The 270826-nt window shown below is 46.7% G+C and overlaps 1 protein-coding gene, 1 non-coding gene and 1 pseudogene across 3 annotated transcripts; 2 read left to right on the top strand and 1 right to left on the bottom strand.

Annotated features, from left to right (window-relative positions):
- Positions 1 to 4861: 4861 nt before the first annotated feature.
- Positions 4862 to 4980, top strand: LOC135051372 (5S ribosomal RNA). The gene has a single exon (XR_010242202.1). It is a non-coding gene; the product is annotated as a 5S ribosomal RNA (ribosomal RNA).
- Positions 4981 to 122664: 117684 nt separating this feature from the next.
- DIPK2B (divergent protein kinase domain 2B) lies at positions 122665 to 242140 on the top strand. 2 transcript variants are annotated; one of them, XM_063957347.1, is made up of 5 exons: positions 122665 to 122951; positions 184571 to 184835; positions 233851 to 234024; positions 240615 to 240903; positions 241001 to 241759. In XM_063957347.1, exons 1-5 carry the CDS (start codon positions 122734 to 122736, stop codon positions 241090 to 241092), a joined length of 1038 nt encoding a protein of 345 aa, XP_063813417.1. In that variant the 5' UTR covers positions 122665 to 122733; the 3' UTR covers positions 241093 to 241759. The 2 variants fall into 2 exon arrangements, with proteins under 2 accessions (XP_063813417.1, XP_063813416.1); XM_063957346.1 differs by lacking the exon at positions 241001 to 241759 and adding an exon at positions 241772 to 242140 and having other exon boundaries at positions 122669 to 122951.
- On the bottom strand, positions 144975 to 145092 carry LOC135052262 (5S ribosomal RNA; annotated as a pseudogene).
- Positions 242141 to 270826: the final 28686 nt, after the last annotated feature.

Below are 270826 nucleotides of genomic sequence, written 5' to 3'. Positions count from 1 at the left end.
CTGCCGCAGCTGGGTGGCGAACTGCTCATGGGTGCTGCTAGGATTCTTGGGCAAGTCTCTGAACTTCTTCCTGTAAGACTCTGGAGTGATGAAGAATCGCTGGAGGAGGGCCTTCGCAACTTCGTCGTAATCCCCACAGTCCTCCGTGGCCACTCCTCGATAGGCCTCCAATGCCTCTCCATGCAGAGTGGGCACAAGGTGTCTCACCCACTCCGACTTGGGTAAATCGTGTAGTTTACAAGTTCTTTCAAAAACTTGTAAATGTCCATCAATGTCCCCATCACTGTTGCAAACTTGGCAAACTGAACGCGTCCTGATCTGTGTACAACAGCTGACAACGGCTCCCGGGGTACCACAGCCTGTGGTGCCTGCTCATCACGCCACATCTGGATGATGATCAAGTGCTCTTGCTCCGTTGCCCTTTCCCCCAATTCCGCTAGGCTATCCGTGCAGCCCCCCCTGGGACGTTGGGATCCTGGCCCTGCTAGGGATTGCTGGGAAACATGGCTGCTGCTAGAAGGGGCGGGGCTTGTGGGTCTCACCGGTTCCATATGAAGGTCCACTGGTGGGCCGTCCTCTGCGATGCTGACGCCGTCAGTGCTCTCCACCTCCGCCCGATGGGACTCCTCCAAGCTCATGAGCGCCGCTTTCATGACGCATCTGGACGCGTTGAAAGGGATATCCACACCCTTCTCCTGGCACACGATCTCCAGATCGCCCTTAGACGTTCCGCTGAAGTCCGTCATCTTGTACGTTCTCCTGCGCTGCAGTTACTCCTCTCCTGAGTAACTCGGCTTCTCCAATCGGGTGACCGAAAAGCCACCTGGGATTATCCCACCGCTATGCCACCAATTTCTGTAACCGGACGGGCTTGTCCCCAGTGCACAGAATGGAAGGTTAGGTCACACGGAACCTGACCACATAGGGGATTCCCACTTACCGTCAGTAACCGCCTGTTACTGACTCCACCCACTGCGCTGTGGGCGGGTTTATGCTGCCACCACCAAACTCCTAACCTGCCGTGGCGTTTGGAACCACGGTTCTGCTCTGTATGTGCCGACTCACTGCGTTACCACACCTGTGTGGTGTTGACGAATCCCCACTAGTCACCTGACTAGGCCGCTACTGGTAGCTGGCGGAACTTGGAGACGCTGATTCACCCTTGACAGCCAGTGAACAGGGCTATGTTTCGCATAGCCCTGTAGGTCACGAGATGATGCAATCTTCTTGAGGCAGATGATGTTTTAATGCCAACAAAAAGTTCTGAAAAGAACTTAGCAGTACAGCAAGATGTTTACTGCAGAATGAAGATGGTACAATACACTTTTCATCGGGCAACTGCCCTCCTTTTATCCTACTCCAATACACACTACTACAGGGGGTAAGCCCGCCCTGTGGTTTACAACCAATTAATGTTTACCCATGGGCTGTGCATGCCTTGGTCACATGCACAGCTAACATTGTCCTCTATGGACAGTGGGGAGTGGTCACTCTCCTTTGACTGTCCCATCCTGGAGGATCAGGATACGCCCTGGTGCCGTTCAGTCTAGGCTGGGGGAAGTTTTCCTGCCTAAACTGACTTCCAGAAACCTGCCCGGGACCTAGCCCACTGTCTGCAGCCTGGATTCGGGCTCCAGAGCTCGGTAGCCTAGATCCCCGGTCAGGGTTTCCTGGCCACTACGGGTGATCCCTATGGAGCTCCAGAAAACCACTCAGCTTGTTTCAAAGCTGAGCTTCTCCTCTCTCTTCCAATGCCACTTTCAAGTGTGAGGCTGGAAGGGAAAGTATTCCGTTTGGGGGAAAAGGTCTGGGAGAATCCATCAGCCTGCACAGCCATGGATTCTCCCCTCCTGGGACACACAACCAAGTAAGTGCATTTTACCTTTAAATACATCACATTTAAAATACACTGTACATTCACCTTTAAATATACACTGAGCCTGTGCCCTGCACAGGCTCCACATACCCAAGCACTGCTGTGCCTCATAACACAATATATATATTACATTTTAATACATTGTATTGTTTTAATGTGCCCAGCGCTCAGCGCTGGGCTCCCCTAGCCCTGCAGCCTGGCTGCTAGGGCTCTCTCAGTGCTGGAGGTATGGGGCTGGCTTCCCCCATCCTCCAGCCTGCCTGCCTGCCACTGGGGTCCAGGGAACTGGCTCTCCCTGTCCCCCCAGTGTGGCACTCATTTTGTGGCCTCGCCGCACGGTACGGCGCACCCCCCTGATCTAAAGCCCGGCGGCTCAGGACGCTTGTCCCGGCCGCCGCAGCTCTGTGTCTCTGGAGCGCTGAGGCGCTGGGAGCGTAGCTCCCGGTCCCCAGTGTCCAGTGCCCTACACACACCCCCGCTGCTAGGGAGCCTGCTAGACCAGACCCCCCTGAGTGGCGCACTCTGGTGCCCTCGCCGCGCATGGAGCCGGCTAGCCCGGTCCCGTGTGCGGCGCTGAACATTGTGGCCTTGCCGCAGCGTCCGGCAGGGATCCGGGCTGCGGCGCACCCCCCCCCCCCTGCCACTCAGCAGCTGGCCACCTCCGCTGGTGATGAGGTGCCGGGAGCTGCTCCCGGTCCCCATCGGCGGCATGCACAGAGACCACTGCAGCGGGAGCGGCTCTCCCACCTGCAGCGGCTCTCCCTCCACAGCGCTGAGGTGCCGGGAGCGTAGCTCCCGAACCTCAGCACACACACAGCGGCTCTCCTCTCCCCCGGCGCACACACACACAGGTCAGCGCGCCGGGGGGCTCCGTCACTGCCGCAGTCGCCGGAGAGGTCCGGGACCGCGGCACAGATTTAAAAGACATTAATAAATCACACGGCGCCTCACGCCCAATACATTTTAAAAGTGGCGCCAAGCGCCCAGGGTCCCTTAATATGGCGCCGGGCACTGAGGGTTAACCCCTTTAGTGCTGCGGCCACCATTGTCCACGTGGGGTGTTCTCTCCGGCCACAGTACTGTACTATATGTATACTGCTGGTCACCAAAATGCTGCACTGTCCTACTATATACTGCTCACAATAATGCAGCACAGCGATAGTATACTTGACACAGAGCTGCAAGATACAGCAATGGCCTACTGTACTGTACTACTATAATTATATACTGGTGGTCCCCAGTCCCCACAATGCAGCACACTGAGCACAGATATTTCTTTTTCATCCACTAGGGGTCACTGGAGTACTCTTGGGATATGGACGGCTTCCACAGGAAGTAGGCACTGAATAAATTAATTTTGGGACTATACCTCCCCTCCATATCCCTGAGTACCTCAGTGTTTTTTCTGTGCTCGACACAGTTAGTAGGCTTGTGGCTTTGCTGCCACAGAGGTCCACATTTCATTGGATTTTTTTCTAAGTTTTTTCTTTTTTCAACGATTTTCAACATCCCTTCCCCCCCTTCCAATAGGTGGGTCCGGGATAAGTGAAGGCTGCTTTAGCAGCTGTGGGTGTCGGACCTCTCAAAAAAGAGCTCCCTCACTACCACCTGCAGGACTAAAACCTGCAGTAAAGGCTGGACGGAACTTACAGAGAAGGCCCGTCATAGCCCTCACCACAGGGTCCAGGTATGTTGAACGGGGCGGTCAGCTCACGCTGCCGCCCCACTGTGTGGGACACTGTGTGTGTGTGTGTGTGTGTGGCCCAGGCCCTCGATGCCGCTTCGGGCTCCCTCTCCACCATAGCCCGGCTCCGTGTATAGAGAACGGTATACGGAGCATGGGGGGACACACAAATGAGAGTCAAAAGGCAGGTTTCTTAGCCTAGTGAGTAACTTTGCTGCCACAGTGATGTTCCCTGCACACAGAAATGTCAGGGTCACTGGATAAAATCTCATGATTAAACTCTTATTGATAAGGGAATACAGCAGAGCTGCATATGTTTTACAAAAGGCTATGAAGTCCTGGTTAAAGCAAGATTAACCATGTTTCCTGTTGTATTTCCAGAAATTCCTGTGTTACATCTCTCCTCCATTGAAGGCGCAGGGGTGTTAAGGGGAATTTGGGAGCAGGCATATGGCTGGCGTGCACTGCACTTGGCCAGATATAATAGAGACACCTTAGTGCTATTTACTGAGTCGTGCAAGTTGTCGGTCTTTGTTTTTGTTTTGGTTGTATTGTCTGTCTGCATGAGTAAGACACCAGCAATTACTAATAAGCAGTTTCCCTGCCATGTCTAAAACATGGATATACATAATTATTTATATCATAACTGTTTATAATGATATTATCCTAAACACTGCAAATCTGATTCATGGTTGTGGCAGCCAAATACTGGTTTTGTTCATTTGTTGTAAAGTAAGTATATTATAACAATTGTAAAGCACATGGTGCTTATAAATCAGTATCTGTGGAGCCGTGTGAGTTCACTCACCTGCAGCAGCTTTGGCTTAAATCACTTGGCCACACCACACTGGATACGCCCAATCTCTTCTGATTTTGGAAGCTAGGCAGTGTTGGGCCTGATTAGCCACCTGGGAGTACAAGGTGCTGTAGGTATTTTTAATCTACAGCCACACCACACTGGATACGCCCAAACTCATCTGAGCTTGGAAGCTAAGCAGGGTTGCATACTGTTTTACCATCTGGGAAACTGGTGATCCAACTAGATTGCATACTAATACATGCTAGTTTAAACTGTTAAAAATAGCTCAGTTTGGGCTTACACTATCAATATAAACCTACTATAGGTTTTACAGTCAGGATAGCTCTCCAGAGCGCGCTCCCGGCGCCGGCCACTAGAAGGGCCCATTAACTAAGCTGTGGTCAAGCAGCAGTCATCTCAGGTTTTAAGCCTGTGAGAGGTCACATTTAGTTCAGACTTGTAAAAATGTGTTATACCTGTGTACAGGATATGTGTATAGGGGATCTACAGCCACACCACACTGGATACGCCCAATCTCAACTGATTTTGGAAGCTAAGCAGTGTTGGGCCTGGTTAGTACCTGGATGGGAGACCACCTGGGAATACAAGGTGCTGTAGATACTATGTGTGTGTATATATATATATATATATATATATATATATATATATATATATATATATATATATATATAGATATATATATATTTATTAAAGTCTGAACATGTGTGAATATACATTGTTGTATATATGTATATATAATATGCTGACATTAAAAGTCTATTTTGCAGTAAGCAAGAATAATTGATCAGCACTCAGTGCTTATTAACACTATCTGTTGAGCACTGCAGACATGGCCACACCACAGCAGTTTTGCTTATTGTTTTTACAGGTGGCTCGGTAGCCAAGTGGTTAGGCTTTCCGGCCACAGTGAACATTGTGTTTGCATGAACACTGGTTCAGATCCTGGTTTAACAGGTGTTTAAAAAAAAAAAAAAAAAAAGACAATTTTTTTCTTTTAATGTTACTTCCTGGTTCTTTCTCGGAAGTTGCTGCCCTACAACACTTAGACTCTGGAGGAGCGGGGTGTTGTTAGGAGTTTAATTTATTAATTGTTTTTGTACAGCATGACTCTACAGGAAGATTCACTATTGCTGGTAACCACATGCACGGTAATGCAGGTTTATACACACGTTATTTCCGTGGTGTACTTACTGGTTGGAGTACATGATCTCTTGCACTTACATGTGCAGCAGAGTACTGCAATGGATGCATGCTGGGCCCATAACCCAGAGGTAGGCAGATTGAAACTATCCTCTGCTATATGCATTTATGCATAATCAAACAAGCAGCTTCGCTGCAAAGTCGGTCACACAGTGTGTCGGACAAATACGAATCTGGGCCAGTGGCGCAATGTATATCGCATCTGACTATGCATAACAAGATTGTAGGTTCGTCTCCTACCTGGCTTGTTTAAGTTGCCGTGATCATATAGTGGTTAGTACTCTGTGTAAAGACTGCACAGACAGTTTCAGTTAGATTGTTGCGGTCGATTGCCACCAGCCCTCATAGCACCAAGCCAGTACGTCAGGTTCTCAGCGAAGGCTGAACAATTTCCAATCAGAGACAATTGCATTTATTGGGGGTTTTACTACATATCGGAGTATACCCTACACAGCAGTAGGGCTGTTGCTTCGCCCTGCTTTGGTAAGGGTTTGAGGTAACAAGGCTGTAGTGGCAGGGCATTCCGGTTCAGGTTTGCCCTAAATAAAGACCACCTTACACTTCTTGCTGCCTACAGCTTCTTTGGACGTTGGCAGTTGGTTCTTGCGTTCTAGCTTCGCTAGTAGCGCATAACGTCCACTTTGGCTACGTTCCTAACAGGCGGAGTCGGATTCCAAACGAGATAGATCGCAGACCAAGTGGGGAGGAAAATCTGATTTCCTACCATTGTCTACGCGAATTTCTGGATGATTCCGTCTCAACGACTTCAAATCTTAAGTATGATTCTCAATACGGTAAATCAAAGAATTTACATACCCGAACAGAAAGTACAGGTCATTCGTCATCTGGTACAATTAGTGCTCAAGCCACGCACAGTCTCGGTCACTTGGGCATTCGCCTATTAGACAATGGTGGCGGCTTTCGAAGCGCTTCAGTTCGGAGGACTTCACTCTCGTCCTTTTCAATTGGATGTGTTCGCACAGTGGTCGGGCTCGCATCTGCAGATTTACTGCAGAAGTGAGGTTGTCTCCAAGGACCAGAGAGTCTCTACTCTGGTGGCTCAAAGTACAGAATCTAACCGCAGGGAAACGGTTCGGTGCCTGGAATTGGATAATTCTCACGGCGGACGCAAGTCTCAGAGATTGGGGAGCTGTAGTTCAAAATTATCAGCTCCATGGTCTCTGGGCGGATCACGAAAGATTGCTGCCTATAAATGTCCTGGAACTCCGGGCAATTTACAATGCGCTACTATAAGTAGTGCACGGGCTACAGGCTCAGGCTGTTCAGGTGCAGTCAGACAATGCGACAGCAGTCGCATACATCAACAAACAAGGAGAAACGAAAAACCGGAGGGCAATGCGGGAGGTACAGATGTGTCCACATGCTGCTCCAGAAGTGGAGTTACCCGCAGGTGGACCTGGTGGCATCTCGCCGCAATCATCAAACGCCCCAGGTCGTGTCCAGAACGAGAGATCCAAAGGCAGTGGCGGTGGATGCTCTCTCAATCGCGTGGCCATACAGTCTCGTGTATCTATTTCCACCGTTTCCGCTGCTCCCTCTGTGGCTAAAACGGATCAAAGGAGAGTCCGTCACAGTTATACTAGTGACGCCTCTTTGGCCTCCGGAGAGCTTGGTTCTCGGATCTCCGCGGTCTACTCGCAGTCTGTCTTTGGCCGCTCCCACTACGTTCGGACCTGTTACAGCAGGGTCCATTCCTCTTACCCGATTTAGCGCAGCCACGTTTGACGGGGTGGCTGTTGAGACAGCCCTCTTAAGGAAAGAGGGCATTCCAGAATCGGTTATTCCAACCATGTTACGAGCTAGGAAGCCGGTTACGGCAGCTCATCATTACAGAATTTGGCGTGCCTATGTAGGTTGGTGTGAAGCTCTGAAGTTTCCGACATCTTTTAAGTTATCCCGTCTTTTGTTATTTCTACAGATGGGGTTAGATGGAGGTCTGAGTTTATCCACACTAAAGGTGCAGATATCGGCGGCGTCCATTTATTTTCATAGTAGATTGGCCCTATTGCCGTCGGTTCACACCTTTTAGGCAGGGTGTCCTCAGAGTTCAGACTCCATTCACTCTACCTACTGCGCCATAAGACTTGAATCTGGTTTTTAGATTTCTTAGTCTTTTTATGAACCCTTACAACAAGTGAATATTAAATTTCTCACTTGGGGAAACAATGTTTCTTTTAGCCTTAGCGTCAGCAAGGCGTGTTTCAGTTGGGTGCTTTGTCGTGCAAACCACCGTATTTAGGTTTCATGATGACAGAGCGGAATTCCGAGCAAATTCTGCTTTTCTGCCAAAAGTAGTGTCATCTTTTCACATCAATCAACCAATAGTAGTTCCTATGTTAACAGGAGACTCTGGTAGGTGGATGTGGTACGCGCATTACGCATTTATGTATCGAACGTCGACCGTTTGTAAGACGGATACGTTGTTTACTCTCTATGATGCTGCCAAGATGGGTTGGCCAGCTTCTAGGCAGACCTTATCCAGTTGGATTAAAGTGACCATACGTCAGGCTTACCTTCATGCTAGGTTACAGCCACCTACATCGATAACAGCTCATTCCACACGTGCTGTGAGAACATCATGGTCAGCGAGTCGTGGAGCTTCTACGACACAGCGTTGCCGGGCGGCTACATGGTCTTCGGTGCACACGTTTGTGCGCCTCTACAAGTTTGATACGTTTGCGGCATCAGCATCTAGCTTTGGCCGTTTAGTGTTACAGGTGCCAAACAGCTCTCCCGCCACGGAGGAGACTTTGGTACATCCCAAGAGTACTCCAGTGACCCCTAGTGGATGAAAAAGAAAATAGGATTTTGGTACTTACCAGGTAAATCCTTTTCTTTGAATCCATAGGGGGCACTGGACGCCCACCCAGAGCGGTTTGGGGTAGGTTCAGTAGATCTTATGGTAACACACTTTCACCGACTGGTTCAGATTAACAAGTTATGGTGTCAACTGTTTAGTTGTCAGTAATGTTGGGTTAACTTTATTGTTGTCCGTTATGTTATATGTAATGCTCAATTGTCAACCTCTCTATCGCTCCTGTTCGGCTCAGTAAAAAACACTGAGGTACTCAGGGATATGGAGGGGAGGTATAGTCCCAAAATTAATTTATTCAGTGCCTACTTCCTGTGGAAGCCGTCCATATCCCAAGAGTACTCCAGTGCCCCCTATGGATTCAAAGAAAAGGATTTACCTGGTAAGTACCAAAATCCTATTTTTCAGCACACTGAGCACAGATATGGAGCGTTTTCAGGCAGAGAACGTCGATATTTTCAGCACACTGAGCACAGATATTTGCAGCACACTGAGCACAGATATTTGCAGCACACTGAGCACAGATTATGGGAGAGAACGCAGCCACGTCCTCTCCGTTCAATCTCCAATGCATGAGTGAAAATGGCGGCTCTTTATATAGAATACGAATCTCGCGAGAATCCGAAAGCGGGATGATGACGTTCGGGCGCGTTTGGGTTAACCGAGCACGGTGGGAAGATCCCGAGGCTGCCTCGGAACCGTGTAAAATATATATAGATATATACACACGCAGTATATCCTTGCAAAATAGCGGCACTCCAACCATATAATAAGGCTTTCTGGTAATCAGCTTATAGTCAATGCTTCAAGGACATGATGAAAATGCCAATACATTAGTGCATTGAAACGTTGACTACAAGCTGACTACCAGAAAGCCTTGTTACAGTGTATGCTTGGAGTGCTACTATTGGGAAAATTACTGTGTTATGAGCAGGGGGGAGGGTGGGGGGAGAGAATACACAGACTGCACACACTACACAACACACACATATACCATACATACACACATATATATAGTGCACACATACCTGGGGATGCAGAGGGGAGTCACTGCCAGCTAATTGTGACTTGTGAGGAGATAAGAGAGCTGCTTGTGAGGAGATAAGAGAGCTGCTGCTGTTGCTATGCATGCACAGCAGCTACCACTCTCTCCCGGCTGGCTTGACTGCCAAGAGGTCCTGCTGCAGTCACGGTCGCGATCGCGGCTTTTCCCCAGTCATCGGGTCGGGGGAAGGAAGGGGTGGAACGAGCGCAAAGACAGGAGGGGGAGGTGGTACAGGACTCAGACAGCCCCCACATGGCAGATCCGACCTAGGGTGAGCATGGAGCAGGTGTCTCACATTCCTCCCGGCCAGTGCAACACACATCCTCCTGGCTGTCATTCACTATTTCATCCCTCTCAGCATTGCCGCTCCTCAAGTGATGCCGCCCATTGGCAGCTGCCTAAAGCTGCCTAGTGGTGGCACCGGACCTGGTTACAGGAGTGTGGTCACTTCTCAAAGGTGCATGGCCTTGCGGGACGACCCTGAGCCTCTGTATGCTGGGCAGCCAAGCAGAGTGCCGGGAGGTGAAGTTACTCCGCCAGCCCATCTCCATGGGACAGGCACCCGGCAGGGTGCTGCTGGGCCAGCCCTGATCTCTGTGTGGCCAGACTGGCCCATCAGGCCATTGCCCTTCTGGCATTTGCCAGAACTGGCAAATGGGCAATATTTCCCTGATGTCCCCCAACCTATCGATTTAAACCAGATATTATCCCATTTCAAAATTACAATCTCTCAGATTAATTTGGTGTACTGTATACTGTAATTTTATTTCTCTGATTGTGAATATTGAATGATAATTGGAGGTTCCATAATCTATTGAAGAGTGGTGGTCCCTAAGAGTATACTGTATTTCCAAAATTGTCCTATGCAGGGGAGTAAGCTCATCCCAGTCATTCGGAGGCAATGTGGAGTTTGTTGTCCCCCCCCCCTAAAAAAAAATAAGAATTTACTTACCGATAATTCTATTTCTCGTAGTCCGTAGTGGATGCTGGGGACTCCGTAAGGACCATGGGGATAGCGGCTCCGCAGGAGACAGGGCACAAAAGTAAAAGCTTTAGGATCAGGTGGTGTGCACTGGCTCCTCCCCCTATGACCCTCCTCCAAGCCTCAGTTAGGATACTGTGCCCGGACGAGCGTACACAATAAGGAAGGATTTTGAATCCCGGGTAAGACTCATACCAGCCACACCAATCACACTGTACAACCTGTGATCTGAACCCAGTTAACAGCATGATAACAGCGGAGCCTCTGAAAAGATGGCTCACAACAATAATAACCCGATTTTTGTAACAATAACTATGTACAAGTATTGCAGACAATCCGCACTTGGGATGGGCGCCCAGCATCCACTACGGACTACGAGAAATAGAATTATCGGTAAGTAAATTCTTATTTTCTCTGACGTCCTAAGTGGATGCTGGGGACTCCGTAAGGACCATGGGGATTATACCAAAGCTCCCAAACGGGCGGGAGAGTGCGGATGACTCTGCAGCACCGAATGAGAGAACTCCAGGTCCTCCTCAGCCAGGGTATCAAATTTGTAGAATTTTTCAAACGTGTTTGCCCCTGACCAAGTAGCAGCTCGGCAAAGTTGTAAAGCCGAGACCCCTCGGGCAGCCGCCCAAGATGAGCCCACCTTCCTTGTGGAATGGGCATTTACATATTATGGCTGTGGCAGGCCTGCCACAGAATGTGCAAGCTGAATTGTACTACACATTCAACTAGCAATCGTCTGCTTAGAAGCAAGAGCACCCAGTTTGTTGGGTGCATACAGGATAACAGCAAGTCAGTTTTCCTGACTCCAGCCGTCCTGGAAATCTATATTTTCAGGTCCCTGACAACATCTAGCAACTTGGAGTCCTCCAAGTCCCTAGTAGCCGCAGGTACCACAATAAGCTGGTTCAGGTGAAACGCTGACACCACCTTAGGGAGAAACTGGGGACGAGTCCGCAGCTCTGCCCTGTCCGAATGGACAATCAGATATGGGCTTTTGTGAGACAAAGCCGCCAATTCTGACACTCGCCTGGCCGAGGCCAGGGCCAACAGCATGGTCACTTTCCATGTGAGATATTTCAAATCCACAGATTTGAGCGGTTTAAACCAATGTGATTTGAGGAATCCCAGAACTACGTTGAGATCCCACAGTGCCACTGGAGGCACAAAAGGGGGTTGTATATGCAGTACTCCCTTGACAAACTTCTGGACTTCAGGAACTGAAGCCAATTCTTTCTGGAAGAAAATCGACAGGGCCGAAATTTGAACCTTAATGGACCCCAATTTGAGGCCCATAGACACTCCTGTTTGTAGGAAATGCAGGAATCGACCGAGTTGAAATTCCTCCGTGGGGGCCTTCCTGGCCTCACACCATGCAACATATTTTCGCCAAATGCGGTGATAATGTTGTGCGGTCACCTCCTTCCTGGCTCTGACCAGGGTAGGGATGACCTCTTCCGGAATGCCTTTTTCCCTTAGGATCCGGCGTTCAACCGCCATGCCGTCAAACGTAGCCGCGGTAAGTCTTGGAACAGACATGATCCTTGCTGAAGCAAGTCCCTTCTTAGTATCTCTTGAAGTTCCGGGTACCAAGTCCTTCTTGGCCAATCCGGAGCCACGAGTATAGTTCTTACTCCTCTCCGTCTTATAATTCTCAGTACCTTGGGTATGAGAGGCAGAGGAGGGAACACATACACCGACTGGTACACCCACGGTGTTACCAGAGCGTCCCAGCTATTGCCTGAGGGTCTCTTGACCTGGCGCAATACCTGTCCAGTTTTTTGTTCATACGGGACGCCATCATGTCCACCTTTGGTCTTTCCCAACGGTTCACAATCATGTGGAAGACTTCCAGATGAAGTCCCCACTCTCCCGGGTGGAGGTCGTTCCTGCTGAGGAAGTCTGCTTCCCAGTTGTCCACTCCCGGAATGAACACCGCTGACAGTGTTATCACATGATTTTTCGCCCAGCGAAGAATCCTTGCTGCCATTGCCCTCCTGCTTCTTGTGCCGCCCTGTCTGTTTACGTGGGCGACTGCCGTGATGTTGTCCGACTGGATCAGCACCGGTTGACTTTGAAGCAGAGGTCTTCCTAGGCTCAGAGCATTGTAAATTGCCCTTAGCTCCAGTATATTTATGTGGAGAGAAGTCTCCAGACTTGACCACACTCCTTGGAAATTTCTTCCCTGTGTGACTGCTCCCCAGCCTCTCAGGCTGGCATCCGTGGTCACCAGAACCCAGTACTGAATGCCGAATGTGCTGCCCCCTAGTAGATGAGCACTCTGCAGCCACCACAGAAGAGACACCCTTGTCCTTGGAGACAGGATTATCCGCTGATGCATCTGAAGATGCGATCCGGACCATTCGTCCAGCAGATCCCACTGAAAAATTCTTGCGTGAAATCTGCCGAATGGAATCGCTTCGTAAGAAGCCACCATTTTTCCCAGGACTCTTGTGCATTGATGCACTGACACTTGGCCTGGTTTTAGGAGGTTTCTGACTAGCTCGGATAACTCCCTGGCTTTCTCCTCCGGGAGAAACACCTTCTTCTGGACTGTGTCCAGAATCATCCCTAGGAACAGCAGACGTGTCGTCGGAATCAGCTGCGATTTTGGAATATTTAGAATCCACCCGTGCTGTCGTAGAACTACTTGAGATAGTGCTACTCCGACCTCCAACTGTTCTCTGGACCTTGCCCTTATCAGGAGATCGTCCAAGTAAGGGATAATTAAGACGCCTTTTCTTTGAAGAAGAATCATCATTTCGGCCATTACCTTGGTAAAGACCCGGGGTGCCGTGGACAATCCAAACGGCAGCGTCTGAAACTGATAGTGACAGTTCTGTACCACGAACCTGAGGTACCCTTGGTGAGAAGGGCAATTTTGGGACATGGAGGTAAGCATCCTTGATGTCCAGGGACACCATATAGTCCCCTTCTTCCTGGTTCGCTATCACTGCTCTGAGTGACTCCATCTTGATTTGAACCTTTGTATGTAAGTGTTCAAAGATTTCAGATTTAGAATAGGTCTCACCGAGCCGTCTGGCTTCAGTACCACAAATAGTGTGGAATAATACCCCCTTCCTTGTTGTAGGAGGGGTACTTTGATTATCACCCGCTGGGAATACAGCTTGTGAATTGTTTCCAATACTGCCTCCCTGTCGGAGGGAGACGTTGGTAAAGCAGACTTCAGGAACCTGCGAGGGGGAGACGTCTCGAATTTCCAATCTGTACCCCTGGGATACTACTTGTAGGATCCAGGGGTCCACTTGCGAGTGAGCCCACTGCGCGCTGAAACTCTTGAGACGACCCCCCACCGCACCTGAGTCCGCTTGTACGGCCCCAGCGTCATGCTGAGGACTTGGCAGAAGCGGTGGAGGGCTTCTGTTCCTAGGAAGGGGCTGCCTGCTGCAGTCTTCTTCCCTTTCCTCTACCCCTGGGCAGATATGACTGGCCTTTTGCCCGCTTGCCATTATGGGGACGAAAGGACTGAGGCTGAAAAGACGGTGTCTTTTTCTGCTGAGATGTGACTTGGGGTAAAAAAGGTGGATTTTCCAGCTGTTGCCGTGGCCACCAGGTCCGATGGACCGACCCCAAATAACTCCTCCCCTTTATACGGCAATACTTCCATGTGCCGTTTGGAATCTGCATCACCTGACCACTGTCGTGTCCATAAACATCTTCTGGCAGATATGGACATCGCACTTACTCTTGATGCCAGAGTGCACACAGCACACACACAGGGAATGCTCTGATAGAGGACAGGACCCCACTAGCCCTTTGGGGAGACAGAGGGAGAGTTTGCCAGCACACATCAAAACGCTATAATTATACAGGGACAACCTTATATAAGTGTTTTCCCTTATAGCATCTTAATATATAATAATATCGCCAAATAAGTGCCCCCCCCTCTCTGTTTTAACCCTGTTTCTGTAGTGCAGTGCAGGGGAGAGCCTGGGAGCCTTCCTAGCAGCGGAGCTGTGTAGGAAAATGGCGCTGTGTGCTGAGGAGAATAGGCCCCGCCCCCTTTTCGGCGGGCTTCTTCTCCCGTTTTTCTGACAACCTGGCAGGGGTTAAATACATCCATATAGCCCCAGAGGCTATATGTGATGTATTTTTAGCCAGCATAGGTACTTTCATTGCTGCCCAGGGCGCCCCCCCCAGCGCCCTGCACCCTCAGTGACCGTTGGTGTGAAGTGTGCTGAGAGCAATGGCGCACAGCTGCCGTGCTGTGCGCTACCTTAAGAAGACTGGGAAGTCTTCAGCCGCCGATTTCTGGACCTCTTCTCTCTTCAGCATCTGCAAGGGGGTCGGCGGCGCGGCTCCGGTGACCCATCCAGGCTGTACCTGTGATCGTCCCTCTGGAGCTAGTGTCCAGTAGCCTAAGAAGCCAATCCATCCTGCACGCAGGTGAGTTCACTTCTTCTCCCCTAAGTCCCTCGTTGCAGTGAGGAAAAAGAAAGGAAGGCTGCGCTTCAAGAGGAAAGAACAATAATCCACTAAATGTGTAGTTTGATAAATGTATTAAAAGTACTATCTAGTTAAAAAACGGTGGTATTCCGTGCAATTAAATGTGCCATGTGCATACAATAAAGGAATAAAATAATTTTTTTACCCAATGTATTGGTTCAGGACATATGTCATATATGCTCTATAGGATCCGTTCCAAATATTGCCCAAGAGTGTTAAAAAAAAGTGTGAAAAAGCTGCAAGGCATATGCAGCGAAACGCGTCAGGTTTCTTACCCCTGGAGCAGGACTTTTTCTCGATTTGGATCCGGACCAGCCCCTACCAACCTTCCAGCAATCCAGAGGAGTCCCAGAGAGGCACCATCCAAAACTACCGCATCGCATGAGGTACTGACCGCACATGGGACATTGCATTCCATTTTTAAATCCTCTAGCGGTATATGGAACTTACAAAGGACTCTCTAAATACCATATAGAAGGGACTCTCCACAGTGGATCAAAACTGGACTTTTAACTAGAGATGAGCGGGTTCGGTTTCTCTGAAACCGAACCCGCACGAACTTCATGTTTTTTTTACGGGTCCGAGCAGACTCGGATCCTCCCGCCTTGCTCGGTTAACCCGAGCGCGCCCGAACGTCATCATGACGCTGTCGGATTCTCGCGAGACTCGGATTCTATATAAGGAGCCGCGCGTCGCCGCCATTTTCACACGTGCATTGAGATTGATAGGGAGAGGACGTGGCTGGCGTCCTCTCCATTAGAAATTAGATTAGAAGAGAGAGAGAGATTGTGCAGAGTCAGACAGAGTTTACCACAGTGACCAGTGCAGTTGTTGTTAGTTAACTTTTATTTATTTTAATATAATATATCCGTTCTCTGCTATATCCGTTCTCTGCCTGAAAAAAAACGATACACAGCAGCAGCCAGTCACACAGTGTGACTCAGTCTGTGTGCACTCAGCTCAGCCCAGTGTGCTGCACATCAATGTATAAAAGGCAAAGCTTATAATAATTGTGGGGGAGACTGGGGAGCACTGCAGGTTGTTATAGCAGGAGCCCCCAGGAGTACATAATATTATATTAATTTAAAATTAAACAGTGCACACTTTTGCTGCAGGAGTGCCACTGCCAGTGTGACTAGTGGTGACCAGTGCCTGACCACCAGTGTAGTAGTATATTGTTGTATGTATTGTATACTATCTCTTTATCAACCAGTCTATATTAGCAGCAGACACAGTACAGTGCGGTAGTTCACGGCTGTGGCTACCTCTGTGTCGGCAGTCGGAACTCGGCAGGCAGTCCGTCCATCCATAATTGTATTACAATATATACCACCTAACCGTGGTATTTTTTTTTCTTTCTTTATACCGTCGTCATAGTGTCATACTAGTTGTTACGAGTATACTACTATCTCTTTATCAACCAGTGTACAGTGCGGTAGTTCACGGCTGTGGCTACCTCTGTGTCGGCAGTCGGCAGGCAGTCCGTCCATCCATAATTGTATTATTATTATAATATATACCACCTAACCGTGGTTTTTTTTTCATTCTTTATACCGTCATAGTGTCATACTAGTTGTTACGAGTATACTACTATCTCTTTATCAACCAGTGTACAGTGCGGTAGTTCACGGCTGTGGCTACCTCTGTGTCGGCAGTCGGCAGGCAGTCCGTCCATCCATAATTGTATTATTATTATAATATATACCACCTAACTGTGGTATTTTTTTTTCTTTCTTTATACCGTCGTCATAGTGTCATACTAGTTGTTACGAGTATACTACTATCTCTTTATCAACCAGTGTACAGTGCGGTAGTTCACGGCTGTGGCTACCTCTGTGTCGGCAGTCGGCAGGCAGTCCGTCCATCCATAATTGTATTATTATTATAATATATACCACCTAACCGTGGTTTTTTTTTCATTCTTTATACCGTCGTCATAGTGTCATACTAGTTGTTACGAGTATACTACTATCTCTTTATCAACCAGTGTACAGTGCGGTAGTTCACGGCTGTGGCTACCTCTGTGTCGGCAGTCGGCAGGCAGTCCGTCCATCCATAATTGTATTATTATTATAATATATACCACCTAACTGTGGTATTTTTTTTTCTTTCTTTATACCGTCGTCATAGTGTCATACTAGTTGTTACGAGTATACTACTATCTCTTTATCAACCAGTGTACAGTGCGGTAGTTCACGGCTGTGGCTACCTCTGTGTCGGCAGTCGGCAGGCAGTCCGTCCATCCATAATTGTATTATTATTATAATATATACCACCTAACCGTAGTTTTTTTATACCACCTAACCGTGGCAGTCCGTCCATAATTGTATACTAGTATCCAATCCATCCATCTCCATTGTTTACCTGAGGTGCCTTTTAGTTCTGCCTATAAAATATGGAGAACAAAAAAGTTGAGGTTCCAAAATTAGGGAAAGATCAAGATCCACTTCCACCTCGTGCTGAAGCTGCTGCCACTAGTCATGGCCGAGACGATGAAATGCCAGCAACGTCGTCTGCCAAGGCCGATGCCCAATGTCATAGTACAGAGCATGTCAAATCCAAAACACCAAATATCAGAAAAAAAAGGACTCCAAAACCTAAAATAAAATTGTCGGAGGAGAAGCGTAAACTTGCCAATATGCCATTTACCACACGGAGTGGCAAGGAACGGCTGAGGCCCTGGCCTATGTTCATGGCTAGTGGTTCAGCTTCACATGAGGATGGAAGCACTCAGCCTCTCGCTAGAAAACTGAAAAGACTCAAGCTGGCAAAAGCACCGCAAAGAACTGTGCGTTCTTGAAATCCCAAATCCACAAGGAGAGTCCAATTGTGTCGTTTGCGATGCCTGACCTTCCCAACACTGGACGTGAAGAGCATGCGCCTTCCACTATTTGCATGCCCCCTGCAAGTGCTGGAAGGAGCACCCGCAGTCCAGTTCCTGATAGTCAGATTGAAGATGTCAGTGTTGAAGTACACCAGGATGAGGAGGATATGGGTGTTGCTGGCGCTGGGGAGGAAATTGACCAGGAGGATTCTGATGGTGAGGTGGTTTGTTTAAGTCAGGCACCCGGGGAGACACCTGTTGTCCGTGGGAGGAATATGGCCGTTGACATGCCAGGTGAAAATACCAAAAAAATCAGCTCTTCGGTGTGGAGGTATTTCACCAGAAATGCGGACAACAGGTGTCAAGCCGTGTGTTCCCTTTGTCAAGCTGTAATAAGTAGGGGTAAGGACGTTAACCACCTCGGAACATCCTCCCTTATACGTCACCTGCAGCGCATTCATAATAAGTCAGTGACAAGTTCAAAAACTTTGGGTGACAGCGGAAGCAGTCCACTGACCAGTAAATCCCTTCCTCTTGTAACCAAGCTCACGCAAACCACCCCACCAACTCCCTCAGTGTCAATTTCCTCCTTCCCCAGGAATGCCAATAGTCCTGCAGGCCATGTCACTGGCAAGTCTGACGAGTCCTCTCCTGCCTGTGATTCCTCCGATGCATCCTTGCGTGTAACGCCTACTGCTGCTGGCGCTGCTGTTGTTGCCGCTGGGAGTCGATGGTCATCCCAGAGGGGAAGTCGTAAGCCCACTTGTACTACTTCCAGTAAGCAATTGACTGTTCAACAGTCCTTTGCGAGGAAGATGAAATATCACAGCAGTCATCCTACTGCAAAGCGGATAACTGAGTCCTTGACAACTATGTTGGTGTTAGACGTGCGTCCGGTATCCGCCGTTAGTTCACAGGGAGCTAGACAATTTATTGAGGCAGTGTGCCCCCGTTACCAAATACCATCTAGGTTCCACTTCTCTAGGCAGGCGATACCGAGAATGTACACGGACGTCAGAAAAAGACTCGCCAGTGTCCTAAAAAATGCAGTTGTACCCAATGTCCACTTAACCACGGACATGTGGACAAGTGGAGCAGGGCAGGGTCAGGACTATATGACTGTGACAGCCCACTGGGTAGATGTATGGACTCCCGCCGCAAGAACAGCAGCGGCGGCACCAGTAGCAGCATCTCGCAAACGCCAACTCTTTCCTAGGCAGGCTACGCTTTGTATCACCGCTTTCCAGAATACGCACACAGCTGAAAACCTCTTACGGCAACTGAGGAAGATCATCGCGGAATGGCTTACCCCAATTGGACTCTCCTGTGGATTTGTGGCATCGGACAACGCCAGCAATATTGTGTGTGCATTAAATATGGGCAAATTCCAGCACGTCCCATGTTTTGCACATACCTTGAATTTGGTGGTGCAGAATTTTTTAAAAAACGACAGGGGCGTGCAAGAGATGCTGTCGGTGGCCAGAAAAATTGCGGGACACTTTCGGCGTACAGGCACCACGTACAGAAGACTGGAGCACCACCAAAAACTACTGAACCTGCCCTGCCATCATCTGAAGCAAGAAGTGGTAACGAGGTGGAATTCAACCCTCTATATGCTTCAGAGGTTGGAGGAGCAGCAAAAGGCCATTCAAGCCTATACAATTGAGCACGATATAGGAGATGGAATGCACCTGTCTCAAGTGCAGTTGAGAATGATTTCAACGTTGTGCAAGGTTCTGATGCCCTTTGAACTTGCCACACGTGAAGTCAGTTCAGACACTGCCAGCCTGAGTCAGGTCATTCCCCTCATCAGGCTTTTGCAGAAGAAGCTGGAGGCATTGAAGAAGGAGATAACACGGAGCGATTCCGCTAGGCATGTGGGACTTGTGGATGCAGCCCTTAATTCGCTTAACAAGGATTCACGGGTGGTCAATCTGTTGAAATCAGAGCACTACATTTTGGCCACCGTGCTCGATCCTAGATTTAAAGCCTACCTTGGATCTCTCTTTCCGGCAGACACAGGTCTGCTGGGGTTGAAAGACCTGCTGGTGACAAAATTGTCAAGTCAAGCGGAACGCGACCTGTCAACATCTCCTCCTTCACATTCTCCCGCAACTGGGGGTGCGAGGAAAAGGCTCAGAATTCCGAGCCCACCCGCTGGCGGTGATGCAGGGCAGTCTGGAGCGACTGCTGATGCTGACATCTGGTCCGGACTGAAGGACCTGACAACGATTACGGACATGTCGTCTACTGTCACTGCATATGATTCTCTCAACATTGATAGAATGGTGGAGGATTATATGAGTGACCGCATCCAAGTAGGCACGTCACACAGTCCGTACTTATACTGGCAGGAAAAAGAGGCAATTTGGAGGCCCTTGCACAAACTGGCTTTATTCTACCTAAGTTGCCCTCCCACAAGTGTGTACTCCGAAAGAGTGTTTAGTGCCGCCGCTCACCTTGTCAGCAATCGGCGTACGAGGTTACATCCAGAAAATGTGGAGAAGATGATGTTCATTAAAATGAATTATAATCAATTCCTCCGCGGAGACATTGACCAGCAGCAATTGCCTCCACAAAGTACACAGGGAGCTGAGATGGTGGATTCCAGTGGGGACGAATTGATAATCTGTGAGGAGGGGGATGTACACGGTGATATATCGGAGGGTGAAGATGAGGTGGACATCTTGCCTCTGTAGAGCCAGTTTGTGCAAGGAGAGATTAATTGCTTCTTTTTTGGGGGGGGTCCAAACCAACCCGTCATATCAGTCACAGTCGTGTGGCAGACCCTGTCACTGAAATGATGGGTTGGTTAAAGTGTGCATGTCCTGTTTTGTTTATACAACATAAGGGTGGGTGGGAGGGCCCAAGGATAATTCCATCTTGCACCTCTTTTTTCTTTTCTTTTTCTTTGCATCATGTGCTGATTGGGGAGGGTTTTTTGGAAGGGACATCCTGCGTGACACTGCAGTGCCACTCCTAGATGGGCCCGGTGTTTGTGTCGGCCACTAGGGTCGCTTATCTTTCTCACACAGTCAGCTACCTCATTGCGCCTCTTTTTTTCTTTGCGTCATGTGCTGTTTGGGGAGGGTTTTTTGGAAGGGACATCCTGCGTGACACTGCAGTGCCACTCCTAGATGGGCCCGGTGTTTGTGTCGGCCACTAGGGTCGCTTATCTTACTCACACAGCGACCTCGGTGCAAATTTTAGGACTAAAAATAATATTGTGAGGTGTGATGTGTTCAGAATAGGCTGAAAATGAGTGTAAATTATGTTTTTTGAGGTTAATAATACTTTGGGATCAAAATTACCCCCAAATTCTATGATTTAAGCTGTTTTTTAGGGTTTTTTGAAAAAAACACCCGAATCCAAAACACACCCGAATCAGACAAAAAAAATTCGGTGAGGTTTTGCCAAAACGCGGTCGAACCCAAAACACGGCCGCGGAACCGAACCCAAAACCAAAACACAAAACCCGAAAAATTTCAGGCGCTCATCTCTACTTTTAACACTCTTGGGCAATATTTGGAACGGATCCTATAGAGCATATATGACATATGTCCTGAACCAATACATTGGGTAAAAAAATTCTTTTATTCCTTTATTGTATGCACATGGCACATTTAATTGCACGGAATACCACCGTTTTTTAACTAGATAGTACTTTTAATACATTTATCAAACTACACATTTAGTGGATTATTGTTCTTTCCTCTTGAAGCGCAGCCTTCCTTTCTTTTTCCTCTAGTGTAAATATATTGGGAGTGACTTCCCTCTAAATTTGGCTGCTGCTTAGCCGAGCATCTCGTCTCACAGCGCCCGAATACCCTTGGATATATATTACCTCGTTGCAGTGAGCCTGTTGCCAGCAGGACTCACTGAAAATAAAAAACCTAACAAAACTTTTACTCTAAGCAGCTCTTTAGGAGAGCCACCTAGATTGCACCCTTCTCGGCCGGGCACAAAAACCTAACTGAGGCTTGGAGGAGGGTCATAGGGGGAGGAGCCAGTGCACACCACCTGATCCTAAAGCTTTTACTTTTGTGCCCTGTCTCCTGCGGAGCCGCTATCCCCATGGTCCTTACGGAGTCCCCAGCATCCACTTAGGACGTCAGAGAAAAGAAAGAAAACTGTGTGTGTGTGTGTGTGTGCGTGCGTGCGTGCGTGCGTGCGTGTATAAGCACACACAACTTACGGAATTATATAGATAGCGCTCTCGGCTGGTCTACAGGGACTGGAGCCCGCAGTGAATTAACAGGGCTCCAGCTATGCTATGTGATGATGGCCAATGTGCAAGGTTCAGATCCACAAGCTTCAGCCATCTGCAGCATGCAGAATTCACCTATGGGTCCCATCAGGGCTGTTTCTAGCCAATTTGGCTCCCAGTGCGAGATTTAAAAATGCGCCCCCCCCCCCCCCATGACATAAAAAAATGTGCCCCCCCCCCCCACACACACACACACACACACCTAGATAATAAAAAAAAACTGGCGCGCGTATCCGGCAAGGGGGCGTGGCCTCATCTAAATGGGTGTGACCTCATTTAAATGGGAATGGCCTCGTCTGAAAAGACTACCTCACAATCCAGTTTTTGACCCTGCTCCAACAGATCACGACCACCACAGGAAAAAAATATTCTACCATATTAAGCCCCACACAGTAATGCCCCCTGCACCATATTATACCACACACTGCAATGCCCTTGATACATTAAATCCCCACACTACGGCAGGCAAGAATCCCCATTTCACACATTATGGCAGGTGTCCCCATTTTACACATTGAGAGACAGAGAGAGAGAGACTACACTTACAGAGGCGAGTACCGCTCTTCGGCCCGCCTCACCAGTCGCTCCTCGCACCGGCCTTTCCCTCTTCCTAACTTGGATCCCCCTCTGTACTCCGCTCGGGGGGAAGGGGGTAGTTTCGCGGAGTGACGGGGTTGCGTTGTGACGTAACGACGCAACCGCGTCATTCCGTGAAACTCCACTCCCCGAGCGGGTTACTCGGGGAGAAATAGGAGGGGGAAGCAGGGAGCCACAGTTAGTGCCGAGGCGGGCGCCCAGTGCGGTTGCACTGCTCGCCTGCCCCAAGAAACGGCCCTGGGTCCCATCTCACAGTCCAGCAGTGGTGGGTGCACAGTCACTTGCTGTAGCGCAGGCTGATCGGTACCAGACGGGAGCCGTCCTGTCCCCTATTGCAGGTGTTAGAAGGGCTCCTGGGACAAAGCTAATTAACTCTGCAGCAGCAAGTGCACCGCAGAGCTCCAGTGGAAGAGCACCGGTCACACTTTTATCCCACTGTGAACCACACAGGTGCCCCTTTAGGACATGGAGCCCAAAAGCAGGTGTCTCCATTGCCTCTGGGGGTTAAGCCCCTGGTCCTATGTCATTGTTATCTATAGGTGTATTGTAACGAGATGTCTCTTCATTCTTTATTTCATTTGCTAGGTTCCCATGACACATTTAAAAACTTATGATAATGCAGGTTAAGCTCAGAGTAGATGTGAAAGAGATCTGGGGGTCCTTGATTTATATGCTTTCCCTCATGCTTTTACTTCTATTAATTCTTATATTTATTAACTTGATTTATTTTAATAGTGAAGCTACCTTTCCGAATAAATTTTCATAGGAAATCAGGTTTATGCTATATGTAGAACATTTAGATGATGTCTCAGCTTTGCAAATTATTCAAATCCACTAATTGGTTTTTGTATCATCAGTTGGTTAGTTTCCCTTGATTGATGCTTATATTCCTCCATACTACCCAAGGATTGGTTTAACATTTATTTTTTAACAGTTATATTTTTTCCTGCTATTTCTCAACCTTTCCTGATATTGCTGTGAAGACGAGTGGATGGCACTGGCAAGTTTAGGTACTACCACTAGATTGTTAGCTTGTCAAAGCAGGGCCCTCTTTCCTCTTGTCTAAGCCCTCTTCTTGACACATTTCACTCAGCGACCATCTTTACCTGCTTTTTCTCCTGCTGGTAAAGGCTCATCTCTATCTATGGCCGCCAGCCCCAAGTAGTACAATGATTACTCCTTCGCTACTTACATCTAAGCTGTATTATGTTTTGAGAATTGTGTTGCTCTTTGTTACCTGCACTCCATTTTTGTTATTTATTTACTGCTAAGTTTTGTCTCCCTGTACTGTCCTTTGTACGGCGCTGCGAAACACTTGTGGCGCCCTATAAATAAAATGTAATAATAATAATAATACTGCGTTTTTTAAAACAATTATACCCATACTTGGTTTTACCCATATTGTACTTTGTACCAGCTGCATGGCTTTATTAATACCATATACTGTATGTATATAAAACAGAAATAATTGTGTTATTGGCACTGACAATAACATACTTTAAATAAAAGCATGGGGATTTTGTTTATGTTTTGATCAAAACATTTAAATTCCACACCGGAGAAAGAGAAATACAGATGCACACTCTAACTACTAAACACTGCTAATCAGAATAATTATAATAAACTCTGCAATATAACATAGAGTAAATCTGAGGTGTTTAGCATTATTTGGGCCAAAAATATGGGCCAGCCAACCGCAACCAGGTGACTTCAACTGGTGGGTCCATAACACTAAGGTTCAAGTCCAGGGAATGGGGCCCCCCATGGCCAACACAAGCCAACTGCTCCAAGGTATCACACTAGTGAGGAGTTTAAGTGTTAAAAAGTGTTACATTAGTAGAAAGTAGCAGTGAGAGGAAATAATTAAAGTGTTAAAAAGTGTTACATTGGTAAAAAAAAAATTATATTTAAGTGCAAAAAAAGTGCTAGATTAAGTGTTACAATATGATGCCCCAAAGCAGTCAGGCCACACCAAACTAGAGAGCCCCATGCCTCAAACTCATTCATAAAACTGACAAATTGTATACATTTATTCAGGACTTACCATTCATAGTGCCTTTCCCAATATGCAGTCTGTAAATGTACCCTTTGGCTGGTGGGAGGAGTGCCAATCAAAGCTGAAGGAGTCTTTGCCTTCAAGCGTACACATGTTGGGGGGGGGGGGACTTGGACTGCAATTGTAACATAAATGCTACCATGCTGAGACTTGTAGTTTCACACAGAAAAAAAAGTGAAGATGCAGGTGCACTCTCTAAATACTAAACACTGCTAATAAGAATAATTATAATAAACTGTTCAATATAACATAGAGTAAATTTGAGGTGCTTAGCATAATTTTGACCAAAAATATGGGCCTGCCAACCACGACCAGGTGGCCACACACTAAGGTTCAAGCCCAGGGTAAGTCCAAGTTCAGCCTGACAAGTCATCATGCCCACGTGGGGAAATGTATGTCCTGTGTAGCTGATACCGGCTCTCCACTGCGGAGTAAGCTGCAAATAGCAAGAAGAGATAGCAGAGATCTTTTACCTATTTCTTTCACATCAAGCTACCTTCCTTCCAGGTCTGTGGGCATAGCTCCCTGTAGTGTATCTGGACTTGCAATGCAACACGTAACAGGAAACACCTAACACCACTTAATGGGCCACACAATTCTCCTCTTCAGTCTATCAGCACTTTCTCTGGCCCATCTCTCATTTGCCGACTGCTCTTCTGATGACGGCGAGAAAGTGCTGTACTGTACTAAACCGTCTCTATTAATATATGTGCTCCAATACATTGACCTGGATGCCTCACTCTGTTCATTATATACCCACATGTGCATGTACCCAGTCCTGGCCTCAGGCAAGACTAGGGATCAAAGAGAATTCTCTATCCATGTGTTATCTACATATATAACTGTTATGATAAATCTGATATTCTTCAACAACTTGTGGTGATAGTGATGAGTGCAATTTGCTGCTAACGGATAGCATAATTAGCTATATCTAGCTTCTCTCCAACTGCAAAAGTGGATGTTTAAATCAGTGCAGTTTTTCCAGCTATCCATATATTAACCATTTGTATACTGATTTACACCTGTGATTTCAGATGGTATTATTACTCATTTTGCTCTTGGCTTGCACAGGTTTTGGGATTATCAAGTAAACACTTGTTACCCAATAGTCAAGATAGTGGGGTATATTTACTAAGATTCGTAATTTCCGAAAATAGGTCAAAGTTCAATCACGAATGACATCGACAGTGTAAAACTGCAACTTTTTGAATTGATTACGATGGATTTACTAAGCTGTCGTATTCGTATTTTTCTTTGCTTCCGATGTCGATGTCATTCGTTTTTTTTTACCTATTTTTACGGCAGTGATTAGCAAAACACTGCCGTTTTTTTTTACAATCAATCTCGGCCGGATCTGTGTGATCCGTGCTGGGGTTCTTATTTTTTTTTTTTTTAATTAAACAATGTAAAATCCCCAAAAAAAATGCGTGGGGTCCCCCCTCCTAAGCATAACCAGCCTCGGGCTCTTTGAGCCGATCCTGGTTGCAGAAATATGGGGAAAAAATTGACAGGGGTTCCCCCATATTTAAGCAACCAGCATCGGGCTCTGCGCCTGGTCCTGGTTCCAAAAATACGGGGGACAAAAAGAGTAGGGGTCCCCCGTATTTTTAAAACCAGCACCGGGCTCCACTAGCTGGACAGATAATGCCACAGCCAGGGGTCACTTTTATACAGCGCCCTGCGGCCGTGGCATCAAAAATCCAACTAGTCACCCCTGGCCGGGGTACCCTGGGGGAGTGGGGACCCCTTCAATCAAGGGGTCCCCCCCCCCCCCAGCCACCCAAGGGCCAGGGGTGAAGCCCGAGGCTGTCCCCCCCCCATCCAATGGGCTGCGGATGGGGAGGCTGATAGCCATTTGTGATAATGAAAAGATATTGTTTTTAGTAGCAGTACTACAAGTCCCAGCAAGCCTCCCCCGCATGCTGGTACTTGGAGAACCACAAGTACCAGCATGCGGCGGAAAAACGGGCCCGCTGGTACCTGTAGTACTACCACTAAAAAAATACCCAAAAAAACACAAGACACACACACCGTGAAAGTATAATTTTATTACATACATACACACATACATACATACTTACCTTATGTTCTCACGCAGGTCGGTCCTCTTCTCCAGTAGAATCCAAGGGCTACCTGTTGAAGAAATTCTACTCACCAGATCCATGGGTCCAGGCTCCTCGGCAAATCCAGGGTTAATCCACGTACTTGAATAAATAAAAAAAAACGGTGTCCCGACCACGAACTGAAAGGGGACCCATGTTTGCACATGGGTCACCTTCCCACGAATGCCAGAAACCCACTTTGACTTCTGTCTAAGTGGGTTTCTTCAGCCAAAAAGGGGGTGCCACGTTGTAGCACTCTCCTGATCAGCTGTGTGCTGCTGTCCTCACTGACAGGCAGCACGCGGCAGTGTTACAATGTAGCGCCTATGCGCTACATTGTAACCAATGATGGGAACTTTCTGCCCTGCGGTTGACCTAAAGTGACGTCACCGCTGAGCAGAAAGTTCCCAGCATTGGTTACAATGGAGCGCATAGGCGCTACATTGTAACACTGCCGTGTGCCGCCTGTCAGTGAGGACAGCAGCACACAGCTGATCAGGAGAGTGCTACAACGTGGCACTCCCTGATTGGCTGAAGAAACCCACTTAGACAGAAGTCAAAGTGGGTTTCTGGCATTCGTGGGAAGGTGACCCATGTGCAAACATGGGTCCCCTTTCAGTTCGTGGTCGGGACACCGTTTTTTTTTTTTATTCAAGTACGTGGATTAACCCTGGATTTGCCGAGGAGCCTGGACCCATGGATCTGGTGAGTAGAATTTCTTCAACAGGTAGCCCTTGGATTCTACTGGAGAAGAGGACCGACCTGCGTGAGAACATAAGGTAAGTATGTATGTATGTGTGTATGTATGTAATAAAATTATACTTTCACGGTGTGTGTGTCTTGTGTTTTTTTGGGTATTTTTTTAGTGGTAGTACTACAGGTACCAGCGGGCCCGTTTTTCCGCCGCATGCTGGTACTTGTGGTTCTCCAAGTACCAGCATGCGGGGGAGGCTTGCTGGGACTTGTAGTACTGCTACTAAAAACAATATCTTTTATTTCACAACAAAGGCTATCAGCCCTCCCATCCGCAGCCCATTGGATGGGGGGGGACAGCCTCGGGCTTCACCCCTGGCCCTTGGGTGGCTGGGGGGGGGGGACCCCTTGATTGAAGGGGTTCCCACTCCCCCAGGGTACCCCGGCCAGGGGTGACTAGTTGGATTTTTGATGCCACGGCCGCAGGGCGCTGTATAAAAGTGACCCCCGGCTGTGGCATTATCTGTCCAGCTAGTGGAGCCCGGTGCTGGTTTTAAAAATACGGGGGACCCCTACTCTTTTTGTCCCCCGTATTTTTGGGACCAGGACCAGGCGCAGAGCCCGATGCTGGTTGCTTAAATATGGGGGAACCCCTGTCATTTTTTTCCCCATATTTCTGCAACCAGGATCGGCTCAAAGAGCCCGAGGCTGGTTATGCTTAGGAGGGGGGACCCCACGCAATTTTTTTGGCAAAAATAAGCACTTTCCCACCCCTTCCCACTGATATACATGCACGGATCTCATGGATCCCTGCATGCATCTCAAATCACGGAAAAAAAAAGCAGGTCTGTTTTTTTTTAGGACTTTTTTACGAGTTGTAATTTTTCACGGCAGTGTTTTGTGTTTTTTTGCTTTGCACTTCTTAGTAAATGACCGAGATTCATATCTAAACAGGCGTAATTTGACCGATGGTGTATTCATTCGTAATTTTTTACCTGAACTAGCAAAAAATTACGAATGCCCTCATCACTGCCGTGATTAGTGTTTAGTAAATGACCGAGATTAACCGAGATGACACTTTGAAGAAAAAACGGCATCTCGGTCAAAATCGGGAGCTTAGTAAATATACCCCATTGTATTATTTTGCTGAGATGCATTTTTTAAACACATCACAGAGGGAATTTCTTTGTGTTTGTACCATCAGAGCTTACGTGTTTATGAATGTACACACACTATAATAGCTTGTATGCATGAACGTATTTTTACTATGATTATTGCCTGTAATACCTATGTATTTTTCACTCTACATCTAAACGATTGTCTGTATACTGACAAAACTTGTATGGTAAAACGTGTGTGAGGCATACATTTACACAGGCTGACACACCTGTGAATACTGTGTACACACTTGGTACTTTGTTTGAGCTCTGATTCCGACAATCTTTACATTTGTCTAAGAAAGTAGGGGACAAACTCTCAACTGGGACAACACTGTGAAGGAATCTGCAGTGCAACCGGGAGCATTTGCTACCAATCTAAAATATATAGGAATCGTCTATGCTGCCTTATTAATTAATCATTTGAGACTCATTGAAACATTATTATCGCCACTAGATGTTCTTATGTCTCCAAACTTTTTCCAAATTAGTGCATATGACATGCATAAGATTTCTTTATTAGGTTTCGATTATAACATTTGTATTCACTGTAATCTTGATACTCCATTATTTTAAAAGAGAAATTACATTAAAAGTTATGTTTTACTCAATCAGTACTTCTCATGATACTTTCATAAAGAGTGCTTCACAGAGTAATCATCTGTTACTATTAGCCTAGGCTAATAACATTTGATTAGCGGGTGCTCCTCAAGCCAATGATTATGGGTATTATTCTTATTGGCAACCCTACACTCATATGCTGGTTACAGTGCTATCCAAATTAGATCCTAGTCCTGTGCAGGATATTATACAGTACCTGTATAATTTTATAGGTAAGTTTGTAATATATTTGATTGCCAATGTAAATAGAAATATGGAAAATACAGTTTTGTGTTTTATTTCTCATGTGCAGTGTGTTAATAAGAATTTCATAGTTTGCAAGAAAAACAGTCTATGTTTTTTAATTTAGATACAAATGGAAGAGAAATGTTTTTATACTAATAGTCAACTGTAATAAAAATAAGATTTTACTCACCGATAAATCTATTTCTCGTAGTCCGTAGTGGATGCTGGGACTCCGTAAAGGACCATGGGGAATAGCGGCTCCGCAGGAGACAGGGCACAAGAATAAAAGCTTTAGGATCAGGTGGTGTGCACTGGCTCCTCCCCCTATGACCCTCCTCCAAGCCTCAGTTAGGATACTGTGCCCGGACGAGCGTACATAATAAGGAAGGATATTGAATCCCGGGTAAGACTCATACCAGCCACACCAATCACACCGTACAACTCGTGATCTGAACCCAGTTAACAGTATGATAAACGAAAGGAGCCTCTGAAAAGATGGCTCACAACAATAATAACCCGAATTTTGTAACAATAACTATATACAAGTATTGCAGAAAATCCGCACTTGGGATGGGCGCCCAGCATCCACTACGGACTACGAGAAATAGATTTATCGGTGAGTAAAATCTTATTTTCTCTGACGTCCTAGTGGATGCTGGGACTCCGTAAGGACCATGGGGATTATACCAAAGCTCCCAAACGGGCGGGAGAGTGCGGATGACTCTGCAGCACCGAATGAGAGAACTCCAGGTCCTCCTCAGCCAGGGTGTCAAATTTGTAGAATTTAGCAAACGTGTTTGCCCCTGACCAAGTAGCTGCTCGGCAAAGTTGTAAAGCCGAGACCCCTCGGGCAGCCGCCCAAGATGAGCCCACTTTCCTTGTGGAATGGGCTTTTACAGATTTTGGCTGTGGCAGGCCTGCCACAGAATGTGCAAGCTGAATTGTACTACAAATCCAACGAGCAATCGTCTGCTTAGAAGCAGGAGCACCCAGCTTGTTGGGTGCATACAGGATAAACAGCGAGTCAGATTTTCTGACTCCAGCCGTCCTGGAAACATATATTTTCAGGGCCCTGACAACGTCAAGCAACTTGGAGTCCTCCAAGTCCCTAGTAGCCGCAGGTACCACAATAGGTTGGTTCATGTGAAATGCAGAAACCACCTTAGGGAGAAATTGAGGACGAGTCCTCAATTCTGCCCTGTCAGAATGAAAAATTAAGTAAGGGCTTTTATATGATAAAGCCGCCAATTCTGACACACGCCTGGCTGAAGCCAGGGCTAACAGCATCGACACCTTCCATGTGAGATATTTTAAGTCCACAGTGGTGAGTGGTTCAAACCAATGTGACTTTAGGAAACTCAAAACAACATTGAGATCCCAAGGAGCCACTGGAGGCACAAAAGGAGGCTGTATATGCAGTACCCCTTTTACAAATGTCTGAACTTCAGGCACGGAAGCCAGTTCTTTCTGGAAGAAAATCGACAGGGCCGAAATTTGAACCTTAATGGACCCTAATTTTAGGCCCATAGACAGTCCTGTTTGCAGGAAATGGAGGAAACGACCCAGTTGAAATTCCTCTGTAGGGGCCTTCTTGGCCTCACACCACGCAACATATTTTCGCCAAATGCGGTGATAATGTTTTGCGGTTACATCCTTCCTGGCTTTGATCAGGGTAGGGATGACTTCATCTGGAATGCCTTTTTCCTTCAGGATCCGGCGTTCAACCGCCATGCCGTCAAACGCAGCCGCGGTAAGTCTTGGAACAGACAAGGCCCCTGCTGGAGCAGGTCCTTTCTTAGAGGTAGAGGCCACGGGTCTTCCGTGAGCATCTCTTGAAGTTCCGGGTACCAAGTCCTTCTTGGCCAATCCGGAACCACGAGTATAGTTCTTACTCCTCTCCTTCTTATGATTCTCAGTACTTTTGGTATGAGAGGCAGAGGAGGGAACACATACACTGACTGGTACACCCACGGTGTTACCAGAGCGTCCACCGCTATTGCCTGAGGGTCCCTTGATCTGGCGCAATACCTGTCTAGTTTTTTGTTTAGACGGGACGCCAACATGAACACTGCTGACAGTGCTATCACATGATTTTCCGCCCAGCGAAGAATCCTTGCAGCTTCTGCCATTGCCCTCCTGCTTCTCGTGTCGCCCTGTCTGTTTACGTGGGCGACTGACGTGATGTTGTCCGATTGAATCAATACCGCCTGACCCTGAAGCAGGGGTTTCGCTTGACTTAGGGCATTGTAAATGGCCCTTAGTTCCAGAATGTTTATATGAAGAGATGTTTCCATGCTTGACCACAAGCCCTGGAAATTTCTTCCCTGTGTGACTGCTCCCCAGCCTCTCAGGCTGGCATCCGTGGTCACCAGGATCCTTTCCTGAATGCCAAATCTGCGGCCCTCTAGTAGATGAGCACTCTGCAGCCACCACAGGAGAGACACCCTTGTCCTTGGCGACAGGGTTATCCGTTGATGCATCTGAAGATGCGATCCGGACCATTTGTCCAGTAGATCCCACTGAAACGTTCTTGCATGGAATCTTCCGAATGGAATCGCTTCGTAAGAAGCCACCATTTTTCCCAGGACCCTCGTGCACTGATGCACTGACACCTGGCCTGGTTTTAGGAGGTTCCTGATTAGCTCGGATAACTCCCTGGCCTTCTCCTCCGGGAGAAACACCTTCTTCTGGACTGTTTCCAGAATCATTCCTAGGAACAGTAGACGTGTCGTTGGAATCAGCTGCGATTTTGGAATATTTAGGATCCACCCGTGCTGACGTAACACTACCTGAGATAGTGCTACTCCGACTTCTAACTGTTCCCTGGACCTTGCCCTTATCAGGAGATCGTCCAAGTAAGGGATAATTAAGATGCCTTTTCTTCGAAGAAGAATCATCATTTCGGCCATTACCTTGGTAAAGACCCGGGGTGCCGTGGACAATCCAAACGGCAGCGTCTGAAACTGATAATGACAGTTTTGTACTACAAACCTGAGGTACCCTTGGTGAGAAGGGTAGATTGGGACGTGGAGATAAGCATCTTTGATGTCCAGAGACACCATATAGTCCCCTTCTTCCAGGTTCGCTATCACTGCTCTGAGTGACTCCATCTTGAATTTGAACCTTTTTATGTAAGTGTTCAAGGATTTCAGATTTAAAATTGGTCTCACCGAGCCGTCCGGCTTCGGTACCACAAACAGCGTGGAATAATATCCCTTTCCTTGTTGTAGGAGGGGTACCTTGATTATCACCTGCTGGGAATACAGCTTGTGAATGGCTTCCAAAACTGCCTCCCTGTCGGAGGGAGACTTTGGTAGAGCAGACTTCAGGAACCGGCGAGGGGGAAACGCCTCGAATTCCAGTTTGTACCCCTGCGATACTACCTGTAGAATCCAGGGGTCCACTTGCGAGTGAGCCCACTGCGCGTTGAAATTCTTGAGACGGGCCCCCACCATCTCTGAGTCTGCTTGTAAAGCCCCAGCGTCATGCTGAAGACTTGGCAGAAGCAGTGGAGGGCTTCTGCTCCTGGGAAGCGGCTGCATGGTGCAGTCTTTTTCCTCTTCCTCTGTCCCGGGGCAGAAATGAGTGGCCTTTTGCTCGCTTGTACTTATGGGAACGAAAGGACTGAGTTTGAAAAGACGGTGTCTTTTTCTGCTGATGTGAGGTGACCTGGGGTAAAAAGGTGGACTTTCCAGCCGTTGCCGTGGCCACCAGGTCCGATAGACCAGCCCCAAATAACTCCTCCCCTTTATACGGCAATACTTCCATATGTCGTTTGGAATCCGCATCCCCTGACCACTGTCGCGTCCATAATGCTCTTCTGGCAGAAATGGACATAGCACTTACTCTTGATGCCAGGGTGCAAATATCCCTCTGTGCATCACGCATATATAGTAATGCATCCTTCAAATGCTCTATAGTTAACAATATATTGTCCCTGTCCAGGGTATCAATATTTTCAGTCAGGGAATCCGACCACGCGACTCCAGCACTGCACATCCAGGCTGAAGCGATAGCTGGTCGCAGTATAACACCAGTATGTGTGTATATACTTTTTAGGATATTTTCCAGCCTTCTATCAGCTGGTTCTTTGAGGGTGGCCGTATCAGGAGACGGTAACGCTACTTGTTTAGATAAACGTGTGAGCGCTTTATCTACCCTAGGGGGTGTTTCCCAACGCCACCTCTGGCGGGAAAGGGTATAGTGCCAATAATTTATTAGAAATTAGCAGTTTTTTGTCGGGGGAAACCCACGCTTTATCACACACCTCATTTAATTCATCTGACTCAGGAAAAACTGTTGGTAGTTTTTTCACACCCCACATAATACCCTTCTTTGTGGTACTTGTAGTGTCAGAAATGTTCAATGCCTCCTTCATTGCCGTGATCATGTAACGTGTGGCCCTACTGGACATTACGTTTGTCTCCTCACCGTCGACACTAGACTCAGTATCTGTGTCTGGGTCTGTGTCGACCCACTGAGGTAACGGGCGTTTTAGGGCCCCTGACGGTGTCTGAGACGCCTGGACAGGCACTAATTGATTTGTCGGCTGTCTCATGTCGTCAACAGTTTTTTGCAAAGTGCTGACATTGTCACGTAATTCTTTAAATACGATCATCCAGTCAGGTGTCGACTCCCTAGGGGGTGACATCACTAACCCAGGCAATTGCTCCGCCTCCACATCATTTTCCTCCTCATACATGTCGACACACACGTACCGACACACAGCACACACACCGGGAATGCTCTGATAGAGGACAGGACCCCACCAGCCCTTTGGAGAGACAGAGGGAGAGTTTGCCAGCACACACCAAGCGCTATATATATATATACAGGGATAACCTTATATAAGTGTTACTCCCTTTTATAGCTGCTGTTTTTATTATTAGCTGCCAATAGTGCCCCCCCTTCTCTTTTTTACCCTGATTCTGTAGCAGGTCTGCAGGGGAGAGTCAGGGAGCCGTCCTTCCAGCGAAGCTGTGAGGGAAAATGGCGCTTGTGTGCTGAGGAGATAGGCTCCGCCCCTTCACGACGTCCTTATCTCCCGCTCTTTTCTGGAAAAATGGCAGGGGTTAAATACATCCATATAGCCCAGGAGCTATATGTGATGTATTTCTTTTTGCCAACCTAAGGTATATCTGTTATATTGCGTCTCAGGGCGCTCCCCCCCCAGCGCCCTGCACCCTCAGTGACCGGAGTGTGAAGTGTGCTGAGAGCAATGGCGCACAGCTGCAGTGCTGTGCGCTACCTTAGTTGAAGACAGGACCGTCTTCTGCCGCCGATTTCACCGGACCTCTTCGCTCTTCTGGCTCTGTAAGGGGGCCGGCGGCGCGGCTCCGGGACCCATCCAGGCTGAACCTGTGATCGTCCCTCTGGAGCTAATGTCCAGTAGCCTAAGAAACCCAATCCACTCTGCACGCAGGTGAGTTCGTTTCTTCTCCCCTTAGTCCCACGATGCAGTGAGCCTGTTGCCAGCAGGACTCACTGAAAATAAAAAACCTAAAATAAACTTTTATTCTAAGCAGCTCAGGAGAGCCACCTAGCCTGCACCCTTCTCGTTCGGGCACAAAAATCTAACTGAGGCTTGGAGGAGGGTCATAGGGGGAGGAGCCAGTGCACACCACCTGATCCTAAAGCTTTTATTCTTGTGCCCTGTCTCCTGCGGAGCCGCTATTCCCCATGGTCCTTACGGAGTCCCAGCATCCACTAGGACGTCAGAGAAACTAACAGTGGTGAAATTGTTTAGTTTGCGAGTGTGTTTAGACGTGTATGTTTGCTGTAGCACACATTGGCCCTCATTCCGAGTTGTTCGCTCGGAGATTTTCATCGCATCGCAGTGAGAATTCTCTTAGTGCGCATGCGCAATGTTCGCACTGCGACTGCGCCAAGTAACTTTACTATGAAGAAAGTAAGTTTACTCACGGCTTTTTCATCGCTCCGACGTTCGCATTGTGATTGACAGGAAATGGGTGTTACTGGGCGGATGCACGGCGTTTTAGGGGCGTGTGGCTGAAAACGCTACCGTTTCCGGGAAAAACGCAGGAGTGGCCGGGGAAACGGTGGGTGTGCCTGGGCGAACGCTGGGTGTGTTTATGACGTCAGCCAGGAACGAAAAGCACTGAACTGATCGCACAGGCAGAGTAAGTCTGAAGCTACTCAAAAACTGCTAACTCGTTTGTGATAGCAATATTGCGAATACATCGGTCGCACATTTAAGAAGCTAAGATTCACTCCCAGTAGGCGGCGGCTTAGCGTGTGTAACTCTGCTACATTCGCCTTGCGAGCGAACAACTCGGAATGAGGGCCATAGAGCAATCCAGGAGCCTTTTAAGAGAGGAGAAAGCCTGTGTGCAGCCACTTCCGTCTGGGCCCTTTCCTCTCTAGCCAGCAGTGCTGTAGAGTCTGAGCACTCTAATATGCATGAGCAGATCTCCGGAAAATGGTGTAGCGGACACACTGGACCCATTATATATATGCGCCAGTGGAGCAATCATATACACATTCTTATTTGTGTGTTTATATACAGCTTTTAGGAATCTGCAAATGTAAACCTTGTCCTCCTTTGCAGTGTGCAGCATCTCCCTTTACAGTGCTTCACAGCACGTGCATAGTGTTTTTTCTATCTTTTTTTAAGGGGACGTGGCCACCCCTCCCAGATTGCAGGTAGGGCCTGTGTTGCTGCAATAATCACCACCATGGGGTGGTGCCAACAAGAGGAGGAGGTCCCCTCTATGTTGTACTCCGTGCCCCCTGAAAGCTTAATCCAGTCCTGGGTGCCTGTATCATGTGCAGTAATTAAATTGTGTTTTTCTGGCTCTGGTTTGCCACATACACTATGACACAGCCACATTCCTGGCTATGCCTTTTTTGATGCACCTATTGCTACCCGTCACTCCAAATCCTGGCTATGCCTTATATCACAGCGTGAATCAATGCAGTAGGATTGATCTGGATCTCTGTGGAGAAGGTCATAAAGACCCTCTTTTGGGACTCTCACCATCGAGATGCTGCGATCAGTATTTTGAACACGTGAATGCTGGACGAGCATATCACACCCATATACAACCAAAAAAAGTTGCTGTTTTTTGGTTGTATATCAAATTGTCAGAACGATCACCCGATTAGAGATGAGCGCCTGAAATTTTTCGGGTTTTGTGTTTTGGTTTTGGGTTCGGTTCCGCGGCCGTGTTTTGGGTTCGACCGCGTTTTGGCAAAACCTCACCGAATTTTTTTTGTCGGATTCGGGTGTGTTTTGGATTCGGGTGTTTTTTTCAAAAAACCCTAAAAAACAGCTTAAATCATAGAATTTGGGGGTCATTTTGATCCCATATTATTATTAACCTCAAAAACCATAATTTCCACTCATTTTCAGTCTATTCTAAATACCTCACACCTCACAATATTATTTTTAGTCCTAAAATTTGCACCGAGGTCGCTGGATGACTAAGCTAAGCGACCCTAGTGGCCGACACAAACACCTGGCCCATCTAGGAGTGGCACTGCAGTGTCACGCAGGATGTCCCTTCCAAAAAACCCTCCCCAAACAGCACATGACGCAAAGAAAAAAAGAGGCGCAATGAGGTAGCTGTGTGAGTAAGATTAGCGACCCTAGTGGCCGACACAAACACCGGGCCCATTTAGGAGTGGCACTGCAGTGTCACGCAGGATGTCCCTTCCAAAAAACCCTCCCCAAACAGCACATGACGCAAAGAAAAAAAGAGGCGCAATGAGGTAGCTGTGTGAGTAAGATTAGCGACCCTAGTGGCCGACACAAACACCGGGCCCATCTAGGAGTGGCACTGCAGTGTCACGCAGGATGGCCCTTCCAAAAAACACTCCCCAAACAGCACATGACGCAAAGAAAAAAAGAGGCGCAATGAGGTAGCTGACTGTGTGAGTAAGATAAGCGACCCTAGTGGCCGACACAAACACCGGGCCCATTTAGGAGTGGCACTGCAGTGTCACGCAGGATGTCCCTTCCAAAAAACCCTCCCCAAACAGCACATGACGCAAAGAAAAAAAGAGGCGCAATGAGGTAGCTGTGTGAGTAAGATTAGCGACCGTAGTGGCCGACACAAACACCGGGCCCATTTAGGAGTGGCACTGCAGTGTCACGCAGGATGTCCCTTCCAAAAAACCCTCCCCAAACAGCACATGACGCAAAGAAAAAAAGAGGCGCAATGAGGTAGCTGACTGTGTGAGTAAGATAAGCGACCCTAGTGGCCGACACAAACACCGGGCCCATTTAGGAGTGGCACTGCAGTGTCACGCAGGATGTCCCTTCCAAAAAACCCTCCCCAAACAGCACATGACGCAAAGAAAAAGAAAAGAAAAAAGAGGTGCAAGATGGAATTGTCCTTGGGCCCTCCCACCCACCCTTATGTTGTATAAACAAAACAGGACATGCACACTTTAACCAACCCATCATTTCAGTGACAGGGTCTGCCACACGACTGTGACTGATATGACGGGTTGGTTTGGACCCCCCCCAAAAAAGAAGCAATTAATCTCTCCTTGCACAAACTGGCTCTACAGAGGCAAGATGTCCACCTCATCATCATCCTCCGATATATCACCGTGTACATCCCCCTCCTCACAGATTATCAATTCGTCCCCACTGGAATCCACCATCTCAGCTCCCTGTGTACTTTGTGGAGGCAATTGCTGCTGGTCAATGTCTCCGCGGAGGAATTGATTATAATTCATTTTAATGAACATCATCTTCTCCACATTTTCTGGATGTAACCTCGTACGCCGATTGCTGACAAGGTGAGCGGCGGCACTAAACACTCTTTCGGAGTACACACTTGTGGGAGGGCAACTTAGGTAGAATAAAGCCAGTTTGTGCAAGGGCCTCCAAATTGCCTCTTTTTCCTGCCAGTATAAGTACGGACTGTGTGACGTGCCTACTTGGATGCGGTCACTCATATAATCCTCCACCATTCTTTCAATGTTGAGAGAATCATATGCAGTGACAGTAGACGACATGTCCGTAATCGTTGTCAGGTCCTTCAGTCCGGACCAGATGTCAGCATCAGCAGTCGCTCCAGACTGCCCTGCATCACCGCCAGCGGGTGGGCTCGGAATTCTGAGCCTTTTCCTCGCACCCCCAGTTGCGGGAGAATGTGAAGGAGGAGATGTTGACAGGTCGCGTTCCGCTTGACTTGACAATTTTCTCACCAGCAGGTCTTTCAACCCCAGCAGACTTGTGTCTGCCGGAAAGAGAGATCCAAGGTAGGTTTTAAATCTAGGATCGAGCACGGTGGCCAAAATGTAGTGCTCTGATTTCAACAGATTGACCACCCGTGAATCCTTGTAAAGCGAATTAAGGGCTCCATCCACAAGTCCCACATGCCTAGCGGAATCGCTCCGTGTTAGCTCCTCCTTCAATGTCTCCAGCTTCTTCTGCAAAAGCCTGATAAGGGGAATGACCTGACTCAGGCTGGCAGTGTCTGAACTGACTTCACGTGTGGCAAGTTCAAAGGGCATCAGAACCTTGCACAACGTTGAAATCATTCTCCACTGCACTTGAGACAGGTGCATTCCACCTCCTATATCGTGCTCAATTGTATAGGCTTGAATGGCCTTTTGCTGCTCCTCCAACCTCTGAAGCATATAGAGGGTTGAATTCCACCTCGTTACCACTTCTTGCTTCAGATGATGGCAGGGCAGGTTCAGTAGTTTTTGGTGGTGCTCCAGTCTTCTGTACGTGGTGCCTGTACGCCGAAAGTGTCCCGCAATTCTTCTGGCCACCGACAGCATCTCTTGCACGCCCCTGTCGTTTTTTAAAAAATTCTGCACCACCAAATTCAAGGTATGTGCAAAACATGGGACGTGCTGGAATTTGCCCATATTTAATGCACACACAATATTGCTGGCGTTGTCCGATGCCACAAATCCACTGGAGAGTCCAATTGGGGTAAGCCATTCTGCGATGATCTTCCTCAGTTGCCGTAAGAGGTTTTCAGCTGTGTGCGTATTCTGGAAAGCGGTGATACAAAGCGTAGCCTGCCTAGGAAAGAGTTGGCGTTTGCGAGATGCTGCTACTGGTGCCGCCGCTGCTGTTCTTGCGGCGGGAGTCCATACATCTACCCAGTGGGCTGTCACAGTCATATAGTCCTGACCCTGCCCTGCTCCACTTGTCCACATGTCCGTGGTTAAGTGGACATTGGGTACAACTTCATTTTTTAGGACACTGGTGAGTCTTTTTCTGACGTCCGTGTACATTCTCGGTATCGCCTGCCTAGAGAAGTGGAACCTAGATGGTATTTGGTAACGGGGGCACACTGCCTCAATAAATTGTCTAGTTCCCTGTGAACTAACGGCGGATACCGGACGCACGTCTAACACCAACATAGTTGTCAAGGACTCAGTTATCCGCTTTGCAACAGGATGACTGCTGTGATATTTCATCTTCCTCGCAAAGGACTGTTGGACAGTCAATTGCTTACTGGAAGTAGTACAAGTGGGCTTACGACTTCCCCTCTGGGATGACCATCGACTCCCAGCAGCAACAACAGCAGCGCCAGCAGCAGTAGGCGTTACACGCAAGGATGCATCGGAGGAATCCCAGGCAGGAGAGGACTCGTCAGAATTGCCAGTGACATGGCCTGCAGGACTATTGGCATTCCTGGGGAAGGAGGAAATTGACACTGAGGGAGTTGGTGGGGTGGTTTGCGTGAGCTTGGTTACAAGAGGAAGGGATTTACTGGTCAGTGGACTGCTTCCGCTGTCGGCCCAAGTTTTTGAACTTGTCACTGACTTATTATGAATGCGCTGCAGGTGACGTATAAGGGAGGATGTTCTGAGGTGGTTAACGTCCTTACCCCTACTTATTACAGCTTGACAAAGGGAACACACGGCTTGACACCTGTTGTCCGCATTTCTGGTGAAATACTTCCACACCGAAGAGCTGATTTTTTTGGTATTTTCACCAGGCATGTCAACGGCCCTATTCCTCCCACGGACAACAGGTGTCTCCCCGGGTGCCTGACTTAAACAAACCACCTCACCATCAGAATCCTCCTGGTCAATTTCCTCCCCAGCGCCAGCAACACCCATATCCTCCTCATCCTGGTGTACTTCAACACTGACATCTTCAATCTGACTATCAGGAACTGGACTGCGGGTGCTCCTTCCAGCACTTGCAGGGGGCGTGCAAATGGTGGAAGGCGCATGCTCTTCACGTCCAGTGTTGGGAAGGTCAGGCATCGCAACCGACACAATTGGACTCTCCTTGTGGATTTGGGATTTCGAAGAACGCACAGTTCTTTGCGGTGCTACTGCTTTTGCCAGCTTGAGTCTTTTCATTTTTCTAGCGAGAGGCTGAGTGCCTCCATCCTCATGTGAAGCTGAACCACTAGCCATGAACATAGGCCAGGGCCTCAGCCGTTCCTTGCCACTCCGTGTGGTAAATGGCATATTGGCAAGTTTACGCTTCTCCTCCGACAATTTTATTTTAGGTTTTGGAGTCCTTTTTTTACTGATATTTGGTGTTTTGGATTTGACATGCTCTGTACTATGACATTGGGCATCGGCCTTGGCAGACGACGTTGCTGGCATTTCATCGTCTCGGCCATGACTAGTGGCAGCAGCTTCAGCACGAGGTGGAAGTGGATCTTGATCTTTCCCTAATTTTGGAACCTCAACATTTTTGTTCTCCATATTTTAATAGGCACAACTAAAAGGCACCTCAGGTAAACAATGGAGATGGATGGATACTAGTATACAATTATGGATGGACTGCTGAGTGCCGACACAGAGGTAGCTACAGCCGTGGACTACCGTACTGTACTGTGTCTGCTGCTAATATAGACTGGTTGATAAAGAGATGTAGTAGTAGTAGTATGTATGTATAAAGAAGAAAAAAAAAAACCACGGGTAGGTGGTATACAATTATGGACGGACTGCCCAGTGCCGACACAGAGGTAGCTACAGCCGTGGACTACCGTACTGTACTGTGTCTGCTGCTAATATAGACTGGTTGATAAAGAGATGTAGTAGTAGTATGTATGTATAAAGAAGAAAGAAAAAAAAAACCACGGGTAGGTGGTATACAATTATGGACGGACTGCCCAGTGCCGACACAGAGGTAGCTACAGCCGTGGACTACCGTACTGTACTGTGTCTGCTGCTAATATAGACTGGTTGATAAAGAGATGTAGTAGTAGTAGTATGTATGTATAAAGAAGAAAGAAAAAAAAACCACGGGTAGGTGGTATACAATTATGGACGGACTGCCCAGTGCCGACACAGAGGTAGCTACAGCCGTGGACTACCGTACTGTACTGTGTCTGCTGCTAATATAGACTGGTTGATAAAGAGATGTAGTAGTAGTAGTATGTATGTATAAAGAAGAAAGAAAAAAAAACCACGGGTAGGTGGTATACAATTATGGACGGACTGCCCAGTGCCGACACAGAGGTAGCTACAGCCGTGGACTACCGTACTGTACTGTGTCTGCTGCTAATATAGACTGGTTGATAAAGAGATGTAGTAGTAGTATGTATGTATAAAGAAGAAAGAAAAAAAAACCACGGGTAGGTGGTATACAATTTTGGACGGACTGCCCAGTGCCGACACAGAGGTAGCTACAGCCGTGGACTACCGTACTGTACTGTGTTTGCTGCTAATATAGACTGGTTGATAAAGAGATGTAGTAGTAGTAGTATGTATGTATAAAGAAGAAAGAAAAAAAAACCACGGGTAGGTGGTATACAATTATGGACGGACTGCCGAGTGCCGACACAGAGGTAGCTACAGCCGTGGACTACCGTACTGTACTGTGTTTGCTGCTAATATAGACTGGTTGATAAAGAGATGTAGTAGTAGTAGTATGTATGTATAAAGAAGAAAGAAAAAAAAAACACGGGTAGGTGGTATACAATTATGGACGGACTGCCGAGTGCCGACACAGAGGTAGCTACAGCCGTGGACTACCGTACTGTACTGTGTCTGCTGCTAATATAGACTGGTTGATAAAGAGATGTAGTAGTAGTATGTATGTATAAAGAAGAAAGAAAAAAAAACCACGGGTAGGTGGTATACAATTATGGATGGACTGCCGAGTGCCGACACAGAGGTAGCTACAGCCGTGAACTACCGTACTGTGTCTGCTGCGACTGGATGATAAATAATGATATAAAAAATATATATATATATCACTACTGCAGCCGGACAGGTATATATTATATAATGACGGACCTGCTGGACACTGTCTGTCAGCAGAATGAGTTTTTTATAGAATAAAAAAAAAAACACCACACAAGTGAAGTCACACGACGAGTGTTTAACTTTTTCAGGCAATCACAATATAGTATACTATACTACTAACTATACTGGTGGTCAGTGTGGTCAGGTCACTGGTCAGTCACACTGGCAGTGGCACTCCTGCAGCAAAAGTGTGCACTGTTTAATTTTAATAATAATATGTACTCCTGGCTCCTGCTATAACCTATAACTGGCACTGCAGTGCTCCCCAGTCTCCCCCACAATTATAAGATGTGTGAGCTGAGCACAGTCAGATACGAGTGTTTAACTTTTTCAGGCAATCACAATATAGTATACTATACTACTAACTATACTGGTGGTCAGTGTGGTCAGGTCACTGGTCAGTCACACTGGCAGTGGCACTCCTGCAGCAAAAGTGTGCACTGTTTAATTTTAATAATAATATGTACTCCTGGCTCCTGCTATAACCTATAACTGGCACTGCAGTGCTCCCCAGTCTCCCCCACAATTATAAGATGTGTGAGCTGAGCACAGTCAGATATATACATAGATGATGCAGCACACTGGGCTGAGCAGTGCACACAGATATGGTATGTGACTGAGTCACTGTGTATCGTTTTTTTCAGGCAGAGAACGGATATATTAAATAAAACTGCACTGTCTGGTGGTCACTGTGGTCAGTCACTAGTAAACTCTGCACTCTCTACACAGTTCTACAGTACTCCTAATCCCCAGTAAATCAGGTCAATCTCTCTCTCTCTCTCTCTCTCTTCTAATCTAAATGGAGAGGACGCCAGCCACGTCCTCTCCCTATCAATCTCAATGCACGTGTGAAAATGGCGGCGACGCGCGGCTCATTATATAGAATCCGAGTCTCGCGATAGAATACGAGCCTCGCGAGAATCCGACAGCGTCATGATGACGTTCGGGCGCGCTCGGGTTAACCGAGCAAGGCGGGAAGATCCGAGTCGCTCGGACCCGTGAAAAAAAACATGAAGTTCGTGCGGGTTCGGATTCAGAGAAACCGAACCCGCTCATCTCTACACCCGATACCGTCTGATTGGCAGGGCCATCTTTTCGCATGGGTTCAATGGGCTCTTGCCCAAGGGCCCAAGGAGTATAAGGGCCCTAGGCAGATAACTGAGGGTCGCCTCTTTCCATGGTTACCAGATATTTTTAAATCGGCCCTGTGGAACCGGAGATATCCGACTTGAATGCAGTGCTCCCCTTCCAAGCCTGTTAATTGCTCTTCACAACCAGATATCTTGGGTTCTCTCTGACTTAGAGATGTTCTGAGGATATACTACAAAATCGGGGACTCTCCCCTTTTTAGTTGACACTGGCAGCTTGTTTCTCTGCCCAGAGCTAGAGATGTGCGGCGGGCACTTTTCGTGTTTTGTGATTTGGTTTTGGTTCTGGTTCCATGCTCGTGTTTTGGATCTGGATTGGTTTTGCCAAAACTACCCTTTCGTGTTTTGGATTTGGATCTGGATGATTTAAAAAAAAAAACCATAAAAACAGCTAAAACCACATAATTTGGGGGTAATTTTGATCCTACGGTATTATTAACCTCAATAACATTAATTTCCACTCATTTCCAGTTTATAATCTGAACACCTCTCGCATCACAATATTGTTTTTAGGCCAAAAGGTTGCACCGAGGTGGCTGGATGACTAAGCTAAACGACACAAGTGTGCAGCACAAACAACTGGCCCATCTAGGAGTGGCACTGCAATGGCAGACAAGATGGCACTTAAAAAAACTAGGCCCCAAACAGCACATCATGCAAAGAAGAAAACAAGGTGTAATAAGGTAGCTGTATGACTAAGCTAAGGAACACAAGTGTGCGGCACAAACACCTGGCCTATCTAGGAGTGGCACTGCAATGGCAGACAAGATGGCACTTAAAAAAACTAGGCCCCAAACAGCACATCATGCAAAGAAGAAAAAGAAGTGCAATGGACGTGCTGGAATTTGCCCAGATGTAATATACGCACAATATTGGTGGCACAGGAGAGCATATCCCTAAACCACACACACACGGCAAAACCTGTAAAATTAATTTGGATAATAATAACCCTTTTATTTGGAGCTATTATAATAATATGCAGCACAGGCGAGCGTACATAATAATATAAGTAATGTATATAAACCTTTTATTTGGAGTTAATAATATACAGCACAGGACACCACCAATGGACTGATGCAGCACAAGACAGCACCAATGGACTGGACTTATTCGGCAGTACCCCTGGATTTATACAGCAGTACCCCTGGAGTTGTACGGCAGTGTCAGACAGGATGACACTTTAAAAAAGTAGTCCCCAAACAGCACATGATGCAAAGAAGAAAAAGAGGTGCAAGATGGAATTGTCCTTGGGCCCTCCCACCCACCCTTATGTTGTATAAACAGGACATGCACACTTTAACAGACCAATCATTTCAGCGACAGGGTCTGCCACATGACAGTGGCTGAAAATAAGAATTTACTTACCGATAATTCTATTTCTCATAGTCCGTAGTGGATGCTGGGGACTCCGAAAGGACCATGGGGAATAGCGGCTCCGCAGGAGACTGGGCACAAAGTAAAAGCTTTAGGACTAGCTGGTGTGCACTGGCTCCTCCCCCTATGACCCTCCTCCAAGCCTCAGTTAATATACTGTGCCCGGACGAGCGTACACAATAAGGAAGGATTTTGAATCCCGGGTAAGACTCATTACCAGCCACACCAATCACACCGTACAACTTGTGATCTGAACCCAGTTAACAGCATGATAACAGAAGGAGCCTCTGAAAAGATGGCTCACAACAACAATAACCCGATTTTTGTAACAATAACTATGTACAAGTAATGCAGACAATCCGCACTTGGGATGGGCGCCCAGCATCCACTACGGACTATGAGAAATAGAATTATCGGTAAGTAAATTCTTATTTTCTCTAACGTCCTAGTGGATGCTGGGGACTCCGAAAGGACCATGGGGATTATACCAAAGCTCCCAAACGGGCGGGAGAGTGCGGATGACTCTGCAGCACCGAATGAGAGAACTCCAGGTCCTCCTCAGCCAGGGTATCAAATTTGTAGAATTTAGCAAACGTGTTTGCCCCTGACCAAGTAGCTGCTCGGCAAAGTTGTAAAGCCGAGACCCCTCGGGCAGCCGCCCAAGATGAGCCCACTTTCCGTGTGGAATGGGCTTTTACAGATTTTGGCTGTGGCAGGCCTGCCACAGAATGTGCAAGCTGAATTGTACTGCAAATCCAACGAGCAATCGTCTGCTTAGAAGCAGGAGCACCCAGCTTGTTGGGTGCATACAGGATAAACAGCGAGTCAGATTTTCTGACTCCAGCCGTCCTGGAAACATATATTTTCAGGGCCCTGACTACGTCCAGCAACTTGGATCCTCCAAGTCCCTAGTAGCCGCAGGCACCACAATAGGTTGGTTTAAGTGAAATGCTGAAAACACCTTAGGGAGAAATTGAGGACGAGTCCTCAATTCCGCCCTGTCCGAATGGAAAATCAGATAAGGGCTTTTACAGGATAAAGCCGCCAATTCTGACACGCGCCTGGCCCAGGCCAGGGCCAACAGCATGACCACTTTCCATGTGAGATATTTTAACTCCACAGATTTAAGTGGTTCAAACCAATGTGACTTTTGGAATCCAAAAAAAAACTACATTGAGATCCCAAGTGCCACTGGAGGCACAAAAGGAGGCTGTATATGCAGTACCCCTTTTACAAACGTCTGAACTTCAGGGACTGAAGCTAGTTCTTTTTGGAAGAAAATTGACAGGGCCGAAATTTTAACCTTAATGGACCCCAATTTCAGGCCCATAGACACTCCTGTTTGCAGGAAATGTAGGAATCGACCCAGTCGAATTTCCACCGTTGGGCCTTACTGGCCTCGCACCACGCAACATATTTTCGCCAATTGCGGTGATAATGTTTTTGCGGTTACATCCTTCCTGGCTTTGATCAGGATAGGGATGACTTCATCCGGAATGCCCTTTTTCCTTCAGGATCCGGCGTTCAACCGCCATGCCGTCAAACGCAGCCGCGGTAAGTCTTGGAACAGACAGGGTCCTTGCTGGTGCAGGTCCCTTCTTAGAGGTAGAGGCCACGGATCCTCCGTGAGCATCTCTTGAAGTTCCGGTTACCAAGTCCTTCTTGGCCAATCCGGAGCCACGAATATAGTGCTTACTCCTCACCATCTTATCAATCTCAGTACCTTGGGTATGAGAGGCAGAGGAGGAAACACATACCCTGACTGGTACACCCGCGGTGTTACCCGAGCGTCTACTGCTGAGGAAGTCTGCTTCCCAGTTGTCCACTCCCGGAATGAATACTGCTGACAGTGCTATCCCATGATTTTCCGCCCAGCGAAGAATCCTTGCAGCTTCTGTCATTGCCCTTCTGCTTCTTGTGCCACCCTGTCTGTTTACGTGGGTGACTGCCGTGATGTTGTCCGACTGGATCAACACCGGCTGTCCTTGAAGCAAAGGTCTTGCTAAGCTTAGAGCATTGTAAATGTCCCTTAGCTTCAGGATATTTATGTGAAGTGATGTCTCCAGGCTTGACCATAAGTCCTGGATATTCCTTCCCTGTGTGACTGCTCCCCAGCCTCGCAGGCTGGCATCCGTGGTTACCAGGACCCAGTCCTGAATGCCGAATCTGCGGCCCTCTAGAAGATGAGCACTCTGCAACCACCACAGGAGGGACACCCTTGTCCTTGGTGACAGGGTTATCCGCTGATGCATCTGAAGATGCGACCCGGACCATTTGTCCAGCAGGTCCCACTGGAAAGTTCTTGCGTGGAATCTGCCAAATGGGATTGCTTCGTAGGAAGCCCCCATTTTACCCTGAACCCTTGTGCATTGATGCACTGAGACTTGGCTCGGTTTGAGGAGGTTCCTGACTAGCTCGGATAACTCCCTGGCTTTCTCCTCCGGGAGAAACACCTTTTTCTGGACTGTGTCCAGGATCATCCCTAGGAACAGAAGACACGTCGACGGAACCAGCTGCGATTTTGGAATATTGAGAATCCAATCGTGCTGCCGCAACACTATCTGAGATAGTGCTACACCGACCTCCAACTGTTCCCTGGATCTTACCCTTATCAGGGAATCGTCCAAGTAAGGGATAACTAAAATTCCCTTCCTTCGAAGGAACATCATCATTTCGGCCATTACCTTGGTAAAGACCCGGGGTGCCGTGGACCATCCCTACGGCAGCGTCTGAACTGATAGTGACAGTTCTGTACCATAAACCTGAGGTACCCTTGGTGAGAAGGGTAAATTTTGACATGAAGGTAAGCATCCTTGATGTCCCGAGACATCATGTAGTCCCCTTCTTCCAGGTTCGCAATCACTGCTCTGAGTGACTCAATCTTGAATTTGAACCTCTGTATGTAAGTGTTCAAAGATTTTAGATTTTAGAATCGGTCTCACCGAGCCGTCTGGCTTCGGTACCACAATAGTGTGGAATAATACCCCGTTCCCTGTTGCAGGAGGGGTACCTTGATTATCACCTGCTGGGAATACAGCTTGTGAATGGCTTCCAAAACTGCCTCCCTGTCCGAGGGAGACGTCGGTAAAGTCGACTTTTAGAAACGGCGAGGGGGAGACGTCTCGAATTCCAATATGTACCCCTGAGATATTACCTGAAGGATCCAGGGGTCTACTTGCGAGTGAGCCCACTGCGCACTGAAATTCATTGAGAACGGGCCCCCACCGTGCCTGAGCTTGTAAAGCCCTAGCGTCATACTGAGGGCTTGGCAGAGGCTGGAAAGGGTTTCTGTTCCTGGGAACTGGCTGATCTCTGCAGCCTTTTTCCTCTCCCTCTGTCACGAGCAGAAAAGAGGAACCTTTTGTCCGCTTGCCAACAAAGGACTGCGCCTGATAATACGGCGTCTTATTTTGAGAGGCGACCTGGGGTACAAACGTGGATTTCCCAGCTGTTGCCGTGGCCACCAGGTCTAAAAGACCGACCCCAAATGTCCCCTTTCAAAGGCAATACTTCCAAATGACGTTTGGAATCCGCATCACCTGACCATTTTACTGGTAGAATTGGACAACGCACTTATACTTGATGCCAGTCGGCAATTATTCCGCTGTGCATCATGCATATATAGAAATGCATCTTTTAAATGCTCTATAGGCAATAATATACTATCCTTATCTAGGATATCAATATTTCCAGTCAGGGAATCCGACCATGCCAACCCAGCACTGCACCTCCAGGCTGAGGCGATAGCTGGTCGCAGTATAACACCAGTATGTGTGTAAATACCTTTTTTGGATACCCTCCTGCTTTCTATCAGCAGGATCCTTAAGGGCGGCCATCTCATGAGAGGGTAGAGCCCTTGTTCTTACAAGCGTGTGAGCGCCTTATCCCCCCTAGGGGGTGTTTCCCAATGCATCCTAACCTCTGGCGGGAAAGGGTATGCAGCCAATACTTTTTAAGAAATTATTAATTGTTATCGGGGGGAAACCCACGCATCATCACACATTTTATTTCTCAGATTCAGGAAAACTACAGGTAGTTTTTCCCTCACCGAACATAATACCCCTTTTTTGGTGGTACTCGTATTATCAGAAATGTATAAAACATTTTCCATTGTCTCAATCATGTAACGTGTGGCCCTACTGGAAATCACGGTTGTCTCTTCACCGTCGACACAGGAGTCAGTATCCGTGTTGGCGTCTGTATCTGCCATCTGCCTGACGGCCTATGAGACGTCTGGACAGGCACAAGCTGAGTAGCCGGCTGTCTCATGTCAACCACTGTTTTTTTATATAGAGCTGACACTGTCACGTAATTTTCAACAGTACATCCACTCAGGTGTCGACCCCCTAGGGGGTGACATCACTGTTACAGACACTCTGCTCCGCCTCCACATCATTTTCCTCCTCATACATGTCGACACACACGTACCGACACCCAGCACACACACAGGGAATGCTCTGATAGAGGACAGGACCCACTTAGCCCTTTGGGGAGACAGAGGGAGAGTTTGCCAGCACACACCAGAGCGCTATATATGTATAGGGACAACCTTACAATAAGTGTCTATCCCTTATAGCTGCTTATATCTGTTATTTTGCCAAATAAGTGCCCCCCTCTCTTTTTTACCCTGTTTCTGTAGTTGCAGGATGCAGGGGAGATTCTGGGAGCCTTCCTACCAGCGGAGCTGTGTGGGAAAAATGGCGCTGTGTGCTGAGGAGATAGGCCCCGCCCCCTTCACGGCGGGCTCTTCTCCCGCTTTTTACTGGAAAACTGGCAGGGGTTAAATACATCCATATAGCCCAGGAGCTATATGTGATGTATTTTTCGCCAACTAAGGTAAATTCATTGCTTCCCAGGACGCCCCCCCCAGCGTCCTGCACCCTCAGTGACCGGAGCGTGAAGTGTGCTGAGAGCAATGGCGCACAGCTGCAGTGCTGTGCGCTACCTTATTGAAGACAGGAAAGTCTTCTGCCGCCGATTTATGGACCTCTTCTTGCTTCAGCATCTGTAAGGGGGCCGGCGGCGCGGCTCCGGGACCCATCCATGGCTGGGCCTGTGATCGTCCCTCTGGAGCTAATGTCCAGTAGCCTAAGAAACCCAATCCACTCTGCACGTAGGTGAGTTCGTTTCTCTCCCCTAAGTCCCTCGATGCAGTGAGCCTGTTGCCAGCAGGTCTCACTGAAAATAAAAAACCTATTTAAACTTTTACTCTAAGCAGCTCAGGAGAGTCACCTAGATTGCACCCTTCTCGTTCGGGCACAAAATCTAACTGAGGCTTGGAGGAGGGTCATAGGGGGAGGAGCCAGTGCACACCAGCTAGTCCTAAAGCTTTTACTTTGTGCCCAGTCTCCTGCGGAGCCGCTATTCCCCATGGTCCTTTCGGAGTCCCCAGCATCCACTAGGACGTTAGAGAAATTACTGGTTTGTTTGGGCCCCCACCAAAAAAGAAGCAATCAATCTCTCCTTGCACAAACTGGCTCAACAGAGGCAAGATCTCCTCCTCATCCTCCGATTCCTCACCCCTTTCACTGTGTACATCCTCCTCCTCACAGAGTATTAATTTGTCCCCACTGGAATCCACCATCACAGCTTCCTGTGTACTTTCTGGAGGCAATTGCTGGTAAAGGTCTTCTGGAGGAATTTATAATTCATTTTGATGAACATCATCTTCTCCACATTTTGTGAAAGTAACCTCCTACACCGATCCCTGACAGGTTTACCGGCTGCACTAAACACTCTTTCGGAGTACACACTGGAGGGGGGGCAACTTAGATAAAATAAAGCCAGTTTGTGCAAGGGCATCCAAATTGCCTCTTTTTCCTGCCAGTATACACACGGACTGTCTGACATGCCTACTTGGATGCTGTCACTCATATAATCCTCCACTATTCTTTCAATGGTGACAGAATCATATGCAGTGACAGTAGACATGTCAGTAATCGTTGGCAGGTTTTTCAGTCCAGAACAGATGTTGGCACTCGCTCCTGACTGCCATGCATCACTGCCAGCGGGTGGGCTAGGAAATCTTATCATTTTCCTCGCTGCCCCAGTTGCGGGAGAAAATGAAGGAGGCGCTGTTGACTGGTCACGTTCCGCTTGAGTTGACAGTTTTCTCACCAGCAGGTCTTTGAACCTCTGAAGACTTGTGTCTGCCAGAAAGAGAGAAACAATGTAGGCTTTGAACCTAGGATCGAGCACGGTGGCCAAAATTTAGTGCTCTGATTTCAACAGATTGACCACCCTTGAATCCTGGCAAAGCAAATGATGGGCTCCATCCACAAGTCCAACATACTTTGCAGAATCGCTCCGTCTTAGTTCCTCCTTCAATTTCTCCAGCTGCTTCTGCAAAAGCCTGATGAGGGGAATGACCTGACTCAAGCTGGCAGTGTCTGAACTGACTTCACGTGTGGCAAGTTCGAAGGGTTGAAGAACCTTGCACAAGACGGAAATCATTCTCCACTGCGCTTGTGTCAGGTACATTCCCCCTCCTTTGCCTATATCGTAGGTGGATGTATAGGCTTCAATGGCCTTTTGCTACTCCTCCATCCTCTGAAGCAAATATAGTGTTGAATTCCACCTCGTTACTACCTCTTGCTTCAGGTGATGGCAGGGCAGGTTCAGGAGTGTTTGCTGGTGCTCCAGTCTTCGGCACATGGTGGCTGAATGTCAAAAGGGGCCCGCAATTTTTCAGGCCATCGACAGCATTTCCTGCACACCACTGTCATTTTTCAAAAAATTCTGCACCACTAAATTAATTGTATGTGCAAAACATGGGACATGCTGGTATTTGCCCAGATGTAACGCATGCACAATATTGATGGCGTTGTCCGATATTACAAATCCCCAGGAGAGTCTAATTGGGGCAAGCCATTGTGCGATGATGTCCCTCAGTTTCCGTAAGTGGTTGTCAGTGGTGTGCTTCTTACGGAAAGCGGTGATACATAGCATAGCCTGCCTAGGAACGAGTTGGCGTTTGCGAGATGCTGCTACTGGTGCTGCTGCTGTTGTTGCTTCAAGAGGCAATACATCTACCCAGTGGGCTGTCGCAGTCATATAGTCCTTAGTCTGCCCTGTTCCACTTGTCCACATGTCCGTGGTTAAGTGGACAGTGGGTACAACTGCATTTTTAGGACACTGAGGACACTTTTTCAGACGTCTCTGTACATTCTCGGTATCGCGTGCCTAGAAAAGTGGAACCTAGATGGGATTTGGTACCAGGGACACACTACCTCAAACAATTCTCTAAGTCCCAGTGAAGTAATGGCGGATACATAGAAACATTGAAACATAGAATTTGACGGCAGATAAGAACCACTTGGCTCATCTAGTCTGCCCCTTTTTTTAATCCTTTAGGTAATCTCAACCCTTTTTGAACTTTAATTCTTTGTAAGGATATTCATATGCCTATCCCAAGCATGTTTAAATTGCTCTACAGTCTTAGCCTCTACCACCTACTGGATGCCAGTCTAACACCAACATAGCTGTCAAGGCCTCAGTTATCCGCTTTGCAACAGGATGACTGTCATATTTAATATTCCTCACAAAGGACTGTTAGACAGTCAATTGCTTAGTTGAAGTAGTACAAGTGGTCTTCCGACTTCCCCTCTGGGATGACGATCGACTCCCAGCAGCAACAGCAGCAGTAGGCGTACCACTCAAGGATCTTCCAGAGGAATCCCGGTTAGGAGAGGACTCCTCAGTCTTGCCAGTGACATGGCCCGCAGGACTACTGACGTTCCTGACTGAGGAGGAAGTTGACGTTGAGGGAGTTGGTGGTGTGGCTTGCAGGAGCTTGGGTACAAGAGGAAGAAGGGATTTAGGTGTCAGTGGACTGCTTACGCTCTTACCAAAAGTTTCACAACTTGACACTGACTTCTGATGAGCAGGTGACGTATAAGGGAGGATGTTCCTAGGTGGTTAATGTCTTTACCCCTACTTATTACAGATTGGCAGAAGCAAAACACGGCTTGACACCTATTGTCCGGATTTGTGGAGAAATAATTCCACACCGAAGAGGTGTTTTTTTGGTATTTTGCCCAGGCATCCCAATGGGCTTATTCATTCCACGGACAACAGGTGTCTACCCCAGTGCCTGATTTAAACAAACCACATCACCATCAGAATCCTCCTCGTCAACTTCCTCCTCAGCGCCAGCAACACCCATATCCTCATCCTGGTGTACTTCAACAATGACATCTTCAATTTGAATATCAGAAACTGGACTGTGGGTGCTCCATCCAGCACTTGCAGAGGTGTGCAAATGGTGGAAGGAGCCACCTCTTCCCGTCCAGTGTTGGGAAGGTCAGGCATCGCAACCTCCGACTCACTTGGACTCTCCTTGGGGATTTGTGACACCATCTTAGAATGCACAGTTCTTTGCTGTGCTTTTGCCAGCTTAACTGTTTTCATTTTTCTAGCGGGAGTATGAGGGCTTCCATCGTCATGTGAAGCTGAACCTCTAGTCATGAACATAGGCCAGGGCCTTAGCCGTTCCTTGCCACTCCGTGTCGTAAATGGCATATTGGCAAGTTTACGTTTCTCCTCAGACCACTTAAATTAATTTTTTTGGGTCATTTTACTGAACTTTTGCTTTTTGGATTTGACATGCTCTCTACTATGACATTGGGCATCGGCCTTGGCAGATGACGTTGATTTCATCATCTATGTCATGACTAGTGGCAGCAGCTTCAGCACTAGGAGGAAGTGGTTCTTGATCTTTCCCTACTTTATCCTCCAAATTTTTGTTCTCCATTATTTTTCTGGAGTTATATAACACAAGGGTGGGCATTCCGAGTTGATCACAGCCAGCAACTTTTTGCTGCTGCTGCGATCAACTAGTACACGCCTATGGGGGAGTGTATTTTAGCTTAGCGGCTGTTATCGCTTGTGCAGCCCTGCTAAGCTAAAAAAATTTCAAGTAAAACAAGAAAAGACCTGGACATACTTACCCTGTGCAACGATCTCTGCGATGCTGGCGCCGGCTTTGACGTCAGACATCCACCCTCTGTTCTGCTGGACACGCCTGCGTTTCCTTCTCCTCTCCCCGAAAATGCTCTCCAACGGTCAGGTGACGCCCAGGTACACCTTCTTTCTGTCAATCTTCTTGCGGTCGGCTGTGCGACCGCTTTCTTCATACTTCTGGATGTAACCCAGGGACCCCTGTCGCTGGGCAACGTCGCGCACGCACAATGCGGCCGACGCGCATGCGCATTCCAGACCCATTCGCACTGCAGCGACAAACCGCTGCATGCGAACAGGTCAGAATGACCCCCCATATGCGGCACAGGAGAGGGTACTCCTACTCCACACAGGGCAAACCCTGTAAAAATTATATTTGGATTAAATGTTAATAACCTCTTTATCTGGAGTAAATAATATATAGCACAGGACACTACCACTGGTCTGATGCAGGACAACAGAGCGACACTGTAAAGGACTTATTATACAGCAGCACTGGACATATGGCAGCAGAGGACACCACCACTGTGACTGATCACTGGACTGACTGATGCACAGGACACTACCACTGGTCTGATGCAGGACAACAAAGCGACACTGTAAGGGATTTATTATACAGCAGCACTGGACATATGGCAGCAGAGGACACCACCACTGTGACTGATCACTGGACTGACTGATGTACAGGACACTACCACTGGTCTGATGCAGGACAACACAGCAACACTTTAAGGGGCGTATTATACAGCAGCACTGGACATATGCCAGCAGATGACACCACCACTGTGACTGGTCACTGGACTGACTGAGGCACAGGACACTACCACTGGTCTTATGCAGGACAACACAGCGACACTGTAAGGGATTTATTATACAGCAGCACTGGACATATGGCAGCAGAGGACACCACCACTGTGACTGGTCACTGCACTGACTGATGCACAGGACACTACCACTGGTCTGATGCAGGACAACAAAGCGACAATGTAAGGGATTTATTATACAGAAGCACTGGACATATGGCAGCAGAGGACACCACCACTGTGACTGATCACTGTACTGACTGACGCACAGGACACTACCACTGGTCTGATGCAGGACAACAAAGCGACAATGTAAGGGATTTATTATACAGAAGCACTGGACATATGGCAGCAGAGGACACCACCACTGTGACTGATCACTGCACTGACTGATGCACAGGACACTACCACTGGTCTGATGCAGGACAACAAAGCGACAATGTAAGGGATTTATTATACAGAAGCACTGGACATATGGCAGCAGAGGACACCACCACTGTGACTGATTACTGCACTGACTGGTGCACAGGACACTACCACTGGTCTGATGCAGGACAGCACAGCAACACTCTAAGGGACTTATACAGCAGCACTGGACATATGGCAGCAGAGGACACCACCACTGTGACTGATCACTGGACTGACTGATGCAGCTAAGACACTACACTGGACTGAGCACAAGACAGCACTATAATCGCCACCCCACTTTCCGCCCGCACAGACACTGAGGACAAAGGCACGTCCTCTCACTACACTCTCCAGGACTGGAGTGAAAATGGTGACGAAGCGGGGCTCCTTATATGGTATCCAAACCCCGTGAGAAGCCGACAGCGGGATGATGACGTTTTGCCTCGTTCTGGTTTCCGAGTCAGGCGGGAAAACCCGATCCGGACTCAGATCCAGGCTCGAGATGTGAAGTTTGGTAGGGTTCGGTTCTCTGAGAACCAAACCCGCTCATCCCTCCCCAGAACCAGAGATATCAGTCCCTCCCATAGTGCAGAGGAGCGGACGATCAGGAAGACTGCAGCGATCAGATGCGGGAGCGGGGCTTGGTGAGTATGGTGTGTTTTTTGTTCTTTTTTATATGTGTGAGTGCTTCTACTGCGGGCAAACTACAATGGGTCAAACTACAAGGGGGCAAGCTACTGGGGTAAACTATATGGGGGCAACTACAAGGGGGCTAACTACTGGGGGCAAGCTACTGGGGGCAAACTACAAGGGGGCAAGCTACTTGGGGCAAACTACAAGGGAGCTACCTACTGGGGGCAAACTACAGAAGGGCATTACTACTGGGGGCATAACTACAGGGGCATTACTACTTGGGGCATTACTACTGGTGGCAAACTACAAGGGGCAAACTACAGGGGGGCTAAACTACTGTGGGCATAACTACAGGGGCTAAACTCCTGGGGGCATTACTGCTTGGGGGCTAAATTACAGGGGGGCTAAACTACAAGAGGGCAAACTACAAGGGGGCTAAACAACTGGGGGCATAACTACAGGGGCTAAATTACTGGGGGGCATTACTACTTGGGGGCTAAACTACAAGGGGGCAAACTACAGGGGGCATTACTACTGGGGGCTAAACTACAAGGGGGCAAACTACAAGGGGGCTAAACTACTAGGGGCATAACTACATGGGCTAAACTACTAGTGGCATAACTACAGGGGCTAAACTACTGGGGGCATTACTACTTGGGGGCTAAACTACTGGGGGCATTACAAATGAGGGCTAACTACTGGGGAATAACTACATGGGGGCTAAACTACAGGGGATAAACTACTGGGGGCATAATAGCAGGGGCTAAACTACAGGGGGCATTACCACTGGGGGCTAAACTACACAGGGCAAACTACATGAGGGCTAAACTACAGGGGCTAAACTACTGGCGGCATTACCAGTGAGAGGCTAAGCTAAAGAGGGGGGGGGGGTAAACTACTGGGGTCATAACTACAGGGGCATTACCACTGGGGGCATAACTACAGGCATATAACTACAGGCAACATTACTACTTTGGGCAATACTACACAGGGGCATTACCATTAAGGGCATTACTAATGGGGGCACTACTAATGAGGGCATTGTAAAGGGGGCACTTCATAAGGGACATCAATCCTGGGGACATAAGGGGCACTACTACTTGGGGTATTGCATAAGGGGCACCACTACTATGGACTCTATATAAAGGGCACTACCACTGTGGGCACTACCAGTACAGTGGACATTGAATAAGGAGCACTACTACTGTGGGCATTGTATAAGGGGCACTACTGCTGTGGGCATTATGTGTATTATGGGGTGCTACTATCGTGGGCATTATATGTATTAGGGGCGCTACTACTGTAGGCATTATTACTGTTGTGTGACCACACCCCTTTTGAGACCACACCCCCTTTTGGCTGGCGTGCCTACGGCGCGCGCAATACTTTTATTACATGGGCACCGGGGGGAGGGGGGAGTTCCACCACCTCTCTAGGACCACTTTAAGCACTGCTGTATACTGTTAAAAAATACATTTTGACAAAACTGCAAAGGTGTGTGATATACATTGTAAAAAAGACTTTTCTAAAAGAAATATGTCTGCGCTCTGTTTACCCTTATTGTACATGGTACCATCTGCGTAGCAGTATTAATGCCATATGTGTATACAAAACAGAATTTCAACACCAGAATGTTCTGAACCCCTAATATTGGGTAAAAACTCATATGCAGTTTGGGGAAATACCTTTAGAAAAGTAGAAAGGTACCGACGCTAACAGGCCGTGCTAATCAGCATTAAACACGATCAGCTCCAGACAGGCAGTCAATCAAACTGCCCAGCACTACAGCCCTCTCCACCTACAGACTGCACAACTCCGCTGTGGGTGATCACAGAGGGGATTTGGTCGGAGGGAGAAAATGGAGACTTTACATTGCTGAAGCAGTGGTGGGCCCTCTAGACACACAAAGGCTCAGCTAACCTGGCATTATAGGTCTCTGCGGGCGGCCTAAGTAGCTGAAAATGTGACCAGCATGAAGGAACTGCCACCCTAAAACCCCGATCCAACCTGCCCCTGAACACATTACTTTTGGGTGGCCTGAATGTTTCAAATATAAGTTCCCTTATTAATTTCATAACTGCGAGGTGTGGTCTCACATCTGACAGCATTATAACATTGAGAGGAGGGACAGTTACAAAAGTATCACAGGGAAAATACAAATTTTTCACTCATTTTAAGAAATGAATGCTAACAAATTATTGTTACAATTTTTATGAAGTTAAATAATCAACTTATCAATTTAGACATACTTTAAAATACTAAATCATCTACAAGGAGGCAGGTTGATTTGAATCAATTATGAATCACTTATACCCCTTTCAGATGGCTATAGCCGTGTCGCACCTAGTATTTGTGCACGAATACTCCCTGTGTGCGACTCACCAGATACCCCTTTCAGACTGGCGGCCCAACCTTGATTATTGGTGGCTCTTGGAGTTGAGATGATTTCCAAGCATCAAACATGTTCAACCTTGCACGCTACCCGAGTTAAAATACTGGGTCCTATCAGTGCGACAGGAGCTCTGTAGAACCAAAAGTTACCACAGGTGAGTGCTTTATCCACTGGCGGGACACTTAGCATGGTTTGGAAAGTGCATGGACGCTCCAGGCTGTGGCCTTCTAGGCTGCAGATTGCCATTCCCAACACCCTGCACGCCAAAAACAGGTGCCGTGTTGTAGTGATGGTGATAGCTACGATCCAACTTGCCCTGACAGATATTTATGAGGCACATTATAGCTGTCAGGGGCAACTATTCCATAACCGATTTTCTTTCATTTAGTGTCACTAGTAGTAATGAATAGTATTTATTGTTATTATCAGTTATTTAGATAGCGCACACATATTCCGCAGCGCTTTACAGAGAGAATATTTGGCCATTCACATCAGGCCCTGTCCCATTGGTTTGCTACTCTGTCTGTTACATTTGCTTTCAGATGAATTATTATCATTTCATCACATTTCATTATCATCACTTTATATATTTAATTGAATATTAGTTTTTTCTGCCTTATCCCAGTGCTTTGGGAATGGTTTTCTTAGTGTTATTGTGACATACTGTAATAGGGCTGTAACTACGTGTGTGCCAGGTGTGCCTGGCACACAGCGCAGTTGCCCTGAGGGCGCAACGGCCAGCGGCTTGTAATGAGTTAAATTGAGCAGTCCCCTCTCCTTCCGTATTGGCTGCCCGGCGCTGCTGGGAATGCTGGGATGCGGTTCCTTCATCCCAGCATTCACAGCAGTGCCGGGCAGCCAATACGGAAGGAGAGGGGACTGCTGCAGAGGCGCCTCTACCAATTACATAGAGGTGCTACTGCGGCTCCGGTCCCCCTCCCTCCTCCTCCTCCTCCGCTGCCTTCACCCAGGGATCTGCCAGCAAGAGGAGCCTGACTGCCAGCGGGGAGAGATGGTAAGTTTCTCTCTCTTTCTCTCTCTCTCTCTATTTCTCTATCTATTCTGTGCCGCAATGTGTAAAAAGGGGGACTCTGGCTGCCGTAATGTGTAAAAAGGGGGACGGTGTCTGCCGTAATGTGTAAAAAGGGAGACGCTGTCTGCCGTAATGTGTAAAAAGGGGGACTGTCTGCCGTAATGTGTGAAAGGGCTCTACCTGGTGTAGTGGTGCTACTGTGCAGCGTAATTGGAATAATGGAGACTACTGTGCACCGTAGTATGAATTGGTATTATTTTGTGGCCACGCCCCTTCCCCATGAAGCCATGCCCCTATCTTGCATGGGGGGGCGCCAATGCCGTTCCTTGCACACAGCGCTAAAATGCCTAGTTACGGCACTGTACTGTACTATGCCCATTCATTTTCAGATTATATACTGACACTTAGGGAGAATTTAATTGGGCGTGTGGTTTAGCGAGGTAAGAAACCTTGCATACTCCTTCCACTTTGGATTACCGCGGAGTGCTCGCGATACCCACTGTATCCAATAAAAAGATACTCACCCCTCCAGTGCTCTCTGGTGGTCTCTGTGTCTCTTGGACTCCCATAGACTACTGGAAGGCTTCAGGGGGACTGGGAGGTGAAAAGGCTGCTGGGAGATGTAGTTCTCCCAGCAGCCAGGACTGGGGTGGGGGGGGGGATACACTACACAGGGGTGGGGGTGGGGGGGTCACACACACCGGGAGTCACTCACACACACTCACCCACACTCACAGACATTCCTCCACACACCTCATGTACTCACCCTGCTGCAGAAGACCCAGCTTCTGACCCAGGATGCAGAAGATCCCACTTAGGAAAGTGAGTAATGAAGTAACTACAACCGCCAGAGTGTGAGCCGCGGGCTGTAACGCCCGATCCCCTTCCCTGCAGCCGCCGGAGTGTGAGCCGCTGGCTTTAACACCCGACCCCCCCCCCCCCCCCCGCGCGCAGCCGCCGGAGTGTGAGAGCCGCGGGCTTTAACACCCGATCCCCCCGCGCGCGCAGCCGCGATCCCCCCCCCTTCCCCAGCAGCCACCGGAGTTTACTGTGAGGCTGAGCAGTGGGCATCCTGCAGGAGACTCACGGTTCACTGTGGAGGGAGGAGAGGGGAGGGGTGGGGATCTGACGGTACTGTAATGGTGGTGACAGAGGCTGTGCTGTGTGACACAGAGGTGGAGCAGTTCTGGGGACACAGAGGGAGGTGCTGAATGCTTACTGACACTGTGGGGGTGCTGGATGCTATGTGACAGAGGGGGTGTAGTGCTGGGGCAAACAGGGGGGTGCTGGATGCTCTGTCTCTCTTACTGTGTTATGGGGGACTCTGCCTGCCATACTGTGTTATGGGGGACTCTGCCTGCCGTACTGTGTTATGGGGGACTCTGCCTGCCGTACTGTGTTATGGGGGACTCTGCCTGCCGTACTGTGTTATGGGGGACTCTGCCTGCCTTACAGTGTTATGGGGGACTCTGCCTGCCTTACAGTGTTATGGGGGACTCTGCCTGCCGTACTGTGTTATGGGGGGCTCTGCCTGCCGTACTGTGTTATGGGGGGCTCTGCCTGCCGTACAGTGTTATGGGGGGCTCTGCCTGCCGTACTGTGTTATGGGGGACTCTGCCTGCCGTACTGTGTTATGGGGGGCTCTGCCTGCCGTACTGTGTTATGGGAGGCTCTGCCTGCCGTACTGTGTTATGGGGGACTCTGCCTGCCGTACTGTGTTATGGGGGACTCTGCCTGCCGTACTGTGTTATGGGGGACTCTGCCTGCCGTACTGTGTAAAAGGGGGCTCTGCCTGCCGTACTGTGTAAAAGGGGGCTCTGCCTGCCGTACTGTGTAAAATGGGGCTCTGCCTGCCGTGCTGTGTAAAAGGGGGCTCTGCCTGCCGTACTGTGTAAAATGGGGCTCTGCCTGCCGTACTGTGTAAAAGGGGGCTCTGCCTGCCGTACTGTGTAAAAGGGGGCTCTGCCTGCCGTACTGTGTAAAAGGGGGCTCTGCCTGCCGTACTGTGTAAAAGGGGCTCTGCCTGCCGTACTGTGTAAAAGGGGGCTCTACCTGGCATAATGCCTGATAGGGGCTCTACCTGGTATACTGTGTGTAAGTGGCGCTACTGTGCGGCGTCATTTGAATAATGGAGATTACTGTGCAGCGTAATATGAATTGGTATTATTTTTAGGGATGAGCGGGTTCAGTTCCTCGGAATCCGAACCCGCCCGAACTTCATGTTTTTTTACACGGGGCCGAGCGACTCGGATCTTCCCGCCTTGCTCGGTTAACCCGAGCGCGCCCGAACGTCATCATCCCGCTGTCGGATTCTCGCGAGGCTCGGATTCTATCGCGAGACTCGGATTCTATATAAGGAGCCGCGCGTCGCCGCCATTTTCACACGTGCATTGAGATTCATAGGGAGAGGACGTGGCTGGCGTCCTCTCCGTTTATAGAGAAGAGAGTGAGACAGTAGAGAGAGACACAGTAGTAATTTTGGGGAGCATTAGGAGGAGTACTAGTTACTTGCTGAAGTGATAGATAGTGTGACTGTATATTATCTGACTTGTGGGGGAGACACTGACAGTGGGGAGCAGTTAGAGTCTGAGAGCAGGACTCAGGAGTACATATAACGTACAGTGCACACTTTTGCTGCCAGAATGCCACACTGCCATTGTGACCACACTGACCACCAGTATAATATATATTGTGATTGTCTGCTTAGGAGTACTACTTGCAAGTTGCTGATAGTGTGACCAGTGACCTGACCACCAGTCACCACCAGTTTAATATATATATATATATATATATATATATATATAAAAAAAATTGTATATAATATATATATAATATTGTATACCACCTACCCGTGGTTTTTTTTTTTCCTTTCTTCTTTATACATACTACTATAGTAGCTTACTGTAGCAGTCTGCGGTGCTGCTGAGCTGACAGTGTCCAGCAGGTCCGTCATCAGTCATTACATAATAAATATATATACCTGTCCGGCTGCAGTACTAGTGATATTATATATATATATATATATATTTCTCTAACGTCCTAGTGGATGCTGGGGACTCCGTCAGGACCATGGGGAATAGCGGCTCCGCAGGAGACAGGGCACATCTAAAGAAAGCTTTTAGGATCACATGGTGTGTACTGGCTCCTCCCCCCATGACCCTCCTCCAAGCCTCAGTTAGGTTTTTGTGCCCGTCCGAGCAGGGTGCAATCTAGGTGGCTCTCCTAAAGAGCTGCTTAGAAAAAGTTTTTTTTAGGTTTTAAATCTCAGTGAGTCCTGCTGGCAACAGGCTCACTGCATCGAGGGACTTAGGGGAGAGATTTTCAACTCACCTGCGTGCAGGATGGATTGGAGTCTTAGGCTACTGGACATAGCTTCAGAGGGAGTCGGAACACAGGTCATCCTGGGGTTCGTCCCGGAGCCGCGCCGCCGACCCCCCTTACAGATGCTGAAGATCGGAGGTCCGGAAACAGGCGGCAGAAGACTCTTCAGTCTTCATGAAGGTAGCGCACAGCACGGCAGCTGTGCGCCATTGTTGCTACACACTTCTCACTGACCAGTCACGGAGGGTGCAGGGCGCTGCTGGGGGCGCCCTGGGCAGCAATATTAAATACCTTTAGTGGCAAAGAATACATCACATATAGCCATTAAGGCTATATGTATGTATTTAACCCAGGCCAGATTTCTCAAAACCCGGGAGAAAAGCCCGCCGGAAAAGGGGCGGAGCTTATTCTCCTCAGCACTCAGCGCCATTTTCCTGCTCAGCTCCGCTGTGAGGAAGGCTCCCAGGACTCTCCCCTGCACTGCACTACAGAAACAGGGTAACAAAGAGAAGGGGGGCATAAATTGGCGATATTTATATATTAAAAGCGCTTATAACAAAAACAACACCTTTTAGGGTTGTTTATATACATTTATAGCGCTTTTGGTGTGTGCTGGCAAACTCTCCCTCTGTCTCCCCAAAGGGCTAAGGGGGTCCTGTCTTCGATTAGAGCATTCCCTGTGTGGCTGCTGTGTGTCGGTACGTGTGTGTCGACATGTATGAGGACGATGTTGGTGTGGAGGCAGAGCAATTGCCGGTAATGGTGATGTCACCCCCTAGGGAGTCGACACCGGAATGGATGGCTTTAGTTATGGAATTACGTGATAATGTTAGTACATTACAAAAGTCAGTAGACGAAATGAGACGGCCGGAAAACCAGTCAGTACCGGCTCAGGCGTCTCAGACACCGTCAGGGGCTGTAAAACGTCCCTTACCTCAGTCAGTCGACACGGGTACCGACACAGATGAATCTAGTGTCGACGGTGAAGAAACAAACGTATTTTCCAACAGGGCCACACGTTATATGATCACGGCAATGAAGGAGGCTTTGCAGATCTCTGATACTGCTGGTACCTCAAAAAGGGGTATTATGTGGGGGGTGAAAAAACTACCTGTAGCTTTTCCAGAATCAGAGGAATTGAATGACGTGTGTGATGAAGCGTGGGTTAACCCAGATAGAAAACTGCTAATTTCTAAGAAGTTATTGGCATTATACCCTTTCCCACCAGAGGTTAGGACGCGCTGGGAAACACCCCCTAGGGTGGATAAGGCGCTCACACGTTTATCAAAGCAAGTGGCGTTGCCGTCTCCTGATACGGCCGCCCTCAAGGATCCAGCGGATAGGAGGCTGGAAACTAACCTGAAAAGTATATACACTCATACTGGTGTTATACTGCGACCGGCAATAGCCTCAGCCTGGATGTGCAGTGCTGGGGTAGTGTGGTTGGATTCCCTGACTGAAAATATTGATACCCTGGATAGGGACAGTATTTTATTGACTCTAGAGCAATTAAAGGATGCGTTTCTTTATATGCGAGATGCTCAGAGGGATATTTGTACTCTAGCATCAAGAGTAAGTGCGATGTCCATATCTGCCAGAAGAAGTTTATGGACGCGACAGTGGTCAGGTGATGCGGATTCCAAAAGGCATATGGAAGTGTTGCCATATAAAGGAGAGGAATTATTTGGGGTCGGTCTATCGGATCTGGTGGCCACGGCAACTGCCGGCAAATCCACTTTTTTACCTCAGACCCCCTCCCAACAGAAAAAGACACCGTCTTTTCAGCCGCAGTCCTTTCGCTCCTATAAAAACAAGCGAGCAAAAGGACAGTCTTATCTGCCGCGAGGCAGAGGAAAGGGTAAGAGAGGGCAGCAAGCAGCCCCTGCCCAGGACCAGAAGCCCGCCCCGGGTTCTACAAAGCCATCAGCATGACGCTGGGGCTTTACAAGCGGACTCAGGAGCGGTGGGGGGTCTACTAAAGATTTTCAGCAATCAGTGGGCTCGCTCACAGGTGGACCCGTGGATCCTGCAGATAGTATCTCAGGGTTACATGTTGGAGTTCGAAAGGTCTCCCCCTCGCCGGTTCCTAAGTCTGCTTTACCAACATCTCCCTCAGAAAGGACGACGGTATTGGAAGCCATTCACAAGCTGTATTCTCAGCAGGTGATAGTCAAGGTACCCCTCCTACAACAGGGAAAGGGGTATTATTCCACACTATTTGTGGTACCGAAGCCGGACGGTTCGGTAAGACCTATTCTAAATCTGAAATCCTTGAACCTGTACATACAGAAATTCAAGTTCAAGATGGAGTCACTCAGAGCAGTGATAGCGAATCTGGAAGAAGGGGACTTCATGGTGTCCCTGGACATAAAAGATGCTTATCTGCATGTCCCAATTTACCCCTCACACCAAGGGTATCTCAGGTTCGTTATACAAGACTGTCATTATCAGTTTCAAACGCTGCCGTTTGGTTTGTCCACGGCCCCTCGGGTCTTTACCAAGGTAATGACCGAAATGATGGTTCTTCTACGAAGAAAAGGCGTATTAATTATCCTTTACTTGGACGATCTCCTGATAAGGGCAAAGTCCAGAGAACAGCTGGAAGTCGGTGTAGCACTAACCCAAGTAGTGCTTCAGCAACACGGGTGGATTCTGAATCTTCCAAAATCTCAATTGACCCCGACAACACGTCTGCTGTTCCTGGGAATGATTCTGGACACGGTTCAGAAAAAGGTGTTTCTCCCGGAGGAGAAAGCAAGGGAGTTATCCGAACTGGTCAGGAACCTCCTAAAACCAGGAACTGTGTCAGTACATCAATGCACAAGAGTCCTGGGAAAGATGGTGGCTTCTTACGAAGCAATTCCATTCGGCAGATTCCATGCACGAACATTTCAGTGGGATCTGCTGGACAAATGGTCCGGATCGCATCTGCACATGCATCAGCGGATAACACTGTCACCAAGAACAAGGTTGTCTCTCCTGTGGTGGTTGCAGAGTGCCCATCTGTTAGAGGGCCGCAGGTTCGGCATACAGGACTGGGTCCTGGTGACTACGGATGCCAGCCTACGGGGCTGGGGAGCAGTCACACAGGGAAGAAACTTCCAGGGTGTATGGTCAGACCTGGAGACGTCTCTTCACATAAATATACTGGAGCTAAGAGCGATATACAATGCTCTAAGCTTGGCAAAACCGCTGCTTCAGGGTCAGCCGGTGTTGATCCAGTCGGACAACATCACGGCAGTCGCCCACGTAAACAGACAAGGCGGCACGAGAAGCAGAAGAGCAATGACAGAAGCTGCAAGGATTCTTCGCTGGGCGGAAAATCATGTCATAGCACTGTCAGCAGTGTTCATCCCGGGAGTGGACAACTGGGAAGCAGACTTCCTCAGCAGACACGACCTTCACCCGGGAGAGTGGGGACTTCATCCGGAAGTTTTCCACATGATTGTGAACCGTTGGGAAAAACCAAAGGTGGATATGATGGCGTCTCGCCTCAACAAAAAACTGGACAGATATTGCGCCAGGTCAAGAGACCCTCAGGCAATAGCTGTGGACGCTCTGGTAACACCATGGGTGTACCAGTCAGTGTATGTGTTTCCTCCTCTGCCTCTCATACCAAAGGTACTGAGAATTATTCGGAAAAGGGGAGTAAGAACAATACTAGTGGCTCCGGATTGGCCAAGAAGAACTTGGTATCCGGAACTTCAAGAGATGCTCACGGAGGATCCGTGGCCTCTACCTCTAAGAAGGGATCTGCTTCAGCAGGGACCTTGTATGTTCCAAGACTTACCGCGACTGCGTTTGACGGCATGGCGGTTGAACGCCGGATTCTAAAAGAAAAGGGCATTCCAGAGGAAGTTATTCCTACCTTGATTAAGGCTAGGAAGGAAGTGACCGCACAACATTATCACCGCATTTGGAGAAAATATGTTGCGTGGTGTGAAGCCAAGAAGGCCCCAACGGAAGAATTTCAATTGGGTCGATTCTTACATTTCCTGCAGGCAGGATTGTCTATGGGCCTCAAATTGGGGTCTATTAAAGTTCAAATTTCGGCCTTATCAATCTTCTTCCAGAAGGAATTGGCTTCAGTGCCTGAAGTACAAACTTTTGTCAAGGGTGTACTACATATACAGCCCCCGATTGTGCCCCCAGTGGCACCGTGGGATCTAAACGTAGTTTTGGATTTTCTCAAATCTCATTGGTTTGAGCCTCTCAAATCTGTAGATTTGAAGTATCTTACATGGAAAGTAACCATGCTACTGGCCCTGGCTTCAGCCAGGAGAGTTTCAGAGTTGGCGGCTTTATCGTACAAAAGCCCATATCTGATTTTCCATTCGGACAGGGCAGAACTGCGGACACGTCCTCATTTTCTCCCTAAGGTGGTTTCGGCTTTTCACTTGAACCAGCCTATTGTGGTGCCTGCGGCTACTAGCGACTTGGAGGACTCCAAGTTACTGGACGTTGTCAGAGCATTAAAAATATATATTTCAAGGACAGCTGGAGTCAGAAAATCTGACTCGTTGTTTATATTGTATGCACCCAACAAGATGGGTGCTCCTGCGTCTAAGCAGACGATTGCGCGTTGGATCTGTAGCACAATCCAACTTGCACATTCTGTGGCAGGCCTGCCACAGCCTAAATCTGTAAAGGCCCACTCCACAAGGAAGGTGGGCTCATCTTGGGCGGCTGCCCGAGGGGTCTCGGCATTACAACTTTGCCGAGCAGCTACGTGGTCAGGGGAGAACACGTTTGTAAAATTTTACAAATTTGATACTCTGGCTAAGGAGGACCTGGAGTTCTCTCATTCGGTGCTGCAGAGTCATCCGCACTCTCCCGCCCGTTTGGGAGCTTTGGTATAATCCCCATGGTCCTGACGGAGTCCCCAGCATCCACTAGGACGTTAGAGAAAATAAGAATTTACTTACCGATAATTCTATTTCTCATAGTCCGTAGTGGATGCTGGGCGCCCATCCCAAGTGCGGATTGTCTGCAATACTTGTACATAGTTATTGTTACAAAAATCGGGTTATTATTATTGTTGTGAGCCATTTTTTCAGAGGCTACTTCGTTTGTTATCATACTGTTAACTGGGTTCAGATCACAAGTTGTACAGTGTGATTGGTGTGGCTGGTATGAGTCTTACCCGGGATTCAAGATCCTTCCTTATTGTGTACGCTCGTCCGGGCACAGTACCTAACTGAGGCTTGGAGGAGGGTCATGGGGGGAGGAGCCAGTACACACCATGTGATCCTAAAAGCTTTCTTTAGATGTGCCCTGTCTCCTGCGGAGCCGCTATTCCCCATGGTCCTGACGGAGTCCCCAGCATCCACTACGGACTATGAGAAATAGAATTATCGGTAAGTAAATTCTTATTATTGATTTCATCTCCTTATCATCCAGTCTATATTAGCAGCAGACACAGTACGGTAGTCCACGGCTGTAGCTACCTCTGTGTCGGCAGTCGCTCATCCATCCATAATTGTATACCACCTATCCGTGGTTTTTCTTTTTTTCTTTCTTCTTTATACATACTACTATAGTAGCTTACTGTAGCAGTCTGCGGTGCTGCTGAGCTGACAGTGTCCAGCAGGTCCGTCATCAGTCATTACATAATAAATATATATACCTGTCCGGCTGCAGTACTAGTGATATTATATATATATATATTGATTTCATCTCATTATCATCCAGTCTATATTAGCAGCAGACACAGTACGGTAGTCCACGGCTGTAGCTACCTCTGTGTCGGCAGTCGCTCGTCCATCCATAATTGTATACCACCTACCCGTGGTTTTTTTTTTTCCTTTCTTCTTTATACATACTACTATAGTAGCTTACTGTAGCAGTCTGCGGTGCTGCTGAGCTGACAGTGTCCAGCAGGTCCGTCATCAGTCATTACATAATAAATATATATACCTGTCCGGCTGCAGTACTAGTGATATTATATATATATATATATATATATATATATATATATTGATTTCATCTCCTTATCATCCAGTCTATATTAGCAGCAGACACAGTACGGTAGTCCACGGCTGTAGCTACCTCTGTGTCGGCAGTCGCTCGTCCATCCATAATTGTATACCACCTACCCGTGTTTTTTTTTTTTTTTCTTCTTTATACATACTACTATAGTAGCTTACTGTAGCAGTCTGCGGTGCTGCTGAGCTGACAGTGTCCAGCAGGTCCGTCATCAGTCATTACATAATAAATATATATACCTGTCCGGCTGCAGTACTAGTGATATTATATATATATATATATTGATTTCATCTCATTATCATCCAGTCTATATTAGCAGCAGACACAGTACGGTAGTCCACGGCTGTAGCTACCTCTGTGTCGGCAGTCGCTCGTCCATCCATAATTGTATACCACCTGCCCGTGGTTTTTTTTTTTTCTTTCTTCTTTATACATACTACTATAGTAGCTTACTGTAGCAGTCTGCGGTGCTGCTGAGCTGACAGTGTCCAGCAGGTCCGTCATCAGTCATTACATAATAAATATATATACCTGTCCGGCTGCAGTACTAGTGATATTATATATATATATATATATATATATATTGATTTCATCTCATTATCATCCAGTCTATATTAGCAGCAGACACAGTACGGTAGTCCACGGCTGTAGCTACCTCTGTGTCGGCAGTCGCTCGTCCATCCATAATTGTATACCACCTACCCGTGGTTTTTTTTTTTTTCTTCTTTATACATACTACTATAGTAGCTTACTGTAGCAGTCTGCGGTGCTGCTGAGCTGACAGTGTCCAGCAGGTCTGTCATCAGTCATTACATAATAAATATATATACCTGTCCAGCTGCAGTACTAGTGATATTATATATATATATATTGATTTCATCTCATTATCATCCAGTCTATATTAGCAGCAGACACAGTACGGTAGTCCACGGCTGTAGCTACCTCTGTGTCGGCAGTCGCTCGTCCATCCATAATTGTATACCACCTACCCATGGTTTTTTTTTTCTTTCTTCTTTATACATACTACTATAGTAGCTTACTGTAGCAGTCTGCGGTGCTGCTGAGCTGACAGTGTCCAGCAGGTCCGTCATCAGTCATTACATAATAAATATATCTACCTGTCCGGCTGCAGTACTAGTGTGATATAATATATATTGATTTCATCTCATTATCATCCAGTCTATATTAGCAGCAGACACAGTACGGTAGTCCACGGCTGTAGCTACCTCTGTGTCGGCAGTCGCTCGTCCATCCATAATTGTATACCACCTACCCGTGGTTTTTTTTTTTTTCTTCTTTATACATACTACTATAGTAGCTTACTGTAGCAGTCTGCGGTGCTGCTGAGCTGACAGTGTCCAGCAGGTCCGTCATCAGTCATTACATAATAAATATATATACCTGTCCGGCTGCAGTACTAGTGATATTATATATATATATATTGATTTCATCTCATTATCATCCAGTCTATATTAGCAGCAGACACAGTACGGTAGTCCACGGCTGTAGCTACCTCTGTGTCGGCAGTCGCTCGTCCATCCATAATTGTATACCACCTACCCGTGGTTTTTTTTTTCTTCTTTATACATACTACTATAGTAGCTTACTGTAGCAGTCTGCGGTGCTGCTGAGCTGACAGTGTCCAGCAGGTCCGTCATCAGTCTTTACATAATAAATATATATACCTGTCCGGCTGCAGTACTAGTGTGATATAATATATATTGATTTCATCTCATTATCATCCAGTCTATATTAGCAGCAGACACAGTACGGTAGTCCACGGCTGTAGCTACCTCTGTGTCGGCAGTCGCTCGTCCATCCATAATTGTATACCACCTACCCGTGGTTTTTTTTTTCTTTCTTCTTTATACATACTACTATAGTAGCTTACTGTAGCAGTCTGCGGTGCTGCTGAGCTGACAGTGTCCAGCAGGTCCGTCATCAGTCATTACATAATAAATATATCTACCTGTCCGGCTGCAGTACTAGTGTGATATAATATATATTGATTTCATCTCATTATCATCCAGTCTATATTAGCAGCAGACACAGTATGGTAGTCCACGGCTGTAGCTACCTCTGTGTCGGCAGTCGCTCGTCCATCCATAATTGTATACCACCTACCCGTGTTTTTTTTTTTTTTTTCTTCTTTATACATACTACTATAGTAGCTTACTGTAGCAGTCTGCGGTGCTGCTGAGCTGACAGTGTCCAGCAGGTCCGTCATCAGTCATTACATAATAAATATATATACCTGTCCGGCTACAGTACTAGTGATATTATATATATATATATTGATTTCATCTCATTATCATCCAGTCTATATTAGCAGCAGACACAGTACGGTAGTCCACGGCTGTAGCTACCTCTGTGTCGGCAGTCGCTCGTCCATCCATAATTGTATACCACCTACCCGTGTTTTTTTTTTTTTTCTTTCTTCTTTATACATACTACTATAGTAGCTTACTGTAGCAGTCTGCGGTGCTGCTGAGCTGACAGTGTCCAGCAGGTCCGTCATCAGTCATTACATAATAAATATATATACCTGTCCGGCTGCAGTACTAGTGATATTATATATATATATATTGATTTCATCTCATTATCATCCAGTCTATATTAGCAGCAGACACAGTACGGTAGTCCACGGCTGTAGCTACCTCTGTGTCGGCAGTCGCTCGTCCATCCATAAGTATACTAGTATCCATCCATCTCCATTGTTTACCTGAGGTGCCTTTTAGTTGTGCCTATTAAAATATGGAGAACAAAAATGTTGAGGTTCCAAAATTAGGGAAAGATCAAGATCCACTTCCACCTCGTGCTGAAGCTGCTGCCACTAGTCATGGCCGAGACGATGAAATGCCAGCAACGTCGTCTGCCAAGGCCGATGCCCAATGTCATAGTACAGAGCATGTAAAATCCAAAACACCAAATATCAGTAAAAAAAGGACTCCAAAATCTAAAATAAAATTGTCGGAGGAGAAGCGTAAACTTGCCAATATGTCATTTACCACACGGAGTGGCAAGGAACGGCTGAGGCCCTGGCCTATGTTCATGGCTAGTGGTTCAGCTTCACATGAGGATGGAAGCACTCAGCCTCTCGCTAGAAAACTGAAAAGACTCAAGCTGGCAAAAGCACCGCAAAGAACTGTGCGTTCTTCGAAATCCCAAATCCACAAGGAGAGTCCAATTGTGTCGGTTGCGATGCCTGACCTTCCCAACACTGGACGTGAAGAGCATGCGCCTTCCACCATTTGCACGCCCCCTGCAAGTGCTGGAAGGAGCACCCGCAGTCCAGTTCCTGATAGTCAGATTGAAGATGTCAGTGTTGAAGTACACCAGGATGAGGAGGATATGGGTGTTGCTGGCGCTGGGGAGGAAATTGACAAGGAGGATTCTGATGTGAGGTGGTTTGTTTAAGTCAGGCACCCGGGGAGACACCTGTTGTCCGTGGGAGGAATAGGGCCGTTGACATGCCTGGTGAAAATACCAAAAAAATCAGCTCTTCGGTGTGGAAGTATTTCACCAGAAATGCGGACAACATTTGTCAAGCCGTGTGTTGCCTTTGTCAAGCTGTAATAAGTAGGGGTAAGGACGTTAACCACCTCGGAACATCCTCCCTTATACGTCACCTGCAGCGCATTCATAATAAGTCAGTGACAAGTTCAAAAACTTTGGGCGACAGCGGAAGCAGTCCACTGACCAGTAAATCCCTTCCTCTTGTAACCAAGCTCACGCAAACCACCCCACCAACTCCCTCAGTGTCAATTTCCTCCTTCCCTAGGAATGCCAATAGTCCTGCATGCCATGTCACTGGCAATTCTGATGAGTCCTCTCCTGCCTGGGATTCCTCCGATGCATCCTTGCGTGTAATGCCTACTGCTGCTGGCGCTGCTGTTGTTGCTGCTGGGAGTCGATGGTCATCTCAGAGGGGAAGTCGTAAGCCCACTTTTACTACTTCCACCAAGCAATTGACTGTCCAACAGTCCTTTGCGAGGAAGATGAAATATCACAGCAGTCATCCTGTTGCAAAGCGGATAACTGAGGCCTTGACAACTATGTTGGTGTTAGACGTGCGTCCGGTATCCGCCGTTAGTTCACAGGGAACTAGACAATTTCTTGAGGCAGTGTGCCCCCGTTACCAAATACCATCTAGGTTCCACTTCTCTAGGCAGGCGATACCGAGAATGTACACGGACGTCAGAAAAAGACTCACCAGTGTCCTAAAAAATGCAGTTGTACCCAATGTCCACTTAACCACGGACATGTGGACAAGTGGAGCAGGGCAGGGTCAGGACTATATGACTGTGACAGCCCACTGGGTAGATGTATGGACTCCCGCCGCAAGAACAGCAGCGGCGGCACCAGTAGCAGCATCTCGCAAACGCCAACTCTTTCCTAGGCAGGCTACGCTTTGTATCACCGGTTTCCAGAATACGCACACAGCTGAAAACCTCTTACGGCAACTGAGGAAGATCATCGCGGAATGGCTTACCCCAATTGGACTCTCCTGTGGATTTGTGGCATCGGACAACGCCAGCAATATTGTGTGTGCATTAAATATGGGCAAATTCCAGCACGTCCCATGTTTTGCACAAACCTTGAATTTGGTGGTGCAGAATTTTTTAAAAAACGACAGGGGCGTGCAAGAGATGCTGTCGGTGGCCAGAAGTATTGCGGGACACTTTCGGCGTACAGGCACCACGTACAGAAGACTGGAGCACCACCAAAAACGCCTGAACCTGCCCTGCCATCATCTGAAGCAAGAAGTGGTAACGAGGTGGAATTCAACCCTCTATATGCTTCAGAGGTTGGAGGAGCAGCAAAAGGCCATTCAAGCCTATACAATTGAGCACGATATAGGAGGTGGAATGTACCTTTCTCAAGCGCAGTGGAGAATGATTTCAACGTTGTGCAAGGTTCTGCAACCTTTTGAACTTGCCACACGTGAAGTCAGTTCAGACACTGCCAGCCTGAGTCAGGTCATTCCCCTCATCAGGCTTTTGCAGAAGAAGCTGGAGGCATTGAAGGAGGAGCTAAAAGGGAGCGATTCCGCTAGGCATGTGGGACTTGTGGATGGAGCCCTTAATTCGCTTAACAAGGATTCACGGGTGGTCAATCTGTTGAAATCAGAGCACTACATTTTGGCCACCGTGCTCGATCCTAGATTTAAAACCTACCTTGGATCTCTCTTTCCGGCAGACACAAGTCTGCTGGGGTTCAAAGACCTGCTGGTGAGAAAATTGTCAAGTCAAGCGGAACGCGACCTGTCAACATCTCCTCCTTCACATTCTCCCGCAACTGGGGGTGCGAGGAAAAGGCTACGAATTCCGAGCCCACCCGCTGGCAGTGATGCAGGGCAGTCTGGAGCGACTGCTGATGCTGACATCTGGTCCGGACTGAAGGACCTGACAACGATTACGGACATGTCGTCTACTGTCACTGCATATGATTCTCTCACCATTGAAAGAATGGTGGAGGATTATATGAGTGACCGCATCCAAGTAGGCACGTCAGACAGTCCGTACTTATACTGGCAGGAAAAAGAGGCAATTTGGAGGCCCTTGCACAAACTGGCTTTATTCTACCTAAGTTGCCCTCCCACAAGTGTGTACTCCGAAAGAGTGTTTAGTGCCGCCGCTCACCTTGTCAGCAATCTGCGTACGAGGTTACTTCCAGAAAATGTGGAGAAGATGATGTTCATTAAAATGAATTATAATCAATTCCTCCGTGGAGACATTGACCAGCAGCAATTGCCTCCACAAAGTACACAGGGAGCTGAGATGGTGGATTCCAGTGGGGACGAATTGATAATCTGTGAGGAGCGGGATGTACACGGTGATATATCGGAGGATGATGATGAGGTGGACATCTTGCCTCTGTAGAGCCAGTTTGTGCAAGGAGAGATTAATTGCTTCTTTTTCGGTGGGGGTCCAAACCAACCCGTCATTTCAGTCACAATCGTGTGGCAGACCCTGTCACTGAAATGATGGGTTGGTTAAAGTGTGCATGTCCTGTTTATACAACATAAGGGAGGGTGGGAGGGCCCAAGGACAATTCCATCTTGCACCTCTTTTTTCTTTCATTTTTATTTGCGTCATGTGCTGTTTGGGGAGTGTTTTTTGGAAGGGCCATCCTGCGTGACACTGCAGTGCCACTCCTAGATGGGCCAGGTGTTGTGTCGGCCACTAGGGTCGCTTAGCTTACTCACACAGCTACCTCATTGCGCCTCTTTTTTTCTTCTTTGCGTCATGTGCTGTTTGGGGAGTGTTTTTTGGAAGGGCCATCCTGCGTGACACTGCAGTGCCACTCCTAGATGGGCCAGGTGTTTGTGTCGGCCACTAGGGTCGCTTAGCTTACTCACACAGCTACCTCATTGCGCCTCTTTTTTTCTTCTTTGCGTCATGTGCTGTTTGGGGAGTGTTTTTTGGAAGGGCCATCCTGCGTGACACTGCAGTGCCACTCCTAGATGGGCCAGGTGTTTGTGTCGGCCACTAGGGTCGCTTAGCTTAGTCATCCAGCGACCTCGGTGCAAATTTTAGGACTAAAAATAATATTGTGAGGTGTGAGGTATTCAGAATAGACTGAAAATGAGTGGAAATTATGGTTTTTGAGGTTAATAATACTTTGGGATCAAAATGACCCCCAAATTCTATGATTTAAGCTGTTTTTTAGGGTTTTTTGAAAAAAACACCCGAATCCAAAACACACCCGAATCCGACAAAAAAAATTCGGTGAGGTTTTGCCAAAACGCGGTCGAACCCAAAACACGGCCGCGGAACCGAACCCAAAACCAAAACACAAAACCCGAAAAATTTCAAGTGCACATCCCTAATTATTTTGTGACCACGCCCCTTCCCCCTAAATTTTTGTCACTGGTCCTATTTTAAATATGGGGGGGAACGCCGATGCTGTTTCCTACACACAGCGCTGAAATGTATGGACACATGAGGAGAGTGACAGACAAAGGAAACAAGAAAGCAGAAGGGACACATAGAAGACCTAAGAGAGGTGAGCAAAGGTTGTTCAACATATACATTGTGAAAAAAATCTAAAATTAGGAGGGGGAGGACACTGCTGTGGGCATTGTGTGTGTAAGTGGCTCTGCTATTGTGGGCATTGTGTGTGTAAAGGGCACTAGTATGTGGGGCGGGCAATGTGAATAAGATTGTGCTACCGTGAAGCATTATTTTGAATTGGTGGCACTTTTGTGTGGCCACGCCCCTTCCTTGTGAGGCCACACCCCTTTATGCGGCGCGCACAACTTCGGCGCGCACTAAGCAGAAGGGATTGCGGGCGAGGTGAGTTCCCCCACCTCTCCAGGACCACTTTAAGCCCTGGTCATACAAATACCAAAACCTAGCGGCTTTGAGAAAAACCCTGCACCGTGTTTTTTTTTTAAACTTTCCCGCCACCTATTGAATCTGCCCCTTAGGATGGGCTAGATGCATCATCTCTTGGAAAGTGATAAAATGGAGAGTGAAAAAGCACCAGCCAATCAGGTCCTAACTTCCATGTCACAGGCTGTGTTTGAAAAATGTCAGTTAGGAGCTGATTGGCTGGTACTTTTTCACTCTCCATTTTATCACTTTCCAAGCGATGATGCATCTAGCCCATAGTCTGTCACCATAACAAATTACTGTTCAAAGAGGTATTGGTGTTTCATTTTTTTGCATATTTGCAGATCACTTCCTTTAGTAGTTACATTACAACTGCACATATCTCATATTTAAACACTTAAAAGAAAAATGTCATTTAAATAGCTTGTATTAGTACAGTATGTTTTTATCTCTGTGTTAGAGATCTAATCACGTTTCAGGGCTTTTACATTCTCTTGTAGACAGGGCTTATGTCTCAGTTGCAAGGTCAAGCAAAGATGAAGATAAAATTGATGCTCCTCTATAAATCTGTGGTGGGATGTATAATTGTACATAATTCAAAAGCTTGAGCATATTGGTTATAGTATATAGGTCAAGAAAATATTGTGCATTTTACCTGTGTTATGAGGGTTTATACTCCTTAAAACAACAGCGATATCAAGCTGTGTTTCTATTTCAAACCTCTACAATAGTGCAAATTAAACCAAGTGAAGCCAAACAAAGCAATCTAGTAACACTATTTCACTCCCACCGTGCAAAGTATATGGTGTGGAAAACAGAAGGACAGATTATATCAAGAGACTGTAGTGTTCAAACCAAGAAAATTAGAGGGCATGTGTGATACCAAACAGGTATCAGAAATACTCTAAATATTTATAAGAAACATCCAATATAATGGCACCATCAAAGGAAAATTCCAAAGAAATAAAAACAAACTATTGTTTCTACATATACAACTTTTGTATGTGCAGGAGTTTGTTTTCCAAGAGGTCAGGTCATTTTTATAGCCAGTTAGTGTTATTTTGATATATTCTTGGTAGTGTTCTCATCTAATAGTGTTGTTATTTCTTTTTAATGTTTGTCAAATGGACACTGTTGAATAAATTATAAATTACACAAAAAAAAAAAAATATTAGGGACATGTGTGGAAACTGGTGGAAAATGACCAATGTAGCAGTTTGCCTTATGATCCACTATATTAAAAATACTAATATTATTGTTAGCATTCTTGGGTTCAATACAATTGACTGGCAGATGGGATTTCACAGAGCAGGATGCCAGTGTCGGTATTGTGACGGCTGGCATCCTGAACTGTGAAATCCCTATAGGGCTGAGGTAAGTATGTTCCCCCTCTCCCCTACCTACTAACCCTCCCTTCCCACAGCCTAACCCTCACCACCCCCTGGAGGTGCCTAAACCTAACCCTCCCTACTTCGGGCCCGGAGCCTAACCCTCCTCCCGTAGTGCATAAACCAAACCTCCATCTGGTGGTGCCTAACCCTAACCCCCCAACCTGCAAGCCTAACCGTAACCCCCCCTCCCCCCCGCCAGGTGGCCCTAAACCTAACCCAGCCTAACCCTAAGCCGCCCGCTATATTTACAGTTGGCATGCTGGCTGTCGGGATTCTGGTGTCGGACTCCTGACCCTGTCAGGATTCCAGCATTGGCATTCTGATGAGTGTCGATATTCCGGTGTTGCTATTCCTGACATCTATTGCTGTTGCAGACACACACCCCAGTTCACGCGGTAGGCATTTCGAGACCAAGGGCATAAGATCGTCGTCCTTAACGGACTCATCAGGGGCAGATTTAATAAGCATGGTGAAGTGATAAAGTGAAAGGTGATAAAGTCCCAGCCAATCAGCTCCTAACTACCATGTAACAGGCTGGGTTTGAAAAATTACAAGAGCTGACTGGCTGGAACTTAATCTCCGTCTACTTCATTACTTTACCAGGCTTAATAAATCTGCCCCTCAGGGAGGCCAATGAGATGAATATTTCTTCTTCAATTCCTGTTCTCAAAATCCTCCAGCTTTTCATGCATGGAGGACACCGTCTTTTCCTCTATAGTTAATGTAGCTTTGGCCGCCAAGAGCTCACCTTCAAAATCTGAGATCCGCTGTTTTGCTTCTGATATACGCTCATCATGCTGGGTGAGTTCAGTCAGCACAGAGTTTTCAGGGGTGCCGATTTCTGATCCAATAAATAGGCAAGAATGCTGGTAATCTCTTGCGTTTTTAAAGAGCTTGCAGTGGATGAAGGGGCAGATGCAGAGTCATGATCCCAGAAACAATCTGCCCAGTCTCAACGCTGGGGAGGAAAGGGACACCACAGGTGGGGTGTCACTACCATGGCCCTTTCTAAACTGACCACCCTTGGGGCCCCATTGTGGTCTCGCCAAATATTTGTAATTGTAATATTTGTAATTTGTAATTGTGTCTCTCTGTATTATCTGGAACTAGTGCAGAGAATTCTAGCAGAACTAGTACACTATGGCCCTCATTCCGAGTTGTTCGCTCGCTAGCTGCTTTTAGCAGCCGTGCAAACGCTAAGCCGCTGCCCTCTGGTAGTGTATCTTAGCTTAGCAGAAGTGCAAACGAAAGGATCGCACAGCGGCAACAAAATAATTTTGTGCCGCTTCAGAGTAGCTCCAGACCTACTCCTAGCTTGCGATCACTGCAGACTATTTAGTTCCTGTTTTGACGTCACGAACACGCCCTGCGTTCGGCCAGCCACACCTACGTTTCCCCAGCCACACCTGCGTTTTTATCTGGCACGCCTGCATTTTTTCACTCACTCCCTGAAAATGGTCAGTTGACACCCAGAAACACCCACTTCCTGTCAATCACTCTGCGGTCAGCAGTGTGACTGAAAAGCTTCGCTAGACCCTGTGTGAAACTACATTGTTCATTGTTAGAGTACGACGCGCATGCGCATTGCGCCGCATACGCATGCGCAGAACTGCCGATTTTTTGCCTGATCGCTGCGCTTCAAATGAAAGCAGCTAGCCATCAAATCAGAATGACCACATATGTCACAATGTAGTGGTACGCAGCCTACCTGACCAGCAGTAAGCCATCGGCACCACACTAGTATAGTGAAATAAGTCTCTACCTAACTATGAAGGAACGCTATGTTTCAAGCAGTGGCAGAGCAGAAGGCCTAATAGTGACCTGGAGAGAGGAAGAGACCCTTGAGAATCCCACAGACAGGAAGAAGCAGGGTAATCTTACCCCAGTATGGAGTATCTAGAGCTTCCCTGCAGAAGGAGAGTTAGGCACTGCAGCAGCTTATATAGACGCCGTGCAGCTTCACAGGGACAGCCACGCTCCACATCCTTCAGGTCTCCAGGACACCTCAGTGTTATGGACCCAGTCCAGGCTCCAGAGAGTAGGCAGCAATAGCAGCAGTCCGGTGGAGAAGGGGACCCTCCCCAGAAGAGCTCCAGAACCTCAGGCCATGGCTTACCATTGGTAGATAGGCTGCAACCTGCGAGAAACGATCCCGGCATTCCCTGGCTCTGCTCAACCACCTCTCGGTTCGGGATGACATGCTGACATGCTGGCAGTAATAGAGGGTAAGCAAGGTGCCATGACTTCACGTGGACCACTCCCAAGGTGTTATTAGTGAGTCAAGTTCAAGAGCTCAGCACACGTATGTCTTCTCTGCTTGCCTGCTAGGCCACACCCTGCCTCTTAATGTTTTTTTTATTTTTAATACACAGAAAGACAACAAGACTAACTCAAGGTCAATACTTGTACACGCACGCTGTGATGTGAATAAAGGTTTCCAACATGGCCCTCGGTGCTATTAACTACTGAGCTGCCCTCTCTCTCTTTGGGGCATAAGTATTGCGGGATATCCCCCTAAAACAGCCTTATTTGGAGGCTACCAGGAAAAATGAAAAAATCCCCAGGATGTACGTATGGGGAACCAGGGCCATAACTAGGTGTGTGTCACCACACATAAGACTGCAGAGTAGGGGGCGCTGTTGGCGGAAATTGGCAGTTATCTGTTTTAATTACTTTTACTTGCAGATTCCCCCTTTTGAAGCGCAGCATCTCCTGACTGCCCCTGTCTCCTACACACACCCCTTCTGTCGCTAATACCTATACAACATTCATGAACTTAACTTGAGAGCTCTTTGTTATTCAGTCACTCTGTCCTTTATTACATTTCAAGATGCTGACATTCCTGGGATTTTAACACATTGCCTGTGGCATTGCAGTCAGACACTCTATTCATTGAGCTATCTGCCCTTGCATAGAAAGAGGGAGAATTCTAAGCTAGTGAATTCTATTTGAAGCTTACTTTGTATTTTGTGAAAAAATTATCAGCATTGCAGCTGAGCAGATCTAATGTACGTAGTATGTGGCTGCACACTACATAGATCTGCTCAACTGCAATGCTGATTTTTTTTTTACAAAGTAGCTTCATATAGTTCTCATAGTTTTTATGCAGTGGGCGGGATGTACTAAGCGGAAAATGCGGTAAACCCCCTGTTTACCGCATTTTCCTGATGTACCATCCCCCGGCCGGCAGGTCAGCGCCGCGGTGGGGTTCGCCAGCTTTAGCTGGCGATAGTCCATAGAAGCCTATGGGCTTCTCTCCGCAGTGCTGTGTGAGGGATCCGATTGGATCCCTCCCAGCATGCCTTGCGGCCACCCCCGTCACCCTGCGCATGCGCAGACTGACTCCTGAAGCCGAATCCCGGAAGTCAGGCTGCCGCTGTGCATCGCGGAGGACAACTCTTATCGGAAGAGCTGTCCTCCGCAATGCTGATCGCATATGTAAGTACATATGTGATCAGCATCATGGCGCAGGGCGGCGATGTACATTAGTACATCCCGCCCAGTATCAGATAACTCAATGAGTAGGGTATTTGGTTGGAATGCAACAAGTTATAGATTTGAATCCTGGGAATGATAGCATATTGAAATGTGTTATTTAATAAAGGGTATTGTAACTGAATAACAACAAACTCTCAAGTTAAGTGCATGAATGCGGTATACAGAGATCTGTGTCCAAATCCATTTGCTTGCAGTGTTCTATGAATGTGTGTGCATTTAAAATATAAATATATATATATATATATATATATATAGTGAATACCACTGACTCATCACAAAATCTCCTGAACCATAAGGACTACGAACTTGAAATTTGGACAGTAGCTTGCTTTTGTGACGTAGGCATCCACTGAGAAGGGTTTTTAAAAAATTTCACCCACAAATGGGTGAGATGATTATTGGGAATTCCCTCCTCACAGAGGAGAGTTAAGACAGCCCACCCGGCTGGGGCTATAAAGAATGTATGGTGCCCGGTGATACCAAGTCGCGGGGGGTGGAGGACAAAATACTCTGTTCCTAGACTTCCTTGCAGTGACAGTTGCAGAGCAGTCCATTATTCAAATAGGGGAGCAACATCAACTGCCACCCCTAAACACTGTCACTAAACACATTGTTGGGTGTAGCTCCCCTATTTGAGAAATGGAGTGCTCTGCAACTGCCACTGGCAAGAAAGTCCAGCCTTTATGGTTCAGGAGATTTTGTGATGAGTTAGTGGTATTTGCCTTTTTATATATATCAATTTCAGATATAAGTACTTAACCAATCTGTTTCCAGTCAGGAAAGGATAGTGTCTTAATTATCAGCTGTTAACCTATCACTTGATCTAAACATTGACAAACCTCTAAGAGAGCAATAGGAGGAAGGGAGAAATAGATTTGGACTCTTAAATGCATTAAAGGACAGCTTGATAGTCAGCAACTGCCTATCTGCTGTGTAAAGGGTACTGACAGCTCTCCCAGTGAACTTAAGTGCAAAGATCTTTACCTTTTTACCTCAAAGGAGGAGCACTAAGGAGAGTGAGAAGCTAAGCAAGACCTAGTGCCCTTTGGAATAGAGTCAGCCTATCACTGCAAACCTTACATATTTAACATACAGTGGGATGAGCTTGATCCGTCACCCCAGCATTTACAGCACTGAGCAGGGCAGCATCAGAGGTAGGACGGGCAGAGAAGGAGGCGCATTATTCTCTTCAGTGCCAGCCTTTTGACAGCATCAATCCGGGGAAGGCCCGGTAGGGGGTGCGGCCTGACAAAGATTGGCAGTGGCGGGTGGCACATGTCCAGTTGTAAGTCTAATGGCTGATATTCTGTGATAAACTAACCGGTTAACTTACGGCATATACCGTTGTCCACAAAATAGGACAGAGACTACAGATTCTCATACAATAAAAACTTTATTGTTTTGGTGTGTTCTCGGGCGGTTTCATGGAGGGGCATTTTGATGCTACCAGTTCTCAACAACATCCTACCACAAATAGGCCTATGGAATGTGGCCGGCCAAATGGGTGGCAGTGCAGAGCGAGCAGGGACATGTTGGGGGCACGATCACAGCAGCTGCGATCGGAAACATGCGTTCGCAATTTCTGCTTGTTGATGGGGAGGAGGCAGCGGTCAGCATGCTGGACGGCCTTGCCCTGCGATGGGCGGCCCCCAGCATGCTAGCAAAAGGATTGCAAATTCTGCTAATTAGCAGAATTTGCATTCCTTACTGAATTAGGCCCACTGTTCCTGCAGCTCAGACCACATGTAAAAGAAAGAGAGGAAAAAAGTGCAGGAAAAGATTCATGGACGCTATTCGCAAAAACGAAGTTAGGAACACAGCTAAAATATATATACTCAAAATCATCCTGATGTTCATAGAAGGGCAGTAAAAAATGATTCAGAAAAAAAAAACAGAAGTTAACCGTGCAGCTGTAACTAGGGGCCTAATTCAGACCTGATCGCTGGGCAGCGATTTTTGCTCTTTTGTGATCAGATAGTCGCCGCCTACAGGGGGAGTGTATTTTAGCTGTGCAAGTGTGCGAACGCATGTGTAACAGAGCTGTACAAACAGATTTTGTGCAGTCTCTGCGCAGCTCAGGACTTACTCAGCCGCTGCGATCACATCAGCCTGTCCGGAACCGGAATTGACGTCAGGAACGCATGGACACACCTGCGTTTTTCCAGACACTCCCTGAAAACGGTCAGTTGACACCCACAAATGCCTTCTTCCTGTCAATCTCCTTGCGATCGCCTGTGCGAATGGATCCATCGCACAAACCGATCGCTGACCGTTGATCCGCTTTGTACCCGTGCAACATGCCTGCGCATTGCGGTACATACGCATGCGCAGTTTGGACCTGATCGCACGCTTTGCGAAAACGCACAGCAGCAATCAGGTCTGAATTACCCTCTAAGTACAATGAAAAAAGGAATCAAATTAATCCATTGCCATGGACCATTAAAAATCTATCAGTATTCAAATATGACCCCCAAGTTGATTACGCTAAGAAAAAGACTTTCGATATTGGGTCTCAGTCGGTATGTATCTGGTGCCATGCTAAGAAGTGGAAGGAGGAGAGCCACTGGCCACGGCATGTGCTCTAGTAACGGCAAAGTCCAGCTGCCTGCCTAACAGTATCCTGAACCTCTGCACAGCTTCCTCACCCATCAGCACCCAGAGTCCGAGCACTTTCTCTCTGCTATCCAGAAGTATAATGGGTTCTTACAAATAACATCTTTTGGAGCAAAGGAGGTGAATAAAGGTAATTTCATGCCAACATTCAAGGTGCAGGGACAGGTCTATCACAGAATAGGGAGCTTGATGCCGTCATCTATTACATTTGCTTAAATACCAGCGCTTTTCATCTCTTTGTGATTATACTTGAAATTCCATAGCGAAGCACGGGTATTCAGCTAGTATATATACAGTATATAAACTAATACTATTGTAGCCTATGGGCAGCATTCCACAAAAGGTTCTGGGAGAGTGATTTGAAAGGATCTCTCCCCGGTAATAGACAGTCATAAATACATGATCTGGGTTCTCTGGTTGTGATTTTTGTTAAACGCCGGTGGACCAAACTTTGCGATATGGGACTCCGCTTATAGGTGCTCTATGATTTTCTTTCATCTTTCCATTTTCATAGTTAATTGGGAAAGCAAATGATGGTTGGAATATTTATGTCTGTTTACATCAATATGAATTAGATATCATAGTCATTAAGGTGAGTAACCCAAAAGCATTTGTATATAGCTTTCAATGTGATATTTTTACTAGAGATGAGCGCCTGAAATTTTTCGGGTTTTGTGTTTTGGTTTTGGGTTCGGTTCCGCGGCCGTGTTTTGGGTTCGAACGCGTTTTGGCAAAACCTCACCGAATTATTTTTGTCGGATTCGGGTGTGTTTTGGATTCGGGTGTTTTTTTCCAAAAACACTAAAAAACAGCTTAAATCATAGAATTTGGGGGTCATTTTGATCCCAAAGTATTATTAACCTCAAAAACCATAATTTACACTCATTTTCAGTCTATTCTGAATACCTCACACCTCACAATATTATTTTTAGTCCTAAAATTTGCACCGAGGTCGCTGTGTGAGTAAGATAAGCGACCCTAGTGGCCGACACAAACACCGGGCCCATCTAGGAGTGGCACTGCAGTGTCACGCAGGATGTCCCTTCCAAAAAACCCTCCCCAAACAGCACATGACGCAAAGAAAAAAAGAGGCGCAATGAGGTAGCTGTGTGAGTAAGATTAGCGACCCTAGTGGCCGACACAAACACCGGGCCCATCTAGGAGTGGCACTGCAGTGTCACGCAGGATGTCCCTTCCAAAAAACCCTCCCCAAACAGCACATGACGCAAAGAAAAAAAGAGGCGCAATGAGGTAGCTGTGTGAGTAAGATTAGCGACCCTAGTGGCCGACACAAACACCGGGCCCATCTAGGAGTGGCACTGCAGTGTCACGCAGGATGGCCCTTCCAAAAAACCCTCCCCAAACAGCACATGACGCAAAGAAAAAAAGAGGCGCAATGAGGTAGCTGACTGTGTGAGTAAGATTAGCGACCCTAGTGGCCGACACAAACACCGGGCCCATCTAGGAGTGGCACTGCAGTGTCACGCAGGATGTCCCTTCCAAAAAACCCTCCCCAAACAGCACATGACGCAAAGAAAAAAAGAGGCGCAATGAGGTAGCTGTGTGAGTAAGATTAGCGACCCTAGTGGCCGACACAAACACCGGGCCCATCTAGGAGTGGCACTGCAGTGTCACGCAGGATGGCCCTTCCAAAAAACCCTCCCCAAACAGCACATGACGCAAAGAAAAAAAGAGGCGCAATGAGGTAGCCGACTGTGTGAGTAAGATTAGCGACCCTAGTGGCCGACACAAACACCGGGCCCATCTAGGAGTGGCACTGCAGTGTCACGCAGGATGTCCCTTCCAAAAAACCCTCCCCAAACAGCACATGACGCAAAGAAAAAAAGAGGCGCAATGAGGTAGCTGTGTGAGTAAGATTAGCGACCCTAGTGGCCGACACAAACACCGGGCCCATCTAGGAGTGGCACTGCAGTGTCACGCAGGATGTCCCTTCCAAAAAACCCTCCCCAAACAGCACATGACGCAAAGAAAAAAAGAGGCGCAATGAGGTAGCTGTGTGAGTAAGATTAGCGACCCTAGTGGCCGACACAAACACCGGGCACATCTAGGAGTGGCACTGCAGTGTCACGCAGGATGTCCCTTCCAAAAAACCCTCCCCAAACAGCACATGACGCAAAGAAAAAAAGAGGCGCAATGAGGTAGCTGTGTGAGTAAGATTAGCGACCCTAGTGGCCGACACAAACACCGGGCCCATCTAGGAGTGGCACTGCAGTGTCACGCAGGATGTCCCTTCCAAAAAACCCTCCCCAAACAGCACATGACGCAAAGAAAAAAAGAGGCGCAATGAGGTAGCTGACTGTGTGAGTAAGATTAGCGACCCTAGTGGCCGACACAAACACCGGGCCCATCTAGGAGTGGCACTGCAGTGTCACGCAGGATGTCCCTTCCAAAAAACCCTCCCCAATCAGCACATGATGCAAAGAAAAAGAAAAGAAAAAAGAGGTGCAAGATGGAATTGTCCTTGGGCCCTCCCACCCACCCTTATGTTGTATAAACAAAACAGGACATGCACACTTTAACCAACCCATCATTTCAGTGACAGGGTCTGCCACACGACTGTGACTGATATGACGGGTTGGTTTGGACCCCCCCAAAAAAAGAAGCAATTAATCTCTCCTTGCACAAACTGGCTCTACAGAGGCAAGATGTCCACCTCATCTTCACCCTCCGATATATCACCGTGTACATCCCCCTCCTCACAGATTATCAATTCGTCCCCACTGGAATCCACCATCTCAGCTCCCTGTGTACTTTGTGGAGGCAATTGCTGCTGGTCAATGTCTCCGCGGAGGAATTGATTATAATTCATTTTAATGAACATCATCTTCTCCACATTTTCTGGATGTAACCTCGTACGCCGATTGCTGACAAGGTGAGCGGCGGCACTAAACACTCTTTCGGAGTACACACTTGTGGGAGGGCAACTTAGGTAGAATAAAGCCAGTTTGTGCAAGGGCCTCCAAATTGCCTCTTTTTCCTGCCAGTATAAGTACGGACTGTGTGACGTGCCTACTTGGATGCGGTCACTCATATAATCCTCCACCATTCTATCAATGTTGAGAGAATCATATGCAGTGACAGTAGACGACATGTCCGTAATCGTTGTCAGGTCCTTCAGTCCGGACCAGATGTCAGCATCAGCAGTCGCTCCAGACTGCCCTGCGTCACCGCCAGCGGGTGGGCTCGGAATTCTGAGCCTTTTCCTCGCACCCCCAGTTGCGGGAGAATGTGAAGGAGGAGATGTTGACAGGTCGCGTTCCGCTTGACTTGACAATTTTGTCACCAGCAGGTCTTTCAACCCCAGCAGACCTGTGTCTGCCGGAAAGAGAGATCCAAGGTAGGCTTTAAATCTAGGATCGAGCACGGTGGCCAAAATGTAGTGCTCTGATTTCAACAGATTGACCACCCGTGAATCCTTGTTAAGCGAATTAAGGGCTGCATCCACAAGTCCCACATGCCTAGCGGAATCGCTCCCTTTTAGCTCCTTCTTCAATGCCTCCAGCTTCTTCTGCAAAAGCCTGATGAGGGGAATGACCTGACTCAGGCTGGCAGTGTCTGAACTGACTTCACGTGTGGCAAGTTCAAATGGCATCAGAACCTTGCACAACGTTGAAATCATTCTCCACTGCACTTGAGACAGGTGCATTCCATCTCCTATATCGTGCTCAATTGTATAGGCTTGAATGGCCTTTTGCTGCTCCTCCAACCTCTGAAGCATATAGAGGGTTTGAATTCCACCTCGTTACCACTTCTTGCTTCAGATGATGGCAGGGCAGGTTCAGTAGTTTTTGGTGGTGCTCCAGTCTTCTGTACGTGGTGCCTGTACGCCGAAAGTGTCCCGCAATTTTTCTGGCCACCAACAGCATCTCTTGCACGCCCCTGTCGTTTTTTAAAAAATTCTGCACCACCAAATTCAAGGTATGTGCAAAACATGGGACGTGCTGGAATTTGCCCATATTTAATGCACACACAATATTGCTGGCGTTGTCCGATGCCACAAATCCACAGGAGAGTCCAATTGGGGTAAGCCATTCCGCGATGATCTTCCTCAGTTGCCGTAAGAGGTTTTCAGCTGTGTGCGTATTCTGGAAACCGGTGATACAAAGCGTAGCCTGCCTAGGAAAGAGTTGGCGTTTGCGAGATGCTGCTACTGGTGCCGCCGCTGCTGTTCTTGCGGCGGGAGTCCATGCATCTACCCAGTGGGCTGTCACAGTCATATAGTCCTGACCCTGCCCTGCTCCACTTGTCCACATGTCCGTGGTTAAGTGGACATTGGGTACAACTGCATTTTTTAGGAGACTGGTGAGTCTTTTTCTGACGTCCGTGTACATTCTCGGTATCGCCTGCCTAGAGAAGTGGAACCTAGATGGTATTTGGTAACGGGGGCACACTGCCTCAATAAATTGTCTAGTTCCCTGTGAACTAACGGCGGATACCGGACGCACGTCTAACACCAACATAGTTGTCAAGGACTCAGTTACCCGCTTTGCAGTAGGATGACTGCTGTGATATTTCATCTTCCTCGCAAAGGACTGTTGAACAGTCAATTGCTTACTGGAAGTAGTACAAGTGGGCTTACGACTTCCCCTCTGGGATGACCATCGACTCCCAGCGGCAACAACAGCAGCGCCAGCAGCAGTAGGCGTTACACGCAAGGATGCATCGGAGGAATCCCAGGCAGGAGAGGACTCGTCAGACTTGCCAGTGACATGGCCTGCAGGACTATTGGCATTCCTGGGGAAGGAGGAAATTGACACTGAGGGAGTTGGTGGGGTGGTTTGCGTGAGCTTGGTTACAAGAGGAAGGGATTTACTGGTCAGTGGACTGCTTCCGCTGTCACCCAAAGTTTTTGAACTTGTCACTGACTTATTATGAATGCGCTGCAGGTGACGTATAAGGGAGGATGTTCCGAGGTGGTTAACGTCCTTACCCCTACTTATTACAGCTTGACAAAGGGAACACACGGCTTGACACCTGTTGTCCGCATTTCTGGTGAAATACCTCCACACCGAAGAGCTGATTTTTTTGGTATTTTCACCTGGCATGTCAACGGCCATATTCCTCCCACGGACAACAGGTGTCTCCCCGGGTGCCTGACTTAAACAAACCACCTCACCATCAGAATCCTCCTGGTCAATTTCCTCCCCAGCGCCAGCAACACCCATATCCTCCTCATCCTGGTGTACTTCAACACTGACATCTTCAATCTGACTATCAGGAACTGGACTGCGGGTGCTCCTTCCAGCACTTGCAGGGGGCGTGCAAATGGTGGAAGGCGCATGCTCTTCACGTCCAGTGTTGGGAAGGTCAGGCATCGCAACCGACACAATTGGACTCTCCTTGTGGATTTGGGATTTCAAAGAACGCACAGTTCTTTGCGGTGCTTTTGCCAGCTTGAGTCTTTTCAGTTTTCTAGCGAGAGGCTGAGTGCTTCCATCCTCATGTGAAGCTGAACCACTAGCCATGAACATAGGCCAGGGCCTCAGCCGTTCCTTGCCACTCCGTGTGGTAAATGGCATATTGGCAAGTTTACGCTTCTCCTCCGACAATTTTATTTTAGGTTTTGGAGTCCTTTTTTTACTGATATTTGGTGTTTTGGTTTTGACATGCTCTGTACTATGCCATTGGGCATCGGCCTTGGCAGACGACGTTGCTGGCATTTCATCGTCTCGGCCATGACTAGTGGCAGCAGCTTCAGCACGAGGTGGAAGTGGATCTTGATCTTTCCCTAATTTTGGAACCTCAACATTTTTGTTCTCCATATTTTAATAGGCACAACTAAAAGGCACCTCAGGTAAACAATGGAGATGGATGGATTGGATACTAGTATACAATTATGGACGGGCTGCCGAGTGCCGACACAGAGGTAGCCACAGCCGTGAACTACCGCACTGTACTGTGTCTGCTGCTAATATATAGACTGGTTGATAAAGAGATAGTATACTCGTAACTAGTATGTATGTATAAAGAAAGAAAAAAAAACCACGGTTAGGTGGTATATACAATTATGGACGGGCTGCCGAGTGCCGACACAGCGGTAGCCACAGCCGTGAACTACCGCACTGTACTGTGTCTGCTGCTAATATATAGACTGGTTGATAAAGAGATAGTATACTCGTAACTAGTATGTATGTATAAAGAAAGAAAAAAAAACCACGGTTAGGTCACTGGTATATACAATTATGGACGGGCTGCCGAGTGCCGACACAGAGGTAGCCACAGCCGTGAACTACCGCACTGTACTGTGTCTGCTGCTAATATATAGACTGGTTGATAAAGAGATAGTATACTCGTAACTAGTATGTATGTATAAAGAAAGAAAAAAAAACCACGGTTAGGTGGTATATACAATTATGGACGGGCTGCCGAGTGCCGACACAGAGGTAGCCACAGCCGTGAACTACCGCACTGTACTGTGTCTGCTGCTAATATATAGACTGGTTGATAAAGAGATAGTATACTCGTAACTAGTATGTATGTATGTATAAAGAAAGAAAAAAAACCCACGGTTAGGTGGTATATACAATTATGGACGGGCTGCCGAGTGCCGACACAGAGGTAGCCACAGCCGTGAACTACCGCACTGTACTGTGTCTGCTGCTAATATATAGACTGGTTGATAAAGAGATAGTATACTCGTAACTAGTATGTATGTATAAAGAAAGAAAAAAAACCACGGTTAGGTCACTGGTATATACAATTATGGACGGGCTGCCGAGTGCCGACACAGAGGTAGCCACAGCCGTGAACTACCGCACTGTACTGTGTCTGCTGCTAATATATAGACTGGTTGATAAAGAGATAGTATACTCGTAACTAGTATGTATGTATAAAGAAAGAAAAAAAAACCACGGTTAGGTGGTATATACAATTATGGACGGGCTGCCGAGTGCCGACACAGAGGTAGCCACAGCCGTGAACTACCGCACTGTACTGTGTCTGCTGCTAATATATAGACTGGTTGATAAAGAGATAGTATACTCGTAACTAGTATGTATGTATAAAGAAAGAAAAAAAAACCACGGTTAGGTGGTATATACAATAATGGACGGGCTGCCGAGTGCCGACACAGAGGTAGCCACAGCCGTGAACTACCGCACTGTACTGTGTCTGCTGCTAATATATAGACTGGTTGATAAAGAGATAGTATACTCGTAACTAGTATGTATGTATAAAGAAAGAAAAAAAAACCACGGTTAGGTGGTATATACAATTATGGACGGGCTGCCGAGTGCCGACACAGAGGTAGCCACAGCCGTGAACTACCGCACTGTACTGTGTCTGCTGCTAATATATAGACTGGTTGATAAAGAGATAGTATACTCGTAACTAGTATGTATGTATAAAGAAAGAAAAAAAAACCACGGTTAGGTCACTGGTATATACAATTATGGACGGGCTGCCGAGTGCCGACACAGAGGTAGCCACAGCCGTGAACTACCGCACTGTACTGTGTCTGCTGCTAATATATAGACTGGTTGATAAAGAGATAGTATACTCGTAACTAGTATGTATGTATAAAGAAAGAAAAAAAAACCACGGTTAGGTCACTGGTATATACAATTATGGACGGGCTGCCGAGTGCCGACACAGAGGTAGCCACAGCCGTGAACTACCGCACTGTACTGTGTCTGCTGCTAATATATAGACTGGTTGATAAAGAGATAGTATACTCGTAACTAGTATGTATGTATAAAGAAAGAAAAAAAAACCACGGTTAGGTGGTATATACAATTATGGACGGGCTGCCGAGTGCCGACACAGAGGTAGCCACAGCCGTGAACTACCGCACTGTACTGTGTCTGCTGCTAATATATAGACTGGTTGATAAAGAGATAGTATACTCGTAACTAGTATGTATGTATAAAGAAAGAAAAAAAAACCATGGTTAGGTGGTATATACAATTATGGACGGGCTGCCGAGTGCCGACACAGAGGTAGCCACAGCCGTGAACTACCGCACTGTACTGTGTCTGCTGCTAATATATAGACTGGTTGATAAAGAGATAGTATACTCGTAACTAGTATGTATGTATAAAGAAAGAAAAAAAAACCACGGTTAGGTCACTGGTATATACAATTATGGACGGGCTGCCGAGTGCCGACACAGAGGTAGCCACAGCCGTGAACTACCGCACTGTACTGTGTCTGCTGCTAATATAGACTGGTTGATAAAGAGATAGTATACTACTAATATTATATACTGGTGGTCAGGTCACTGGTCACTAGTCACACTGGCAGTGGCACTCCTGCAGCAAAAGTGTGCACTGTTTAATTTTAATATAATATTATGTACTCCTGGCTCCTGCTATAACCTATAACTGGCACTGCAGTAGTGCTCCCCAGTCTCCCCCACAATTATAAGCTGTGTGAGCTGAGCAGTCAGACAGATATATAATATATATAGATGATGCAGCACACTGGCCTGAGCCTGAGCAGTGCACACAGATATGGTATGTATGTGACTGAGTCACTGTGTGCTGTGTATCGCTTTTTTCAGGCAGAGAACGGATTATAAATAAAAGTGGTGGTCACTGGTCACTATCAGCAAAACTCTGCACTGTACACTACTGAGTACTCCTAATGCTCCCCAAAATTAGTAAATCAAGTGTCTAAACGGAGAGGACGCCAGCCACGTCCTCTCCCTATCAATCTCAATGCACGTGTGAAAATGGCGGCGATGCGCGGCTCCTTATATAGAATCCGAGTCTCGCGATAGAATCCGAGCCTCGCGAGAATCCGATAGCGTCATGATGACGTTCGGGCGCGCTCGGGTTAACCGAGCAAGGCGGGAAGATCCGAGTCGCTCGGACCCGTGAAAAAAAACATGAAGTTCTGGCGGGTTCGGATTCAGAGAAACCGAACCCGCTCATCTCTAATTTTTACATGCAGATAAAAGTGATTTAAAACATGTTATGCATTGTATTATGTAAAGAAGAACTTACAGTACAGTAGTATTATGCTGAGATAGTTTGCACATATCACATCATTTTTTGTTTAATCTTGTCATATTTATTTGTGAACATTTCTATACAGAACCAAAATGATGACAATTATGACACTTAGTTAATTCATTAATACAAATCCGAATCTGTCAAGATGAAAACATTATTGCTCACATTATTATGGACCTCATTCAGTATTGAATGCTAAAGTCTGAAAACTGTGAATAATTTTCGGACTTCTGCACATGCGCTGCGATTGCACAGCACATGCGCGAACTAGCAAAGTGCGATCGCATCTTGGAGTGATGGAATCACACTTTGCCAGCTGCGGCCGCCGGGGGGCTTTGATGCTGCATTGCGAGGGCGTGGTCTGGACAACGGAGGAGTGTTTGGACCATTTTTTGGCGGCTGCGTGACTTCACATGCAGCCGCTCCTAAGAAGAAAATAGCGGCAGTGCGGCTGCATACGCAGCCATGCCGCGCATGTAGGGGGCATCCGCTATTCCATGGCCAGATATGCAATCAAATTAATTCAATTGCGATCGCAATGCTGGGTGGGCTTGGCATGCTGGGAAGCCTTGCCCTGTACTAGGAAGCCCCCAGCATGCGATCATACTGAGTAGCAGATTCAGCTTTTTAGCAGAATCTGCTACTCATCCTGAACATGGGCCCTATATATTTTTGCATTGGCACTTTTAGCATTGATGTTGCTTTAACTTTGAACAAAAACTGTATACCTAAGTATATAATTTGCCGAAAGTAAAAATAGAAAGTATTTTGGTACATAATTATGTAGACGTCAAAGTCATACATAAATAACTTCTTCCAGCTACAGTGAGCAGCATTTGCATTCATTATGTTACTGTTTCAAGTAGAAAACTGAAAATGAGCCTCTATTTTAAATCTTGTGGCGCCAACTCATAACCCTTGTATAAAAGTTAGTTTTTTCACTTAAATACTTATGGGAATTTCTCATATTTAGAACTACCCTGCCTGTAGAGGGCTACCTAATGACTTGCAGCAGATTTTAGGGTGGGGGCAGCGACGGACTGGGGCTCAAAAACGGTCCGGGCATTTGTGAGGGAGCACGCCGCTACGATATACGGGGGCATTCTGTGAGTTATGGGGGCGTGGACTCGGCACACCCCCATTACCATGGCGACGCTTGCTGGAGGCATGCCGTGAGTCCGGGGACGTGGACTCGTGGCATGCCCCCATTTATTGTTACCCACCCCAAGCTCTCTCATTCTGAAAATTAGTCTCTTATGTGGCACTGTGTCAAAGGCCTTAGCAAAGTCCAGAAAGACCGCATCCACTGCTTTACCCTGATCAATATTTTTGCTCACTTTCTCGTAGAAGATTATTAAGTTAGGTTGACATGACCTGTCCTTCACAAAACCATGTTGGTTCCTATTAATATCCTTGGAGGTATCTAAGTACTCTAGTATACTAACCCTTAATATACCTTCCAATATTTTCCCCACTACAGATGTCAAACTTACCAGTTTATAGTTGCCGGGATGAGTTTTAATTCCATTTTTAAATATTGGGACTACATCTGCTGTATGCCAGTCCTTCTGTATCCTTCTTGATGTATTTGACTAACTGAAAATCAAATATAGGGGCCTCGATAGCTCTGAGTTAAGTTCCATAAGAACCCTGGGGTGTAGTCAATCCGGCCCAGGAGATTTATTTATCTTAATTTTACGTACTTAGTCTCTCCCATACTACTTCCTCGTTTAACCATGTACTTAGCAATGGGTCTTTTATCGCTTATGTTGTGCGCTACTCCCGTCAACTGGTCCTCTCTCGTGAATACTGATAAAAATAATTTATTCAATAAATCTGCTTTTTCCCTATCATCATTAATCAAGACATCCGACTCGCCCTTTAGTTGTCTAATATTTTCCTTTTTTAACGTCTTACCGTTTATATACTTAAATAACTTTTTGTGGTTTGTTTTACTCTCCTTTGTGATTTGTTTTTCGTTTTCTATTTTGGCTGCTCTAATTTCTTTTTTGCATTTTTTGTTACATTCCCTGTAGAACTGGAATGATTCCGCCTTCCCGTCAGACTTAAATGCTTTGAAATCTCGCCTCTTTTTATCCGTATGTTCCTTGACCTTCTTATTAAGCCACATCAGTTTGAATTTACTGTTTTTGTTAACCTTGGGAATGAACAAATGAGTGTACTTATTGAGCTCAGTTGTAAAAACATCACACATTTCAGCCGTATTCTTATCATGAAACAAAATTTCCCAATTGATGTCCTTCATTGCTTGTTTCAGCAAGTTGAAATTAGCTTTTCTAAAGTTGAAAGTCTTAGTTAGACCCTTATAGTGTTGTTTTTGGAAGCTGATATCAAATGTGATCATATTATGATCATTATTTACCAAGGTCTCCCCTACTTTAGCATTTGTTATTATCTCTGTATTATTAGTTAGTACTAGGTCCAGAATTGTCCTTTATCTAGTTGATTCCTCGATTACCTGGGACAAGTAGTGATCTTTTAGCATGATTAAGAACCTGTTTTCCCTAGCTGTATTTAAAGTTTTGGTGTTCCAATTTATGTCCGGGTAATTAAAGTCCCCGATGATAATGACCTCCCCCAGTCCTGCAGCTTTTTTGATTTGCTGCAAGAGATGTAATTCATCAGACACACTAATATCTGGTGGTTTGTCCCTATTAAAAGCTTTTTTGTATCTTTACCCCCACTCGAAATCTCAACCCATAATGACTCCAAGTTATCACCAGTCCCCTCGTAAATGACCTCCTTTACATAAGGTTCTAAAAATGGCTTAACATAAAGACAAACACCCCCTCCTTTTTTATTAGTCCTATCTCTCCTGAAGAGGGTGTACCCCTCCATGTTTGCTGCCCAGTCGTATGAATCATCCCACCATGTCTCTATAATGCCTATGATCTCATATTGGTCATTAAGTGCAATCGTTTTTAATTCCTCCATTTTACTTGTTTGGCTTCTTGCATTTGCATGCATACACTTAAGTTTAGTACTTCCCTGAACTGCAAGTTTAGTTGTAGACATTTCCTTAGGAAGCTGAGTTTTCCTTGATTTACCTTCGCTGACTATTTTTCTCCTCCCCCCTCTCCACCCCCATTATATTTTATGCATCCCTCTTTTCTACTCTCTCTAGTTGTCCCACTAATTCTTTCTTGTCCCTCCCCCCAGGCGCCTGGATTAAAATCTCCTCCAACCTTCTAACCATCCTTCCCCCCAGCACTGCTGCCCCCTCCTCATTCAGGTGCAATCCATCACAACAAAAAATTGGCGCCTGATTGAGAAGTCCGCCCAGTGTTTCAAGAACACAATCCCCTCTTTCCTACACCAGTCTCTAAGCCACACATTTACCTCCCTAATCTCCCTCTGCCTCCCTGGACTAGAGCGTATCAACACTCTTCTCATTCTACTACTTTCAGTCTGTCTCCTGTGCTAATACCAACCTTAACTAACATCTATAATCTCTCTTTCTCTACTGGTATCTCTCCACTGTCCAAGCATACAGTGACTACTGTGTATAGTGTCACGGTTGTTGGTACTTGTGGAACCGGATGAGGTCTAGTAGCTAGTTGGCTGGAGTCCCGAGGACAGAATAGTGCGGGCTTGATATATGAGCTGCTCATATAGGCGTGGCAGGTTCGGCTAAAGCCTATGGATGGCCACAGGGGTTTGTACAACTACGTGGAACTAGAACACTGGGGATACCAGTGCAATGAAAGTTGAGTGACACTTGTGGTAGAGATTGATAACTGGAAGCTGGGACTGTACCAGCAGTACAGGATAGCTGGATAGGATACTCAGTGATGCAGGCTTGCAGATATACTGGAGATTGTATTGACCAGTGGTGCAGTTTTGCAGGCAGTGGCGTAACTAGAAATTTTTCTCCCCCAAGCCAAAAAATCCTTTGGCGCCCCCCCCCCCCATAATTGACAATAGTACAGGGACAAACATGTGCGCGCCGAAGGCGCACACCGCCAAAAAGGGTGTGTGGCTTCATTTAAATGGGCGTGGCTTCGCATAAAGGCGCGTGGTATTGCAGGAAAAGACTACCTTATACCCCAGTTTTGCAACCTGCACGCCCAGACGTTAGCCACCACAGGAAAGAAAAATAATCCTGATTCATGCCCCTTACATTATTTGTCATTTTTCCTCCTTATAGTAATGCCCAGTATACATTATGCCACATACTGCAAAGGCCCTCAGACATTATGCCACACACAATAATGCACATGACACAATATGCACACACTGTAATGCCCCCGACACATTATGCCACACACCGTAATGCCTGTGACACATGACAGGAATCGCAATGCCCGTTATACATTATGCTACACACTGCAATGCCCCTGATACATTATAGCACATACAATGTCTGTGACACAGTATGACACACACCGCAATGATCCTGAGACATTATACCACATACCACAATGCCCGTGATATAGTATACAACACACCGTAATGCCTGACACATTATGACACACACCGCAATGTCCGTGATACATTATGCCACACACCGTAATGCCCATTACACATTAAGTTCTACAGTAAGGCTTCTAATTACTTTTAAATTACCTGCTCGTTGCCAGGGGTTTCATGCTCTTGGTTCCATGCACGGTGCCAGGGATTTTCATGCTCAGGGTGTCATGCTCGTTGCCAGGGGTTTCATGTACTGGGTGTCATGCTCATTGCTAGGGGGTAGTGCTTGTTGCTAGGGCCGTGCTCCCAGTGCCACATATGCCCCCAGTGCCAGATATTCCCCCACAGTGCCAGGTATATGCCCCCAGTGCCAGATATTCCCCCACAGTGCCACATATGCCCCCTCAGTGCCTGCTCCCCTCAGTGCCAGATATTCCCCCACAGTGCCAGGTATATGCCCCCAGTGCCAGATATTCCCCCACAGTGCCACATATGCCCCCTCAGTGCCTGCTCCCCTCAGTGCCAGATATTCCCCCACAGTGCCAGGTATATGCCCCCAGTGCCAGATATTCCCCCACAGTGCCACATATGCCCCCGCAGTGCCTGCTCCCCCCAGTGCCAGATATTCCACCACAGTGCCAGGTATATGCCCCAAGTGCCAGATATTCCCCGACAGTGCCACATATGCCCCCTCAGTGCCTGCTCCCCTCAGTGCCAGATATTCCCCCACAGTGCCAGGTATATGCCCCCCAGTGCCAGATATTCCCCCACAGTGCCACATATGCCCCCTCAGTGCCTGCTCCCCTCAGTGCCAGATATTACCCCACAGTGCCAGGTATATGCCCCCAGTGCCAGATATTCCCCCACAGTGCCACATATGCCCCCTCAGTGCCTGCTCCCCCCAGTGACAGATATTCCCCCACAGTGCCAGGTATATGCCCCCAGTGCCAGATATTCCCCCACAGTGCCACATATGCCCCCTCAGTGCCAGATATTCCCCCACAGTGCCACATATGCCCCCTCAGTGCCTGCTCCCCACAGTGCCAGATATTCCCCCACAGTGCCACATATGCCCCCTCAGTGCCTGCTCCCCCCCATCCCCCGCTCCTTGTGTTGGAGGGACATGGAGGGCACTGCGCGCGACTCTCCCGTGTCCCTCCTGGCTCTCCGGCGTGTCTAATAAAGGAAGTGCCGGTTCATGAGCCAATCAGAGCTCACGAACGTCACTTCCTTTATTAGACCGGCCGGAGAGCCAGGAGGGACACGGGAGAGGCGCGCGCTGTGCCCTCCGTGTCCCTCCAACACAGCAGCGGAGGGAAGGAGACCGCAGATTGACATGCGGACGCTCGTCCGCATGTCAATCTGTGCTAAGTCAGTGGCGCCCCCGCAGCCCCTCGCCCCCAAGCCACCGCGAGGACTGCGGGGGCAGTAGTTATGCCACTGTTTGCAGGTATACTGGAGATAGAATAACCAGCGGTGCAGGCTTGCAGATATGCCAGCAATGCAGGTTTGCAGATATCCTGGAGATGAGATAACCAGCAGTGCAGGTTTGCAGATATCCTGAAGATGAGATAACCAGTGGTACAGGTTTGTAGATATCCTGGAGATAGGAGTCAGGAAGTGCTGAAGTTGGTAATGCACTGACTCTTTAAGCAGGAGATTGCAGGAGCCCTCTACAGGCTTGAGGACAACAAAGCACAGACAGCTTCCCAGTGCTTGGAGCTGGAATATGTACCCATTGCTCTCTGGTGATAGGCTGAAGGGATCACATGTCAGGGAAACACTACCTGGTTGGAGAGTTCTCTGCAGAGTCAGCTGATCAGGAAGTAACATACAGTACTCCAGGCTAGGCTTCAGAGTGGACTGAGGCCTAGCAGGCCGGGAAGGAGTTCAAGCCTAGCTTTCCTGAAATGAATACTGTGACTGACAGCGCAGGACACCGGATGGACCAGTGAGTGGTGGACAGCGCTTTGGACTGCGGCGCAGGTAGGACAAAGTGCAACTGGGAAGCACTGTAAACCTCTGTTTTGTGACATATATGAGGCACTACCAATTGTAATGTGTATAGGGGCTCTACCTGGTGTATTGTGTTTAAGGGGCTCTGCCTGGCAAAATGTTTGTAAGGGGCTCTGCCTGGTGTAATGTGTATAGGGAGTTCTGCCTGGCATAATGTGTATAGGGGACTCTGTGTGGCGTAATGTGTATAAGGGGCTCTGTGCGGCATACTGTGTGTAAGGTGCTCTGTGTGGCATAATGTGTGTAAGGGGCTCTGCCTGGCATGAGGCAAATAATATAGTGTCAGGAGCATTACTGTGTGGGGCATAATATGGTGTAAGGGGCATTACTGTCTGGGGCATAAATAATATGGTGCAAGGGGCATTACTGTGTGAGGCATAGATAATACGATGCAAGGGGCATTACTGTGTGGGGCATAATATTGTGCAGGGGCATTACTGTATGGGGCATAATATGGTGCAAGGGACATTACTGTGTGGGGCATAATACAGTGAATTTTTTTTCTTTTCTGTGGTGACCAAGGTCTGGGGGTACAGTATCAAAAACTGGGCCGTAAGGTAGCATTTTTCTGCAAGGCCACACCCCTTTTAGTGAGACCACACTCATTTTAGTGAGACCACACCCATTTTAGCAAGGCCCCAAGACTCCCATTTTAGAATGTATAAAGGGGGAGTGGGGGGATTTTTTTTAATGTTTGCACTGGGAGACAAATTGTCTAGAAACTGCACTGATATGACTCAAGAAAGCTATTTGCTTAAACAAAGGTGAGGGAACCTACACTACACAATCTGCAAAATGTACATGACCATTTACATCTGTAAAAGGAACAAGAAAAACAAAGAAATAGTTCTAGGAAGGAAAATAAGAACTACGATTTTACAAACTGTTGTACCCCATACATGCCGACATCCTGGCTGCTCTCTCCGGGAGAGAGCAGCCAGGTCGGCTCAGCAGGGGGACGGGGTTATGACACAGATAGGGGGCAGGACAGAGGCAAAACGGGATGGGCGGAGGCGGAACAGGGGAGGGGTTATTGCGGCACTTCATTTAAGCCACGCCCCCTGCTATGTAATGCCGCGATTACCGGCATTATACAGCAGGGGACGTTGCTATGATGACGCGATTCAGCAAGAATCGCGTCATCGACTGCCCGGACCGCCCACTTTACTCACTAAGTGGGCGGCCGGGCAGGGGGGCCCCTAAAAAATCGGGAGACTTGCCTGCTCTTCCGGGGGGGCGGGAGGATCACCCGATTTTCAGGAGCATCTCGCCCATTCCGGGAGAGTAGGCAAGTATGTTGTACCCTATGATGAAGTTTTTTCTCTCTCTTCCCCCCAATTCTCTCCCCTTTTCCCCATCTCTCTCATTTCCCCTCTCTTATCTCGTCTTTCTCTCACCACCTTAACCAGAGCCGGCCTTAGGCATAGGCAAACTAGGCAAATGCCTAGGGCATTTGGTATGCTTAGGGGCACCAGCAGCTTCTGTTGATTAAAATGATATGCGGCATGCCTATATTCTGTGCGTGACTGCGGCTGTATCTGCATACAAAATGTTACGTTGCAGTGTAAATCACGGTAATGTAGAATTTCGTATGCAGATATAGCCGCAGTCGCACAAAGAATATAGGCATGCTGCATATCATTTTAATCAGCAGAAGCTGCTTGTGTATCCTAGCCACATAGTAATGCAAATAAGATGCATTTTCATAACCAAAAGGCGCCCAACGTTAGCAGAGCTGCCAGCTGACTCATGCCAGGCATCTCCTGCAGAACTAGCGGCGGTGCTAGGGGGCACCAGCCAAAATCTTGCCTAGGGCATCATATCGGTTAGGGCCTAGAGATGAGCGCCTGAAATTTTTCGGGTTTTGTGTTTTGGTTTTGGGTTCGGTTCCGCGGCCGTGTTTTGGGTTCGACCGCGTTTTGGCAAAACCTCACCAAATTTTTTTTGTCGGATTCGGGTGTGTTTTGGATTCGGGTGTTTTTTTCAAAAAACCCTAAAAAACAGCTTAAATCAGAGAATTTGGGGGTCATTTTGATCCCAAAGTATTATTAACCTCAAAAACCATAATTTCCACTCATTTTCAGTCTATTCTGAATACCTCACACCTCACAATATTATTTTTAGTCCTAAAATTTGCACCGAGGTCGCTGTGTGAGTAAGATAAGCGACCCTAGTGGCCGACACAAACACCGGGCCCATCTAGGAGTGGCACTGCAGTGTCACGCAGGATGTCCCTTCCAAAAAACCCTCCCCAAACAGCACATGACGCAAAGAAAAAAAGAGGCGCAATGAGGTAGCTGTGTGAGTAAGATTAGCGACCCTAGTGGCCGACACAAACACCGGGCCCATCTAGGAGTGGCACTGCAGTGTCACGCAGGATGTCCCTTCCAAAAAACCCTCCCCAAACAGCACATGACGCAAAGAAAAAAAGAGGCGCAATGAGGTAGCTGACTGTGTGAGTAAGATAAGCGACCCTAGTGGCCGACACAAACACCGGGCCCATCTAGGAGTGGCACTGCAGTGTCACGCAGGATGGCCCTTCCAAAAAACCCTCCCCAAACAGCACATGACGCAAAGAAAAAAAGAGGCGCAATGAGGTAGCTGTGTGAGTAAGATAAGCGACCCTAGTGGCCGACACAAACACCGGGCCCATCTAGGAGTGGCACTGCAGTGTCACGCAGGATGTCCCTTCCAAAAAACCCTCCCCAAACAGCACATGACGCAAAGAAAAAAAGAGGCGCAATGAGGTAGCTGACTGTGTGAGTAAGATAAGCGACCCTAGTGGCCGACACAAACACCGGGCCCATCTAGGAGTGGCACTGCAGTGTCACGCAGGATGGCCCTTCCAAAAAACCCTCCCCAAACAGCACATGACGCAAAGAAAAAAAGAGGCGCAATGAGGTAGCTGACTGTGAGTAAGATAAGCGACCCTAGTGGCCGACACAAACACCGGGCCCATCTAGGAGTGGCACTGCAGTGTCACGCAGGATGGCCTTTCCAAAAAAACCTCCCCAAACAGCACATGACGCAAAGAAAAAAAGAGGCGCAATGAGGTAGCTGACTGTGTGAGTAAGATAAGCGACCCTAGTGGCCGACACAAACACCGGGCCCATCTAGGAGTGGCACTGCAGTGTCACGCAGGATGTCCCTTCCAAAAAACCCTCCCCAAACAGCACATGACGCAAAGAAAAAAAGAGGCGCAATGAGGTAGCTGACTGTGTGAGTAAGATAAGCGACCCTAGTGGCCGACACAAACACCGGGCCCATCTAGGAGTGGCACTGCAGTGTCACGCAGGATGGCCCTTCCAAAAAACCCTCCCCAAACAGCACATGACGCAAAGAAAAAAAGAGGCGCAATGAGGTAGCTGACTGTGTGAGTAAGATAAGCGACCCTAGTGGCCGACACAAACACCGGGCCCATCTAGGAGTGGCACTGCAGTGTCACGCAGGATGTCCCTTCCAAAAAACCCTCCCCAAACAGCACATGACACAAAGAAAAAAAGAGGCGCAATGAGGTAGCTGACTGTGTGAGTAAGATAAGCGACCCTAGTGGCCGACACAAACACCGGGCCCATCTAGGAGTGGCACTGCAGTGTCACGCAGGATGGCCCTTCCAAAAAACCCTCCCCAAACAGCACATGACGCAAAGAAAAAAAGAGGCGCAATGAGGTAGCTGACTGTGTGAGTAAGATAAGCGACCCTAGTGGCCGACACAAACACCGGGCCCATCTAGGAGTGGCACTGCAGTGTCACGCAGGATGTCCCTTCCAAAAAACCCTCCCCAAACAGCACATGACGCAAAGAAAAAAAGAGGCGCAATGAGGTAGCTGACTGTGTGAGTAAGATAAGCGACCCTAGTGGCCGACACAAACACCGGGCCCATCTAGGAGTGGCACTGCAGTGTCACGCAGGATGGCCCTTCCAAAAAACCCTCCCCAAACAGCACATGACGCAAAGAAAAAAAGAGGCGCAATGAGGTAGCTGACTGTGTGAGTAAGATAAGCGACCCTAGTGGCCGACACAAACACCGGGCCCATCTAGGAGTGGCACTGCAGTGTCACGCAGGATGGCCCTTCCAAAAAAACCTCCCCAAACAGCACATGACGCAAAGAAAAAAAGAGGCGCAATGAGGTAGCTGACTGTGTGAGTAAGATAAGCGACCCTAGTGGCCGACACAAACACCGGGCCCATCTAGGAGTGGCACTGCAGTGTCACGCAGGATGGCCCTTCCAAAAAACCCTCCCCAAACAGCACATGACGCAAAGAAAAATAAAAGAAAAAAGAGGTGCAAGATGGAATTGTCCTTGGGCCCTCCCACCCACCCTTATGTTGTATAAACAAAACAGGACATGCACACTTTAACCAACCCATCATTTCAGTGACAGGGTCTGCCACACGACTGTGACTGATATGACGGGTTGGTTTGGACCCCCCCCAAAAAAGAAGCAATTAATCTCTCCTTGCACAAACTGGCTCTACAGAGGCAAGATGTCCACCTCATCATCATCCTCCGATATATCACCGTGTACATCCCCCTCCTCACAGATTATCAATTCGTCCCCACTGGAATCCACCATCTCAGCTCCCTGTGTACTTTGTGGAGGCAATTGCTGCTGGTCAATGTCTCCGCGGAGGAATTGATTATAATTCATTTTAATGAACATCATCTTCTCCACATTTTCTGGATGTAACCTCGTACGCCGATTGCTGACAAGGTGAGCGGCGGCACTAAACACTCTTTCGGAGTACACACTTGTGGGAGGGCAACTTAGGTAGAATAAAGCCAGTTTGTGCAAGGGCCTCCAAATTGCCTCTTTTTCCTGCCAGTATAAGTACGGACTGTGTGACGTGCCTACTTGGATGCGGTCACTCATATAATCCTCCACCATTCTTTCAATGTTGAGAGAATCATATGCAGTGACAGTAGACGACATGTCCGTAATCGTTGTCAGGTCCTTCAGTCCGGACCAGATGTCAGCATCAGCAGTCGCTCCAGACTGCCCTGCATCACCGCCAGCGGGTGGGCTCGGAATTCTGAGCCTTTTCCTCGCACCCCCAGTTGCGGGAGAATGTGAAGGAGGAGATGTTGACAGGTCGCGTTCCGCTTGACTTGACAATTTTCTCACCAGCAGGTCTTTCAACCCCAGCAGACTTGTGTCTGCCGGAAAGAGAGATCCAAGGTAGGCTTTAAATCTAGGATCGAGCATGGTGGCCAAAATGTAGTGCTCTGATTTCAACAGATTGACCACCCGTGAATCCTTGTTAAGCGAATTAAGGGCTCCATCCACAAGTCCCACATGCCTAGCGGAATCGCTCCGTGTTAGCTCCTCCTTCAATGTCTCCAGCTTCTTCTGCAAAAGCCTGATGAGGGGAATGACCTGACTCAGGCTGGCAGTGTCTGAACTGACTTCACGTGTGGCAAGTTCAAAGGGCATCAGAACCTTGCACAACGTTGAAATCATTCTCCACTGCGGTTGAGACAGGTGCATTCCACCTCCTATATCGTGCTCAATTGTATAGGCTTGAATGGCCTTTTGCTGCTCCTCCAACCTCTGAAGCATATAGAGGGTTGAATTCCACCTTGTTACCACTTCTTGCTTCAGATGATGGCAGGGCAGGTTCAGTAGTTTTTGGTGGTGCTCCAGTCTTCTGTACGTGGTGCCTGTACGCCGAAAGTGTCCCGCAATTCTTCTGGCCACCGACAGCATCTCTTGCACGCCCCTTTCGTTTTTTTAAAAATTCTGCACCACCAAATTCAAGGTATGTGCAAAACATGGGACGTGCTGGAATTTGCCCATATTTAATGCACACACAATATTGCTGGCGTTGTCCGATGCCACAAATCCACAGGAGAGTCCAATTGGGGTAAGCCATTCCGCGATGATCTTCCTCAGTTGCCGTAAGAGGTTTTCAGCTGTGTGCGTATTCTGGAAACCGGTGATACAAAGCGTAGCCTGCCTAGGAAAGAGTTGGCGTTTGCGAGATGCTGTTACTGGTGCCGCCGCTGCTGTTCTTGCGGCGGGAGTCCATACATCTACCCAGTGGGCTGTCACAGTCATATAGTCCTGACCCTGCCCTGCTCCACTTGTCCACATGTCCGTGGTTAAGTGGACATTGGGTACAGCTGCATTTTTTAGGACACTGGTGACTCTTTTTCTGAGGTCTGTGTACATTTTCGGTATCGCCTGCCTAGAGAAATGGAACCTAGATGGTATTTGGTACCGGGGACACAGTACCTCCAACAAGTCTCTAGTTGGCACTGCAGTAATGATGGATACCGGAACCACGTTTCTCACCACCCAGGATGCCAAGGCCTCAGTTATCCGCTTTGCTGTAGGATGACTGCTGTGATATTTCATCTTCCTCGCAAAGGACTGTTGGACAGTCAATTGCTTGGTGGAAGTAGTAAAAGTGGTCTTACGACTTCCCCTCTGGGATGACCATCGACTCCCAGCAGCAACAACAGCAGCGCCAGCAGCAGTAGGCGTTACACGCAAGGATGCATCGGAGGAATCCCAGGCAGGAGAGGACTCGTCAGAATTGCCAGTGACATGGCCTGCAGGACTATTGGCATTCCTGGGGAAGGAGGAAATTGACACTGAGGGAGTTGGTGGGGTGGTTTGCGTGAGCTTGGTTACAAGAGGAAGGGATTTACTGGTCAGTGGACTGCTTCCGCTGTCACCCAAAGTTTTTGAACTTGTCACTGACTTATTATGAATGCGCTGCAGGTGACGTATAAGGGAGGATGTTCCGAGGTGGTTAACGTCCTTACCCCTACTTATTACAGCTTGACAAAGGGAACACACGGCTTGACACCTGTTGTCCGCATTTCTGTTGAAATAGTTCCACACCGAAGAGCTGATTTTTTTGGTATTTTCACCAGGCATGTCAACGGCCATATTCCTCCCACGGACAACAGGTGTCTCTATCCGGGTGCCTGACTTAAACAAACCACCTCACCATCAGAATCCTCCTGGTCAATTTCCTCCCCAGCGCCAGCAACACCCATATCCTCCTCAACCTGGTGTACTTCAACACTGACATCTTCAATCTGACTATCAGGAACTGGACTGCGGGTGCTCCTTCCAGCACTTGCAGGGGGCGTGCAAATGGTGGAAGGCGCATGCTCTTCACGTCCAGTGTTGGGAAGGTCAGGCATCGCAACCGACACAATTGGACTCTCCTTGTGGATTTGGGATTTCGAAGAACGCACAGTTCTTTGCGGTGCTACTGCTTTTGCCAGCTTGAGTCTTTTCATTTTTCTAGCGAGAGGCTGAGTGCCTCCATCCTCATGTGAAGCTGAACCACTAGCCATGAACATAGGCCAGGGCCTCAGCCGTTCCTTGCCACTCCGTGTGGTAAATGGCATATTGGCAAGTTTACGCTTCTCCTCTGACAATTTTATTTTAGGTTTTGGAGTCCTTTTTTTACTGATATTTGGTGTTTTGGATTTGACATGCTCTGTACTATGACATTGGGCATCGGCCTTGGCAGACGACGTTGCTGGCATTTCATCGTCTCGGCCATGACTAGTGGCAGCAGCTTCAGCACGAGGTGGAAGTGGATCTTGATCTTTCCCTAATTTTGGAACCTCAACATTTTTGTTCTCCATATTTTAATAGGCACAACTAAAAGGCACCTCAGGTAAACAATGGAGATGGATGGATACTAGTATACAATTATGAATGGACTGCCGAGTGCCGACACAGAGGTAGCTACAGCCGTGGACTATTGTACTGTACTGTGTCTGCTGCTAATATAGACTGGATGATAATGAGATGTAGTATGTATGTATAAAGAAGAAAGAAAAAAAAACCACGGGTAGGTGGTATACAATTATGGACGGACTGCCGAGTGCCGACACAGAGGTAGCTACAGCCGTGGACTACCGTACTGTGTCTGCTACTAATATAGACTGGTTGATAATGAGATGTAGTATGTATGTATAAAGAAGAAAGAAAAAAAAACCACGGGTAGGTGGTATACAATTATGGATGGACTGCCGAGTGCCGACACAGAGGTAGCTACAGCCGTGGACTACCGTACTGTACTGTGTCTGCTGCTAATATAGACTGGATGATAATGAGATGTAGTATGTATAAAGAAGAAAGAAAAAAAACCCACGGGTAGGTGGTATACAATTATGGATGGACTGCCGAGTGCCGACACAGAGGTAGCTACAGCCGTGAACTACCGTACTGTGTCTGCTGCTAATATAGACTGGTTGATAAAGAGATGTAGTATGTATGTATAAAGAAGAAAGAAAAAAAAACCACGGGTAGGTGGTATACAATTATGGACGGACTGCCGAGTGCCGACACAGAGGTAGCTACAGCCGTGGACTACCGTACTGTACTGTGTCTGCTGCTAATATAGACTGGATGATAATGAGATGTAGTATGTATGTATAAAGAAGAAAGAAAAAAAAACCACGGGTAGGTGGTATACAATTATGGATGGACTGCCGAGTGCCGACACAGAGGTAGCTACAGCCGTGGACTACCGTACTGTACTGTGTCTGCTGCTAATATAGACTGGATGATAATGAGATGTAGTATGTATGTATAAAGAAGAAAGAAAAAAAAACCACGGGTAGGTGGTATACAATTATGGATGGACTGCCGAGTGCCGACACAGAGGTAGCTACAGCCGTGGACTACCGTACTGTCTGCTGCTAATATAGACTGGTTGATAAAGAGATGTAGTATGTATGTATGTATAAAGAAGAAAGAAAAAAAAACCACGGGTAGGTGGTATACAATTATGGACGGACTGCCGAGTGCCGACACAGAGGTAGCTACAGCCGTGGACTACCATACTGTGTCTGCTGCTAATATAGACTGGTTGATAAAGAGATGTAGTATGTATGTATAAAGAAGAAAGAAAAAAAAACCACGGGTAGGTGGTATACAATTATGGATGGACTGCCGAGTGCCGACACAGAGGTAGCTACAGCCGTGGACTACCGTACTGTACTGTGTCTGCTGCTAATATAGACTGGATGATAATGAGATGTAGTATGTATAAAGAAGAAAGAAAAAAAAACCACGGGTAGGTGGTATACAATTATGGATGGACTGCCGAGTGCCGACACAGAGGTAGCTACAGCCGTGGACTACCGTACTGTACTGTGTCTGCTGCTAATATAGACTGGATGATAATGAGATGTAGTATGTATAAAGAAGAAAGAAAAAAAAACCACGGGTAGGTGGTATACAATTATGGATGGACTGCCGAGTGCCGACACAGAGGTAGCTACAGCCGTGGACTACCGTACTGTACTGTGTCTGCTGCTAATATAGACTGGATGATAATGAGATGTAGTATGTATAAAGAAGAAAGAAAAAAAAACCACGTGTAGGTGGTATACAATTATGGACGGACTGCCGAGTGCCGACACAGAGGTAGCTACAGCCGTGGACTACCGTACTGTACTGTGTCTGCTGCTAATATAGACTGGATGATAATGAGATGTAGTATGTATGTATAAAGAAGAAAGAAAAAAAAACCACGGGTAGGTGGTATACAATTATGGACGGACTGCCGAGTGCCGACACAGAGGTAGCTACAGCCGTGGACTACCGTACTGTACTGTGTCTGCTGCTAATATAGACTGGATGATAATGAGATGTAGTATGTATAAAGAAGAAAGAAAAAAAAACCACGGGTAGGTGGTATACAATTATGGATGGACTGCCGAGTGCCGACACAGAGGTAGCTACAGCCGTGGACTACCGTACTGTACTGTGTCTGCTGCTAATATAGACTGGATGATAATGAGATGTAGTATGTATAAAGAAGAAAGAAAAAAACCACGGGTAGGTGGTATACAATTATGGATGGACTGCCGAGTGCCGACACAGAGGTAGCTACAGCCGTGGACTACCGTACTGTACTGTGTCTGCTGCTAATATAGACTGGTTTATAATGAGATGTAGTATGTATGTATAAAGAAGAAAGAAAAAAAAACCACGGGTAGGTGGTATACAATTATGGACGGACTGCCGAGTGCCGACACAGAGGTAGCTACAGCCGTGGACTACCGTACTGTACTGTGTCTGCTGCTAATATAGACTGGTTGATAATGAGATGTAGTATGTATGTATAAAGAAGAAAGAAAAAAAAACCACGGGTAGGTGGTATACAATTATGGACGGACTGCCGAGTGCCGACACAGAGGTAGCTACAGCCGTGGACTACCGTACTGTACTGTGTCTGCTGCTAATATAGACTGGATTATAATGAGATGTAGTATGTATAAAGAAGAAAGAAAAAAAAACCACGGGTAGGTGGTATACAATTATGGATGGACTGCCGAGTGCCGACACAGAGGTAGCTACAGCCGTGAACTACCGTACTGTGTCTGCTGCGACTGGATGATAAATAATGATATAAAAAATATATATATATCACTACTGCAGCCGGACAGGTATATATTATATAATGACGGACCTGCTGGACACTGTCTGTCAGCAGAATGAGTTTTTTATAGAATAAAAAAAAAAACCACCACACAAGTCACACGACGAGTGTTTAACTTTTTCAGGCAATCACAATATAGTATACTATACTGGTGGTCAGTGTGGTCAGGTCACTGGTCAGTCACACTGGCAGTGGCACTCCTGCAGCAAAAGTGTGCACTGTTTAATTTTAATAATATGTACTCCTGGCTCCTGCTATAACCTATAACTGCTCCCCAGTCTCCCCCACAATTAAGCTGTGTGAGCACAGTCAGATATTATACATAGATGATGCAGCACACTGGGCTGAGCACACAGATATGGTATGTGACTGAGTCACTGTGTATCGTTTTTTTCAGGCAGAGAACGGATTATATTAAATAAAACTGCACTGGTGGTCACTGGTCAGTGGTCAGTCACTAGTAAACTCTGCACTCTCTAGTACTCCTAAGCTCCAGTAAATCAAGTGTCTCTGTCTCAATCTCACTCTCTCTCTTCTAATCTAAATGGAGAGGACGCCAGCCACGTCCTCTCCCTATCAATCTCAATGCACGTGTGAAAATGGCGGCGACGCGCGGCTCCTTATATAGAATCCGAGTCTCGCGATAGAATCCGAGCCTCGCGAGAATCCGACAGCGTCATGATGACGTTCGGGCGCGCTCGGGTTAACCGAGCAAGGCGGGAAGATCCGAGTCGCTCGGATCCGTGTAAAAAAAGCTGAAGTTCGGGCGGGTTCGGATTCCGAGGAACCGAACCCGCTCATCTCTATTAGGGCCGGCTCTGACCTTAACCCTTTCTTTTCCCCATCCATTTCCCTTCCCATCTCTGTCTCTCTCCCTCTTCTCCATCTCTCTCTGTCCTCCTCTGCCCTATCTCTCTGTCTCTTTCCCCTTCCACTCTGTCTCTCTCCCTCTCTGTTTCTCCCCATTTTGCTCTTACTCTTTTCTCTCTCTGTCAACTTTTTATATGCCACTTATTTTTACGATATCACTCTCTCCAAAATGACTCTCTTTCTCTTTCTCTATCTCTCTCTCTCACACACACACACACACACACACACACACACACACACACACACACACACTCTCTCCATCTCTCTAACACCCTCCCCACCCTCACATCTCTTCCCCTCTTTTCTCTATAGCCCCCGTTTTATACCTATACCATGTATTTTGATCTTGGATCTGTATTAAATTTGTGTTTTGGAATCGGTTTTGGTTTTTCCAAAACCACCCTCACGTGTTTTTGTTTTGGATCTGTCTTTTTTTTAAAAAACTGCTAAACTCACATAATTTAGGCAATTTTTTTGTTCCTACAGAAATATTAACCTCAAAAACATTAATTTCCTGTAATTTCCAGTCAATTTTGACAACCTCGCAGCTCACAATATTGGCCCTCATTCCGAGTTGTTCGCTCGTTCTTTTCCTTCGCATCGGTGCGATTTTCCGCTAACTGCGCATGCGCAATATTCGCACTGCGGCTGTGCCAAGTAAATTTGCTAAGAAGTTTGGTATTTTACTCACGGCATTACGAGGTTTTTTCTTCGTTCTGGTGATCGTAGTGTGATTGACAGGAAGTGGGTGTTTCTGGGCGGAAACTGGCCGTTTTATGGGAGTGTGTGAAAAAACGCTGCCGTTTCTGGGAAAAACGTGGGAGCGGCTGGAGAAACGGGGGAGTGTCTGGGCGAACGCTGGGTGTGTTTGTGACGTCAAACCAGGAATGACAAGCACTGAACTGATCGCACTGGAAGAGTAAGTCTCGAGCTACTCAGAAACTGCAAAGAAATATCTTTTCGCAATATTGTGAATACTTCGTTCGCAATTCTGCTAAGCTAAGATTCACTCCCAGAGGGCGGCGGCTTAGCGTGTGCACTGCTGCGAAAAGCGGCTAGCGAGCGAACAACTCGGAATGAGGGTCATTGTTCATCAACACAGGCCAAAGGCTGGCTGGCTAAACTAAGCAACAGAGCAGCAGTACAAACATAAGGCAGTTATGTCTGTTTTAAAATGTTTTGCAAATTAGCAATGCATTAGCAATAACAAATCAAACCAACTAGCAATTACTTTCAATAGGAAACAATATAACACAGAATTTACTAAGAATTGTGGCCAAAATGTATTAAGCCTTAACAAGAGATAAAGTGGAGATGGATAAGGAGTGATAAATGACCAGCCAACTGGCTCCTAAATGTCATTTTTCAAACACTTGGGCAGATGTATTAACCTGGAGACGACATAAGGAAGTGATAAAGCAGTGATATGTGCAAGGTGATAAACGCACCAGCCAATCAGCTCCTAACTGTTCATTTACACATTGGAGCTGATTGGCTGGTGCATTTATCACCTTGCACTCATCACTGGTTTATCACTTCCTTATACTTTCTCCGGGTTAATACATCTGCCCCACAGTCTGTTACACGGCAGTTAGGAGCCGATTGGCTGGTACTTTAAATCCGTTGACTTTATCTCCATTCAAGGCTTATTAAATAGACCCTATGAGGTACATTTACTAAACAGTGATAAGAGCGGAGAAGTGAGCCAGTGGAGATATTTCCCCATCAACCATGAGCAACTTCTCCACTGGCTCACTTCTTCGCTCTTATCACTGCTTAGTAAATGTACCCCTTTCTCTTGTTAAGGTTTAATACATTTGGACCTGTGTGTGGAATATTATTGGCTAAAGTAGTAGTAGTTAATAAAGAGCAAAGAAAAAAAAACCTAAACCATGTGTAAAATAGCAACAGCAGATGTGGATGCCCCTACACAACTGCACATGCCCCCAGCACATGCCTATTCTCAGTGTCTAATCTGTACTTCCCTACTGGGGGCCCTGAGCCACTGATGACTGCCACTCTGTGTCAATCAACCATTTTGTTGAACAGTACCCCAAATCTCCCCAACCATAAAAACAGCATTCCGTACTTGCGGGTCGGATACAGTGCGTGCCAGATACAGTGCCAGTCGGATACAGTGTGGGTTGAATACAGTGTGTGTCGGATACAATGTAGGTTTGAGACCATGTAGGTCGGATACCATGCAGTTTAAAGACAGTGCAGGTTGTATACAGTGTGAGTTGGATGCAGTGCTGGTTTAATACCATGCAGGTCGGATACAGTGCAGGTTACAGTGTAGGTCGGATACAGTGTGAGTTGGATACAGTACAGGTTGGATACTATGTGGGTTGGATACAGAGCAGGCTACAGTGCAGGTCGGATACAGTGTGGGTCGGATACAGTGTAGGTTGGATACAGTGCGGATTTAATATAGTACAGGAGATCAGATACAGTGCAGACTACAGTGCAGGTTGGATACACCAATTGTGCACTTCCTGTGACAGCAGGCGGGAGAGAGGGACCCTATGGTTAATGCCCTCGGTGGTGTCTGTGAGGAGGAGGATGTCTCAAACAAAAGTATCTTTCCGCACCAGTCCAAGATTCAGACAAAATTGTATTGTACCAGAATTATGACGATGTACAGGGACAATCCTATTAATGTTACCTGGTGGTGCACCCAGAGTCAGAGGGGAACTTAGGAAAAAATTGGCTTGCAGAAGACTCTTGTGTGGGTGCACTCTTATGTAAGTTTGTTTATATGAAACTATTAAAACATAACTTTTATTAACTAATTATTTTAAGAAAAAATCCACACTCTCGTATTCCACCACCGTTGGTCAGTAAGGATAAAATAGTATCTGTGTACATACATACAGGTCAACTCATCTATATCTCTTAAAAATAAGATATCGCCAAAGGTGTGACTGCATAAATCTGAATAGTGAAATCTATGCAGAATAAAGGGTAAACCAATCGACTGATTATTTGGTTGAAAAAATTGGAAATGTTCTGGTTAGTCTAAAGCAATAGACTTGTAGGGGGATGTAGACACTGGCTCTACACCCAAATCCTCTCCAACCAGCACAAGCTAGACTTGTTTTAATGAGACCTCAATGGGTCATTGGACCGGACTGGTATTAGGAATATAGATCCTAATCGAATATGTATGAATAAGGAATTGACCTCTGTGGGACCTTGTAAATATCAATAATGGGATTGATCAGCTTTTCCTAGAATATTTGGGAAGAGTAGTACATGAAAACAATTTTTTAAATTTGAAACAGGGAAAAGACAAAAGGATGATTGAAGAAGAAATGTGGTGATCCTGCTGTTGGTGTAAAGTCGAGATGAGTCATAAATTACAGCACCGTGTATTCTCTGGGGGTCCCCCTCACAGATACTGACCCAGCCCACCACCGTTTTGCTTCAAAGATCGGACGAGATCGGGCTCTGTCGGTGGGGTATGGTAGCAATTTTTGGACACAAATGTTGCCGACTTACCAATGAGAGTGCACCTAAGGAAGGGTTACAAAGAGAAAGGAAAAGTTGCGGATCTGCTGTCTACGTTAGAAACAGGGTTGCCCCGTGAATCATAGATGAGAGTCCGCGGATGTAAGAAGGTAGAAAACAGAGAAATAGCAAAAGAGTGAGAGGGGACTAGGCCAAGTGTCGGCCTGTGAAATTATGCCGGCACTAAGTCTGAATTAAAGATTGAATGCCTAGATCAGAGAGTTTGCAATATTGAATATGCTCACAGTTGCCCTCAATTACAAGCAAATCAGACACTGGCACACAGGCCAATTATATGTCGAATAGTCCCAACTACTCACGCATGCATGTGCATTGAATTAATTCATATTACAGGGCTGTCCAGGTTCTAATGGCCAGCTCCCAAAAAAGGTATATCTAGGGCAAATCGGTGTACCTAGGTACTTTCAAATATGGTTATTCCTTTTTTATAATGCCCCGTGATGTTAATTAGTTCTCATTGCCTCCTGCTGAATGATATCAGCATGCTGTATCCAATAAACGAGGGATAATAACCGTTGCCCAAATCCCTGGGTCACCATATAAATGTAGTCAATTTGTTTTCGGTGTAGGGTTAATAAGTCTGTTTATAGGCAACCTACTGGGGACATGATATGTCCCTGAGTCCCTTGATTTATAATGCTATGAGCTAAGAAAATGATAGAGTACATGTACCAATACCAATGTGATTGGTGTGTCAAATTAGATAAATTGATGAAGAAATTCCGGTCCCTGCCCAGGTCCCTGGGTCAGTCTGGGGTTAATAGGATCTGGAAAATACTCCTGGCATCCTTGGTCCACGCTGGAAAACCCGTTTCACCCATCCCGCATTGGAAGTGAACAAGCCCGCATTATAAATCAAGGGACTCAGGGACATATCATGTCCCCAGTAGGTTGCCTATAAACAGACTTATTAACCCTACACCGAAAACAAATTGACTACATTTATATGGTGACCCAGGGATTTGGGCAACGGTTATTATCCCTCGTTTATTGGATACAGCATGCCGATATCATTCAGCAGGAGGCAATGAGAACTAATTAACATCACGGGGCATTATCAAATAAGAATAACCATATTTGAAAGTACCTAGGCACACCGATTTGCCCTGGACATACCTTTTTTGGGAGCTAGCCATTAGAACCTGGACAGCCCTGTAATATGAATTAATTCAATGCACATGCATGCGTGAGTAGCTGGGACTATTCGGCATATAATGGGCCTGTGTGCCAGTCTCTGGTTTGCTTGTAATTGAGGGCAACTGTGAGCATATTCAATATTGATAACTCTCTGATATAGGCATTTAAGCTTTAATTCAGACTTAGTGCCGGCATAATTTCACAGGCCGACACTTGGCCTACTCCCCTCTCACTCTTTTGCTATTTCTCTATTTTATACCTACTTACATCCGCGGACTCTCATCTATGATTCACGGGGCAACCCTGTGTCTAACGTAGACAGCAGATCCGCAACTTTTCCTTTCTCTTTGTAACCCTTCCTTAGGTGCACTCTCATTGGTAAGTCGGCAACATTTGTGTCCAAAAATTGCTACCATACCCCACCGACAGAGCCCGATCTCGTCCGATCTTTGAAGCAAAACGGTGGTGGGCTGGGTCAGTATCTGTGAGGGGGATCCCCAGAGAATACACGGTGCTGTAATGTATGACTCATCTCGACTTTACACCAACAGCAGGATCACCACATTTCTTCTTCAATCATCCTTTTGTCTTTTCCCTGTTTCAAATTTAAAAAATTGTTTTCATGTACTACTCTTCCCAAATATTCTGGGAAAAGCTGATCAATTCCATTAATGATATTTACAAGGTCCCACAGAGGTCAACTCCTTATTCATACATTACATACTCAATTAGGATCTATACTCCTAATACCAGTCCGGTCCAATGACCCATTGAGGTCTCATTAAAACAAGCCTAGCTTGTGCTGGTTGGAGAGGATTTGGGTATAGAGCCAGTGTCTGCATCCCCCTACAAGTCTATTGCTTTAGACTAACCAGAACATTTCCAATTTTTTCAACCAAATAATCAGTCGATTGGTTTACCCTTTATTCTGCATAGATTTCACTATTCAGATTTATGCAGTCACACCTTTGGCGATATCTTATTTTTAAGAGATATAGATAAGTTGACCTGTATGTATGTACACAGATACCATTTTATCCTTACTGACCAACGGTGGTGGAATATGAGAGTGTGGATTTTTTCTTAAAATAATTAGTTAATAAAAGTTATGTTTTAATAGTTTCATATAAACAAACTTACATAAGAGTGCACCCACACAAGAGTCTTCTGCAAGCCAATTTTTTCAGGAGGAGGATGTCGACAGTGTTCTCTGTGTGGGTGTACCGTCAGTGTCAGCAGTGTGGGAGTGCCAGCTGTGTCAGTAGTGCGGGGGTGCTGGTGGTGTCCTCTGTGCAGGGGTGCCGGTGTTGTCAACAGTACGGGGTATCTAGGGAAATGGGGCCCTAAACTGCACACCCACAGCTGCCATTAATGAAGGTGCTACCAGCACTACCTGTAGTGCTTCACACAGAGAGAGAACGGGTGGCGGTGCACTATACAAACATTACTGATCAATAATAATAATAATACAATTTATAATATACGGCTTTTTGCATAACAATAATAACCAGTGGAGTTTTAGTTCATGTATTGATCAATACATTTTAGCCTGCAGGCCCCGACATGGGACCCCACTATACTGTAGGTCCCTAAAAATCTTGGTGTTCGAGTCTAGGGTGCCCATTGAACTGTATTAATAAGCGCTAACTGACTGAGAGTCATGACAGATGGCTCTATCAGTGGTCAGCCTATTGAATTCAAAGGGACTGGCACCCAAGGAAAAAACACAAGATCCGACAGTGTTTGCCTAGATTGGGGATCCGAAGCAGGCAGGGAGATCCATGCCAAAGCTCAGATTGCCTCAGATTCCAGAAGTTCGAGTGGGCTTGGTTCCCTGAGAACTAAACCCACACATCTCTAGCTAGTATATACATTTTTCTCATAGCAGTGGGAACACACGGTACACTTGTGCAACACCGTCTGACACTCAGGAGGTCATTTAGGTGCAGTTGGTCTTCCTACTACTGTTGTAATGATTTGCCGTATGAAATTGCTATTATATACTAATATGGGCAGCCGCTTACATCGTTGCACATCGGGTCACCATGCAGAACCTGAATACCTCTGTAGATGTGCAGGTTGAGCTGCTCTTCCGGGACGTACAGATCTCGCCAGTAGCAAGTGTGATCGCAGCTGCTAATGTGTGCACGGCCAGAAAACGCCATACAAACGGCAATGACAAGCCTGTGTTTGGCCGACCAACCCCCATTACCACCTCTAAATGCTGACTTCCTGTCACTCACTGTGCAACTAAAATATCACTGTGACCGCACTTGCGAATTACTCACTGTGCATGTGCACTGCGAAACCATTGATCGATATGCGTACAATAGTTGCTTTGGGTCTGCACCTGAATGACCCTTTTACTGCGCAAGTTATGGACACACAGCTTCGTAGGGTCATATAGTAGACCATTTGTAGTCCCAGTCCCCTAACATGAATTCCATCAACTTTATCACTAGTTAGTCTCTATAGTTCAGGAAAACAAAGTCAGTCTCTATAGTTCAGGAAAACAACTAGAGTAATTTAAGGGTTCAGTTTGATTTAGCGACGGACACAATACCGACGGTAATAATCCCGACAGCCATTGACCGACAGACAAAGTACCGACATGGTCAAAATATCAACATTCATTATGCTTACATGTTCAAAATGCTGACATAGGGGGACGTTTACTAAGCAGTGATAAGAGCAGAGAAGTGAGCCAGTGGAAAAGTTGCCCATGGCAACCAATCAGCACTGAAGTAACATCTATAATTTGCATACTATAAAATAATAAACAGCTGCTGATTGGTTGATGGGGCCACTTCACCACTGGTTCACTTCTCCACTCTTATCACTGCTTAGTAAATGTCCCCCATAGTCAGAATACCGACATGTGAAATGCTTCAGGCACGGACCCTCGCTGCTCTCGGCACACTATTATATTCCCCCCTCCAGATCCACTGGGATGGTAAAGTATGAACAGGCCTGTTTTGGAGCAAAAATTACTTAAAACAGCATGTCAGCATTTTGACATGTCGGCATTTCAAATGTCGGTATTCAGACTATGTCAGCATTTTGAACATGTCTGCATAATGAATGTTGGTATTTTGACCATGTCGGTATTTCACTGTCGGTCAATGGCTGTCGGGATTATAACCGCCAGTATTGTATCCGTCAGTATTGTGTCCGTCGGTAAATTAACTGCTACCCTAATTTACTAGCAAAAGTCAAAAGTGCAAATCTACTGCACCCATTATGCTATTACTGTCATTTTCATTGTGTAACTTCACTTGATCATTCACAAATAATGGCTGATTGCGCACAATCTTTTTTTGGGGGGATAATGTATGTATGTTTGTACTAGAGATGAGCGGGTTCGGTTCCTCGAGATCCGAACCCCCCGAACTTCACCCATTTTACACGGTTCCGAGGCAGCCTCGGATCTTCCCGCCTTGCTCGATTAACACGAACGCGCCCGAACGTCATCATCCCGCTGTCGTATTCTCGCGAGATTCGTATTGCATATAAGGAGCCACGCATCTCCGCCATTTTCATTCGTGCATTGGAGATGATAGCGAGAGGACGTGGCTGCATTCTCTCAGTTTCTGTTCATCGCGCACCGCACAGCAAAGGTCCTCTCCACGAAGGGAACTAGACGCATAGCGTCTAGTTTCCCTTCGTGGAGAGGACCTTTTGCTGTGCGGTGCGCGATGACGTCATCGCCCACCGCTCAGCATTCAAGCGGCGCTAGCAATGTACAGGGGGCGTAACTGACCACGCCCCTTATTAGTCCACGCCCCTTTTCCTGCCCGGGTTGCAGAGCGCCCTTGAACCGGCCCTGTCTATATGCTTCAGAGGATGAAGGAGCAGCAAAAGGCCATTCAAGCCTATACATCTGCCTACGATATAGGCAAAGGAGGGGGAATGCACCTGACTCAAGCGCAGTGGAGAATGATTTCAACGTTGTTCAAGGTTCTGCAACCCTTTGAACTTGCCACACGTGAAGTCAGTTCAGACACTGCCAACCTGAGTCAGATCATTCCCCTCATCAGGCTTTTGCAGAAGAAGCTGGAGAGATTGAAGGAGGAGCTAAAACAGAGCGATTCCGCTAGGCATGTGGGACTTGTGGATGGAGCCCTTAATTCGCTTAACCAGGATTCACGGGTGGTCAATCTGTTGAAATCAGAGCACTACATTTTGGCCACCATGCTCGATCCTAGGTTTAAAGCCTACATTGTATCTCGCTTTCTGGTAGACACAAGTCTGCAGAGGTGCAAAGACCTGCTGGTGAGAAAATTGTCAAGTCAAGCAGAACGTGACCTGTCAACAGCTCCTCCTTCACATTCTCCCGCAACTGGGACTGCGAGGAAAAGACTAAGAATTCCGAGCCCACCCGCTGGCGGTGATGCAGGGCAGTCTGGAGCGAGTGCTGACATCTGGTCCGGACTGAAGGACCTGCCAACGATTACTGACATGTCGTCTACCGTCACTGCATATGATTCTGTCACCATTGAAAGAATGGTGGACGATTATATGAGTGACCGCATCCAAGTAGGCACGTCAGACAGTCCGTACGTATACTGGCAGGAAAAAGAGGCAATTTGGAGGCCCTTGCACAAACTGGCTTTATTTTACCTAAGTTGCCCCCCCCCCTCCAGTGTGTACTCCGAAAGAGTGTTTAGTGCAGCCGCTCACCTTGTCAGCAATCAGCGTACGAGGTTACTTCCAGAAAATGTGGAGAAGATGATGTTCATCAAAATGAATTATAATCAATTCCTCCGTGGAAACATTCACCAGCAATTGCCTCCAGAAAGTACACAGGGTCCTGAGATGGTGGATTCCAGTGGGGCCGAATTAATAATCTGTGAGTAGGGGGATGTACACAGTGAAAGGGGTGAGGAATCGGACGATGAGGAGGAGGTGGACATCTTGCCTCTGTAGAGCCAGATTGATTGCATCTTTTTTGGTGGGGGTCCAAACCAACCAGTCATTTCAGTCACAGTCGTGTGGCAGACCTTGTCACTGAAATGATGGGTTTGTTAAAGTGTGCATGTCTTGTTTATACAACATAAGGGTGGGTGGGAGTTTCCAAGGACAATTCCATCTTGCACCTCTTTTTTCTTTAATTTATGTTTGCATCATGTGATGTTTGGGGCCAATTTTTTTTAAGTGCCATCCTGTCTGACACTGCAGTGCCACTCCTAGATGGGCCAGGTGTTTGTGCCGGCCACTTGGGTCGTTTAGCTTAGTCATTCAGCGACCTCGGTGCAAATTTTAGGACTAAAAATAATATTGTGAGGTGTGAGGTGTTCAGAATAGACTGGAAATAAGTGGAAATTATGGTTATTGAGGTTAATAATACTATGGGATCAAAATGACCCCCAAATTCTATGATTTAAGCTGTTTTTGAGGGGTTTTTGAAAAAAAACCCGAATCCGACAAAAAAAATTCAGGGAGGTTCTGCCAAAACACGTACGAATCCAAAACACGGCCGTGGAACCAAATCCAAAACCAAAACACAAAACCCGAAAAATGTCCAGTGCACATCACTAGTTTGTACCTTGTGTGTATCTAACCCTTATGGCTATTTATTATTATATTTAAAGCAAATAGTCAGATAAATGCTGTTGTGTTTTGGATTTTTTGCAACCAAAATGCCAAGATTGAAGCATTGCAAATTCTTTCTGAATAGTCACAAAGCCCTAAGTCCATACTGTATATAATTACATAGCTTTCTACTTATTACTCCCAGGGCCGGTTCTACATCTTGCGGCGCCCAGTGCGAAAGTTTCCACTGGCGCCCCCACGGCAAAACAGTTAGTTCGTGAAAAATAGGGGCGTGGCTTCATAGGGGAGGGTCGTGGCCACAGTTATGCCCCCAGTAGCTGCGCACCCAGATTTGCCCCAAGTAGTTGTGCCCCCCCAGTTGATTTGCCCCCTGTAGCTGTGCCCCCTGTACTTGTGCCCCCTGTAGATTTGTCCCCTAGTAGCTGTGCCCCCAGTTAATTTGCCCACAGTAGCTGGTCCCCCTGTGGCAGTGCCCCTGTAGTTGTGCCCCCTGTAGCAGTGCCCCTTGTAGCTGTGCCCCCAGTTGATTTGCCCCCAGTAGCTGTTCCCTCTGTAGCAGTGCCCCCAGTATGTGCCCCCTGTAGATCTGACCCCAGTAGCTGTGCCCCTTGTAGCAGTGCCCCCTGTAGTAGTGCCCCCAGTAGCTGTGCCCCTTGTAGCTGTGCCCCCAGTTGATTTGCCCCCAGTAGGTATTCCCCCTGTAGATCTGCCCCCAGTAGCTGTGCCCCCTGTAGTAGTGCCCCCAGTATGTGCCCCCTGTAGTAGCGACGCTTTCAAACCTTAAAAGAAGAAAAAATACTTACCAGCCTCACTCCTGCTTCCGGACCGCTGCTGCTGCTGTCTCTGGGCGTTAGCTCCTCTCTATGGGAGAGACTTTATGACGTCTCTCCCATAGCAGCGCCGCACTGACACTAGGGGTCAATTTTGACCTCTAGCGTCAGTCAGCGACGCCGGCTGCAGCGGGCGCACACGCCGCTCGCTGCAGCCGGGGGCCGGGGAGCGGGGATGGAGGATAAGTAGTGGCTCTTGCCAGGGTGGCGCCCTCAGGGTAGCGGCGCCCCGGGGCAAAAAGCCTGCTTGCCCGTGGCAAGAGCCGCTACTGACTACTCCATACCTTAAGACAACAGAAAATATTACTTTTCCTTAAGATTGCAATCAAAAATGCATTTGATTAAAAGCAGAGTGTTTGATGCTGTTTTTATTTCTGTCTGTACTCTTGTCGATCTCTTGCCCTCTTCAACTGTGAGAATGGCACTTACTATACTTATAGGGATCAATGATCCCATTATAAAGTTTAACTTCAGCTGCATTCAGTTACTGTTAAATGTCAGTAGAATGGAAAACAGATCAAGTCGAGGGACTGTACAATTTGACAATACCATATATAATGGTATCCGTTCGGATGGTCGACCATGTTATGGTCAACAATCATTAGGTCGACCACTAATGGTCGATATGGACACAAGGTTGACACATGACAGGTCGACATATGAAAAGGTCGACATGGCTTTTTAAAAAAAGAAATTAGATTTTTACATTTTTCATACTTTACCATCCACGTGGACTACGATTGGGAACAGTAACCTGTGCAGAGCACAGCGGTAGCGGAGCGAGGCACCTTGCCCGCAGCATGGCGAGCAAAGTGAGCCATGCAAGGGGACTCGGTACACTAATTGTGGTTCCTGGTCATGTTATGGAAAAAATTACACCAAAAACAGTTCAACAATCCATGTCGACCTTTTCATGCATCAAACTGTCATGTGTCGACCTTTTCATGTGTCGACCATGTATCCATTTTCGACCATGTCAATGGCGACCAATAGTGGTCGACCTAATGACTGTCGACCATTCATACCGGAACCCTATATAATATATGTCACACAGTACTGCATGAATCTTTAAACATTACATTAAAGATAAAATTTATTTCATTTTGAATTATTAAAAAATTATTCTTATTACGTGCAGTACAGCAGCACAATGACCTTTATTAATCCATAAAAGTGAAGTTGATGTGAGTACTGATTTCAGTTCTTTAAGTTTCTGATTGTTAATCCTGAAAGCCAACACCTGAAATGAACATAGGAAGCATAACCATAGTAATGTTTTTTATCTGCATCCTGCATGGATTTCCTCCTTCCTTTCAATGCCTGCAACACTTCTTCCCATTTACACGTGAAATTTGATTGTTAAAGAATTTGCTCACATAATTGCACTAAACTGAGATATTGAAAATGGGATCTTCCTTATGTCTGTTCAGTTTGAATAATTGTCATCTTTACATGATTCTTCTAATATTTCTGATGAAGAAAGAAAACGTTGGAGCAACAAATTCTTCAGATTCTAATCTAAAAAGTTCCTATGATTTTGGAAAAAACTTTCTCGGACTTGACAAGTGCAACGTCTGCATAGGGACCTCAGCATGCAAGAAGTTTCTCAAAGAAGAAATCAGGTCAGCAGCCCATTGTAACAAATATATGTGTATTATAGGTAACGTGTATAGATATGTAGAGATGGATAGATAACACATACACACAGTCACGCCTGAGGGTTCCAGTTTTGTGCTCTAAGCTCATTTCATTGTAGATATGTGATATTTTACGTGTTTTGTATTATAAATTATTTATTTACTATGAACAAATACAATATAGTACTGCACACATAATGTACAGCAAAACCAGATACAGGGAAATAATCACATGTAGACAAGGTGTCAGAATGGGGGAGTTGAAGGCTCTGGGACCATACCTTATATAAAATGAGATGGGGCCAATTGAGGTAGAAATATTATCAGGACCAAGGAGATGGATACATGAGATTTCCTTTTATGAGCGTTTAATATGTATTAGGTGACATCAGTCTAGTCCTAAATCAATAGAGTAGAAGCCCAAGAACATATGAGTAATATCTGATTATATACGTGCATGGTGAAACATCTCAGAATATAACTGTCATGAAAAACAATGCATTTATCCAAAGTAGCAGTAGGGAACGTTTTATAGTAACTGCTCTTTTATTGTACTACAGTATCTTCTTGTCTGTTTACCATACTTCTTACCATACACCGAAAATGTATGTAACTCCAATTCCTTTGTCATAGTCTGGAATGTGTCTTTTTTAGAGTTGGAACTTTTTGTTGTGGGTCTCTTTGCCAGTAAGTAGTCATGATGTCACATTTACAATGCTGGAATTCATAATGTCGATGTTAGAATGTCATTATGCCCATAGGCAGGGTTGGACTGGCCCACAGGGGTACAGGGGAAACCACCGGTGGGCCTTACTGCCTGGGGCCCACCCCCTCCTCTAGGGATCAGGTTCCAGACTGTGCTGATACTAATCTAGTACATTATCTTGCATGCACTACAGTATTTACTGTATATATTTATCTAGGGGACCAACACTTGCAAAATGGTTAGGCAAACCAATGTGGCGGCTGGGCACACCCCCTCTAGAGACTGGCCACACCCCTAAACATGGGCCCCTACCACTGTATTCCCTTGGTGGGCCCTACATGCCCCAGTCCAACACTGCCCATAGGGTTGAAATGTCAACATCTGCACAATGTCGACATACACAAAATGTTGATATATGGCATGTAGACATAGTGGAAATATTAGGGTTAGCATTAGGGTTAGACTCAACTGAAAAATGAGTTGTCAACTTTGTGACTATGTCAACATTTGATCAGCATCAACATGATGAATGTCGACATGCCACTTGTTGACATGATGAACATGTTGACAAGTTATCTGTTGACATTTGCACCATATTGATATTCTCATGTCAACATTATAAATATTGACATGGTTCACTGTAGACCTGATATACCGAACCCCTCTTTTCTTGTGTCAAAACAGCTGTCACCTTGACCCCTCCATTCAGCCCAAGATCTGCTCATTTCTACCATACTCATTACTGGTTACAGGACCTTTCCCTACCTATTTGTAGTAAGCACTTCTTTAGGAAGAGTGTCAATTTTCCATACCATCTTCCTAATGTTGTTCAACTTCTCAACACCATTACCAACCCCGTACACAGTTAACACAAAACTTACAATTATTCTCCACCTATATGCAAACAGCCCTCTGACCTCAAACCAGCATTGCTGTGTTGCTGGATCACACAAACCCGCTAAACTTTTCCGGGAGCTCCCATAAAGGGGGGGCACCAGTCCCTTACTTTGGCAGGGGTGCTCAGACCCCTAGATTGACACACTCCTGGTAATGGTACTTCCAGGAAGCAGTTTGGTTTATGTTCCATCAGTGATGAAATCTCATTGTATGATAAGTTAGATACTGGCAAATTCACAAAAATTTTGGCATCTCTTAAGATGTTAGAAAGACAAATTTTCATCCACTATGGCAATTGCATGAATTGTGCTCATGTGAAATAGGCCACCAGCAATCACATTCACAGACTTAGAAGATTAGGTGAATATTACGCTTGTTTAACTGATCCTCACATCAGTACAGAGGGGATGCAGTCAATATACCGGCTATCAGGATCCCAGCGTTCAGGAGACCGATGCTGGAATCCTGACAGCCGGCATTTTACCGACATACGGAATCCCGACACCCGACTGGTATTCCCACTCAGTTGGTGGGTCCAAGCCACCAACCGAGTGGGAATAGAACCTGTGGTGAGCGAAGACTCGCTGCCTCACTGCTGGGATTCAAGCAGACGGGATGCCGCTGTTAGTATAGTGACAGTCGGTATCCCGTCTGCCGGGATATCATATGTATCCCATACAGAGGGCAAAATCCGAAGTTGGGTCTTTTTACATTGTACCAATAATATTCACCTGAAGTCTATGGCTCTGATTGCTATCTGGTTAATTTATTATTTATTACCAGTTATTTATATAGCGCACACAATCTGTATTCTGCAGCGCTTTACAGAGAATATCTGGCCATTCACACCAGTCCCTGCCCCAGTGGAGCTTACAATCTACAGTATATTTCTTACCACATGTACACGCACACACATTCACACTAGGGTAAATTTTTTTGTTGAGAGCCAATTAAGCTACCAGTATATTTTTGGATTGTGGGAGGAAGCCGGATTGCCCGGAGGAAACCCACGCAAGTATGGGGAGAATATACAAACTCCACACACTTAGAACAATGGTGGGAATTGAACCCATGACCTCAGTGCTGTGAGGCAGTAATGCTAACCATTACACCATCCATACTGCCGTAATTTCACATGAGCACAATTCAAGCAAGTGGGGGACATATTTGTCTTTCTGACATCTTGTGTTGATATTTTTGTTAATTTGCCAGTGTCTGACTTATCATACAATGAGGGGTGTTCATTGCACCAGCTTATGTGATTGTCAGGAGGCATTACACTCGTGGGTGTTCTACCCCTGGTCAAAATACACACTTCCAATGATAAGAACTTGCATGTGCTTCTGATTGATAGCGATATTTTTATAGTATGGTTGCTGTGATTTATTCACATTATTTAAATTACATTTGCAATTGGTCCATGGCAGGAAAGCAGATTCCCGTTTTTTTAAAAAGAGTAGAAGACATCAGATACTGTCCAGACTGTCTAGAGACATCATTAAAATTCCATATTTTGCACAAATTGGGGTATATTTACTAAAATTCGTATTTTCCCGTTTGAGGTCAAAGTTCAATCACGAATGACATCGAAAGTGTAAAGTTGCAACTTTTTGAATTTAGTACGACTAATTTACTAAGCTGCCGTATTCTGCATTTTCGGATTTACCGATGTCGATGTCATTCGTTTTTTTTGGCAGTGTTTTACGTAAGTGACTTGTAAAACACTGCCGACTTTAATACAATGAATCTCGGCCGGATCTGAGAGATCCGTGCTGGGCTTCATTGTGCACCTTTGTAAAAAATAAAATCAGTGTTAAATTTTAAAAAAAAATTGCGTGGGGTCCCCCCTCCTAAGCCAAACCAGCCTCGGGCTCTTTGAGCCGGTCCTGGTTGCAAAAATATGGGGGGAAAAATGTCAGGGGTTCCCCCATATTTAAACAACCAGCACCGGGCTCTGCGCCTGGTCCTGGTTCCAAAAATACGGGGGACAAAAAGCGTAGGGGTCCCCCGTATTTTTGAAACTAGCACCGGGCTCCACTAGCCAGATACATAATGCCACAGCCGGGGGGCACTTTTATCTAGGTCCCGGCGGCCCTGGCATTACATAACCAACTAGTCACCCCTGGCCGGGGTACCCTGGAGGAGTGGGGACCCCTTCAATCAAGGGGTCCCCCCCTCCAGCCACCCAAGGACCAGGGGTGAATCCCGAGGCTGTCCCCCCCATCCAAGGGCTGCGGATGGGAGGCTGATAGCCGTTTTGTCAAAAAATGAATATTGTTTTTAGTAGCAGTACTACAAGTCCCAGCAAGCCTCCCCCGCAAGCTGGTACTTGGAGAACCACAAATCATAAAAACAGCTAAAATCACAGAATTTGGGGGTGTTTGTATTCCTACAGTATTAATAACCTCAATAACATCAATTTCCACTCATTTCCAGTCAATGTTGACCACCTCACAGCTCACAATATTGTTTTCATCTAGTTTATGCCAAAAGGTTGAACCGAGGTTGCTGGATGACTAAGCTAAGCGACAGCAGTGGGCGGCACAAACATGTGGCACTTAAGCCTCCAACATAGCACGTTTAGGAAACAGAATGGCACTGCAGTGGCAGATAGGGTGGCAGGAACTATACAAAAATCAGTCATCTACACAAGAAGACAGTCAGGAATGCTCCAAACACCACATAATGGCCCTCATTCCGAGTTGTTCGCTCGTTCTTTTTCATCGCATCGCAGCGATTTTCCACAAACTGCGCAATTATTGTTTATTTATTTACAGTTTCTTATATAGCGCAGCATATTCCGCTGCGCTTTGCGCATGCGCAATGTTCGCACTGCGGCTGCGCCAAGTAAATTTGCTAAGAAGTTTGGTATTTTACTCACGACATTACGAGGTTTTTTCTTCGTTCTGGTGATCGTTGTGTGATTGACAGGAAGCGGGTGTTTCTGGGCGGAAACTGGACGTTTTATGGGAGTGTGTGAAAAAACGCTGCCGGTTCTGGAAAAAACGCGGGAGTGGCTGAAGAAACGGGGGAGTGTCTGGGCGAACGCTGGGTGTGTTTGTGACGTCAAACCAGGAACGAAACTGACTGAACTGATCGCAGTGGCAGAGTAAGTGTCGAGCTACTCAGTACTGCTTAGAAATTTCTATTCGCAATTTTGAGAATCTTTCGTTCGCAATTTTGCTAAGCTAAGATTCACTCCCAGTAGGCGGCGGCTTAGCGTGTGCAATGCTGCTAAAAGCAGCTTGCGAGCGAACAACTCTGAATGAGGGCCAATGTAAAGAAAAGAGGTGCAAATGGAATTGTCCTTGGGCCCTCCCATCCACTAGGAATAGTTATTAAACACTTCAGTTTAATTTCACCAACAGTGTCGCACAATACGTGTATGAGTAGGAAATAAAATAGATTACTGTGGTACCACCTTCACCCACAGCATCACATGCTGTGGGTAAAGTCAGAGATAATAATCTAACGCTACGGTTAATTTCACGAACAGTGATGCACAATACAGTACGTGTTTGAGTAGAAAACAAAATATACAGTGCATCCGGAAAGTATTCATAGCGCTTAACTTTTTCTACATTTTGTTATGTTACACTGGCAGGCATGTCCAAACTGCGGCCCTCCAGCTGTTGTGAAACTACACATCCCAGCATGCCCTGACACAGCTTTAGCATTCTCTGACAGCAAAACTGTGTCAGGGCATGCTGGGATATGTAGTTTCACAACATCTGGAGGGCCGCAGTTTGGACATGCCTGTGTTACAGCCTTATTCCAAATTGGAATAAATTCATTTTTTCCCTCAAAATTCTACACACAATACCCCATAATGACAACGTGAAAAAAAGCGCTTTTTTTTAAGATTTTTTGCAAATTTATTACAAATAAAAAACTAAGAAATCAAATGTACATAAGTATTCACAGCCTTTGCTCAATATTTTGTTGGTGCACCTCTGGCAGCAATTACAGCGTCAAGTCTTTTGAATATGATGCCACAAGCTTGGCACACCTATCTTTGGGCAGTTTTGCCCATTCCTCTTTGCAGCACCTCTCAAACTCCATCAGGTTGGACATTGGCACAGCCATTTTTAGATCTTTCCAGAGATGTTCAATCGGATTCAAGTCTGGGCTCTGGCTGGGCCACTCAAGGACATTCACAGAGTTGTCCCAAAGCCACTCCTTTGATATAATGGCTGTGTGCTTAGGGTCGTTGTCCTGCTAAAAGATGAACCGTCGCCCCAGTCTGAGGTCAAGAGTGCTCTGGAGCAGGTTTTCATCCAGGATGTCTCTGTACATTGCTGGATTCATCTTTCCCTCTATCCTGACTAGTCTTCCAGTTCCTGCCACTGAAAACATCCCCACAGCATGATGCTGCCACCACCATGCTTCACTGTAGGGATGGTATCGGCATGGTGATGAGCGGTGCCTGGATTCCTCCAAACATGACGTCTGGCATTCATGCCAAAGAGTTCAATCTTTGTCTCATCAGACCAGAGAATTTTGTTTCTCGTGGTCTGAGAGTCCTTCAGGTGCATTTTGGCAAACTCCAGGTGGGCTGCCATGTGCTTTTTTACTAAGCAGTGGCTTCCGTCTGGCCCCTCTACCATACAGGCCTGATTGGTGGTTTGCTGCAGACATAGTTGTCCTTCTGGAAGGTTCTCCTCTCTCCACAGAAGAATGCTGTAGCTCTGACAGAGTGACCATCGTGTTCCTGGTCACTTTTCTGATTAGGGCTCCTCTCCCCTGATCGCTCAGTTTAGATGGCCAGCCAGCTCAAGGAAGGGTCCTGGTGGTTCCGAACTTCTTCCATTTACTGATGAATGAGGCCACTGTGCTCATCAGGATCTTCAAAGCAGCAGATATTTTTCTGTACCCTTCCCCAGATTTGTGCCTCGAGACAATCCTGTCTCGGAGGTCTACAGGCAATTCCTTGAAGTTCATGCTTGGTTTGTGCTCAGACATGCACTGTCAAGTGTGGGACCTTATATAGACAGGTGTGTGCCTTTCCAAATCATTGTCCGATCAACTGAATTTACCACAGGAGTACTCCAATTAAGCTGTAGGTACATCTCAAGGATGGTCAGTGGAAACAGGATGCACCTGAGCTCAATTTTGAGCTTCATGGCAAAGGATATGAATACTTATGTACATGTGATTTCTTAGTTTTTATTTTTTATAAATTTGCAAAAATCTCAAAAAACTTTTTTTCATGTAGTCATTATGGGGTATCGTGTGTAGAAGTTTGAGGACAAAAATGTGTTTATTCCATTTTGGAATAAGGCTGTAACATAACAAAATGTGGAAAAAGTGAAGTGCTTTGAATACTTCTGGAGGCAGTGTATTACTGTGGTACCACCTTCACCAACAGTGTCACACAATACATGTATGAGTACAAAATACGGTAATAATATACTGCGGTCTGACCAGCAGTGTTACAGTACTTATGAAAATAAAATAAAAATTGTATAGTACACCGACATACAGCACAAACAGGCTTTTTGTTTTTAGCTTCTATTATTTTAATTTTACACTGGGGCGGAGCTCCTGAGTGGACACACAGATCACCCCTTTCAGATATAGCAGACAGAGCACCCCACCTGGACTGATACAGCAGAGCACCCCTTTCTCAGCTACAGCAGACAGAGCATCCCTTTCAGCTACAGCAGACAGAGAACCTCGTCTGGACTGATACAGCAGAGCACCCCTTTCAGATACAGCAGACAGAACACCTTTTCCAGATACAGCAGACAGAGCACTCCTATCAGATACAGCAGACAGAGCACCCCTTTCAGATACAACAGACAGATCACCCCTATCAGATACAGCAGACTGAGCACCCCGCCTGGACTGATACAGCAGAGCAACCCTTTCAGATACAGCAGACAGAGCACCCATTTCAGATACAGCAGACAGGTCACCCCTTTCATATACAGCAGACAGAGCACCCCGCCTGGACTGATACAGCAGAGCAACCCTTTCAGATACAGCAGACAGAGCACCCCTATCAGATACAGCAGACAGAGTACTCCTTTGTCAGATACAGCAGACAGAGCACCCGCCCCACGCCAGATTACACAGTACTACAGTGACATGCGGTAAGGTCAGTGGCTGGGGAGGCACTGGCAGCTAAACCCCCCCCATATAGAGGGAAGAAAAAAAAAGTGTAGTCCCCCACGCATCACTAAAACCAGCACCAGGCAGAACCAGCCAGGGGAGACACTCAGTGTGGGGACCCCTGCCATAACATTAATCAGCCCCCCCAAGCCAGTCAGCCCAGGGCTGGAGTTCCTTGGAAAGTGAGGACCCCAAAAAATAAAAGTGGGGTCCCCCCTTCCGAGCAACAACTAGCACTGGGCTATCAGCTATGGCCCGCACCCCTGGTGGCGGTGGGTGCGGGGTTCATTGTATGTTTATATTGTTCTTTACAGGTGGCCTACAGGTCCCACCAAGCCTGCCCCAGCATGCTGGCACCTGGAGAACCACAAGTACCAGCATGCCCGGACATAAAGGGTGCACTGGCACCTGTTAGTCCACCTGTAAAGAAAATATTAAAATAAAACACCACACTGTCTTAAAAAAAAAGTTTTATTAGTCAGGGTCTTCATCTGGGGGCGGCGGCCTTTAAGCTCTTTTGCAAGGGCGCCGCCTCCCCAGGGCTTCCGGCATCTTCACCTGGTGGGCGGCAACTGTTAAGCTCTATTGAATAGCCACCGCCCATCCCCGACTTTCACGGCATCTTCTTTCTTCAGCAGCTCTTCACTGCTGCTCCTCCGCCGTCGGACTGATGCCGTTGCTTCGCGCTGACATATTTAAGTCAGCCAGAGGGGCAGGGTGATGACGCAGCGAGCCGTGATTGAATTTAACAAATGACGCTGAGGCGCCATTTTTGAAACTGGTACCACTCCGCTGCCAAACTCTGCAGAATGGCAGGCAGGGATCTCGGATCCCTGCCTGCCGCTAAGACTATCGCGTCTTGCCGCCCGCACCTCCGCCACATCCCACCACCCACACCTCAGCCACATCATGCCGCCACCACCGCCCGCACCTCCACCGCACCCACACAGTGATGACAGCGGATCCAGTGACAGATCCGCTGGCCAATCACTGTGGCCTCACTGACAGGGGCGTGCTTTCATGGGTTGAAAGCACGTCCCTGTATGAAAGCGGCACTTCTAATGGTGCCGCTTTCCAATGTATTTTCAATGGGCTTTTGCAGCCCATGGCTTGGCCCTGCCCATGCCCGCCTCCTGCTCCCACACCTTTCCCATTGACAACGGGAGGCACCACAATCGGTGCCTACCAACCCCATTTTCAGAGTAATAATGATTAGATTAATATAAAGGAGATATTTATGACACAGAATATCTGTCATAAGTATCTTCTTTGTATTATTTTAATCATTAATGACAGGGGAGGCTCCCCTGACTGCACATCCCTGCAGTACTGAGACGGACATGTCCGTCCAGTACACTCTGCACAGCAGTGGCGTGCGGTGAGGTCAGTGGCTGGTGAGGCACTGCAGACATAATGTCTGCCGAGTCCTGCCGACGACCCCTACCACCGCAGAGACTATGCCTGCTACTGCTCGAGCCAATGCCCTCTGCCACCGCCATCCCTGATGCCCGCTACCCCCACCACTAATGGCCACCGCCCCCGCCATTGGAAATTGTCCACCATCAACTGCCCAGGCCCCCCGCCACTAATTCGCATCTCAGTCCAATGCTGCTGCCAATGCATAAAACTTGTGATGAGCGGGCGGCTAATATAATGTAAATTTTTATAAAATAAATAATAGTGTTTGGGACTGGGAAGGGAGTGGGAGGAGGACAAGAGTGCAATTTTGTTGTCCAAGGCTTCCATTAACTTAACAGCGCCGTGAGTGCAGTGCTATTAAGTTAATGGAAGTACTGGACAACAAAATAGCCAGCAGTGGGTGACAGGGAGATGGTGATCCCAGGGAGATGGTGATAGCAGTGGGTGACAGGGAGATGGTGATCCCAGGGAGATGGTGATAGCAGTGGGTGACAGGGAGATGGTGATCCCAGGGAGATGGTGATAGCAGTGGGTGACAGGGAGATGGTGATCCCAGGGATATGGTGATATCAGTGGGTGACAGGGAGATGGTGTTGCCAGGGAGAGGGTGACAGGGAAATGATGATGCCAGGGAGAGAGTGGCAGCAGTGGGTGACAGGGAGATGGTGATGCCAGGGAGAGGGTGACAGCAGTGGGTGACAGGGAGATGGTGATGCCAGGGAGAGGGTGACAGCAGTGGGTGATAGGGAGATGGTGATGCCAAGGAGAGAGTGACAGCAGTAGGTGACAAGGAGATGGTGATGCCAGGGAGTGGGTGACTGCAGTGGGTGAAAAGGGAGAGGGTGACAGGAGTGGGTGACAGGTAAAGGGTGACACTGCAGAGAAGGTGACAAGAAGAAGGTGACAAGAAGAGTGTGACGCCAGCAAGAGGGTGATAGGGAGTGACGCCACGGAGAGAGGGTGACAGCAGTGGGTGACAGTGAATGACACCACAGAGAGGGTGACAGCAGTGGGTGACAGTGAGTGATGCCACGGAGAGGGTGACAGCAGTGGATAACAGTGAGTGACGCCATGGAGAGGGTGACAGTAGTGGGTGACAGGGAGTGAGGGAGTAATGCTAGCGAGTAGGTGAAAGGGAGTGATGCCAGGGAGAAGGTGACAGTAGTGGGTGACAGGGAGTGACGCCAGGGAGAGGGTGACAGTAGTGGGTGACCGGGAGTGACGCCAGTGAGAAAGTGACATCAGTGGGTGACAGGGAGTGACGCCAAGGAGAGGGTGACAGTAGTGGGTGACAGCCCCCCCCCATAATAAAATATGGATGGTGCGCGCCTTCGACCCATGCCAAAAATAAAAGGGTGTGGCCTCATGGGGACAGGGCATGGCCACACAGTACCAATTCAAATTACAACACACAGTAGTGCAACATTATTCATATTACACAGCATGGTAGTATCCCTTATTCACATTACGACACACAGTGGTGTCCGTTATTCGCATCACACCACACAATAGTGCCATTAATCAGGAGAAAGGAGTGAAACAAGAAGAGACTGGAAGAATAGGGGGAAATGGGAGGAAGATGGCGAGATGGTAGGAAGAAAGGGGTAAAAAGTAGGAAGACAAGGCTTGACTGGAAGAACTTGTGGAGATGGTAGGAAGACGGGACATTGGAGGCTCCTCCACAAGAACAACTGGTAATACCACTTTCACACAGAAAGTGAAACTACCGGGTGAAGAATTTCTACCCGGTAATTTGCCAAAAAAACACTGGTCCTTTTTCTGTGTGTCAGGGTCAACCCAGGTTGAAATTACTGGGACTTCGACCCAGGAATTTACCAGGGTTGGAGACACTCGAATTTCGACTCGGGTTGACCATTTCACACACACAAAATACCTGTTTTGGTCTGCAATTACCGAGTCGAAATTATTGACCCGGTAATTTGCTCTTCTGTGTTAAAATGGGGGAAGTCAGACAGGGTAATTGCCGGGATTTCTGTCTGAAAAGGGTATAAGTGTCACATAAAAAAATATACAGTATATAATATCCGTCTGGAACGGGGAAAAACATGAGGAGACCACAGGGGGATGGGATGAACATAGGGGGAACAACAGGCAGAGACCAGAGGAAAACGGGGAATATCAGGCAGATGGGAAAAAAGATAATGATAAACAATCAAAATGCATATATACATAAAAGGGGTGGTCTTCTGTTTGCCGGCGGTCGGGCTCCCGGCGCTCAGTATACCGGCGCCGGGAGCCCGACCGCCGGCTTACCGACACTTATTTTCCCTCGTGGGTGTCCACGACCCCCATAGAGGGAGAATAAAATAGTGTGGCGCGCGTAGCGCGCCACCGTGCCCGTAGCGTGGCGAGCGCAGCGAGCCCGCAAGGGGCTCATTTGCGCTCGCCAAGCTGTCGGTAAGCCGGCGGTCGGGCTCCCGGCGCCGGGATGCTGGTCGCCGGGAGCCCGACCGCCGGCCACCCGTAGTGAACCCCATAAAAGTGTAGTGCCAGATAACAGATGTGTGTAATATACAATATGTGTGTGTGCCCATCCACCGCAGATATAGCCACGAGCGTGGCTACATCTGTATATATATATATATATATATATACACACAGGGCGTGGCCAAATATGGGGAGGTGTGGCCACCCCCTAAAAAAAAAACGTGAAAAAAAAAACCACTGTATGAGAAGGGGAGAGCTATGTGGGGGAGATCTGAGTGAATTGGAGATGAGTGAGGGGGGTGCTGTGTAAGGGGGGAAAGAGCATTTGGTCTGTGAGAAGGGGTGAGCTATGTGAGGGGAGGAGAGCTGTTTAGGGGGATCTATGTGAGGGGCTGAGGTTGAGCAGTGTGCATGGGGGGGTGAGAAAAGGGGAGAGCTCTGTCAGGGGAAGAGCTGTGTAAGAGGGAGTGAAGTGTATTGGGGGTGATCTGAGTAACTATGAAGAGGTTGAGCAGTTAATTTACCGGGGCTAATTGTCCTGCTGGGGTCTATTTAATTAGCCCCCCGATTAGGCGGCGCGTGCTGCGGCTTCTTGGAGATTTTGTTTCACCTGCCTCTGGCAGGCGAAGCAGAATTCCCAGAAACAGCTCAGTTTTCGTCCGAAAACGGAGCTATTTCACACGAAAACACACAGGTTTCACTGAACCTGTGTGTTTTCGGGAGAAAGGTTTTTTTTTTTTTTTTACAGGCGATCAATCTGGAGGCAGAGCCGGCAGGGAGAAGATGATGAAAGGAACCAGTAACAGATGAGGCCATGTTCAGTGTGGTGGGTGTGCTTAGACAGGAACTGGCTGCACTACTCTCCCAGAGGCTGCTACCTCTACTTTCATACAGCTTGTGTAGTGTGCGACGCAGCTTAGGACACAGAGGTAGCGGCAGACGGCAGTGGTGGGGACCCCTGTCCTGTGAGGAGAGAGGGAGGGAAAGTACTAGCACAGCACAGCTGAGCCAATTCAACTTCTGCGCATGCACAGAACCTATCACACTGAATGGTTTGAACTGCCACCGGGGAAAGGAGTTGTGGTCTGCCTGGGTGGTCCTGGGCAGACGTGCCCTGTGCTGGTCTTCCTGCCGCCTCCGGGGACAACGCTGCAGCTGCTGCCTGTCAGACTCCCTTCACCAGGTGATTCACGCCATCCGCCGGATCCCGCCGCTGCTTCGCCGCTTATGAGTGATTGGACAGGAGCTGAGCCCTGATCGCGGCAGCTAGCCAGGCAAAGGAGTGTGTTTTGTGTAATATTTAAAAATAATTACTAAGACGTGTGTCAGAGGGAGGACCTATGAGTCTGAGATATTGGCTTCTTATTGGTCATCCCAGCTAGTTTTCATCCTGGACTGTGGACGGACCATGCAGTCCCGGGACAAACTGCTGCATTGGGCAACATCTGGGGGCTCCAATAAATGGTGCCCTTAGACCTAGTGACCTAGGAGAGCTGCTTTAAATGGGGGATGTAGTGAAAATGTCTACATTTACAAAGTCAAGACACATAATGGCGAAATCAGTTATGAATAAAACAAAAACCGACTTTTGCATAAGGGGCGTGGCCACGCAGTCCACGATTAGGCCACACCCCCTCACCTCACAGAGCGCAGAACAATGGGGTAGTTGCTAGCAATAGGGGTAGGGCCCCCCTGTCTTCAGTGCCCTGGTCCTCCCTTCCCCCCAAAGTATAATCCAGCCCTGCTGATGTGCACACTCACACTGAATGGTTTGAACTGCCGCCGGGGAAAGGAGTTGTGGTCTGCCTGGGTGGTCCTGGGCAGACGTGCCCTGTGCTGGTCTTCCTGGCGCCTCAGGGGACAACGCTGCAGCTGCTGCCTGTCAGACTCCCTTCACCAGGTGATTCACGCCATCCGCCGGATCCCGCCGCTGCTTCGCCGCTTATGAGTGATTGGACAGCTGATCCAGCGCTGGATCACCTGTCCAATCACAACTGCCTCGCTGACAGGGGAGTGCTTTGATGTGGGCGTCCCTGTCAACGAGGCACTTGTATAAGTGCCGCTTTGCCCTCTTTTTTGAATGGGCTTTTACAACCCACTGGCTGGCTCCAACCCCTGCTTTATCCCCTGCTCCCATTATCAACGGGAGGCACTGCTATCAGTGCCTCCCAAACTAGTTTAATGCATTAAACTTATTAGAAAAATATGAAGAAGATAATTATGACACAGAATATGTGTCATAAGTATCTTATTCATATTATTTCAATCATTAATGACAGGGGAGGCCCTGCCTCCCCTGACTGCACGTCCCTGCTCCACAGCCAGAGTGAAGATGGCGCCAGGTCCTTTATAGAATCCAAAACCCGTGAGAATCCGACAGCGGGATAATGACGTTTTGCCTCATTTATCTCTAATTGAAAGGCACAACAATGATTTTTTTAAATATTGTGTATATGCAAATTGTCCCAGCAATGAAGATGTTTGTGGGCAATACAGTGCTTGTGACCTGTTTTGGGCACTAGAAATGCTCTATAATTTTTACGATTTTCGGTCGATTTTTATCGATGTTGGGTCGATTTTATCAATGTTGGTTCTATTTTTGAAGAATAGAACACTTTTAGAACTGGAAATAGAACTTACATCGCACAGCAATTTTTTAAAGGAACTCAAAATCGACTTTTAGTATATGAGCTATTTGGAACAGAAACACTATAGTTGATTTTGTGGGGATGTTGGTTCTATTCTGGTCAATTTTAAATAGAACCAAAATTTACCCCCATGTTTTCAAGCTCAAATAATGACTCAAAATGACATATATATATATATATATATATGTATGTATAGTCTTGTCCTGATTACTTTTTCAAAATATTTTACAAACAACCCCAAAGCACAGCATTAATGCTTTATGTGGGCTAATACTATGCTATAATTTGTTGATGTGGATCAACTCTTATATTGATTTTCTTTATGTGGGTTTTGGTGTAAAGAACGAGATTTATGCTAAGAACTTACCGTTGTTAAATCTCTTACTGCAAGGTACACTGGGCTCTACAAGGATTTACATCGGGGTGTAGAGTAGGATCTTGATCCGAGGCACCAACAGGCTCAAAGCTTTGACCTTCTTCCCAAGATGCATAGCGCCACTTCCTATATCACCCTGTCTCTGTGCACAGGAGCTCAGATTTGTTAACCAGCCCAATGCAGTAGCAGGTAAAAGAGACGACAATCGTTAGTAGCCACATGCACCACACACTCACCACAGGAGAGGGTGTCAGCGGCTAATGCCATACCAACCCAAAGAAGCCAAGTGCTTCAGGGTAGGCGCCTTGTGGAGAAAGATTTAACAACGGTAAGTTCTTACCATAAATCTAATTTTCTGCTGCGGGGTACACTGGGATCTACAAGGATTAACATCAGGGATGTCCTAAAGCAGTTCCTTATGAGAGGGGACGCACTGTAGCGGGCACAAGAACCCGGCGTCCAAAGGAAGCATCCTGGGAGGCGGAAGTATCGAAGGCATAGAACCTTATGAACGTGTTCACTGAGGACTATGTAGCCGCCTTGCACAATTGTTCAAGGGTCGCACCACGGCGGGCCGCCCAAGAAGGTCCAACCGACTGAGCCTTAATAGTAGCAGGAGCTGGGAGACCAGCCTGTATAGAAGCATGTGCAATCACCATTCTAATCCATCTGGCCAAGGTCTGCTTGTGAGCAGGCCAGCCACGTTTGTGAAAACCAAACAGTACAAAGAGAGAATCCGACTTCCTGATGGAGGCAGTTCTCTTCACGTAGATACGGAGAGCCCTTACCACATCCAAAGACCGTTCTTTGGAAGACAAATCAGGAAAGGCAAAGGCTGGAACCACAATCTCCTGATTAAGGTGGAAAGAAGACACCACCTTAGGTAAATACCCATGACGTGTTCTAAGAACTGCCCGATCACGGTGAAAAATCAGATATGGTGACCTACAAGACAGGGCACCCAAATCCGACACTCGTCTAGCAGAGGCAATAGCCAGCAGAAACAATACCTTAAGTGAAAGCCACTTAAGGTCTGCAGATTCAAGAGGCTCAAACGAAGACCCTTGCAATGCCTCCAGAACCACCGACAAGTCCCAAGGAGCCACCGGCGGGACATAAGGAGGTTAAATCTGCAACACCCCCTGAGTGAACGTATGCACATCAGGTAAGGACGCAATTTTTCTCTGAAACCAAACCGACAAGGCAGAAATATGAACCTTGATGGAGGCCAGACGAAGGCCCAAGTGCAGGCCTTGTTGTAGAAATGCCAAAAGTTTGGGCATACTAAACTTGTAAGCATCATGATTGCTAGATGCGCACCAAGCAAAGTAAAAATTCCAGACCCTATGATAAATCCGAGCAGAAGTCGGTTTCTGGGCCTTTAACATGGGCCACGCTGGAGCGATCAGAAGTAGGGTTCTTCCTACTTGCTTGAACTTCCTTATTAGTCTAGGCAGGAGTGACACCAGAGGGAACACGTATGGCAGACGAAAGTTCCATGGAATTGACAGTGCGTCCACGAATGCTGCTTGAAGATCCCTTGTCCTTGCTCCGAAGACCGGAACCTTGTAATTGTGTCAAGATGCCATCAGGTCCACATCTGGAAGGCCCCACTTGTCCACGAGCAGTTGAAATACTTCTGGATGGAGGCTCCACTCTCTGGCGTGTATGTCCTGACGACCGAGAAAGTCCGCATCCCAGTTTAGGACCCCCGGAATGAACACTGCCGATATGGCTGACAGATGGCGTTCCGCCCACTGAAGAATCCTTGATACTTCCCTCATTGCTATGCGGCTTCGAGTGATGCCTTGATGATTGATGTACGCCTCTGTGGTGGCGTTGTCCGACTGTACTTGAACAGGTCTGTTCTGTAACAAAGGCTGGGCCAAGTTCAATGAGTTGAACACTGCCCGCAATTCCAGAATGTTTATTGGGAGGAGAGACTCCTCCTTGGTCCACCAACCCTGAAGAGAGTGTTGCTCCAATACCGCGCCACAACCCCTCAGACTGGCGTCAGTTGTCAGAAGGACCCAGTTGGAGATCCAGAAGGGATGACCCATGCTCAATCGTTGGTCCTGAAGCCCCCAGCTCAGTGACAGACGGACCTCCGGAGACAATGAGATCATTTGAGACCTGATCCAGTGAGGCAGGCCATCCCACTTGGCAAGAATCAGCCTCTGGAGAGGGCGGGAATGGAATTGAGCGTACTCCACCATGTCAAAATCCGACACCATGAGACCTAGCACTTGCATTGCCGAATGTATCAACACTTGCTGGACGAAATAGGAAGCATTGAATCCTGTCCTGAAGCTTTAGGACTTTCTCCTGAGACCAGAACAACCGCTGGTTGTGAGTGTCCAACAACGCCCCCAGGTGCACCATGCTCTGAGCAGGGACCAGGGAGGATTTCTTCCAGTTGATGAGCCACCCGTGGGCTTGCAGAAACTTGATAGTCAGATTTGCCAGGATCAACAAGTCATCCAAGTACGGTAGGATCCTGACTCCTTGACGGCGGAGTACAGCCGTCATTACTGCCATGACCTTGGTGAAGACTCGCGGAGCCGTGGTCAAACCAAAAGGTAACGCCTGAAATTGGTAATGGAGGTTACCAACCGCAAACTTCAGGTACTGCTGATGAGACTTGGGAATATGCAGGTAAGCATCCTGTATGTCCAGGGAGACCATATAGTCCCCAGGCTCCAAGGTCAGAACAATAGAGCAAAGAGTTTCCATATGAAACTTGGAGACCTTCACAAATTTGTTCAAGGACTTGAGGTTGAGAATGTGCCGGGAAGATCCATTCGGTTTCGGGACTAGGAACAGTGGTGAATAGTACCCCTTGCCTCTCTGAGCTAGAGGCACCTGTACTACCACTCCTGTGTCCAGGAGGGACTGTACCACCGAATGAAGAGTTTTTGCCTTCACCTGATCCGAAGGGACGTTTGTCAGGCAAAATCGATGAGGGAGACTTCTTGAAGGATACGGCGTAACCTTGAGTGACGAATTCCTGTACCCAGGCATCGAAAGTGGTCTTCAACCTTTTCTGGGTAATCTCTAGAAGTTGGCCCCCCACTCTGGGATCCCCCAGAGGGAGGCCCGTCCCATCATGCGGCAGGCTTGTCAGTTTTGGAAGCAGGCTGACGGGCAGCCCAGGCCCGTTTGGGTTTGGGCTTATTGGGTTTGGAAGTACGAACCTGTTTTGGGTACACCTGACCTTTTGCTTTCCCTGAAGAACAAAAGGAGCGAAAGGAAATACTCTTAGCCTTCAGCACCGAAGGAGCAGTACTAGGAAGACACACTGTTTTAGCAGACACTACGTCAGCCACTATCTTATTAAGTTCTTCTCCGAATAGAATGTCTCCTTTGAAGGGGAGTACCTCCAGGGTTTTCTTAGAGTCCATGTCCACAGACCAGGACCGTAACCAGAGAATTCGGCGTGCCAAAATGGACGTAGTAGAAGCCCTGGCCGCCAGAATACCGGCATCAGAAGCCGCCTCTTTAATGTAATGAGACACTGTAACAATATACAACAGGCATTGTCTAGCATGAACAGAAGCATTGGAAGGAAACTCCGCCTCCAGCTCCTGAGCCCACACTTCAACAGCTTCTGCAGCCCATGCGCTGCAATAGTGGCCTATGCACCGCACCGTTTAGGGTGTAGATTGCCTTCAAACAACCCTCCACACGATTGTCCGTCGGCTTTCTCAAGGACGTGACGGTAGTTACAGGCAGAGCTGAGGATACTACCAGCCGCGCCACTTGTGAATCCACTGGCGGGGTGTTTCCCAATTTTTACTAAGCTCCGCAGCAAGGAGGTAGCGAGCCAGTATCTTCTTGTGAGGCCTGAACTTCTTTCCTGGATTTTCCCTGGACTCCTGAAGTATGTCAACTAAATGTTCAGAGTGAGGTAAAACTTGTTTAACCACCTTCTGATGTTTAAACCTGTCTGGTTTCTTAGGGGCAGTGTCAGGCTCCAGTTCATCATCAACCTGAAGAATGAGCCTGATAGCCGCTAACAAGTCAGGAACATCTACCTGCGAAACAACTTCCCCATCAAAAGCGTCGGGATCAGAATCTGTGGGGTCCGTATAAACGCCATCCTCATCAGACAAGGTGTCTGGGACATTGGTGGATTATGAGGAAGTAATTGCCCGCTTAGAGGACCCCTTGGTCTTAGGCGGGAAAGGGTTAGACTTTTGAGCAGTCAGTGATTGGTTCAATTGCTGTAACTGATTGGATAGTTGATCTGCCCATGGCGGGTTAACTGCAGGGACCATAAGCGGTTGTACCGGCACAGGAGGTCCCATAGGGGGCATTAGTCTAGTTACCAGCGTATTCAATAGCATGGAGAAGGTAGCCCAAGGTGGGTCATTTTGCTCCCCTGTTGATACAGTCCCACTGGGAGGTAAGGAACCCCCAGAACCTGAACCCTCAGCTGCTAGGTTATCCTCAAATGTGTCTGCAGCGTCAACACCACGCAATGTGGGATCAGCCCCAGCTCTGTTGCCCATTGTAGCTGACATAATCAAAAGCTCAATGCAAGGCAACACAGTACAATATCAGCAGCACAATACCTGACAAGAACCCCCTGTGTAGTGTAACAGCACAAACAGGGAATGCAAGAGGTATATGGTGACTAAAAATCACAGAGAAAAATACACACTGAGTATATCCTGTGGGGTGGTCTTCTGTATGCCGGCGGTCGGGCTCCCGGCGCTCAGTATACCGGCGCCGGGAGCCCGACAGCCGGCATACCGACACTTATTTTCCCTCGTGGGGGTCCACGACCCCCATAGAGGGAGAATAAAATAGTGTGGCGCGCGTAGCGCGCCACCGTGCCCGTAGCGTGGCGAGCGCAGCGAGCCCGCAAGGGGCTCATTTGCACTCGCCACGCTGTCGGTAAGCCGGCGGTCGGGCTCCCGGCGCCGGGATGCTGGTCGCCGGGAGCCCGACCGCCGGCCAGCCGTAGTGAACCCATCCTGTGAACTGCCTATATTATGATAAACCTGACACACTTAGCCCCCTCAGGTTATAGAATATAGGGATAGCAATCTGAGTGAGATACACTAAATGGAGGTCACACAGCAGCTATATGCACACACACAGAGTCACAGTTTGTACAATGCAGAAATTATGACAAGCAATAAAACTGCACTGGACTAGCAATACAGAGTAGTACTATGTATAGCTATACATTTAATAGATATAACATGCACAGTAAAGACTGGATGTATATCACAGGGTACTTGTACTAAATAACCCTGACTAAATGCACTTTTTCTTAACTAACACTGTCAGCAGACATGTAGAATACTTAAGTGTCCTGTAAAATGCACAGCGCTGACAGGCAGGTGGCTTTACAGAGAAGGATTTCCCAAACAGTCCCAGTATCAGCTCTGCTTGCTATAATGGCACCCAAACGCTGACAGGGAGTTAGGGAAAGAGAGATATGCAGCTCCAGGGCGGGAACATTTACTTAAATGGCGCCCTGGGGCTGGGGGAAGGGCTACAGGTCAAAGCCTTATCCCCCTGCTGGACTTTACCACCGGGTACTGGTGGCTTAATAAAACGGTTTTATGAGAGAAAACCGACCTGTGCCCATGCCCTGGTGGTATAGTGGGGTCCCTGTACAACCACAGTGTCCACGCCATCGCGCGCAGCCCACCTCCCACTGGCCGCGCAGGATCGCAATTTACAGCGGGTCCCGTCGAGGGGACCCCTTACCTCCTCCCTGAGTGCGGCCACGCGATCCGGGAGAGCAGAGGGCATGTGTGTGACTAACTTTGAAGAAAACTGGAGCCTCCACTTTAGGTACCCGGCAACCAGGGCGCGGGAGTGTACAGCGCCGCTGGGGGAGGTGATGGAGCTGCAGCAGGAGATGTCTGACTGACATTTAACACAGTCAGTGTCTCTACTGCAGCCCTTGAACTCTTCAATATTCTTTAAAAGCTTCTCTCAGGGCTGCTGGAGCAGCCCCCCTGTTATGTGCCTGCTTACGGCATGGCACCAACTATAAAACTGAGCTCCTGTGCACGGAGGCGGGGTGATATAGGAGGTAGCGCTATGCATCTTAGGAAGAAGGTCAAAGCTTTGAGACTGTTGGTGCCTCGGATCAAGATCCTACTCTACACCCCGATGTTAATCCTTGTGGAGCCCAGTGTACCCCGCAGCAGAAATAATATTTTTATTATTTATACAGGAGTACATTGAATCTTTTTAAAATTGTTTATCGGATTAATTGTCCACTCTAATAATAATGGAATCGCTTTGTCCACATGGCAATTATTCATTTATTCACAGGGCACAGTTGGATACAGGTCTTTGCAGTAAGGATACAGAGAGGACCTGCATTTTATAGAAATTAAAAATGATTCCAAAAATCTCTATGTACTACAGAGAAGAACATTGTTCATATTAATGTAAAATAAACATATTTTAAAGAGATTGCAACAACATTGCTGCTGAGATTTTATCTGGCTTCTCTCTTGGGCAATACACTTTAAGCTCCACAGGAGACCCTTTCAAGTTAACATAGCAAAAAGTCAACATAAATTAAAAAAATGTATTCCCTGTTTTTACTTAGTCCCTAGTTTGGTAAAATGAACAGAAAGTGTCATGTACTGTATGTGTAGTGCAAGAATACATACGCCAACCACTTGGAAACATAAGGCACAGCAGCTGCATGCATGTAAGCACATGCATGCACATGATATAAAAATGACAGCCAGCACATGACACATACTGTACACCTCCTATTGTACACCTCCGCAGGGCTACAAAGTAGTCCTTGTACACAGTAGAAAGCGTTGGTCATTGATAAGGGACAATCTTTACAATATCCTTCATTTTTTTTTTAAACTTACAGCTCTTACTATACAGTATATGATGGTTTTGTCTATGCAGGTATTTACTGTGGCACAAGACAGCTTATACGAGACCATACAAAATGAGCAATTTTCTTCTATTTCTCATGTACTATATGTGCAAAATAAAACTCATCATCCTTTATAGGCTACTCCAAAACCCTTAAGGGACACTGCATGTAATTTAATTTTAGTAATTTATTGAATTGATTCCTTGTGGTCCTCATCTTCTTAAATATATAAAACAGTTAAACAATTGTGATTATGGCCTAACATGACATACAGTAGTGCGACAGAGGAGTGTAATTACATCAAGCACAGGGTTGTATGGAAGTCATACTGGATATCACTTTATTTAGGAAAATACAGAAAGGGAAAAAAGATAACCCTGAGGGTAGCACTCTTAATCCGGAAACAAGGCTATAATAGCATAAATAATTATATTTCAATAAAATGTAATATTTATTGGGTATACAGCAGGAAAAAAGGGTGGTGGTGGGGGGTTATTCCTCTTAGATGGGACTCATTAAGGCCTATGATCTACAACACCTGGTATTCCTTTGTGGTCTCCCACCAAATACTCTCCAACCCCAACACTGTTTTGCTTCCAAGATCGGATGAGATTGGGCCTGTGCAGTGTGGTATGGTTGTAGAAAGAATTTTTTGACCAGAGTCAAATGAATTCCAAATCAGCTGAGGAAAACACTTTATTTCAGTTGCTGGACACAGGAGGGCTTGTGATACAATTTATTTTAGACTGTTCGGCGGAATTATATGCCAGAACTTGTTACTTTTTTTTTTTAATCAAGTGTATTTTTATTGTTTCTTTGTTTAACATATTTATATATATAAACAAGTCAAACATATGCAAAATGGAAAAAAAAATAACTTGAATTTCATGTGGAAGATCACGGAGCAAAGATATTGACATAGTTGTACTCAATATAATATACAGGACAGAACCATCACAATATAAATTAGGGTACAACCCGCAGGAGTAATTAATTTCAGGTGAGGAATTTGAGATTAGGACAAATTGCTTATATCTCAAGTAGCAAAGAGAATATTAATATGGCAACATTAACAGAAACAAGTCAATATGTACAAAATCATGGAGGCAGGCCGGTGTGTGCTGGGAGCAAGAGGTTGGCGAATAAATCAGAAACATCATTTAATTTAAGCAGTGCAATCAAGAATACAGCGAGAATTCTTTCAAAGTTCCCTGATCTTATCATATTTCACACAGCATTAACGTTTAGCATACATAAAATGCTCATGAGAAAGCGTGGTGTTGACTAATGCCACCCAGGCTGCAGAAGAGGGAGGGTCATGGTCCATCCAGGTGTATATAAATATGGGATAAAGTAAGGAGATTATTATCATATAGTCGGGGATGGGCAGAGAGAGAATTTTGCAGATCTAACCCAAATACACAAATACGAGGGTTCATTAAAGGGATCTGAATACCAGTGTTATGTATACATGTATTTATTTAATCCAAAAAAGCATATACCCATGGGCACAACCAAAGCAAGTGCCAGAATTCAGCAGCTGGAGAGGAGCACTTGGGACAAGAATCAGATGCCGATTCTCCAATTTGAAACAGTCTGCTCGGGGTCCAGTAGACCCTATGTAAAATGTACAGTTACTGTAGATCTACTGAAATCTGGCATAGGCCGTGGCAGCCGACAGGAAACCGAGGACATCGTCCCAATCTTCATCTGCAATCGCACCCAGGTCCTCACCCACTTAACTTGGAGAACCATTAGTACCAGAGAAGGAGAGGAAGAGAGGAGTATAGAATAGAACTTCTCTTTTTACAGGGCATACTTTGAACTAGCACACAAACAAGGGATTCAGATAGTTGCGGATCAAGCGCCCCCCTATTGTGCAGATAAGGCATGATGGAGTTGTAGATATTGGGGGGGGGGGAGTGTCTGGGAATGGCATATGTAGAGGATAAATAGTCAAAGGTATGGAGGACTCCATCCTGGTAGAGTTGACCTATTGCAGATACCCCAAAGATGAACCAGCCCGAACAACCCTCCAGACCAGAAGTTTCAGAGAAGGTCAAATTGTTCCATATAATTGAGCAGGGGTCAATGGTGGGAGTCCCTAACAATTTCTCAACTGCCATCCACAATCTCTGAGCTTGTTGTAGCACGGGAGGGAGAGAAGAAACTGCAGTGGAGAAAAGGAAAGACCTGCCTTATCCAGTAGAGCCACAGGGAGGTTCCCATATCCCTCAGAGATAACCCATTCACCCAGCTGAGCTAGTTGAGTGGCCAGATAGTAGAGGCGCATGTCCGGCAAACCGCCATCACTCCTAATTCTACGCAGTGTTTTAAAAGCGATGTGTGCCCATTCATGCTGGTATCCAGTAAGGAGTCATACAGTGTTTGCTACAATCTACGTGAGGTCTTAAACAGATGGAGCCACGCTCATCTAGCCTTCTCTGCTGCGCCTAGGTGCACCATGGTTTATTAGCATAAGCCTTTCATCTATTGTTCACAGCTGCAATACAATACAGAGAGAACAATACAGCAGGGGATTAATTCATTACAGCAGGGGATTAAGTCCGACTGCCCTGGCTCAGTTAATCCTATTAAAGGCAAAGATGAAGAGGGCTCCATCTGTATATGCAGTATACAGATATCCTTGTGTACAGCTCAAAGTATGCCTTGCTTAGAAAATGAGCACATACAGTATGAACACAAGGCAAATGCAAATAAGATAATGCAGAGTTAAACACTTACAGCCAGAGTGGCAGAACAGGGAGTGATGGGGCATTATCAGGTAGGTAAAGTTCAGTAAGAGTGTGTTCCAGCAAATGCAGCCAGTGAAGACCAGCACTCATGCATAAGTACACAGCTAGGATGCATATCTTGGGTGCCTTGTACAGAACAGGGACAAGACATCACTTATGATGATGACAGTTTGTGCACAACATATTGTAGCAGAGGATTACCCTTCCATTTTGGTCTGCATGGACTACCTGTTGAGATTTTTTTCTGGATTTTTTTGTCAGTGAATTCAACATTTATAGTTTCCTCCCTTGGTGAAAGGTGAAAGATCCCACAATTTAATACTGTATGAATATAAATAATAGTCCATACATACAACATGTTTTTACTAGAAAAAATAAATTAATTTGATTACATTTTGGTGAGATGTCAAAATATTAATATTCAGCGTTGCGTCATCATATATAGGAAATTATATTATACTTCACTCACTTTCAGGTAAAAAAAAGTGCCAAAAAACAAATAGCTAAAAGACTAATAAATAAAGAATAAATAAAAATATGTATAGCTTTGTCCTCAACTCACAATAACTTTGCCAACATTGTAGTCACTTCTAAACATAAGATTCTGCCCAGAGCTAATCAATTAGTGCCACATCCCTGTGCAGTAAGTACCAGAGGTTGCACTTTAACGTGTATTTTTTCTTGTAGCCTAAGGAGCTTTGATGAAAAATCCATGTTAAATACGCCCTCGGGGGCTTACCGCACAGGGTAACTCATAGGGGGGAATGTAATATGGTGTGAGAATCAGAAAGTGAGAGATTTTGGGAAAATTCTCCTGTTTTCTTTTTTAAAGTGGCAATCATTTACATGGCAAAACCAGGATGATTTTGACATGTGAATGATTGCCACTTTAAAAAAAAACCAGGAGAATTTTCCCAAAATCACTCACTTTCTGATTCTCACACCCTATTACATCCCCCCATAGATTCTAGCATTTAATCCAGAATCTATGGGTTCATGCATGTAATCTGTGGGTTACCGCCCAGGGAAATTGCCTAATAAGTCGAATAGAGCTTTACCCATTCGGTAAACACCGTCGCTAAATGAACCTGCCCCTATATACTGTATATGAGTTACTAGTTTAACTCACAAACATATTCGCTAGAGCACAAAGAGTACATATGTGAACAAAATATGGAAAATAATTTTATGCAAAGCAGATTCCTTATCGGTAAATCTAATGGCTCTAAATGGGTCCACTTGGAGAATTATAAAGGCCAATAGCTAGCACTAAGCTAGATAATAAGGGTACATACAATTTAGAAAATCTTAAGCTTAATGCCAAGTAAATTTGACGTACTGTTTTTGAATATTATACAATGAATATTTTAATATTTTATTATATTTGGCTTTAGTGGCTCGTTAATATCTTAAAACGACTCAATCTCATACACCACTCTTGCCGCTATGGGTACTTCTTATCACAGCCATTACAAAGTCACTAAGCCAAATTACGTCAGCTTCTGCACTAAACTAATAATCATTGCAATTTGCTAAGTGTTTTACATCTTTTCCTCTCTTTTTATAGTTAAATCCAAATATGCAATATCCTTCCAGCATATAATCTAAACTAATTTAATTTTAAGATACTGTAATCTTTTCTTTTGATCGCAGCTTTTTAAGTGTCTACATGTCTTCTCCTCTATGATTTTAAAAACTAGTATGGAATGTCTTTCTATAAAGTAAGCATACTCTGCTATTTATTATGATTGCTAATCTATGGCTTTGCCCTTTAGAATTTGCATGTTATTTAGCTCTGAATGTGTTTATGTCCTGAGCAAAAAAAAAAAAAAAAAAAAAATATTTTTGCTACTTTAAAAGTTAAATCTAAAGTGTTTAAAAAAATATGGTTTTATGGCACCTTAGCAGCAAGATCACTTTCTCAAGCACTGGCTTATACATATTTATTTTCCCATTAAAAAAATGTTGAATCTCTTTGCAAATTGTTTACTTAACTTTTTGCGTAATATTAATAAATGCATCTGGTGACTTAGTGGTCAATCCAATTACCGGCGATGTCTTCATAGGTGCGAGTAAGTGCAGCTGTATGCTGCATTTGCGGTACCGGCAACACACAGAGGCTGCAAGCAAAATGTACGAGTCCGGCACTTTGGTTTGTGCAGCTCCCTGCACATCCGATCGCACCCCTGCTCAGTGATTACCCCCTCCCCCTGTAGGCGGCGACTACCTGGTCACAGCAGTGCAAAAACGCCTGCTTGCGACCAGGTCTTAATTAGGCCCATGGTCTTGACCATTAGAGAAAAGTGTTATTTAAAAACAGAGCATGAAATAAATTGTTAAAGGAGAATGACTGCAATAAAAAAAATTATATATATATATATATATATATATATATATATACACACACACACACACACACACACACACACACACACATTATTATGACCACCTTCTACATTTGACATTGGCAGCAAGTAGCCCATAAAGTACATCATATGTGCTGGCTTGGTGGTTATACACGGTGTGCGATAGGCTGTCTGCACACATATCATTTGTTGCTGTAATGGGTAAAAAGGACGATTTATACAAGTTGCAAAAGGCGATAATTATCATCTTTCAGGCCAAGAGTGGCAGTATTTCTGAAACAGAGCATATTGTGTACTGTTTACGTGCTGCTGCGGTGAAGGTGTATCGTGACTGGACAAATGGCACAATGCAAATAACCGACGTGGAAACTGCGGACCACCATGTGCCATTGATGTCAGGGGTGAATGTCGGCTATGGAGCAGCTCACGGTCAAAATTAGCCTTGAGGTTACATCTAGCTGCTCTCTGTGCTGCACACGGTGGTTACTGTGGTTAAAGCAGTAATCCATGGCACTCATCATTCCTATATTTGGGGTGCAACACAGCAACACATTATGTGACCACATTGTTTAAATAGAAATCACAGAAGCTCTGCACTCACTATATTACCTAACAATAATAAACAGGGGAGTTTTAGTTCATGTATTGGTCAGTGCATTTAAGCCTGCAGTTAGGCTTAACTTAGAGCCTAGAGTGATAACAACACAATTAAATAACCACTGCACAAATACATATATTATACTTTATGATTACCATAACATAATGATAAAATGAGAGAAAGTGGGAGAGTAAGGAGGAGTAGATATTGGATAGAAATATTCACTATAACATGTAGAGTCAAATAATGATGGGTTGCACAGGGGTCATTAGGGAGCAAACAGCACTCAGTGGTGCGATTAAATAGTTTTTTCATGCCCGATCTCCCATATGAAGTGACTGGGGATTTTGAGGCAATATTAAGAATATTTTTGTGCAAGTCACTCCAAAACAGACTGGGTTTAGTAACGCAAAGTGGCTAAACTAATGGGCACAATGCGAAAAGTGCTGCTTAGGCACCCAAACAGCTGAAGTTTCACACATTTCAGACTGCCACCTCAGGAGGTTGCAAGCTGAAATGTCCCCCCTCCTATCTGCACCAACATCAACAATTGAATTGCTCCATCATGCACCATTTAGTGGCAGCTGCGGGAAAAACAATTGCATTTCCCCTGAGCCTGTATCTATTCAGAAAACAGGGAGATAAATTAATCCTTAGGGCGAAATGTAACAGGGGCCGAGTTTGTAAAATGTGCAAGTTTTAGCTGTAAACTCACTCATTGTTACAATTCGGAAAATGTAATAGGATGCAGGATGCAAACTCGCATGTTTCCTGAAATCCCAAAACTCACACAGACCAAACTTGCATCCAGATGTTTTCCTATGGAAATGATGTGGGGTTTGCCCACAAAGCATAACCAGCCCTGGGCTTTTTGAGCTGTTCCTGGTTGAAAAAATACAGGGGGAAAATTGCGTGTGGCACCCCTGTATTTTAACAGCCAGCACTGGGCTCTTGGACCAGTCCTGGTCCTCAAATTATGTGGGGAGATATAGGGATCCTCCGTATTTTTAGAACCAGCACTGGGCTCCACTAGTGGGGAGGTAATGTCACAGCCAGGAAATACAATTCACTGGGTCTCATGGCCAAAGCATTACCCCAACTAACTGCTCAGGCCAGGGTTCCCTGGGTGAGTGGGGACCCCCCGATAAAGGGTCCCCCCAGTGACACCGAAGGCCTGGACTAAAAGCCTGGGGCTAATCCCGGCACCCCTGGGCTGTGGGTGCTGAACTTGATAGTCCATTTAGTTTCAGTTTGTTAAAAAAACAAACCCTTTTTCAGGAGGGACTACAGGTCCCTGCAAGCTTCCTCCGCATGCTGGTATTTGGAGAAACACAAGTACCAGCATGGGGGCATTAAAAATAAGAATTTACTTACCGATAATTCTATTTCTCATAGTCCGTAGTGGATGCTGGGGACTCCGTAAGGACCATGGGGAATAGCGGCTCCGCAGGAGACTGGGCACATCTAAAGAAAGCTTTAGGACTATCTGGTGTGCACTGGTTCCTCCCCCTATGACCCTCCTCCAAGCCTCAGTTAGGATACTGTGCCCGGACGAGCGTACACAATAAGGAAGGATTTTGAATCCCGGGTAAGACTCATACCAGCCACACCAATCACACCGTATAACCTGTGATCTGAACCCAGTTAACAGCATGATAACAGAGGAGCCTCTGAAAGATGGCTCACAACAATAATAACCCGATTTTTGTAACAATAACTATGTACAAGTATTGCAGACAATCCGCACTTGGGATGGGCGCCCAGCATCCACTACGGACTATGAGAAATAGAATTATCGGTAAGTAAATTCTTATTTTCTCTAACGTCCTAAGTGGATGCTGGGGACTCCGTAAGGACCATGGGGATTATACCAAAGCTCCCAAACGGGCGGGAGAGTGCGGATGACTCTGCAGCACCAAATGAGAGAACTCCAGGTCCTCCTCAGCCAGGATATCAATTTTGTAGAATTTTACAAACGTATTTGCTCCTGACCAAGTAGCTGCTCGGCAAAGTTGTAAAGCCGAGACCCCTCGGGCAGCCGCCCAAGATGAGCCCACCTTCCTTGTGGAGTGGGCATTTACAGATTTTTGGCTGTGGCAGGCCTGCCACAGAATGTGCAAGCTGAATTGTACTACAAATCCAACGAGCAATAGTCTGCTTAGAAGCAGGAGCACCCAGCTTGTTGGGTGCATACAGGATAAACAGCGAGTCAGATTTCCTGACTCCAGCCGTCCTGGAAACATATATTTTCAGGGCACTGACAACGTCTAGCAACTTGGAGGCCTCCAAGTCCCTAGTAGCCGCAGGCACCACCAATAGGTTGGTTCAGGTGAAACGCTGAAACCACCTTGGGGAGAAACTGAGGACGAGTCCTCAATTCCGCCCTGTCCGAATGGAAAATCAGATAAGGCTTTTTTCAGGATAAAGCCGCCAATTCTGACACGCGCCTGGCCCAGGCCAGGGCCAACAGCATGACCACTTTTCATGTGAGATATTTTAACTCCACAGATTTAAGTGGTTCAAACCAATGTGACTTTTGGAACCCAAAACTACATTGAGATCCCAAAGTGCCACTGGAGGCACAAAAGGAGGCTGTATATGCAGTACCCCTTTTACAAACGTCCGAACTTCAGGGACTGAAGCCCGTTCTTTTTTGGAAGAAAATTGACAGGGCCGAAATTTGAACCTTAATGGACCCCAATTTCAGGCCCATAGACACTCCTGTTTGCAGGAAATGTAGGAATCGACCCAGTTGAATTTCCTCCGTCGGGCCTTACTGGCCTCGCACCACGCAACATATTTTCGCCAATTGCGGTGATAATGTTTTTGCGGTTACATCCTTCCTGGCTTTGATCAGGATAGGGATGACTTCATCCGGAATGCCTTTTTTCCTTCAGGATCCGGCGTTCAACCGCCATGCCGTCAAACGCAGCCGCGGTAAGTCTTGGAACAGACAGGGTCCTTGCTGGAGCAGGTCCCTTCTTAGAGGTAGAGGCCACGGATCTTCCGTGAGCATCTCTTGAAGTTCCGGTTACCAAGTCCTTCTTGGCCAATCCGGAACCACGAATATAGAGCTTACTCCTCTCCATCTTATCAATCTCAGTACCTTGGGTATGAGAGGCAGAGGAGGGAACACATACCCTGACTGGTACACCCACGGTGTTACCAGAGCGTCTACAGCTTATTGCCTGAGGGTCCCTGGACCAGGCGCAATACCTGTCGAGTTTTTAATCATGTGGAAGACTTCTGGGTGAAGTCCCCACTCTCCCGGGTGGAGGTCGTGCTGAGGAAGTCTGCTTCCCAGTTGTCCACTCCCGGAATGAATACTGCTGACAGTGCTATCACATGATTTTCCGCCCAGCGAAGAATCCTTGCAGCTTCTGCCATTGCCCTCCTGCTTCTTGTGCCACCCTGTCTGTTTACGTGGGTGACTGCCGTGATGTTGTCCGACTGGATCAACACCGGCTGACCTTGAAGCAGAGGTCTTGCTAAGCTTAGAGCATTGTAAATGTCCCTTAGCTTCAGGATATTTATGTGAAGTGATGTCTCCAGGCTTGACCATAAGCCCTGGATATTCCTTCCCTGTGTGACTGCTCCCCAGCCTCGCAGGCTAGCATCCGTGGTCACCAGGACCCAGTCCTGAATGCCTAATCTGCGGCCCTCTAGAAGATGAGCACTCTGCAACCACCACAGGAGGGACACCCTTGTCCTTGGTGACAGGGTTATCCGCTGATGCATCTGAAGATGCGACCCGGACCATTTGTCCAGCAGGTCCCACTGGTGCGTGGAATCTGTCGAATGGGATTGCTTCGTAGGAAGCCACCATTTTACCCAGAACCCTTGTGCATTGATGCACTGAGACTTGGCTCGGTTTTAGGAGGTTCCTGACTAGCTCGGATAACTCCCTGGCTTTCTCCTCCGGGAGAAACACCTTTTTCTGGACTGTGTCCAGGATCATCCCTAGGAACAGAAGACACGTCGTCGGAACCAGGTGCGATTTTGGAATATTGAGAATCCAATCGTGCTGCCGCGACACTACCTGAGATAGTGCTACACCGACCTCCAACTGTTCCCTGGATCTTACCCTTATCAGGGAATTGTCCAAGTAAGGGATAACTAAAATTCACTTCCTTCGAAGGAATATCATCATTTCGGCCATTACCTTGGTAAAGACCCGGGGTGCCGTGGACCATCCATACGGCAGCGTCTGAACTGATAGTGACAGTTCTGTACCATAAACCTGAGGTACCCTTGGTGAGAAGGGTAAATTTTGACATGAAGGTAAGCATCCTTGATGTCCCGAGACATCATGTAGTCCCCTTCTTCCAGGTTCGCAATCACTGCTCTGAGTGACTCAATCTTGAATTTGAACCTCTGTATGTAAGTGTTCAAAGATTTTAGATTTAGAATCGGTCTCACCGAGCCGTCCGGCTTCGGTACCACAACAGTGTGGAATAATACCCCGTTCCCTGTTGCAGGAGGGGTATCTTGATTATCACCTGCTGGGAATACAGCTTGGGAATGGCTTCCAAAACTGTCTCCCTGTCAGAAGGAGACATCGGTAAAGCCGACTTTAGGAAACGGCGAGGGGGAGACGTCTCGAATTCTAATTTGTACCCCTGAGATATCACCTGAAGGATCCAGGGGTCTACTTGCGAGTGAGCCCACTGCGCGCTGAAATTCATTGAGACGGGCCCCCCACCGTGCCTGATTCTGCTTGTAAAGCCCCAGCGTATACTGAGTGTCACGATCCGGGTATCTGGACGCCATTTCTTACCCATCAGATGCCTCCTAAGGCTGGCTCAGCGCTCCAGGACCGGATCCCATCTGTTATTCTAATGTTCACATTCCTGCATCCTCTCCTGTCTCTCTGAGACGCTGTCACAGTAACGCCTTATTACATCTGGCATGGCGTCTCCCGCGGCCTCCGCCGCCGTCCCTGAGCTTCTGCATGCAGAGTGTCAGAGTGGCGATTACGTCAGCCGCGGCCTCCGCTGTGTCCGCGTGGTTGGATGTGCACTTGTCAGCCTGGCGTCTCATGTCTCCAGTGGCCGGCGCCGCCATTACTGTTTTCATTACCACATGGATTACAAACCAAACTTCCCTCCAAGTGTCTGCATGGGCGCAGCCATCTTGGATTCTGTCAGCTGATCATTTCCTCCAATCTGTTGTCAGTATTGTTAATCTGCATAATTGCCTAGCCAATCCCTTCCTTGCTGCAGGTATAAATACACTGTGCCTGAGCAAGGAAGGCGTCAGTGCTTTGGTTGTCAAACTTAGTTCCTGTTTGTCTCTCTCCTGTGATTGTCTTCCAGGTTCCAGCTCCTGTCTCAAGACTTCCACCATAGAGACCCGCACCAGCATTCCACCTGCGGTGTAGCCTGACTCTCCAACCCATTGTGGATTCATCTGTTTCCAGCTACAGCATTACCTGCTTCCAGCTCAGCTTCCAGCAGAGTACAGCTTCCCTTAAAGGGCCGGTGTCCTTTCTACACTTTACCACTCTCCACCGGTATTATTATTTCTCCGCTCTCAAGTTCTACATTTCAGTTCATATTTCATCGCTCCCAAGTTCATTTATTATTTAACTGGTTCCAGCCAGTATCCACTCCGTGCTAACAACAGTCTGGTTCCAGCCAGTATCCACAGCAGCTGTTTTACCTTCAGCAACCCAGCTTTTCCTGGAACACCAGCTGGCACAATCCTGGGTTATCTCCATTGCTACAGTCGGGCCTGGTAAGGACTTTCCATCTAGAAGATCATAAGAACTATCTCACACTACCAGTGCCCTGTGGCTCCTGCCATCCTGTAGTACCCAGGAACTGTATTTATTATTTGCTGACTTTTACGTTTTCTTTTACTGCTGCTGTGTTGCGGAGTTGTCATAATAAACATCATTGACTTTTATCTAAGTTGTCGTGGTCACGCCTTCGGGCAGTTATTATTCATGTTACTTACATGTCCAGGGGTCTGATACAACCTTCCAGGTTCCGGTACATCTCAGCCCCTACAACTGAGGCTGCCTCCCGTCAGCTCAGGCCCTCAGTTGTGACAGTAAGCACTGACCTAATGAATCCAGCCGGAGACCAGGATCAAGCGGCCAGGCCGATGCAAGAACTGGCAGCCCGACTAGAACATCAGGAGGCTGCACAGGGCCACATCATCCGCTGTCTCCAGGATCTCTCTACTCGGCTGGATGGGATTCAGACAACTCTCCGTGGATCAGGCGCATCTGGTGCGTCAACCACAGTGACTCCAGCTATAACCCCACTCACCTTACCCATTTCTGCTCCACGTCTTCATCTTCCAACGCCAGCAAAATTTGACGGATCTCCAAGATTCTGCAGGGGATTTCTCAACCAGTGTGAGATTCAGTTTGAGCTACAACCTGGCAATTTTCCCAGTGACCGTACAAAAATTGCCTACATCATCTCTCTTCTCAGTGGCTCCGCCCTTGACTGGGCATCACCGTTATGGGAGAGGTCCGACACCCTGCTATCTTCTTACACTGCATTCGTGTCAACATTCAGGCGCATCTTCGACGAGCCAGGCCGGGTAACCTCAGCTTCATCCGAGATTCTCCGTTTACGCCATGGGTCACGTACTGTAGGACAATATCTGATACAGTTCCAGATCCTGGCATCTGAACTGGCATGGAACGACGAGGCCCTGTATGCTGCATTCTGGCATGGCTTATCTGAGCTTATTAAAGATGAGTTAGCTACCAGAGACTTACCTTCTAAGTTAGATGAGCTAATCTCACTCTGCACGAAAGTTGATTTACGTTTCAGAGAGAGAGCAACTGAGCGTGGAAGATCATCTGCTCCAAAATCTTCTGCTCCTCCTCCTCGTCAACTGTCACCATCTAAAGATGAGCCCATGCAAATTGGCCGTTCCCGTTTAACTCCTGCTGAGCGCCGAAGACGTCTCTCTGAGTCTCTTTGTCTTTACTGTGCAGCTCCGTCTCACACCATCAATGCCTGTCCCGAACGTCCGGGAAAACTCCAAACCCTAGCTCGCCCAGGAGAGGGCCGGCTAGGAGTAATGATCTCCTCTCCATCTCCTCATGATTGTAATCTCCCAGTCTCGCTTCAAGTTGCTCAACGTTATCGGAACGTCATTGCTCTCCTTGATTCCGGAGCAGCTGGGAACTTTATTACTGAAGCCTATGTTAAACGGTGGTCCCTACCCACCGACAGACTTCCTTCCTCCTTTTCCTTAACTGCCGTGGATGGCAGTAAAATTTTTGATACTGTTATTGCTCTAAGGACTCTACCAGTTCGTCTGAGAGTGGGAGTTCTTCATTCCGAACTTATTTCACTTTTAGTGATTCCAAGAGCCACACATCCTGTGGTCCTGGGCCTTCCATGGCTCCGTCTTCACAATCCTACAATTGATTGGACGACTACGCAAATCCTGGCATGGGGTTCCTCCTGTGCAGAGACATGTTTGTTTAAAGTATTGCCTGTCTGTTCTTCCTCCCCCAGGTCGTCTGATGTTCCACCTCCTCCATATCAAGAATTCACGGATGTGTTCAGTAAAGCTTCTGCTGATATCCTTCCTCCTCATAGAGAATGGGACTGCCCGATTGATCTCGTTCCAGGGAAGGTTCCACCTCGAGGCCGAACTTATCCGTTGTCTCTGCCTGAGACGCATTCTATGGAGGAATACATTAAAGAGAACCTAGCAAAGGGGTTCATTCGACCTTCTTCTTCCCCAGCCGGCGCAGGCTTCTTTTTTGTAAAAAAGAAAGATGGTGGTCTGCGGCCGTGCATCGACTACAGAGGTTTGAACGACATTACCATCAAGAACCGTTATCCTTTACCCCTGATTACTGAGCTCTTTGACAGAGTTAGCGGAGCTACCATCTTTACAAAGCTGGACTTGCGAGGTGCATACAATCTCATCCGGATCCGTGAGGGTGACGAGTGGAAGACCGCCTTTAACACCCGTGACGGACATTATGAGTACCTCGTCATGCCCTTCGGATTGAGCAATGCTCCAGCTGTCTTCCAGCATTTTGTCAATGAGATTTTCAGAGACATTCTATACCGTCATGTCGTGGTCTATCTAGACGATATCCTCATTTTTGCCAACGATTTAGAGGAACATCGTTTTTGGGTTAAAGAGGTTCTGTCCCGTCTCCGTGTCAATCATCTCTATTGCAAATTAGAAAAATGCGTCTTTGAAGTCAAGTCCATTCCGTTTCTAGGGTACATTGTGTCCGGTTCCGGACTAGAGATGGATCCTGAGAAACTACAAGCAATTCAGAATTGGCCGGTACCCTTAACCCTCAAAGGGGTCCAGAGGTTCTTAGGGTTCGCCAATTATTACCGAAAGTTTATACGAGACTTTTCCACCATTGTGGCGCCTATTACTGCTTTCACCAAGAAGGGTGCTAACCCGTCCAAGTGGTCTGAAGAAGCCATGCAAGCTTTTCATCTTTTAAAACAGAGGTTCATCTCTGCGCCTGTCCTGAAACAGCCTGACATCGACTCTCCTTTCATCCTAGAGGTGGATGCCTCCTCCGTTGGAGTAGGAGCGGTGTTATCTCAGAGGGCTAAAGATGGCCATTTACATCCTTGCAGTTTCTTCTCCCGGAAGTTCTCCCCAGCTGAGCGCAACTATGCCATTGGCGACCAGGAGTTGCTAGCCATCAAGCTCGCTCTAGAAGAGTGGAGGTATCTGTTGGAGGGAGCTTCTCATTTAATCACCATACTTACAGACCACAAGAACCTTTTATACCTGAAGGGCGCACAATGTCTCAACCCTCGTCAGGCCAGATGGGCACTTTTCTTTTCCAGGTTCGACTTTAAACTCCAGTTCTGTCCGGGCTCTCAGAATCGCAAGGCCGATGCCCTTTCCCGCTCATGGGAGCAAGAAAATGAGTCAGAGTCTTCAGACAAGCATCCTATTATAAATCCGTTGGCATTCTCCACGGTAGGGATGGACTCTACGCCCCCATCAGGGAAAAGTTTTGTGAAGCCGATGCTAAGGAAGAAGCTCATGCATTGGGCCCATGCTTCCCGTTTTGCCGGACATACAGGTATCCAAAAAACCCTGGAGTTTATCTCTAGGTCCTATTGGTGGCCAACTCTGAAAAAGGACGTCTTGGAGTTTATTGCATCTTGCCCAAAGTGTGCCCAACATAAAGTATCCCGCCAGTCGCCTGCGGGGCAACTGGTTCCACTATCCGTTCCCCGTCGACCATGGACCCACTTATCGATGGATTTCATTACAGACTTACCCATGTGCAACAAGTTCAATACCATCTGGGTGGTAGTTGACCGGTTCACCAAGATGGCACACTTCATTCCTCTCACCGGTCTTCCGTCAGCTTCCAAGTTGGCTCAAGTATTCATACAAGAGATCTTCCGACTCCACGGTCTTCCTGAAGAAATTATCTCAGATCGAGGAGTTCAATTCACAGCCAAATTCTGGCGAAGTTTATGTCAAGTCCTCCAAGTCAAGCTAAAGTTTTCCACGGCTTACCATCCTCAGACCAATGGTCAAACCGAGAGGGTGAATCAGGACTTGGAGGCCTTCCTCCACATCTATGTGTCCTCCTCTCAAGATGACTGGGTTCAATTACTTCCCTGGGCCGAGTTCTGTCATAACAACCAGTATCATTCTTCATCTGCTTCAACACCATTCTTCACTAACTTTGGATTCCACCCTAAAGTCCCTGAGTTCCAACCGCTTCCAGCAACTTCTGTTCCCGCAGTGGATATCACCTTGCATCAGTTTGCCAATATCTGGAAGAGCGTACGATCAGCTCTGCTCAAGGCATCGTTCAGGTACAAAAAGTTTGCGGATAAGAAGCGTCGAGCAGTTCCTGCTCTCAAGGTGGGTGATCGGGTATGGTTATCCACGAAGAATTTGAGGTTAAGAGTTCCCAGTATGAAGTTTGCACCTCGCTATATCGGTCCTTTCAAGATTGAACAAGTCATCAATCCAGTTGCTTACAGACTCCAGTTGCCTCCCTTCTTAAAAATACCCAGGACATTCCATGTTTCCCTGTTGAAACCGCTGATCTTGAATCGGTTTCATTCCTCACTTCCTCCAACTCCGAAAGTCCAAACTCAACGAGGCGTTGAGTATGAAGTGGCCAAGATCCTGGACTCACGTCACCGTTACGGTCAACTACAATATCTTATTGACTGGAAGGGTTATGGTCCTGAGGAACGTTCATGGACCAATGCTTCTGATGTCCATGCTCCTGCCTTGGTCCGGAGATTCCATTCCAAGTTTCCTCAAAAGCCAAAGAAGTGTCCTGGGGCCACTCCTAAAGGGGGGGGTGCTGTCACGATCCGGGTATCTGGACGCCATTTCTTACCCATCAGATGCCTCCTAAGGCTGGCTCAGCGCTCCAGGACCGGATCCCATCTGTTATTCTAATGTTCACATTCCTGCATCCTCTCCTGTCTCTCTGAGACGCTGTCACAGTAACGCCTTATTACATCTGGCATGGCGTCTCCCGCGGCCTCCGCTGCCGTCCCTGAGCTTCTGCATGCAGAGTGTCAGAGTGGCGATTACGTCAGCCGCGGCCTCCGCTGTGTCCGCGTGGTTGGATGTGCACTTGTCAGCCTGGCGTCTCATGTCTCCAGTGGCCGGCGCCGCCATTACTGTTTTCATTACCACATGGATTACAAACCAAACTTCCCTCCAAGTGTCTGCATGGGCGCAGCCATCTTGGATTCTGTCAGCTGATCATTTCCTCCAATCTGTTGTCAGTATTGTTAATCTGCATAATTGCCTAGCCAATCCCTTCCTTGCTGCAGGTATAAATACACTGTGCCTGAGCAAGGAAGGTGTCAGTGCTTTGGTTGTCAAACCTAGTTCCTGTTTGTCTCTCTCCTGTGATTGTCTTCCAGGTTCCAGCTCCTGTCTCAAGACTTCCACCATAGAGACCCGCACCAGCATTCCACCTGCGGTGTAGCCTGACTCTCCAACCCATTGTGGATTCATCTGTTTCCAGCTACAGCATTACCTGCTTCCAGCTCAGCTTCCAGCAGAGTACAGCTTCCCTTAAAGGGCCGGTGTCCTTTCTACACTTTACCACTCTCCACCGGTATTATTATTTCTCCGCTCTCAAGTTCTACATTTCAGTTCATATTTCATCGCTCCCAAGTTCATTTATTATTTAACTGGTTCCAGCCAGTATCCACTCCGTGCTAACAACAGTCTGGTTCCAGCCAGTATCCACAGCAGCTGTTTTACCTTCAGCAACCCAGCTTTTCCTGGAACACCAGCTGGCACAATCCTGGGTTATCTCCATTGCTACAGTCGGGCCTGGTAAGGACTTTCCATCTAGAAGATCATAAGAACTATCTCACACTACCAGTGCCCTGTGGCTCCTGCCATCCTGTAGTACCCAGGAACTGTATTTATTATTTGCTGACTTTTACGTTTTCTTTTACTGCTGCTGTGTTGCGGAGTTGTCATAATAAACATCATTGACTTTTATCTAAGTTGTCGTGGTCACGCCTTCGGGCAGTTATTATTCATGTTACTTACATGTCCAGGGGTCTGATACAACCTTCCAGGTTCCGGTACATCTCAGCCCCTACAACTGAGGCTGCCTCCCGTCAGCTCAGGCCCTCAGTTGTGACACTGAGGGCTTGGCAGAGGCGGGAGAGGGTTTCTGTTCCTGGGAACTGGCTGATTTCTGCAGCCTTTTTCCTCTCCCTCTGTCACGGGGCAGAAATGAGGAACCTTGTCCACGATAAGACTGCGCCTGATAATACGGCGTCTTCTTATGTTGGGAGGCGACCTGGGGTACAAACGTGGAATTCCCAGCTGTTGCCGTGGCCACCAGGTCTGAAAGACCGACCCCAATAACTCCTCCCCTTAATAAAGCAATACTTCCAAATGCCGTTTGGAATACGCATCACCTGACCACTGACGTGTCCATAACCCTCTACTGGTAGAAATGGACAACGCGCTTAGACTTGATGCCAGTCGGCAAATATTCCGCTGTGCATCACGCATATATAGAAATGCATCTTTTAAATGCTCTATAGGCAAAAATATACTGTCCCTATCTAGGGTATCAATATTTTCAGTCAGGGAATCCGACCACGCCAACCCAGCACTGCACATCCAGGCTGAGGCGATTGCTGGTCGCAGTATAACACCAGTATGTGTGTAAATACCTTTTAGGATACCCTCCTGCTTTCTATCAGCAGGATCCTTAAGGGCGGCCATCTCAGGCGAAGGTAGAGCCCTTACAAGCGTGTGAGCGCTTTATCCACCCTAGGGGGTGTTTCCCAACGCACCCTAACCTCTGGCGGGAAAGGATATAATGCCAATAACATTTTAGAAATTATCAGTTGTTATCGGGGGAAACCCACGCATCATCACACACCTCATTTAATTTCTCAGATTCAGGAAAACTACAGGTAGTTTTTCCTCACCTGAACATAATACCCCTTTTTTTGGTGGTACTCGTATTATCAGAAATGTGTAAAACATTTTTCATTGCCTCAATCATGTAACGTGTGGCCCTACTGGAAGTCACATTCGTCTCTTCACCGTCGACACTGGAGTCAGTATCCGTGTCGGCGTCTATATCTGCCATCTGAGGTAACGGGCGCTTTAGAGCCCCTGACGGCCTATGAGACGTCTGGACAGGCACAAGCTGAGTAGCCGGCTGTCTCATGTCAACCACTGTCTTTTATACAGAGCTGACACTGTCACGTAATTCCTTCCAACAGTTCATCCACTCAGGTGTCGACCCCCTAGGGGGTGACATCTCTATTACAGGCAATCTGCTCCGTCTCCACATCATTTTTCTCCTCATACATGTCGACACAAAAGTACCGACATACAGCACACACACAGGGAATGCTCTGATAGAGGACAGGACCCCACTAGCCCTTTGGGGAGACAGAGGGAGAGTTTGCCAGCACACACCAGAGCGCTATATATATACAGGGATAACCTTATATAAGTGTTTTTCCCCTTATAGCTGCTGTATAGTTAATACTGCGCCTAATTAGTGCCCCCCTCTCTTTTTTTAACCCTTTCTGTAGTGTAGTGACTGCAGGGGAGAGACAGGGAGCTTCCCTCCAACGGAGCTGTGAGGGAAAATGGCGCCAGTGTGCTGAGGAGATAGGCTCCGCCCCTTTTTCGCGGACTTTTCTCCTGCTTTTTTATGGATTCTGGCAGGGGTTAAATGCATCCATATAGCCCAGGAGCTATATGTGATGCATTTTTTTGCCATCCAAGGTGTTTTTATTGCGTCTCAGGGCGCCCCCCCCAGCGCCCTGCACCCTCAGTGACCGAAGTGTGAAGTGTGCTGAGAGCAATGGCGCACAGCTGCAGTGCTGTGCGCTACCTTGTTGAAGACAGGACGTCTTCTGCCGCCGATTTTCCGGACCTCTTCTGCCTTCTGGCTCTGTAAGGGGGCCGGCGGCGCGGCTCTGGGACCCATCCAAGCTGGGCCTGTGATCGTCCCTCTGGAGCTAATGTCCAGTAGCCTAAGAAGCCCAATCCACTCTGCACGCAGGTGAGTTCGCTTCTTCTCCCCTTAGTCCCTCGATGCAGTGAGCCTGTTGCCAGCAGGTCTCACTGAAAATAAAAAACCTAATCTAAAACTTTCACTAAGAAGCTCAGGAGAGCCCCTAGTGTGCACCCTTCTCGTTCGGGCACAGAGATCTAACTGAGGCTTGGAGGAGGGTCATAGGGGGAGGAGCCAGTGCACACCAGATAGTCCTAAAGCTTTCTTTAGATGTGCCCAGTCTACTGCGGAGCCGCTATTCCCCATGGTCCTTACGGAGTCCCCAGCATCCACTTAGGACGTTAGAGAAATAAATATTTAAATAAAGACAGAACGTGCACACCGTGAAAGTAAATCTCTAATAATCACTCTTGCACACTCACACATACTCATCTACAATCCCTGTAGACATTTGGTCCTCTTGTCCAAGTAGCATCCATGTAACCTGAAAAAAAATCAATTCTCACCTATTCCTATCATAGATCAGGTCCTCTTCAACAAAACAGGACACCTGGACCACACGTACATGTGGAAGTGTATGTGGGACCACCAACACTTCGACTATGCGAATGAGCAGGACCCGGGTGACTTCTGTCATTAATAGACCCACCAGCCAATCAGAGGGTGCCACATTTCAGTGGTGGAAAACCTCATTTGAAGCCTATGGTGAGAACTGCTACATTGTATCCTATGTAAACCACCAGGTTTACCTCTATTAATCTTGTGGTTAGACTACAATGTTAATAGAGGTGAACTTTGTGGTTACAATGTAGCGGTTCTCATCATAGTCTCTTTGTTTGGCAGGACAGGCCCATCAGGCCCTCGGTCCTTCTGGGATGGGTGAGTGCATGAGTAAGTGAGTGAGTGAGTGAGTGAGAAGAAGTAATCCAAGCCAAGATGAGGTGCTGGCAGGAGAGAAGAAAGGCAGGAACAGAAATGAAGTAATTCTTTTTACAAGGGATTGGAGTGATTGAGGGCTTTATAAGTAAAGATAAGTTTAAACTGTAGTCTGTGGTGGATGAGAAGTGAGTGAAGTAGTTTACACAGGGGGATGCTGACACAGAGAGAGGCAGAGAGGTAGAGAGAGAAAGAGAGCGATACAGAGAGAGAGAGAGAGAGAGAGAGAGAGAGAGAGAGAGGTAAACAGACTGGTGGGCGTTTTCCTGATATATTGCAGTGGGGAAAGATGAGTAGCAGGAAGGCCAGAGAGGAGTAAATAACAGAAATCTGGGCGGGAAAATAAGAATTTACTTACCGATAATTCTATTTCTCAAAGTCCGTAGTGGATGCTGGGGACTCCGTAAGGACCATGGGGAATAGCGGCTCCGCAGGAGACTGGGCACATCTAAAGAAAGCTTTAGGACTATCTGGTGTGCACTGGCTCCTCCCCCCATGACCCTCCTCCAAGCCTCAGTTAGGATACTGTGCCCGGACGAACGTACACAATAAGGAAGGATTTTGAATCCCGGGTAAGACTCATACCAGCCACACCAATCACACCGTATAACCTGTGATCTGAACCCAGTTAACAGCATGATAACAGAGGAGCCTCTGAAAGATGGCTCACAACAATAATAACCCGATTTTTGTAACAATAACTATGTACAAGTATTGCAGACAATCCGCACTTGGGATGGGCGCCCAGCATCCACTACGGACTATGAGAAATAGAATTATCGGTAAGTAAATTCTTATTTTCTCTAACGTCCTAAGTGGATGCTGGGGACTCCGTAAGGACCATGGGGATTATACCAAAGCTCCCAAACGGGCGGGAGAGTGCGGATGACTCTGCAGCACCAAATGAGAGAACTCCAGGTCCTCCTCAGCCAGGATATCAATTTTGTAGAATTTTACAAACGTATTTGCTCCTGACCAAGTAGCTGCTCGGCAAAGTTGTAAAGCCGAGACCCCTCGGGCAGCCGCCCAAGATGAGCCCACCTTCCTTGTGGAGTGGGCATTTACAGATTTTTGGCTGTGGCAGGCCTGCCACAGAATGTGCAAGCTGAATTGTACTACAAATCCAACGAGCAATAGTCTGCTTAGAAGCAGGAGCACCCAGCTTGTTGGGTGCACACAGGATAAACAGCGAGTCAGATTTCCTGACTCCAGCCGTCCTGGAAACATATATTTTCAGGGCACTTACAACGTCTAGCAACTTGGAGGCCTCCAAGTCCCTAGTAGCCGCAGGCACCACCAATAGGTTGGTTCAGGTGAGACGCTGAAACCACCTTGGGGAGAAACTGAGGACGAGTCCTCAATTCCGCCCTGTCCGAATGGAAAATCAGATAAGGGCTTTTTCAGGATAAAGCCGCCAATTCTGACACGCGCCTGGCCCAGGCCAGGGCCAACAGCATGACCACTTTTCATGTGAGATATTTTAACTCCACAGATTTAAGTGGTTCAAACCAATGTGACTTTTGGAACCCAAAACTACATTGAGATCCCAAAGTGCCACTGGAGGCACAAAAGGAGGCTGTATATGCAGTACCCCTTTTACAAACGTCTGAACTTCAGGGACTGAAGCTAGTTCTTTTTGGAAGAAAATTGACAGGGCCGAAATTTGAACCTTAATGGACCCCAATTTCAGGCCCATAGACACTCCTGTTTGCAGGAAATGTAGGAATCGACCCAGTTGAATTTCCTCCGTCAGGCCTTACTGTCCTCGCACCACGCAACATATTTTCGCCAATTGCGGTGATAATGTTTTTGCATTTACATCCTTCCTGGCTTTGATCAGGATAGGGATGACTTCATCCGGAATGCCTTTTTTCCTTCAGGATCCGGCGTTCAACCGCCATGCCGTCAAACGCAGCCGCGGTAAGTCTTGGAACAGACAGGGTCCTTGCTGGAGCAGGTCCCTTCTTAGAGGTAGAGGCCACGGATCCTCCGTGAGCATCTCTTGAAGTTCCGGTTACCAAGTCCTTCTTGGCCAATCCGGAACCACGAATATAGTGCTTACTCCTCTCCATCTTATCAATCTCAGTACCTTGGGTATGAGAGGCAGAGGAGGGAACACATACCCTGACTGGTACACCCACGGTGTTACCAGAGCGTCTACAGCTTATTGCCTGAGGGTCCCTGGACCTGGCGCAATACCTGTCGAGTTTTTAATCATGTGGAAGACTTCTGGGTGAAGTCCCCACTCTCCCGGGTGGAGGTCGTGCTGAGGAAGTCTGCTTCCCAGTTGTCCACTCCCGGAATGAATACTGCTGACAGTGCTATCACATGATTTTCCGCCCAGCGAAGAATCCTTGCAGCTTCTGCCATTGCCCTCCTGCTTCTTGTGCCACCCTGTCTGTTTACGTGGGTGACTGCCGTGATGTTGTCCGACTGGATCAACACCGGCTGACCTTGAAGCAGAGGTCTTGCTAAGCTTAGAGCATTGTAAATGTCCCTTAGCTTCAGGATATTTATGTGAAGTGATGTCTCCAGGCTTGACCATAAGCCCTGGATATTCCTTCCCTGTGTGACTGCTCCCCAGCCTCGCAGGCTGGCATCAGTGGTCACCAGGACCCAGTCCTGAATGCCTAATCTGCGGCCCTCTAGAAGATGAGCACTCTGCAACCACCACAGGAGGGACACCCTTGTCCTTGGTGACAGGGTTATCCGCTGATGCATCTGAAGATGCGATCCGGACCATTTGTCCAGCAGGTCCCACTGGAAAGTTCTTGCGTGGAATCTGCCGAATGGGATTGCTTCGTAGGAAGCCACCATTTTACCCAGAACCCTTGTGCATTGATGCACTGAGACTTGGCTCGGTTTTAGGAGGTTCCTGACTAGCTCGGATAACTCCCTGGCTTTCTCCTCCGGGAGAAACACCTTTTTCTGGACTGTGTCCAGGATCATCCCTAGGAACAGAAGACACGTCGTCGGAACCAGGTGCGATTTTGGAATATTGAGAATCCAATCGTGCTGCCGCAACACTACCTGAGATAGTGCTACACCGACCTCCAACTGTTCCCTGGATCTTACCCTTATCAGGGAATTGTCCAAGGAAGGGATAACTAAAATTCACTTCCTTCGAAGGAATATCATCATTTCGGCCATTACCTTGGTAAAGACCCGGGGTGCCGTGTACCATCCATACGGCAGCGTCTGAACTGATAGTGACAGTTCTGTACCATAAACCTGAGGTACCCTTGGTGAGAAGGGTAAATTTTGACATGAAGGTAAGCATCCTTGATGTCCCGAGACATCATGTAGTCCCCTTCTTCCAGGTTCGCAATCACTGCTCTGAGTGACTCAATCTTGAATTTGAACCTCTGTACGTAAGTGTTCAAAGATTTTAGATTTAGAATCGGTCTCACCGAGCCGTCCGGCTTCGGTACCACAACAGTGTGGAATAATACCCCGTTCCCTGTTGCAGGAGGGGTATCTTGATTATCACCTGCTGGGAATACAGCTTGTGAATGGCTTCCAAAACTGTCTCCCTGTCAGAAGGAGACATCGGTAAAGCCGACTTTAGGAAACGGCGAGGGGGAGACGTCTCGAATTCTAATTTGTACCCCTGAGATATCACCTGAAGGATCCAGGGGTCTACTTGCGAGTGAGCCCACTGCGCGCTGAAATTCATTGAGACGGGCCCCCCACCGTGCCCGATTCTGCTTGTAAAGCCCCAGCGTATACTGAGGGCTTGGCAGAGGCGGGAGAGGGTTTCTGTTCCTGGGAACTGGCTGATTTCTGCAGCCTTTTTCCTCTCCCTCTGTCACGGGGCAGAAATGAGGAACCTTTTGCCCGCTTGTCCACGAAAAGACTGCGCCTGATAATACGGCGTCTTCTCATGTTGAGAGGCGACCTGGGGTACAAACGTGGAATTCCCAGCTGTTGCCGTGGCCACCAGATCTGAAAGACCGACCCCAATAACTCCTCCCTTAATAAAGCAATACTTCCAAATGCCGTTTGGAATACGCATCACCTGACCACTGACGTGTCAATAACCCTCTACTGGTAGAAATGGACAACGCGCTTAGACTTGATGCCAGTCGACAAATATTCCGCTGTGCATCACGCATATATAAAAATGTATCTTTTAAATGCTCTATAGGCAAAAATATACTGTCCCTATCTAGGGTATCAATATTTTCAGTCAGGGAATCCGACCACGCCAACCCAGCACTGCACATCCAGGCTGAGGCGATTGCTGGTCGCAGTATAACACCAGTATGTGTGTAAATACCTTTTAGGATACCCTCCTGCTTTCTATCAGCAGAATCCTTAAGGGCGGCCATCTCAGGCGAAGGTAGAGCCCTTACAAGCGTGTGAGCGCTTTATCCCCCCTAGGGGGTGTTTCCCAATGCACCCTAACCTCTGGCGGGAAAGGATATAATGCCAATAACATTTTAGAAATTATCCGTTGTTATCGGGGGAAACCCACGCATCATCACACACCTCATTTAATTTCTCAGATTCAGGAAAACTACATATAGTTTTTCCTCACCGAACATAATACCCCTTTTTTGGTGGTACTCGTATTATCAGAAATGTGTAAAACATTTTTCATTGCCTCAATCATGTAACGTGTGGCCCTACTGGAAGTCACATTCGTCTCTTCACCGTCGACACTGGAGTCAGTATCCGTGTCGGCGTCTATATCTGCCATCTGAGGTAACGGGCGCTTTAGAGCCCCTGACGGCCTATGAGACGTCTGGACAGGCACAAGCTGAGTAGCCGGCTGTCTCATGTCAACCACTGTCTTTTATACAGAGCTGACACTGTCACGTAATTCCTTCCAACAGTTCATCCACTCAGGTGTCAACCCCCTAGGGGGTGACATCACTATTACAGGCAATCTGCTCCGTCTCCACATCATTTTTCTCCTCATACATGTCGACACAAAAGTACCGACATACAGCACACACACAGGGAATGCTCTGATAGAGGACAGGACCCCACTAGCCCTTTGGGGAGACAGAGGGAGAGTTTGCCAGCACACACCAGAGCGCTATATATATACAGGGATAACCTTATATAAGTGTTTTTCCCCTTATAGCTGCTGTATAGTTAATACTGCGCCTAATTAGTGCCCCCCTCTCTTTTTTTAACCCTTTCTGTAGTGTAGTGACTGCAGGGGAGAGACAGGGAGCTTCCCTCCAACGGAGCTGTGAGGGAAAATGGCGCCAGTGTGCTGAGGAGATAGGCTCCGCCCCTTTATCGCGGACTTTTCTCCTGCTTTTTTATGGATTCTGGCAGGGGTTAAATGCATCCATATAGCCCAGGAGCTATATGTGATGCATTTTTTTTGCCATCCAAGGTGTTTTTATTGCGTCTCAGGGCGCCCCCCCCCAGCGCCCTGCACCCTCAGTGACCGAAGTGTGAAGTGTGCTGAGAGCAATGGCGCACAGCTGCAGTGCTGTGCGCTACCTTGTTGAAGACAGGACGTCTTCTGCCGCCGATTTTCCGGACCTCTTCTGCCTTCTGGCTCTGTAAGGGGGCCGGCGGCGCGGCTCTGGGACCCATCCAAGCTGGGCCTGTGATCGTCCCTCTGGAGCTAATGTCCAGTAGCCTAAGAAGCCCAATCCACTCTGCACGCAGGTGAATTCGCTTCTTCTCCCCTTAGTCCCTTGATGCAGTGAGCCTGTTGCCAGCAGGTCTCACTGAAAATAAAAAACCTAATCTAAAACTTTCACTAAGAAGCTCAGGAGAGCCCCTAGTGTGCACCCTTCTCGTTCGGGCACAGAGATCTAACTGAGGCTTGGAGGAGGGTCATGGGGGGAGGAGCCAGTGCACACCAGATAGTCCTAAAGCTTTCTTTAGATGTGCCCAGTCTCCTGCGGAGCCGCTATTCCCCATGGTCCTTACGGAGTCCCCAGCATCCACTTAGGACGTTAGAGAAAAGATCTGTCGCCAAGGGATGTGATAAAATTGACCCAATCCGCACTGTGATAACTGATAACATTGCATGGATGTGTCAATTATCGCATGCAGGCAAGCTCTGTCACTGCGATGCCATGTTGCAGCATTATCGGGGTGTTTATCGTAAAAAATACCCGATGTTCTGCTGCACATGCGCCGCCACTGCTCAGTTGACCCCCCTTGTGCCGCAGACTTCCCCCCCGCCCACAGACCCCCCACACCAGGGATCATACTCACCAACACCCAGGGATCGTTGATGAGAGCTCCTGGATGGCTTCCGGTCATCAGGGCTCCCTGCTGCTGTGACCTCTGGTGCTGTAAAGTGAGCTGCCGGACGCTTTGGAGCATCACCTCCCTGCACCGTAGGTCACAGGAGCAGCAGAGAGCCCTGATGACCGGCAGCCCACACCGGAGCACCGTTCATCGGTCCCTGGATTGATGACTATTTTATTTTGTTTTTTACTTATTTTGTTTTTTTTAAACACAGTGATCAGCTTGTGTGTCCATCTGGGCAGAGAAAGTTGTAACAAAGTACACAATCCGCAGTGTAATTATGCCTGAAGCTGGCGTAATTATCACAGGGCTCACTGCAGTGTTTTTTATAAAAAAAATATTTAGTAAATCTGGTCAGATCGCATTTCCTATTATAAGTATGGGAAGTGTGATCTTGCTTACTAAAAAAGTGAATTAAAGGGTTTGGAGCAGTTGTTCATGAAAGCTGCTCCAAAAGCCCTTTAAAACACTGCTCAAAAAAATAAAGGGAACACTAAAATAACACATCCTAGATCTGAATGAATGAAATATTCTTATTAAATACTTTGTTCTTTACATAGTTGAATGTGCTGACAACAAAATCACACAAAAATTATCAATAGAAATCAAATTTATTAAACAATGGAGGTCTGGATTTGGAGTCACACTCAAAATTAAAGTGGAAAAACACACTACAGGCTGATCCAACTTTGATGTAATGTCCTTAAAACAAGTCAAAATGAGGCTCAGTAGTGTGTGTGTGGCATCCATGTGCCTGTATGACCTCCCTACAACCCACACAAGTGGCTCAGGTTGTGCAGCTCATCCAGGATGGCACATCAATGCGAGCTGTGGCAAGAAGGTTTGCTGTGTCTGTCAGCATAGTGTCCAGAGAATGTAGGCGCTACCAGGAGACAGGCCAGTACATCAGGAGACGTGGAGGAGGACGTAGGAGGACAACAACCCAGCAGCAGAACCGCTACCTCCGCCTTTGTGCAAGAAGGAACAGGAGGAGCACTGCCAGAGCCCTGCAAAATGACCTCCAGCAATCCACAAATGTGCATGCGTCTACTCAAACGATCAGAAACAGACTCCATGAGGGTGGTATGAGGGCCCGACGCCCACAGGTGGGGGTTGTGCTTACAGCCCAACACCGTGCAGGACGTTTGGCATTTGCCAGAGAACACTAAGATTGGCAAATTCGCCACTGGCGCCCTGTGCTCTTCACAGATGAAAGCAGGTTCTCACTGAGCACATGTGACAGACGTGACAGAGTCTGGAGATGCCAAGGAGAACGTTCTGCTGCCTGCGACATCCTCCAGCATGACCGGTTTGGCAGTGGGTCAGTAATGGTGTGGGGTGGCATTTTTTGGGGGGCCGCACAGCCCTCCATGTGCTCGCCAGAGGTAGCCTGACTGCCATTAGGTACCGAGATGAGATGCTCAGACCCCTTGTGAGACCATATGTTGGTGCGGTTGGCCCTGGGTTCCTCCTAATGCAAGACAATGCTAGACCTCATGTGGCTGGAGTGTGTCAGCAGTTCCTGCAAGACGAAGGCATTGATGCTATGGACTGGCCCGCCCGTTCCCCAGACCTGAATCCAATTGAGAGCATCTGGGACATCATGTCTCGCTCCATCCACCAACGCCACGTTGCACCACAGACTGTCCAGGAGTTGGCGGATGCTTTAGTCCAGGTATGGGAGGAGATCCCTCAGGAGACCATCCGCCACCTCATCAGAAGCATGCCCAGGCGTTGTAGGGAGGTCATACAGGCACGAGGAGGCCACAGACACTACTGAGCCTCATTTTGACTTGTTTTAAGGACATTACATCAAAGTTGGATCAGCCTGTAGTGTGTTTTTCCACTTTAATTTTGAGGGTGACTCCAAATCCAGACCTCCATGGGTTAATAAATTTGATTTCCATTGATAATTTTTGTGTGATTTTGTTGTCAGCACATTCAACTATGTAAAGAACAAAGTATTTAATAAGAATATTTCATTCATTCAGATCTAGGATGTGTTATTTTAGTGTTCCCTTTATTTTTTTGAGCAGTGTACATTCTAGTGATTCTAAAATAATGTGAAACGGGTGTGAAAACAAAAAGGCTAATAAATATTCCCATGGTGAGAAAAGGTCTAATTCCAGAAATCTTTGTGAAGGTGGAAGTCGCAAGATTGAGAGATAGATTGAACGTGTTAATTTGAGGGACAGATGAGAATGTTGTGCTATCAACAGAAACAGAGAGATGGTGAATTTGTTGCCTATGGCCCTCATTCCGCATCAGCTGCAGTTTTGCTACATTAGAAATGCACGCAGGGGGAGGAGCTTGTGTCTGGGTGCAGCTAAGGTAATAGTAATGAATACAGAGGAGGGAGGTTATCTGGGTGCTGCTGGGGTGTTGACAGTGAATGCAGGAGAGTATACCTCCCAACTGTCCCAATTTTTGCAGGACAGTCCCTTTTTTGGGACTGTCCCGCTGTCCCACCCGTGGGTCGCAGTGTCCCGCGGTGGGGGGGGGGGGCAGTTGGGAGGCTCTGTCACTCGCTGCTCTGCTTAGCAGAGCAGCGGTGAATAGATGCTGTACGCATGTGTAACAGGTTCAACCGGTGGGGATGTGGTTGCAGGTGTAGGTGTCGGTGGTCGTACCTAGATTCTTCACCCGGGATCACTTCTTAGACCGGATCTTAGGCTGGAACCCTAGGCAGAGGAACAAGGAAGGAACCCCAACCCCAGCGGACCCAACCACAGGTCACCACACGTTTGGACGGTGACAAAGGTTTTTATTTGTCTGGAACCTGAAGAGTGGTCACCGCTGTAACTTGAAAACTTTGGGTAAAAAGATGGTAACAGCTTTCACGTTTACAGTATAAGAGTTAGATTCAGCACACAGTGAACATCAGCCGTAGAAGATAACATTTAAATGACATTTAAATTACCTTTATCAACAGTGACACTAGAATGTCCCTGACAGGCAGGGTTAGTTCTAACTAAGGCTGCTGTAATAGTGAAGATAGTCTCCTTAGGATGGATTATACCCTATAGAACAGAGTGGGGCTTACAATGGCAGTCTTTCAAACAGTCAGTTAGATAATTAGCTTTAGCATAAACGGAAGATACACTTACAGGTGGTCATTCCAAGTTGTTCGCTCGCTGCTATTTTTAGCAGAATTGCTAATAGGCTAAAATCCGGCAGTTCTGCGCATGCGTATGCACCGCAGGGCGCACGCGCTAAGCAATTTTACACAAAACTATGCTAGTTTACTCACGGGCGAACAAAGCTTTTCAGTCGCTCTGTTGATCGGAGAATGATTGACAGGAAGTGGGTGTTTCTGGGTGGTAACTGAGCGTTTTCCGGGAGTGTGCTAAAAAACGCAGGCGTGCCAGCAGAAAATGCAGGAGTTGCTGGAGAAACGGGGGAGTGGCTGGCCGGACTCTGGGCGTGTTTGTGACGTCAAACCAGGAACTAAACTGACTGAGGTGATCGCAATCTAGGAGTAGGTCTGGAGCTACTCAGAAACTGCAAGGAAATACTTAATAGCAGAATTGCTAATCTCTCGTTAGCAATTCTGCTATGCTAAGATACACTCCCAGAGGGCGGCAGCTTTGCGTTTGCATTGCTGCTAAAAGTAGCTAGCGAGCGAACAACTCGGAATGACCACCAAAGTTCCTTATAAGCAAAGTCAGTTGTGCGTAGCAAAGAAAGGTTACAGTTCAAAGCAACTGGATTAGTGAAAGTTAAAGTGTAAAGTTAAAGTGTAACAGGGTAGTGCCGAAATATTTGACAGAAATTTTTTGGCACGCAGGTAGCAGGCGTTAGTTACAGTGCCCAAAAAGAGTTATTATATGCAAATGTCTTTGGCAAAGCAAGCAGAAAGAAATTGAAGGATGACAGGAGAAATACAGCTCTTCGTAATCCCTGCCAAATGAAGGTCTTTTTTTCTTTTTGTCAGTCTGTGCTTGCTAAGAATCAGACAAACTTCCTCCTTCTATATACTCTCTCTCTCTCTCTCTCTCTCTCTCTCTCCACAGGCTAATTGCCTAAGATTAGTGACAACTTTCCCTCACTCTCTACTTTGAAGCTGTCATACACCATACTGATGGTGAAAGGTGTAGGGTATCTGGAGGCTGACAGTCCCTGAGGTGACTTGCTATTTAGGCTGATGACAGACTTAATGACAGTTCCCTGACAGGCAACGTGAGGAGAATTGGGTTACCCAGGTACCTGGATGCTACCTTTCTCGCTGAGGTCCCTCTCTTCTCTTGAAATCAAGGTGATCCCACTTTGCTCCGCTCTCCACTTGCCCTACAGATCAGCGGGCAGCAATACCGGAGTGGCTGGCTAATATATATATGCTTAGGGCTCCCCAGTGGATTATGAGTGCAGACTCCTCACAGCGGCTCCCCTTGCAGCAGTGCTCACCTCAGGGTTGGTTCTATATCGGAGGGGCTGAAGGGACCTTGTGACGTATTGAGGGGAGGAGCTACGTCACCAGGGGGAGGAGCTACGGGCGAACAGGGTACCCGAAAAGTACCCTCGCGGGCTCGCTTCGCTCGCCACGCTTCGGGCACGGTGGCTCGCTTCGCTCACCACCTAATTACTAAAGGTAATAGTTGGTGGCGTGGATAGTAGAGGAACTATCCCGCTGGCCTAGCTCCTCCCCCTTGCGTCGTAACTCCTCCCCCTTACGGAAAAGGTCCCTTAGCCCACTTGATTCTAGCATCTACCCTCACCTCAGCGGCCACGGTTACCTCAGCGGCAGCTCCCTCCGATTCACCATCAGCGCACTCACTCCCTCCTCCTCACCGATAGTGTGTGGCCCCAGCTCTCGTCACCTATTAGTGGCTCCCCTCTGAGCGGCGGCTACGTCTCCTCAGCGCCCAACAGCTCTCTTCTCCGCGGCGGCACAAGTTCTTCCGCGCTGACTTCTCCCCTCTCAGCGGCAAATGGCTCACCACAGCGTCCGGCTGTTTTTCTAAGGTCGCTCTCCTCCGCGGCGGCTGGCGGGTCTCTGTAGCGGCGGCTGGCGGGTCTCGGCTGTCAGTCATGGCTCCGGGTGCCCCGCTCTCCTCAGCGGTCTCTCCTCCTCAGCTCACCGCGCGCGACACCTCACAATCCTCTTCTTGGCGCGAACCCCGCCTCCTCTCTATGCTCGCCTGGCTCCTCCAATTCCTTGCCCCCTTGTCTTCCCGCTCTGAGCAGCGGCGCCAGATAAATCCCCAGGTCCTTGTGCCCCCCGTGTTTTTTGGGGCTGCAGCTGATGTCATCCAGGGACTAGGAGGAAGGGGTGTTAACCCCTTCTGTGTTGCTGGGCTGGCCCAATGAAAAGGGCTCATTAAGGCGAATTTAGGGGTCAATTTCAGGGTGTCACACATGCGCACAGCATCTATTCAGTGGAGATTGAGGGAGAGGTGACGAAAACAGGGCGTGGCTCGTGATTGCGGGCCCTTCCGCAAAACCACACCCCCTTTTCAGTAGGCCACGACCCTTTTTCAGGCAGGTGCGCTACGCGCGCATGAAGATGTCCCTCTTTCCATCTCTCAAATGTTGGGAGGTATGGGATAGAGTGTGTGTGCCTGGGTGCTGCAAAGATGACAGTAATGGATGTGGGGGGAATGGGATTTGGGTATTACTGGGAGGTGGCAGTGAATGCAGGGGAGAGAGTGTCTGTCTGGATGCTGCTAAGGTGTTGTTAGAGAATGCATGGGGGGGAGGGCAGTGCTGTAACAGGACTCAAATGCACCCTGTGTGCGCAATGTCATTAAGTTGTGCGCATGCCATTATTTCTTTGTGCAGAGGAGGCGGGGCCAGCAGCACTGGAAAATGCAGCATTGACCGGAGCATCCTGAGGATGCTCCAGTCGGCTCTACATGCTGCAGAGTGAGTGCCTGGAGCGTCTAAAGGATACCAGCTTCCCAGGAGCTAGGACCATGGGGAGATGGCCCTGTGCTCTGTGCTACGGCACCAGATGCTGGGTGTGTGACTGGGTGCTGCTGGGGTATTAGTAGTGAATGTGGAATAGGGGAGTATGTATCAGTGCTGCTGGGACTGGGGTGTTGGTAGTGAATGCAAGCGGAGAAGGGGAGGGCACCAACAACTACGGTATCTCGCCTCTGGGCTTGTATGAACTTACGCAGATAGATAGATAGATAGATAGATAGATAGATAGATAGATAGATAGATAGATAGATAGATAGATAGATAGAATACCCTCCAACTGTACCTTTTTAGCAGGTACAGTACCTTTTTTTTATGGTCTGTGCCGATTTTTGACACTCCAAATTTCCATTCAAAGTATAGGAAAGAGGGTGTGGCCACGTCCCCTTTACCCGTGACCACGCCCCCTTTCCTAATTTGTACCGATTTTTATGTGTAAAATGTTGGAGGGTATGAGATAGATAGGCAATCACAACCTTTTTTTTTTTTTTTTTAATTCTTTATTTTGCGCTGCGAATTACAATAGGTAAACAAACATTGACAAGGGGACAAGCGATCAGGAGGACCAACGTCCAACAGAAGCCACAATTTTTAGAATAAACAGTAAAAGTAATCAAAAATAACATATCAGTAATCAAGTATCCAATTTAGGGGGGGAGGGGAGGAGGGGAGAGGGGGGTGGGGGAAAGGGGGGACCACAACATAATAACCTAATCACAGTATATATGCTGAGAATAATGAGTTCAGAACAAAAGATAGAGAAGGAGGGCAAGTGAAAGACGAGAGAAGATAGGAAGGAGGAGAAAAAGAGGAAGAAAGAAGAGAGAGAAGAAGAAAAGGACGAAAAGGAGATGGAGAAAGATCAGTAGGCAATGCCCATGGGTCTATGGGTGGGGCTAGGGACAAGAGGGGGGAGATGGCGGTCGACGTTCAGCGGCGAGCCAGGGGGCCCAGACCTGCTCAAAAACATGACCTCTGTCATGAAGGTAATACGTAATCTTCTCCATTGATGCAATATGCCAAATTTTGGTTTTAAGGGCTAAGAGAGAAGGAGGAGAGGGGTTTTTCCAATTGAGGGCTATCAGTGATTTTTTTCCGCGGTTAGAATATGTGTAGTCAGTTTACGGGAGAATTTATCAAGCATCGGGGGAGGGTAGCACAGCAGAAAGATCCAGGGATCTCTCAGCACGGGGGAATCTAGAAGAGAGACAAGGAGGGAATGATGGACGGGCAGGACCACCATATATGTATCATATCGCCTCTAGATCCACAGTTTCTCCAGCAAGCAGGGGAAGCAGACGGAAAGAGTTTGTTTAGTCTATCCGGGGTGTAGTACCATCGATAGTAAATTTTGTAAGCCGTCTCTTTGAAAGCAGTGGCAATGGAGCATTTAGCAATCCCCAGTCTCATGTCCTCCCAGTCTCCACTCTCCGGAGGGGGCCCAAGATCACACTCCCATGCGAGCTCGTGGGGCCAAGAGGAGGGAAGGGAAGAATCCAGTAAAAGGGAGTAAAGTTGAGAGATTAAGCCTTTGGATAGGTGAGAGTGTACACATAAACTTTCCAAGGGAGCGAGGGCTCGGAGCAGGGCGGAGGAGGGCAGAGAGCCCAAGAAGTGCCGGATTTGTAGGAATTGAAAGGGGTTAAGTGAGTGCGAGGGGTCTTCTGTTGTAAGTCAGGGAGGGACAGCCATTGACCCCGATCGGCAAAATCAGATGGGAATTTAAAGGACAGCGTTATCCATGTACGGAATCTCGTAGCCGAGTATCCAGGAGGAAACATAGGGTTCTGCCAGATAGGGGTCAAGGGTGAAGGGGTAGTGATGAGACCCATCTTCAGGGGGTGGGAGTCCCAAATTTTAAGGTTAAATTTGATCGTGGGGAGGAGTTTGGAGGCTGGGGGTCGGGAGGCCGAGGGCAGGCCCCACAGGGGAGTCAGGTCCGATAGGTTGATATAGGCTGCTTCGATATCTAACCAGGATACGGATCCCGGAGGGGCATAAGAGGTGACAACATGGGAGAGGTGAGAGGCCAGGTAGTAGAGTTTGATATCCGGAAGGCCTCTGCCGCCCGCGGAGGTTGGCCGTTTCAGGGTATTGGCAGCAATGCGGGGAGGTCTGTGGTTCCAGATAAAACGCACGAGTGCACGCTGGTTAGTACGAAGAAAGGAGGCCGGGACTGCCACAGGGTGGGTCTGGAAAAGGTAGAGCCATTTGGGGATTATGGTCATTTTAACCGCTATGATCCTGCCCAGCCACGAAATAAAAAGACTCTTCCAGGACGTCAGGTCAGCGAGCGTTTTGGTGAGGAGGGGTGGGAAGTTTTCCTTAAAGAGAGAGTCGTAGCAGGAGGTCAAGTAGATCCCCAGGTATTTGATCTTTGTAGGCTGCCATTTAAAATTGAAATTAGTGCGAAGGGATTCAGCTTCACGGAGGGGGACGTGGAGCAGCATGGCCTCGGATTTGGAATAATTGATCTTGTAGCCTGATACAAGGCTATTTGAATGGAGGACTGAAAATAGATTCGGGAGTGAGGTAAGGGGCTGGGTCAGGGAAAGTAGAATGTCATCTGCGAAGAGGGAGATTTTGGGATCGGTACGGCCCACTGATATACCATGTATTCCCTGGTGAGCTCTAATTTGGGAGGCGAGCGGCTCAATAACAAGGGCGAATATCAATGGCGACAGGGGGCAGCCCTGACGCGTACCATTCGATATGCGGACCGGGGCAGACGGGACACCATTGATTAGGACTGTGGCGGAGGGGGTGGAGTATAGTGCCAGAACACCAGTGAGGAAGACACCCGACAAGCCATAGGCCTCCAGGGCGGCTCTTAAAAAACTCCAGGAGATCCGGTCGAAAGATTTTTCAGCATCCAAGGAGAGCATGATAGTGGGGGATCCCCTGGAGTTCGAGATATGTATAAGATCAATAGCGCGTCTGGTGTTATCCCTCGCCTGGCGGCCCGGAATAAACCCCACTTGGTCGAAGTGGACAAGGGAAGGGAGATGCGGGTTAAGGCGGTTAGCTAGGATTTTAGCAAAGATTTTAAGGTCCAGGTTCAGGAGAGATATAGGGCGGTAGCTAGCGCAGTTGAGGGCGTCCTTGCCTTCCTTAGGAATCACCACAATTCTAGCCTCCAGCATCTCAGGAGAAAAGGGGTCGCCATGGATAATCTTATTAAACAGGGATTGAAGGTGGGGGGGAGAGGAGATCGGAGAATTGTTTGTAGTAGAGAGCTGTGAACCCATCCGGGCCAGGAGATTTACAGATCCTTTGCAAGAGAATAGTCTGGGCAATTTCTTCCTCCGAGATCTCGCTGTTAAGATGGTCCATGGCGTCTCGAGACAATTTAGGCAGGTTAGAGGCTGAAAGAAAATGAGAGACCAGGTCAGAGTGGGACTGGGAGAGGGGACCAGATGGGGAGGGTGGAAGATTGTATAAGTCATTGTAATAGGATTGGAAAGCCTCCCTAATGGCGGTAGGGTCATGGACTAACCAATTAAGAGGGTCTCTAATAGAAATGATATTAGTTTTGGCTCTAGCGGAGCGGAGTCGTGCCGCCAGGATCTTGTCTGCCTTATCCCCCTTCTCATAAAAAGACTGGCGGAGCCATTTGAGACGTTTAGCCACCCGTCTGGAGAGTAGGAGATCAAGTTCCGCCTTAACAGTACGGAGTTCAGACAAGATAGCCTGGTCGGAGGACGCCTTGTGCTGGGTCTCAAGGGTGTGGAGTTTAATAGAAAGTCTGTTAAACTGGGTGAGGGATTATTTCTTGGCTTGTGAGGCTAGGCTGATGATGTGCCCACGGAGGACCGCCTTGTGTGCCAGCCAGAGAGTGGACCTGGAAGTGTCAGGGGAGTCGTTCAGGGTAAAATAGTCAGAAAGCTTATCCCGAAGATGGGAGCGTATCTCCGGGTTGTGAAGGAGGGAGTCGTTAAGGCGCCAGGTCATGGGGCGGGGGCGAGAGAGCAGACCCGAAAGGTCGCAGGAGAAAGGGGCATAGTCGGACCAGATCAGTGGGTGTATATAGGCAGCGTGAAGATTCAAGGCAAGTTCGTGGCTGAGCATGATCATATCGATGCGGGAGTAAGAATTATGAGGCGCAGAATAGAAGGTGTAGTCGCGCGCTGAGGGATCTTTTATCCTCCAGGAGTCGTAGAGAAGCTGGGATCGCATGAGACGGAGGAGGGATCTAGAGCGGAGAGAGTCCGACGGGGAAGCAGAGGGCAGAGAGGGAGAGCGGTCTATGTTTGGATTTAACACAGAGTTGAAATCTCCAGCTAGTATGAGGTCGCCCTGTCGGACTTGAGTAAGAAGCGTGTCTAGTTTCGCAAAGAACAACTCTTGTCTCTGGTTAAGGGCATAAATGTTGGCTAGGGTGCATAGTTTGTTATTGAGTTTCCCAACCAACACAAGAAACCGGCCTTCCTTATCAGCGTGGGAGTCGAGGAGTTCAAAGGTGAGGTGAAGGGCAAATAGGATCGCGACTCCTTGCTTTTTGGCCGAATGGTCACAGGCATGAAACGCGTCAGGGTACGGTTTACATTGTAGGGTAGGGTGGGCATCATGTAGAAAATGAGTCTCCTGAAGGAAGACCAGGTCACCTCTATGAAGTTTAAGGGTGGCAAAGAGCTTACCTCTCTTTTGAGGGCTATTCAGGCCCTTCACATTAAAAGAAAGTACGCGGAGAGCCATGGGCAAGCAGCAAAGATGTAGGCAGAATAAGGGGAGCGCCGAGTTCCAGAAGTAGGGTGGAAGGGAAAAATAGTAGATGACAGAGAGGCAAAATAGAGGATAGCGTGGTCAGAAAGGAGGGGGGAGGGAAAAGAAACTGGGAGGGGGGGTAGGTGGTCGTCCGGCGGTAGAGGCCAGGACCGGTGGTGCTGACAGGGGGAAGGGGTGCTAGGTGTCGGGAGGGCACCTAGGTCAGCAAGAGGGCTCGAAGCCCTAAGGGGGCGCAGCCTAATGTCCAGACGATGCATCACTAACCGCTTAGCAATGACCAAGAGGCAGGCCCCCCCTGGAAGGACCTTCAAGGAAAGGCTGGAGAGAAGACAGGAGTGAAGAACGGGTGGAGCGCCAGCTCCAGAGAGATATTGAAGAAGAGAGAGAAGAAGGAGCAGGAGAAAGAAGAAAAAGGAAAATGAAAACAAGAAACAGAGTATCACACCGTATCAAGAGGCAACATCATAACAGTTGAGAACCGAGTAAGGGATCGGGAAGTGAGAACATGGGAGATCTAAAGGTAAACAGCTCCCCAGGTAGGGAGTACGACCAGGAAGGCCGACACAAACATAGGCAAGGTATATCAACTCAGAGAGCTACAAGTCCATCAGGGAACTGGTGGAGGAGCCCGAGAGGCCGAAGATGCTGGAACCGTGAACCACTCCGAGCTGGGGGGCGGAGGCGGGTTTTGCTGCGTCCGGGGAGGCAGAGAGGATGTAGAGGGGTCCCGTTCGTCGGTGTGGATACCCAGCTTGGAGAGCAGCGATTGAGCCTCGGATGGGTTTCTGGCTGTTAGTAGCTTTCCCTGATGCCAAACCAGGATACGGAACGGGAAACCCCAGCGGTACTTGACATTGTGCTGGGAGAGCAAGGAAGTAATGGGCTTAAAGTCTCTACGTTTGGCCAGGGTGAGGGGGGATAAGTCCTGGAAGATCTGCAGGGAGACATTTTGGAAGGACACAGACCCCAGTCGCCGTGCTTCTCTCATAACGGACTCTTTTGCAGTGAAGTAGTGCATTCGGAGAATGACATCTCTAGGCTGGGAAGAGTCTTGGGAGCGGAGCCGGAGGGCTCGGTGTGCTCGGTCCAGGAGAAGATGGTCTTTGGGGGTATCAGGTGACAGGAAGGTGAAGAGGCGTTTAAGGTAAAGTTCAAGGTGGGCCGCTTCAACGTCTTCAGGAATACCCCGAATCCTGAGATTATTTCTCCTCGCCCTATTATCCTGGTCCTCATGCTCTTCCCGCAATTGGGCAATATCTTGGCGGAGTTGATGAAAGTCGGTCTCAACCGTTTGCTGGAACGTCACCACCTCTTCCACTCCACTCGTCGATCCGTTGATCCGTTCTGGAGCCAATTTCGGCGATATCATACTTCAGGGAGTGGAGAGCCTGAACAGAGGTCTTGACATCCCGCACCCCTTTGAGGAGGGAAAGGAAGTCCCTGTGGGTAAGGGGTGTGAGATCGTCGTCATCGGGGTCGGAGTCGGAGGGACCCTGGGGGTGTTCAGGAGCATCGGGCCCATTCTTGGCGGGGGTGCCCTTTTTAGTAAGGAATGGTGTGAGGTCAGAGCCCTGTGATTTTTTGCCACCTCTGGGCATCTTGTACGGTTGAGAAGGGGGGTAGACGGCAGGAAGGGGGGTAGAGAAGGTGCTCCAGCAGTAAGGCTCAGGCCCAGGGGGGGTAAGGCAGGGGTATTAGGGAGATATCATGGCGCGGCCAGCAAGGCAGCGCGGGTGGGTCAGGGCCGAGGAGTTCTGGCAGTTAGAAAGGCCCACGTGGTCCTGGAGGGGAGACCGGCAATTAGAGATTGCAGAAGATGGGCTGGTGCATTCCTATGTTTGCCCGTGTGCAAGGTCTGCGAGGGTGAGGCCCGGACACGGACCAGCCAGTGACCGTGATGATGCCAAACTTCGGTAAACGAACAGGGATGACAGGACCCAGCAGTGGAAGATGTCGTCACAGGCGCCGGGAGAAGCAGGGGCCCGCAGGGGCCCGCAGGGGCGGCAGAAGCATGGAGGGCCAGAGGTCAGATGAGATGCGGGCTCCGAAGGGCCTCAGGAGGGAGGCCAGTGCATGGGGCCCAAGGTCAGGTAAGGTGCGGGCTTTGGGGGGCCACTGTGGGGGGGCTCTCAGCGCGGGGTCCTGGATCACCGGGTTGCTGAGGAGACTCAGGCCGCCGGGGGGACGGGGACAGCAGCGCTCCGAGGGCTCACAGAGAAGGGCCAGGGAAGGGGGGCAGAGGGTCACAGGCCACGGGCAGGCTGGCGCAGCCTGCAGAGATCCACAGCAGTGCGGGTGCTTGGCCGTCCACAGCTCTCCCCCCAGCCGCACGGCACCCCCGGCTCTCACCTCCGATCGTGCGGCTTCCGTAAGCGAAGGAGGACGGAGACCTGGGGCGCTGTAGATGCCGCACTCCGAGCGGGTGAAGATGCAGGGGAGGTCCGGGGCAGCCCGGAGGAGCCGGACAGGAGACGGGGATCCGGCCGGCGAGGCACGGACCGCCACACCGGAAGCAGCAGCCGCGTCCCGGCGCGGGCGGTAGGAGAGGCCCCGGCTTCACCGTGACCTGCAGGCCGCAACCCGCACAGACACAGGAGTTGTCTGCCGGCTCCGCGGACCACACAGGTCAGGCCAGGGGGACCCCAGCAGGAAGGATGGTGGGTCGTGAGGGGCCATAGGGGTGCAGGAAGGGTAGGAATTTAAGGCCCGGGCAGGAGCTCCAGCTCCACACGTCCTGCTGGCTCAGAAGCCAGGCCACGCCCCTCGGCAATCACAACCTTTGAAGACCAGCACATATATTATATCCAAAAAGATATACTGTACAAAAATGTATTCCATCACAAAAAACATGTAAAGTGCAATAGCCAAATACTTACCAGTAAGTCACATTGAAGTGCCTGTTGTAAAAGAGCAATAGTGGCTAAGATAAAAGATTCAGGGTGGCTAGACGGCTCCTAATGGGCTCCTGACTGAGCATCTTTTACCTTGGCAACCATTACTGAGAGCTTGTGACCCATTTTGATGCGTATAAAGCTTTTAAATTGAACAAAAGAAAATTTGAATATAAACTTAAATCTGTTCTGAAATATACAGTAATACATGCTACATTATGTCTGACCTCTGCCCAACCAGGTTTCAGAACTGGCTTGCCCCCCATCTTCAACTTCCATCTGCTGATCTTCAGAATTACTCTGGAAACTATACTGACGATGGAGAGAGCTGGAGACCTGTTGAAATTTCTCGGCTATCTAGCAAAATCCAACATGAATTGGCCGACAGGAGAATATGCAATTTTTTCCTCAAGAGGAAAACCTGCAGCATAGAGGGGATGCTGAGGAGAACAGAGAGGTTCCAGAAGTGGATGGCTGCAAAACGTCTAACTCCAGATTTAGTGCAAGTAAGTCTTTATTTTAGCTATTAGTTATTGTTACCCTAAACAGATGAAAGTCATGGTGCATAAGAGCAGGGCTGTGGAAATACTGTATGTCATACTTATGGCAAAATATACATTTGTGTTACAGACTATCTGGGTCTATTAGAATAGAGAGACTGTTGTACATGCATAGCTAATGAAATGCCAATAACTGTTTTTATAGTGATCATCTAGGAGGTTTGAAGATGAACGTAGAGGGTGACATTTGATAGGTTGGAATTTTCTCATCACCAATCACAGGGCCGGCTCCAGGCCTATGAGCACCCTGAGCGAGAAAATATCACAGCGCCCCCTCCCATACTCTATGCGCGCGCCGAAGGCGCGGGCGCTCCTGTAAAAGTGGGTGTGGCCTCTGGAAAAGTGGGTGGGGCCTCAAAGTATAAATAAACATATTTTCACACCCCCTCTACGCACACAATTAGCACCATTACACATAACAGCTACAGTAGTGTTCCTTACACACAATGTCTCCAGTATAGTGCCAGCTACACATAAAATCTACAGTAGTGCAGTGCCAGATAGACCATGATATGCCCCCCAGCAGTGAAAGATAGACATGACATGCCCCCCAGCAGTGCCAGATAGACATGACATGCCCCCAGCAGTGCCAGATAGACATGACATGCCCCCCAGCAGTGCCAGATAGACATGACATGCCCCCAGCAGTGCCAGATAGACATGATATGCCCCCCAGCAGTGCCAGATAGACATGACATGCCCCCCAGCAGTGCAAGATAGACATGACATGCCCCCCAGCAGTGCCAGATAGACATGATATGCCCCCCAGCAGTGCCAGATAGACATGACATGCCCCGCAGCAGTGCTAGCTAGTAGCTACACATGACATGCCCCCCAGCAGTACCAGATACACATGATAGTGTGCACTCTAGGATATTTTAGGGCAGGGTGCTGATCACGGGGAGGGCACATTTTGCATTCGGGAGGACACATTTTTAAGTTAGAAGGGTAAAATGATGTACATACCGTAATGCTTGGTGCTCCGCAGGCGAAATCATGGACAGTGCGCGCCGAAGGCGCGCATCAAAAATTTAGGGACGTTGCTTCGTGGGGAAGGGGCGTGGCCACATAATAGTGGCAATTCGCATTACACCACACAGTAGCGCAGCTAATACACACTGCACCAGGTAGAACCTCCTATACACACTGCGACAGGTAGAGCACATTATACACTTGCGCCAGGCAGAGCACGTTATAAACTTTGCGCCAGGCAGAGAATTGCGACACATTGCAACAGGTATTGCACTGAGACACGGGAAACTACATGATATGCCCCCCAGCCGTGCCAGCTACACATGACATGCCCCCCAGCCGTGCCAGATGCACATGACATGCCCCCCCAGCAGTGCCAGATGCACATGACATGCCCCCCCAGTAGTGCCAGATGCACATGAAATGCCCCCCCAGCAGTGCCAGATGCACATGACATGCCCCCCCAGCAGTGCCAGATGCACATGACATGCCCCCCCAGCAGTGCCAGATGCACATGACAAGCCCCCCCAGCAGTGCCAGATGCACATGACATGCCCCCCCAGCAGTGCCAGACGCACATGACATGCCCCCCAGCAGTGCCAGATACCAGTGGCGTGCGGTGAAGTCAGTGGCTAGTGAGGCATTGTAGCCATAATGTCCACCATGTCCCGCCAATGCCAGCTACTGCCCCCAAGTCGATGCCTGTGCCGAAGGTACGTGTGCTCCCAGAAAAGTGAGTGTGGTCTCGCAATGAGGGTGAGGACTCACAACAAGGTGTCTGTTCGTATGACGAGGAGAGGGTGATACCTTGGAAAAGCAGAGGGTGACAGGAGAGAGATGGTGATGGGGAGACAGTGATGCAGGTGAGATGCAGAGGGTGACAGGTAAAGGGTGATGGAGAAAGGCAGTGGGTGATAGGGAGAGGGTGACACCAGGGAAAGGTTGACAGCAGTGGGTGACATCAGGGAGAGGGTGACTGAGAAATGCCAGGGAGAGGATGATAGCGAGAGGGTGACGCCAGTGAGTGGGTGATAGCAGAGGGTGATACCAGGGAGCTGGTGACAGGAAAAGGGTGACAGGGAGTAGGTGACAGTAGTGCCAGGGTGAGGGTGATGCCAGGGAGCTGGTGACAGGAAAAGGGTGACAGGGAGAAGGTGACAGTAGTGGGTGATGCCAGGTAGCTGGTGACAGGAAAAGGGTGACAGGGAGAAGGTGACAGTACTGGGTGACGCCAGGGTGCGGGTGATGCCAGGTAGCTGGTGACAGGGAGAAGGTGACAGCAGTGTGTGATGCCAGGGTGAGGGTGATGCCAGGGAGCTGGTGACAAGGAGAAGGTGACAGCAGTGTGTGATGCCAGGGTGAGGGTGATGCCAGGGAGCTGGTGACAGGAAGAGGGTGACAGGGAGAAAGTGACAGCAGTGAGTGACGCCAGGGTGAGTGTGATGCCAGGGAGCTGGTGACAGGAAGAGAGTGACAGGGAGAAGGTGACGCAGTGGGTGACAGTAGAGGGTGACAGGGAGACGGTGATACTAGGGAGAGCCCATTCTGCTGGTGGGATCAGTACGAGATCCCGCCGGACGGGATCCCGGCGGTCAGAATACCGACACTAGGATCCCGACCGGCACAATCCCGACAGGGGGGCAAGTGCAACGCAGCCCCTTGCGGGATCGCTGCGCTCACCATGCTGTGGGCACGGTGCCTCGCTACGCTCGCCACACTCATTTATTCTCCCTCTATGGGTGTTGTGGACACCCACAGAGGGAGATTATGTTGGGATTGTGCCGGTCGGGATCCCGGTGTCGGTATTCCGACCGCCGGGATTCCGTCCGGTGGGATCTTGACCGCATCCCCTGCCAGCAGTACAACATACAACATATGCAGTACAGCCCTGAGCCTTGGGTCCCTTGAATACAGCACGGGTGAGCTAAGTCCATTACAAAGTACCCCCCCATCCCCTCCCAAATCCCAGCCAGCAGCCACAGCCCCCCCCCAGCCCCCCCCCCCCCCCTCCCCTACCCCCTCCTCCCAGCAGGCTGGGCAGCATTTGCACCCTGGTAGCCATCAGGAGATATTGCTACTAGCTACTAACACTACACTAACGCCACAACAACCCCCCCCCCACACGTAAAATCCAGCAAGCAGCAGCCGCCACAACACCCCCCCCCCCCGTAAATCCCAGCAAGCAGCAGCCGCCACAACAACCCCCCCCCCCCGTAAATCCCAGCAAGCAGCAGCCGCCACAACAACCCCCCCCCCAGTAAATCCCAGCAAGCAGCAGACGCCACAACAGCCCCCCCCCCCCCGCCGGATTTAAGCCCAGCCTCACCTGTACAGGGCCGCACTGCAGTGTCTGACAGTCAGTGCACCGCAGCGTGTCAGGACTCAGGAAGCCAGATGAGCCGAGAGAGGTGAGTGGATCGCGGCCCCTCCTTCCCCGCTGGCTGAACTGCTACTGGCCGGGGGACAGGCGGGGCAGGGGTAGTGGGCGGAGGCATATATATAAAAAAAAAATAATGGAGATAAAAAAAATCCTACACATCGGAGGGTGTCTCCCCCCCTCCTGAATCTGCCCAATCACGTCAGTGTTAGTGACAGGGGCGTGCTTTCATACGGGCTGAAAGCACACCCCTGTCACAGAGGCACTTCTGGTAAGTGCCGCTTTTGCTGTTTTTTTTAATGGGCTTTCACTGCCCAATTCTTGGCTCCGCCTCCCGCTTCCGGTCATTTAACATAGACAGCAGGAGGCACCCAGAGCGGTGCCTCCGGCACACATTTATAACAGTTTTTAGAATGTAAAAATCATTAAAACAATATCAAGACTGAAGCAGATAGTTATGACACAGAATGTGTGTCATAGGTATCTTCTTAGTGTTATATTAATCATTAATGACAGGGGAGGCACTGCCTCCCCTGCCTCCCCTGACTGCACGTCACTGCCAGATACATAAATGCCCCCACAGTGCCAGATACAATAATGCCCCCCACAGTGCCAGATATGCCCCCACAGTGCCAGATACATAAATGCCCCCACAGTGCCAGATATGCCCCCACAGTGCCAGATACATTAATGCCCCCACATTGCCAGATAAATGCCCCTCACAGTGCCACATATGCCCCCAGTACCTGCTGTTCCAACGAGGGAGGAGGAGGAGTGCTGCTGTGCGATCCGAAGCCTGAATCAGAACATGTGCGCGCTGTGCGGCGCCGGTGTCTGACATCAGACGCCGGCGCCGCATAGCACGGACATCTCACTAACAGACAGGAGTCGGCGGCGGCGCGGGTGAACAGCCGCTGCAGGCTTCCAGGACAGGGCCGGCTCCAGGCACCGACATGGCGGCGCCAGCGTGCGGCGCCCTTCAAGGGTGGCACCCTGCGCGGCCGCTCGAGTCGAACATGCCTCGAGCCAGCCCTGGGGAGGCCATTCAGTGTGAAAGCGGGAGCTGTGACTGCGGGGAGAGGGAGGACTGAAGCTAGGCAGCGTGAGAACTTGTCAGGTCAGTTATGCAAAGGGGGGTTTCTTCACAAGGGGAGGGACAATCTGCAAAGGGGGGGATCTGCAGAGAGCGTGGTATCTTCACAAAGGATTTTTTTTTTACACAAGGGGGATCTGCAAAGGGTGGAGGATCTGCACAGAGAGGATTATTGTACAGGGGGCTATTATGCAGCCCACTGGAAGTGAGGTATCTGCAAAGTGGGGGATTTTCATGGAGGAGGGTACTGTACAGGGGACTATTATGCAGAGGAGTGGAAAGGAGGATCTGCAAAGGGGGGATTTGCAAAGTGGGGGGTTATTTGATGTTGTCATTCTTAATGCTATTTTTAAATGTGTGCAATATTATTGGTGCTGTTATTTGATGGCACCATTATGAATGCTATTTTTAAATGTGAGCGTTATTATTGGTGTTATTTGACACCGGTAGATCACAGGTAAGTAAGTGAACAAAAAGTAGATTCCAGGTCCCAAAAGTCCGGCCACCCCTGGTTTAACGGCATGGAAGTTGAACGGCTCATTCTAGCCAGGAAATGAATTCTTGACAATGTCATCCAGACTATGATCCAAGCCAGGAAGGGGGTAACGTCTAAACATTACCACCGTATATATGGAAGAAGTATGTCTCTTGGTGTCAGAGCAGACTATTCTGCGGTGGAATTTAATCTGGGACGTCTCCTGCTTTTTCTGCAGTCGGGAGTGGATGTGGACCTACGCCTAGGCTCCATTAAAGTCCAAATTTCAGCCATGTCTATTTACTTTCAGAAACAATTGGCTTTTCTCCTTGAGGTCCAGACGTTTTTGAGAGGTGTTCTGCACATCCAGCCTCCCTTTGTGCTTCCCACGGAACCTTGTGATCTCAATTTGGTGCTGCGGTTACTCCAATCGGACTGGTTTGAACTTTTACAGGAGGTTGACATGAAGTACCTTACGTGGAAAACCGTCACACTGTTGGTCTTGGCTTCAGCAAAACGTGTGTCGGAGCTAGGGGCGTTGTCTCACAAGAGCGCCTACTTAATTTTCCTAAGTTGGTGTCTGCATTTCACATCAACCAACCTATTGTGGTTCCGGCTGTTACGGACACCTCTGCTACTTCAAAGTCTTTGGATGTTGTGAGGGCCTTGAAGGTGTACGTAAACAGGACAGCTCGTCACAGGAAATCTGATTCGCTGATCGTTCTCTATAATCCCAATAAAATTGGGTGTCCTTCAAAGCAGTCTGTTGCACGCTGGATCAGACTCACTATCCAGCATGCTTATTCCACAGCAGGATTGCCGGTTCCAAAATCAGTACAGGCCCACTCTACTAAGTCGGTGGGTTCTTCTTGGGCGGCTGCCCGAGGTGTCTTGGCTTTACAGCTCTGCCGAGCAGCTACTTGGTCCGGTTCGAACACATTTGCAAAGTTTTACAAGTTCGATACTTTCGCCTCTGAAGACCTTCAGTTTGGTCAATCAGTTCTGCAGGAACCTCAGCACTTTCCAACCCAGTTTGGGATCTTTGGTACTTCCCCATGGTACTAAATGGATTCCCAGTATCCCCAAGGATGTAAGAGAAAATAGGATTTTACTTACCTACCGGTAAATCCTTTTCTCGTAGTCCGTAGGGGATGCTGGGTGCCCGCCCAGTGCTTCGTTCTTCCTACACTGTTACTTTGTTAAATATTCTAGTTTGTTCAGCTGTTGCCGTTCATGTTTCAAGTTTGGTTAGCATGGCTTCCTATTGTCCATGTGCTGGTTCGTAATCTCACCACTTTCCTTATCTATCCTTCTCTCATAGTATGTCCGTCTCCTCAGGCACAGTTTCCTAGACTGAGTCTGCTAGGAGGGGCATAGAAGTTGGAGCCAGTGCACACTATCCAATTCTTAAAGTGCCCAAGGCTCCTAGTGGACCGTCTATACCCCATGGTACTAAATGGATTCCCAGTATCCCCTACGGACTACGAGAAAAGGATTTACCGGTAGATAATTAAAATTCTATTATAATATACACAGCCCCCCTATGCCATAGCACACCCACACTCATAGTATATTAAATTGTACAAAAGCCGCCCTCCCTCATAGCACACCATTGTAACATTATACACAGCCCCCCTCCTCCATATTACCCCCAGTAACCACAGCTCCTACCTGTCTTTTTAGTTTATCCCTGTGAATAGCAGGTAGCCAGCGCGGACAGGGGCAGTCAGGGGGTGTAGTGCAGCTGAGGAGCAGAAAGAGAGGGGAGGGCTGGGCAGACACATACAGCCCACTCTGAGCCTGGTGGGAGGGGCTGGCAAGACACTGTGAAGCAATGCCCTGGCTGCCGGGCCCTTTGCTTCACTGCATAAGCAGCTCAGACGGTTTTTCCCACACTGAACTTCTGCGCATGGAAGTGATGGACAAACTCGGTACGGAGGGGGGGGCTTGACATTAGGGGATACCTGTGCACACCAGGCACTCCCCATGTGCATGCCTATGAGTGGAGAGCGTCCTGTGAGGCCCACACATCTGTTTTGCTCCTAAATGCTGCTTAGTTTAGTTTCATTGGGTGGAATTCAATTGTTTGAAGAGTCTATTAGATAGGAAAAAAACAGAATCCCAACTGACTTTTCAAACAATTGAATACCCCCCATTTAGTTTAGTCTCAGCTGTGGCCTAAATTAACCATGAGTAAGAAAACATGGGGATTGCCTTTATTACATTCCGCATTTGTGTTTGTGAAGCTTTTTATGACACAGTGTGCTCACTATGCATGTGGAAAACATATACTATGAGACCCAAAGACTACAAACTCTGAGCTTGTGTAGAGTATCAATGGCTATTGCATCCTTTAACACAGAAAGGATCACCCTTAAAATGCACCTTCTAAATCCTATCATCTCAATTCCATAGTTTGACTAAGCAAATCTTATTTCTGCACTGCTCTTTAGAACTCATCCGACAACCTTAATTTTCAAATTATGCCCTCACTATGTGCATCTCCTTGTGTCCCTATGTGTATGTCTGCATCACCACAAATGCTTCCACCACTATAATAAACCTTATGTGCCTCAGCATAAGTTATGGTGCACTTAGAAAATCATCATACACAGCAAGTCCAAATATGGTATAGTAGTAGTGATAGTAGTATTATAAAGCTACTGAATGAAGAATAAGGCAAATACTGTAGATCCAGGATCTATTTACCAAATCTGACATGCTAGTCATACTATATAGCCCTATTGCATTAGTTGTGGTTCCAGGTTGGGGGCAATCGATCCAAACCCCACCACCACATACACACACACCATAACACTTTTCTCCTGCCCACTAGCACTGGCAGCTATATAGCAGCACATCATCAGGTGACAGGCAGGTATAGAGCAGCAGCCTCCCTGGACCTTCCCACGCTCAGCACCCAGCACTGTGTGCTCAGCTGGGGAAGAAGGCTGCTGCCGCTGAGTGCAAGAGTCTCTGCTCTCTCCCTGCCTGTCACCTGAAGTGTAGCTGTGGTGCTATGAAGCAGCCAGCAGTAGTGGGCACGAGGGAAGTGTTACAGGGGCAAAGGGGGTTTGATTGCCCTGATGACCCCACCCTGGATCTGCAAAGTCCTATTCTTTGGGGCAATTCAATTCTGCGCCATGTATCTTCACTCATTTTTCCTTGGATATTATAGAGGTGCACAGGAAAATTAGCAAACATTGCTTACAGTACTAAGCGGTAATGTGTATAGTCATACATCATCGCAGCACCTCTCAAAGCATTGAATTGGGAGTGTTTGAAATAGAATAAAAGACTTTGATACTTACCCATGCAAAACTGCTAGCAAGAATAAATGTAAACATATTGTAAATGTCAGCAAACTGTTGTTAGTAGTGCTTATATTTGTTGCAGGGATATTGTAGACTGCTGCAAACACTATATTATAGCTGTCAGAGAAAAAACTGTTTCATTTTGGACAACAGTGACACCTATGTGTACATCATTGAGGGAAGCATGTGGCCGCCTCCCGCTGGCTGCTTCTCCTGTCGTCGCCACCACCGTCTAGATCAAACTGGATGCAACTAGCACCCAGACTCCTCACATCGCGGGTGACATCATTATGTCACCTGCGCACCCGCACACTGCATCCCTGGGAACTGTGAAGAGAAGCAGCGGCGACAGGCTCCTTGCAGTTATTTTTTAAGTCTGTCACGATCTACCAGCGGATGCTTTCCCTTTTTATTCTCTTTTGAATTCTTGGGATCAGAGGAAGTGGAGGAAACACGTACACCAGCTGGTAGACCCACAGAGTTGTCAGAGTGTCTGCTGCCACTGCTTGTGGGTCTTTCACCCTGGAACAATACCGCTTGAGCTTCTTGTTGAGTCGAGAGGCCACCATGTCAATCTGTGGATATCCCCACCGACGTGTCAACCACTTGAACACCTCCGGGTGGAGGCCCCACTCCCCCGGGTGCAGGTCGTGTCTGCTGAGGAAGTCTGCTTTCCAGTTGTCTACTCCCGGAATGAAGACCGCCGACAATGCCACGGCATCTTTTTCCACCCAGAGGAGAATTCTTGACACCTCTCACATTGCTGCTCTGCTCTTCGTTCTGCCCTGTCAGTTTATGTATGTTACCACTGTTACATTGTCCGACTGGACTTGAATGGCCTGATTCCGTGTAGATTACCCTGAGTTCCAGTATGTTTATTGGAAGGACGACTTCCCGACTTGACCATCTTCCTTGAAACTGCACACCTTGGGTGACTGCTCCCCAAACTCTGAGGCTTGCGTCTGTGGATAGCAGCATCCAATTCAGAATCCCATACATCTGACCCTCGATGAGGTGAGAAGCCTGTAGCCACCATAGAAGGGAGATTCTGGCTTTTGGTGACAGACAGATCCTCTGGTGTATGTGAAGATGCGATCTGGACCATTTGTCCAACAGATCTAGCTGAAAGGGCCTTTCATGAAATTTTTCGTACTGAAGCGCCTTGTAAGAGGCCACCATTTTCCCCAGAAGGCGAATGCACAGATGCACCGAGATCCGGGTTGGCTTCAGGACAGCCCAAACCATTGACTTGATTACCATAGCCTTCTCCAAGGGAAGGAACACTCTCTGAGACTCTGTGTCCAGAATCATTCCCAGGAAAGGAAGCCTCTGCATCGGTTCCAGGTGAGATTTTGGTAAGTTCAGAATCCACCCGTGATCCAGGAGTAGTCTGGTTGAGAGGCCAATGCTGTCTAACAACCGCTCCCTGGGTGGTGCCTTTATCAGAAGATCATCCAGGTACGGAATTATGTTCATTCCCTGTTTGCGGAGTAGAAACATCATCTCTGCCATCACCTTGGTGAACACTCTCGGTGCCGTGGAGAGACCAAATGGCATGGCATGGAACTGGTAGTAGCAGTCCTGCAGTGCAAACTGTAGATAAGCCTGATGAGGCAGTGAATGTGAATCCTGCTATAGAGTATAGGAAATAAAGGCTACTATAGCATCTCAGTGAGAACAACAGTGTAATCAGAGACACTGGCAACCGTGAGACTGATTAGCTTGTTACTTATATCAATTCAGGGTAATATGATGAATATGTGAATTTTTTCTGAATAAAAGAAATTTCACTTCAACGATATCTATCCCTGTCCATCTCACTAAATATTGGTGACACAGAATATAAATTGAATGTGTGCATTATACTCATGCAATGAACATTAAAGATTGATTACATATGTGAAAACACAGACAAACACACAATGGCTTTAAAGCAGTAATTTATTACGATAGAAGAGTCTCCACATTTGAACCCGTCAATATATGGCATTCATAAATACAACGTTTATTTCAAACCTGTAATATCATCACATGCATCCAGAGAATTATTCCCTGAACTGCTACCATTTGTCCCGTGCATGATCAAAATTGCACTATATCAGGGGATTTTCCCATTCAATATATTCGAGACACTCATGTGCTAGATAAGCCATTCTATCCCTACACCTTGCCAGAGTAATAGTGGAAGCACCGCCTTTTAAATCTTTTCACATTTACATTCTCTCTTTTCACGTTTATGTTTGTATGTATCAATTTTAACCTCTATGTTTTGCTGTGTAATCCCCATATAAAGGGGGCATTTTAGAAGGTGAAGCAATAAAAGCTAAGTTTTAAAGGAATTAAAATCAACATGAATTTCATTTGTGCGCCCAACTAAGCAACTACTTTTGGTCCCCCCCCTCCCCCTTTTCGTTTGCATTAAACTGAGTTGCATATGGGCTGCACCCCCACAGCTTATCTCTAGTATTAGAGTGAGATATTTCAATGGGGTCCATCTAGTCGATACAATTAATTGACCGTGCGTTAGTGTGCAGATACATTCCTTTTCTCTCTTTCAGAACTTGTTTTGCTGGTTTCCAGCTTTCTTTAGTATCTAGCACCTAATATAAGTTACATTTGGTAAATAAAGATCACTTGCATTATCTCCTTATATTAAAACAATTTCAGTAACACAGGACCTGGTGTGTTCTTTCCGTGACACGACAAAAATGTCTAATTTCAGTCTCACCAAAGATCTTGAGAATAGGAGAGATAAGTTGCGAAATGATATGGAATCAGCCTTCAATGATACATCCGCATCACATACCAGCTTACAAGTTGATTGGATGATTTATTTGGATTGAAATTGGCCTTAATGAAACAGAGCAGACTTTGCTGGAATAGAACAACCTCTGAGAAATATCTGAAAAATTATTTGGTACCAAGGGGTCTCAGACCTAGACTCTTCCCAGCCTATGAACTGGCTAATAACGAACTGAAAAAAGAGTGGGTACAAGTTTACCAAGACCTGGTATCCAAAGATCTAGATAAACTATTTCTTCACAAACGCAGACATCCAGATAATATTAGCCAGGGAGAGAGGACTGCACTGCAGGAAATAGCAGAATGGGATGAAATCCTGGTCAAACCCTCAGATAAAGGGGGGAACGTAGTACTGTGGCCAAGAAACATGTACCTTGAAGAAATCCAAAAACAACTGGGAGACCGTACATGTTATGAGAAACTCATTTTCAACCCCACCCAAAAATTTCTGAAACAGTACAATGCATTGATTCAAACCTCTTTTGACAAGGACATCATTAAAAAGCAAGATTTTGAATTTTTGAAAATGGAAAAACCCAGAACCCCAACATTGTATCTCCTCCCGAAGATCCATAAAAATGAGACGAGACCCCCAGGTAGACCCATTGTGTCGGGGAAAGGAAGCTTGACTGAAAAAGCCAGCATTTATGTTGACCAACATCTTCGCAAACATGTCACCTCATTAGCTTCCTATACACGCGACACAATGGATGTGCTCCTGAAGCTTCAGAATCTGAACGTGAATCCCGGTGTGTGGTTAGTATCTTGCGACGTCGAGAGTTTATACACTAGTATCAGCCACGACAAAGGGATAAGAGCAGCAAGATATTTCCTTGATATGGAAATACCATGTGAACATAATGATTTTCTCATCCAGCTGTTAGAATTCATTCTAACAAAGAATTATTTCACCTGTAATGAATCCCACTACCTCCAGGTTAGAGGGACAGCGATGGGGACAGCTTGTGCCCCCACGTACGCTAACCTCTACCTGGGGTGGTGGGAGAAAGAAGTGGTCTTCCAGGAAGCATTGGAGATGTTTACGGATAACATCCTAATCTATCTACAATATATAGATGACATTCTCATGCTCTGGGAGGGACAGTATAGTGAATTGAAACAATTTTTTGCAATCTTGAACACCAATGATCTCAATCTGAGGCTTACATATGAAGCCAGCCAATCTAGGATTAACTTCTTAGATCTCACAATCCAGATCAACGAGGAGGACAAAATCATTACAGATATCTTTAGGAAACACACCGCAACTAACAGCATTCTTCATTCCAGTAGTTCACATCTTCCAGCCACAGTTAAAGCAGTACCGAAAGGAGAACTGCTCCACACCAAAAGGAATTGCTCAGATCCAGATACATTTGATATGAGACAAAATGAATTAAGTATCCGATTTCAAAATAGAGGATATAGTAAAACACTTATTAAGAAAACGGTGCGGGAAGTGGAAAGGTATCCTCGTGAATCCCTTCTCAAAGTTAAGCCCAAAGTACAGAAAGAAGAACCAGTACGATTTATCGGCACCTTCAATGTACATTGGAGAGAGATCAATAATGTTCTTCAAAAGCATTGGCCAATTCTCCAAACTGATCACGATCTAAATTCAATCTTACCAAAAAAGGTACAGACTAGCTGGCGCAGGTCACGTAACATCAAGGACCACCTCGTTCACAGCCATCTCCAAAAAATAGGAGGAGCTAAACCCAACAGAAAAGGATCAAGATGTTGCGGCCATTGTAAAGCGTGCCAATACATGGTCCCCACTCAATGGTTCTTTGATAAATTCAACAAAAAGTGGATGATTTCCACACTGATAACCTGCACCTCTATAGGTGTGGTATATCACATGAAATGCCCATGTGACAAGATCTACATTGGCAAAACATCAAGAGCACTTAAAGTGCGTATATTAGAGCATGTTGGGAATATACTCAATGCCAATAAAGACCAAGCCACATTTAAAATCTTAACATCTGTGGCACGACACTTTCAGAAATGTCATAAAAGTGATCCCACTGGTTTGGAAGTCTTTGGCATGAGACACATACAACTTGGAATTCGAGGTGGAGATGTGGACCAAGCACTTCTGAGATATGAAACCAAAATGATTTTCATGTTGAACAGTTTACACCCGGCAGGATTGAATGAAGCCAATAGCTACAGTTCGTATTTATGAGCCTTTCCTGTATATTGACACAGCTCCTAGCAATATGGACATTTAATCTCTAGTAACCTTGTGAAGATATACCGGTGCCCCCATTCAGTTTTTACTAGTCAAAATAGAATCCATCTATGAATGGATATAAAAGAGATTATCTCATTATATGGTTTATTTATCTGGCCAATATGCTGGAGCATCACAAGCAATACTCACCCTTTCATCTCAAGTAAACCCCATTAGGTAACACTCTAGCTGCACTAGAATTCTATAACTATCAGTTTCTTTAATTTATTATCACGAGCACCTTTTACTATTATTTTCTCATCTCCCTCTCATTGAACTGTGGGAGTCATGCATTATCTACTCTTGTTAAGTTTGTGCACTACTCACCTTTCACTGCATAATTATTGCAAATAAAAATAAAAAATGCCTTATATACACATATACAATTTTCTCTTTTTTCCTCTTCTTCACATTTCTCTTTTCTACCTTGTCTTCTCTTTATTCTCACATCAATTACCACATCATCTAGTATCAACACTGACATTCCACGCTTGGATGGAATCCAGAAAGTAGAATGTATATCCAACCTGAACGTCAATTTAATTGAATTTCAATTCCCTGTTCTGAGACCAGATCAGGGGAGACCACAAAATATACTTACCTCTATGGTGGACCACAGATCATGCATCAATTAGACATCGTGTGGCCGGTTTCCCTTTGCCCACATACTTTGTCCAAACATTGCTATGACAAGTGGCAGAGTGTTATGCCACAACATCTTACTTACCTGTATATGGCAGCTAACCAAGGGCCACATGAAGATCCTTACACCATATAGCCCAGGGTCTACACCATCTCACACCGGGTTATACTAACCACTTCATATAATAATTGTTCAATTTTCTATAATTTCAGTGCCATACACACAGGGCATCGGAATGTACAGCATATTTTTATTATATGCAATTGGTTACTGAATATAATGTATAATTGAATAATGTGCCCCTTTATATATGTCTGTAATGCATAGCTGTAATATGAGACAATGACTGACCAGGGTATTAACTGTGATATGACATGTTTTTAATCTATGCGGTACATAAGATTCAGTATGTACATATACTACATGGAAGGCTCAACGATATTTCCAATCATACTGTTCAACATGGAATATAGTTTTCTTCAATTGATCTAAGCTTACAATAACCTGCCCAGGATTCTTTTCCCCTCAAATCCGGGTTTCTTAATAGGCAACAGGAGAATGTATATGGACATTGCAGAAAACATTGGACATTGCAGAAAACTCTGATCACATGACCGGACTCTTTGTTTACATCCATCTGACAGACGTACGTCGGGCACCACGTGATCGGAGTGGGCCGACGTCAGAAGTCAGATGACGAATATTACATCAGGCGGAGGACGTGTTGCCATTGGCGGATGGGCACACGTGACCCGCATACAGTATGTGATTGGATAACACTAATCCTAGAAATAGAGTATCACGGAGGACAATCGGGTCAGCCTCGTTAAAGCTATACAGCGAAACGTGCACGTTGGCATTTCGGCGGCCTTCCACACTCTTTATTTAGCAATGGTGTAGATCTATTTAGGAAGATATTTAGAATAGACCCCCACTGGCACCCTCGCATAATGAGGTTAATGGAATGAAAATTAAGTGTCAGTGTTGGTCATTAGGAAGCACATTGAGTGTATATAAATCATCTGGGTAGCATTGTGTCCAAGTGACTAACATGTGCCGTTGCCGATAGCAACAGTACTGTGTGGTCGCCAGCAGATTCTAGCTATTGTGTTAGACTCAGTACAATAGTTGTCAATACAACATCAATATATTAATAACATCGCTCTGCTTAGCTCCTCAATTGCACACATATGCTAATGTTCTGACCTGCTATAAGTGAATAGGTAGATCTGCCAGCCCTTGTGTATGAATCAGTGACACGTAAAGGAAGGGAACTGGTTAATACATCCTGACATATTGCAATGAGCATGGTTGTAACCTGAAGAAAGGTCACTTGTAGCGAATAGTCATTCTGTGCTACAATACAGTAAACACAGGTTGCTACAGTGCACTATTGCTACAAATCAGGGATATGTATAGCAAGAGCACTGGCTCTCACACCCTGATACAATATATCTAAATACAGGTGGAGTCTGAGATAAAAACCATTGTAACAGATATTTTCCTGCTATAGAGTATAGGAAATATAGGCTACTATAGCATCTCAGTGAGAACAACAGTGTAATCAGAGACACTGGCAACCGTGAGACTGATTAGCTTGTTACTTATATCAATTCAGGGTAATATGAAGAATATGTGAATTTTTTCTGAATAAAAGAAATTTCACTTCAACGATATCTATCCCTGTCCATCTCACTAAATATTGGTGACACAGAATATAAATTGAATGTGTGCATTATACTCATGCAATGAACATTAAAGATTGATTACATATGTGAAAACACAGACAAACACACAATGGCTTTAGAGCAGTAATTTATTACGATAGAAGAGTCTTCACATTTGAACCCGTCAATATATGGCATTCATAAATACAACGTTTATTTCAAACCTGTAATATCATCACATGCATCCAGATAATTATTCCCTGAACTGCTACCATTTGTCCCGTGCATGATCAAAATTGCACTATATCAGGGGATTTTCCCATTCAATATATTCGAGACACTCATGTGCTAGATAAGCCATTCTATCCCTACACCTTGCCAGAGTAATAGTGGAAGCACCGCCTTTTAAATCTTTTCACATTTACATTCTCTCTTTTCACGTTTATGTTTGTATGTATCAATTTTAACCTCTATGTTTTGCTGTGTAATCCCCATATAAAGGGGGCATTTTAGAAGGTGAAGCAATAAAAGCTAAGTTTTAAAGGAATTAAAATCAACATAAATTTCATTTGTGCGCCCAACTAAGCAACTACTTTTGGTCCCCCCCCTCCCCCTTTTTGTTTGCATCAAACTGTAGATAAGCCTGATGAGGCAGTGAATGTGACGGTACGCATCCTTGATATCCAGAGACACTAGGAATTCCCCCTCCTCCAGACCTGAGATCACCACTCTCAGAGACTCCATCTTGAATTTGAACACTCGGAAGTACCAGTTTAATGACTTGAAGTTCAAAATCGGTCTTACCGAACCGTCCGGTTTTGGTACTACAAACAAGTTGGAATAATGGGGGTAATTCCGAGATTATCGCAGCAGCAAATTTGTTAGCAGTTGGGCAAAACCATTTGCACTGCAGGTGTGGCAGATATAACATTTGCAGAGAGAGTTAGATTTGGGTGGGGTGTGTTCAAACTGCAATCTTAATTGCAGTGTAAAAATAAAGCAGCCAGTATTTACCCTGCACAGAAACAAAATAACCCACCCAAATCTAACTCTCTCTGCAAATGTTATATATGCCACACCTGCAGTGCACATGGGTGGTCATTCCGAGTTGATCGCACGTAGCAACTTTTTGATGCTCGTGCGATCAACTTGATGCCGCATATGAGGTAGAGAAGGGGGCTGTGTACAATGTAATATCGTATGGGTGCGCTATGGTGGAGGGGGGCTGTAGATAATGTAATATAGTATGGGTGTGTTATGGCAGAGGGGGCAATGTATAATGAAATATAGTATGGGTGTGTTGTGGGGAGGGGGGTCTGTGTATAATGTAATCTTGTATGGGTGTGCTATGGGGAGGGGTGGCTGCGAATAATGTAATCTAATATGTGTGTGCTATGGGAAAGGGGGCTGTGTATAATGTAATATAGCATGGTTGTGCTTTGTGGGAGGGGGAGGCTCTGCATAATACAATCTGTGTTGTGTGTACTAGAGACAGTGGCAGATTGAGAGGGCAGCACCCAGGCTCGTAAAAACACACACAAACACAGTTCAGTTGATTACATTTTTTTTACAATTTACATTTTTTTTACATTTTAGTACAGTTGCAGTATGCAAGCCCTCCCCATGCTGCTATAATTAATCTCAGTGGGGGACTGTAGCCGGCAGGCACAGTCAGGACCCGGCGTGGATCTGAAGTCTTCATTTTCAGCGACCTGAGAGGGCCAGCAGCCACCGTGAAGTGGACTGAGCAGCAGTGGCCATGTGTTGGTGACCCGGTGTGTGGATTTATACCGTGTGGCATAATGTTAATTCGGCTCATTCTATGTGGCGTAATGTGAATTTCGGCTCATACTGTGTGGGGTAATGTGAATTTTGGCTCATACTATGTGGCGTAACGTGAATTCGGCTCATACTGTGCGGCGTAACGTGAATTTGGCTCATATAGTGTGGAGTACCGTGAATTTCAGCTCATACTGTGTAGTGTAATGTGAATTTCGGCTCATACCATGTGACATAATGTGAATTTCAGCTCATACTGTCTGGTGTAATGTGAATTCGGCTCATACTGCATGGCATAACGTGAATTTGGCTTTTGCTGTGAAGCGTAATGTGAATTTTGGCTCATACTATGTGGCATAATGTGAATTCAGCTCATACTGCATGGCATAACATGAATTTTGGCTCATACTGTTTGGCGTAATGAGAATTTTGGCTCATACTGTGTGGTGTAATGTGAATTTCGGCTGATACTGTGTGGTGTAATGTGAATTTGGCTCATACTGCATGGCGTAATGTGAATTCGGCTCATACTGTGTTGTATAACGTGAATTTCAGGTCATACTGTGTGGTGTAATGTGAATTTCGGCTCATACTGTGTGTCGTAATGTGAATTTGGCTCATACTGTGTGGCATAATGTGAATAAGGGGCACTACTGTCAGTAGCTGGTGATCATGGGTACATGTGTGACAAATGCTGGTATCCTGCAGTGGAGGGTCTGATGGCATAGAAAGAGGCAAATGTGGCTCTAATGGCACATTTGTACATTTTAAACTTTACTTGTGTTATATTTAAAACTCAAATGTTCGGCCCCCTAAATCTCCCATACTTTTTAGAGTAGCCCACTCAAAATTAGGATGTAGGAGCTGGAGGGTGCAAGGGGTTGAGTGTGTGCGGGGGGAGGGGAATGCATATGCACCTAGGCCCACCACTCTCTAGTTCCGCCACTGGGTCAGGGATAGGTTGGGGAAGCGTAAGCAGCGATAGGGTGCAGTGGCAGCTAGGACTCGGGGTTATGCCGTAGTGGACAGTCTGTCCCGGCCGGTAGTTGCACCATTATGTTTCATTTTATTTCTCTGGGGTGTATTATATCTACTTTATTATTAGGAACTAGGGAGAAATTAGATTAAGCCATGTGATTATACTGAGAGAATGTAAAATAGTGCTAGACACACCCCTGGGTGATTCTAGACATGGCTAAGAGGCAGTAATACTGTGTGGCGTAATGCAAATTCGGCTCAATCTGTGTGGCGTAACGTGATTTTCGGCTCATACTGTTGGCGTAACTTGAAGTCGACTTATACTGTGTGGCGTACCGTGAATTTCGGCTCATACTGTGTGGTGTAATGTGAATTTCAGCTCATACTGTGTGGCATAATGTGAATTTTGGCTCATACTGTGTGGCGTAATGTGAATTTCAGCTCATACCGTGTGGCATAATGTGAATTTTGGCTCATACTGTGTGGCGTAACATGAATTTAGTCTCATACTGTGTGATGTAACGTGAATTTTGACTCATACTGTGTGGTATAATGTGAATTTGGCTTGTGCAGTGTGGCGTAACATGAACTCGGCTCATACTGTGTGACGTAACATGAATTTGGCATATACTGTGTGGTGTAATGCAAATAAAATGAAACATAATGGCATGACCATCGGTCGGTACAGACACGCCTCTCCTGTGGTGCACTCGCTAATAAATTTAGCTGTGCACGCCTATGTCCCCGATTACATCATTGCTGGGGCAGGGACTCACGGGAACCTCTAATTAACTCACTCTATGGCCATTCCCGCCATTCCCGGAGATGCTGGGCTCCTCCCAGAGCAGGAGATGAGTCCTGCAGGATAATGTCACACTGCTGCATTTGGCTCCTATCACAGTGGAGATGCTGGAATTTTGGTGTCTGGATGCGACCCGCACCCCCCTTCAGATCCCCCCTCATTGGTTGTAAGTGGATAACTTGTTTTGGTGCTTTTATCATCATATTATTAAATGAGCCTTTCTGTGTTTTTTTTTTCCATTTCTAAATTATTTTGCTGCTAAATCTTTATTTCATATGTTCATCAGTTTTTAACTGTCATCTTCCTCTACAATCTAGAAAAATGTTTTTCCAGAGTTGCACACAACCCACCAAAGTCTTACTAGTCTGCATATGACACACAAACACAGTGCATTTATAATAAAAATGAAATATATATCAAACAACTTTCATTTAACACTAATGCGTAATAATGATATAGCGTTATGCTAAATATTCCCTTTGAGAAATGTGCGGTAGCGGTGTCACTCAGCAGTCTGTTAGGTACGCAGCGTACCCTTGTCAGATAGTTTTTGTCTCTTCTTGCTAGTTCAGTAAAAATTTTCAATTCACTTTTGTAAATATTTTGATTGCTTGTATTTAGATTGAATTAGCCTAGGAATCTTATAGTAATTACAGAAGTAGCTAATGAGGACATGTGCAAAATGCAATTAACATAATTTTGAGAAAAAGAGTCTTGGCTATGTAACATTTTCAAGTTACATTTCTTGAAAAGGCAAGCTGTTTGCTTTTTAGCAATTAGTGTAAGATGAATTTGATCTGATTTAAATATGACTGAAGTGTTTATTTATACAAGACTGACACGTTTGTTTAAAAATAGTCAACATGGGGTATTATTAACAATGATCTTAACAGGAGCTGTCAACAAAAAAGTGGCATGCGATCAATGTATAATTCAAGTGCACAGTCTGGTACCTGATCCTTAGAGAATTAGGTGGGCCCTCTAGCAGTGGGACCCACCAGGGCTTTCGCCTGTACCCCTGTGGGCCAGTCTGATCTGGTTTAGGTGGAAAATCTGCACCTACCATATGGCTGGTGCAAGTTTGGATGTGCCATCTAAAGACCCACGAGGCAGTATTCATTACTAATAAGGGAGATTAATAAACCTTTAAATTGATAGAAAATACTACGGGGGGTATTAAATTAGTGCCATTTTTTCGACCAGTCGAAAAAACTGCACTATTCGTCAGTTTTTAAGTAGAATTTACAGTCGACCTATTCAATGCCCATGACTGGTCGAAAAATCCGGCACTGGCGAAAACCACGTGTGTTTGGCGAATTCACCGCTGATACACATATTTTGGCGAATTCACGGGTGTTTTCAACTGTTTTGGGTGCAATTGGATTAAAATTGGAAAATGGATTAAAAAATGGGCGAAAACACCCGCAATCAAATACCCTGTGTCGAATTTGTACCGTTTTTTCGACCAGCCGAAAAAACAGTACTTAATTGAATACCTCCCCAAGTCTGTGATACTTGAACTCACTACAAGGGAGAGACAATATTTGTGATGTATCTGTTCAGCAAATTAACACAATGTCACCAATCACAGACATACATCAATAATCTTTCATCACTGTGATTTCTTAGTTTTTTATTTTTAATAAATTTGAAGAAATCTCAAAAAAAACTTTTTTTCACGTTGTCATCATGGGGTATTGTGTGTAGAATTTTGAGAGAAAAAATGAATTTATTCCATTTTGGAATAAGGCTGTAACATAACAAAATGTGGAAAAAGTGAAGCGCTGTGAATACTTTCCGGATGCATAATCATAAAATTAATAAAGATAAATAGTATCTCACAGAAATATTTTCTGTTTATTTTAAGAGTTGGTGCTACCTGGATTCCTGTGGTTGTTTGATATCTCTAGGAAATGGAGCTATACCGTCTCTGCAGGATATAAAACACACACATACAGTACAGTACATTAAATATAACACACAAACACATAAATATAGATTGTAAGCTTGCGAGCAGCTTCCGACCTCTATGTCTGTTATTACCCAGTTTTGTTTTATCACTGTTATTTTCAATTGTAAAGGGTAACGGGATATGCTGTGCTATATAAGAAACTGTTAATAAATAAATTATAAATTATTATATATGACAAACACACATTTGCCCTTGTTTTTGAGCAAGCACAGCATGACAGGGTGCTGATGGGGACGGTGCCTGGTACTGTGCATCATTAGGTCCTTTGTGATGTAATGCTACAATTCGAGATCTATGGGAGGAGTCAAAATGATGCACTTATCCTAGAATTGCTTCATATTATCCTCATTATCTTACATGTGATTTGCTGCATTATGCCACAAAAGGATGGGGCTTGATGACAGTGAGCAAAAGAAAATTGTACCTTAAGGGGGAGGGGGGGGGGGTGTTTGCATACTTATAACACTCCCTCCCCCCCTCCCAATGTGATCCAGTGCCCTGGTTCCTCCCGCAGGCAGAATTTAGACACCAGTTAGTTACTGCTGCTGATAAGTTGAGAAGAGTATGTTGGCAGTTGTACTATAGGTTGATGCCACAGTATGGTGCCTTTCTCCAAGACTGCATATGTAATAGATAAAAAATACAGCAAACTACTAGCGCAATTAACCAAAGCTCTTACAAAATACATATCGTGATCACACTAATGATAACAAAATATATACATAATCCTAGGGTAATTATTTGCTTGTTACAGATATTATGTCAAAATGTATATTTTATTAATGCAATTTTAGCCCACTTTTGGTAATGTATTCTGTTTAGATAATGAGCATAACAGAGCTCTGTGACCTGTACAAAAGACATATGCATTTTGTATGGATAAAAAACTTCTTGATTTATAATATCCTAATAATCTTCAGTGCTGTATGCATTATCCCATATATAATGTCAGAGTGTTAGATTATATAGTAAAATATCACCCTATGATTTAAAAAAATAGAATGACATGCATAGTGTCTAGCATTCACTGACATGCCCTAGATTGCGTGTTTATCTTCTTATCTAGAGGAACCAGCGAGCATCCGGTGAAAGTGGCTGCACCTAAACCACAGCATCAAGCAACATCCTTGGTTCTGTATGTAGGTTAGGCTTGTTTCTGAGTTAACTTTCCAAGAACAGAGAAATCTAAAGAAAGGGCAACTAAGTTCTAAAACTGCTCCTTTACCATGTTATTTTATCAGATAGAAACATTGTTGACTAAAACACGATACGCTTCTGCCATGGTTTCTTGCACATTCATGTGGTGATTTTTTAGCTATTTTAAAAGGTATCAGTGTGGTTCTGCTACAGTGTAAGTATTTGCAATACAAACCGGCTAACACAAAGTCAACACTGCAAACTAGACGCTTAATACACCACAATACACTTATTATTTCTGTGATATACAGGTATTAACAAAAACTTGTATAATGTGCCTTTTTTTTTTTAAGCTAAAGTAGACAGCATGTCCCTGAAAAATCAGATTGTGTCTACTCTACCTATAGTATGAACTGCACATCTGGAAACTGATTGCACACACCTTGTACTGCTCATATAATAAAACTGACAGGTCACAGTCGCACAAAGCAAGCACATGTGATACATTGTGCTGTTCTACAGGTTTATCCATTGCCACCCATTTGCACATTATGGACATGTGATGAGACAAGAGACAATAATGATCACAATCAGATGCTGAAATAGATCCTAGTCAGATGTATAATATTATTATTATATGCAACAATTAATCAAACAGTTCACACACACACACACACACACACACACACACACACACACACAACGATAAAAATGACCAATAAGGAGCTACTGTAACACGTGTATCCTGTATTCAGCACTTTGTTAGGTTGAATTACTTAACACATTAGAGTCCTGTCCTAGGCACCTATTACAATGTGTCACATGATGATACCTGTACAGTAAGATAAAGCAATACAATGGGTTTTGTAGCTACTTTGTTTGATCAATTATGTATTGCCTGCTTAATGTTGCAAGGTTACTAATAGAAAGTAAACTGTATATCTAAACTGTTTTTCGTTTTTCTTTTATGGTGCGCATGAAAAGCGCTAAGATTGATTTGATACACTGCTTAACTAGGCTTCTCTATTCACTTAGGGGTACATTTACTAAGCAGTGATAAGCGCGGAGAAGTGAGCCAGTGGAGAAGTTTCCCCATCAACCAATCAGCAGCTCTACATAATGTTATAGTATGCAAATTATAGATGTTACTTCAGTGCTGATTGGTTGCCATGGGCACCTCTCCACTGGCTCACTTTCCAATCTTATCACTGCTTAGATAAAATCTAAAATAGAGCACATTTGTAAATTAATATTAGGGATTGTTATTGTATCTTATACCTCTTCCAGACATAGCATGATTCCCAGGTTTTTGCCAGGGCTTGGACTACCTAACTGGGTCTCGCATGAGGGGCGGATTGGGATCGAAAACCAGCCCGGTAAATGTATGGAAGCAGCCCTAATGGGGGTGGAGTCTGTTGAGGGGGAGGGGCCTGTCAAGATGGTGGAGTCACTCCTCAGAGGTCCTGATTCTGAGATAGACACAGTTGGGGCCTCCTTTGCTTTATGTTATTCTAATGTTTACCTGTAACTTTATGCATAAGCTGCTACAATGCCCTTCCCTGATGTACATCTCTACATCTAAATATACAAGGACTGATATGCCCACTTTTTCTCTACTGCTGTCATGCCTTTAATCTACTTCTGATTTTATTCATTTTTCATTCTACAAACACCTTTTTTTTAACCTTATAAGTTTCAAAGTACAGGGAGGGGGAGCACACACTACATACAGCACAGTACAGGGAGGAGGAGCACACACTACATACAGCACAGTACAGGGAGGGAGCACACACTACATACAGCACAGTACAGGGAGGGAGCACACACTACATACAGCACAGTACAGGGAGGGGGAGCACACACTACATACAGCACAGTACAGGGAGGGGGAGCACACACTACATACAGCACAGTACAGGGAGGGAGCACACACTACATACAGCACAGTACAGGGAGGGAGCACACACTACATACAGCACAGTACAGGGAGGGGGAGCACACACTACATACAGTACAGGGAGGGGGAGCACACACTACATACAGCACAGTACAGGGAGGGGGAGCACACACTACATACAGCACAGTACAGGGAGGGAGCACACACTACATACAGCACTGTACAGGGAGGGGGAGCACACACTACATACAGCACAGTACAGGGAGGGAGCACACATTACATAAGGCACAGTACAGGGAGGGGGAGCACACACTACATACAGCACAGTACAGGAAGGGGGAGCACACACAACATATAGCACAGTACAGGGTGGGAGCACACATTACATACAGCACAGTACAGGGAGGAGGAGCACACTCTGCATACAGCACAGTACAGGGAGGGAGCACACACTACATACAGCACAGTGCAGGGAAGGAGCACACACTACATACAGCACAGTACAGGGAGGGGGAGCACACACTACATACAGCTCAGTACAGGGAGAGGGAGCACAGACTACATACAGCACAGTACAGGGAGGGAGCACACACTACATACAGCACAGTACAGGGAGGGGGAGCACACACTACATACAGCACAGTACAGGGAAGGAGCACACACTACCTACAGTACAGGGAGGGAGCACACACTACATACAGCACAGTACAGGGAGGGAGCACACACTACATACAGCACAGTACAGGGAGGGAGCACACACTACATACAGCACAGTACAGGGAGGGAGCACACATTACATACAGCACAGTACAAGGAAAGGGAGCTCACACTACATACAGAAAAGTACAGGGAGGGGGTGCACACACTACATACAGCACAGTACAGGGAGGGGGAGCACACACTACATACAGCACAGTACAAGGAAGGAGCACACACTACCTACAGCACAGTACAGGGAGGGGGAGCACACACTACATACAGCACAGTACAGGGAGGGGGAGCATACACTATATACAGCACAGTACAGGGAGGGGGAGCACACACTACATACAGCACAGTACAGGGAGGGAGCACACACTACATACAGCACAGTACAGGGAGGGAGCACACACTACATACAGCACAGTACAGGGAGGGAGCACACATTACATACAGCACAGTACAAGGAAAGGGAGCTCACACTACATACAGAAAAGTACAGGGAGGGGGTGCACACACTACATACAGCACAGTACAGGGAGGGGGAGCACACACTACATACAGCACAGTACAAGGAAGGAGCACACACTACCTACTGCACAGTACAGGGAGGGGGAGCACACACTACATACAGCACAGTACAGGGAGGGGGAGCACACACTACATACAGCACAGTACAGGGAGGGGGAGCACACACTACATACAGCACAGTACAAGGAAGGAGCACACACTACCTACAGCACAGTACAAGGAAGGAGCACACACTACCTACAGCACAGTACAGGGAGGGAGCACACACTACATACAGCACAGTACAGGGAGGGAGCACACACTACATACAGCACAGTACAAGGAGGGAGCACACACTACATACAGCACAGTACAGGGAGGGAGCACACACTACATACAGCATAGTACAGGAAGGAGGAGCACACACTACATACAGCACAGTACAGGGAGGGGGAGCACACACTACATACAGCACAGTACAGGAAAGGGGAGCACACACTACATACAGCACAGACCAGGGAAGGAGCACACACAACCTACAGTACAGTACAGGGAGGGAGCACACACTACATACAGCACAGTACAGGGAGGGAGCACACACTACATACAGCACAGTACAGGGAGGGAGCACACACTACATACAGCACAGTACAGGGAGGGAGCACACACTACCTACAGCACAGTACAGGGAGGGAGCACACACTACATACAGCACAGTACAGGGAGGGAGCACACACTACATACAGCACAGTACAGGGAGGGAGCACACACTACATACAGCACAGTACAGGGAGGGAGCACACACTACATACAGCACAGTACAGGGAGGGAGCACACACTACATACAGCACAGTACAGGGAGGGAGCACACACTACATACAGCACAGTACAGGGAGGGAGCACACACTACATACAGCACAGTACAGGGAGGGGGAGCACACACTACATACAGCACAGTACAGGGAGGGGGAGCACACACTACATACAGCACAGTACAGGGAAGGAGCACACACTACATACAGCACAGTACAGGGAGGGAGCACACACTACATACAGCACAGTACAGGGAGGGGGAGCACACACTACATATAGCACAGTACAGGGAGGGAGCACACACTACATACAGCACAGTACAGGGAGGGAGCACATACAAGTAGTGAACACAGACACAAGGGACCAGCGCAGCGGAATCTATCCCAGTGGCCAATCCAACCCTGATTACATACATAGCAACCACATTATTATATAAATAGCATCACATTACACGAATAGCACCACATTACATGTATAGCACCGCACTGCACATATAGCACTGCATTACACAAATAGCACCACATAACACGAATAGCACCACACTACAAGTATAACACCGCATTATACGTTTAGCACCACATTACACGTATAGCACCGCACTACACGTATAGCACTGCATTACACAAATAGCTCCACATTACACGTATAGCACCACATTACATACATAGCACATATATATACACATATAGCACCACATTACATACATAGCCACCACATTACATACATAGCCACATTACATACGTAGCCACTGCATTACATAAATAGGCCCATCATCAGGGACAGACATTGGGCAGCTATAGGGCTGAAGGACTTTGCATTAGAGATTGTCCCAGGGAAGGCTGTGAGTGCTGCCTGATCAGCTGGCATCCTGAGAACAAGGTACATCCTGCTCCTGTCCAGTCCCCAAACCATACACTGTGACCGGGGACGCCCTAACCCTTACACCATCATGATAGTGCAAATAATGTCATTATAAATAACCTCTCTGCTGGGTCCCCTTCAGTGCTCAGTTTCTGCTCTGGCCATTTCAGTGACAGTGCGGGAGCTAGGGTGGCTTGTGTGTAGTGAACCCCGCTCCAACCACTGCTATGCTACTGCTCCCAGGCCGGCTTGTTGAAGAGACTTTTGGCCGGAGCCAGAGAGAGGATGCTGCTGGGCTGGTTAACTTTCTCCAGGTCCCCCGTTGGTAGAACAGCTTCATTACTTTTCATGGTTAGCGGCACCAGGCAGTCATTTCTAGTCTAACTTCAGGATTGCGTTTCAATGAACCGCAAGTACTGGAAGCAGTGTGAGCCAGCCCAGCCTGAGTGTGAATCGGCCTGGCTGTGGGGGATATGGGACCGGCCTATTGGAATCTGTCATGGTGTTCTGGTGGGCCAATCCGCCCCTGGTCTCGCATATGTCGGCACCCCTGCTGTTGAACAGGAATTTACTCCCGGGTTGCACCTAGAGCCTCTGATTGGCGTTTGGGGCTGTCTGGAGGGGACGGGGCTGTCTGAAGGGGGTGTGCGTACCGCTGCAGTCCATGCTGCATTGTGTAGTAGTAATAATAATAATTATTATTTTATTTATATAGCGCTCTTTCTCCAATAGGAGTCAAGGCGCTTAACAGATACATAGCATAATATAGTACAGAAAATAATGAAGTACAGAACAGCTTTTCATAAAATACAGAACCATGTAGATTCTAAAGGGACAATTATGGAAATACTTGAGTAAACAGGAAAGTCTTGAGTCTACTTTTGAAGGATTCTATAGTTGGGGCCTCTCGCAGTCTGCGGGGAAGTGAGTTCCATAGAGTCAGAGCCGCATGGCTAAAATCTCGACCCCCAGATGAATTACGGGATATTCTAGGTAGTAGAATCAGCCGGCACAGCCTAGCAACAAAGACTCTGCCCATTGTGGTGAGGTCTGGTGGCTGGTGTGTGACATGTATGTGTGTGTATGAATGTGATATGAGAGCAGTCTGTCAGTAAGGGTGTATCTACCCATTGGCCAGGATGGCACTCGCCAGGGGCGCCAGCCGAGCAGGGGGCGCCACCTGACAGTGCCACCCTTGGCCAATGGTGGAATCCCTTCAGCCGTAATGTCTAGGTGTCCGGCCCCGCAATGCACTAGAGGGAAGAAACTGAAAATAAACTACAACTCCCATCAACCCTTCCTGTTGGGAGCTCCCGGTGGCAAGGGCTGCTGGAAGCTGTAGTTTATTTGCAGTTTCTTACCGTAGTTTGGTACGGTGCCGGACACCGGAGCCAGCTCCTACCTGCTGAGTGATCCTCCGCCTTCCATCCCATGCAGCTCGGCACAGCAGGTATTGCCAGACACTACGGCTATCTGCTGGGATGTTGTGGGGTGGGGACTAGGGCTATGTGCTGTGTGGGGAGGCTATGTAGGTGCTAGGAGTGGGGGGGGACTACTACTATGTGCTAAGGGTGGACTACAGCTATGTGCTGGGAGGCAGATGGGGACTATGGCTATATGCTTGGGGAGGTGAGGGGCTATGTGCAGGGAGGGGGACTATGGCTATCTATGCTGGCCGGGAACTATTATGTGATGGGATGGGGGTGGGGACTACTGTATGACTGTGTTGGGAGAGGTGGAGACTACGGCTATGTGCTGGGGAGACTACGGCTATTGCTTGGGGAGGTGGGGGCTATGGCTATCTACTGGGAGGTGACTATGGCTATGTGCTGGGAGGGGGATGGGGACTATGACTATATAACTGTGGGGGCATATGTGTATCTGGTACCGTGGGAGCATATCTGGCACTATGAGGGCATATCTGGCACCATGGGGGCATGTGTATCTAGCAATGTGGGGCATATCTGGCAACATGGAGGCATACGTATCTGGCACTGTGGAGTCATATGTGTATCTGGCACTGTGGGGGCATATCTAGCACTGTGCTTGCATGTCTGGAACTGTGGGGGCATATCTGTATCTGGCACTGTGGGGCATGTGTGTATCTGGCACTGTGGGGATGTGTGTAGCTGGCACTGTGGGGTATGTGTGTATATGGCACTAATGGGGTCATATGTGTATCACACCCCCATTTTCATTGGCCACGCCCCATGTGGCATATGGCCACACCCATTTTTTGGTGTGTGTGCGCTGAAGGTGTGCACACACAGTACCACTAAGATTTTTTTTCTACTTGCACCACTGGGTAGTGCGCCGCCCTGCACTTCTTTGCACTACTATTTGATTATACTACCTGGCCTTGGGTGGCATTGTCTCCTCAGCCAGGCCAGGCTCTGCTGATGTCTCCTCAGTGTTATAAGAATTACTGTGTGGGCATAATGTGTAAAGGGAACTGCTACTGTGTGGGCATAATGTGTATAAGGGTTACTACTGTGTAGCGTAATTTGAATTGGGGAACTATTGTATGGTCATGCCCCTTTCCCACAAGATCCTGTCCCTTTTTTGCACATGCACCTTCCCTACTTCAAATATGGGGGGCGCCAGTCCCTTACTTTGCCAGGGGCGCTTGGACCCCTAGATACACCCCTGCCTGTCAGCCATGGCTTGCAGATTACCAGGGCAGACCAGGCTTATGTCTGAAAGGGTTCGATCCGGGAATATCCCAGGTCTCAAGTGTAGTGTGAAAGGGGGTCTTGAGCAGAAGTGAAAAATATGAGTCTGAGCAGGGAATTTCCTGAAAGTGGTATTGCACCAAAAACCTAGGTCCGACCAAGATTTCTGGACACTGGGGGTAATTCCAAGTTGATCGCAGCAGGAAATTTTTCAGCAGTTGGGCAAAACCATGTGCACTGCAGGAGGGGCAGATATAGATAGATTTGGGTGTGGTGAGTTCAATCTGCAATCTAAATAGCAGTGTAAAAATAAAGCAGCCAGTATTTACCCTGCACAGAAACAAAATAACCCACCCAAATCTAACTCTCTCTGCAAATGTTATATCTGCCTCCCCTGCAGTGCACATGGTTTTGCCCAACTGCTAAAAAATTTCCTGCTGCGATCAACTTGGAATTACCCCCACTGTTCCAACCCAGGTCAGACCCTGTTTACACTGCACCTTGGACCCAGGTTATTTCTGGGTCAGCCCCATTTACTCTGAGCCCTTGTCTACCCTGCATGTCACTCACAGACACTCCCTTGAGGCAGGGGTTCCGACTTATTCATTAGGGCCCCGTTTATTCCGACAAGTCGGGAAACCCGACTTGTCAGAATGCTGTCAGAATGCACGCTGATCGGCAGCTTCAGCCGCCGATCAGCGTGCATTGTCGGAAGCGGGGCCAAACCCGACAGGTTTTAGCCCCATTTCCGACAAACTCGATCCGACTTGAAAACAAGTCGGATTGAGGTGAGGAGACGGGGAGCAGTGCGGCGGGCTACGGGGAGCGGGGATGAGAGGTACCTTGACAGCCATCCCCGGTCAGGCACCTCTCTCCCTGCAGCGCCTCCCACCGCCGAACGCAGCTGCCCAGCTCCCCCCGCAGCCATCTAGCTCCCTCCGCCGCCCGCAGCAGCCCAGATCCCCCCGCCGCCGCTGTCAGCGCACCCGGCAGCCGCTGACAGCAGCATCAGGACAGGACCCCGTGTACGGCTAAATCCGACAGTCGGATTGGCCGTCCATTGAATAGGGGTTGTCGGGTCCATTTCGACTTCTGCATGTCAGAATGGACCCGACTCTTATTGAATATACCCCTATAAATTCAGTGAAATGGTGTTCTACTGAACAGTGGATTTTACACTCTAAACCAGAGGTTCTCAAACTCGGTCCTCGGGAGCCCACACAGTGCATGTTTTGCAGGTAACCCAGCAGGTGCACAGGTGTATTAATTACTCACTGACACATTTTAAAAGGTCCACAGGTGGAGCTAATTATTTCACTTGCGATTCTGTGTGGAGACCTGCAAAACATGCACTGTGTGGGGTCCTGAGGACCGAGTTTGAGAACCTCTGCTCTAAACTAAGGAGTGGATTTCCTAAAGCTTCAAAAAATAGATTCAAAGTATAATTTCTCTATTGTAACCTATGATAATGTCTATATTATCTTAGACCGTAAAGCTATACCTCTACATACACTTCTACCGTGAAGCCGCTATGGCCGCTAGACTGAATACACGTGCTACGCACTTTGTACGCTATTTGCATACAAAATCCCGTACATGGTACATACTTGGCGTACACACGACGCGCTGAGTGTACAGAGTACACACAGCGCACGCACACACAATTGATAACCTTTAAACCTTTTAGTGATACAATGCAATGATATGATTACACTTTAAAACCTTAGTAGCGAAGTACGGCAACAATGTTATATCTTAAACCTTAAGTAGCGCTGATGGTATAAAGTACCCGCAGCGCGTACACCTTATCAATGCTTATAAACCTTATACAGTAAAATATGCTTTTAAACCCTTGCAGGAAAGTGAGGACACAACACCCATTTGTAGTTGAAACCACAGGGTTCTAAGGCCAAGGTGGATTATTTCAAAAGGTAACACAGTACAAATCATACACTACAGGCTAACAAGTAAATCTAAAACAGAGTAATGGCTACAGAGCAGGGGCGTCGGAACTGGGGGGGCAAGGGGGCAGCTCGCCCCCCCCAAACATAGAGAGGCGCCGAACATGTACAGGAGGAGCAGAGGTGCGATGTGCGGTCAGGTGAAAGACCGCACATTACAGCCTCCGCTCCGTGCAGTCAGTTAATGAAGCCACAACAGAAGCAGCATCATGCATGTTGCGCCCCTCCTACTACCCGCTGGTCCCGGCTGCCAGCCTCACCTCTACACGATGCGCTGCTCCTGTGCGTTGGTCCCAGGCTCCTCCTCCCACCACTGCAGCGCCTCCATCCCTGGAACTCCCGTCCCGGACACTTCTCCATTGTACTGGCTTCTGCTATCTTAGTACCGCCTCCGCTTCCTCGGTGGCTCCGCCCCCAGGTCTGTTTGAGGACTCCTCACATCTGCAGCACAGCGATCACCGAGCACCCGACCCATTCCTGTGGCCCTCCCAGCTGTGCCCGCCACCCAGTCAGCACAGACTGATATGCCATATGTGCAGAGCCAGACGGAGGGAGGGAGGGGGGCAGGCAGAGTCCGTCCTGCACAGCCAGCTCACGCCTCCAAGCCCCAGCTTTACGCAGGCTGCATGTAAATGCAAAGGCTAAACCCCCATCCAGCATCCTCCTGCTCCAGCATTCCCCTGCATACCGCAGGGAACTGCTGCTACAATGATCCCACCTCCCAGTTGGTATCCCCCACAGCTAGCCAGCCACAGACAGCTCCCTGCTCAGGCAGCAGGCACCTATGTCACCCACCAGCTACCAGATAATTTCCCAGATAGCCCGGCCGGGCAGCCAACCCCTCCTGTGGAGCAAGGAAACTGGCGATTAGATAAAGGGCAGCGGGCTCCGCGACGCAAGTCCTGGAACAGTTAATTTAGGGAGCTAGCTGTGCCCCTCAGCGGCCGCCCCCAGCATCTCCATATAGTACACAAGGGACTGTGGCCACCATTAGTCCCTCCTTTGGTTTTGCTTATGTCTTAAGTGCCCTGAGCGCCCCCCTTCCCCCCGAAGGCTTAATCCGGCCCTGCATATGTGTGAGTGTACTATTTACTTTACTGGCCAGTGGCCGCACTGGGTGCACTGACGTTATTACATCCTCCCGGCTCCATCTAGCGATGTGACGTGATGGTGTCACGCTACGTGTCCTCCCTCCCGGCCACCCATGCTCTCTCTTTCCCGCCCGTACTCTCCTGCCTGCACTCTCTCTCTCCTTGTGTGCCGCCACGCCACAGCGCCCCTCTCAGGAGGACTTGGGAGGATGAATTCAGCAGACAGAGACAGTTCAGCAGAGATTGAGACAGTAAGCAACCCAACACTCAGTCAATGACTAATTAAACTGCAGTGCTGCAGCTGAGGAGTCTGCCCTGCTCCTGCAGAGGAAAGAGAGTGGCCCAGCAATAATATACTGTCTGGGTGTATACAGTATATATATATATATATATATATATATATATATATGTATATATATATATGAAGTTACCAAAAATTTTTGGCTCATACTGTGTGGCATAATGTGTATTTGGCTCATACTGTGTGGGGTAATGTGTATTTGGCTCATACTGTGTGGGGTAGTGTGAATTTTGGCTCATACTGTGTGACATAATGTGAATTTCGGCTCATACTGTGTGGCGAAATGTGAATTTCGGCTCATACTGTGTGACGTAATGTGAATTTCGGCTCATACTGTGTGGGGTAATGTGAATTTCGGCTCATACTGTGTGACGTAATGTGAATTTCGGCTCATACTGTGTGGCGTAATGTGAATTTCGTCTCGAACTGTGTGGGGTAATGTGAATTTGGCTCATACTGTGGTGTAATGTGAATTTGGCTCATACTGTGTGGCGTAATGTGAATTTCGGCTCATACTGTGTGGCGTAATGTGAATTTTGGCTCATATTGTGGTGTAATGTGAATTTGGCTCATACTGTGTGGCGTAATGTGAATGTGGCTCATACTGTTGTGTAATGTGAATTTCGGCTCATACTGTGTGATGTAATGTGAATTTGGCTCATACTGTGTGGCGTAATGTGAATTTCTGCTCATACTGTGGTGTAATGTGAATTTGGCTCATTCTGTGTGACGTAATGTGAATTTCGGCTCATACTGTGTGATGTAATGTGAATTTGGCTCATACTTTGTGGCGTAATGTGAATTTCTGCTCATACTGTGTGGTGTAATGTGAATTTGGCTCATTCTGTGTGGCGAAATGTAAATTTCGGCTCATACTGTGTCATTTCCTCTCTGTGCATCTTTCTCTCCATTACTGCATCTCCCTCTCCTCTCTGTCCCTCTATCTCTCTCCTTTCTATGCCTCTCTCATCTCTCTCTGACCCACTCCTCTCTCAGCATATTTCTGACGCTCTCTCTCTCTCTCTGCCTCTCTTGCTCTCTCTTCATAAATGTCTACCACCAGCTCCCATCTTGTTCCTTGCACCTGTTCACAATCTCTTTCTCTCCCCTTTGTTGTTGTTCCCCTTTGATTTCCTTCTCTCTCTCTCTGAACCTGCAACACAAACCTCAAACAGTGGGTGATGTCAATTGCCAGCTCCACCTAAAGAAAAGAATAGAACTGGCCCTGTTGGTGCTGTTCCTTGGGGACAATTGTGCTCATCTCCAGTCTCCACTACCAGCAGCTCTCCCAGCAGCAGTATGGCTACTAGGGGAGCTGCTGCTGGTTTGAGGGGGTGATATTTAGCGATTCAGCAATTTAGGGGCGCCAAAATGAGATTATATCATGCCCCCCCAACCTAAAATCGTTCTGACGCCCTTGCTACAGAGAATGTACATACGTGAGAATGTTCGCAAGCGCAACCCGGACGGTAATCCGCTAGTCAGATAGAAAGCGTTCAGAGTATTCTGACCGGCCAGGCAACAACGGTCTTTTTATACACAACTTACATACGCAATACAATGGTCACTGTAATCTCATTGTCCATTGGACACAGAGATGTGTCTCTTCATTACAGGTGAGGTCATAGGTTGATTTGAAAAGGTGGGCGATGTCTTTCCCCAACTGCTCTTGTGGGTGGTATCCTCTGGATTCCCGCCGCATACATAATATACAGTAAATACAGTTAATATCTATATTCTACTTCTGCACATAACTATACGCTGGAACATGCGATCTTTCTCTAACCAACACCTGAATGTTACCCTCAAAATACCCTACAGCTGGATACTAGACATCACCTTCCAACCTTTATCTGACCCTTCCTATCATGCAAAGGCGAATCCCTTAGTCCTGGAACTGTTTAAACTATTGATACTCGCTGATGTGGTGCAAGGGAGTTATATCTAAAATGTACACTATTTGGGTTAAATATGTAATGTTCTAATAACCCTCTATGCACTCACAAACTCCGCCGTAAATACCAATACCACGCGCAGGAACGCGGGAGCGATCATACGCAAATTGCGGATATGTGCACGCACGGCGGACTGAGTGCACGCGCAGCGGGCATGTGCATGGGGTTAGTACAGGGTATATGCATCACAATATTTTTCGACTTTGACACCTAGAAATTGACAACCTAGATAGACAGAATTTGATTGGTTGCTATGGGCAATACAGGTTGAGTATCCCTTATCCAAAATGCTTGGGACCAAAGGTATTTTGTATATCGGATTTTTCCGTATTTTGGAATAATTGCATACCATAATGAGATATCGTGGTGATGGGACCCAAGTCTAAGCACAGAATGCATTTATGTTACATATACACCTTATACACACAGTCTGAAGGTCATTTTAGCCAATATTTTTACTAACTTTGTGCATTAAACAAAGTGTGTGTACATTCACACAATTCATTTATGTTTCATATACACCTTATACACACAGCCTGAAGGTCATTTAATACAATATTTTTAATAACTTTGTGTATTAAACAAAGTTTGTGTACATTGAGCCATCAAAAAACAAAGGTTTCACTATCTCACTCTCACTCAAAAAAGTCCGTATTTCGGAATATTCCGTATTTCAGAATATTTGGATATGGGATACTCAACCTGTACCTCCACTTGTCTGTTTTAGAAGTTTTAGTAAATCTACCCCTAAGAGTGTATCACTGGGACTACACTCCTCTCTAAAACATATATTGCTTGGCTTCCAAACTCTTGTCTAAATGTACACTAAAGTATTTACCTTAGTAAATACGTACCTTATGTATTTATGTTTCTATGTACACTAATTATATGGAACATCTGGTGTCCTAAAATTGAACAAGGAACCAAAGTCCTTTAAAGCAGGTAATGCTGGATAAACCTGAAAATACTAGAGATGAGCGGGTTCGGTTTCTCTGAATCCGAACCCGCCAGAACTTCATGTTTTTTTTCACGGGTCCGAGCGACTCGGATCTTCCCGCCTTGCTCGGTTAACCCGAGCGCGCCCGAACGTCATCATGACGCTGTCGGATTCTCGCGAGGCTCGGATTCTATCGCGAGACTCGGATTCTATATAAGGAGCCGCGCGTCGCCGCCATTTTCACACGTGCATTGAGATTGATAGGGAGAGGACGTGGCTGGCGTCCTCTCCATTTAGATTATAAGAGACTGAGAGAGATTTACTGGAGCTGACTAGGAGGAGTACTGTTACTGTAGAAGTGTAGAGACTGAGTGGAGAGAGTTTACTAGTGAGGACAGTGCAGTTTACTTTATAATCCGTTCTCTGCCTGAAAAAAGCGATACACAGCACACAGTGACTCAGTCACATACCATATCTGTGTGCACTGCTCAGGCTCAGGCCAGTGTGCTGCATCATCTATTATCTATATATAATATTATATATATCTGTCTGACTGCTCAGCTCACACAGCTTATAATTGTGGGGGAGACTGGGGAGCACTACTGCAGTGCCAGTTATAGGTTATAGCAGGAGCCAGGAGTACATAATATATTATATAGTGAGTGACCACCAGACACACAGTGCAGTTTATTTAATATATCCGTTCTCTGCCTGAAAAAAGCGATACACACAGTGACTCAGTCAGTCACATACCATATCTGTGTGCACTGCTCAGGCTCAGGCCAGTGTGCTGCATCATCTATTATCTATATATAATATTATATATATCTGTCTGACTGCTCAGCTCACACAGCTTATAATTGTGGGGGAGACTGGGGAGCACTACTGCAGTGCCAGTTATAGGTTATAGCAGGAGCCAGGAGTACATAATATATTATATAGTGAGTGACCACCAGACACACAGTGCAGTTTATTTAATATATCCGTTCTCTGCCTGAAAAAAGCGATACACACAGTGACTCAGTCAGTCACATACCATATCTGTGTGCACTGCTCAGGCTCAGGCCAGTGTGCTGCATCATCTATTATCTATATATAATATTATATATATCTGTCTGACTGCTCAGCTCACACAGCTTATAATTGTGGGGGAGACTGGGGAGCACTACTGCAGTGCCAGTTATAGGTTATAGCAGGAGCCAGGAGTACATAATATATTATATAGTGAGTGACCACCAGACACACAGTGCAGTTTATTTAATATATCCGTTCTCTGCCTGAAAAAAGCGATACACACAGTGACTCAGTCAGTCACATACCATATCTGTGTGCACTGCTCAGGCTCAGGCCAGTGTGCTGCATCATCTATATATATTATATATCTGTCTGACTGCTCAGCTCACACAGCTTATAATTGTGGGGGAGACTGGGGAGCACTACTGCAGTGCCAGTTATAGGTTATAGCAGGAGCCAGGAGTACATATTATATTAAAATTAAACAGTGCACACTTTTGCTGCAGGAGTGCCACTGCCAGTGTGACTGACCAGTGACCTGACCACACTGACCACCAGTATAGTTAGTAGTATACTTATATTGTGATTGCCTGAAAAAGTTAAACACTCGTCGTGTGACTTCACTTGTGTGTTTTTTTTTTTTTATTCTATAAAAATAAAATTCATTCTGCTGACAGACAGTGTCCAGCAGGTCCGTCATTATATAATATATAATATATACCTGTCCGGCTGCAGTAGTGATATATATATATTTTTTATATCATTTATCATCCAGTCGCAGCAGACACAGTACGGTAGTTCACGGCTGTGGCTACCTCTGTGTCTCTGCACTCGGCAGGCAGTCCGTCCATAATTGTAATACCACCTAACCGTGGATTTTTTTCATTCTTCTTTATACATACATAGTTACATAGACATCTTCTCTTTATCAACCAGTCTATATTAGCTGCAGACACAGTACAGTACGGTAGTTCACGGCTGTGGCTACCTCTGTGTCTGCACTCGGCAGGCAGTCCGTCCATAATTGTATACCACCTAACCGTGGTTTTTTTTCATTCTTCTTTATACATACATAGTTACATAGACATCTTCTCTTTATCAACCAGTCTATATTAGCTGCAGACACAGTACAGTACGGTAGTTCACGGCTGTGGCTACCTCTGTGTCTGCACTCGGCAGGCAGTCCGTCCATAATTGTGTACCACCTAACCGTGGATTTTTTTCAGTCTTCTTTATACATACATAGTTACATAGACATCTTCTCTTTATCAACCAGTCTATATTAGCTGCAGACACAGTACAGTACGGTAGTTCACGGCTGTGGCTACCTCTGTGTCTGCAGTCGGCAGGCAGTCCATAATTGTATACTAGTATCCATCTCCATTGTTTACCTGAGGTGCCTTTTAGTTGTGCCTATTAAAATATGGAGAACAAAAATGTTGAGGTTCCAAAATTAGGGAAAGATCAAGATCCACTTCCACCTCGTGCTGAAGCTGCTGCCACTAGTCATGGCCGAGACGATGAAATGCCAGCAACGTCGTCTGCCAAGGCCGATGCCCAATGTCATAGTACAGAGCATGTCAAATCCAAAACACCAAATATCAGAAAAAAAAGGACTCCAAAACCTAAAATAAAATTGTCGGAGGAGAAGCGTAAACTTGCCAATATGCCATTTACCACACGGAGTGGCAAGGAACGGCTGAGGCCCTGGCCTATGTTCATGGCTAGTGGTTCAGCTTCACATGAGGATGGAAGCACTCAGCCTCTCGCTAGAAAAATGAAAAGACTCAAGCTGGCAAAAGCAGCACAGCAAAGAACTGTGCATTCTTCGAAATCCCAAATCCACAAGGAGAGTCCAATTGTGTCGGTTGCGATGCCTGACCTTCCCAACACTGGACGTGAAGAGCATGCGCCTTCCACCATTTGCACGCCCCCTGCAAGTGCTGGAAGGAGCACCCGCAGTCCAGTTCCTGATAGTCAGATTGAAGATGTCAGTGTTGAAGTACACCAGGATGAGGAGGATATGGGTGTTGCTGGCGCTGGGGAGGAAATTGACCAGGAGGATTCTGATGGTGAGGTGGTTTGTTTAAGTCAGGCACCCGGGGAGACACCTGTTGTCCGTGGGAGGAATATGGCCGTTGACATGCCAGGTGAAAATACCAAAAAAATCAGCTCTTCGGTGTGGAGGTATTTCACCAGAAATGCGGACAACAGGTGTCAAGCCGTGTGTTCCCTTTGTCAAGCTGTAATAAGTAGGGGTAAGGACGTTAACCACCTCGGAACATCCTCCCTTATACGTCACCTGCAGCGCATTCATAATAAGTCAGTGACAAGTTCAAAAACTTTGGGTGACAGCGGAAGCAGTCCACTGACCAGTAAATCCCTTCCTCTTGTAACCAAGCTCACGCAAACCACCCCACCAACTCCCTCAGTGTCAATTTCCTCCTTCCCCAGGAATGCCAATAGTCCTGCAGGCCATGTCACTGGCAATTCTGACGAGTCCTCTCCTGCCTGGGATTCCTCCGATGCATCCTTGCGTGTAACGCCTACTGCTGCTGGCGCTGCTGTTGTTGCCGCTGGGAGTCGATGGTCATCCCAGAGGGGAAGTCGTAAGCCCACTTGTACTACTTCCAGTAAGCAATTGACTGTTCAACAGTCCTTTGCGAGGAAGATGAAATATCACAGCAGTCATCCTACTGCAAAGCGGATAACTGAGGCCTTGGCATCCTGGGTGGTGAGAAACGTGGTTCCGGTATCCATCATTACTGCAGAGCCAACTAGAGACTTGTTGGAGGTACTGTGTCCCCGGTACCAAATACCATCTAGGTTCCATTTCTCTAGGCAGGCGATACCGAAAATGTACACAGACCTCAGAAAAAGAGTCACCAGTGTCCTAAAAAATGCAGCTGTACCCAATGTCCACTTAACCACGGACATGTGGACAAGTGAAGCAGGGCAGGGTCAGGACTATATGACTGTGACAGCCCACTGGGTAGATGTATGGACTCCCGCCGCAAGAACAGCAGCGGCGGCACCAGTAGCAGCATCTCGCAAACGCCAACTCTTTCCTAGGCAGGCTACGCTTTGTATCACCGGTTTCCAGAATACGCACACAGCTGAAAACCTCTTACGGCAACTGAGGAAGATCATCGCGGAATGGCTTACCCCAATTGGACTCTCCTGTGGATTTGTGGCATCGGACAACGCCAGCAATATTGTGTGTGCATTAAATATGGGCAAATTCCAGCACGTCCCATGTTTTGCACATACCTTGAATTTGGTGGTGCAGAATTTTTTAAAAAACGACAGGGGCGTGCAAGAGATGCTGTCGGTGGCCAGAAAAATTGCGGGACACTTTCGGCGTACAGGCACCACGTACAGAAGACTGGAGCACCACCAAAAACTACTGAACCTGCCCTGCCATCATCTGAAGCAAGAAGTGGTAACGAGGTGGAATTCAACCCTCTATATGCTTCAGAGGTTGGAGGAGCAGCAAAAGGCCATTCAAGCCTATACAATTGAGCACGATATAGGAGGTGGAATGCACCTGTCTCAAGTGCAGTGGAGAATGATTTCAACGTTGTGCAAGGTTCTGATGCCCTTTGAACTTGCCACACGTGAAGTCAGTTCAGACACTGCCAGCCTGAGTCAGGTCATTCCCCTCATCAGGCTTTTGCAGAAGAAGCTGGAGGCATTGAAGAAGGCGCTAAAAGGGAGCGATTCCGCTAGGCATGTGGGACTTGTGGATGCAGCCCTTAATTCGCTTAACAAGGATTCACGGGTGGTCAATCTGTTGAAATCAGAGCACTACATTTTGGCCACCGTGCTCGATCCTAGATTTAAAGCCTACCTTGGATCTCTCTTTCCGGCAGACACAAGTCTGCTGGGGTTGAAAGACCTGCTGGTGACAAAATTGTCAAGTCAAGCGGAACGCGACCTGTCAACATCTCCTCCTTCACATTCTCCCGCAACTGGGGGTGCGAGGAAAAGGCTCAGAATTCCGAGCCCACCCGCTGGCGGTGATGCAGGGCAGTCTGGAGCGACTGCTGATGCTGACATCTGGTCCGGACTGAAGGACCTGACAACGATTACGGACATGTCGTCTACTGTCACTGCATATGATTCTCTCAACATTGATAGAATGGTGGAGGATTATATGAGTGACCGCATCCAAGTAGGCACGTCACACAGTCCGTACTTATACTGGCAGGAAAAAGAGGCAATTTGGAGGCCCTTGCACAAACTGGCTTTATTCTACCTAAGTTGCCCTCCCACAAGTGTGTACTCCGAAAGAGTGTTTAGTGCCGCCGCTCACCTTGTCAGCAATCGGCGTACGAGGTTACATCCAGAAAATGTGGAGAAGATGATGTTCATTAAAATGAATTATAATCAATTCCTCCGCGGAGACATTGACCAGCAGCAATTGCCTCCACAAAGTACACAGGGAGCTGAGATGGTGGATTCCAGTGGGGACGAATTGATAATCTGTGAGGAGGGGGATGTACACGGTGATATATCGGAGGGTGAAGATGAGGTGGACATCTTGCCTCTGTAGAGCCAGTTTGTGCAAGGAGAGATTAATTGCTTCTTTTTTGGGGGGGGTCCAAACCAACCCGTCATATCAGTCACAGTCGTGTGGCAGACCCTGTCACTGAAATGATGGGTTGGTTAAAGTGTGCATGTCCTGTTTTGTTTATACAACATAAGGGTGGGTGGGAGGGCCCAAGGACAATTCCATCTTGCACCTCTTTTTTCTTTTCTTTTTCTTTGCATCATGTGCTGATTGGGGAGGGTTTTTTGGAAGGGACATCCTGCGTGACACTGCAGTGCCACTCCTAGATGGGCCCGGTGTTTGTGTCGGCCACTAGGGTCGCTAATCTTACTCACACAGCTACCTCATTGCGCCTCTTTTTTTCTTTGCGTCATGTGCTGTTTGGGGAGGGTTTTTTGGAAGGGACATCCTGCGTGACACTGCAGTGCCACTCCTAGATGGGCCCGGTGTTTGTGTCGGCCACTAGGGTCGCTAATCTTACTCACACAGCTACCTCATTGCGCCTCTTTTTTTCTTTGCGTCATGTGCTGTTTGGGGAGGGTTTTTTGGAAGGGACATCCTGCGTGACACTGCAGTGCCACTCCTAGATGGGCCCGGTGTTTGTGTCGGCCACTAGGGTCGCTTATCTTACTCACACAGCGACCTCGGTGCAAATTTTAGGACTAAAAATAATATTGTGAGGTGTGAGGTATTCAGAATAGACTGAAAATGAGTGTAAATTATGGTTTTTGAGGTTAATAATACTTTGGGATCAAAATGACCCCCAAATTCTATGATTTAAGCTGTTTTTTAGTGTTTTTTGAAAAAAACACCCGAATCCAAAACACACCCGAATCCGACAAAAAAAATTCGGTGAGGTTTTGCCAAAACGCGTTCGAACCCAAAACACGGCCGCGGAACCGAACCCAAAACCAAAACACAAAACCCGAAAAATTTCAGGCGCTCATCTCTAGAAAATACCATATGTTTCATTAATGGAATTATCAGCACCAATTTCTTTGGGATATAAACAAGCTTTGTTTTAGAGATACTGTATATGCACATGAATTAATGCTGCCATAATGCTCCAAAAGTTTTTTTTATGGATTGAACAAAAATGTTTTTTTTGTTGTATATATGAATCCAATGTCTTTATACATTGTGTCAGCTTATTAAATTTGCAAATAAATGTTATTTAACGTTATTTCTTCATATTGCATGAGCTCCTTTATATTTAAGGTTAGTTAGAACCTCTTAAAAGTTTGTATTTATGGGGAGATACTTCCTCCAGAGTGCACCCGCCCCACGCCCTCTCCTTGTGGGTGCATGCTATACCGGGATTGGCCACGTCCCCGGTACTTGGGCCTGTGGATAAACTCTACGGCCTTGTCATTTATACAGTTACCAAAAGAACCAGTTTTTAAACCGTTAGTTTGCAGAGGAGGGCAGGTCCTGACTTATCAGAAAGGGCAGATTCATTGCCTTTGATAAACATCTGATAATCAATACTACAGTACTGTATATAGGCCCTCATTCCGAGTTGTTCGCTCGCTAGCTGCTTTTAGCAGCATTGCACACGCTAGGCCGCCGTCCTCTGGGAGTGTATCTTAGCTTAGCAGAATTGCGAACGAAAGATTAGCAAAACTGCTTCTAAATAATTATTTGCAGTTTCTGAGTAGCTCCAGACCTACTCACAGATTGCAATCAGCTCAGTCCGTTTAGTTCCTGGTTTGACGTCACAATCACGCCCTGCGTTCAGCCAGCCACTCCCCCGTTTCTCCAGACACTCCCGCGTTTTTCCCTGACACGCCTCCGTTTTTTAGCACACTTCCGGAAAACGCTCAGTTACCACCCAGAAACGCCCCTTTCCTGTCAATCATTCACCGATCAGCAGTGCGACTGAAAATCGACGTTCGAACACCAGCAAATCTACTAAGTTTTGTGTTAAATTACTTAGCGCATGCGCTCTGCATACCATGCGCAGTTATCAACAAATCGCAACATAGCGAAAATCGGCAACGAGCGAACAACTCGGAATGACCCCCATGGAGCATATAAGGCATAATCAATGGTAAAAAAATATTGATTTTAATTTTTGCAGGTTAATTACTTCATAATAACTAAGCTGTATTTATGATACAGCTACATGATACATAACACATTTTAATGTAATAAGAGAAATACTGTGACTTTTCCCACATTTCTGAGTGAATTTGTTAATGTATGCTTTCGAAGGGGACGTGTACAGTGTACACGCCTTACAGCAAAAAAACATGCATCGTTTTCAGTTACAGGACAATATTTTCCATTTGCAAAGATGCAGCGTGTGTAGCATCTTATGCAATTTTTAGATGCTGTTTGTTTTTAAAGATGAGAACTTCTGATAGTCTTCACAGAAATGTGTTTTTCAGTCTTAAAGGAAATTGCATTATAAAGTAGAACTAAGAAAATGCGCAACACATTTTAAAAAACAATGAAATATTACTTTATTGATACATTCCAATCGAAAGTATTAAATTAATATTTTGGACTGTTGAATCAATATTACAATCACAACTTTTTATGCTTGTAAATTGGGTTTATAGGGACAAATCGTATTGGATGCAACCGTGCAAGAGGTGCGAGTGTGGAAACACTGGCAATGGCACCACAACTCGCCACCCTGGTGGCCTGATCTTACCCTGGACGCAGTGGAGGATTTACCATAAGTCAACCAAAGCGGCTGCTTAGGGCCCTGTTGGTCCCAGAGGGCCCGCTGACAAGTCTCCGCCAAAATTGTCAGAGAGCTGAGCTGGCTGAATACTCCCAGAAGGCTGTCAGTGATTAGACAGCTGTTGGATGCCGGCTCCAGCGCATGCCTGTGTCTCCAGTCTTGCGGTACTGTGCATGTGACCCATCATGACACATGTGTATATGATGTCAGACGCGCAAAGAGGATACGGGATGCGCACAGTAAAAAACAAGAGGTCTTCCAGTGTACTTTATTACAGTATTTTTGCATTTTATATAACATCCACCTACTTCAAATTCTAATCAGGCAGCGGGAGGGGGCGCAGTGTTATTTTAAGAACAGTGTCTAACATCCTCCTGCTACAATCATGGCTGGTTGGGGCACACACTGACACACTGGTGATATATCAGTATGCTGTTATACTCTACTTTAAGTACTACTGTGTATACAATCAATGGGGTACTGCATTGCCAGTTCTAGGCCTTGTGGCACCCGGGGCGAATGCTTATTATGGCACCCCCATTCAAAATTGCGTAAAAAATAAAGGGCATGGCTTCATGAGAAAGGGCCATGGCCACAGAATAGTACCAGTTCACATTAATCCATGTAGTAGTGTCCGTCAGTCACATTACACCATACAGTAGTGCCCCTTATACATGCCAGGTAGAGCCCCTTATACACATTACACCAGGTAGACCCCCTTTTATGCACGTAATGCCAGGTAGAGCCTTGGGACCCTCCCGGCTCTGCTAGCTGTAAATGCCGCTTATACATTCAGCCAGAGCCAGCCGCTTCCCGTGTCCTGCTGAACAGAGGGGGGGACAGTGCCGGCGGGGATGGGGTTCGGCGGGAGTGAGGCAGCAGCATAAAACTGCAGGTCTCCTCCTCAGGACTTGTAGATGCGGTTGTCCCTGGCCATCTGCCTGATACAGCAACCGCTGATGACAATTACAGTAAGCCCAATCATTACCAGGATCATCCCCGTGGGTGGTGCGGACAGGGGCCTGCTAGCCCGCACCTAAAACTGGCACTGGGGATGGGTATAATAATGGGTATAATGGGTATTATAATGGATGGGAGACCTGCTAGGCTACTACAATCAGTAAGGGAGGGGGATTGGCACTCATACAGTATATAATGCAGTCAACACTAATGTAATTGGGTGTAATAATAAGTATTATAAGGTATAGGTGCCTGCATTATATATACGTGTCCCCCCACTGATTGTAGCAAATCCCCCATCCCTTATAATATCCATTATTGCACCCTGCAGTCAGTGCCTTTACTGTGGCTCCGTTATATGAGATCTGACAATTAAATTAGCATATTTGCCACTATGCAGTAGCGGCTTTACCATTAGGCAACCAAAGCAGCCGCATGGGCCTAGTGGGTCCCAGGGAGCTCGTCGACTGATTATAGAGTCGGGAAGGCATTTCTGATTTCCGCCGATAATGTCAGAGTGCTGGACTGGCTGAATACTCCCGGCAGGCTGTCAGTAACTAGATAGCTACCAGGTGCCAGTTGCCTGCACCTGCCTGTGTGCAATTTCTACAGTGTGATTTTAATGGAAGCACGGATAGTGTAATTGTTAGCATTACAGCCTCACAGCACTCAGGTCATGGGTTCAACTCCGACCATGGCCCTAAATGTGTGGAGTTTGTATATTCTCCCCGTATTTGCACACGTTTCCTCCAGGTACTCTGGTTTTCTCCCACAACCCAAAACTAAAATGATAGGTTAATTGGCTTCCAACAAAATGAACCCTAGCGTGAATGTGTGTGCATGTACGTGTGATAGGGAATATAGACTGTAAGCTCCACTGGGCAGAGACTGATGTGAATGGCCAAATGTTCTCTGTAAAGCGCTGCGGAATATGTGTGCACTTTATATATAACTAGTAATAAATAATAATAAATACACCAGTACAACTACCAATCACCTGCTATAATCATGCGGGGTGCATATTCGGGAGCATACACTGACTGGAGGGCGGCATAATGAGCGCGGGCCTGTCTACTACATTTGGTAGGAGGGGCACACTGAGGATTGTTTGAGGAAGGGGGGCCCCAAATCAGTGTCTTGCTTAGGGCCCCACGAGGTCTAAATCCGCCTCTGCAGCCCTTAGTTATAGTTCTTAGTTAGTTACATGCCTTCCCAGACTGTCTGCGAGACTCACAGAATATTGGGAAAACAGCCTGAAAACTCTCAGGAATTTATGCTACTCTCTCAGACATTAACAGCACCTGATGGGCAGAGGTATATTGTATAAAAGGTCATTCGTTATGTGCTGAGATGTCAACATGACAGAATGTCTACAAACATGGTAGCCCAGTGGTCACTTACCTTATCTCCAGTGGAGGCCTTCGTGTCCCATCACAAGTGGAGCAGTTCCATCTCAAACATCTGGCAAATGTTGGTAAATATTCTCCCCCTATCCCTAATCTTTACCCCTAGACCCTCCCCCACAGTGCCTAACCCTAACCCCACCCTCTCCCGAAGCCTATCCATAATGTCAGCATGCTGACATTTCGAATGTGGACATTATAAACTTGACATTCTGAGGATGTTGACATGCTTCATGTTGACATTTTTAATAATGTCATCATCATAACTATCAACATTGTGAATGTTGACCTAATGACTGCATTCCGGCAATGCATCATTCCCAGCAGCCCAGAATGTCAGAAAGGAGCATGAGTAAGTGTGGCATGCAGTTCTGTAAGGAAGTAATTACAGGAGGAAGTAGGGTGCGGAGTTCTGCAGTGATGGTAGATGTGACTGAGGAGTATAGTGAGGAGGGAGAGGTAAAGACTGATGGTAGAGAGAGGTCTGTTAAAGGGGGAGTCTACTAGGCCAGTGGTTCCCAAACGCAGTCCTCAAGGAACCTTAACAGTCCATGAATTAAGCATATCCATGGCTGAACACAGATGGTTAAATGAAATTGAATGAGGTACTAATTAGGAGGTCACCTGTAGTCAAGCATGGGTATACTTAAAATCTGGACTGTTATAGTGCCTTGAGGGCCGAGTTTGGGAACCTCTGTACTAGACAGGAATTACTGTTTTTTTTAGAAGTGATGACTGGTGGAAGTTGATCAGGTAGTTATGTACAGGAAGATTGTGTAGTATACGTGGGGAAATGGGTTTTGTATACAAAGACCAGCAGTGCTTGGTGGAAGTGAGGTAGACATAGAGCCTGAATCTAAGTTGTACGTTATTTACATTTCTGCTGCATCTTTGGACAGCAGCAATGTGAAAATAAGCTAATTCCACAGGAATAATCTGAGGTCAAAAGACCCAGCATCAATTCACTATTGGGCAGTGCTGAAATGGTCCGGGGCTTATCTGACAAGTGATGGGGCCTCACGGAAGTCTCCTGTTCCCATCACTATGGGGGTGTGGCCATGTGTGAAGCCCCCTCCACGGTTACATCACTCTGGAAGTGTGCCCAGTATCCCCATAGATTGTGGCTGCACTGCCAGCTCTTCGTAGTGACAGGAGCCGGGCTCTACAGGATAATGTCACACTGCAGCACCCGGTTCCTATCACTGAGGAGGAGCCAGCATTTTGGTGTCACCCCCTGTAAGGGTGACACCAGGGTGGGGCCCACAACCCCCCTTGTGATGCCTCTGCCATCGGGCAGCCATCAGGCACTTAAGTAAGCCTAAGAACGGGCGCCTGAACTCTGCAGCCAAGGCCAGTACATCTGCATCGGAAGATGCAGACACTGACCTTGGCATTACCAGTAATGGGTCTGACATGTCCCATTTCTAAAACAGCCATTTTCCCCACTCTGAAATGGCCTCAGCTTGTCAATCTGGCTGCAGCATCGCAGGACATGCACACTGTGACTCTGGGGCATGCATTCCATGCCCACCAGAGCTGTACTCAATCTATTGGGTTTGTGTTTAATAGCTTCATAATAATTTATATATTTTAAGTCTGTGGCTGCAGCTATGCAGTGCTATTTTACACAATATGCTGTTTTTTTGCTGAGCTCATACTGTACATAGGAAACGTCCACATTCAACTCTTGGGATATAGGGTGGTCATTCCAAGTTGAACGAACGTAGCAACTTTTTGCTGCTCGTGCGATCAACTTGACGCTGCGTATGGGGGGGGTGTATTTTGGCATAGCAGGACTGTGATCACTTGTGCAGCCCTGCTATGCTAAAAAAGTTTTGTGCAGAACAAGACTAGCCCTGCAGTTACTTACCCTGTGCGATGGATCCAGCGATGAAGGTCCCGGAATTGACGTCAGACAACCGCCCTACAAACGCCTGGGCAACGACGCTCGGGCGCCGTGCATGCGCGGTTCCGACCCGTCCACACCACGGCGAAGAACCAATGCGTGCGAACGGGTCGGAATGACCCCTCATAGCCATTTGCAGATGTGCTTATTTTTGTGGGTGCTAATGAAAATGTATTGTTTGCTAGGTCTATAACTTTAATTAACCTTTATAACCTATTCATTTCCTATTTTATGTTTTTCATCTAAATTATTCAATAAACCTCTTAGCATCTTTTATGATTTATATTTGTGATGTGAGGGGACATTCAATTGTTTCATTAGTTTGGTATTTGTGTGCTGGTAATAGAAATGTATTTAAACTACATATTTTCCCATTTATTGCTTTTGTGCCACTGTGAGCACTAGGCATGAGTGAAAACTTATATTAGAAAGTTTATGCTTCATGTATTTAAAAAAAAAAATGTAACCACTTTCTTTTATTTTTCAGGGCCTACCTGTTCAATTCCTTCGCTGCCCCTCCCAACGCCTGTTAGATAGAATAATCCGCCGCTATGCAGAGGTTTTTGATGCTGGTAGCGTGTATATGACACACCTGACAGACCGTGACAAGCTGAGACTGCTGTACACACTTTCTGTTAATGTGCATCCAATTGTTTTACAGGTAATGTTTAGCTGCCTTTTAGTTCTGAAAACAGCATTAAAGTGCCTTTCTATAGGAGACACATCCCATATGAGGCAGGAAGCGAGACTGAGTTTAATGCTTTACTGTATAAGCCCGCTACCAGACTCCCATTGGCAAGTTTCACAGGAATGTGGGAGTGGGCTTAAACAGGCAGGATAAACTGAGTGCTGCATCCCTAGTGACTATGAAACACACAGCTCTGCTGATCTCCGGGCTTGGATCCCAACTGTCGGAATCCCGACCGCTGTCAGAACACTGATGCCGGATTCCAGAAAGGTCAGGATTCCGATGCCGAAACCCTGACACCCAGAATCCCGAAGGTAAGTATAGCCGGGATGGATAGGGTTAGGCTGTGAGGAGGGGGGTTAGGATAAGGCCTAACCACAGGGGGGGGGTTTTGTTCATATGTTTGTAAATCCAGTCATCAGGACACAGAGACATGTGAGTTCACTGCTGTGCTGTTTATTCCATCACCAACTCCAAGCACACTGCACACTGGACCACCCACTACCCAGCATCCCCCTGGTCCGAGGGACCATCACTGAAGATTCAGGCTTACACATAGTAGTAAGGGAGTGTCTACAAATATTAAGCATTCTAATACACTAACATCACATCCTCTTTTCTTTAAAGATAAGCCCTGTACGCTTAAATGTAACAATTAACAACGTCATATTAAGAACATCATCTAACACGTTTCAATGAGTCTCTCAGGTCTGCGTATTTCCCTTTTGGGTCTTTCATACACAGTCTGCGTTTCATCGACCATGTTGGACCTTTCTAGAATCGTGGTTGGTTCACCATTATCAGGATCATCATACATGTCAGATGTAGGGTATTCTTCAGTCATGTTGTCTTCATTATGGTTAGGTTGAGATCTTAAATCCACCTGATTTCTTCTTACTTCCGTTCCATGCTCTGTACGTATAGTATAAGATCTTGGTGCTACTTGTGCTTGCACAATACCTTTCTGCACCCAAATACCTTTCTCTTGATCTCTGAGATGGACTTGGTCACCCGATTTTAGATCAGATAAGCTTTTTGCTCGCCTGTCATGGAACAGTTTCTGTTTCGCCTGTTGACTTTCCTTACTCAGTCTGACCAACGCTGAGTTATGTGTATTAAGCAGTTCATCATGTATCGGGAGATTTGCTCTAATCCTCCTTCACATCAGCATTTGTGCAGGAGAAAGTCCATTCTGTAAAGGTGTACTGCGGTAGATTAAAAGACTTTTGTAGAAATCTTCTTTACCTTCTTGAGCTTTTTTCATGAGACTCTTTACAGTTTTTACTGAACTTTCCACCAACCCATTTGAGCGTGGATAGTGGGGACTTGACGTAGTATGGACAAATTCCCACTCATCAGCAAATTGTCTAAATTCAGCACTGGAAAACTGAGGACCGTTGTCAGTGAACACTTCCGTAGGAACACCATACCTTGCAAAGATTGACTTCATGCAATTGATTACAGCTTTACTAGTAGTTGTATGTAGTGTCTTCACCTCAGAGTAGTTAGAGTAATAATCAGTCACGACAATGTACGTTTTCCCATTACAATCAAACAAATCTGCGCCAACTTTCTGGTACGGTCCCTCTGGCACTGCGTGAGGACTCAGTGGTTCGACTTGTTGTTTCGGTCTATACGTAAGACATAATTCACATGTAGCTGTAGTCTGTGCTATGTCTTGGTTCATTCTTGGCCAATACATAACTTCACGCGCTCTCCGCTTACATTTTTCTTCTCCTAAGTGGCCTTCATGTATCTTGCACAGCATAGTTTTTCTTAGTCGTGCAGGTATGACAAACCTGTTGCCTTTGTAAATAATACCATCGACAACTGTAAGGTCACTGCGGTACATCCAATAATCATGGATAGACAGCGGGCACGCATGTTTTTCTGCTGGCCAACCTTTCAGAATGATATCTTTCAACACTTTCATTGTGTCATCTGTCTCAGTTTCTTTCCTAATCTGTTCTTGTCTTGCAAGTGACACTGGTAGAGAAGCTATGATCAAATTAACATAGGCTTCTATCTCTTCATCCATCAGACTTTTGGAACCTTCACTTTTGTCCACAGCACGAGAAAGTGTATCAGCAATGTACATGTATTTGCCGGGACAGTACAGCAAGTGTACATCATATTTCTGTAGTCTGATAAGCATTCGTTGAATTCTCATGGGACAGTCATGCAATGATTTAGTCATAATAGCTACCAATGGCTTGTGGTCAGTTTCCACTGTAAATATTTGACCATACACAAACTGATGAAATCGCTCACATGCATATGCGATCGCTAGAAGTTCTTTTTCTATCTGAGCATACCTTGTTTCAGCACTTGTCAGTGTTCTTGATGCATAGATTACTGGTTGCCATGTATCCTCATGTTCTTGTAACAGCACTGAGCCTAGGCCAAATTGCGAGGCATCTGCTGAAATTCTTATTCTTTTCGCAGGATCAAAGAATTTTAGCACTGGTTGCTCTGTAATGATCTGTTTCAAGTTTTGCCAACTTTCTTCTTGTTCATGTGACCACATCCACTTGTTATCTTTGTCCAACAACCATCTAAGAGAGGCTGTTCATTCAGAGAGTTGAGAAATAAACTTTCCTAAGTAAGTAATCATTCCTAGGAATCTTCTGACGTCGTCTTTGTGGTTAGGACGTTCCATGTTCACTATGGCTGATATTTTCCTTGGGTCTGGTTTTACACCTTGATCCGAGACCACATCACCCATAAAGGTAAGTGTATTCACTCCAAATTCACATTTGTCCTTGTTTAGCTTTAGATTCACTTTCTTGACAAGTTCCATTACTTGTCTCAATCTAGAATCATGTTCTTCCTTTGTAGATCCCCAGACAATAATGTCATCCATCATTGTTTCAAAACCTGGAATATGTTCAAAAATCATGTGCATCTTTCTGTGATATACTTCTGGAGCAGACAATATTCCATATGGTAGTCGAAGAAATCTGTATCGACCTTCTGGTGTATTAAATGTACAAAGCTTTGAGCTGGCCTCATCTAGCTTCATTTGCCAGAATCCTGAAGATGCATCCAATTTACTGAACCATTTTGCTCCCGCAAATTGTGACATGATTTCATCTCTGGTTGGTAGTTTGAAATGTTCTCGTTTAATAGCTTTGTTTAAATCTCTGGAGTCTAGACATATTCTGAGTTGTCCATTTTTCTTTTCAACAATTACTAAGGAGCTTACCCATTCAGTAGGCTCATCAACTTTCTGTAATACACCCAAGGCTTCCATGCGATTTAACTCTTGTTTCAGTTTTTCTCTCAGCACAAATGGCACTTTTCTACAGGGGTGTATCACTGAAGAAACCTGCGTGTCTATATTTATTTTATGCTCTCCAGGCAAACAACCTAGACCTTCAAACAAGTCTCTGTATTCTGTAAACATCGATTTGCAGTCATCTTCTACTTGTGATGTCACCATAAAAACTTTCTTTAGCAAGCTTAGTTTCTCACAGGCACTTAATCCTAGAATCGGTTGCACATTTTTATCCACAATCAGTAGAGATGTTTTAAACTGTTGTCCCTTATATTCAGTGTCACTAGGCATGTACCTTTCACAGGAATTTCCTCCCCAGTGTACCCTGTAACTTTCACTTTGGCTGGATGAATTTTAGGTTTTACTCTAAAAGTCTTATAGTCTTGAAATTATATTAAATTCACCTGCGCGCCAGTATCAAGCTTAAAGGGAATGACAATCTCTTATTTCTTATCTGCACTGCAAAGTTCAATGCAATCCACAAATAATTCCTCTGTTTGTTCAACAGCATGCCCATTGGTTGTTTCACTTTTCATTTTACAGCATTTGGAAAAACGATTAAGTCTACCACATTTCATACAGGTTTTACCATAAGCTAGGCACATTTTAGGATTGTGAGCATTTCCACATCTACTACACATTTCCTTATTAGACTGTGGCTTAGACTGCTTCATTCTTGAGAATGGAGGTTTGCGTGGCTCTGTTTTCTGCACTACATGGACAGCAGCATCAACTTCCTTGTGTAATGTTTTGGCTTGAAATCTAGTTATTTCTGCAGATCTACACATAGTCACTGCCTTGTCTAGTGTTAGGTCTTGCTCTCTCAGCAGTCTCTGTCTGAGTCCATTATCAGGTATTCCACAGACAATACGATCTCTAATCAGTGAATGCTTTAAATCACCAAACTCACAGGTTTTACTGAGTGATTGAAGCTCTGTAACATACTGATCAAATCCATCTACAGACTTCTGATCACTTGTGAAAAATTTATATCTTTCATATGTCACATTTTTCCTTGGCACAAAGTAATCTTCAAACTTTTGCATTATAGAAGATAGCACCATATTCTGCCCCTCAGCAAACTGAAAACTATTATAAATGTCCAGCACATCCTCTCCTATCACATGGAGGAAAATGGATGCCTTCGTTTTGTCAGCCTCTGTATCAGCTCCACATGCAGCAAGATATATATTAAACCTTTTCCAGTTTTCAGACAAGTTACCAGACATCAGCATGCCGGTTGGAGGAGCTAGTTTATCCATGGTTACTCACTGTTTGAAGATAGGAGCACACGGCAGGCTTTGCAGACACTGAGTATCACAGCCTTACAGACTTCTGCAAGATTCTTTCACACTCTGAGAGCACTAGCAGTCCAAGTTAAACTTCTTCTGACACCATGTTTTGTTCATATGTTTGTAAATCCAGTCATAAGGACACAGAGACATGTGAGTTCACTGCTGTGCTGTTTATTCCATCACCAACTCCAGGCACACTACACACTGGACCACCCACTTCCCAGCATCCCCCTGGTCCCACGGACCATCACAGAAGTTTCAGGCTTACACATAGTAGTAAGGGAGTGTCTACAAATATTAAGCATTCTAATACACTAACATCACAGGGGGGGTTAGGTACAAAAGGGGGAGGGTTAGGCTGTGATATTGGGGGGGCGGGGTTAGGCACTAAGGGGGAAGGTTAGGGTTAGGCTGCCGGAAGGAGTGAGGGTTAAGAGGTTAGGGATGGGAGTTAGAAGCCTTAACTCACCCATGTCGGGATCTTCAACATCAAGATGTGGGCGTCGGTATTCTGACCGCCGGGCTCCCGTCCGATGGGATCTCATACCCAACCTCCAGGGTCAGACAGCCAGCACATATATTACATACAGCATTGTTTATATGCGGTAACCCATCTAATAAGGAGGCGATCATGAGAACGCCTGTCGGGATCCCGGTAGTCACAATGCCGATGGCAGAATCCCAACCAGCGGTGAAATCCCGCCATCGGAATACTGGCGCCACAGCTTTTAACCCTCTATGGGTGTCCCCGACACCCATAGAGGGAGAATATAACCGTGCCTGCAGCGTGGCAAGCACAGCAAGCCTGCAAGGGGCTTTCCTGCACTCACCCTGCTGTCGGCATACTGGTGTCGGCATACCGGCGCCAGGATCCCAGGCGCCGGTAAAAGATATGTATTCCCACCAAATGCTATGTGTGGTCTGCACTGCAGCTCACAGACAGCAGCCGCCACTGGTTGCAAATTATATATATTTATTTATGGGTACTGATGATCAAAATTTAACTAAAACAAAAGGTGTGCATTGTGCACAAAAAAGGGAGCAATTTGCTCCTTTCCAAAACAAAGTTGCACTGCAGGTGGGGCAGATTTAACATGTACAGAGAGATTTATAGTTAGGAAGGGGTGTGTCCTAGCTTGTATCTAAGTTTCAGTGTAAAACAAAGCTGCCCAGCATCTGTTTGCTTCATGCCAACAAAGCCAGTATTTTCCCTGCATGCAAATATATAAATGCATTTGCACTCTTTACATTGCTGCATGATTTTTTTTTCTAGGTCCAAATTGCTCTTTTTTGTCTCTTTTTTTTTTTTTTTTTTTAATTTCTGCTAACTCAGAATCATGCCCACAGAGTATAAGTAAATACGGTGCCTCAGAGTGGACCTGAAGCGCAGTACATACCTTATGGCTAGAAGCAAGCAGTACCATGTGACTGAATATAACTTGTCTATGTAGAATTTGCATGGCAAACATGTGCTGAGGATATAAAGGGAGAAAATGACCAATAACTCATTAGACCTTGCAGTGTAAGAAGAGCTTGATCATTGGAACAGATGTATATAGTACACATAAGGGGGTTTAGCACATCTAGCATAATGCAGTTGTTCAGTATTCTGACCTGTTGTCATTCACAATTATATCATTTACTAGTCCATATTTTAACTAAACATGATTGGCCCATGCTGCCCAAGAGTAACATCTGTCAGCAAACCTCACTGACCGGCATTAAGCTAGGTTACAATTAGTAATTAGTAAATCGCCTTAGCTTAATCTGTTTCTTTTTGGAGCTTAGTGTTTAATTCAATTTCCCAGCATTTCCTTTTAATGTTATTATAGAACAAAGGGGAATATTTTTAAGAACTTTAAAGCCAGATATTTCCTAGCAATGGTTTTATCATTTCAAGAAGCTGCATCAATAAAAATAAAACAATGTTATAGATGATATTTAAGCACAGCCTTTCATTCACTGGGGTCATGTGTTCATTGATGTCTTAGATTTTCCCTGGAGCAGAGGGATGGCCTTTCCCAAAGTACTTAGGTTCCTGTGGACGACTGTTTGTGAGTACAAGTACCCAACCACTGACTTCCTTCAACGGTTCTGCTCCTGACATAGCAGCCGATCTAGCGTATCAGCTTGTCCAAATCATTCATTACTTGAGTAACAACGACTTTAATTATTTCTTTTATTTTACCCATATTGATGGTGGTACTTTTGGAACAGTAAGCGATGGTCGTTTGTTCATAAGAGATACTAGCAAGCTTGGCATTATCGACATGCAGCAAGGTAAGCACTCTGTTAAGTTAATGATCTACTTCCAATGTTTATGTTAATGCACAATAATAACACATCCATCTAGGTTTGCTCACTCTATCATTCATAGGTGCACTTATGTTCACACCGCTACAGAGTAACCTCATCATTCCAAACAAGAAGAAAAATACCTGGTGTGGGGCCTTCTATTTCTATTTGTAAAAATGGTAAAAGAATAATTCTTTAAATTCATATGTGGAACATAGCGAAGTCATTACCATATTAGGAATCTTTAAGTATTAATGGGCTGATTCAGTCCCGTATGCAGTCCCTATATGGTTGAAATTGACTGTTTACGGGACTGCACATGCACCAGAGCCCCAGTGCACATGTAGTACAATTACATTGCAACTCCAGTCACAGAGCCCTAGATTCCACAGTCTGCTTGACTAGCTGAGGCCATTTAGGGGAGGAGATGCGGACTGTTTCACAATACAGAGGCATGTTGTCTCCATTTTGTGGGAGTGCCGAGGCCAGTGATGGAGTCTTTCACTGCAGATTTACTGGCCTCAGCGGCAGAGATGTAACGGCCATTCTGTGTAACTCTAGGGATATTCAGATAGACAATACTTCGACCAATGGTGATCCGACACTGGGTCTTTGGACACAAGCATCTGATCTGAGATGTCGGCAGTAGTAAGATGGATCCTACATCATTAGCGTATTTCACGTACATCTCTGAATCAGGCACCAAAATATCAAGTATACAAAACCTTCATATTCATATAAGCTTTGATCCTGTACCTTTTCTTTGTTTTGGATTATGTCTGCTACTCTGGAAGTATCATCATCAATTTTCTGCCTCTCATTAAACTGTTGTATTTTCACATTTTTGTCTCAGGAGAAACAAACAATGACAGGAAGAATGAACAAACTGATATCTTCAGCTGCCTATCTTCTGAATGTCCTCCTATATTTCCATCTTGCAGTAATGTCAGTGAGAGCCAGAATCTTATACTGGTGTGTAAGGCTCTTCTGCCTTACCTGATATCAGGAACATTTCCACATTCCACTCAACAGAAAATAGACAACTATCTAAGCATCTGCTCGGACAATCTCCTTAGTGACCTGGAGGCACGCAAAATAATCAATGAACTACTACAGATCTTGAGTCCATGGCGAACATGTGATGCCCGATTTGCCTACAGATATCCAGATTGCAAATATAATAACCATTAAACACATGGTATAGGAATGTGTGAATATTAAATCTGTGTCACTATTTGGCATAATTATTGATCAGCTTACAGCAAGAAAACAGTGCTTTGTCACAGCACCAGGTATGTACATCTTAGACGGGATCCGGGATCACAAGCGATCAAATGCCCGACAGTTGGCATGCCGACTAACTGACTATTACCACTCATGGGTGTCCACGACGTCCATAGAGTGGGAATAGAACCTGTGGGGCTCGGTTGCGCTCGCACCCCCCCAACCCAACGGCATTCTGCGGTTGGGATCCTGGCGTCGGTATGCTGACCCCTGGGATCACCACCGCCAGTCTCACAGCCCCAACCCATCTGAGACAATTCTTAGAACAGTACCTCCTCTTCCAGTTCTCCACAGTAAAGGTGTGTACACATGGTGAGATCCTTGCTAAGCCTGATTTTGATTATGTGATTTCCCTTGAACTCCCCCAGAGCCCAGATAGCACTGATAGCACAGATTTTGCTTGAGATTTTGTCTATGTACGATTTTGACTAAGTGCCAAATTTGACTATACTTTGTACTAGATAGTACACTAGATAGTCAAGATTGACTTGCCTGCACATTCTATCTAGCTTTGCGATACCGAGGGCGCATCAGGATCGAATCGGTAACGCAAGCTGCCAAACACCTTGAGATGTGCACTAACTTTCCTTAAGATTTTGACTATATAATCAAAATCTTACAGACTCAGCTCACCGGATCCTTGCTATGCCCGATGCTGACTATGCGATTTCTCTTGAACTCCCCCACAGCCCAGATAGTACAGATTTTGACTATCTGTGCTTGAGATTTTGTCTATGTACGATTTTGACTAAGTGCCAATTTTGACTATATTTTCTACTAGATAGTCAAGATTGACATGATTGCACAGTCTATCTAGCCTTACGATACCGATCCCACGGGAGTGCGCATCGGGATCAAATCTGTATCGCAAGCAGCCTAACACCTTGAGATGTGCACTAAATTATCATAAGATTTTGACTATATAGTCAAAGGGCCAGATGCATCATCGCTTAGAAAGTGATAAAATGGAGAGAGAAAAAGTACCAGCCAATCAGCTCCTAACTGCCATTTTTCAAACACAGCCTGTGACATGGAAGTTAGGAGCTGATTGGCTGGTACTTTTTCACTGTCCAATTTATCACTTTCCAAACGATGATGCATCTGGGCCAAAATCTTACAGATTTATCTCACCGTGTGTACACACCTATACTCTTGCAGACAATCCTGAATCATTGATTGCTGAAATGGACACGGCATATTTCAGGTCACCTCAGCCTGAAGATGCTCCTTCTTGCTATACTTACTGGGCTTCCTGCACTCTCTTCATGATCTGTTCAGTCTACATTGCTGAGGTGGGAGGGAGCCAGCCATTGGCAGACACTGCACATGAAGGAGATGGGACAGACCATCCTCGACTATCATAGATTACATGTTATCTTGTAAAAAATGATATAAGTAGTGAGTGACTGACACATACACGAGACCCAGCACTACCATTAGGCAAACCTAGGTGACTGTCCAGCAAGTGGAATCTGAAAGATTTTTGGAGCAGTATGCGCTTTGAAATACTGCACCATTCTATATTTCGGAGATAGTAACTGCATTTTATTTTTTAGTTAATCTCTGTCCTGATGGTGTTGCTCTATGAAATTTTTTAATGATTGTAGAAATAACCTTTATTTTAACATGGAGGTCTGAACAGCGTATTTAAGAAAAATAATCTATAATTAAGAAATACTTTCAGTTGGTGTCTAATAAGTAATAACAAATTGCACTATGGAATTTTTGTTTAATTGAGAACTGCATAGCAACACAAAATGCCACACCGTGGACTGTTAAAGTGAGATATTCATTTTAATTTTAGTCTCAGGGCCAGAGTCAGAGAAATACACAACACAACTGCAGATATCAGCAAGTAAAGCGGCCATAGAAATGAAAAGCAGCGCCAACTGGAGCTACCCGAAGTCATTCCCAATTGCGTACACATACTCAAGAACAAGGAACATTGGGCAGAAGGGAAGACCTATGGCTACGCTGACTGGACCCGGCAATAGTCCCGCAGGTGCCATGTGTTTGTACGTTAAAGCACGCAGCGGATGTCAGAAACATGCCCCGAAAACGGCCATGACATACCTGTGTATTAACAACCACTCCCCTATAACACCATGTGACCTCCCCCAGTCAATTCCTGTTGATTGCTTTGAGAAGGAATCCACATTACGTGCAGGTACGCAGCGGCACCTTGATGCATGCGCAATGCAAACGCAGCACATGTGCAGTCTGCCGATAATCACTCAGTTGCGTATCTCTCTGAATCAGGCCCTCACTGTGCATGCATGAAGCGTTAGTAATATTCACAGCTTTTTACTAGCCAGAGTATACACCTAAACGTAATATTAGTGATAATTGCACCATTTTATACAGTACCTATGGGTTCATTTTTATGCATATGATCATATTCTATAGGTACAGTATATTTTTTTATGAGCTCCTATATGGAACTCATACATGTTTTTTTAATCATGTATGAAATAATTAATAGGTTTTTTTCTATAGATTTGTTCTGTAGTCAGTATATAGCATTGACTATAATGCTGCCTGTCTGATACTTATAATGCAGCAGGACCTCTGCTGTCTGGTCGCAGGAAAGCTGTATGCAGTCTAGGAAATATAAGAAGTACAGAACAATCCCACAGCACAAGTGATCACCAGGCAATAAATACGAAGGGCCCAAACATTTGAAAGAGGGATACCCCCTCTTTCTAAAATGGGTGCTCCCTCCACTATTTGTAGTCAGGTTAGGGAAGATTTTCCCCCATACCTGGACCACAACAATTTCTGTAGTGCCAGGGGGTTAATGTCTGGAACCCCCCTTTTTTGTAGGTGGTGGGGTTAGAGGCACTTACTCTAACTCTCTAACTCTCATTTTCATTAATCTTCCTTTTCCCCCCAAAAGTTACTCAGGTGCACATCCACATGCCTACCTCACTTCCTTATCTGACCTGTCGGCTGCCGGAGTCCCCACTGATCATTAGGTTGGGGGGATGTAGGTAAGTTAGATTTTTGCTATTGGATCTTGTTCACTGCAGACTTACTGTACATCCAGAGAACAAGCCCCACTCATAATCCGCAGCGAAGGTGTTAAATGTGAATATTATTAATTTAATGTTTAAGGTAATTGCGGAATATAGAAGTTTTTATTAAATATGAATACTAGATTTGTCTGATGATTCTGAGGCTGAATGCTGGTGCTATTAACTTAACAGTGGGACTGGTGGGGAGATTGACGTCTTTGGCGGGCTATGCTTTCTATATTTCATATTCCTATCCATTTTTCCAAGCAGGACCCAGACAAGCAGCAACTGAGCTTGATACATGAGCGGCAACAGACTATGGGCTCTATTTACTAAGCCTTGGATGGAGATAAAGTACCAGCCAATCACTGTCTAACTGCCATGTCACAGGCTGAGTTTGAAAAATGACAGTTAGGAGCTGATTGACTGGTACTTTATCTCCATCCACTTTATCTTCATCCAAGGCTTAGTAAATAGACCCCTATGGGCCTTACTCTGATTTGGAAGTTAAGCAAAAAAAAAAAAAGCTAGTATCTGTGCGCCTGGGCAAAACGGGTGTGGTTCATTAGGTCGACATGAGTTAGGTCGACCACGTTTGGTCGACATGCATTAGGTCGACATGAAATAGGTCAACGTGAGGGTTTTATTTACCTTTTTTGATGTAGTTTTCTTTGAAAAGTGATGGTGAACCCCAATTAGTGCACTGTGACCACTCGCCATGCTTCAGAACGGTGCCTCGCTCCACTACCGCAGTGCTTGGCACAGGTTACCATTCCCAATTGTAGTTCACATGGATCGTTAGGCATGAAAAAGATCAAAAAATGAAAAAAATTGTGAAAAACGCATGTCGACCTTTTTCCATGTCGACCTAACGACCATGTTGACCTAGGGATCATGTTGACTTAATGCATGTTGACCAAATGTGGTCGACTGAACTCATGCCTACCTAATGACCGCCATCCGGGCAAAACCGTGTTGCACTGCAGGTGGGGTAGATGTAACATGTGCAGAGAGATTTAGATTTGGGTGCGTCGTATCCAAACTGAAATCTTAATTGAAGTGTAAAAATAACACTATCTAACATTTGTGGGCTATACCCAAAAACGAGAGTTATGAGAGACTTACCTTTGTTAACTCTCTCTCTTTGGGGTTCATAGGGTCCACAGGGAGAACATTGTGGTTGTAGGTGGTGGATTTGAGTCCAGGTACCAAACAGTTAAGCTTTCAGCGTATCCCAGAATGCTCAGCTTCTCTCCCCTATAACCCCGCCTCCATGCTCAGGCAGGTCCGTTTTGTTAACAAGCCTAAAGCAGGAAGTAGATAAGAGAAAGAAAGATATTGTACACATAAGAACAAATTCTCGCAGACAGGAGAATGAAACCAGTGACTAATCCTACAAAAACCCAGAGAGGCCAGGTGCATCAGGGTGGGTGCCCTGTGGACCCTATGAACCTCGAAGAAAGAGAGTTAACAAAGGTAAGTCTGCCATAACTCTAATTTTCTTCTTCTGGATTCATAGGGCTCCCCACGGAGAACATTGGGGATGTCCTAAAGCAGTATTTTTAACGGAGGGGGCGGGCCTGGGAGGATAACAGAATCCTGCGTACAAAGGAAGCATCCTGGGATGCAAAGGTATCAAATGAGTAGAATTTTAGAAATGTGTGAATGGAAGACCACGTAGCGGCCTCACATAATTGCTAAGGAGATGCCACACTGAGTGCCGCCTGTGAGGGACCAATAGATCTAGTAGCATGGGCAGAAATGGACGTTGGGACAGGCAAATCAGCTTGATTGTATGCTTATGCAATAACCATTCTAATCCATCTGGCTAGCGTCTGTTTGTTAGCTGGACAGTCACGCTTGTGAAATCCATGAAGTATGAATAGAGAGTCGAATCTTCTGATAGAACTGGTTCGGTCTATGTAGATACATAGGGCACGTACTACATTCAAAGACCGTTCTTTTGCTGAAAGATCTGGTGAGACAAAAGCCGGGACTATAATTTCCTGATTAAGGTGAAGCCTAGAGACCACGTTAGGAAGGTATCCAGGCCTAGTCCGAAGAACAGACCCATCATGATGAAAAATCAGGAAAGGTGGATGACAGGAGAGAGCTCCTAAGTTTGACACCCTCCTGGCAGATGCAATAGCCAGCAAAAATATTGAGGTCCACTGACTGTAAGGGTTCAAAAGGGGGCTCTTGAAGTGCCTCCAATACTACAGAGAGATCCCATGGAGCTACTGGGGGTACATATGGAGGTTGTACACATATGACCCCTTGAAAAAAAAAGTATGTATATCCAGTAGTGTAGCAATTTTTCTCTGAAACCATACTGATAGGGCAGAAATGTGTACTTTCAGAGAAGTAAGGCATAAACCTAGATTTAATCCTCTTTGAAGAAAAAACAGTATTCTTGATAGGTATGCCATACTCTATACATGCTGAAGCAGGCTTGCATGCCTTAAGCATCGTTTGAATAACAGAGATTGAAAATCCCTTTACTCTTAAAATGGATGATTCAAGAGCCACGCCATCAAAGACAGACGTTCAGGTTCGGATGTAGACATGGCCCTTGAAATGGAAGGTCCTGTCACTGAGGAAGTTGAAAGGGTTGCCCTACTGAAAGGCCCTGTAGGTTGGAGAACCAGTGCCGTCTGGGCCACACTTGCGAGGTTTCCGCCTTCTTGTTTCCTCCTAATTTCTTTATTACCCTTGGCAGAAGGGATATTGGGGGAAATATGTATGGTAGATGAAAGGTCCATTGTACTTCTAGAGCATCTACAAAAGCTGCTTGCATATCCTGTGACCTAGATCTATATAATGCGGTTGTGACATGATGCCCCCACCTGTCCACTAGTAGTTGGAACACTTAGAACACTTCTGGGTGGAGAACCCATTCGCCTGTTTGCACATCTTGACGACTGAGGAAGTCTGCTTCCCAGTTGAGCAGGTCTGTATGAACACGGCTGATATGGCAGGAAGGTGACGTTCGGCCCACTTTAGTATTTTGGCTGCCTCTTGCATTGCACTTTTGCTACGAGTGCTGCCTTGGTGATTGATATGACACTGTTGTGGCATTGTCAGATTGAATTTGCACAGGCCTGCCTTAGAGAATGCTGCATGCCAGTGTCAATGCTTTGTATACTGCCCTCATCTCCAGTGCATTGATTGGTAACTGAGACTCTACCAGGCTCCATCTTCCTTGAAATAAGTTTTGCTCGGTTACAGCTCCCCAACCATGAAGGCTGGCATCTGTAATGAGAAGCACCCAATTCGGGATCCAGAAGGGGCAACCCATGTCTAGGTGATTGATGTGGAGCCACCAAGTTAATGATAGGCTAACCACCAGCATTATTATCTGCCGTTTGTTCTGATGAGGTTTTCCATTCCATTTGGCTAGAATCAACCTTTGTAAAGGGCAAGATGTCAAATGTAGATACCATCAGGCTGAGTTCTTGCATGGCCGAGTGAATTGACACCTGAAGATGGCAAAGGAACCTCTGTTTTTTGTCCCTTAGTTTCGATATTTGTTCATTGGTAGAGACAGTCGTTGATTTAGATAGTCTAGCAGGGCTCCCAGATGTACCATCCTTTGGGACGGTATGAGTGAGGACTTTTTCTAGTTAATAAGCCAACCATGACTTTGAAGGAAGGCTATCGTTGGTTGTAATTTGCTGTGCAATACCTCCTGTGAACTGGCCAGGAGCAGTATGTCATCCAGATAAGGAAGTATCCTGACGGCGCAAGTGTGCCACCATAACTGACATAACTTTTGTAAATATTATGGGCGCTGTAGCCAGGCCAAATGGCAGAGCTTACAACTGATAGTTTTGGTTTAGGATAGCAAACCTCAGGTATTTTGATGTGACAGTGCAATAGGTACCCCACACAGCTCACGTTTTCCAGATCACATAGCAGGTGCATTCTTTACTCACTGCTACATTTTAAACGATTCACAGGTGAAGCCAATTATTCCACTTGTGATTCTGCGAGGAGACCTGGAAAACGGGAACTGTTTGGGATTCTGAGGACCGAGTTTGAGAACCTGTGGTATAGGTTGTAAAGGTGTGTACACACGGTGAGATAAATCTTTAAGATTTTGACTATGTAGTCAGAATCTTAAGGAAAGTTAGTGCACATCTCAAGGTGTTAGGCAGCTTGTGATACAGATTCAATCCCAATGCGCACTCCCGTGGGGTCGGTATAGCAAGGCTAGATAGACTGCAGGCAAGTCAATCTTGATTATATAGTGTACTATCTAGTACAAAGTATAGTCAAAATTGGCACTTAGTCAAATGGTACATAGCCAAAATTTGTGCTATCTGGGCGATAAAAATCTATGGGGGAGTTCAAGGGAAATCGCAAAGTCAAAATCGGACATAGCAAGGATCTCATCGTGTGTACACACCTTAAGGTAGAGAGTCTACAACAGGCATTTCCAACCTCAGCCCTCAAGGCACAGGTGACTTAAATAATACCTCAGTTACTTTTGATTTAACCCCCTGTGCAGAGGCCTGGATATCACTAAAACCTGCACTGTTAGTGTGCCTTGAGGATCGAAGTTGGGTATGCCTGGTCTACAAAATGAACATTCTGCATCAAACAGATTTAGCTCATAAAAATAATGTAATACCCCTTTTCACACAGAAGTTTCTACCTGGTAATTTGCTGGGCCAACCCAGGATGAAATATTCCCTGGACTTCGACTCAGGATTTTTCCAGGGTCTGAGACACGGGAATTTTGACCCGGGTTGACCCTTTCACACAGAATACCTGTGTTGATCCGCAAATTACCGGGTAGAACTGCTTCACTCTGTAATTTGCATCCCTGTGTGAAAGGAAGGGGGGTGGGGGGGAGGTTTCAGGTTGGGTCCAGCTAAGCCGGGTATGCCAGGTAAAAGCCAGGAATTTCAGACATTTCTGGTTGGAAAGGGTATCAGTGGTCAGGAGAAGGTTACACATCCTGTTATAGATATATCTGAAAGTTCAAAACAAGCATTGGCCACTCAATGGTGAAAGTAGGTTTTTATATTCAGTGTTTCAGTGTTTAATAAATAAAAATACACGTAAATCAATTTAAAATTATACATGGATATCACAAGAAAGCTGGTCCCAGGAAGTGCCCCACACAGATCATCAGCTCCTCTCAGCTTTCAGTCCCTTTTCAACCTGGCTGATCATAGGACTTCTAGGTTACACGCTCAGAGGCGGCCCTAACAAATATGATGCCCTTGGTAAGATTTTGGCTGGTGCCTCCTATCACCGCCGCTAGAGTTCCACCTCTGACTCTGCACCCCTTTCCCAGCATCATCACCCCTCACCCACAGCAGTCTTCATTTTGGTGCTCCTACCCCCTATATTTTAAATAGGAACAGTGCGCACATTAGGCACGCAGCCCAAAAAGGGGTGTGTTATTAATGGGAAGGGACATGGCCACACAATAATACCCCCAATTCAAGTTAAGCCACACAGTAGTGCAACTTTATTATCATGCAATAGTGTACCTTACTGACGTTACATCATACAGTACCACTTTACCTTATATACGTTACTCCTCACAGTAGTGCCCCTTATTCACATTACATCACACTGAATTGCTCTTTATTCACACAGTAGTGCCCTTTCTATATGTTACGCCACACAACAGAGCACCATATACACATAGGGGGTAATTCCAAGTTGATCGCAGCAGGATTTTTGTTAGCAATTGGGCAAAACCATGTGCACTGCAGGGGAGGCAGATATAACATGTGCAGAGAGAGTTAGATTTGGGTGTGGTGTGTTCTATCTGCAATCTAATTTGCAGTGTAAAAATAAAGCAGCCAGTATTTACCCTGCACAGAAATAAATTAACCCATCCAAATCTAACTCTTTCTGCACGTTATATCTGCCTCCCCTGCAGTGCACATGGTTTTGCCCAATTGCTATCAAAAATCCTGCTGCGATCAACTTGGAATTACCCCCATAATGCCACACATTAGTAATGCATTTATACACATAATACCACACAGTAATGCCCCTTACACATATAACACACTTTATTAATGTCTTTATAAACGAAATGCAACTTACACATTATGCTAAGCTTTATTAATGCCCTTATATACATATGCCGCACGTTATTAATGCCCTTATACACATAATGACACACAATGTCCCTTACACATATGCTGCACATTATTAATGCATTTATACACAACACATATAATGCCCCTTACACATATGCCGAACACTACTGCACAACCAACCCACCTGCACGCAGCACTCATGCGGCTGCAAATACTGTAAACTCTGCCTCTGCCTGGATACAGAGGTGTTCTCATACATCTTGCCTCAATATGTTTTTACAGTAATTTCCAGGAATACACTGTAACTTAGCATTTCATATGCAGATACAGTCACACACAGAATATAGGATAGGCATGCCACATATTTTAATCAGCAGAAGCTGCTTGTGCCCCTAGGTATTCCAATTGCCCGAGGCATTTGCCTAGTTTACCTATGCCTAGGGCTGGCTCTGTACACGCTCAACAGGTTTTGTTGTTAGACTTCACCTGGAGCATGAAAAGATCATCAGTGACATGCACTTTTATCCACCTATCTCTGGCCCTATATTATATACCACTACAGTACTGTGCAAAAGTTTTAGGCAGGTGTGGAAAATTGCTGCAAAGCAAGAATGCTTTCAAAAGTATAAGTGTTAATAGTTTATTTTTATCAATTAACAAAATGCAAAGCGAATGAACAGAAGATTAATATAAATCAAATCAATATTTGGTGTGATCACCCTTTGCCTTCAAAACAGCATCAATTCTTCTAGGCATACTTGCATATAGTTTTTGAAGGAACTCAGCAGGGAGTTTGTTCCAAACATCTTGGAGAACTAACCACAGATCTACTGTGAATGTAGGCTTGCTCAAATCCTTATGTCTCTTCATGTAACCCAGACAGACTCGATGACGTTGAGATCTGGGCTCTGTGGGGGCCATATCATCACTTCCAGGACTCCTTGTTCTTCTTTACACTAAAGACACTTCTTAATAACATTGGCTGTATATTTAAGGTTGTTGTCCAGCTGAAGAATAAATTTGGAGTCAGACAACTCCCTGACGGTACTGCATGATGGAAAAGTACCTGCCTGTATTTCTCAGTAACAGAATTGAGTTGCATGGCCTTGTTTCGACTTAACTATGGCAGCAGGTGCTCTGGACTGATGAGCCAACATTTTAAATATTTGAATGTAACAAAAGGCAGTTTGTTAGCCGAAGGGATGGCGAGTGGAACAATATGGAGTGTCTGCAGGCAACAGTGGTGAAATTTCTTTCATGTTTGGGGCTGCATTTCAACAAATGGAGTTGGGGATTTTGTCAGGATTAATGGTGTCCTCAATGCTGAGAAATACAGGCAGGAACTTATCCATTATGCAATACCATCATGGAGGCTCCAAATTTAACCATGCCTTGTAAATGATTGCACCTTAAAAAAAAAAAAAAAATGTTGGGCGAACTCAGACTCTATTACATAACTCCACAAAAATCTATTTGATGTTTTTACTAAAATGTGACATCAGAAATGTAACATACTTCTCCTAGACATTTGTGACTATCAAAAATCTCTGAAAACTAAAATGATAGACATATAAGGTAATGCCTTTTACACTATAGAACAGCAAATCTAACAATGTAATCTGCTGTATGACAAAGGTATATTTAAAAGCAAGTCTTTTAAAGGGACATTATACTACAGTGGTAAAATAACATTAGGGACATTTCTGAAGGTAACTGCAAATCAAATGTGGAGTTACCCATGCTAGTTAGAAAAGGATTTTTTTTTTAAATGGCTAAACAGTACTTGAAAAATAATTAGAATCTGATTACTATCTGGTTACTATCATTAGTATTAACTTTCATTTGCAAAATACCAATTCAGTTCGGAACATTAAGGGACTCATGATTCAAACAAATTACATGAAATCACAGGTACTGTAAAGATAAACCTACCCAAACATCTTACGGGGCTCATTCATTAATGTGTGATGTAGATGAAGGGTGTGTCACATTGTGACCACAACATCACACATTTTACTTTGCACCACCATAAGGGCGTGAAGTAAAAAGAGGGCTGCTGTATTGGTAATGTGTGCATCCGCGCATCATATAGGGTGTACCCAGCTTTAGGGGTACACTTGTTACATAACGAAGAAGAAGAATTGTAGCTATTGGTGGGATACAATTAGGACAATTTTTCAGAAAGAAAGCACCAGAATGGCGTTTCTGGAGGTGTTTTAAAAAATTACGTAATCAGGAACAGCCTTTTGGAATCAGATGTCTGCCTGTGACAAAAGTTTGTTATCAGGACCATCAGCGTTTTAGACCCCATCTGAAAGTGTTCAGTATTAGGTAGCTACAGAACCATGTTAAAATGGGGCACAGAAGTTACGTTACCCTAGGAGGCTTTACTTAGAGACCAGCTATACTGCTGGACTCCTTATAATTAGAGATGAGCGCCTGAAATTTTTCGGGTTTTGTGTTTTGGTTTTGGGTTCGGTTCCGCGGCCGTGTTTTGGGTTCGACCGCGTTTTGGCAAAACCTCACCGAATTTTTTTTGTCGGATTCGGGTGTGTTTTGGATTCGGGTGTTTTTTTCAAAAAACCCTAAAAAACAGCTTAAATCATAGAATTTGGGGGTCATTTTGATCCCATATTATTATTAACCTCAAAAACCATAATTTCCACTCATTTTCAGTCTATTCTGAATACCTCACACCTCACAATATTATTTTTAGTCCTAAAATTTGCACCGAGGTCGCTGGATGACTAAGCTAAGCGACCCTAGTGGCCGACACAAACACCTGGCCCATCTAGGAGTGGCACTGCAGTGTCACGCAGGATGTCCCTTCCAAAAAACCCTCCCCAAACAGCACATGACGCAAAGAAAAAAAGAGGCGCAATGAGGTAGCTGACTGTGTGAGTAAGATAAGCGACCCTAGTGGCCGACACAAACACCGGGCCCATTTTGGAGTGGCACTGCAGTGTCACGCAGGATGTCCCTTCCAAAAAACCCTCCCCAAACAGCACATGACGCAAAGAAAAAAAGAGGCGCAATGAGGTAGCTGACTGTGTGAGTAAGATAAGCGACCCTAGTGGCCGACACAAACACCGGGCCCATTTAGGAGTGGCACTGCAGTGTCACGCAGGATGTCCCTTCCAAAAAACCCTCCCCAAACAGCACATGACGCAAAGAAAAAAAGAGGCGCAATGAGGTAGCTGACTGTGTGAGTAAGATAAGCGACCCTAGTGGCCGACACAAACACCGGGCCCATTTAGGAGTGGCACTGCAGTGTCACGCAGGATGGCCCTTCCAAAAAACCCTCCCCAAACAGCACATGACGCAAAGAAAAAAAGAGGCGCAATGAGGTAGCTGACTGTGTGAGTAAGATAAGCGACCCTAGTGGCCGACACAAACACCGGGCCCATTTAGGAGTGGCACTGCAGTGTCACGCAGGATGTCCCTTCCAAAAAACCCTCCCCAATCAGCACATGACGCAAAGAAAAAAGAGGCGCAATGAGGTAGCTGTGTGAGTAAGATTAGCAACCCTAGTGGCCGACACAAACACCGGGCCCATTTAGGAGTGGCACTGCAGTGTCACGCAGGATGTCCCTTCCAAAAAACCCTCCCCAATCAGCACATGACGCAAAGAAAAAAAGAGGCGCAATGAGGTAGCTGTGTGAGTAAGATTAGCGACCCTAGTGGCCGACACAAACACCGGGCCCATTTAGGAGTGGCACTGCAGTGTCACGCAGGATGTCCCTTCCAAAAAACCCTCCCCAATCAGCACATGACGCAAAGAAAAAAAGAGGCGCAATGAGGTAGCTGTGTGAGTAAGATTAGCGACCCTAGTGGCCGACACAAACACCGGGCCCATTTAGGAGTGGCACTGCAGTGTCACGCAGGATGTCCCTTCCAAAAAACCCTCCCCAATCAGCACATGACGCAAAGAAAAAAAAGAGGCGCAATGAGGTAGCTGTGTGAGTAAGATTAGCGACCCTAGTGGCCGACACAAACACCGGGCCCATTTAGGAGTGGCACTGCAGTGTCACGCAGGATGTCCCTTCCAAAAAACCCTCCCCAATCAGCACATGACGCAAAGAAAAAAAGAGGCGCAATGAGGTAGCTGTGTGAGTAAGATTAGCGACCCTAGTGGCCGACACAAACACCGGGCCCATTTAGGAGTGGCACTGCAGTGTCACGCAGGATGTCCCTTCCAAAAAACCCTCCCCAAACAGCACATGACGCAAAGAAAAATAAAAGAAAAAAGAGGTGCAAGATGGAATTGTCCTTGGGCCCTCCCACCCACCCTTATGTTGTATAAACAGGACATGCACACTTTAACCAACCCATCATTTCAGTGACAGGGTCTGCCACACGACTGTGACTGAAATGACGGGATGGTTTGGACCCCCACCAAAAAAGAAGCAATTAATCTCTCCTTGCACAAACTGGCTCTACAGAGGCAAGATGTCCACCTCATCATCATCCTCCGATATATCACCGTGTACATCCCCCTCCTCACAGATTATCAATTCGTCCCCACTGGAATCCACCATCTCAGCTCCCTGTGTACTTTGTGGAGGCAATTGCTGCTGGTCAATGTCTCCGCGGAGGAATTGATTATAATTCATTTTAATGAACATCATCTTCTCCACATTTTCTGGATGTAACCTCGTACGCCGATTGCTGACAAGGTGAGCGGCGGCACTAAACACTCTTTCGGAGTACACACTTGTGGGAGGGAAATTTAGGTAGAATAAAGCCAGTTTGTGCAAGGGCCTCCAAATTGCCTCTTTTTCCTGCCAGTATAAGTACGGACTGTGTGACGTGCCTACTTGGATGCGGTCACTCATATAATCCTCCACCATTCTTTCAATGGGGAGAGAATCATATGCAGTGCCAGTAGACGACATGTCCGTATCCGTAATCGTTGTCAGGTCCTTCAGTCCGGACCAGATGTCAGCATCAGCAGTCGCTCCAGACTGCCCTGCATCACCGCCAGCGGGTGGGCTCGGAATTCTGAGCCTTTTCCTCGCACCCCCAGTTGCGGGAGAATGTGAAGGAGGAGATGTTGACAGGTCGCGTTCCGCTTGACTTGACAATTTTCTCACCAGCAGGTCTTTCAACCCCAGCAGACTTGTGTCTGCCGGAAAGAGAGATCCAAGGTAGGCTTTAAATCTAGGATCGAGCACGGTGGCCAAAATGTAGTGCTCTGATTTCAACAGATTGACCACCCGTGAATCCTTGTTAAGCGAATTAAGGGCTCCATCCACAAGTCCCACATGCCTAGCGGAATCGCTCCGTGTTAGCTCCTCCTTCAATGTCTCCAGCTTCTTCTGCAAAAGCCTGATGAGGGGAATGACCTGACTCAGGCTGGCAGTGTCTGAACTGACTTCACGTGTGGCAAGTTCAAAGGGCATCAGAACCTTGCACAACGTTGAAATCATTCTCCACTGCGCTTGAGACAGGTGCATTCCACCTCCTATATCGTGCTCAATTGTATAGGCTTGAATGGCCTTTTGCTGCTCCTCCAACCTCTGAAGCATATAGAGGGTTGAATTCCACCTCGTTACCACTTCTTGCTTCAGATGATGGCAGGGCAGGTTCAGTAGTTTTTGGTGGTGCTCCAGTCTTCTGTACGTGGTGCCTGTACGCCGAAAGTGTCCCGCAATTCTTCTGGCCACCGACAGCATCTCTTGCACGCCCCTGTCATTTTTTAAATAATTCTGCACCACCAAATTCAAGGTATGTGCAAAACATGGGACGTGCTGGAATTTGCCCATATTTAATGCACACACAATATTGCTGGCGTTGTCCGATGCCACAAATCCACAGGAGAGTCCAATTGGGGTAAGCCATTCCGCGATGATCTTCCTCAGTTGCCGTAAGAGGTTTTCAGCTGTGTGCGTATTCTGGAAACCGGTGATACAAAGTGTAGCCTGCCTAGGAAAGAGTTGGCGTTTGCGAGATGCTGCTACTGGTGCCGCCGCTGCTGTTCTTGCGGCGGGAGTCCATACATCTACCCAGTGGGCTGTCACAGTCATATAGTCCTGACCCTGCCCTGCTCCACTTGTCCACATGTCCGTGGTTAAGTGGACATTGGGTACAGCTGCATTTTTTAGGACACTGGTGACTCTTTTTCTGAGGTCTGTGTAAATTTTCGGTATCGCCTGCCTAGAGAAATGGAACCTAGATGGTATTTGGTACCGGGGACACAGTACCTCCAACAAGTCTCTAGTTGGCTCTGCAGTAATGATGGATACCGGAACCACGGTTCTCACCACCCAGGATGCCAAGGCCTCAGTTATCCGCTTTGCAGTAGGATGACTGCTGTGATATTTCATCTTCCTCGCAAAGGACTGTTGGACAGTCAATTGCTTGGTGGAAGTAGTAAAAGTGGTCTTACGACTTCCCCTCTGGGATGACCATCGACTCCCAGCAGCAACAACAGCAGCGCCAGCAGCAGTAGGCGTTACACGCAAGGATGCATCGGAGGAATCCCAGGCAGGAGAGGAATCGTCAGAATTGCCAGTGACATGGCCTGCAGGACTATTGGCATTCCTGGGGAAGGAGGAAATTGACACTGAGGGAGTTGGTGGGGTGGTTTGCGTGAGCTTGGTTACAAGAGGAAGGGATTTACTGGTCAGTGGACTGCTTCCGCTGTCACCCAAAGTTTTTGAACTTGTCACTGACTTATTATGAATGCGCTGCAGGTGACGTATAAGGGAGGATGTTCCGAGGTGGTTAACGTCCTTACCCCTACTTATTACAGCTTGACAAAGGGAACACACGGCTTGACACCTGTTGTCCGCATTTCTGGTGAAATACCTCCACACCGAAGAGCTGATTTTTTTGGTATTTTCACCTGGCATGTCAACGGCCATATTCCTCCCACGGACAACAGGTGTCTCCCCGGGTGCCTGACTTAAACAAACCACCTCACCATCAGAATCCTCCTGGTCAATTTCCTCCCCAGCGCCAGCAACACCCATATCCTCCTCATCCTGGTGTACTTCAACACTGACATCTTCAATCTGACTATCAGGAACTGGACTGCGGGTGCTCCTTCCAGCACTTGCAGGGGGCGTGCAAATGGTGGAAGGCGCATGCTCTTCACGTCCAGTGTTGGGAAGGTCAGGCATCGCAACCGACACAATTGGACTCTCCTTGTGGATTTGGGATTTCGAAGAATGCACAGTTCTTTGCTGTGCTTTTGCCAGCTTGAGTCTTTTCATTTTTCTAGCGAGAGGCTGATTGCTTCCATCCTCATGTGAAGCTGAACCACTAGCCATGAACATAGGCCAGGGCCTCAGCCGTTCCTTGCCACTCCGTGTGGTAAATGGCATATTGGCAAGTTTACGCTTCTCCTCCGACAATTTTATTTTAGGTTTTGGAGTCCTTTTTTTACTGATATTTGGTGTTTTGGATTTGACATGCTCTGTACTATGACATTGGGCATCGGCCTTGGCAGACGACGTTGCTGGCATTTCATCGTCTCGGCCATGACTAGTGGCAGCAGCTTCAGCACGAGGTGGAAGTGGATCTTGATCTTTCCCTAATTTTGGAACCTCAACATTTTTGTTCTCCATATTTTAATAGGCACAACTAAAAGGCACCTCAGGTAAACAATGGAGATGGATGGATACTAGTATACAATTATGGACGGACTGCCGAGTGTCGACACAGAGGTAGCCACAGCCGTGAACTACCGTACTGTACTGTGTCTGCTGCTAATATAGACTGGTTGATAAAGAGATGTCGTAGTATGTATGTATAAAGAAGAAAGAAAAAAAAACCACGGTTAGGTGGTATACAATTATGGACGGACTGCCGAGTGCCGACACAGAGGTAGCCACAGCCGTGAACTACCGTACTGTACTGTGTCTGCTGCTAATATAGACTGGTTGATAAAGAGATGTCGTAGTATGTATGTATAAAGAAGAAAGAAAAAAAAACCACGGGTAGGTGGTATACAATTATGGACGGACTGCCGAGTGCCGACACAGAGGTAGCCACAGCCGTGAACTACCGTACTGTACTGTGTCTGCTGCTAATATAGACTGGTTGATAAAGAGATGTCGTAGTATGTATGTATAAAGAAGAAAGAAAAAAAAACCACGGTTAGGTGGTATACAATTATGGACGGACTGCCGAGTGCCGACACAGAGGTAGCCACAGCCGTGAACTACCGTACTGTACTGTGTCTGCTGCTAATATAGACTGGTTGATAAAGAGATGTCGTAGTATGTATGTATAAAGAAGAAAGAAAAAAAAACCACGGGTAGGTGGTATACAATTATGGATGGACTGCCGAGTGCCGACACAGAGGTAGCCACAGCCGTGAACTACCGTACTGTACTGTGTCTGCTGCTAATATAGACTGGTTGATAAAGAGATGTCGTAGTATGTATGTATAAAGAAGAAAGAAAAAAAAACCACGGTTAGGTGGTATACAATTATGGACGGACTGCCGAGTGCCGACACAGAGGTAGCCACAGCCGTGAACTACCGTACTGTACTGTGTCTGTTGCTAATATAGACTGGTTGATAAAGAGATGTCGTAGTATGTACGTATAAAGAAGAAAGAAAGAAAACCACGGTTAGGTGGTATACAATTATGGACGGACTGCCGAGTGCCGACACAGAGGTAGCCACAGCCGTGAACTACCGTACTGTACTGTGTCTGCTGCTAATATAGACTGGTTGATAAAGAGATGTCGTAGTATGTATGTATAAAGAAGAAAGAAAAAAAAACCCACGGTTAGGTGGTATACAATTATGGACGGACTGCCGAGTGCCGACACAGAGGTAGCCACAGCCGTGAACTACCGTACTGTACTGTGTCTGCTGCTAATATAGACTGGTTGATAAAGAGATGTCGTAGTATGTACGTATAAAGAAGAAAGAAAAAAAAACCACGGGTAGGTGGTATACAATTATGGACGGACTGCCGAGTGCCGACACAGAGGTAGCCACAGCCGTGAACTACCGTACTGTACTGTGTCTGCTGCTAATATAGACTGGTTGATAAAGAGATGTCGTAGTATGTATGTATAAAGAAGAAAGAAAAAAAAACCACGGTTAGGTGGTATACAATTATGGACGGACTGCCGAGTGCCGACACAGAGGTAGCCACAGCCGTGAACTACCGTACTGTACTGTGTCTGCTGCTAATATAGACTGGTTGATAAAGAGATGTCGTAGTATGTATGTATAAAGAAGAAAGAAAAAAAAACCACGGTTAGGTGGTATACAATTATGGACGGACTGCCGAGTGCCGACACAGAGGTAGCTACAGCCGTGAACTACCGTACTGTGTCTGCTGCGACTGGATGATAAATAATGATATAAAAAATATATATATATCACTACTGCAGCCGGACAGGTATATATATTATATAATGACGGACCTGCTGGACACTGTCTGTCAGCAGAATGAGTTTTTTATAGAATAAAAAAAAAAAACACCACACAAGTGAAGTCACACGACGAGTGTTTAACTTTTTCAGGCAATCACAATATAGTATACTACTAACTATACTGGTGGTCAGTGTGGTCAGGTCACTGGTCAGTCACACTGGCAGTGGCACTCCTGCAGCAAAAGTGTGCACTGTTTAATTTTAATATAATATGTACTCCTGGCTCCTGCTATAACCTATAACTGGCACTGCAGTGCTCCCCAGTCTCCCCCACAATTATAAGCTGTGTGAGCTGAGCACAGTCAGATATATAATATATACATAGATGATGCAGCACACTGGGCTGAGCAGTGCACACAGATATGGTATGTGACTGTCTTGTACTCCTGGCTCCTGCTATAACCTATAACTGGCACTGCAGTGCTCCCCAGTCTCCCCCACAATTATAAGCTGTGTGAGCTGAGCACATTCAGATATATAATATATACATAGATGATGCAGCACACTGGGCTGAGCAGTGCACACAGATATGGTATGTGACTGAGTCACTGTGTGTATCGTTTTTTTCAGGCAGAGAACGGATATATTAAATAAAACTGCACTGTCTGGTGGTCACTGTGGTCAGTCACTAGTAAACTCTGCACTCTCTTCTACAGTACTCCTAAGCTCCAGTAAATCAGGTCAATCTCTCTCTCTCTCTCTCTCCTAATCTAAATCACTGTACTCCCTAACAGCTGCTCCCTGTCCCCAATCCTCCCCACAATTATAACTAAGTCACTCAGTCTTTACTCTTTTCTACTATAACGGAGAGGACGCCAGCCACGTCCTCTCCCTATCAATCTCAATGCACGTGTGAAAATGGCGGCGACGCGCGGCTCCTTATATAGAATCCGAGTCTCGCGAGAATCCGACAGCGTCATGATGACGTTCGGGCGCGCTCGGGTTAACCGAGCAAGGCGGGAAGATCCGAGTCGCTCGGACCCGTGAAAAAAAACATGAAGTTCGTGCGGGTTCGGATTCAGAGAAACCGAACCCGCTCATCTCTACTTATAATCACACGTCTCCACCCCAACTCTCTTCTTCCCCCTGCTTAGACAGTATTGAGGCACATAGAACTTTCTTGTGTGTCTCTGAACTCTCCTCATCTCTCACTGCTATCATAAACTTTGCCTGTATACGATCACTGATACAACACTTGTTCCTGGATCCGAGATGTTGTGATTACAGCTACAGCACTCATTCTTGGCTCTGAGAAGTGGTTATTACAGTTACAAGACTCATACCTGACTCTGAGCACTGATTACTGACTCAGGTATAGGACATCTCCAATTCCCGACTCTGAGCAGTGGGTATCACGGGTACATTACTCATTCCTGACGCTGGGCAGTGGTGAATCAAGGAAAAAGTACTCCGTTCTAGATTTGAGCAGTGGTAAATAGAGCTGCAGCACTCATTTACAAGATGAACTTCAAGGTCAAAGTGTGTCAGTGCCTAATTGCGCAATCCAACGCTTTTTCAGCAACAGTGGGCTCCAATGAAGACGACCCAGGAGAACTTTACTTTTGAAAATAACAAAAAATGGCCAGACTGGAATTTTCTAAAAAATGTATATTGACACAATGCTTCTGGGAGAATGTCCTATGGACAGATGAGTAAAAACTGGAGCTTTTTGGCAAGTGACATTAGTTGTATGTTCACAGATGAAAAAAATATGCTGTAAAAGAAAAGAAAAAAAAAACACCATACAGACTGTGAAACATGGAGGAGGCTTGGTTATGTTTTGGGACTGCTTTGCTGCGATCCCAATGGCGAGCTGTGCTCTACACACTTCAGGTATGGTTTATTCCCCCCCGGGGGGTGGCGTGGACCACCCCCAAGTGGGGATTCCAACCGCCGGGTTTCCCTCGGCTGTCTGGATTCCGGTGTATCCTGACCTCTGAGATCCCAACAGCCGGGAAACTAACTGCTTCCTGTTTCTCCCATATGGGACGCATGCTGCAGGCTTCCATTATTCTGCTCACCACCTCCTGAAAGGTCAAGCAGATATGTCTGGAATGTCAGACTTTTCACATATTGTTGTATTCAATACTTTAGCTATTTTGTGCGGCTAAACAAGTTCTGTTGGGCGCTACAAATAACGGGTGTCCATGTACGGAACAAACTTTTGTATATGGCCCTGTCTAAAGTGGCAGGCAAAATGCAAACATGGACTCCCAAAGAACATTTGCATCACCATCTTTATGTCTCAAATAGTAATGATTACTGTATGTCAGACATTTCTATTAATGCTTCCTTTTGTTTTATAGGACTATATTTAGGGTACTGATAACTAGGACTGACTTAAGGTTTAATTATAGTTGTGTGGGGAGAACTTAAGACTTCATATTTGGAGTAGTAGCACCCAAAATAATTTTAGTGGGGCAAAGATTGGTTATTAATAGTGATAACAGGGAGTGTAATAGTTTTATACAGATTGGGTGTTTTTGCATTTATTTGAATTATTAACTATTATACCCATGAGTGCTGCTAGGGACTAGATACAGTCAGTGGTTAAAGATTATTGGGCGGGATGTACTAATGTACATCGCCGCCCTGCGCCACGATGCACTAACATATATACTAACATATGTACTAACATATGCGATCAGCATTGCGGAGGACAGCTCTTCCGATAAGAGCTGACCTCCGCGATGCGCAGCGGCAGCCTGACTTCCGGGATTCGGCCCGGAAGTCAGTCTGCGCATGCGCGGGGTGACGGGGGCGGCCGCAGGGCATGCTGGGAGGGATCCGATCGGATCCCTCACTCAGCGCCGCGGAGAGAAGCCCATAGGCTTCTATGGACTATTGCCAGCTAAAGCTGGCGTACCCCGCTGCGGCGCTGACCTGCCGGCCGGGGGTTAGTACATCAGGAAAATGCGGTAAACAGGGGGTTTACCGCATTTTTGGCTTAGTACATCCAGCTCAGAATCTCTTAGAAGTGGGTCCATGATAATAGTGGCAAAGGTAAACATGCAGATATATTGTAATGATGTCATGTATATAAATTGTTCATTACTGGTAGCAGACCTACAAGAGATGCGTAAAAAAACAAACAAAAAAAAATGTTTATTTTCAGGAGTGTGAATGTGAACCCAGTCTAAGGCCAAGAAGCATTTTCTTAACCTCTTTCCAAAATCCTGCACAAAAAAGAAATGCTCCAAATCTGTCTGCAGGTACACGCTTTCCACTGACAAAGTTCTGAAGCGAGTATCATACGGATGAAGAAATTTGAAAATCTGATGCTTGACAGTTTAAACAAAGACAAAGGGAAATTATTTAAATTATATACAATGGGAATCTGCATTAAATTTGCTGTATATTAGAAAACAACCTGCTTGCAGAGTTGAAATGCCTTTTATATAGTTCTGATATAGGGGGTCATTCCGAGTTGACTGCACGTAGCAACTTTTTGCTGCTCGTGCGATCAACATGGCGCCGGCTATGGGGGAGTGTATTTTAGCATAGCAGGGCTGTGATCGCTTGTGCAGCCCTGCTATGCTAAAAAAGTTTCCTGCAAAACAAGACCAGCCCTGCAGCTACTTACCCAGTGCGACGGATCCAGCGATGAAGGTCCCAGCTGTGACGTCAGACATCTGCCCTCCAAACGCCTGGACACACCTGCGTTTGCCTTACCACGCCCGGGAAACGGGGAATAGACGCCCCGATCCTCCTTCCCGCTGTCAATCTTCTTGCGAGCGCGCCTGCGATCGCTTTCATCGGTCCTGGCATTGTTATCCGGTGATGGACGATGATGGGCAACGACGCGCGTGCGCAATGCGGGCGCCGCGCAGCCGCAGTTCCGACCCGTTTGCACCGCAACGAAGAACCGCTGCGTACGACGGGTCGGAATGACCCCCATTGTCGTCTACAGATTTCAAAGTACACTGGTCACTTTTTTGAGTGGTATATTATATTTTTTTCAAACCCTTTTTTAGAGAACCCTAACCAGACCAAATGATCAAAAGGATATACACATTGAGATGCAGTATGAGAAAATTGTCTTGTAAGAAAAATAAAATACAGATTATGGAAAATGCTTATATAAAATAGTTAAAAACTATATTTTCTAGTGGGGATGAGGCTAATGTTAAATGAGTTGAGGTTTATTTATTTGTTGATCAGCAGTTTTAAATAGGATTTATTACTGCTTCTAAAATCTGTGGCTGATTGACCGATAAATCACAGTATTTCTATAATATAGAAATGTTCAGGTGTCACCCTGTATGCAAGAAAGTTGTCTGGGGAGCTTAAATCAAGTATTAGGAATCACTTTATAATGTGATTTATATTGTATTTCTGATTAGCACAAGATAACTCCCCCCTTTTGATTGTTTAGGCACAATTTTTTATCTTGTTGCTGAAATTTTGTTCCAAAAAGATTCTGAATAATGGGGGTAATTCCAAGTTGATCGCAGTAGGATTTTTGTTAGCAGTTGGGCAAAACCATGTGCACTGCAGGGGAGGCAGATATAACATGTGCAGAAAGAGTTAGATTTGGGTGGGTTATTTTGTTTCTGTGCAGGGTAAATACTGGCTGCTTTATTTTTACACTGCAAATTAGATTGCAGATTGAACACACCCCACCCAAATCTAACTCTCTCTGCACATGTTAAATCTGCCTCCCCTGCAGTGCACATGGTTTTGCCCAACTGCTAACAAAAATCCTGCTGCGATCAACTTGGAATTACCCCCCATAACATTAGCTGACATAAGTATGCCTTTGACAGATACAATACTTTGGAAAACTGTGTAGGCATAATGTCAGCATTTACCATACCAACATTCACAATGTCAACGGCTAGCACATCATCATTAATGTTGACACTGACAGAATGTAAATGGAAATGCTGACATTTCAAGAAGCATTAGAGACAGATCAGAAGAAATCCACCATGTTGATATGCTAATATGTCGACATAACAGTGATGAGGGGCAATTAAAAGTAATCGACCTGGGTTTTTGCTGTGCGTGAACAGAAACAACCTGGGTTGAAGTCCACGGGCCATGACCCTGCTCTCTACCAGGTTTTTTTTCCCATATGCAACCAGGGTTCACTCTAGTGTAAACGCATCCTACATGGGTTTTTAGACACGGGTTGGAAAAAAAAAGTGTCTGATTGGCTGTTTGGCTAATGGCTATAACATAACCCAGCGAAGTTTAGCCTATTACACAGCAGATTAAAATGCTGTATACGTACAGGAAGTTTACACACGAGAAGGACAGATCTGAAACGGAGGAATGGTAATACCGGCTGATAGCTGTGTGGGGGAGGGGGAATATAAGAGAGAGCACCTGCGTAAGAAAAAATAATTACCTAGTAAGTAGCATAGCTTTCAAGCAAAATGTTTTTAAATAATAAATAAAGCTGCAAATTTGCCATTAACAAATATCAAAGGCTGAATAATATACATAAAATTGACTCCTTTAAATACATTCCAGGGCAGACCTGGGTTCAGTGTGAATGCATCTGACTTGGGAATTTCCTGGGTTTTTGGTGTAGTGTGACTGGGGGACTCAAGGCCCGTACACACTGGTCGATATATCGGCCGTTCTCCTGAACGGCCGATATATCGCGGGACCGTCGTCCAGTGTGTACGGCCGATACGTCTGTGAACTCCGTCGTTCACAGACGTATCGCGTCGGCTGCGCAGCACAGCCGACGGCCAATATATCTACCGATATATTGGCGCGTCGCTGTGTGTGTACGGGGCGGTCGGCCGACCGTACACATGCTGCGGCGGCCGGCGGTGATTGACAGCTGAACTGGGCGGGCGTGTGTACACGCCCGCCCAGTTCATGACGTCAGTCCCCGACGGATCGAGCAGTGTGTATGCTGAACACACTGCTCGATCCGTCCATAGATATATCTGCAGATCAATTGATCTGCAGATATATCTGTTAGTGTGTACCCACCTTCAGACTGAGACCCAGGAAACTCCCAGGTAGATAAACCTGGCTCGTACCCGTGTGTTTCTCTGGTCTTATGTCTGAAAGGGGTATTAGTCTTCACAATGAGTAAATTAACTATATTTTGAATATATAGTCAAAATCGCTCAGAAAGTTAGTGCATATCGCTCTGGGTGTACACAGCCAGCGATATCGATGCGCGTCCCCGCCAGGTCGCTATTGCTGCTAAAAATAGACTGTGCAGGCAAGTCAATTTTGGCTAGGTTGCTGGAAAGGAAAAAGCATCCCCTTGCTTAAATGAGTTAGCCAAAATCTCCCATAACCAAAATCGTTTGCACACTTAGTCAAAATCGCTGGAAAAGTTAGTCAAAATCTCCTACTGCCAGTTCAAGGAAAAACGCTCAGTCAAAATCTCTCAGTTAAAATCTCTCCGTGTGTATGGACCTTAAACAGCGCAAAAGTGGCCTCAAGGTCAATATACTGTACATTAGTTTGTCATGAAAAGTAAAAAAAAAAAAAAGAAAAACATTTATTTGTAACAATAAACAAACTAAAATAACTTGAAGCCTTAAGCAATAAGGTTCAGGTTAGTCCACCATTTGTCCTGTTAGTTATTGCATACATGGTCCTGAAAGAACCATATATAATTAATAGAGATGTGCACTTGAAATTTTTCGGGTTTTGTGTTTTGGTTTTGGGTTCGGTTCCGCGGCCGTGTTTTGGGTTCGACCGCATTTTGGCAAAACCTCACCGAATTTTTTTTGTCGGATTCGGGTGTGTTTTGGATTCGGGTGTTTTTTTTAAAAAACACTAAAAAACAGCTTAAATCATAGAATTTGGGGGTCATTTTGATCCCAAAGTATTAACCTCAAAAACCATAATTTCCACTCATTTTCAGTCTATTCTGAATACCTCACACCTCACAATATTATTTTTAGTCCTAAAATTTGCACCTAGGTCGCTGGATGACTAAGCTAAGCGACCCTAGTGGCCGACACAAACACCGTGCCCATCTAGGAGTGGCACTGCAGTGTCACGCAGGATGGCCCTTCCAAAAAACACTCCCCAAACAGCACATGACGCAAAGAAAAAAAGAGGCGCAATGAGGTAGCTGTGTGAGTAAGATAAGCGACCCTAGTGGCCGACACAAACACCGGGCCCATCTAGGAGTGGCACTGCAGTGTCACGCAGGATGGCCCTTCCAAAAAACCCTCCCCAAACAGCACATGACGCAAAGAAAAAAAGAGGCGCAATGAGGTAGCTGTGTGAGTAAGATAAGCGACCCTAGTGGCCGACACAAACACCGGGCCCATCTAGGAGTGGCACTGCAGTGTCACGCAGGATGGCCCTTCCAAAAAACACTCCCCAAACAGCACATGACGCAAAGAAAAAAAGAGGCGCAATGAGGTAGCTGTGTGAGTAAGATAAGCGACCCTAGTGGCCGACACAAACACCGTGCCCATCTAGGAGTGGCACTGCAGTGTCACGCAGGATGGCCCTTCCAAAAAACCCTCCCCAAACAGCACATGACGCAAAGAAAAAAAGAGGCGCAATGAGGTAGCTGTGTGAGTAAGATAAGCGACCCTAGTGGCCGACACAAACACCGGGCCCATCTAGGAGTGGCACTGCAGTGTCACGCAGGATGGCCCTTCCAAAAAACCCTCCCCAAACAGCACATGACGCAAAGAAAAAAAGAGGCGCAATGAGGTAGCTGTGTGAGTAAGATAAGCGACCCTAGTGGCCGACACAAACACCGTGCCCATCTAGGAGTGGCACTGCAGTGTCACGCAGGATGGCCCTTCCAAAAAACCCTCCCCAAACAGCACATGACGCAAAGAAAAAAAGAGGCGCAATGAGGTAGCTGTGTGAGTAAGATAAGCGACCCTAGTGGCCGACACAAACACCGGGCCCATCTAGGAGTGGCACTGCAGTGTCACGCAGGATGGCCCTTCCAAAAAACATTCCACAAACAGCACATGACGCAAAGAAAAATGAAAGAAAAAAGAGGTGCAAGATGGAATTGTCCTTGGGCCCTCCCACCCACCCTTATGTTGTATAAACAGGACATGCACACTTTAACCAACCCATCATTTCAGTGACAGGGTCTGCCACACGACTGTGACTGAAATGACGGGTTGGTTTGGACCCCCACCAAAAAAGAAGCAATTAATCTCTCCTTGCACAAACTGGCTCTACAGAGGCAAGATGTCCACCTCATCATCATCCTCCGATATATCACCGTGTACATCCCCCTCCTCACAGATTATCAATTCGTCCCCACTGGAATCCACCATCTCAGCTCCCTGTGTACTTTGTGGAGGCAATTGCTGCTGGTCAATGTCTCCACGGAGGAATTGATTATAATTCATTTTAATGAACATCATCTTCTCCACATTTTCTGGATGTAACCTCGTACGCCGATTGCTGACAAGGTGAGCGGCGGCACTAAACACTCTTTCGGAGTACACACTTGTGGGAGGGCAACTTAGGTAGAATAAAGCCAGTTTGTGCAAGGGCCTCCAAATTGCCTCTTTTTCCTGCTAGTATAAGTACGGACTGTGTGACGTGCCTACTTGGATGCGGTCACTCATATAATCCTCCACCATTCTTTCAATGGTGAGAGAATCATATGCAGTGACAGTAGACGACATGTCCGTAATCGTTGTCAGGTCCTTCAGTCCGGACCAGATGTCAGCATGAGCAGTCGCTCCAGACTGCCCTGCATCACCGCCAGCGGGTGGGCTCGGAATTCTGAGCCTTTTCCTCGCACCCCCAGTTGCGGGAGAATGTGAAGGAGGAGATGTTGACAGGTCGCGTTCCGCTTGACTTGACAATTTTCTCACCAGCAGGTCTTTCAACCCCAGCAGACTTGTGTCTGCCGGAAAGAGAGATCCAAGGTAGGCTTTAAATCTAGGATCGAGCACGGTGGCCAAAATGTAGTGCTCTGATTTCAACAGATTGACCACCCGTGAATCCTTGTTAAGCGAATTAAGGGCTCCATCCACAAGTCCCACATGCCTAGCGGAATCGCTCCGTGTTAGCTCCTCCTTCAATGTCTCCAGCTTCTTCTGCAAAAGCCTGATGAGGGGAATGACCTGACTCAGGCTGGCAGTGTCTGAACTGACTTCACGTGTGGCAAGTTCAAAGGGCATCAGAACCTTGCACAACGTTGAAATCATTCTCCACTGCGCTTGAGACAGGTGCATTCCACCTCCTATATCGTGCTCAATTGTATAGGCTTGAATGGCCTTTTGCTGCTCCTCCAACCTCTGAAGCATATAGAGGGTTGAATTCCACCTCGTTACCACTTCTTGCTTCAGATGATGGCAGGGCAGGTTCAGTAGTTTTTGGTGGTGCTCCAGTCTTCTGTACGTGGTGCCTGTATGCCGAAAGTGTCCCGCAATTCTTCTGGCCACCGACAGCATCTCTTGCACGCCCCTGTCGTTTTTAAAAAAATTCTGCACCACCAAATTCAAGGTATGTGCAAAACATGGGACGTGCTGGAATTTGCCCATATTTAATGCACACACAATATTGCTGGCGTTGTCCGATGCCACAAATCCACAGGAGAGTCCAATTGGGGTAAGCCATTCCGCGATGATCTTCCTCAGTTGCCGTAAGAGGTTTTCAGCTGTGTGCGTATTCTGGAAACCGGTGATACAAAGCGTAGCCTGCCTAGGAAAGAGTTGGCGTTTGCGAGATGCTGCTACTGGTGCCGCCGCTGCTGTTCTTGCGGCGGGAGTCCATACATCTACCCAGTGGGCTGTCACAGTCATATAGTCCTGACCCTGCCCTGCTCCACTTGTCCACATGTCCGTGGTTAAGTGGACATTGGGTACAACTGCATTTTTTAGGACACTGGTGAGTCTTTTTCTGACGTCCGTGTACATTCTCGGTATCGCCTGCCTAGAGAAGTGGAACCTAGATGGTATTTGGTAACGGGGGCACACTGCCTCAATAAATTGTCTAGTTCCCTGTGAACTAACGGCGGATACCGGACGCACGTCTAACACCAACATAGTTGTCAAGGCCTCAGTTATCCGCTTTGCAGCAGGATGACTGCTGTGATATTTCATCTTCCTCGCAAAGGACTGTTGGACAGTCAATTGCTTACTGGAAGTAGTACAAGTGGGCTTACGACTTCCCCTCTGGGATGACGATCGACTCCCGGCAGCAACAACAGCAGCGCCAGCAG

This window comes from Pseudophryne corroboree, chromosome 2 (assembly GCF_028390025.1).
Source record: "Pseudophryne corroboree isolate aPseCor3 chromosome 2, aPseCor3.hap2, whole genome shotgun sequence".
In the NCBI taxonomy this organism is placed as follows: Eukaryota; Metazoa; Chordata; class Amphibia; order Anura; family Myobatrachidae; genus Pseudophryne; species Pseudophryne corroboree.
The sequence above is the reverse complement of the archived record's forward strand: the minus strand, read 5'-3'. Positions and strand labels throughout refer to the sequence as shown.

What these genes read in the sequence shown, in the direction of transcription:
- DIPK2B (XM_063957346.1), top strand. Translation starts at nt 122,734, where the DNA reads ATGGGATCTTCCTTATGTCTGTTCAGTTTGAATAATTGTCATCTTTAC. An exon ending in TGCATCCAATTGTTTTACAG is followed by an intron (nt 234,025 to 240,614) that starts GTAATGTTTAGC and finishes TTGATGTCTTAG; the next exon opens with ATTTTCCCTGGAGCAGAGGG. An exon ending in CATTATCGACATGCAGCAAG is followed by an intron (nt 240,904 to 241,771) that starts GTAAGCACTCTG and finishes TTTTTGTCTCAG; the next exon opens with GAGAAACAAACAATGACAGG.